A 288,358-nucleotide genomic window follows, 5' to 3' on the forward strand; every position below is an offset into this window, starting at 1 on the left:
AGATCTGAATGGTGGAACAACTGCTGCTGCTGATCTGGAATAGATGATGTGTGATCCCTCGAGAGAAAGGGAACTAAGGTCTTGGGGAGTGTCAGGTGCTACAGATCGCAATATACATAAGGGCCTGATAGTAGTACTCGGCCCAATGTTTCAGGGCTCTAACTAAGGAGGATCGACCGTACCCTTAGCCGTACAACCCGACTACCCTATCGTACGGGCGAGTAATCTCTCCGAGTGTTGTTCTCGGTGTACTGTAGCAACAAGACGGCCGAAGGTTTATCTATGGCGAGGTTTCAAGGGAGCTAGGGGGCTTCCTATATACCCAGAGGGTACGTGGAAGACAGTCCGTGCGCGGTTCTGTCTAATGCGCTACTACTCGAAGGGGTACCCACAGGGGTTACAAGGGAGTCCAACAGACGTGACCACCTCTTGTATTTCCTGTGTGCATGCCTCCCCAAATCCGCAGGTTTATGCACTTAACGACAGATCCCATGGTTTAAAGACGCTGGAACACGTCTCTAGCCTAAAAAAATTTTGCTAAAATTTGGAGATCCCACCGAGCCCTGGAAAGAGCTCTGATACCACTTGTTATGCTCTTAACCTGCAAAGCGATACCCAAACATAGAATTTGCGAAGAAAAGATACCGAGAACACAAAATATGCGAAGAAAATATACCCAGAGCACAGAATAGCAATGATTTTATTATCCAGAGAGAAATGTTCACAGGCCTCTTCGAGGGGGCAACCTCCAATAGAGCAGAGCTCGATTACAAAACAAGACACAATGCTCCTCGCAGGGAGTCTCTATCCTTTATATATGACTCATACATGCAATACCACGAGCCAATATCGTGGGTTTTATTAATACCATCTATCTAATACTACCGCCCATTTGCAACTAACTGTGGTCCCGTCATTAATTGCGGGTTAACCACTTACAATTATTAATATGGGCTTTATTGACTCTTGACTATGACATGATCCCCTGACATAAATAAGGGGGTTAGGGTGGGACCCTAACACCTCCTCTCCCCCACTTCTGCTTTTCTTTGGGTGTTCACAGCTACTTGTCGTCTTGCTAGTCTAATGTTAACGATAATTGTCTTCTCGTTATTTTTTAACGGGTCTTACGCGGTACTTGTCTTCCCGTCAGCCCAACTTTTGATAGCTCTTTTGCAAGATCGCAAGAGAACAGCTACTTGCGACAAGAGAGCAGCTACTTGAGACAAGAGAAGAACACTACTCAAAGACAAAACATTGGTGTTATTGAGGGAGGCTTGCCTCTTCCTGGTTACCCAAAGATTGTTTCGTTAATCTTTCAAACAAAACATTTCCTCGGCACTGTCTACCGAAGTAGACAATGGTAAATGACCTTTGTCAAACAAGTAACCTTATCAAAAGAATCCTATCCCAGAACAACCCCTCTTCCAAATACGGACGGGGTACGGACTAGTCATATTCTTTCGCGGAAATTCTATCTTATACCCAAGGTTTTCTCTGCCCGAAGTAGACCAGGATGCATGCCCCCTGGGTTCCAGTCCCATCTTTCTGAATCACTCGCACTCATCGGGAAGGAGGACTGGGGGTGGAGACATTTCTTGGGTGAATAGACCATTCAGGGTTGGTATCTGACTATTTGCGATGCGTGATCCCGGAAATGAAATTTGGTCTACGAGCTTGACCATTCTTCCTTCGTGTGGAAAACACATTACTCTAAAGAGTGAGGAGACTATAGCTCCCATGCAATATATATAGTCTCATCCAAGGAGTAGGTTATAATCCAAGGGTCCTTGAACGACCATCAAGTTCATTTGAACGGTCTTCCCTTTCAATGTAATAGGCACATTGGGGAGGATCCCTAATGGTCGACTGGTTCCTTTATCAAAACCCGAGAGATTTCTTATCTCAGGTAAAAGCTCCAGGGAACCCAATGCTTTCCAAGCAATAGAGGAAAGGATACTCACAGATGCCCCTTCATCAATGATAGTTCCAGCCATTACCATTCTGTAGATTTGGACTATGATTCTGAATGGTATACTGGCTGGTAACCGGGGTCTGCCTAGTTGGTTCCAATCAAAGGATACAACCAGGTTGCTTGGTGGTGGGACCGAATACACGGCCGGATATGACCCTGACGATGTTCCTTCCTGTGATAAAGGAATGGGCGCATTGCCCTGATGCTCATCAGAATCTGTGTTGATGAAAAGAATCTGGATGGTGTCATCCTTATTCTCTTCAGTGAGGGTGTCATTTGAAGATGAATCTTCAGTGACGGTGTCATTTGAGGATGAAACCTCTGAAGGAAGAACCGGGTCAACTGCCGTATCGACCTTTAGACTTTCGTCTGGTCTGGATTCAGTAGGTTCATTTTCAATGACTGACGCTTCAGATGACCACTTGAGCGGGCCAGCTGTATTTTCAACCAACGAAGGACTTGGCACGAGTTTTTTGTATCCAGGAGGAAGTCTCAACGGTGAAACCGGGCGATCTTCCAAAACTCTCTTCGCTTCGTCTAAGAAGGGACAACGGTGGATGGCGTGATCGCCTTCACATAGTAAGCATTCAACATGGCTATCAGAGGTTGATGCTCCCGAATTGTGCAACCGAGGGGACCAGTCCCTTAGTATCCAGGGAATACAGGGACAATCTCTATGGAAGTGGTCTCCTCTACATATGACACATGGCGATTTAGGCCCGGTCTATGCTGTGTGTGGATTTTTGTTAGATGTCTTTTGCTTGCCCCCAGTCGCCTTAGGCTCCTTCTTCTTCTTCTCTTTCTTCTTCTTCTCCTTCTTCTCCATGGGAGCTTGGCTTTTGCCGGCTCTACCTCTCGAAGATGAAGGATTGGAGGAAGAGTTATAGGAAGTAGAAGGCTGGTGGGCAGCTCTAGACTCATCTAATTGTTGACTCGACTGTTCAGGAACCATGGTGTTCTGAACTACATTGGTTGAGAATAGCCAAATTGGCAGGCCAATTTTCAGTACTGGAAGCGACAATGTGGCCATGTGGGGCGCACCAACTTCTCCCCAAGAGGAGAAAGGACTAGGATTTCCATCATGTGGAATTCCTTGGTTGGGGCGTTCCATGTTCTCAACCTAAAGATCAACGCAGGAATAGGAGGTGATTATGTTCCATTTAAAATAAATTTTATAACGACGCTTTACACACAACTTGCTTTTTCACTTTTTAAGAGTCGAGAAAAAGCTAAAGATGACTCTAGTCTCCTTCGATGTTTTAACGAGCCCGAAGTGACAAATGCTCGGATGGACTTTTTCAATTATAGAGTTTGAAAAAGGCCAAAAGAAACTGCTCAGGAGTTCTAGGCAGAGGGTGTGCCAAACTTTTCGCAAAACCACAGAATACGTTTTACGGTACGAGTGGTCGATCTTCGTGAATGCTGTGTTCACTGCATTGCGATCAGTAGGGCGGTCGACACGGTTTCCTATGGATAAAGGCTTTGATCCTATAGGGGTCTCCCAATATATACGCGACGGTACGTGGGAGCACAAGTCCGTATTGATACTTATCGCTTCACCGTGGAGGAATCACCCAACCACTCAACGCTAAGATATCACGTTTAACGACGCCGGAACACGTCTCTAGCTTAGACCTCTATGTGTTTGCGTTATGTTTCAATGCGTTGTTATGTAAATTCAATTTATTTTAAGGTTGATCTTGTTTAGTAGTTTGCCTTTATGGATCACCACGAGATGTATAGTAACACTCCTAAATGCAGTCTAAGATGATAAGCAAGCTTTTCAATCTTTCAACTTTGAAAATCTTAACTACTGAGGGAAAAGAAAGATAACATCTTTTCACACAGATCATAGAGCACACACTAATGAATTTTCCCTAAATCAACATGCAAATTGTCATAATGCACATGCACAATGCAAGTATTTCTTTTCTCTTTCTTAATGTTTGTGCGACACAAAAAGAAAGTTGTTGTATAATTTCGAATTCAATTTCAAGTGAAAGCAAACAAGCTTGTCCAAAATCAAAAGACACCTTAAGATTTACTTGTTTTGACACTAGAAATGTATGAATTCAAACCATATGACGAAAGCAAAAGCTCAATCAGCTATGAACAGCAAACAAACTAACTCTTAAGATCAAAACGACAATTTATCACAGGTCTAGATCTAAGAGGCCACAGCAAGACTAGTTCACTTTCGTTATGGGAAACTGCAAATGATACAAGAAATACAAAAAGAAAAAACACAGTTTCTTTATACAACCGAGGCGGAATAGTGGCAAGGAAAGTTGGTTTCAGATAGGTACATTGACTGGTAACAGGCTGCAAAAACAAGAGTGAAAACAGGGCAAGAAACAGCAGGAAACCCCAGTAGCACTAGGCAAAACTGGTCCAGCGCAGGTAGTACACAGGCAGTTTGACCTTTAGCGCAGGTAGCCCCTTCGGGAACTGTGCTGAAATGCAGACAGCCTTCACATAGCCTGCACTGAAGAACGAAACTTTCGTTTCTCTTGGTTTCCGGGTCACAGATTGCTCAAAAATTCACAGTTTTTGGCCAAATCAGAAGCTATCAGTCAAGTACACACTAAGGGATGAAAAGGAGGATGAAAAGCTATCACTAAGAGCTATTTAGAGTCCTTTTGGATCAGCTCTTCAAATCATAAACTTTCCCAGAAACTGAGCTAGAGTAGCTGCCCTCTACTTTGCATTTGAAAGATCCAAATGCAGTTCGATTCGGTACTCCCTTTGTTTATGAAATGAATAGCAAAAACACAAACAACCAACAAGATACGATCCCCAGTGGAGTCGCCAATTTGTTGTTGGGAAAAGTATCCAATACGGAATGACCCTATCCCACTCTAAGGGTGATAGTACCTCAGCAACAACCGAATGCAAAGCTATTCAAGATTACTTCTTTATGAGAATCATGTAAGAGAGAGGAGAAAGAGATCCACTAACCGTTCTCTTCCGCTAATGATTGATCCAATCTTCCCTCTTTGTTGCTTGCTCCCAGCTCCCTGCTCTTTCACTGGCCCAGCTACACAAAGATCCTGCAAAATCACAAGAAAGGGAAACTACAAGCAACATACATTCATAATTGATTCAAGGATTAGAATAAATCAAATATACAAGCATCAATACGCCATTGAGACACATGCATATAGAAAAACCTCAAATGCTTTATTAATGGAAGAAGTAAAGTTCTGAGAGTGTTACAACCATAAGAGGCCCAATCCAGCAACACCTCCCAGCAGAAAGAAATCTCCTCTTCACCTCCTTCAAACAAATCACCCAATAGTTCTATACTCAAACCAACAGCACTTCCTTACATACACAAAATTCCAGCCTCCCTAGACCTCATGAGAGAGCTCTAGTGTCCTCTCCCACTTCAGTTATTCTTCAGTTCTTGAGTCCACTTGGAGGTTTTTGCTTCCACTTGGAGATCTAGACCCTCTTACTCATCACAAGGCGAATTCCTTGATCCAAGTGTCATTTTGGAAGCTTCCTGGGCATTTGACACATTGAGGAATGACTGTGCCACTTGGCCAATCTCGCCCAGCGCAAGTAGCCTTCATTGCTTTTGACATTCAGCGCAGGTACAGAGTGGAGCAGTTGACATTCAGCGCAGATGCTCAGTGGAGCAATTGACATGATCCAGAAATAGCTTGTTTTTGAGTGTTTTCAGGTGGAGAACTGATTTTCAGTGCTGTGGTTTGCTGACCTTGTTCCTCTAGGGGTAGGAACAACATGTTTAGGGACTTTGGATCCCTCAGATTATTGACATTTCATGCTTCATGCTGTAAGGCACAAAAATGTCTATAACACTTGGGGGTAGCGCCCCCGAAGCTAAAAATAGATGTAAATTTTCCTTCTAAAAGTAGAGTAATTTCTAGTCAATCTGGGCCGTTCATTAAGCGGATGATCTGATGGTAGAACTTATGTTTAGTTTAGGGTTTTTTACCCTAGAAGGGAACCCCTCTCTTCATATGAGGGCATTGTATTGAGTCTGTGTAATAGATGTGTATTCTGTGAGCGAGAAACATAGAGGTGAGACTGTGAGAGAAAACAAATGATATTACAACGAATCTGATGTAGGTTGTGTCTCTTCATTTTGCTGGATAATAGAAAGGAAGGACTAGCTATTTTGGGTGGACATAGCCCAAACTGGGTGAACCACGTATATTTGTGTCTCTCTTGTTTTATGCATTTTCTGTGTTTATATTTCTACAATATTTTATGTGTTCCATTGCTCCATAATATATAATTTTCTAACAGTGCAGCCATCCATCAAAGAGGATCATAATGAAACCAAGGTATGGTCGCAACCATCCAATATAGAGAAGGACCACATATGATGACTCATGGCATGGTTGCAGCCATCTATCTGAAAGAGACGTGTATATGAAACTAACCATGTCACATCACTTCACAACCTAGACTTTTGTGATCTGAGCCCAGGGTCTTGCGCTCCAACACGACCCGATAAAAGTATAGATTCTAACATGTGAATAGATGTGTTGATGTTGAACATGCTAGAAAGTCGCTTGAATACGAGTCAATTATGTAAACTATTAAAAAGCAAAAGAGAAATCACCAATAATGACAATGGTCGTCAAGGTACTACCAGCACAATCCATGGAATGTGAATAGAGGAATTGAAGTCGAACACTCGTGAAACCACTCGATCGAAAGCCAATGAGGTGAACTTGTCGTCGAGTGCAAATAACTTGTCATTAGGACATGCAAGCTCTAAGGTACTGTAAGGGAGTCTCTCGGCCAACTTCCCGAATAATGAGCCGAAGTCGACGGGAAATGCCTGTGTCGAAGGAGGGCCATAATATTTCCCACATCATCGACACGAGATGAAAGGATGCAAAATGATTTTGGATGATACAAAGAATCAGAGGTAAGTGTAACTGCAGAAGGACAACTCTTGAACATATCGGTGACACAACCGGAAATTTGGCAGCTTTTGGATCCATAGGATCAGTGGTCATGATGACATGGAAGAGATCAGATGGAAGGAAAAAATGAATGACCCAACCCAGGAAGGTCAACAATACAAAGGAGGATATCCCAACTTGACATGAAGTAGAAAGTGTCATGTTAAGGAGTGAGCTTCTGACACCACTGATCAGATTTCCAAATTTTCCCCCACCATTTTTCGCAAGTACCCCAATTATTTTTAATTGCAAGCTTGAAGGGGATAGCATATGCTTGCACTATAAGTTCATCCTTTGAACGAATCTGACCTAGTAAGTTTAACGAGCCCTAGGAATGAGAAGCTCATGTTCATCATGGTGATGAATTCAATGTCGTTTAATATTTTAACGAGTCTGACAAAGGTGTAACACAGTATATTTTTCATGTTTAGAGAGTTTGAAAAAGACACGTAAAAGAAAACTCCACGTGATCCCTTTTCTTACATTTGTGTCTCTCAAGACCGAAAAGGTAGAAAACAATACTTGAGAGAATCGCTTGACCATTTCAATCAAGGAGTACCTTTTTCGTAAATAGTTCCTCCCAGCCCAAAAAAGGGGTAAACTTATACTGGGCAAACAACATTTTGCATCCATTAACGAGTTTGAAATGACAAGCGCTCAACCATCGTTTCGCTTTTAAAGGGTCAGAAAAGAGCTTGAATGCAGACCCCCTGTTTTATTCTCTTTTACGAGTCAAAAGGGAAAATTACTTGGCAATATTTTCTTTTGAGTTTTACGAGTTGAGAAAAGAGCTGAAACATGACTCGTCATCATCATCAAACATCCATCACCTGTCATTGTGCAAAAAGATAAAGTGTATTATCCAGTTCTTCAGGCTAAATAGGTTAAAATATTTACAAAACCTGATATTTTCATGAAAAAATGAATAAAAAGGAGAAAAGTAAATATGTTTTTACCATTTACCATTTTAAATTGCTATGAAAACATTTTACTCACTTTTTCCCTGGTTGTTCTGGAGTAGATTGTGGGAGATCTAGGTGGTCATTTACTGAGCCGCTAGTTATACATAAGAGCCAAAGCCCTGAGCTCCATTTTCATGTCCTTTATTTCTGTTTTTGATCATTTTCTTGGTTCTTTGAGGGGGTTTTGAAAAAAAAAAAAATCGCCCTCGATCGGCATGACTTCCGGGCATAGAATCGCACCAGCCGAAGATGATTAACAAAGGTTGTCGTGTCATCAGCGTAACTATTTTTAAAACAAGTGCGTCGATGCCATGAATAGGGAAAAACCCTATTTCCTCAAAAAATCGCCATTAAAACTTAAAATTTATGGGCCAAGCATGATTTTTGACTCAAATTAATGGCTTTTGCAGGAAAGAATCGCCGAAAATGGTGCCCTGGAAAGAATGGGAACATGAGGATGTGGACACCTAGGCACTGAATGATCCAAATTGCCTAGAAGCTTTGAGGGCTTACAAGCTCCTTAAATTATTTCTTACGCCAGGGATGTGGGTCCAGCCTGAGTTACTCTAGTACCTGATTAGTCTTTGGGACATAAATCAGGAAATATTTGTCATTGGTGACTAGGAGCTAGAGTTGGAAACTTTAGATATACATTTCATCACTGCACCGTCTCTAAGAGGGGAACCAGTCAATTTGTACGGGTCATGACCGATTGGGGCAACCATATATTCATTGCTTGCTAAACACTGCCTTGAGGCCATGAAATCAAAGAGAGGGAAGATTGATATTTCTAGTGTTCAGGATCTAACACTGAGAGTGCTTCTGTTGACCATCAACAGAGTGGTGGGGATCAGGTGAAACATGAGACCAACAAGTCAAAGTTCCTATATGCTATCGATTGTACAACACATACGATCTTTAACTGGGAAAAGGCCATGAAGACCAACATAAAGCACCAACTATCAAAAGCTAAGGCATGGAATCTAAAGCAATTTTGCTTTGGATATGTGCTCATGAACCTTTTATTGGAACGGGTGCCACTATTCCAGTGTCAGCTGACTGAGGTAGATCCTCCTATGCCACGCGATCTGTGGATGGCCCGCTAGAGTCATTTGATGCCCAATATCACTGGGGGTTAGAACATGTCATACAGACCTGCATTCTTTTTATGGCTATGATGAAAGAAGATTGTCATGGAGGATTGGCCATCCAGTGGCACTTACTTTTGTGGAGAGACTGATATGCCCTTACTAGATGGAGAGGATTTCGATGATGAAGGTAAAAAAATCAATTTTTTAATTTTTAGATTTTTTATTTTTTTTTGTATATGTGTGCTTATAACATTTCTCTTGTTAATGCAGACATTAGACCAGAGCGGCCTGTTGGGATGACCATAATAGCTAGGCATATCCCCCACCCGATTGATGTTGTTGCTCCTTATCAGGAGGGGAGTGACAATGATGAGGAGATCACGAGGAACCTTAAGGGGTTGACTTGTGGTATCCGAGAGTATGCTCGGGTAGGAGACATTCCCCGTTAGTACCAGAGGCACACGGTGGGAGTCTCAGATCGGATCTGTCAATTGCTAACTTGTGTTTCACGAGTTGTATCATGATACCATGATCACCATGCTGATTAGTTCCTAGGTCCAACACTTACATTTTTTTAGGCTTACGTGCCACAGATATTTGATGCCTGCAAACCGCCGATGTTATTTGGACACACATATTATTTTTTTGGTGTTCTAATGTATCAAACCTTATCACCATATATATATATATATATATATGCTATCTTTTCTTTCCTACTATGATACAAATGGCTTGCTTTATCTTTTCACATGTTTTATAAATGTATATCCAACACATAATTAGCTAATGCATCTATCAATGTATTCATGCGTCTAGGAATATGATGATATGTAATGTAATCAAAATGTCTTTCCAATAGATGAATACGGAGATACATTCTCAATATTTGAGGGTTTCTGACGGAATATTGCCCGTTGAGTTGAAGGACGACTAGATGTGAATCCAGGTTGACAACCAACTCTCTGATGTCAAGAGCAATGGCTTCTAACAACAGTTCGATGACCGTACTATATTCAGCAATGTTATTAGTTGTGCGATTTAGAAAGATACCTTGAAGGTCAATCAACTCACCGTTAGGGTCATAAATAGCCCATGACGTGGATCATAGGTTCCGAGTACTATGGTAAGCACCATCAGTGAAACCGATGTGGGAAGTTGCAGACATCTACAAAGAAAGACAAGCATAGTAAACAAGAAAGTTGTTTGAAAACCAACACACAAAACCACACTACACAAAAATGAATGGCACACTAATGTACACAAGTAACCATGCAAGATGACCTAAGCATAGTACTTCTTGAGGTAGGAGTCCATGCTGGGACCCAGGTAATCAACCAACACAAATGAACACTAAAGTTTTGCCGTTGACATGACGAGTAAGCATCAACTTGGCCAAATAATAGAGTAGAACTCATATAAGGCTTTGCCCCGATGCCCCCAGGGCAAGGGAGGGTTACGAGACAGATGACAACCCCATGACAATGATGGGCAATCAGTAAAAACTCTGGGAGGGAGAAAAATTATAAATATATGAAGGGATAAAGGTGACCTCAATTGAAATATCTTGATCATGTCAGGATAGACTGACACATCAAGAGGTAGCTGAGAAGAGAACCACTCAAAACACATAGACATGACCGTCGGGTGAGGCAAAAACGAGGAGCGATGATGAGTATTGATCCAAGGAGGTTCCTCGAGAGACATGACTTCCATGACACCTTCATCAGCAAGGAAGGTCTCGGCTAAGGGATCAGATGATTCCAAAGAGCCAAGCCACGGGGATTGAGAATACGTATCGAGAGAGGTCTTCAAAACAAAATAATATGAGGATGCAAAACTCGAAGCCAAAACAATTTCCACTTAATTGATTTATGCAGGAATAAATTACATAACCTCGCCCTAGGTATCAATAATATCTGGTGAAGGTATGACCCAAGGATCAGATTTAGCCAAGAATATGTTGGCAGAGGCAACATAAGGAGGTGGGAGTGGAAAAATTCCCATTAAGGAAGAATACTTAAAAAGACCTACCCCCACACTCTCATAGGGAGCACCAATGTTCTTGATGTATAGAACATTTCCATCCGAGGAGGAAGAGGCAAAGAAATACAGTTGGCCGACAGTGACAATATTCCCTTGGTGGGGAAAACGAATCATGCGAAATAGGGAGGAGGCTACGGCATGCATAGCATGGGCCCAGCTCCAGCCTAGTAGAAGATTATAATTGAGATTGGAATCAATAATATCTACCTGAACTTGCACTGTCTTGCCTTCTAGAGTGATGGCAAGGTTAGGTAAGACACCGAAGGGTTGCGAATCATGCCCATCGAAAGCTTCCAAAGTGTTCGGAGATTGATTCAAAGTAGGGGAACCAATAGCCTTCCAACATGTGGTTAACATGATGCAGGTGGAAGCACCTTCATTTATGATAGTTTGGTGGATGGTCTTCTCATTGATGATTACCTAAATGAGAAAGGCAATCTGATGAGAGAGGCGAGAAACATGGTTCTCTAAATCAAAACATATCAACTTGGAATTGGTGGGATCGACACCACCGATGATTGAGAGCAAATATTTCCACTGCAATGGGTAGTTTTGGAGCACCTTGAGAGCCGACATAGCTGACGATGCCTAAGCCAAATCATCAAAAATGTTATAGTGTTAAGCAGTTCGGGCGTTAGGATTGTATGAGGATTTCAGTAGCACACCTCGAGAGGGTGGTCGTATAGCCGAAACAATGTTAGGGCACTCAATATGAAATAGGATAGAACTCAAGGTAGAAGAAGAAGGGGTGGCTTCATTCTCTTTCCCAACTACAGATGTAGGACTTTGATAATCTTTCGATCTAGTAGCCACATTAATAGGCATACTCATTATGAGAACTTTAGATCCTGAGGAAGAAGATGATTGGGGTTGGTCTACCATTTGGGTCTTCTAAGATGGAAATGGCTCTTTAAGGACAGTGGGGATCCCTTTGAGCAAGAAACTAACTTCAGATTGTGGGGGAAAATCCTAGGTGTAGTGATATTCCTCACAAATGAGGTAGGGATACTTGGGTTTCCATTGTGAATATTTGCTAGCAGACAATTTGGGAGGACCTTATTTTTGGGCATCAACTTTACCATTTCCTTTGCCTTTCTTCTTACCTTTCGAGGATTTGTTTGCTGCAGTAGACTAGACAGCATGGACCTATGAGGTTTTACCAGGGCCAGGTGGATTCTGAGAAGAACTATTAAGAACAACATTTGAGACCGACTTCTATTTGGAAGAAGATTTAGCAGGGGTCTGGGATACTTAACCAATAACTCCATCGATATGAGGTAGAACTTGTGACTTTGATGCTATGGGATTGGACAATGGCTACAACGCATCGGGTAATAACTCATACAAAGTGTCAAACTGAGAGTAAACTAGATCCAAGTACTAGGCACGAGTAATGGCTTGATCTTCAGTGGCACATCCACCCATACCTATATTGCGAGCAATTGGGGCCACGAATTATTTAGTGAACCATTCAGTTAGAAACTCATTAGCAATATCAAATTTGATCAGGTGACATCTATGTCTCCATTTATGAATGTGATCGGAGATGTGTGTCGCAGTATCTTGCTTAAGTGGTGTGAGCAAATAGGTTCCAATTTCATAGCGAACTGGAAGCTAAAATAGCGTGAGGAAAGCCATGGCTAAAGAGTTAAATTCATGGTAAGTACTTCAAGGCAGCTCGATGTACCACTTGGCTGTAGCACCTATGAGGGTTCGTTGGAAAAGATGGAGATGAATGGAATCTTCAACTTATGAGTTCAACGAGCACTAGAGGTGATATGTCATCACATGGACCTAAGGATCTTCTTTTGTTTTCCCATCAAACATTGGACAATTGCTCAGTATCAACAATGGAGGCCAATATGGCAAATGAAGGATTGAATCATTCGTAAGGCGAGATACATCGAGCAACTCGAGTGTGGCCAAGGATGACAGTTGGGTGTTAAAAGGCATAGGAGTTCAATAAGCAGGTCCAAATGAAGGAGCCCATCCCTACTGGTAAGGATTTTGGCCCCACAGTGGGGGATTTTGGCCATATAGCATCTCAAGCTACCCCCATTGTGGATTACCTTGACCATAGGGAGGATTTTTGCCTTGAATACCTTGGAACCATCTGGTCATAGGTTGCTGATAAGCAACGTACGGTTAAAAGGTTGTTGAGCTTGTTAACCTTGGACATATGGGTATTGGACCTATTGTCCTTGAACATATAGTTGATGAACATGTTGTCCTTGAACAAGAGGATTTTGAGCCTGATGTCCTTGGGCATAAGGTTGATACACTTGTTTCCCTTGGACATAGGGATTTTGTACCTACTACCCTTGACCAAAAGGATTTTGAACTTGGTAACCTAGGGCGTTAAGGTTTTGTATCTGATTCCCTTGGTTAGAAGGATTATGGACTTGTTGACCTATGACATTAGGATTTTGGGCTTGCTACTACAAGACTTGACCTTGGCCCTACCCTTGCAAGGGTTGACCCTGCTGATATGTATACAAGGGTTGTTGCTACCCGGGTCGGTTTTGTTGTTGCAAGGATTGACCTCGCAGTTGCAAAATTTGTCCTTGGTGCTGCAAAGGTTGGTCCTGTGAGGACATGGGTTGGGAGGTGTGCGGAGCATATTGCATCTGCTATTGCATGGTTTTCTACAACTGTTGCAAGGGTTGACCTTGTGGTTGTTGCAGTTGACTTTGTTGTGGGATCTTTTTCCCTTATTGTTGCACAGATAGTCCTTATTGCAACAAAGATTTCCCTTGCAGAAACAAAGGTTTCTCTTGTTATTCTAGAGGTTGTCCTTGCTATTCCAAGGGTACTTGAACAGTGCCCGGAAAATTACCGAACTTAATTTGGCCATAACCACCCTGGAAGGTGGATGAACCAAGCTGAATGTACTACCCAGAATGAAGGGTGCAAGGTTGATTAACCATTCCTTGAGAACCATATGGAATGTAAGGAGTTTGGTAATGGACCTAAGCCCCATAGGGCCACTGATACTAAACATTGCTCAATCCAAACGGACCAACAGGATTCTGAACCTGTTGGTACTTGACATTGCTTGATCCAATAGGATCAACAGGGTTATGAATGACACCGAAAGAATGTTGGTTCATACCAACCATGTGAGCTTGTGAGCCACTCACATTGGTGGCAATTAACACCATGGAAACATTTAGATTTTTCCCCCCAGGTGGTGGCATACCTTGGCCACTGACTAGAGGGATGGAAGAACTCATAGAGACATTCTTCAAAAATGCAGGTTGCGCCTGACGGGTAACTGGAATTCACGATACAAGGGTGTTCGAAACGGTGGGTTGCACCAAGATTTAGGTAACAACCTATTGGGAAGTCATGTTCCCAATGAACGGACCTAATGTAGGCATGGAACCATATGCCCAAACAGGGTTATGGTAAAGTGACGAGGCACTGGGTGTACCTAAAACCAACTATGGCAAAGACACATAGTTAGGTGGAAAACTGGCGGGAATACCCTTGTATAGGGAAACCATCAGGAGGAAAAGGATGCTCTTCGTCGTCAATAGTGTGTGGAGTAGAAACTTCAGACTCTTCTGGAGAGGTGACTGGAGCATCGCCTTCGGGTTCCATATCTCGGAACAAACAATGACAAATGGCCAAAGAAGTACAAGGGGATAGTTCCAAAGGAATACTCAGCTGGTCGTATGGACTATAAGGACATTGCGGTGATATCACAATAGGATCAAACAGAGGATTCAGAGGGTAGATAACTAGTCCAAGATGACCATCAGTGGTTGATGAGTTCTCAGGAGTTTGAACAGGATTTTCCAGAGATTCTTGGCCAAGATCGACACATGACCCAGTATCGAAAGTAGGTGGAGGACGAGATGACAAAGGTTGAATTATCAGAACAATTTCGAGTTCAATACCTTGGTCCTCGAGTGATTTTGGTAACTCAAGGAATGGCTCCTCAGACAATCTTTCAAATGGAGGAGAAGAAGAGGAACTGGGTGAACCAGATGGTTCAACCACAATGACCTTGTCTTAGTCGACATAAAAATTAATTTAAAGGATTTAAAATGTTTTTTTAAGGGAAACTCATGATCTAGTCTCAGAAAAGAATAATAGGGTGTTATTGGATTGTGGGAATTCAATTATTAGCACACATAAAATACTGGTGCTCTTTCATTTATTAAGAGTCGAGAAAGAAACAAAGATGACTCTATCGCTTTCGATTGGAAACGAGCTCGAAAGGACAAGTGCTCAAATGATCTTTTAAGTTTAATGAGTCAAAAAGAGAAAATGTCTGCTCTGGATAATCTAGGCAAATAGGATTATAGAGCAACCATGAACTACAGAATACCTCCCAGTGAACCGAGAAGTACGAGCAGCCAATCTCCCCAAATGTTGTGCTCGGTGTACCATGTTTGCAAAGCAGCCGACTCAGCTTCCTAAGGATAAAGGATTTCAGCCTAGAGGGGTATCCCTTTATATACTCGATGGTATAGGGAGCAGAAATCCGTACTAGTGATTTATAATGCCAAATCTAATGACAATTGCTACGTTTTAAGATGCCAGAACATGTCTCTAGCCTAGACCTTCTAGATATGATTGTTAGGTGTCAAATGCACCTTAGGTTAATTGAATTCATTTTAAAGTTTATCTTGAGTTATGTTTTAGTTTTCATATCTTAGCGATGCAACTTGAAAAACCTTAAATGCAACTAAATGAGACAAGAGCCTTTCAATTCGATGAAATTCCTACACTAGAGATGGTAGAAACTACACAATCAAATGCAAACAACCAAGGAAATGAAAGTGAAATGATCTTTCACTACCTTACTTTTTTTAAAATTAAACTAATGAAAAATGCATCCCAATTCCTAATTTCATGACAAGCACATATCTAATAGTCCTTTTCAAATAAAAAATAGTTCTTTTCCTTTTTCAAATCCCAATGCAATTCTAGTCTTTTAGTGATGCAAGCTATCGTAGCATAATGACGCAACAAACTAGAATATCATATTTTTTCATGAAACAACGAAATAAAATTTTCGCATACAACACTTCAATGAAAACATTTTCAAGACAATCAGCTCTTCAAGCAAATGAAAACATGAAAAGAGAGGCTCATTTAGCCTAATGAAGCACTGACTTTACCAACAACAATATAAGCAACGTAATCCATGCCTGAAAATAAACGTTTAGACAAGCAAAAGAAAACTTTTCAAACTTGTGTGATAGAAGTCAAAGTCACAAAAAGGATTGCAATCGAAATGCAAGGAGTAAGTACACCTACAACTCGACTCACTAAGTTCAAAAACAACTAAATGGATGACAACCTAGATGCCCTAGTGTCACTAACCACCCAATGACTCAAGAAATCAAGCAGGAAGATGATAAGCCAACAAGCAAACAAAACCAAATGAAAAGAAACTTTCTAGTCAGGGATAAAACAGTCTAAAAGGCTTATGGGATCAAAATCATAAGAGCAAAACACACTAACCAAGATTGGGGACAAACCCTAATCTTCACTTAGAAGCATTGGCGCGATTGCCTAACTGACAACAAGTGCCAAAGGCTAGTCAGCGCAATTGTTTCCTAGCAAAACGCGTTGATTGATGTGACTGTTAGTGGATTAAGCACGCTGATTGAGAGGGCCAAGAAAAAAATAAAAAAATTTGAAACAAATACCAAATCTTCTACTATGAATTTCAGACATAGGCTAGTAAGTAGGAGAAAATAAATAGAACCAAAGGGAAAAAGTGGAACTAGGAAAGTTCACACGAAATCATGAAATCCAAGAGAAACAAAAGGATTGGTTCCCCAGTATTGTCAATAATTTGTGGTGAAGTAAAATTATAAGTGCCGACACAAAATAATTTCTCTAGCACGATAATGGGTTGAGACGCAACTAATACATTCTATGGAATATTTCCTTAGGTTAGAACCAATTAAGAAGGCCTACCTCTTAGAATGCTTATCCCATTTGATGATGTTCTTGCTTGCTCGCTCTAGCTATCTCTCGCGTCTTTCTTCGAACACTTGAATCAAGTAAACAACTACAAACAACAACCATGATAATAGACAAATTTTAATTCAACCTACTCAACAAGTCAAGAAACATTAAGCCATGAATATGTAAGATGAAAAATCATGTAAGAAATCAATCAATAGTTGCATATATATTGAATCAAGAAGAGATTACAACCATTGTATTGACGTTGTCGTTCTCGTCTGACAAGACTAGATTCCCATGCACTTCTGCTAGCATTCCATGAGGGCCTTAATCAACAATAGTTTTAAGGCTCTTCCCTTTAGGATTCACTCCAAACCAAATCACACTTCTCCCTCACACAACTAGAGAGCTACAACTATGAATAGCTTGTTGTTTACTCCAAACCAAAATAGCACTAGCACACCAACATTAACACTACCTTGTGCTTGGGAAGAAGGGAGGTTTATATAAGATGAATGGATGGGAGATGGATCCTCTTGTCATGTGAGAAGGTCTTATCACTTGAGGTAGTTCCATGATTATAATGGAAAGGAGCCCAAACTAAAATCCTCGACCCCATCCAGCCAAACCATTTAAAAAACTTTTGTTACGAAGCTTCTAGAGTTGGAAGCTTTGGATATTAATTTAAAAAACTTTCCATAAAAGTATCAACGTGACTGGAACACAGCTCAATCGCTCTGGTTGGTGCTAGGGACAATACTAATCCCTGCATATCGGCGCGATGAAGACAAGGGCCATTAGCGTCGTCTTGTAAACTAGACAAAACAGAAGTTTCATGGGAAATGGTGCAAAAGGGAACTGATCTACTCATGAAGAGGGACACAATGGAGATTTCTTCATGAAGGGAAAGCATGTAGGGTTCACTGTAGAGGTCCTCCGAAATCAAAGAACGGGGAGTACAGGGATAGTGACAAAATGTTGTGTAACAGAATGTTAAGGGTCACCCCACACTTTGTTATTAATAGTACCTCATAACTCATTGTAGAGGCTTTCGATCAGTCAAGATTCTATTAGGAGTATCTTAGAGTAAGCTTGGATAGCATTGTAATGAGCCTTGGCTTCTCCACTATGAAAACCTAGTATAACTCTTTGGAGGAGTAGGTGATAGCGACTGTAACGTTCCGTTGTCAGAACTAGTGGTTGGTCATGGTTGTATTGTATGACTAGAAATTTCACTTCTTAATATAACAAAGCTATCACGTTTCATGCATATGTCATATTGTATTTCAACTATCTTGTTTACTCTAAATGATATATGTATCTATTTTCTTACGCATGTGTGTATAGAATCTTTCTGTATATGTATGTATGAATCTTACTGAAATGTGTTTTTGGTTTAACCATCACTTTGGATTGATAGCTTACTTGCCTTCTAGTGTGTGATGCATCTTTGTTCGTGTGTTCCATTCTTAACTTCATGCTTTCATAGCTTTCCAAGGGGTGCACTCACCTCACCCTCCATGTGTTAGAACCACTCATTCACCTTCCTTGACTTATATGTGACACCCTTTCTACCAACAGAGACATCTTACTTGCATCTATGCACAACTGCGGTCAAGGCGATATTGTACAACCCACTACTGGGACTCCTACACCAAATGGTCTGAGGTCTAGTTGGGAATTCTTACCAGGGAGATCGCCTGACATGTTGGTGGGTCCAACATCGTCAACAAGTCCATATTTGGATAATTTTTTTTATTGTGTTCATTGATGATATACTGGTTTTTGTACCTCTGAGATGATAATGGTCAATTAATCATGCCAGAGCATCTAAGATATTTGTTTTGGGGTTGCGGGTTTTGATTTTTATGGAGGACCAATACATAAAAGAAATTATAAGGATGATGTATTTAACTCTTTTAGATAGTACTAATAAATAACCAAAGGGCTACTATTTAACTTCACACAGTGGTTTGAATTTATAAGGTGTGTAGAAAGAACAGTAAGGAGATATGATTGCTTTTAATTCTAGATAGAAAGATAAATCATCATAAGTGGGAAAACCTTTTATGAATGTTCAAAAGTTAAACAAAATATGTTTAAAATTACGTAAGATACTAACAATTTTATGATTTATAGGGATCCTTTCAGACAAAGAGTCCAATATCTCAATCTCTTTATGATAATAACTTCAGAAGGAATTTTAAGAATAACTATAACACATTTATTATCACTTGATATCTCTGTAAAAATTAAAAATATGCAGAATTAACGGAATGAATGAAACACTAAAAACTTACAAAAGAAAATGAGGTTGTATGATACCAAATTTAGAATCCTTTGCTTTATTATCAATGATCTAGAAAAAGCTTGTACATTAATGCTTTACAAAATCTCTTATGGAAAGGTACCAGCTTTAATAACTCATAGAAGAGAGTTATTTATACTAGTTTGGATAGTAAACAAATACCCTAAATTGATTACAAAAATAGCTTGAAAGAAAATAGGAAAAGAAAATTGTTGAATGATGTGTCCCTATTAGGTAGGAAGCTGTTGATGACTGCTCCTTCAAAGACTGTTGTGGTGTCTTCTTGTTGGGATGTAAAGTTAATCAATTGTATCACACAATTTATCCCACCTCTGCTCACTTGGTATCTCGAGATTTACCATTCTTCTAAATATCTCATCAACTTCGATATATCTTTCAAAATTGGGTTTAGTGAGAAAAATATGTCCAACTTCATATTTGATTATGAGGTCAGGGCTCAAAGATTCCAAAAACTCTTTGTCAGTAATCTGTCTTTTTATCCCTACAAATTGATTGTTGTCTACTACAATAGTATACAATATTTCACAATAATCATACAATTTTACTAACTAATCATTTTCTAATTCTGGTAAACCTTTACTTTTCAAAATAATGAATTTGGAATGAAACCTTTTGACTCAAATGTTCAAAGCTTCACACTTTGTTTTCAGCTGAGTCAGTAAATTCTTCTTCATTAGGACTTTCTTAATCTCCAAAATAGTAGTAGCCCTATCTGGAATCTTTATCTCTTGTAACTGTTGCATAGTTTTAGAGTTTAGTACTTTGATCATCCTTGCTGCTTCGTTGGGTTTTGTAACCAATGTTGTCCTCTGATTATCCATCTCTATTCTGCATCTAGCAATCAATTTTTGTTGCTCAAAAAATAATTTGTATGGATGGCCATACCTCTATTATGGAGTGGTTGATATCTAACCAGATGTCCTCTTTGGCTTGGGCCAACGCATATGCCATTAGAGTATTACTCTCTAATTGTTTGACCTTGAGTTCTAACCTATGTGACTTTTGCATTTCCTCTACATAAAAGGTATCATTCTTTACCTTCAGCGACTTCAAGGTTTGGAATTTCTGGAGTAACTTTTCATTATGTTGTTTATGTGCCTGTAACTCCTGAGATAACCTTCTTGTTTCAACTATTGCTGAAGATCAATCAATATCAGTAGGAGATGAGATTAGGTGTGTACTTGCTATGGGAATTGCTATCATTGAGGTCACAGCAAGCTGTGCTACCTCTTTTTCCTTTAGAAGTTGTTCTAGTTTCTCTTCCATTTTCTTGATCTGTATGTTTTGCTCAATAATGAGTTTGAACATATCTTCCCTATGTTGTTCATTTTCTTCTATCTCTTTGGTTTGTGGATCCTCATTTGAAGGCAATTTCCACTATTTCTTCAAAGTTGCTATCTCTGTATTCTTCTTCATGAGCATTTCCTCAATTGCATTACAGTCTTGGGGATCATATCCAATTTTGACAATAATATCTTCTAAATACTTTAATTTGTTATCTTTAGATAAAGATGACAGTTTTTAATTGTTAAGTTGTGACTGCACATTTGACAGGGCAGTTTTGAGCTTAGAAAGAAACATGGAATTTGTAGTCATTGTTGAAAATAACATTTCACCTTATTGTCTATGCAAATCCATCTAATCAATAGGATGTATCTGGTTTACATCAAATGAAAATATGGTGTTCTTGTAATCTATTGTGGATTTGGGAAATGGAATTTGAGCTTGCAAAAATGCCATTTGCATCCTTCCTCTTTCACAGTCAAAGGCAGAGAAGTCTATGTTGAGAAGTGGATGCCTGTGTTCCAAAACTGACTGGACATTTGTGACTTAAGGTTTTAATTCCTTTTTTTTTTTCCGAAAATGTTGAGAAGATATTAGTATCTTCTAGTGAGCTAGTCTCAGTTGACTGAATAATCTCCATAGGTTCAGTTGAAGTAGGAGTTGAAGAAGTAGAAGGAGGTTTGGGATCAGTGGTCTCTGCTAATGAAACATCTTCTAAATCTAAAAGATCAATTATTTCCGGTGGCTTGCTCCTTGATGATAGTGACAATCTAGTGTTCAATTTCTTTTGTAAGATATAGTAATATTTAATTGATTTTTTAGCTGACTGAGTTTCCTCTATGGCTCTTTTGTGTTGAGTACTCTGAGTGACTGGAGTATTTCCCTGTGGAGTGGTTAGAACTTGTTCATCTACTTCAAAGAGAGTCCCTTCAGACCACTGATCCTAGTTCATAAACTTCTCCAAATTTGGCCTGGCACTATGGTTGTAAGATGTTTCCTTCAACTAAAATCTAAGGGCTAAAATGATCCCAAAAGGATCTTAAGACTAGGTGAAGCTTGGCTAGAGATTCATGCTCTTCAACAATTTATCTGCCTCTGTACCTGCAGACCTAGTATTATAAATGAATGTTCCTACCTTGGCTTTGAGTTTGAACTGTGATTTTGTCTTACTTGAGACAAAATGGACTTCATCCATGTTTATCATCTACCTGATGTATTCCAATGAGAATATCCTCATTGGCACATACTTAGGTCATTTGTATGGAGCTAACTCACTGCCATATATTCTAATTTCAGTGTAATTCTGGTATAGATACCAGTCACCAGTCTTGGTATGTTCTGATAAGTGCAATGTCTTCTTAATATATTCTCCAATTCTGGGCTCTACCTGGCTATTGAGTAATTGAAGAACTAGATGTAAAAAAGAATATTTGAACTGAGAGAATGTAAAATTTGATGATGCTACTTTTACTAACTCTCTCCAGTGAATGAATGATTGATTCACTCCCTGCTCATCTTGCTTGTTAAGCTGAACGGGCAATGAATCTCCCTTCTAAAACAAAATCAAATGGATTATGACTGAGCTATATCTGAAAACTCCTTTTATGGTAAAATTCATAAACTGTTCATGTATATTATCAGCCAAAAACTAGCTATAATTATACATGAAAATAGGTTGATATTCCTTACTCAAAATGGAAAAGAATCCAAGGATGGATTCATCAACAAGTTGATCATTTTCATAGCCTAGGAGGTATGATAGCAGGGAGATGATATGTTTAGCGGCTTCAGGGAATATAGAAGATGAATAAGGTTGATTTCTCTTGGGTAATTCAACATCTTCTGGCAGAAAAAGTTCAAATATAAGGGCTCTCTCTGGGAAGGTGAGTTTATTGTAAAGGTCCATGAGAGCTGCTGGTGAGAAATAGAGGAGGGAGTTAGATGGAGGTATCATTAGCATTTGGTTTATGCTCTGAGCAATAATAGTGACCAAGATTTTTCCATCCAAAGTCATCACTATTATTTGCATAGGATCATACCTGGCTTGACACCAAGTGATCAAATCCCGGAAGCGATGAGTTTTGGGGAAAGAGTACAATGGAAAAAGTGTCTACCAAAAATGAATGGGGTCCTCTTTATTAGCATATTTATGTTTTAACCATGAATGTAATTCGTGGAAATCGAATTCACATTCATAGTCAGTGACTTTGAACATGGAATATACAAGGGGAAGGTGATCTAAATCAAGCAATGTTGTAGATGGATTCCCTTCTTTGACAATCTTCTGTGTTTTATCTTTAGGAGCAATATTTCTATAGGGGGAATTCAGAAACTGTTTTATCTGAAAGGCGGGTGACAGGGGAAAATATACACAGAGTGGCGAATAAAGCTTTTGGTGTATGGATGGAAGCGAAAAAGTGGTAAAGAGTATAGCCATGGGATATTTATAGGTGAAATCAGGTTTAATTTATTATATAAATCTCGCCATAGGAAATTAATTTGCAGAGGAGCGAGAATTAATTTCTAATGAGAGATTAAATGGTTAACTGAGGCTAGCAACAGCTTTGGAGCATATGGCACAACGACTTTGCAACGTGGCAGGTGGTGAATGGCTTAGGTGTAATGGACTAGTGACGTGGTTAATTCCATATGGAGGAAGGGATAACGAGTCAATGACATGATGTGGGAACAAGGTCAACGTTTGGATGGAGGAAAACCATTGGCAGGGGGTGGGGTGGGGGGGGGTGTAGTGGTTTTCGGTTTTGAGCTTTGGGGACCCGAAATGCTACGAGAATTCCACATAGAAAAAGATGGCAGCAATTAAAACTACTTTTCAGACACCCCCCCTCCCCATGTTAATGAGAAATGACCGAAGGGGGTTTGAAAAGCTTCCTCCACCGTTGATCTGGGTAGAGTGAATGATATTCGTTGAAAGGTGCCCAGTGGTTATTCGATATTGATTTGACATTTTTTCGCTTCTGCCCATCATATGTTATGACCTTTTTGCAAAGAGATCAAGTTTAAATATTAATTAAACCCTGATCAAAGAATTTAAACATTATTTTAAAATAAACAAAAATTTCAAAGGCACGTTTGAGCTAGCAGCATTAATTTATTTTTCTAAAGTAAATATTTTTCCTTTTACTACTTATCTAACATTTTTTTATTTTCCTTCCTTTTTAGAGCAACTACCCTATCATTTTTTATGATATGGACCTAAAATAATAATAAATCCTAAAAAAAATTATTTTTCAATTTTGTTTTTGGTCCATATCCTAACTTATCATTTTTCAGTGGCATTTTGATTTTTTCTAGCTAATAGCTAACTTGTCAAAAACAATAATGTTACAACATTGGCTCCAACTGGGGACTTCTTTCTCCTATAGAATGGAGAGAACTTGCAGATCCATGTGCCTTATCCTCGGGCTCTGGAGTCTTTGCTGTAAAAATCATACTAATAGTTGAAAAAGTAAAATAAAACCAGACTTTTTACAATGATGGTAGTAAAATCTACTTCAACTTCTCAATAATGAATATAATGTTTCAGAAATCTTCCATTAACAAGAAATGTGGGATATTGTCCCTCTAGATTTTGCAACAAAAAAATGTTGTTCCCTTTTACTTTAGGAATAGCTAGAGGTCTGAACCATATGTTGTCAAACTTTCCATGTTTTCCTTTGTCTTCTCTTCTGGAATCTCATCTTAGAACTAAATCACCCTCCTTGAAGTGCCTTTCCCTAGCTCTTTTATCAAACAGGCTCTTCATTTTATTTTGATATTTTTTCAATTTGTATTGGACTTCATCTCTATTCTCATTTAATTCAATGATTTGATTTATCCTCCTTGAAAAATCATTAGGTTCATCAGTTGATTCCTGCAAAAACTTTAAAATAGGGAAAGGCAAGTTGGTAGGGAAAATTGCATATTTCCCATAAACTAACTAAAAAGAAGACTTTCCAGTGCATCTCTTTGGAGTAATCCTATTTGCCCAAACTGCATAAATTAGATGAGTGTCCCAACTCTTTTCATGATCTGCTAAAGTTTTTTTGATAACCTTTGCCAGAATTTTATTAGATGATTATGCAAGACCATTACCTTGAGGATAATATGGAGTTGAATGGTGTAACAAAATATGATATTTCTGGAAAAACTCAATCATTTTAATACTAGAAAATGTTGTGGCGTTGTCAGTAACAATCTGGCTTAGGCAACCAAACCTGGATAAAATGTTTTCTTCAATGAATTTGATCACTGCTGCATCAGTAGCATTTCTTACTGGAATTGCTTCCACCCATTTAATAAAGTAGTATATTGTAGTGAGGATCCATTTATGCTGATTGCTTGAAGTAGGATGAATCTCTCCAATAAAATTTAATCCCCATTGGAGAAAAGGTGCTCAGACCAATGTTGGGATTAGTCAAAGAGATGCTAGTTTTTTCTTACCAGCAAACATATGGAAAGGGACACAACTTCTAACCTTTGCTCCTACTTGTAAGAACAATGTTGGCCAGTAAAATCCTACCCTTAATATATTATATGTTGTTGCTCTCTAAGCATAATTTCCTCCACAAAATCCTGCATTAAACTGATCAATGATCCCTTCTGTTTCTGATTCTGTTAAACATAATTACAATATATTGAGTTGGTCTTTCCAGTACAGATTTTCGTTTATGATACAATATTTGACTGCTTTCAATTTGATATTTTTGCATTTACTTTTGGAGAATGATGCAAGACATTAAAAAAAAATCAAGAAATTTACAATATCTTGATACCAATTTGATAAAATAAATTTCTCATCAATATGTACAGAAATTGTCTGATCTGAAGGTAAAGGTTCTTGTGGATTATTTTCTTCAAGGTAGTGGGAAGGTTCTTGTGGATTCTCCTCATTCAAGTGTTCGGAAGGTTCTTGTGGATTCTCTCCTTTTGCATACACAAAAGGTTCTTGTGGATTCTTCTCATTAGAATTTTGGGAAGGTTCTTGTGGATTCTCCCCTTCTTCATAAACAGGGTTCTTGTAAATTCTCCCCTGGTATTTCCAAAACAGAGTTAATGCCTAGCACTTCACAATTGGATTCAACTAGAAGCTTAGCTCATCCTTGACCCTTTACTAGCTTTTTGGTTTTCATAGTTAGATCATACTCCAAAATTTGGGTGATCCATCTATCTCTCCTCCCATCAATATCTCGTTGAGTGAGAACAGTTTTAACAACACTATTGGGAACATAGGCTATGATGGTTGAATGTAAAACATACATCCTAAAAGATTTCAAATACTGGACTAGGGCATAAGTATGCTTCTCAATTATGTCATATTTGAGCTCAACATCTCTCTTGACTTTGCTAAAAAAGGCTATAAGTTGGTCAAGGGAATCTTCATTCTTTTCTAGTAAAACAACAACAAGGGTTGTTTTAGAGGCAAAGGAAAGATACTGAATTGTTTGGTATAATCAGGACTGACCAAGGTTGGAGCTTTAGAAATATCTTTCTTGATTTGATCAAATTCATGTCTAGAAGAGACAGTCCATTTAACTTCATGACCCTTCTTGAGCATATCAGTTATATCTTTTACAATTTGAGCATAATTGGGTATGAATCTTCTTAAAAAGTTGATTTTACCAAGAAAAGCATGAACTTCCTTTCTATTTCTTGGTAATGATAATGTCTTGATGGATGATACTCTGTTTGGATCGATAAATACTCCATCTTTAGAAATTATATGGCCAAGAAATTTCCCTTCTGTGATAGAAAATAGAGACTTCTTTGGATTCAATAATATTCCGGATTTCCTGCATCTTTCAAAAACCTTCATCAAGTGCTTTAAATATTTTTGATCAGAATTATAAAAGACTGTAAGGTCATCAAGATGTTCTGAAGGTAGTATTTTCCCTATCCTCCCTTTCGACCATAATCTTATTAGAACCAAAAAAAACATCTAACATAGAAATTATGTTAGCTCTAGAAACTTGTTGAAGTAACTAATCCATTTTTGGTAAGGGATAGTTATCCTTTAGTGATGCTTTATTTAAGTTTCTAAAATCAACACAGAGTATAATTTCACCATTCCTTTTCCTGACAGGTACTAGGTTGGTAATCCAATTTGAATATCTTAGTGGAAGAATAATTTGTGCTTCTAGCATTTTCTTAAGCTCTTTCTCAATAGTTGAACTGGGTTAATTCTTCTGAGTTTTTGCTCGTAGGTTTTAGCTTCAGCTTTTAATGGGATCTTATGTTCAATGAGGGATGTGTCATAGGTTTTAAGATCAGCATAAGACCAAGAAAAAAAATATTTGTATTTTTTAAGTAACTTAAGATATTAATTTTTAACTTCTGGGGCTACAAATTGTTACACTAAAAAATGTCACCTTGACTACTTACAGTTAGTATGGCTCAAATCAACAGTCATGCTACCCTCTTAGGCAAGTCTCATGCCTCTGTTATCCATCTCAAACTCAAAGAAGAGAGAAAGTCTTGTAAAAATCATGTTTATCTCTGGGGTCGCAGGTTCTCTCTAGTCTTACCTGCGGGGACGCGGACCTTGTTCACAAAATCTGCGTCCATGGACGCTCTGTATGTTAAGGGACAGGTGCGTCCCTCTGTAAAAGGCAAAATGCACGAGTTTTATCTTGAAAAAGTTACTTGTGGTTACTTCTAGAACATTCTAGAGGTCGGTTTGATGAAATGGATGCGCCTCCAGTTGGTTCATGTATCTCTATTAAGGGGGAACTTATCCCATCAATAAGGGAGCTATCCCACCCAAAGAGGGGGATGATCCCATTGATAGTGGACCTGAATAACCTCTTTACAGCACTATAAATAAAGGCATTGAGCCAGAAGGAGAGGAGGTTGGAGCTATACATTTTCTTGGGTAAATGCTGCAGGATTTAGGTCTTCCATTAGAGCCTTTGTGAGGAGAGATTGTCTTCACTTGATTCTACTTGGGAGAGGGTGAGCTTTGTCAAAGTAGAGGAAAACCCTTGATGGACCCTAGGAGGAACTTGCACAACACCAAGGCCAGGTTGTAAGAGTTTCTTTGTTTCGTTATTAATACAAACTGGTTTATTTTTCTCAATAGCTTGTGTTAATGAGTTATTTCATGTGTTCCTTGGTCTGCATGTTGAATATATGTTTTATTATATGAAATACAAGTGCTTGGTAATTGTTTGATTGTTTGTGGTTGCAGGAATTGACTTGAAGGAGGAGCTCATCCGGATCGTCAAGAACGGACTTCAACAACAGCGTTTTGGAATAAGGTAAGCCTAAACACTTGTAGTTTTCATGTTGTAAAAGGTGTATTTAGAGAAAGATCACTCCATTTTGTCTTGTTTGTCATTAGAATGTCTTAGACTTCTAGGAAGGTCAATCGTGTCCGCACCCTTGACAAATTCCGTGTGACAAATTGGCGACTCCGCTGGGGAATCCATTAATGAGAGAGTCTTTTCCTTTATATGAACTTTGCTTTGAGAAAATCATTTTTATTTTCTGGTTTTTGACTGTGAGAATTAGTATTTGGGTGGCTTAGCTTTAGATTTAGTTGGCTTTAGTTTTTCTTCCTTTTTCCAGAAGGACGCAGTCTCTGTGTGCTGCACAGTGCGTCCTTGGACGCGCTGTTGTCGACTGCACAGTGCGGGGCCGCACCTGTGACAACGGGTGGCCTGCGTCTTCCTGTAAAAGTTAAGAAAATTCCATTTTTGCCTTAAATTACTTTTAGATTTTGTTTTTTCTTAGTGTTTTCTGCCCAGATCCTTTAGTACCCTGTCAAGAATTCTCACCTGAACTAGTTTTGTGAGCTTTGAGTGTTTTAGTGGTTTTCAACGAAGTTTAGACCTAGGGTTTGATTTTTGGAAAGGCTTTGTAGTGACTTTGATAGTAGAAAGTTGTCCAGCCTTAGATATCTCTGGTTAGTCAACCTTCTTAGAAGTTGAGCCTGTCGTAAAGTCTCCTTGTTTGAGCAACTTGTCATTTGAGTTGTTTTGGGTCAAATTTCGCTTTGCTTGTTTTTAAAGTATTGATTTCCATTTTACAAAAAGAACAAAAAGATTAGAGTTTTGTTTTGGCTAGTTTTTGATTCTGCAACAAGCTAGTCCTTGATTTGATTGTGATCAAGTAAAACACCTTAGAAATAATCATTGTTAGTTTTGGCCTCGTTAAGATTGCTTAGAGTAAATTTGCCTTTAGTTTGCTTATGAGTGCATTTTCATAGATTTTAAGAGTTGTTAAGATTGATTTTTGGTTATATTAGATTTATTTGTTTTATTAAAAGAAAAATACAAAAACATCTTCTTAAAAAGTCTTGTTTTAAGTAGCTTTTTGTTTTCAAAAGAAGAAAAGAGTTTTTTCGTGCATGTAAAGAGAAGTTATGTTTTTATGCTTGGAAAAGAAAAACGAATTGTTTCTTTGATTGTCTTCAATTAAGAAGTTGCTTTTATAAAGATTGCATTCTCTCAACTTTTTAGTTAAGCAATTCATCGAAAAAGTAAAGTAGTGGATAAATCATTTTAGGTGCATTTTGTAGTGGTTTCGAGTCGAGTCAACACACCACTAGTTTCACTTCCATCACCTTTTGACTTAAGAAACAACCTTAAAAGTAACGCTTAAATTAAAATCAATCTAGTAATCTTTATTTTTCTAGGGCTCTGAAGCACCAACATAGCTTAGGCTAGGGTCTTGGAGTAGGTGAGTACTTAACTCTCCAAGACTACAAAACCAAACAGATAGTCTATCTTGAGTAGAACAAATCCAATTGTTTCAGTTACATTCTGGGAAAGCTCCTCTTAAAGGAGAAACACGAGCTCGTGTCCGAACCAGTGAGGGGATCATTCCTCCCTCGTTGGGAACGACGCCAGGCAGTACGTATTACAAACGGTAAACCTCGGATTAACCATTGTCGAGGAGCCAGGGGTCACTTATCGGTAAACCTTGGATTGTTGTCAAGGAGCCGGTAAGGGGATTGGAGCTTGCTACTCTGCCCTTGCGTGCTGTCGGAGTTTAGACTGTTCCCCCAGGTGTAATTGTTGTGATTGGTAACCTTAGTGGCCATAATATCTAGGATTCTACCCAAGGTGACGGTGGAGGGAAGGTCCCACTGTACCTGGAGCAGACGTCGGTTATACTCACTTGGATTTTCTGGGGGGTTCGCTTCACTTCGAGACGGTTAAAGTGGAGGAACTTGGTCCAGTCTATTCATTAAGCAGGTTGCCGGGGTAACTGTTCCACCCACTATTTCTGTACTGAATCCTGCGAGGTTGGGCCTAATCACCAACTAGCGCTTTTGGTCCGGAAGACTACTGTTTGTGTGTGGTTTGACGCTCTAGATTATTTAGGCGTGTGCTTCAAATTTGATTGGTTCTTTAGAAGACTTTAGGTGGTTTGATTTGAAATTTTTTACTTTGATTTCGTGTGTTGTAGTTAAAATCTTTAATTGTGGCGGAATTACCGAGAAGGTCCCGTCGCATTGCGGGCCAGTCTCCTGAAGTTGTTTCTGTGGCCGAATTGTTGAGAAGATCCCGTGAACTTAGGGGTTCACCTCCTCGAGACGACCCCAGTTATTTAGAGGGTTTAAAGGTCCTTGTAACTCCTCCTAGTGGCAGTAGAGTAGGTTCACCTGAAGAAGGAGAATCTTCCTTGGTAGTCCATCCAGATTACCAAAGATTAGAAACAGGTTACAATCCCGAAGCTGTTACAGTTTCCGAGCTTGCTGGTAGTTTTTCATCTGCCAGTGAAACAGGCGAAGAACCTGAAATTTCAGAACCTGTTACTCCAACTCCTAGTGTTCCTGATTCACCAAGAATAGAAAGAATTATCACCGAAAATCTTCCTGTTGGATTAATTGCTATAGAAGAACTTGTTCCAGAGGAAGAAATAGGCGTTTCTGATTCTGAAGATCTAATTACCCTTGATCTAAGGGAGCGTGAATCCATCTTTTACAGTCCTCCTAGAAGTGAATCTTGGTACCTTGCATTAACCAATTTTTTAGACAACTCAGTAGGTTTTTCTACACCTCGTACTCCGGTTCCACCTAGAGGAATTCATTCTCCTGTAAATATGTCTGGTCAGTCATCTGTGTTTTCACAAAGTCCTGAATCATTTTTACATGGCGGTCCTTCTGTTCCTACTGGGTATCAATCACTTTCTGGTACCTTTGCGGGAGCATCTCCTCAACCTGTTGATCATGGGTTATTAGTTGGAAACAGTGGTAATGTACCATTGAGTATAGGTGAAGTTTATATGATGTCAGGTTCAACTCCCATTAACCAACCTCAAGGTGGCCAATTACCGCCTGGGGGGCAACCTTCGTTAATGCCTGGGGGGCAACCTCAAGGTACTTCATTTGTGACTGGGGGGCAACCTCAAGGGTATCAACCCCAAGGGTATCAACCCCAGCCTCAATATGTACCCCAAAGTCAACCTCAGTATCAGTATCAACCTCAAGGATGGCAACCTCAAGGATGGCAACCCCAAGGGTATCAACCCCAAGGGTATCAACCTCAAGGATACCAACCTCAAGGTCAAGGTCAACCCCAGTATTCGTATTTACCTCAAGGTTATCAACCTACGGGTCAATACCCTGGTCAAGGTTATCAACCACCTCAAGGGCAATCATATGGGACTACACCTTACAGTTATCAACCCTATCCTCAATACGGCTATGGATCTCAGTATCCTCAACCTGTTACGAGTCAATACCCTGGAATGTTAACATGGGATCCGTCACAGGGTCAACAGATGTCGCAACCAAGTATACAGTCGGTACCTCAAGCAGGACAACCTGCAGTTCCTGGTCCACCCCAGCAACCGCAACCTGTCCAGTCAAGTGTTCAGACCCCTGTAACTTCTGTAGTTACTCAGCCGCCAATTGCACCTAGTACTCCACCTCACACGGCTGCAGCAACTACCGCTTCATCTACCATGCTTACATCTGGAGTATCGGCAGCTCCGGTTTCTACTGTCCCTGTAACCGCTCCTCAGACATCTGTACCGTTGTCTGGACCCACGGTTCAAACCACAGTCCAGATGCCTGCAGGTCAACCTGGTACAAGTACGGTTGTTACTACTCAACCTCAATTTGTTCAACCTCCGTACCAGGGACAGTATCAACCTGGGCAAGCTGCCCAACAACCGGTTTACCAGTATCAACCGTATCCTGGGTACACTTATCAACCACCTCAGCAACCCCAGTACGGTCCGGTTAATCCTGGTTTTCCAGGAGGATATAATATCCCCAATGCGAATCCTGTTCCTAGTTATCCTGGATATCCTCCTCCTGGGGCTGGTATTGTGACTCAGAGTTTCAGAGATCCTAACCGGCAGTTACCGTTTATTGCGACTTTAGATTTACCCGACTTGACGCGCCTAACGAACGATCCAATTCAATATCTTCCGTTCTGGCCGCCAATGCCAAATAAGTTGCCCAGCGATATACCCAAGTTCGAAGGTAAGTCTGGAGAGGATCCGTCTAATCACGTGATGACTTACCACCTCTGGTGTGCATCAAATTCCATCTCAGATGATTCTATCCGCTTACGTCTTTTCCAGCGTACACTCATTGGTCTCGCAGCCAAGTGGTACATTGAGTTGCCACGGGCTTCTTTTTACAACTTTAGCCAGTTAGCTACTTCATTCTTAACTCATTTTCAGTTACCAGTCAGATACGATAATGGTACGGAATTATTAACTTCGCTAAAACAATCGACATCCACGTACATTTCTGATCACATCCATGAGTGGAGACGTCGAAGAAGATTAGTGAAAGTTTTTATCCCGGACCAAATTTTAGCTGAATGGTTTGTAAAATCATTATTACCAAGAATTACTGAAGATGTAGCTAAGGCCGGCGTAGTTACTGAGGAGCAAGTCATTGCTCAGGCACAATACCTTGACTTAGTTTACACTCAGTCGGGTACGTTACACGAGAAAATTCCGGATCTTCCAAAGTCAAACCAAATCGCTGCTGCTCCTTCGGGATCTCATGCCGCTGATGGTATGATCGGTATCGTGACTACGAAGAGTAAGAAGAAGTCTTCCAAGACCTCCAATACTCCAATTATCACTTTGCCTGATTCTCCGACAGGAGAGTCTTCTCCTCCTGAACTTACCGCCGACATTCACGCTGTAGAGTCATCTACGGCCAAATCCAAAAACGGTGGAAAGAAGAAAGGAAAGAAGAAGGCTAAAGCAGACAAGGCTCCAAAGGAGAAAACGGAAAAGTCGGAAACCAATGACGAAAAGCGCAAACCTCGTTATCCTTGTCTCATTTGTGAAGAAGATCATTTTACGAGAGACTGCCCTCATCGGGCCGAGGTAGTGAAAATAGTTAAAGGTTCTCCCACTCCTGCTGTGTTAAAGAATCCATTCCCGAGCAGGAAAATAAGATGATAGGTTCTTCTTCGAATGCCAGTGAAGAACCCATTTTGATGATGTCTCATGTCAGGATTGCGACTCGATCGCAAGATTATGGTAGTAAGGCTCCTGTTGATGGTAAAGAAGCAGAATCTTCTCACTCTAACCCATCAACCTCAGCTCCTGGTTCCGATCCACTACAGATCGAAAAACCTAACCCAGACTTAGTGATTAAGCCGCCCGCCAAGGGTGTACTTCGAAGGTCTGCTTTCAATCCACATGCGAGAGCAGCCCAGAATTACAACATTGTTGAAGACTTAGCTGTTTCACCTTCAGCAATGTCGGCACTCGAAGTGCTGCAATCATGTCCAGCGCAACGAAAATTGCTTTTGTCGGCTATTGGAGCTGTCGATGTTCAGGACCCGAACCTAATGATCTTTGATCTAGAAAGTAGTACACCGCGTCTCCCCCATCAAATGGCTTTCCAAATTCCAGTGATAGTCAAAAACAGGCCTATTCATCGGACTGTGATTGATGAGGGAGCTTCTACGTGTATTATGTCGATTCAATGTTGGAGATCGCTTGGTTCTCCTTCGTTGAACCAATCCCCCACCATCCTTAAGGCCTTTGATGGCCGTGGGTTCCGTCCGTTTGGTATTCTACAAGAATTGCCTATAGGGGTCGAAGGTAAAACCGTTAGTCTGGATGTGGAAGTGGTTGATGCCCCTCTAGACTACAACCTTCTTTTGGGTCGAAGTTGGTCATATGCTATGACAGCGGTCGTTTCATCGGTCTTCAGAGTCATTAAGTTTCCACATAACGGTAAGATCGTGACTATTGATCAGCTGACATACTTTTCATCCGACCCAACCTCTTTAGAAACTATCCAGCATGTTGGTAAAACGACAATCCCTTATAGGGACATTGGTGTAGGTTTAGTTAAGGATTCCGGTTTACTGGGAACTTTTCCTCTCCCTCCACTCAATGCAGACCCTTCGTTCGCAACAATTCATATGATCACGTCAGAAAACATTATTTATGATGATCCTTGGTATGTTCCCTCTGACTCTGAGCTAGACTCACTCGGTGATGTTATGCCGTTGAGTCCGTATGAGATTGCTTATGAAGCTCTTATGTCTTTTACCGACTTTCATTCAACCGACCAAATGAATGTGGTCAGTGAAGAGTCACTTTTCACCTCACCCTTAGAACGGATAACGTTTCCCGAAGAAGTGTCATCTGACGAACAACTTCGCGAAATCCTAAGTGTAGATGATCTACCATGGGAAGATCTCCATCACAGATCTTCGTTTTTACCTAAGGATGATGCATTTGAAAATGATTTTTCATCTATCTTTACCGCTGAATATGTCAAAGACGCTCAGGATCCAACGAAACATTCTGATTCAGAGCTGAATTTAGGGAATATTTCTCGTACTATTCCCATTGATATTTCAGTGAAGCCCGGAATCGAGGAGAACATTCATATAGGTGCCGCATGTACTGACGAAGAAATCCAAACTTACAAGGCCCTATTCCAAGAATTCCGCGACGTGTTTGCCTGGTCCTACGAAGAAATGCCAGGAATCGATCCTGCCATTGTTGTTCATGAAATCAAAACCTACCCGGATGCTAAACCCATTCGGCAACGGTTGCGTCAGATTCACCCTCGAAAAGCAGCTGCAATCAAAGCCGAAGTCGAAAAGCTGTTGAAAGCAGGTTTCATTTATCCGATCCCGTTAACGGATTGGGTATCGAATATTGTTCCCGTCAATAAAAAACAAGGAACAATAAGAATCTGTATCGATTATAGGGATATCAATCGAGCTTGTCCAAAAGACAACTATCCTACGCCTTATATCGATCAAATTATTGATGATTGTGCCGGAAGTGAGATGTTTTCCTTCATGGATGGTTTCTCAGGTTATAATCAAATCAATATTCTACCTGCCGATCAACCAAAAACGGCATTCATTTGTCCATGGGGGACATTTGCTTATTGCAAATTACCTTTTGGCCTTAAGAATGCCGGTGCTACTTTTCAACGGGCCATGTCTTATGCATTTCATGACATCAAGCACATTGTGCAACCCTATCTCGATGATTTGCCTGCTCATTCTTTACACCGAGCTGATCACCTTGTCCATTTACGAGCAATCTTTATGAGGTGTAGGCATTATCGAATTCGGTTGAATCCCCACAAGTGTGTTTTCTGTATAGAAACAGGTCGATTGCTGGGATTTGTTGTTTCCAAAACCGGCATTCGCGTCGATCCCTCGAAAGTCGAGGCTATCATCCAATTGCCTCCTCCTTCGAGTTTGCGCCAACTCCAAAGTTTGCAAGGGAAAGCGAACTTTTTACGCCGATTCATCCCTAACTACGCCGAGGTCACTAAAGGTTTTACACGGTTGTTGAAACAGAACGTACAATTCTTTTGGGACGAGATTGCTCAACAATCTTTTGATGCACTGAAACACGCGTTGACCCATGCACCGTTATTGCATCCTCCCAACTACAACCAGGACTACTTCTTATACCTCGCAGCTTCGCATTCCACCATTGGAATGGTGTTAGTTCAAGAAGATGAATTCAAGGCAGAGCATGTGATATATTACCTTAGCAGAACCTTAAATCCAACTGAGTTAAAATATTCACATGTGGAGAAATTGGCCCTGGCAGCCGTTCAAGCTGTCCAGCGTTTTCGTCACTACATTCTTCTCCGCAAAACTACTGTTATTTCGGATTGCAACCCTATGATTTATATCTTGACAAAACAACTGCTAGGGGGCAAGTACTCTAAATGGATCGTCATCCTGCAAGAGTTCGACTTGGAGTTTGAGAAGTCCAAGTCTAAGAAATCTTTAGTCTTCGCGGAATTGATGTGTGATTTCCCGAGTGCTGACACAGAGACTGTGGCAGAGGAGTCCATTGCGGACGAATCTTTGTTTCTTATTAGCACTGTAGATCCGTGGTATGGGGATATAATCATCTATCTCCAAACCCAAACCTTTCGGCCTGAAGCTTCCAAGGAAAACCGTCGAAAAATTCGGTTTCAATCCCAGCAATACAGAATTATTGGAGATACACTTTATCGCCTGGGGGCAGACTTAGTTTTTCGACGTTGTTTAACTCACGATGAGGCTGAGAGAGTTTTGAATGATTGTCACTCTGGAGCATGTGGCGGTCATATGTCTGGGTATGCCACAGCTCAGAAGGTGTTGCGCGCTGGCTATTTCTGGCCGTCTATGTTTAAAGATTGTATCCTTGCCGTCAGAAAATGCCACAACTGTCAAGTGTTTGATCGCAAGATGCGCGCTCCACCTGCTCCTCTCCACCCTATAATTGCCGCTGGTCCATTCGCCAAATGGGGCATTGACTTTATTACTTGTAACCCTCACTCGGCCGGGGGGCATGCGTATATCATCCTTGCGGTTGATTATTTTACTAAGTGGGCCGAGGCGATGCCTACATTCGACGCAAGCGGCAAGACAGCTGCACTTTTCGTATTCAATCATATCATAACTAGGTTTGGTGTCCCACAAGCAATCATTACGGACCATGGAAGCCATTTTCGAAATGTCATGATGACTGAACTTACAAGCCAGCTTGGTTTGCGCCACGATAGCTCTACACCTTATTATCCGCAAGCCAACGGTTTGGTTGAGTCAATCAACAAAGTTCTAGTCGTCATGATTCGACGGATCATTGGTATCCATCGAACGAATTGGCATAACATGTTATTTTCGGCGCTATGGGCATATCGAACTTCAGTGAAAAATTCAACAGGTTTCACCCCTTTTCAGCTAGTTTATGGCTTAGAAGCTGTGTTACCTATTGAGTGCGAAATCCCATCACTTCAAATGGCTGTCGAATTACTTCCAGCTACTTCCGAAGAGGAGAAACGGTTGTTATACTTAGCTAAATTAGATGAGACTCGACGTGACGCTACTTTAGCTATCGAGACTCACGCGAAACGAATGAAAGCTCAGTACGATAAAAATGTAACCCCTCGAAGTTTTTCGGAAGGAGACCTAGTACTATTATATGATCAAGCTAACGATAAGCTAGGTGCCGGAAAATTCGTTCCCATGTGGCATGGGCCCTACATTGTAAAGCGAAAGCTAGCAAAAGGGGCTTATGAGTTAGTTGATTTTGATGGGGACTCTTTGGGCAAACCCAGAAATGGACTTTACCTAAAGAGGTATTATGCTTAAAATGATGGATGGAGAAATTTTTAGATAGGTTAGATTTCCTTTCTAGCTAGCAAGTGTGTTAGTTTAGTCAGTGTGCTTAGCTTAGCAAGTGTGGTTTTTCGTCATTATTTTGGCTCATCTTGGTTTTACTCTTGATATTGTAGATGTCGACGCCTCTCCAAACATACATTGGATTTGCTGATGGTGCTTGTCGTAGTACACGGAATATCTCTTCCGCAGCTTGGGTTATCTATTCACCCTCTGACGAGTTAGTTTCTATGCATGGGGTAAGCCTCGGTCAAACAACGAATAACATTGCAGAATACAGTGCAGTGGTTGAATTATTATCCGAATCTATTTCATTTGGAATTCGACGTTTGATAGTGAGGTTAGATTCTGAACTTGTTGTATTACAGCTTAATAGAGTTTATGCCATTAGAAATCCTGTGTTATTAAGGTTGTTTTTGAGAGTGCGTCTCTTGGAACGTGAATTTGATTACATTGAATATCAACATATTCCAAGGTCTTTGAATACATTAGCAGATGCAATTGCTTCTCAAGTGTTGGACAGACATTTATAATAATCATGCAAGTAAATTTAAAGACATTTCATCATACATGTTAAACAAGATAAGCCGGTAATAGTGATATATAGATATAGATAGAAGTGTGTCCAAAAATATATACATCGTCTTCGATCATAGGTTTAACACACCTTATGATCGGCAAAATGATAGTACAAAAAGTCAAAAATGTCACATGTGACTACAAAAGTGACTAGTCAATCACTGGTGGTGCTCTCTGTACGACACTACTGCGCGGGCTACCTTGCGCAGAAATCTCCTAAACGGTCCAGGGACCGCGACTACGAAGCGCTGAAGCCTCATAGGAATATCATCCATAGCAGTCTCAGGTATATCTGCCGTGAGACGCTCTAGATCATGCTCCAAATCAGCTAGTACTTCTGCTGTCGCATCCTGTAGGGCCGGTGCCGGTGCAGCTGGATGTCGTCTGTCGTAAGGCCGGAGATTGGCTGGACGCTGTGGTCCAACATCTGCATTTTTAAAATTTTACTGTTACTTTGAGACGATATATATGAAAAATAAAAAAATACATAATTAGAAAACTTGTGAAAATGAAAGTACCTCTGTCATCCCATTGTTCTCCCTGTGGAAGAACCATGTCCGGATCACCTCTGAAATCCATTCCGGCATATGGAAAGTCTTGTATCACAAAAAGCTGGCCCTCTAGCCAGTCGAAGTAACTGTCTGAGAATCGAACCACTGCAGCACCCTCGTCAGGATGCCGGGCCATCACCGCAACCCATCGAACAAGCTTTGGCTCCCGAGGACCCAAGTCATCAACAGTGAGTTGCTGAGGGATCAGCATAGGAACTCTCTCCAAGGCAAAGCTCACGACTAGAGGCCCATATCCAAAAGTTTTTAGTCGTCCGTTCTTTGCCTTGGTTAGTTGGCTCTTCATATGAGCCGACACAGCTTCGCACCAGTTGAAGATGGTGCCTTGGTAACAGTCAACTGCCATCCGCATTTGGGATCCGGAGGCAATGTGCAAGGCGGCCGCGCCACAAATCCTAGTGACCGTAAATGCAATAACTCTAAGTTCCGCCAGAGCGATGTGCTTTATCTCCACGCCTTTTTTATGGCGAGTCCCTGGTCTGCACCACTCCTCGCGGAGATCATCAAGGGATTGGCCACCCGGCCTGGTCCCCGCAAGGTTGAGTTGCTCACCTCTGTTTGGCAAGCCAGTGAGAAAGTATACATCCGAGGGCTCTATCTCGAGCTGGTGCCCTCCAATGTAAAAACATTGATCTTGAACGTTCCATCGCTCAACCAGCCATTCCAAAAATCTTACCTGGCCCCTCATGCCCGGTATGGTCCAATATTTGTACAATCCACATGTTCTTAAGGCATCCAGAGAGGGTTGGTGGTTAATCGCAGCTTCATCGTCTTCTACGTGCTCTCTCTCTCTCCAGTCTAACATGTTTTGGGCCCTGCACATCAAAAGAGTCAATTAGAAATTAATTTGAGAAAATTTGGTGGTTTTTTGAGAGAGTTAGGGTTTTGAAATGCGCCCTTTGCGGAAGACGCACCCCGGCTTTTTAGCACAGGGCGTCCGGACGCAGCTTGCCTGAAGGCGGACTGCGTCCCCGACCTTTTTCCCGTGTGAGAAAAAGTCGGGGGACGCGGGTCACCCGAAGGGCACCTGCGTCCGCCGAGGGGCGCATTTTGAACCCAAAACCCCCCCAAAAAATGAAACAGAGACCAAAAACAAAAAACTAAACGGATAAAAATGAAGAGTGGGATGTGTAAAATACCTCGGTGAAGCGGCGTTCGATTCCGACGGTCAGATTTTCCGCAGCAACCACGGGAAGTTTCTTGTCAAAAGCTCCTTTTTCAACCTCAACAGTGAAACGGTAAAAATGACATGGTAAAAGGTCTTTTTATAGGTTTTTTGGATGAATTAGTTCATTTTTTACCATGAAAAGATGTTTTCGAATGTATTTTTGCCTATTTTAAACAGGTATGAGTAATGTGTCGCTTTTGTGCAGGACGAAGGGATTTCGAGGGAAATTGTAATTTTTCACAAACAAAATTTCAGAGTCATCTTTTAAGCCCTTTTCTGACTCCTAAAACATGAAAAGATCGCCGAGTGTTTCTTTTTCACTCGTTAAAACGGAATTAAAAGACGGTCCCCTTTTAGCTCTTTTCTGACCGCAAAATCAGGAAAAGATTGCCGGGTTTTTGTCGTTTCAAACTCGATAAGGAAATAAAACGACGTGTCTTTGATCGCTTTTTACTTTTCAGGTCAACGACACTATTATGAAAGTACTCCTTGGTCGCAAGATCAAGCGGTTCCCCCAGGTATTATTTTATACTTTTTCGGGCTTGAGGGACACAAATATACGAAAAAGTTCAACGTGGAGTTTCCTTAAGTTTTTCAGACTCTCTAAAAAAGAAAAACGCCGAGTTTCTCCTATACTGGGCTCGTTAAACTTTTACAGTAAAGGACCTGTTCAATTACAAACAGGAACGAACCACTCCTTCCTAGGGTTCGAATTTAAACTAGGTTGGACTCGTCCGAAGGATGAGCTTATAATCAAGCATATGTTATCCTCCTCAAGCTTGTTAAAAATAAAGAGGTACTTGCCAGAAATGGTGGGGGAAAAAAGAGAAGAATGAACCTATTTGTCACCTTTTGCCTCAGAAGAAACTTTATTACCACTCTTGAACACGACACTTTTCATTTCACCTGGGTTGGGAAATCTTTTACCTCACAGTTGACTAAATCACTTTGAAAATCTTTAACCGGGTTCAGGGATCAACTTTGAGTTATTCGTCACCAAACCATCTGTTGTGTCGTTATGTGTTCAAGAGGTCTGCAAGCAAAACTTTCATCTGCAAAATACTTGTCATCCATTTGACCATCCCTGAGTCAGTCCTTACAGCAACATTTCTTCAACTTGAACAATGATTTCGTGTTGCGGGCTTGCCTGCAACGGGTCGCTTTCTATCGACATCGACACATTATCTAGAAAGATGACTTAGGAATCGACAGTACCTTGAAGTCTGCATGCATCAATGGCAGGTTTCTCGCCTTTGACGTCAGTTTACATCATTGACTTTCGATCAGAGGATTCCGTGAAGTGTTCGACATCAAAACATCTATTCACATTTCACGGGTTGTGCTTGGTACTTTGAGGACCATTGACATTACTGGTGGTTTCTCTCACGCTTGTTAACAGTTTACATCATTGACTGGTAATCAAGTGGTTTCTACCATGTTCGACATCGAATCATTTAATCACATGGCTAGAATCGTACCAATTCGGGAAGTAGAAGTGAAGACCCTGGATCTAGTTTCTACCATCCAGGCTGCGAGGAGTTTTGTATTCATTGTCTATGTAGACTTATCATAAACAGATGGCTGCGTCCATACTGTGTCTACAAAAGTCTATAAAAATGATGTACTGCAAGATCATTCCTGTATCAGAATAGTTAGTCCATTAGTTAAAGTTTTGAATCTGAGTATGGGAATGCCTACCTCAGTGATGATATAATCTTATCCATGTATTTTGTGTTGAAAATTGCAGGTTCCAACCAGGCCATCCACAAGGCAATCCTTGAAATGATAAAGCGCTTCACCCTTCCTAGAATTACAAAACCCTATTCTATTCCAGGCTTCGCACTTTAGGGGGCAATCTGTTACACTAAAAAATGTCACCTTGACTACTTACAGTTAGTATGGCTCAAATCAACAGTCATGCTACCCTCTTAGGCAAGTCTCATGCCTCTGTTATCCATCTCAAACTCAAAGAAGAGAGAAAGTCTTGTAAAAATCATGTTTATCTCTGGGGTCGCAGGTTCTCTCTAGCCTTACCTGCGGGGACGCTGACCTTGTTCACAAAATCTGCGTCCATGGACGCTCTGTATGTTAAGGGACAGGTGCGTCCCTCTGTAAAAGGCAAAATGCGCGAGTTTTATCTTGAAAAAGTTACTTGTGGTTACTTCTAGAACATTCTAGAGGTCGGTTTGATGAAATGGATGCGCCTCCAGTTGGTTCATGTATCTCTATTAAGGGGGAACTTATCCCATCAATAAGGGAGCTATCCCACCCAAAGAGGGGGATGATCCCATTGATAGTGGACCTGAATAACCTCTTTACAGCACTATAAATAAAGGCATTGAGCCAGAAGGAGAGGAGGTTGGAGCTATACATTTTCTTGGGTAAATGCTGCAGGATTTAGGTCTTCCATTAGAGCCTTTGTGAGGAGAGATTGTCTTCACTTGATTCTACTTGGGAGAGGGTGAGCTTTGTCAAAGTAGAGGAAAACCCTTGATGGACCCTGGGAGGAACTTGCACAACACCAAGGCCAGGTTGTAAGAGTTTCTTTGTTTCGTTATTAATACAAACTGGTTTATTTTTCTCAATAGCTTGTGTTAATGAGTTATTTCATGTGTTCCTTGGTCTGCATGTTGAATATATGTTTTATTATATGAAATACAAGTGCTTGGTAATTGTTTGATTGTTTGTGGTTGCAGGAATTGACTTGAAGGAGGAGCTCATCCGGATCGTCAAGAACGGACTTCAACAACAGCGTTTTGGAATAAGGTAAGCCTAAACACTTGTAGTTTTCATGTTGTAAAAGGTGTATTTAGAGAAAGATCACTCCATTTTGTCTTGTTTGTCATTAGAATGTCTTAGACTTCTAGGAAGGTCAGTCGTGTCCGCACCCTTGACAAATTCCGTGTGACACAAATCTAGAAATTTTTATATTTTGCACTTATTCTTGGGTTCCAATATTGGTTTCTTCGATGTCATATTTAAGAGAAATGGATGGGGGGTTTCAAGGGACATCATTATAATAGAAGATTTTATTTAAAGGAATTAACCCTTTAGTAATGACGTTGTTTGATAATTGTATGATTTCATGATCCATTATCTTAGATTTTAGTTCTGGATCATCATTAGTTTGAGGATTACTCATGTCAATATTGTCTTCATCAATTTGTATAAGAGAAAATTCACCTACAACTTGAAGGAAATATTTTAGTTGTTCATCGTCCTCAAACATCTACCAATGCTTTTGGTTATCTGGTAAGGATGGCCTATATTTGACTTAGATTTCGTATAACACTTGTGTTTGATCAGGAATCTTAAATGAGCTTGTAGAGATAGCTAAAGAATCTACATGTATGTTTTCATTTCTAGGGACATAAACTATGTTGAAGGCATCAAAGAAATTTTCAATGGAATCCCAAACCTCATTTCAATAAGACCTAAGCCTAGGATCCTTTGTTTGGAAAATATTTCTAACCTGTCTTACAATGAGTTCGGAGCCAGTGAAAACACTCAGGTTGTGTACCTTTAAACGTTTGGATAATTGTATTCCTAGAAGGAAAGCCTCATATTTTGCTACATTGTTGGTAACTTCAAAATCAAGTTTACATGATTGAGTAATGTTTTATTTTTCTAGCGAGATCAATAATACCCCAGCCCATGCTCCATTCTTTGTACAAGAACCATCAAAGAATAGCTTCCACATGTCAATTTGATTTGATATAAGGTTTTCAATTACATATTCAATTTCTACTTAAGATTCATGTATTCGATTTGAAAAGAGTTGAAAGCAACCAAAATCTTGATCAATTGCATAGATGGGATGGTTCCTTGGTTTATCTATTTTTCATATAGTGTGCACAAATCTAACTTCTCTATACAACCTAAGTTGTTCTCCTCCATAAACCAGAATAGTGGCATAAAACATGTCCATCTTAAGAGTTCCCCCTAATTTGGCATAGTAAGATCTTGAAAGGAGCATTCCAAATTTGGGAGGGATATCAGTGACAACTATATCTAATACTATTCTCTTTACTGGGATTTGGGAAGAGTGACTACTAAATCCTTAATCAATCCTAGATAAGATACCCTCTTGGAATCAAAGGTGTACAAATCATGATAGGATCTAGTTATGTCAAGATTTAAATGATCCATGATGGTATTTGGCATGAGATTATGTGATGCTCCAGAATCAAGCATACAGTTGTATACCATAGAATCATTTGTCTTTAGTGTCACATAGAAAGGGGGTACTATTTCATCTATCATATCTGATCTAGGACCAAAGACAACTGCTGACTTTTTATCCTTTCAGCATCAACAGAGGTATTTTGTATCCATTTGGAGACTTGATTTTTATATCCATGGTTTCTTGAAAGTTCTGAAAGTGGTATATGGATCTTAACTCTTTCTAACTCCTTTTCAATATTAAATGTAGTTAAGAAAGATTTATCAATTTGAGTTGTATCAGTTAGCTGATTTAATGGTCGAATAATAGTTGTTTGAGTTTCAACAGCTTTGGTATAAGGTTCAATTGTTGGAGGTTCCTTAGGATGTCTTCCAAGGCCAGGTCTAGGTCTGAGATCATATCTTTTGTTTAGCTATTCAATTAGAAATTCAGAGAATGCTTTGTATTTGGAAACCTGTGAGGATTCTTGATCTTCATGAACTTGTTTATTTTGTGAAAGAGGAAAAATAGTGCTCTGACCAGAAGAGGTATCCATGTTGTTAATGTTGTGGAGTACTAAAGAAGGTATGTTTTTGATGATTATTTCAGCGTCTTTTCATTAAAAATTACAAACCTTTTCCATCATGAACTAGGTAGATGATAAGGAATTGTAATAAACCCTGTAAGATTAATACGCAGATCAAAAACACTGAAAATTGTCATTTTCTTATGTAGGAATAAGGAAAAATGAAAGGTTGTTGTTCCAAAGGAAAGGAAAAGGCTGGGTTAACCACTGTCCCTTTGATGGGGAACCGTATGCAAACAAGGAAAACCAAATCAAAGCGTATCAGCCCTGGAAAAGAAGTGGAGATATCGTCTCGGTGCAAGAAAGAAAAGAGATAACTGAGGACTAACGGTTTGGTGAATCCCTCAGGATCCTTTGATCCTAAGGGATCTCTGCTTTAACTATTTTTGCACCTAGACATCTCCGCCTTCACCATTATAAAAAGGGGCAACACTGTTAGCCCAGAGAGTCTATTATGTTTTATGTAATTTCCCTTAAGATTGAAACTTTGATCATCAAGTCTTGTTGAGAACTGATCTACTGTAATTCTGTCTTATGCATTAATACAAACTTGGTTGCTATTTCATCTCTGAGTTTGGAATAACTTCAAGTGGTGTACCCCTGGAGGCTAAGGGCCCAGCCTTGGAGGAACACTTGCTCTTGTACTATTACTTTTGGTTAATTTGGGGTCTTCTTATCAGTGTTATTTGGTAATATGATATGTTATGTTGTTTTACATCATAGCTCTGTTACATTTAATTCACTGAGTAATATCATTTCTGAAGACAAAACCATTATATTAATTTTGCAACGTATTACTGTTCCTTTAAGCACTAATATAATATCGCCGGTCTTTACAGAATACTGTTGTTGTTCAATTACAGAGCATCTGTGTTGTACACTTATTCATTGGTATTACTGAATTCATCTTAGGGATTATGTTCCTTGCGATTGTTGAATCTATAGACATTGTTGTTCCATTCTGAAATACAGTCGTATTCTTTATAACTAAGATTGATAACTGGATTACCAAGATCAGATTACTATTAAGATGTGTCGTGTGCATGTACATGTGGTTTTCAAGCGTTGTTATATGGTCCATTATTAATCAGTTTTGTTCCATTTTTGTGTGTTGTTCAATTCGTCCTTAAAAGTGAAGGAATGCCATTTGATTCCTGTAGGACACAATTATTTCATTTGATCTTGTAGACTAAGGTATTACTGCTTATTAGACTTAATTGTTGTTACAGTTTCCTGTTTGCTATTCCATTTCTTATTTGTTGTCCTATTTCTTATCTGTCGTTCCATTTCCTGTCATTTGCATTATTTTTTGGTGTGAAGAGCGATCTAAGGTTGTAGTGAGCATTGACATTTACTGTCTGGCTCCCAGGTCGATGATATGTTCCTTGATTTCCTTTAGTTCCATCAGTTTACAAAGTGATGAGTTACTGCTACTAAACCCTTGACTGATAAATTTCTTAGTTTTTTGAATGCATGGTTTAGTCTTTAAAAGTAGTTTGCTGTAAACAAGCATCCGTTTACTCTTGTATTTTTTAGCAGTGTACTACTAGCATTACTCTGGCAAATGATAGCCTCAGACTGAGACACTCTTTGAAATAACAAAACGTTCCTCGATTGACAAATTAATGTGAGGTAATTAGAGGTGAAAGAGACCCTTTTTATAGCTCGACAAATGTCTTCAGTGATAGTCATGGTATTGTCATCAATATTTTGATCGTCAATCAACAAAGGAGTTGGAACCTGCTAATCATTACTAGGTATTTGAAGAATTTTTAATTGTGGAGTTCTTTTGTATTGACCTTGATTCTGATTTGAGGTCGAGTGACCATCTGTTGAACTATTCTGGGTTGAGTTTCAATACTGGAAATTCTATTGGATAGATTTATCAGAAGTGAAGTAATCTCATCAATTTTGGAATCTTCAGTTTTAGTTTTTGAAGAAGTAGAGGCCTCTTGGCTAGATTTAAGCTTTCTTTGGGACTTTTACTCTTTGGCTTTTAAGGTGGCTAAGGAAGCCCTATTTTCTTCCACCTCTATAGCATTAGTCTACATGTCTTCAAGAGTCCTATAAGTTCTTTCTCTTAACGTTACAACAAAATCATCTTCAAAGGCTTTTGAAAACCTAGATTTGGCTGCTACTACAGGGGGTTTACAATCACGGGGCATCTTATGGTAAAGTTTGTTGAGCCTTTTAATACAATTAGCTACAGGTTCACCAAACTTTCTTTTTAGTCCTTCAAACTCAGTCAAAAAGTAAAGACGGTCTTTCTTCACACCCCATTGGTTTTTTAATATATTTTTTAACTCCTCCCATGACCTAATGGAATTTGCAGGCAACTGCCTAAACTAGGTTCTAAAATTTCCTTCAAGAAATTGGACAAACAACCTCATATAAATTTTTTCTTATTCTATGTTCATGTTATTTGCAAAGTCTAGAAATGTTGGAAGATGGACCTCAGCTGAGGAACCAGTTTCTCCATTATACCTAGGAAGGTGTTTTAAACATCTAGGAGGGAAAGCATCAAGGTTTTGAGGCAAAACTAAAGTTGCATATCTTGCCTATACAATGGATTGGAATTCCATAGTAGAAGATGGCGTATGAGGTGTTTGTGTAGATGAGGAAGAAGAAGAAGATGGTGATTGAGAAGGTGTATAATTGTGTGGAGGTGAAGAAGGAGGAGATAAAGAAGGAAGAGATGTCCTAAATGACTTTAAGGGAGTCCTAATAACTAACTTCTAGACCTGTGACTAAATATCCTCTTCTGTTTCAAAGAGTGGATTTGAGTATATATAGAAGGTCCCTTCAGGTTGTTCAGAAGTAGAAGGGAATGAATAAGTAGTGGGGGATATGAACTCTATAGATTTGAATTCAGGTAAATGAACACCCAATTCAGCTTCATATTTATGTGATCCTGACGGTAGTGAGGGTTCTTGACATGTTCCAAGTGAGTGAATAAGGAAATCTGATTTAAAATCAACTCCCTTTTCTACAAGTTCAGGAACCCTAGGTGATAATTCTGTCCAATCTGGATTGGATGGAATATTGCTAAAGGGATCCAATGATAATATATCTTCAGGCTGCAAGGCTAAAGAAGAAGAAGATGGCTGAAGTCTTCTTTTGGAATTGGCCCTTCTCACAAGTTTTTCTAAATCTGACAGAGGACTAACTGTGTCCGATTGAGAATGGGATCTAGTGTGCTTAAAAGGTTCCAGTTTGGCACAATGGAGTCACCAGGTGAAATTTTTTGACCTATCTAGACCTTTAGTCACCTTTAAAGGAATAATATTTATATCATTGTCCCAGAAAAACTAATCAAATTGGAGTCCCCGGCAACGATGCCAAATTGATACTGTACCTCTGAGATGATAATGGTCAATTGATCATGCCAGAACATCTAAGATATTTGTTTTGGGGTTTTGGGTTTTGATTTTTATGGAGGAATAATACATAAAACGAATTACAAGAATGATGTATTTAACTCTTTTAGATAGTACTAATAAATAACCAAAGGGCTGCTATTTAACTTCACACAGTGATTTGAATTTATAAGGTGTGCAGAAAGAACAGTAAGGAGATATGATTGCTTTAAAATTTAGACAGAAAGATAAATCATCATAAGTGGGAAAAACTTTGACCAATGTTCAAAATTTAAACAAAATATGTTTAAAATTACATACGATACTAAAAATTTATGATTTAGAGGGAGCCTTTCAGACAAACAGTCCAATATCTCAATCTCTTTATGATAATAACTTCAGAAGGAATTTTAATAATATCTGTAACAAATTTATTCTCACCTGATATCTCTGTAAAACTTAAACATATGAAAAATTAACAGAATGAATGAAACACATGAAAAACTTACAGAAGAAAACAAGGTTGTATGATACCAAATTCAAAATTTTTTGCTTTATTATCAGTGATCCAGAAAAAGCTTGTACATCAATGCTTTACAAAATTTCTTATTGAAAGGTACCACCTTTAATAACTTGTAGAAGAGAGTTATTTATACTAGTTTGGATAGTAAACAAAATATCCTAAACTGATTACAAAAATATCTTAAAAGAAAATAGGAAAAGAAAATTGTTGAATGATGTGTCCCTATTAGATAGGAAGTTGTTGATGACTATTCCTTCAAAGACAATTGTGTTGTCTTCTTGTTGGGATGGGAAGTTAATCAATTGTTTCACACAATTTATCCCACCTCTGCTCACTTGGTATCTCCAGATTTACCATTTTTCTAAATATCTCATCAACTTCGATATATCTTTCAAAATTGGGTTTAGTGAGAAAAAGATGTCTAGCTTCATATTTGATTGTGAGGTCAGGGCTCAAAGCTTCCAAAAACTCTTTGCCAGTAATCTGTATTTTTATCTCTGCAAATTGATTGTTGTCTACTATGATAGTATATAATCTTTCACAGTAATCATCCAATTTTACTAACTAGTCATTTTATGTCACTAATTTTGGTAAACCTTTATTTTTGAAAATACTGAATTTAGAATGAAACCTTTTGACTACAATGTTCAAAGCTTCACACTTTGTTTTCAGTTGAGTCAATAGATTCTTCTTCATTAGGACTTTCTTAATCTCCAAAATAGTAGCAGTCCTATTTGGAATATTTGTCTCTTGTAACTGTTGCCTAGTCTTAGAGTTTAGTACTTTGATCCTCCCTACTGCTTCTTTGGGTTTTGTGCCCAATGTCGCCCTCTGATTATCTATCTCTGTTCTTCATCTAGCAATCAATTCTTGCTACCCAAAAATAATTTGTATGGATGGCCATACCTCTATTATGGTGTGGCTGATATCTAACCAGATGTCCTCTTTAGCTTGGGCCAAAGTGTCTTCCATTAGAGTCTTACTCTCTAATTTTTTGACCTTGATTTCTAACCCATGTGACTTTTTCATTTCCTCTACATACAAGGTATCATTCTTTACCTTATGTAACTCCAGGGTTTGTAACTCCTGAGATAACTTTGTTGTTTCAATTGTTTCTAAATATGAGGCAATATCAGTAGAAGGTGAGCTTAACTGTGTACTTGCTATGGGAGTTGTTGCCACTGAGGTCACAACAAGCTCTGCTGCCTCTTTTTCCTTGAGCAATTGTTCTATTTTCTCTTCCATTTTCTTGATCTATATGTTTTTCTCAATAATGAGTTTCAACATCTCTTCCCTATGTTGTTCATTTGCTGCAATCTCTTTGGTTTGTGGATCCTCATTTGAAGGCAATTTCAACTGTTTCTTCAAAGCTGATATCTCTGTATTCTTCTTCTTGAGCATTTCATCAATTGCTTTACAGTCTTGGGGGTCATATCCAAATTTAACAATAATATCTTCTGAAGACTTTAATTTTTTATCTTTAGATAAAGATGATAATTTTTCAATCTTAAGTTGTGACCGCACATTTGACAGGGAAATTTTGAGCTTAGAAAGAGACATGGCATTTGTAGCCATTGTTGGAAATAACATTTCCCCTAATTGCCTATGCAAATCCATCTGATCAATAGGATGTTTCTAGTTTACATCCAATGAATATATTGTCTTCTTGTAATCTGTTGTGGATTTGGGAAATGGAATTTAAGCTTCCAAAAATTCCATTTGCATCCTTCCTCTTTCATTGTCAAAGGAAGAGAGAAGTATGTGCTAAGAATTGGATGTCTATTTCCAAAACTGACTGTACACTTATGACTTATGATTTTCATTATTATTTTTTTCCAAAAATGTTGAGAAGATATTAGTATCTTTTGCTGAACTGGTCTCAGCTGATTAAATAATCTCCATAGGTTCAGTTGAAGAACAAGTTGAAAAAGTAGAAGGAGGTTTGGGATCAGTGGTCCTTGTTGATGAAACATCTCCTAAATCTCCAAGATCAATTATTTATGGTGGCTTGCTCCCTGATGACAGTGACAATCCAGTGTTCAATTTCTTTTGTAAGATATTTTACTCTTTAACTGATTCTATAGCTGACTGGGTTTCCTCCCTGGCTCTTTTGTGTTGAGTACTCTTAGTGACTAGAGTATTTTCTATGGAGTGGTTATAACTTGTTCATCTGTGTCTAAGAGAGTCCCTTTTGACCACTGCTCCTGGTTCATAAACTTCTCCAATTCTAGCCTAAGAGTATGGTTGTAAGGTGTTGCCTTCAACTAAATTTTAAGGGCTGAAATGATCCTAGAAGGATCATAAGGCCAGGTGAAGCTTGGGTGGAGATTCATGCTCTTCAACAATTTATCTGCCTCTGTACCTGCAAACCTAGTATTACAAATGAATGTTCCTACCTTGGCTTTGAGTTTGAATTGTGATTTTTCTTACTTGAGACAAAATGGACTTCATCCATGTTTATCATCTACCTGATGCATTCCAGTGATAATATCCTCATTGGCACATACTTAGGTAGTTTGTATGGAGCCAACTCACCGCCATATATTCTAATTTGAGTGTAAATTTGGTACAGATACCAGTCACCAGTATTGGTCTATTCTGATAAGTGCAATGTATTCTTAATCTCTTCTCCAATTTTGGGCTTTACCTGGCTATTGAGTTATTGTAGAACTCGATGTAAAAAAGAATCTATGAACTGAGAGAATGTAAACTTGGATGATGCTTCTTTCACTAACTCTGTCTAGTGAATCACTAATTGATTCACTCCCTACTCATCTTGCTTATTAAGCTAAATGGGCAATGAATCTCCCTACTGAAACAAAATCAAATGGATTATGATTGAGCTAGATCTGAAAACTCCTTGTATCATCAAATTCATAAATTGTTCATGTATATTATCAGCCAAAAACTGGCTATAATTATACATGAAAATAGGTTGATATTCCTTACTGAAAATGGAAAAGAACCCAAGGATGGATGCATCAACAAGTTGATCATTTTCGTAGCCTAGGAGGTATGATAGCAGGGAGATGATATGTTTCTGGGAACATAGAAGATGAATAAGGTGGATCTCCCTTGGGTAATTCAACATCTTATGGTAGAAAAAGTTCAAATATAAGGGCTCTCTATGGGAAGGTGAGTTTATTGTAAAGGTCCATGAGAGCTACTGGTGAGAAATGGCTGAGGGAGTTAGATGGAGGTATCATTAGAATTTGGTTCATGCTCTGAGCAGTAATGGTGATTAGGATTTTTCCATCCTGAGTCATCATTGTTATTTGTGTAGGATCATACCTATCTTGACACCAAGTGATCAAATCCGAGAAGCGATGAGTTTTGGGGAAAGATTACAATGGAAAACGTTTCTCCCAGAAACAAATGGGGTCCTCTTTATCAGCATATTTTTGTTTTAACCATAAATGCAATTCATGGAAATTGAATTCACATTCACAATCAGTGACTTTCAATAGGGAATCTACAAGGGGAAGGTTATCTAAATCAAGCAATGTTGTAGATGGATTCCCTTCTTTGATAGTATTTTGTGTTTTAGCTTTAGGAACCATCTTGCTACAAGGGGACATTTGGAAACTATTTTATCTGAAAGGCGGGTGACAAGGGAAAATATATACAGAGTGGCGAATAAATATTTTGGTATATCGATGGAGCAGAAAAGTACAAAGTGGCGAATAAAGATTTTGGTATGTGGATGGAGCGGAAAAGTGGTAAAGAGTAGAACCATGGGATATTTATAGGTGAAATCAGGCTTAATTTACTGTTTAAATCTATCCGTAGGCAATTAATTTGCAGAGGAGCGAGAATTAATGTCTAACGGGAGATTAAATAGTTAATTGAGGCTAGCAACAACTTTGGAGTGTATGGCCAACGGCTTTGCGAGGTGGGAGGTAGTGAATGGTGAGGTATAATGGGCTAGTGATGTGGCAGATTCCATATGGAGGAAGGGATAACGGGTCTATGAAACGTCACGGGAACAAGGTCAATGGTTGGATGGAGGAAAACTACCGACACGATTTTGAGGGGGGGCTATTGTGGTTTTCGGTTTTGAGTATTGGGAGCCAGAAACGCTAAGGGAATGCCACATAGAAAAATATGGCAGCCATTAAAACTACTTTTCGGACCCCCCACCCCCCGCTCGTGTTAACGAGAAACGACTAAAGGGGATTCGAAAATCATCCTCCACCATTGATCTAGGTGGAGTGAATGATATCTGTTAAAAGGTGTTTGGTGCTTATTTGATATTGATTTGACATTTTTTCACTTCCATCCATCATACGTTATGACCTTTTTGCAAAGAGATAAAGTTTAAACAATAATTAAACCCTGATTAAGGAATTTAAACATTATTTTAAACTAAACAACAATTTCAAAGGTGCGTTTGAGCTAGCAGCCTTAATTTATTTTTCTAAGGAAAATATTTTTCTCTTTATTGCTTATCTAGCATTTTTTATTTGCCTTCCTTTTTTAGAGAAACTACCCTATCATTTTTTATGATATGGACCTGAAATAATAATAAATCCTAACATTTTTTATTTTTCAATTTTGTTTTTGTTCCATATCCTAACTTGTCATTTTTCAATGGAATTTTTGATTTTTTCCAGCTAATAGCTAACTTATCAAAAACAAGAATGTTACAACACTAGTATATTCTACAAATGAGGAAGAGAACGTCGAGGACTTAGCAATAATGTTGATATTGTTGAGGGAGCATTAGTTGTATGCTAATCTCAACAAGTGTAGCTTCTTATAGACTGAGGTTCACTTCTTGGGACATGTTGTCTCCAAGGAAGGCAAGGCAGTAGATCCAGAGAAGATAAGGGCCATCATGGAGTGGGTAACTCCTAAGAATGTAGATGTTGTAAGATCTTTCATGGGTTTGGCAGGCTGTTATAGGTGGTTCATCAGAAAATTCTCACAGATTTCTTATCCTATTCCATCATTGCAAATGAAAGGTAAGAATTTCGAATGGACAGAGGAATGCGAGGCTAGCTTTAAGTAGCTTAAGGAGTTGTTGACGCATGCACCCGTACTATAGATTGCATATTCAAACAAAGAGTTTGTGGAATTCACAAATGCTTGCAAGAGAGGGCTTGTTGGGGTCCTTATGCAGGATGGACAGGTGGTATGTTATGAGTCCCGAAAACTAAACAAGCATGAGAAGAACTACCTGACACATGATCTTGAGCTAGCAACAATTATACATGCATTGAAGACGTGGAGACACTATCTTCTTGGAAGGCAGTTTGTGCTTATGAGTGATCACATTGGGTTGAGGTATTTGTTTGACTAGCCAAATCTGAATGTCAGGCAGGCTAGATGGTTAGCCATGATCATCAAATTTTACTTTGATATCAAGTAATTCAAGGGTAAAGAGAATGGGGTGGAAGATACTCTCAATAGATGGGTACATGTACATCACTTGGTAGTTTTGAGCTCCTATGGGACAAACTTACAGGATAGGATCTTACAAGCAAGACAGCGGGATGTTAGGTATATGGAGATTATGCACAACTTGCAACAGGGTGATAGTATAGTTCATGGTATAGGTACAAGTACAGGTGCAGGTGTAGGTATAGGTGGAAGTACAAGTACAGGTATAGCAGCAAGTGCACAAGGGGTGGACTATTATATTACAACAGATGGATTGGTCAGGTTCCAAGACAAGATATATATACCAGATAGCAGTGAACTCGAGAAGGTGATCTTGACGGAGTTTCATGTGAAACCATATTCAAGTCACCCAGGTTATCAGAATAGACTGACAATGGTGAAGAGATATTACTATTGGCTTAATTTGAAGAGGGATGTAGCAGAGTTCATGGCTAGATGCTTTGATTGTTAGCAAGTGAAGGCAAATTGTAAACATCCAAGTGGACTGCTATAGCCGATTGCGATTCCAAAATGGAAATGGGAGGTTATTTCCATGGACTTCATCACATGGTTGTCGAAGACAGTGAAGCAACATGATTCCGTCATGGTCATTGTGGACAAGTTAACAAAGGTTCCACACTTCATTATGGTGAAGTCTACATTCTCAGCTAGTTATGTGGCACAGGTATTCATCTGAGATGTGATTAGACTACATGGTGTTCCAAAGAATATTATGTCATACATGGATGAAAATTTCACTTCCATGTTTTGTAAGGAGTTATTTTCATATTCGGGCATAGATTTGGACTTCAACAGAACTTATCATCTGCAAATAGATGGATAGATAGAGAGGTTCAGTAGGATATTGGAGGACATGTTGAGGATGTATGTGATGCATCAACAGAGGAAGTGGGAAGATTATATTCCTTTGGTAGAATTTGAATGCAACAATGGCTATCAAGAGTCACTGAGGATGAGTACTTTTGAGGCATTGTATGGGTGGAGTTGTAACACTCCCATTAGTTGGAGTGATCCAGTTAGAAGAGTATTGATTGGACTAGATATGTTGGTACACATGGAATAAGAGATGCAGGCGATCAAAAATAATCTCAAGGAAGCATAGGATAGGAAGAAGATTTATCCAAATAGGAACAGGTTGTTCAAGGAGTTCCAGGTTGGGGAACAGGTGTACTTGTGCATCAAACTGAAGAAGATCTACTTGTGGATCGGATCATGTGCCAAGATGGGATCACAACTTTGTGGACCTTTCAATATCATTGAGAGGATTGGGCTTGTAGCCTATAGACTTGCACTGCCTCTGAAAGTGAAATTCCATGATGTTTTCCATGTCTCGTTGCTTAAGAAGTATGCTAAGTATGTTGATCATGTGATTGGTTTGTTTGTATAGCAGGTGGAAGCATATGGAGAATTCCAGTTGGAGCTTCAGTGTATATTGTAGAAAAGGTTCTCATGCTACAGAACCAAGAAATCGAGCAATTTAGTGTGAAATAGAAGCACTTTGGGACTCGTGAATTTACATGGGAGATGGAAGATTAGATGCGGGCCATGTACCTTTCCTTGTTTTCTGATTGAGGCAAAGAAACTTTGATATGGTGGTTTGGTGGTTGCTTATGATAGTTTGGTATTTTCTTATGGTGGATTGGTATTTTCTTATGGTGGTTTAGTATTTGCTTTATGTTGGTTTAGTATATGCTTTCTGGTAATTGATATATGCTTTATGATGGGTGATATATGCTATATGATGTTTTGATATATTCATAGACATGGTGGTTAGTATATGTTTGATATATGTTTCAGTTTATGGTTTGGCATATGTTTCGATATCTATATTTTGATGATGTAGCTATATGTACACCCATGTATGGATGTAAATACTATAATGAGTTATTTTATAAAGCTCCACTATGTGGCATGGGTGTCATGTTATTATTATATCATGGTTATGTTATCATGATGTTATGATGTTATATGAGTTTCCACTCAGCAGTATGATCATTGTAAAAACCGTAATGAGTTGTGATATAAAGCTCCACCATGCAATATGTTGTCACGTTCTCATGATGTTCTTTTCTCTTGAGAAAATATTTCATTGTAAATACTGCATCAATTTGTGTTATAAAGCTCCATGAGAAGTATTTCCTCTTTCAACAGGTTGCTGAGGTATATGTGTGGTTGAACACTGAGGACAATATCCCCAAGGGGGAGGGTTCTGTAACAGCCTTGGTGAAAATTTCATGTAATAAAAGTTAAAAACAATAACCATGGATGAATGAGACACTTATTCCAAGCTGAATGTTACGCAAGACATCCTAAGGGGTGTTCATTTGGTTGTTTATGGCTAAGGAGATTGGAAAAGGCAATGGTTAAGGCTTTGGAAAGGAAAGAAGGCATTTTTGGCACAATTATTTATGAAAATAATGGAAATTAGGAGAAAAAGGAGGTGAAAGTTCATAGGTTGCATGTGAGAAGGAAAATAATGGAAAATGAAGAAAATAGAGGCCTCATTCATAAAAATAATTCTGAGGATCAGTTGGTAACCTTTTGTCAATTTAGTGTTGCAACTCTTTCATTATTCTCTCTCTCTCATACTCTTGGACACTTAGATTTTTCTTGGAGCACTTTGGAATTGGAGCAAGAAAGGCAAAGAAGGGAAGAGGAAGCAAATATCAAGCATGGAAAGGTAGGATCAAGTAGCTATCGTAGGCTTCATTGTAAGTGTTGACTTGCATGTGTATTTTCCTTGCTAGATTTGGCATGCATGGGATTGCATGTGTTTCTTTTCTATCATGGCATGGATATTTCCAGGTATGATAGTATTTTCAGCCTAGCATTTCCATTTCCTGATAGCTTTGATGAGATGGGTTCTCTCATTTGGTTTATGTGGGATGGTCAGATTGGATATGAAGCTGAGTGGGGTGGATCTCCGAATTAACAAACACATGGCGGTAGTAGTCCATGAACCGAACTGAGGATACATGAAGCCACTAGCCTAGTAGCCCCTGTTGGAGAGGCAAATCCCCTCTACGGATAGAGGCGATCCCTACTAGCCCAGAATGGGTCTAGCAACAATCATTCAATGCTACTATGCAAGTTCCTAATTGCAATTAAAAGGTAGGCAAAGAACACCTACTTGGATTCCAGCGCTGTCGTTTGATGAAGAGATGCTACCTTCGCTCTGGTTGGTCACGATCCTCCGCGATCTCCGCAAATAGACACCTGCACACACGAAGAGGAAACAAACACAAGTGTGAAATCTAATAAAAGCAACCATACATTAGTCAGAAAGGATGTAATTCACATTAAACCATTGCATAGACAAATGAGAATGGAACAATAATAGTAGCCATCTATTATTAATCAAGCAGAGAAGAGTACAACCAAATGTTCTGACGTCAGTATCCTTCTCAGGAGGGGCCAGTCAGCAAGTGTCTCAAGCATTCACCTTTGGAAATGATTCTCCCAAGACAAGAAACTCTCTCTCTCACACAAGCAACACAAAACAACCTTCCCTAAGCTATCAAGCACTTCCACACTTATCACACCAACTACCTATAGTAGCAGCAATCTGAGCACTATAAGCTCTACACAATCCAAGCTATTCCAAACTAGCTGCTCATGGTAATGGTGGAGGTTTATATAGGAGAAAGAGCCTCCTAAAAGGGTGGAAGGATGAGCTTATCTTCAAGGGAAGTAGTTGCAAAGGGTCGAACAGACATGCCATAGAAGGGAGTCGATACTCACAAGGCCAACAACCAGGTCTGGAGTTATCTGGAAGGCTGGCTGTTGGAACAAATTCGCCTAAACTGGATCAGCGCGGGTGCATAACTGGTCTGTCGCGCTGACGTCGCAAAGACATAATGGAAAGGGCCATGTCAGCACGGGTAAATACAAACAGAGGCTGCGCTGGTCATGAAATTCGATCAGCGCGGGAAAGGCGTGTGCTTCCGCGCTGGCAGCGCACACGGTCTGTTATAAAGCGCCAGTCATCGCGGATATTTTAGAAACAGACGCGCTGATGAGGAAAACTTTGGAAAAGTGGGTTTTTAGCCAGTTCAGAAGGCATGAACTTGATTATTGTGAATTCCTGACACAGTAGGGTGACTGACAGGGAGACAGTGACAAATTACTGTGTAACAGATGCCCCCTAAAGCATGAAGACCGAGAGAGTGGGAGGGGTGAAATGCTTTACAACACTCGCCGAACTGGAACACCACCAGGAAGGACCGAATATCTCTGATAATCAAGTACATGCAGTCTAGGCATGGGCGCAGCCATCCGAAAGACATGCGAAAAGGTCTGTGGAATGGACGCAACCACCCAGCTAAAGAGACCAGAGTAATGATAAGGTATGGTCGCAGCCATCCATGAAGACTCGGGTATGGGCGCAGCCATCCATCAATGAGTCATGTAATGATCATCCACAAAATCGCAACCTGGACCATAACAGGCAGAGATCCAGGGTTTTGCGCTCCGTCCCGACCCGAAAAAAGTACAAGTCCAAGCATGTGAATACACGAGCTGAAGTCGAACGTGCATGAACATCGTTTGATTACCAGTCAATGATGAAAATTGTTAACAGATGCGAGAGGTACCACCAATAATGACAATGGTCCTCAAGGTACTATAGGTAAAATCTGCGGCGTGTGAATCAATGAGCTGGTGTCGAACACCCGCAAAATCATCCGATCGGAGGCCAATGATGAAAACCTCGCGTCGAACACGAAGAACCTGCCATTGAGGCATGCAGGCTCTAAGGCACCTGAAGGGAGTCTCTAAGTCACCTTCCCGGATAATGAGCTGAAGTCGACAGGAAGTGACTTTGATCAAAGGTGGGCCATAATGTTTCCCACATCATCGACACGAGACAGAGGTAAAATGATTTGTGTGAGATAGCAGATGAGGTTGTATTATTGCAGAGGTCAACTTCTCTTGAACATGTCGACGGCACGACAGTGGATTTGGCAGTATTCGACATCAAATGAGCAGAGGGTATGATGATGATGGCAATGAGCAAATGAGAGGTCAAATAGGATAACACGTACCCACGAAGGTCAGTTGTGAAACAAAATGAGAAATTCCCACCCGACACGAATGCAGACCAGTGCCATGTTCAAGAGTGACATACTGCCGACGCGACAAATGCAGTTTCATTTTCCCCACCATTTCTGGCAGGTACCCCGATTATTTTTGGATGACAAGCTTGACGGGGATAGCATATGCTTGAAGAGTGTCATTTCGACGATGCCCGATGTCATCAAGTGTTTAACGAGCCTGACAAAGGAAAAACTCGGCATCTTTTCTTGTTTAGAGAGTCTGAAAAGACAGCGGAAAAGGAAACTCCAGGGGGGTCCTTTTTCGTAAAGTTGTGTCTCTCGAGCCCGAAAAAGTATAAAACAATGCTCGAAAGAACTGCCCGACCATTATGATCGAGGAGTATTTTTCGTGAATAGTGCGTTCGACCCGAAAAAGTAAAAAAGCGGTCGAAAACACGTCGTTTTAGAGCCAATAACGAGTGCGAAACGACAAACGCCCGGAAATCTTTTTAAGTTACACGGTCGGAAAAAGAGTTTAAAACGACCGCCTCTCGTTCCCTTTAACGAGCTGAAAGGAAGCTCGGCCATCTTTTCTTGTTTCATGTCGGAAAAGAGCTCAAAGACGACATTTTGTGGGACCAAGTGTATTTAGGACCATTATGACTTCACCGTTTCTGAGGACCTGCACAGTAAAAATACCTGCGTAAATCCGTTCGACATGTTTAAAAAACATATTAAAACATGCATAAAGGCATAAGACATTGACAGAAGCGCTAAATCCATGGTAAAAGCATGACAAAAACCCACATTCGTAAAATCTATAGTTAATTAAGCCATTTTTACTATAAATAGAAGGGTAAATAGTCATTTTTACCATTGTTACCATATTGAGCCTTTGAGAATGTTATGAAGCTGCGAAGTTGACGGAGCGAATTCTTCCCCGTGCAGACACCATTCATCGAACGGCTTGCTCCAGGTACGTTCCCCTTGCCATGCACTCTATTTTGAGTCCTTTTCTAAGCATTTTAACGGTGGGAATTGGCCGTTTGGCTGAATTCTTTGAGCGTTGGTGCGCTCTCGGTCAGCGCGGATTTCCCGCTCGGGACCGCGCTGATCGATTTAAAATTACACATACCACCTTTTGGGTCAGCACGGAAAACACGTGTGCTTCCGCGCTGACCCAATGAAAAAACACAGAGACGCCATTTTCAGCGCGACTGTTTTTAAAACAGTCGCACTGGCGCGGAAAAATTTGATTTTTAATAAAATGAACGTACAAATTTCCACAAACAGCATTCTAATGTTTCTTCATGGTTATGCAGGACGCAATGGCCTTTCAGTGGCAAGAGAGAGCCCATGATGTCGAGGATATAGCTGCCTTTGCAAATGCGGATTGCCGAAATGCCATGCGGGCGTGCGGATTCATGAAATTCTTTCTCACTCCACGTCTGAGAGATCAGCCTGACCTGCTTGAGTTCCTGATCAGGGCATGGAACCCAGTAGATGGAAAATTCACCATCCGAGGCCATGACATTGAGTTTGACCATATGGAAATTTATCTTTTGACTGGATTGTCGCGCCGGGGGGTGATGCCTATCATAGAGGGGCAATGGCCCAGCGGCGAGACACTTGACCAGCTCATGGCTCAATTGTGTCCAGAGGCGGTAAAATCGCGAAGTGGAAAGGTGTCAATTCCCACGGTGACTGATATGGTCCTTCGTACCATACTCTTTATGGTAACCCGGGTAGCGGGGAGCTTGGCCAACCATGAGGCCTCGAAGACCCATCTATTGCTAGCTCTCGAGTGCTTACAGCCTACTGTGTTCAACTGGGCAACGGCGGTGACAAACAGCATGAAGAGGAAACTTAGCAACTGTCGTCGTGGGGAGACGAAACAGTTTGGCTACAGGTCGCTCTTACTCCCACTCATTCTGGAGCGGGTGCCAGCCATACGGCTACAGACCATGGCCGTGGATCCACCTAGAGGTCCCCAGGAGACGAGGGCCACTCGATGGGCCCGTATCATGCCGCGCAGGGGTGTTGGCCGCCCAGTGGCTTGGGGAGTGTACTTTCGAGAGTGGTTGGACCAGCAGGTCATTTCGTAGAGGACTGGCCATATGCCGGTATGGACTTCCGCAACGATCCTGACATGCCACTGCCCGCGGGAGAGCATTGGGATGATGGAGGTATGACACTTGATCTCTTTTTAATTTTTTAATGTTTTTGATTTTTCATGTACATGTCTTGATAAACATCACGGTATGCAGATGTGGGACCTGTTAGACCCATCGGCTTAGCCCCGGAGGCTCGGAGAGAGGGGCAAGGAGCTGGAGCCCTGGCCCTAGTTCCTCCAAGAGTTGACACGTCGGAGACTGTAGCTCACAACCTTGAGGGTTTGCTGGAGGGAGTGCCGGATTACCAGGGGGTCGAGGAGGTCCCTATAGAGCATTAGATCCACACAGTGGGGGTGGCACCCAGGGTGCATCGCCTTTTGAGGTGGGTAGCACGAGCGGGTGTATACTACAGAGAGCATAACCCAGCACAGTAGTCGCCTAGGTTTACTTCCACTGATGTTTTGAGAGACATATGTCTCGGATGTACTGAGGACAGTGATTCTATTTTTGACATATACACTTATTTTTGAGCGCCTTAGTGCACCACACGATATATATATATATATACATACCTGGTTTTTGGATGGATCTTGTTACATATGATGATGTTTTGTTTATGCTATGCAAATGTTCAGTACAAATGTGATCTTATGTATGAATTGCACAACACACGACCCATGTATTTCAATGTTTTGAATGCAAGCTTAAAAGCACACACGACACACATGCAAACTATGCTTGGGAAATATCTTATTTACATGTGCTTTACTCTATTATGCTTTCTATGTTTTCTTGTATGATGTTTATCTATTTCGCAAATGTCTATCTAACACATGATTTGCCAATGCATCAGTCAACGTGTTTAATCGTCTCGGAATATGTTGATATGTGATATAGTCAAAATTCCTTTCTAACAATCTGACACGTAGATACAACCTTAGGATACGTTGGTCTCTAACGGAATATCGCCCGTTGAGTTGATGAACGACAAGATGGGAGTCCAGGTTTACCATCATTGAACGAATGCCGAGATCAACTACTTCGGCTAGTAGCTCAATTATGGCACTGTATTCGGCAACATTATTAGTGGTACGACCGAGGCAGACTCCTTGAAGGTCTAGCAACTCTCCGTGAGGATCATAGATTGCCCACACCGCAGAGGAAAAATTGCAAGTACTACGGCAGGCGCCATCAGCGAAACCAACATAAGGTGCACTAGACATCTGCACAAGAAGGAAAAAACACAATAAGAGGCAAACACGCCTTCACACCAAAGCAAAACATGAAATCATGCACACAAAACACACTAAACACGCGTATGTACAAACTGAGTGCACGAAGTCATGCATAATATTTCTTCAAATAAAGCCCGTTACGGGGCTTGTCAAGAGGATTTCCTTCGTAATCAATCAACTCATATGCGCCCTTCTGTAAAACTCTCTTCACGATATAGGGACCTAGCCACATGGATTCGAGTTTTCCTACCCCCAGCTTATCTTTAGCTTGATCGTAGAGCAGTACTAGATCTCCCTCAACGAAGGAACGAGGATGAATGTTCTGGTCAAAGTGAGCCTTGACTCTCTTCTTTTGCGCTTCGATAGCCAGAGAAGCTAAACGACGAGTCTCGTCTAACCGTTCTAGGTAAAGAAGCCGTTCTTCCACCGGAGTGGTGTTGGGAAGCAACTCGACAGCTAATTTCAACGAAGGAATCTCACACTCGACGGGAAGGGTGGCCTCCAGTCCGTAAACCAACTGAAACGGAGTGAAACCGGTGGCGTCCTTCACAGAAATCTGGTAGGCCCACAAGGCTGGGAACAGCATCAGATGCCAATTAGACTTGTGCGTATTGATGGTGCGTTGAAGCATAGTGATCAAAATTTGTTCACGGCCTCGACTTGACCGTTAGATTGTGGATAGTACGGTGTCGAACTATCTTGACGCAAGCCTAGTTGGGTCGTTAGTTCCGTCATCATGTGATTACGGAAATGCTTTCCGTGATCCGTGACAATAGCCTGAGGGACTCTGAAATGAGTAATGACATGATTAAATAAAAACTGCGCCACTGTGTAACCGTCTTCGTTCAATGTAGGCATCGCTTCGGCCCACTTGGTGAAATAATCCACGGCAACGATGATGTACCCATGCCCCCCGGCCGAACGAGGGTTACAGGACGTGTAATCAATGCCCCATTTGGCAAATGGACCTATGGTGACAACAGGGTGCAGTGGTGCAGGAGGAGCACGCATTTTCCGGTGGTATACTTGGCATTCATGGCATGCACGAACGGCAAGAATGCAATCTTTGAAGATAGAAGGCCAAAAGTAACCAGCACGGAGAATTTTCTGGGCGGTAGCATATCCGGACATATGACCGCCACAAGCACCAGAGTGGCAGTCATTTAACACCCGCTCAGCTTCCTCGAGAGTCAAACATCGGCGAAGAACAAAATCAATGCCGAGGCGGTACAGGGTATCGCCCAAAATGCGATAGGATTGAGTTTGTTGACGAATTCGCCGTCGAGCATCTTTTGATACATTTGGACGGAAGGAAGACGTCTGCAAATATACGATAATGTCCCCGTACCATGGGTCGAGGGTGCTGATGAGAAATAATGTTTCATCCGGGATATGCTCCTCCGGACGAGATGGTGCAGAGTGAGATGGTAAGGAACAGAGCAGTTCAGCAAAGACCAGAGATTTCTTAGACTTGGCCGCAGTGAATTCCAAGTCGAACTCTTGGAGGATTACAATCCACTTCGAGTATTTTCCCCCTAGCAGTTGACGCGACAAAATGTAGGTCATGGGGTTGCAATCTGAGATCACGGTCGTTGTGCGCAACAGGATATAATGCCGGAATCGTTGGACGGCGCAGAACGCTGCCAATGCCAACTTCTCGACATGTGCGTAGCGAGTTTCCGTATCCAGAAGGTTGCGACTAAGATAATAGATAATGTGCTCGGTGCCAGCATCATCATCCTGCACTAGAACCGTGCCGATGGTGGTGTCAGCGGCAGCTAGATAGAGAGTGTAATCACGGTGGTAGTTTGGAGGTCTTAAGAGCGGAGCTGAGACAAGAAGGTCTTTAAGGCGCTCGAAAGATTCCTGAGCGATAGCATGCCAACGAAAGGGTGTGTCTCGCTTTAATAACCGTGTGAAACCCTTAGCCACCTCGGCATAATTCGGAATGAATCGTCTGAGAAAATTAGCTTTACCCTACAAGCTCTGCAATTGCTGCAAAGAGGCAAGGGGAGGAAGATTCAAAATGGCCTCGACTTTGAGGGGATCCAGACGGATGCCTTCCCGGGAGATGATGAACCCGAGTAGTCGGCCAGATTCTACGCAGAAGACACACTTATGCGGGTTGAGTCGAATACGGTAGTGTCAACAGCGGAGAAAAATTTTGTGTAGATGAGATGGATGGTCTTGACGCTTAGCTGAATGAGCTGGGAGGTCATCCAGGTAAGGCTGTACGATGTGTCGAATATCATGGAAATCATATGACATCGAATGCTAGAAGGTGGCACCGGCATTTTTGAGACCAAAAGGAAGCTTCTTATAAGCGAAGGTGCCCCAAGGACAAATGAAAGTTGTCTTATGCTAGTCTGTAGGGGCTATGTTGATCTGGTTATAACCAGAGAAGCCGTCCATAAACGAATAAATCTCACTTCCTGCGCAGTCATCAATAAGCTGATCAATGAAAGGCGTAGGAAAGTTATCTTTTGGACAGGCACGATTGATATCGCGGTAGTCAACACAGACCCGGATAGTGCCCTGCTTTTTATTCACAGGGACTATATTGGACACCCACTCCGTGAGGGGAATGGCATAGATGAAACCAGCTCGAAGAAGCTTTTCGACTTCGGCCTTGATGGCCGCAGCCTTTCGAGGGTGCACTGGACGTAAGCGCTGACGAACAGGCTTAGCATCTGGATAAGTAGGTATTTCGTGCACCACAATACTAGGGTCGATGTTGGGCATTTCCTCGTAAGACCATGCGAAGACATCACGGAATTCACGAAATAAAGCGGTATAGAGTTGAAATTCCTCAAGAGTGCACGTGACTCCAATGAAAATATTCTCGACAATCCCTGGTTTGACAGAGATGTCGATAGGCTGGGTTTGCGTGATGTTACCCATATTTCCCTCCGAAGTCACTTGGTATAGCTGGACAGGTGTTTGGAGGGGCGGAGATGGGACACATGAAGCAAACCGCTCGAGACATGCGACCATTTCCGAATGTGGAGGGAGAAACGAAGAGCGATGGTGGTGATCTGACCAAGGGAGCTCTTCGAGAGACATAGTCTCTAAGACAGCCTCATCAGAGGGAAATGTTTTCTTGAGGGGATCGGAAGTGGCCTCATCACCCAGCCAAGGGAAATGATCATATGAATCAGGAACACTGCTTAAAAAAGCAGGTTCAGGAGGGGGAGCCGATGCAGTGACAATCTCGATGTAGTTGAGCTCGGCAGGACTCAACGGCATCATATCACCCCAAGAGTCTTCCTGATTCAAGGGAGGAAGAACCCATGGATCAGAACGTACTGAAATCATGTTAACAGGGGCGAGATTCGGAGGTGGGAGGGGAAAGACTCCCATTAAGGAGGGATCTTTAAACAGTCCAGCACCCACACTCACTAATGACTTGGAGGTATGCTCCACGAACGGCACATTTCCTTTAGAAGAAAAAGCAAAAAAGGACAGCTGGTCCACCGTGACGATTCTTCCTTGATGAGGGAAGCGAACGACACGGAACAAGGAGGAAGCCACGGCTTGCATGGCGTATGTCTAGCTTCGTCTAAGGAGGAGGTTGTAAGTGAGATTAGCATCAACAACTTCAACCTCTACCTCTACGGTTTTCCCTTCTAAAGAGATAGGCAATCGTGGGAGGATACCATATGGACGAGATTCTCTTCCATCGAAAGCTTCCAGGGTCATAGGAGACTGGCTCAGAGCAGGAGAACCAATAGCCTTCCAGCAAGCAACAGACATGATGCAGGTCGAGGAACCCTCATCAATGACTGTACGGTGAATCGTTTTGCCATTGATGAGGACCTGTATAAGGAAAGCCACTTGGTGAGGCAGTCTCTGTGTGAAACCCTCGATATCAAAAGAAATTAAATCCGAATCTGTCGGGTCGATGCCACCAATGGTTGATAGCAAGGACTTCCTCTAGGAGGGGTAGCTCTGAAGGACTTCTAACGCGGACATAGCAGATGGAGCCTGAGCTAAGTCCTCGACAATGCTATAGTGCTGGGCAGCACGAGCATTGGGGTTATAAGATGACTTCCTCAGTACACCTTTGGGAGGGGGTCGGGGGATCGTCTCAGTGCTGGGTCGTTCGATGTGAAGGGGACCAGAACTGGACGGAGGAGCGCTGGAGGGAACCTCCGGCTCTTTCCCAGCTTGAGATGGATAATCTTTCGCTCGAGTTGAAACATGGATGGGAATCGTTCCAGCCATGAACACTTGAGAACCGAACGAGGAAGAGGATTGAGAGGGATCTGCCACCATTTGGGTCTGCTGGGAAGGGAAAGGTTCTTTAAGCACAGCAGGAGGTCCCGGAGCACCTTTCAAAAGTCGACTAACCTCGGACCACCTTGGGCAATCTTTGGTATAGTGATCCTCATCGCAGATGAGACAAGGATGCTTAGGTTTTCGTTTAGCTCCTTCCTCGGAGGGAGGCTTAGGGGGATCCTGCTTGGGCTGTCCAGATTTATCTTTAGCTTTCCCTTTCTTTTTCCCTTTCAAGGATTTGTCCGCCGCGATGGACTGAACGGCGTTTACCTCGGAGGTACTCCCAGAAATTGATTGGCCCTCAGAAGCATTTTCGTTAGAGGTGTTCTGTTTCTGCTTCCCAGGATTCGCGACTGATTTCTTTGATTACGAATTCACAGAACCAATGACCCCATCAACAGAAGGCTTTGGTGGAGCCTTGGGCTGTCCAGGCCTCGGGGCGTCTAGAAAATACTCATACAAAGTACCCGACTGAGAATACACTAAGTCAAGGTACTGAGCTCGTGCGATTGCTTGCTCTTCAGTTACACATGCTCCCATTGCGATGTCTTTTGCAATCTTAGGGACAAAGGAAGTCATGAACCAGTCGATCAGGAGTTGATCAGGAATCCAAAATTTGATCAAGCGACGACGTCTTCTCCATTCATGTATATGATCAGAGATGTGCGTAGCCGTACCCTGTTTGAGAGACGTGAGGAGATGTGTCCCAGTCTCGTACCGAATAGGTTACTGAAAATGAGTCAAGAAGGCCATAGCCAACGAGTTGAAATCTTGAAACATGCCGCGATTCAGCTCGATATACCACTTAGCGGCTGAACCAGTGAGAGTTCTCTGAAAGAGGCGAAGCCGGATAGAATCATCAAGCCACGAGTTCAATGAACACCAAAGGTGATAAGTCATTACATGGGCCTGAGGGTCTTCACCAGCTTTGCCATCAAACTTTGGACAATCACCTGGTATTTTGGTTGGAACCGGTGGCCAATATGGATTATGCAAAATAGGATCATTTGTTAACTTGGACACATCAGGCAGTTCCAACGTCGCTAAGAACGGTAACTGAGGGTTAAAGGACATTTGTGGCTGCGGATTCGAGGCAACATTAGGGTTCCACCCAGGCGGTGGTTGCCCCCATGGGCTCTGCCCAGATGGACCCGACCCAAAAGGGCCTGGTGCATAAGGTCCTTGCCCATAGGAGTTCTGCCCATACGGATTCTGGCCATATGCGGACAGTTGTCCCTGTGTCTGCCCCCCAGCTCCCCATGTATTAGAAACTTGCCCTACAGGTGCGGCATACTGATAATTTTGGTAAGGAGTGACCTGTGGCTGTTGATAATTTTGATAAGGAGCAAACTGAGTTTGCCCCTGGGGTTGCTGGTAGCCATATGACTGCTGGGCCCCATACTGAGCCTGATAGGGAGGCTGCATCTAGTAAGAAGGTTGAGGCTGTGGCCCACCTTGCATTTGATAACCCATTTGAGTTTGAGGCCCAGAGTAATTTCCTTGAACCGGTTGGGCTTGGATCATCTGGCCCGAAGGCATGGAAAATTTTAGGGGCTAATGTTCGCCCAGTGGGCTAATTTTCCATGATTTTTCCACAAAAAAGATTCGCCAATTTCCAGTTTTATAAAAGACGATTCGCCCAAATTTTAGAATATAAAATTATTTTACCTTAAAAATCGCCAACATTATATAGAGACTATATATAAAATAATTATAAATTTGATTAATTTTACAAATATATCAATAAACATTTATAATTTGCATATTAGGGATTAGTGAGATTCGCCAATGTTTTAAACTTCAAGAAAATTTTCCATCCTTAAAATTTTCCTTGCCCGAAGGTTGACTTGGTTGGATTTGGGATGGACCTGGCTGGCCAGCAGGATGAACTTGCTGGGTGCCAGGTTGTCCGTGGACCACCAAGGGTTGTCCTTGCGGAACAGATGACTGAGCCGGCTGAACAGCTGGTTGACCCTGAGGTTGGCCAGCTTGTCCGGATGGATGATTAAGGCGGACAGCGGGTTGACCTTGCTGCATAGAAGGTTGGCCCGTCTGCCCCCCAGGGTGCACAGACTGAACAGAGGGCTGGCTTTTCTGTATAGCAAGCTGCCCCCCTTGGTGCATAGGCTGAGCAGTGGGTTGGCCTTGCTGTATAGCAGGCTGCCCCCCTTGCCCAGAAGGATGCGTGGATTGAGCAGTGGGTTGACCCTGCTGAACGTAGGGTTGCCCACCCTACCCAGAAAGATGACCAGACTGGGCGGTAGGTTGGCCCTGCTGTAAGTAGGGTTGCCCCCCCTGCCCAAGAGGATATCCCTGCTGGACTGCTGGTTGATTTTGAGGAGTATAAACTTGCCCAGTTTGTCCAGATGGGTACACTTGCTGGAAACCGGGTTGGCCTTGTTGAATGTAAGGCTGCCCTGGATATCCAGTAGGTTGACCCTGATACGAAAACGATGGACCCCCAACGGCCGAGGGTTGTCCCGGGTAGGGTTGTCCCTGTGGGCCCCCAGATTGTCCTGGGTAAGGCGGGCCATAAAGTGGTTTCCCTTGAGGGGTTTGCACATAAGGCGGCTGGCCTTGATTGGGTGGTCCTTGGGGCTATCCGGGAGGATTCCGGCGCCCTTGGAAAGTATGAGTAACAGGATCATACGTAACGTCCAATGGTGCCGAGTTCTCAACGAAAGGTTGACGAGGCAGGGATGAAACGTTCTCGAGGTACTGGCCGTTAGCATCATAATAAAAGAGTGGACCTTGGTAATCTGGGTCCACAATGGGCTGCCCATGGGCATCATACGGCCCTGCTCCTGGAACACCACCAGAAGAGGGCTGAGCATTTTGTGCAGGATTAATGACTCCAGACGAAACCCCTGGCTGGCCCTGACTGTAAGAGGGACCAGCTCCAGGGTTTGTAGATGAGGATGCTGTCACAGCACTGACGACCGGAGTCGAGTGCGCTACACAAACGGTTGGATTGGTAGGAACTGAGGTAACAGGCGTATTAAGACCTGAAGTAACAGGTGTATTAAGAGGTCGCGAAATAAAAGGCCATGTGGTGGCAATAAGACTAGGATCCCATACAATTGTAGAAGTAGTTCTAGCAGCTATCCTATCCCTCACTGACTGATATCGTGGAGGGAGTGGAGAGGTAGCTGGGATCGGAGTTTCAATGTCTGTCACCACGGGTGTCTCACTTGTGCTGGAAGATGTCTCATCCATGGGGGAAGTAGACATCGGAGACGACATACTGAGAGGAGTACGAGGGGTATAATCGCTGTCAGGCTCCCAGATAGGATTCCAATCTTCTATGTAATCTTCGTCGCCCGGGGCACGTACGTTGATAGGCTGGATACTCAGAACAATGGGAAGAGTATCGCTTACAAATGGTACCTCTGGAGCAACAGAAGATGGAGAACCTTGATCACTCGGACCGGGAGTTGACGGGTCAGCCAAGATGACAAGACCCCTTAGAAAACCTAAAGAAAACTAACGATAAAGACCCTACTCAAAACTAACGCACACAAGATCTAACCAGGTGATGTTATCGTGGCCAAATAAATTTTAAGACACAAGAACCAAACTTGACCTTTTCATGTTTCAAGAGTCGAGAAAAGGATGAAAAGATGACTCCAGTCTCCTTCGAATGTTTAATGAGCACGAAGTGACAAGATGCTCACAGGCACCTTTTCATTTAGGGAGTCTAAAAAGGATCAAAAGTGACTGCTCTGGAGACTCTAGGTATAAGGTTTACCAGGCGACCCGTAAAACTGCTTATACACCTTAGCAATCGTATGAGAGCCAAGGACTTTCCGTACTGCAGTCAATCTTCCCGAATGCTATGTTCGGTGCGTTACGGTTCACAAGGCGGCAGACTCGACTTCCTATGGATAGAGGATAAAAGCCTAGTGGGGTCTCCCTATATACGCGACGGTACGTGGGAGCACAGTCCGTGTTAGACCACTATCGAGTCACAGAAGGAGGAATCACCCAACCATAATGTGAAACAACAGTGACTATGTTTAAAGACGCCGGAACATGTCTCTAACCTAGACCTCTAGATATTTGCGTTTAGTTCCAATGCGTTTTTAGGTTAATTCAGTTCATTTTATGGTTGATCTTGAATTAAGTTTCGATTTCAGGTCCTATCGTGGGTTCTCTCACAATTACCTAGATGCAAACTACATGCCAAAGAATATCATTTTGTTCGATGAATTCTAGCTATGAGAGGGTAAAGAATTTTGGATCAAACAAAACGAACACGAGCAATCAAACAACCTGATGCAGCTAAAAGCAAGGAAAGGAAACTTTTCTTTTGAAAATGCGAATCAATGAAATGTTCTTTTCCTTTTCAATTCTCGAAAGCAAAGCTACTAGTTTGATTTTCTTTCAATGGCACAAAGCATCCAAATGAATTTTGAGGAACAGGAACACCAAGCAAATCACTTAATGAAAGCACACAAAGTTCCCAAAACATCCAAAAAAGATCTCCAAATCAAAAGGAAAAACCAAGTTCCGCACGAGCTATGTGATCTAAGCTCGGCAAGACAAACAGGAATTCAAGCAAGGAAGAAGCAAAAACCGCTCGGAAACACAACCAAAAACACTTCAACAATCATTGAACAAGTGTAAAAAACAAATCTGAAGTTGGCTGGTGAAACAAGAGGACAAGATCCTACGGAAGGCTTGACACACACACGGCCACTAGATGCCCTAGGGCTAGAGTGTGAAATCAATGGAGAAAAGCAAACACCCGGAGGATGAGAGTTACAACCAGTCAATTAGAGATCCAACACAATCCAGCAACTGTAAAAGTGATGGCCGAAATACAAACCAAGCAGCGAAAGCAAAGAGGAAGGTATTCACAAAACCGAAAAATGAGCAAAAACGAAACCCTGTGGAACAAGACTTCACAAACAAGTAGCTCAGAGTTCAGGTAATGAAAAACAAGTCATAGACCAAGTGGAGAGAAGAGGGGAAAGTCAAATCAACAGGTTCAGGAGGCTAATTTGGACAAAAATGAACTCTACAGGATCAGCGCGGGTGGCCTTCAGCAACTCAGCGCTGACAAGAGAAGGCCTGTAGCAACTTTGCGTCGTCAGCACGGAAGTACATGGATAAAGCGCGCTGTCTCAAAAACGAGGTCAGCGTGACTGTTAGTCATACAAGAGCGATGACAAGGAAAACAAAGAAGCAGGTATGCGACGTCAGCGCGTCTGTTTTGAATTAAACTGCGCTGAGGGTAAAAAACGAGTAGAATCAAAGCAAAAACTCCCAAACCAAAGGTAGAAATCCTTTAACCAATTAAGACACTTCCCAGATGGACCCAGGAAGTCTACAAGCAGAGAATCAATCCCCAAATCTTGAAAAGAGAGAATAATCAAATTCAAACACAAGAATGGACACAAGAGACAAAAGGCTGAACTCCCCAGTGGAGTCGCCAAATTGTTGGAGAGGCAAATCCCCTCTACGGATAGAGGCGATCCCTACTAGCCCAAAATGGGTCTAGCAACAATCAGTCAATGCTACTATGCAAGTTCCTAATTGCAATTAAAAGGTAGGCAAAGAACACCTACTTGGATTCCAGCGCTGTCGTTTGATGAAGAGATGCCACCTTCGCTCCTTCGCTCTGGCTGGTCACGATCCTCCGCGATCTCCGCGAATAGACACCTGCACACACGAAGAGGAAACAAACACAAGCGTGAAATCTAATAAAAGCAACCATACATCAGTCAGAAAGGATGTAATTCACATTAAACCATTGCATAGACAAATGAGAATGGAACAATAATAGTAGCCATCTATTATTAATCAAGCAGAGAAGAGTACAACCAAATGTTCTGACGTCGGTATCCTTCTCAGGAGGGGCCAGTCAGCAAGTGTCTCAAGCATTCACCTTTGGAAATGATTCTCCCAAGACAAGAAACTCTCTCTCTCACACAAGCAACACAAAACAACCTTCCCTAAGCTATCAAGCACTTCCACACTTATCACACCAACTACCTATGGTAGCAGCAATCTGAGCACTATAAGCTCTACACAATCCAAGCTATTCCAAACTAGCTGCTCATGGTAATGGTGGAGGTTTATATAGGAGAAAGAGCCTCCTAAAATGGTGGAAGGATGAGCTTATCTTCAAGGGAAGTAGTTGCAAAGGGTCGAACAGACATGCCATAGAAGGGAGTCGATACTCACAAGGCCAACAACCAGGTCTGGAGTTATCTGGAAGGCTGGCTGTTGGAACAAATTCGCCTAAACTGGATCAGCGCGGGTGCATAACTGGTCTGGCGCGCTGACGTCGCAAAGACATAATGGAAAGGGCCATGTCAGCGCGGGTAAATACAAACAGAGGTTGCGCTGGTCATGAAATTCGATCAGCGCGGGAAAGGCGTGTGCTTCCACGCTGGCAGCGCATGTGGTCTGTTATAAAGCACCAGTCATCGCGGATATTTTAGAAACAGACGCGCTGATGAGGAAAAATTTGGAAAAGTGGGTTTTTAGCCAGTTCAGAAGGCATGAACTTGATTATTGTGAATTCCTGACACAGTAGGGTGACTGACAGGGAGACAGTGACAAATTACTATGTAACAGCCCCTGAACTGGACTATAGGTTGTGGTAAAACTAGATTGTGTGCCTCAGTGGGCTTAGGAATCATTGTCAGTGAATGGCGGGATATACGGTAAAGCCAAGAGGTGGATTTTATCTCCGTTGGGCCTAGTGATTCTAGGATCAAATACATGGTAAAGCTTGGAGAGTATGTCTTGATGTAGGGCCTAACGATCCCTGGATCAGACTGTGGATGCATGGTAAAGCCTAGGACACTAGGAGGCACTCAAATTCCTCACGGTATAGGTGGATAACTCTATTGGCATCCACATTGATTGGTGTTTTTGATGTGTTCTATGAGTCCCACATTCATGCTTGGAATATGGCATGGGGGTGATGGGCTGAAGAGAGGCTTGGCTCAACCAATCTATGGTTGGGTTGAATGTGGTAGTCCCATCTCTGGTTGGTTCATTGCATTAATTATTGAGAAATTCATTCCATTGATTTTCATGTGTAAATGTACTCGTGTATATATGGATTTTGATGACTGATATGTTTATTGTATTTATGTTCCTATTATTTTTATTATATGTACATTTTATGGCAATAGCTATGTTTGGTTTTTAGCATGTTTTTACTTGTATTTGAATGGATATTGTATATATGACCTAATAAGTTATAAGGCAACAAAAGACATGAGGAAACAATGGTTCATGGAGATTCTCAGATAAGTTTGAGATCCCTACACTTAATTCTATTGTTTAAAACTATAGGTTAAATGTTGACAATATGTTTGATGAAATGCCTGTCATGGCTAGTAGGGGTCTTGTTAAGGTCTTGATAAACTATTTACTTTTGCATCATTGTTTCCCTATATTTTACTTGATTATGATATTTCATTCCATTCTGGGCAATGGCCTGGGCCATGGGCCTGAAAAAGTGGCTTAATTCTCAGGGTAACTGGCACAAAAATGGCAAGTTCGGTCCACAATCATTGGCAGGAAGGCCTATGAGATAAAATTTAGGTCTCTAGTTTCCCTCTTGCCCATAGCATGAGAGAGACTATGGCCTAAGAGATCCAAAACAACAATGGGACCTGGCAACAGTTTGTCTAAGTGGCTGACTTATCCCCTGAGGGTTCTATTGATGATGCTAAATAACTATGTGTGATGTTTCGTCAATTCCACTTCCTTAAGGTTACCTAGGAGGTCGAGTTTGATCATAGTAGTCTCTAGTCTCATGTTTTCCCTGTTTGGCATGGTTACTTGGGTGGATGTGGTAGGAGGGTTTTACAGGCGCAAAGCAAAAGAAAAGGAAGATTGGCCCCCAATAGGAAAAAAATTCCTTAGCACCTTAATGCTAAGCAGCAGGCCACATCTCTTGGTCCCATGGAGGAGAAATGCTCAAGGAGATCAGCATCAGATGAGCTAAAGATAGTGGTGCTAAGAAGTATCGTAACATTGCACCACCATGAATCTATGCCATGGAGTTTCTATGATAAGGAAGTACGAAGAGTTAAAGGTTGTATGGGTCGAAAGTTATGAAATTGAATGCAGGCACAAACTATTTGGTAGTTGAAAGGGGATAAACCTGCAAAAGACCCTATAACAACAAATCAAGGATAACATTTCTAGCACAAAATAATTCCTATAAGTAGGTGCTCACAAACTAATAGATGTAATCAAGTGGGTGATTAACTTACATCATAAACAAACAACAAATTTGGTGGTTTTTTCCCTCTAGGTTTCCTCGTGAAAAACGTTGTGTCAAATGTGTGTTGCTCATGTGATTGTTGTTTGAACATGTGGATCTGAAATTTTGTTGGTTTATTGTTTCTGTGAATGAATTCTCTCACAAATAAAAGAATATAACAAGGGAATGTAAGTATGATAAGAAGAGTAATAGAGCTTCTTAATTACTGATTTACCCCTCCTCTTGGTAATTCCTTATTTCAACAGTTACAGAGGTAACATTATCTCCATTTTAGAAAAGAGTGCTATATTTGCATTTATGTGTTTTAAAATTTCTTTTCTTCAAAGGATATTCATACTTTTTTTTCTTTTGCTTGCAAGTATATATAGTGTTTTTATTTTTCATTTGGAGTTTATTTATCCAACATGAGCATTTTCCATGATTACTCTACGAGGGTATTCCAATATTCTTGTCACTAATTGCAAGGTACTAATGAAGTTATAATTCACATCTATTTGGCATTTCTTAATATTATTTTTATATATTGTTTTACCAAGCATTAAATCCTTTGTTTTTCTGAAGTAGGTATTCTTAAAAAATTCTTTTGGTTGCTTCCATGATTGAATTTAGCATTTAAATTTCTTGTTTTAATTCCTGGTTGTCTTGGATCTCTGAAAAGATAACTTGAGTCTTGCTTTTTAGGTAATTTCTTGGACACTAATATTTCTCCTCTATTGGGTTAGCTTATTTTTCCTTTACTTATTCCTCTCCTTGTCATTATTACGATCATGTTTTTTAAAATAAAAATCCTAACCCTCTGGGTATATCTATGTATATTTATTTTAACCTTAATTACTTTGATTTCAAAACTAGGGTTTTGGTTATTTGCATGTTCTTTTGAGAACAACTACCAACCCTTTGTATATTGTAGGTTCTGGTGGGGTTTCTATTATAATCATAGCTTAGGGTTTCTAATTATATATATATATATATATATATATATATATATATATATATATATATATATATATAATTAAAAACCCTAAACTATGTATATATATTCTTCCACTTACATTTTTCCTATAGTTTTATTCTAGGAATTTATATAGGGTTTTAAACCCTCTCTATGTTATAATACTTTTATCTAAATTTCTCTTTTACTTTTGTGTTCTAGGTTTTTACCCAATCTAGGTAATTTATTTGAAATTCTAATATAATTATTTTTAATTTATAGAGTTCTTGACTACACCATTAAGGAAATATTTCTAGGTAAAAACCCTCTTTTGGGTACTATTCAAAATACAAGAACTAATTTAGTTCACTTACACATTGTAGTATAAATACTAATTTGTATTTCACTACTCTTCATAGGTAATAACATTCTCAAGGTGGAATTTTGAAACTTTTCCTTTTTACAAGTACTCTGGAACTTTTCTTTTTTCTCATGAAGACTTCAGGTTCCTCATCTCAGGTCAAATGACCCCAAAAATCCCTGGAATGTTTTTGTTTTTTTTCATGAATCTATGTTTGAGGCAATTCACTAAGATTTTCTATAATTTGTCTATAACTTATGGACTAAATTTGTTAATTTTGTTTCACTTCCTTTTCTGAAGGACTTTTAGTTAACTATCTTCCATGCCTAACATTATACATATTTATGGTTTTCTCCAACCCAGAACTATTTTTAGTTGTAACTCGTTGAGGTCAACATCCACTTGTACTGCTTATTAAGGATATTTATGTTTTTGTTAATAAAATGTTGTTAAATATATGCGTAAGCTTTACATATGTGTCAATTTTCATCATGTATGATTAATTTTTAGTTTCATGAAAAGTGACATCTATTACTATTTTTTTTTTGTTACTACTTTGCTTCTCAACTTTAATTATAAATAAGTAGGTCTTACTAGCCTTTCTGCATATAGTAGATACTTTACCTTAGCATGTAATATTTTTTATATCCTTCTTACATATATACTTTACTAAGTCTTTGTACATAGTAATATAGTATGTATATATTTTTCTTTACTATAGTTAGAATACCATATAATTATTACCTTTCATACCTTTAGAGCTATAGTTAATTACCATTTATATATAAGTATGACTAGGTTAATTTAAAAAGGTTTAACTATGAAAATATTTAGCACTCGTACTTTATAATTTTCCACACTTCAAACACTCATAAATTTTATGCAAACTCATCCTATTTTTCTAATTTATCGGGTCTTTTAGTGGCCTTTAGTTGATTACTAATGTCATGATGTTTTAAAAATACAATCCAATTTTTTATACCACTCCTTGCCATTTCAAAAACACAACTATTTCTTAAGAGGTTATATTTTATTATATAATATTGAATTGATATGTTTGGAACAAATTTCACGAGAACTACCTAACTTCTATCATTTTATGATATTGTAATTTAGCTTCTCATATATGTTATATATAAAATAAATTGTTTTATTCTTATTCGAGATTGAGAACAAACCTCAATAGTCATATGAGTTCTTATGTCGGTGTTCATATATAAAGATTAGTGAATATGAACTCATGAAATTCCTATATTGATCTGGATCTCTTTAACTGATAGAATTAACCAAGACCTTTTACTTTTGTGATGTTAACAGAATTGCATGTAAGAAAGTATGATAAACCACATGTGCATACTGTAAAAATGATGAAACATAATGACAACCATCAAATCAAAGAACACAAACACATTGATAATGTAGTTCGCCCAGTGTGGGCTACGTCTCTGAGCCCTGATGTCAAGAGTGGGGAGGACACTTCATTAAATGCTCCAAATGATGATGATTTACATGGTATTTTCTTTGTCATTACAAGGATGAATACCCTCAACAAGAGTGGCATGTCTCTCCATGAGATGTTCTTCCCATAGGAACCCTCGCTCAAATGGGCATTCCTTCAAAATGAGAAGCTAACAAATTCTCACAAGATGTGGCATACAACTATCCCTAAACATTATGGTAATCAGGGATCTCAGAAGCCAAAACATCATCTCAGCAAATTAAAATAGAAGCGTGACATAACTTCATTGTATACCTCCACTTTCAGAGATGGCCCAAAAATGAAAAGATCATTTGATGAAACGCACATCACCGCAAAATTTGTGGCACGAAATTGTGTCAAATGACTATAAACTTTTACCCTTTCTGAGACCTTCAAATTTTGGACCCTCAGGCAACTCGAAGATTCCCCCAAAGATTCCTTCCTAAAGATGACTGAAAAAGTTGTTGCTTAGATGACTATTTTGAGAGAACAATTGCGTCCCGTACAAAATTATGTGAAAAATGACTATAAAGTTGGCTTCATTCTACCTCTATAAAAAATCAGTCTCCAAGGGAATTGTCTAGATTCCACAGGATTCTATAAAGATTCCTTGTTGTTGGACACCTGCATTCATGCTTCTCATATGGGGAAACAGACTGCACGATTGGACTCCTAGAGAGAAAACATGCAAAAATGACTATCAACTTGTCAAAATATGACACTCGCATCTCTGGCCCTCTAAGGGAATATTTTCAACATCTCGGAATACCCCTTGCTCATGGTTCCGCTCCTCCTCGGTTAGAGTTCCGTCGCTCCTTTGCCCGCTAGACTCCTTATCAAATGGAATGAGTGAGTTTATATGGAGTGTTTTGGGTGGAGTAAACAATGAAGGTTGTTTGGCCCATTTCCAAAGGACAAGATAAGGTGGGTGGTGGGTGTAGGTTCAAACCTCTGCATTATCTTATTTTTTTTAAATCGGTGGTTACAATCGGTTTTGCTGCATTGTTTAAACATAGGCACAAACCGTTAATGTTTGGAGTGATGTAGTTGGGTGGCGATATAACCGTTGAACAACAAGGTAGTAACCCGTATAAAATGGTATGGTGTGGTTTGTGCATTGAACATTGTTTTTTGGAATTTTTTTGTAGTTTGTTTTTGGTTGGTGTTTGTTCCACTAGTGGACCGGACATCTATCAAGTCAGGTGAGTTTAACGCCTTCCGAAGCACATATCATCATGGAGGTTACGTGGTTCCTCCTATACAATAACATATTTTACAATATGTTGATTTTTGTTGTGGGTTGTTGTGGGGTGGCGGCTTGCCACCTCGATTTTTGACTATTATATATATAATACATAATAATGTGGTGAGGTTGGCGGGGATGGTAGCCTACCACCCTAAATATATATATTTTTTATTTTTTATAAAAACAATAGTCAATTTTTATCCACTGAAAAATAAGGGTCACAGGGAGAATTAAGTAGGAAACAAATTTACCTGTTTTGGTGGTTAGATTCCATGCCCAGAGTTGCTGCCAAATTGTTGCCTCGTTAAGACTTGCACTTGGCCAATTTTGACCCAAACTTTGACCAACTATAACTTGAGCATAAGAACTCAGATTTTAGGTTCATCCACACCATTTAAATCAAGGAGACAAGCACTACGACCTGGTTCTAGTTTCACTTTAATCCAAGAACTTTGATTTTTTGAGCTTTTCCATAGCCACTGTCGAAATTTGAGCGTGTCTAGAGCCACCTTGATCATATATTAAAGAATATTTTCTTTCATAGAATCATAATCATTTTATGCTAAATAGTAAAAACACATATATATATATATTTACTACATTAACTCTGAGAGAAAAAATAATATAACGTCTTTTCACTGAGCTGGCCAGACTCTTGGTCATACCCCTTTCTCATGGTTCCTCTCCTCCTTGGTTAGGGTTCTATCGCTCCTCTGCCAGCCAGACTCCCGGTCAAATGGAACGAGTGAGTTTATATGGAGTGTTTTGGGCAGAGTAAACAACGAAGTTTGTTTGGCCCATTGGAAAAGGCCGAGATAAGGTGGGTGGTGGGTGCAGGTTCAAACCTCCACATTAACTTATTTTTTTAAATCGACGGTTACAATCGGTTTTGGCTCATTGTTTGAACATAGGAACAAATCATTAATGTTTGGAGTGATGTGGTTGGGTGGTGGTATAACCATTGAAAGACAAGGTGGTATCCCGTATGAAATGGTATGGTATGGTTTGTGCATTGAACATCGTTTTTGGATTTTTTTTGTTGTTTTCTTTTGTTTGGTGTTTGTTCCACTAGTGGACAGGACGACTGTCAATTCGGGCGAGTTCAACACCCGCTGGAACACATATCATCATGGAGATTATGTGGTTCCTCCCATACAATACCATATTTTACAATATGTTTATCATTGTCGTGGGTGTGGCAGGGATGGCAGCTTGCCACCTCGATTTTTTATTGTTTGGATGGGGTCCCTTGGGTTAGTTTTGGGGATAAGATAACCCAATTTTTGATACAATTTTGTAGTTAATGTAAGGTCCCCACAATTTGTGGATGCGGAACATGTACATTATTAGGATTCAAAGGGGTTTTAACCCCTTGTTTATGTAAAGTTTTAGTTAGCTTTTGATGTCCACCCAAGATCCGCGAACTATGGGATTGTATGAAAAAGGCTATAAAAATGTGTGTCTTAGGGAGTCTAAGGCATATGTTGGATGTAATGAATCAATAGAAGAGAAGTGATAATGCAAAGAAGTGGTTCAAATAGGAGAAGAAAAGCTCTACGGATGAGTGCGCAGAGGCCTAGGTAGGGTCTGCAGCTGAGTGTGTGAACCCCTACAGCTAAGTGCGCAGGGTAATTTTGAGTCTATAATCCTAAATTGATGATAAATAAAGACACTTTCCGAAGAATTCTCGTATATATCTACTTTATCTATGTTTCTATAAATGATATATGTTGTTGATGAATAGTGTTTTTATGGAATATTGATCTAATGATGTGCATTTCTCTTGAATAAGTCTTAATAAATGTACGCAATGCATGTTAAGTACTTTCACAAACACTCTGATGAATTTTGTTATGTTTACTAAATAAATTAATTAAGTCTGCGCGAACACTAATTTAGGGTTGTTCTCTGACGCACGTAAGTGGATAAATCAATTGTTAAGGGTCCACAAAGGTTGATCATAGACCTTCAAAAAGGTCTGAAGGTTGTTTTAATAGAGTTGTAGTACCAAGCTCTAAGGCTTTATCGATCTACACGAAGGCAGATTTGAGGCACTTAAAAACATCACACTAGTCTTTGGATGCAAAAACTTGGTTCTAGCATTCCCCCATACTGCTTTGGGTGAGACTGCAACCTGCACTACACAGGTTGTTGCCAAAAGGGCCAGTAGTGTAGGGATTTTTTGGTTGGCACAAGTAACTTTGAACCTAGGTCAAGCCCCCCTAAGCCAACAAATGGTTCCATTGCTAGGACTGGGATCTGCTTGAAAGAGATGTGTGATGTCACATCACTGGAATCCGACCAAGAAAGAAATTGAAAAGTGGTTGGATTCGAAGATTCACAAATACGCGGCATAACAAAATAGGAATTCATGCTTGTCAAAAGAAGAGTGGTTGAATAGGTATCTCTATACAAAGATACATGAAATATTCTTCTGCACTTTTCCCATTGAACTATATGAGTGGTTAGCTAAATTGACATCCAGCCAAGGAAGGTGGAAGCTTGATAATTCTATAGTGTGGACTCCTAAATTAGTACAACAATTAGAAGCCTATGAAAACTAGATTGGGTGGGTTTTTGATCATTGGCTCGATCAGATTTTGGGAGGATTTGTTACAGAATTTGCAATTGATACCTTAGTTAGCTACAATGAAGCGGAGCGACGATTTTTCAAAGAATCGTGAGGTAAGCATTTAAGATCTTTGAATACCTAGATTAAAAAGTTGTTATGTGAAAAACGGGTTATGGTATTGCCTTGATGTTCGGAGCTATGCGCAGTGGAAAATTCTTTAGATATCAAGAGAGATCAAGTCTAGAATATAGCCCGTTGATCGGACCTCCTTTGAGCAACAACAAGAGAGCAGTATAGGCCTCACCATGGAGTGTTGTCCAATTGATAACATAGGGTTTTCTGCAAACACATCATCCAACCACTCCACCTCCACCTCCACCTCCACCACATACATCTTCACCCACACCTCCACCTACACCACCTCCATTCAACATGGTGAACACTATGAAGCTGTCAATTTTCAAGGGCATCATGAGTGAAGATACATAGCAGTTGCAAATTTTATTTTGACAATGCAATAGATTACTAATGATAATATAAAGAATGCACAATTTGTTACCGATGTGTAGGATCACACACTAACTTGGTCTATTAATTATTGTTTTGATAATCCTCTGGCATCGTTAGGAGAAACTAAGACTGCTTTAAACAAGGAGTTTAGTAAGACTAAGTTTGACTCATAGTCAGTAGTTCGATTTAAGGAAATCATGATGAGGTTTGATGAGACGCCTTGGGAATTAGATCAAAGGTTGAAATGTCAAATTCAAGAAGCTAACATACATCTCACAGATGGTCAGCATCACAGATGGTTTATAGCTTCGCTTCTGCCCCACTTCACGATTTCTCTATCACAACAGAAGATAGGAGCACAAGAAGAAGCCTTGGAAATTGTGATGAGGTTGCATGAAATGCCTATTCAGGATGTGACCTTAGGGGTACAGCAGATTCAATCTCAGTTACAGAGCCTCTGCTTAGAATTATAGAGTTTGAAGAAACACAAGGAGACTAAACTAGAGGTGTGCGCGGAAGTCTGGTGTCTGAAGTTCAAGAGCCTGGGGCACAATAAGGACCACTGTCTCGTGTACTCAAATTATATCATAGGAGGGGCACCAATTCCCCTTAGGCTAGAAGCTCCAGCAGGGTTGAGCATGGGGGCTACTCTATGGTGTGTTATTTGTTAGGTTGTTGGAAAACACGCAATGGATAATTGTCATTTACTTCAAAATTTCATCTAGACACCCTAGCAGTTGTTTTATAACTTCTACAAATCAGTGGGCCATGATGAGTGCCACTGTCGGAACTATGATTTGATGATGGAAACAACACCTAAATACCGGATGCAAGAAGAAAATCGACCCCCAAAGCAGGGTGCTGGAGGAGTGAGCAAAGGTTATCAAGGACAAGGATTAGGCCAAGGAGGAGGAGGGCCTAGTAGAGACCAGGGTCAGGTTATCTGTTACAACTATAGAATCATACATGCCCGACATGTCAAACTCAGACATGCTCGACATCTCAAAATCAAACACGCTCGACATGTCAATACTACAACCAGTTTGACCATACCATAGAGGAATGCTCGGTGCTGATAGCTAAAATGCAAGAAAAGAAAGTGTAGCCTTAACAACCTACACAGAACTTACAAATGATGAGATTTGAGCCCCACAAGGAAGATCAAAATGTGAATATAGTGTTGAGAAGAAAAATAATGACTAGCGATGATAAAGGTAAACAACCTGAAGAGGAAGGATGGGTCCACAATACCTCAGAGAAGGAACTAGGTTTTTATCTAGCGTGCACTAAGGAAACATTTATAGAGGCCAAGAAAAGCTTCGCTGAAGCATCCTCCTCAAGAAGTCAGGACAAGTTTCAAGAAACTAGCATGCCAGCAGAGGTTGATCCCTCTATTCTTAGTACATTTTTGGAAACCTGCATAAATATGTTTGACGATAGAAAAGTTGTAGAAGGCCTGAAGGAAATAATAAACAAATGTGCCATCAACGAGAAGGTCCCTGATGGACAACGAGTGGTTAGAAAAATTAGCAAACATAAGGCAAGAAGGGGGCGCGAGATGAGGCTCACCACATAGATAGGAGATTATGAGATCGACCAAGTCATCTTGGATCTGGGGTTCGATGCGAACATACTAGAAAAGAAAACATGGAAAGAATGGGGAGACTCGTGCTACAGTGGTTTCTGATTCAGCTTAGAATGGCAAGCTAGCAGAAAATCATCCCTATGGGATGATTATATGGAGTAACTGTTGATATCGAAGGTGTAAGTGCGATGGTCAACTTTGAGGTGATAGAGATCACCGATGACAGTAATCCATACCTCACGCTCCTGGGAATTGATTGGACCATTGACATGAACGAGGTCATCAATTTGAAAAAGAGGAAAATGTTGTTTGAAAATAAATCGCTTCGAGTTGTAGTGTCATTGGGCCCTACAGAAGGAGCACACTATACTGAACCGGTCCGCAATTATGAAAGTGATGATGAACTGGACCAGATCTATAAAATAACATTGTGAGACTAGGACTGGATCAATTCGATGGCAAATGGAAAAATTTCATGGGACCAGGAGAGTTCCTGCACCTCTAATTCAGACGAAGAGTTGGAGCATTGGAATAATTGTTTACATGAAGTATCCACATTACGATGCAATATGATGACAAAATCATTGCACTATGTTTCGTTGGAGGTAAGGAACTTACCCTATTATGATGGGTTAACTGATGTGGATAGGTTTTTGGATGCATTTGAGCGTGAAGTCCCTGAGGATTACCACTTCGAAGCATTAGATTTGGCACTACATGCTATGCCCAAATGATGGTGGGGTACGCATAAAGATAGTTTGAGGGATGACGAGATTACAAAAGAATGACGAGGTTACAGTTTGGGTGTCCTAACACTAGATTGTTTGAGAAATATAGCGGGAAAGATGATCCACAGGAGCACTTGGCAAAATGGACTAAAGCTTGGGGAATGACATTGAAACTAGAGTGGGTACACCCATTCTTCCATACTTTGGATACAATTCCAATGAACTGGTATCTGGAAACAAAGCTCCGCCATGGCACTGCGAAGTGGGATATATTGAGGGAAGGGTTATTATTGACCTCCAGTTTTGAAGACGGCTTCGCAAGCATCGATGAAGCTCTACAGGAGATTAAGGTAATTATCTTCAAAACGCCACAAGAACCTATGGAGTGGGTCCAACTAGATTGAAGCACTCAGTTGCACCATGCATTGGAATGTTATAATGTGACCACTGAAGAGGAGGATGAAGATCCAAGAAATATTAATATTCCAGAGGTAGAAGGGCATCGCAAAGCTGAGGGCTTGCAAATAGACAACCCAAACATCACCGCGCCATTGAAGACAAAGAAAGTAAACATTAGTACTGAGGCAAAACCGAAGTTTGCAAAGGTTGGAGATTATTGGGATGATGCTATTATGGATAAATTTGTTGAGTTACTCTGTGAATACTAGGATCTATTCCCTACCAGGTTTTCAAATTTTAAGGCCATAGTTGGTGATTGGGTGTTATAAAGATCACTATAAAGCCGGACACGAAGACTATTAAAGAGAGACCATATTTCTTTAATCCTAAATACAAGGAAAAGGTTCACCTAGAGCTGGATAAGATGATTGAAGCACGCATCATAGGACCAATTGAGGAATTTGATTGGGTGATCCTAATGGTGGTTCAAGAGAAGAAGTAGAAGGGTGAGATAAGGATTTGCGTAGATCTGCGAAAGCTTAATGATGCATGTGTCCATGATCCATTCTCAACGTTGTTTACCGATGAAGTATTAGACAATGTTGGAGGGTAGGAGGCCTACTCATTCATTGACGGGTTTTTGGGGTATCAATAGATTAAGATCACGCCTGAAGATAGGAGAAAAATGACCTTCGTGACAGAATGGAGTTGTTTTCAATATACTGTGGTGCCATTTGCACTCAAGAATGTGCCTGCGATATTTTCTCTCATAGTCATCATAGCATTCAAAGAGTTCATTCATAAGTTCCTAGAAGTATACTTTGATGACTGGACAGTGTTCAGATTAGTAAAGTGCCATGTAGCAAGTGTGCGCCTAATGTTCGATACGTGTCGTAGATACTAGATTGCGACGCTGCCAAGATTGTGGTGATAGCGAATTTGGAGGCCCCAAGGAATGTTAAGTAGTTGTGTGCGACGCTATAACATATGGGATATTACAAAAAATTTATCAAAGCATACGCTCAAATTATTGCGCCCATGGAGAAACTACTAAAGAAGGATGGAACATTCTGTTGGGACAAATAATGTTATCGCAACTTAGATATATTGAAAGAAAAGATGGTCACTGCGCCGATCTTGGTGTTCCCTGATTGGAAAAAGCAGTTTCACGTACATGTGGATGCCTCTTGCATTGTGTTGGGTGCAGTGTTAACACAGGCCACTGAAGGAGAAATGGACCATCCTATAGCCTTCGTGAGTAGGAAATTATCAAAGGCCGAGAAGAATTACTCAACAACTAAGCATGAAGGAATGGACATGGTGTACATGCTACAGAAGTTCAAGCACTATCTGTTAGGCGGACATTTCAAAATGTACACAGATCATTCTGCCTTGAAATACCTAGTCAATAAGCTTGTGTTGGGGGGGAAGATCTGCAGATGGTTGCTACTATTTTAGGAGTATGAATTTGAAGTAATTGTGAAGCCAAGGAGAATAAATGCAGGACTTAACCATCTGTTGCGGATCGAAACAAGAGAGGAGCCCAATAATCTAGAGGAAGGGTTTCCAAATGCGTAGCTCTTTATGGTGTGTGTAGTAGATAATAATTTCACAGATATTATTCACTTCTTGACTATGGGGATGGCACTAGAAGGGTATACAAGTCAGAAAAAGAAGGAACTAGTAGTGTGTGTGGTAGATTTTTTAGTTATTGTGAGACATTTGCATAAGATGGGTGATGATGAAATATTGCAAAGATATGTTCCAGATTTTGAGAGGGACAGCATTCTCGCTAAAGCTCATCGAGGGGCTGTAGGAGGTCATTATGCAGGAAAGGCGACTATGAAGAAGATCTTGCATGCAGGTCTATGGTGGCCAATGCTGCACAAGGATTCCAAGGCATATTATAAGGCATGTGATGTATGTCAAAGAACTGGCAGACCATCACAAATGGATGAATTGCCATTACAACCTCAAGTATCTTTGCATCCATTTGAAAATTGGGCGATTGATTTCATTGGGCCAATTTAACCCCAAGGGAAGAAAACTAGTGCGCAATATATAAACACCGAGATGGAATATCTAACTGGATGGGCAGAGGCACAACTAATTAAGGATTGTACAGGGGCCACAACAACAAAGTTTTTGTTTGAGTATGTCTTAACTAGATTTGGTTGCCCAAAAGTGTTGATGAGCGACAGAGGTATGCACTTTATGAACGAAATGATCAATGCGTTGACTGAATAATTCTAGGTCTACAATCAGAAGAGTACAGCGTATCACCCATAGGCCAATGGAACTGTTATAGCCTTCAACAATATTTTGGAGAATGTGTTGATGAAGATACATGAGCAGGTTCCTTTTGAAGGTACGCGGCTCACACAGATCCCACTATTGAAGATGCAAGATTAGGAGTTCATGGATCATGCTAAGTTCCCACACTTGGTGATGGAAAAATATATGAAGAGATTTTCTTATGAAGAGACAGGTGTTACAACGCTGGAAACAGAGGAATGGGTCTGCAGTGTCGAGAAATCTGGGTTTCTCAACTTGCTATGGGTATCCCATTATCATTGCACCCAAATTAACACAAGTTGTGTGTGCCAACTTCGCACATTGGTGTACGACGACTATCTGTGGACAGGAGGGCCTATACCCATTAAAGATTTTCAAATTCATAGAATAACGCACCCGCCATATGAAGGCTTGAACCCGGCTAAGGAATTTAGTGAAAAGACGGGGGAAAAGGACCTTGCAGAAAGAATGAATAGATATTATGGCCTCATGAAGAAGTCACGAGGGTACTCAATCTTGTTGATAACAGACCCATCAGTCCAATTAGCCCCCCAAATTTTAGTAGGGAAGGTGATGAGGAAATGCCACGTGTTGAAGTTCTAGCACCCATAGTGTCCCTAGTTGCACAATGCATGAAGGGTGTGTAGTTCAATTGGTCTAGATACCTCTGTCAGGTGTTCCTTGTGAACTGGTGAGAGGTCCAGGATGAAACCAAGCTACTTCACTATGCTTGGTTATTGTTATCCATTGTGCTTGTCGCGTCGGAAATGCCGAAGGACAGCACAACTGAAGTGTTGCAACAGCTCGAGAAGCAATATATGTAGACGTTGGGGAGTGTCCAAAAGGATTTGCGCAAGCTACAGAATTAAGAAATAAGGGTACAAGTGGGCACCGAATAGGTGAGCGTGGAGCACACGAGCCTGGCACTTGAGATAAGCCAAGCAGCCGAGTTGGTAAGGACTCTAGACCTTAGGATTATTGCATTGCTAGATGGGTCCCTTCGCATGGAATCAGCTGATGATAGCATCATCCTCAGCACAATCAAGAACATCAGGCTGAACATCGTAGTGCTCCACAATGAGATCATCCACGTGCTGTGTGTAGAGGTAGCAGATGAATTGAGAGCCCAGGAGCAGCGCGCCCTCAACCTTATCAGCATGTACAAACTAAATAATGAGAAGATGTTCATGGAGAAAACAGAGGCTCTGAAGGAAAAGGAGACGTTGCAGGCACAAAGTTCACAACTAGAGTCAAAAGTTATAGAAGCATGCAAGATAGTGCCTAAGCTTCATATCCTAGAGGATGCACAACCATAAGAAAAGATCCGAAAACTAGCCGTTGGTGTGTGCGAAGCAAAAGTTGAGGTTGGTTGAGTTTCGTTTGAACTCAATATGAAGATCACAGAGCTGTAGTTAAAGTTGCATCCCATGATTTTGCCTGAGGTCCATGAGCATAGCAGAGCCGCAATCAAAGAAGGAATGGCTACTCTGGATGCCATAGTTGCTAACTGCATGACATTATTCAAGCATGAAATGGAGTTGTTGACTAATCTATAGGAGGATCCAAACCTGCAGACACTGAATACAGAGGTCAGGGAGCTGCTGCGACAGTACGATGAAGTTATGGCAGCAACATACTCCATAGCACTAGCACAACGCTTAGCCAAATTACCGGAGGGAAAGAAGCTCTTAGCACAGGTAGAGGAGGCACAGAAGGAGGCCTTGCTAAAGGCCATGTTGCATTGATGGTTGGAAGAGTCTTATCAAGTCACGAAAACCATCTAGGATAAGTTTAAAGGCTTGCAACAAACACAACAGACAATGAGGTTGGCCGCAGAAGGAGTAGCTAGAAAACATTTAGTTGAGGAACTCAAGCAGGCAACAACTGAAAGTGTTGTCGAAGTTGTAGTGATCCAGGTAGAACTAGGGGATCTTCATAGCAAGATCATAGCACCAGCCAGGTGACTCGAGGGCGAGTCATGATCTTTGTGTTGGGGGCCTGTTGGAATGGGGTCCCCTGGGTCAGTTTTTGGGTTAAGATAACCCAAGTTTTGATACAATTTTGTAATTAATGCAAAGTCTCCATGATTTGTGGACATGGAGTGTGTATATGATTAAGAGTCAAAGGGATTTTAGCCCCTTGTTTATGTAAAGTTTGAGTTGGTTTTTGAGATCCACCCATGATCCCAGACCATGGGATTATATGAAAAATGCTATAAATAAGTGTGTCTTAGGGAGTCTAAGGAATATATTGGATGTAATGGGTCAATAGAAGAGAAGTGATAGTGCAGAGAAGTGGGTCAGATAGGAGAAGAAAGGCTCTATAGCTAAGTGCATGGAGGCCTAGGTAGAGTCCGCAGTTGATTGTGTAGACCCCTGCAGCTGAGTGCGCAGGGTAGTTTTGAGTCTATAAACCTGAATTGAAGATAAATAAAGACAGTTTCTGAAGAATTCTCGTGTATATATTCTTTATCTCTGTTTCCATTAAAGATATATGATGTTGATGAATAGTGTATTTATGGAATATTGATCTAATGATGTGTGGTTCTCTTGAATAAGTCTTAATAAATGTACGCAATGCATGTTAAGTACTTTCACGAAGACTTTAATTAATTCTATTATATTTACTAAATAATTTAAGTAGGTATACGCAAAGACTAATTTAGGGTTGTTCGCTAATGCACGTAAGTGGATAAATCAACTGTTAAGTGTCCGCAAAGGGTGATTGTAGACCTGCACAAACGTCTAAAGGCTGTTTTAATAGAGTTGCAGTACTAAACCCTAAGGGCTTATCAACCTACACAAAGGCATATCTGAGGTGCTAAAAGACATCACACTAGTCTCTATATGCATAAATTTGGTTTTAGCATCCCCCCCATACTGCTTTGGGTGAGACTACAGCCTATGCTACGCGGGTTGTTTCCGAAAGGACCAGTAGTGTAGGGATTTTTTGGTTGGTGCAACTAACTCTAAACCTGGGTTAGGACCCCATAAGCCAACATTGAATATTATATATAATACATAATAATGTGGTGGGGGTGGTGGGGATAGTAGCCTACCACCCTAATTATATATATTTTTTGTTTTTTATAAGCACAATAGTCAATTTTTATCCACTGAAAATTAAGGGTCACTTGACAAATTAAGTAGGCAACAGATTCACCCATTTCTGTGGCCGGATTCTGTGTGTCGAGTTGTTGCCAAATTGTTGCCTTGTTAAGAATGCCACTTCACCAAGTTTGACCCAAAATTTGACTAGCTACAACTTGAGCATAAAAAGTTTGATTTGAGTGTCTGTTGGGTAGCGGAGCCCCCATAGTGAGCTTTTGAGGCTTAAAGCCCGAGTTTTGGTCCATGGAATGTAAAGACCCCGCAAAATGCAGGTGCAGAGCAGAGTGCGAGAGTCTAGGGTAGTCTACCCTAAAATATTGTAATATAATATAGAGTGTGTCAGCCTACCCATGGTCCGCGAACCATGGGAATTTATAAATCGAGCAAGGCTCTAAAGGTAGAAGGCAGTTTTGAAGTCTTATGATATTCTTGGATAATGAAAGGGATTTGAGTCTGTAAGTCCAAGTCTTGGGTTGTAGTAGGAGATAGAGGCTCTGCAGCTAAGTGCGCAGAGGCCTGGTAGAGTCCACAACTGTGTGCACAGACCCCTGTAGCTGAGTGCCCAAGGCGGAGTTGAGATTGTATTGGAACAAAGGATTAATAAAAGATGAGTTGATTCTGAAATATTGTGCATCTACTCATAGATCTGTGTGTTTATGTTTTTGTTGTATCCTTTTTCATCTCTTTATAGTTTATGATTGTGTGCACTTGTTATAAATGTTGAATGATTGATGAGAATGTTGGGCCCACATAATTAAGTTAAGATATATAATAATAACACCATAAGGATGAAGGATCTGGACAGTGCCTCACCACGCTCTTTACTGAGCTACGCAAAGGTCAGACGGCTGCGCGGAGCAGTGCAAGCGCACAAGAATGTTTCTCAAACTTCCCAGACTTCATCAAGACATCCCTAGGGTGCAGAAACCTAGTTCCAACACCCTCCCATACCACCTCGGTGAGACTTATGTCCACCCTCTACGGACTGTTGCCGAAAGGGCCGATAGTACCGATATTTTCTTGGCTAAACTCATTACTGAACCTGGGTCAGGCCCCAATTAGCCAACAAATGGTTTCGTTGCTGGGACCAAGATCCGCTAAGGGATATCTGATGTCGGAACACTGGAACCCCACAAAGAAGGAAATTGAAGAATGGTCGGATCAGAAGCTTCACGTGTTCATGGTACAAGAAAACAAGACTCCACAGATATCTGAGAAGAGGTGGTTGGATGGCTACGTATATACGGAAATCCACAAGATCTTCTTCACATCCTTCTCTTCTAAACTATATGATCGGATCGCAAGGTTAGCCGACAACCAGGGAAGGTATAAGCTCGATCAACTGATAGTGTGGACTCCAGAGTTGGTGCATAGGTTAGAGGCATCAAAGGACAAGATCGCAAGAGCTGTGGACCATTGGCTCGATCGGATAATAGGGGGATTCATCTCTGAGTTCACAATAGACACGACCATGAGCTACAGCGAAGCAAAAATGCAATTTTTCAAGGGACCGCAAGGTAAGTACATTAAATATTTGAATACTTGGATTAAGATGTTGTTATGTGAAAAGAGGGTTATGTGAATGCAGTAATGTTTGGGACAACGCGAAGCTGAAATATCTATAACGGTAGCGAGGGATTAGAGAATAGTCCCCTAATTTCACCTTCGCAAGAAAGCGAGGAGGAGATCACTTAGTTCTCCCTGAGAAGTGTGGTCCGGTTGATAGCAAATTCTGTAGTTACCACCCCCATCCACGCCACCCCCCACATCACCTCCATCTTCACCCACTCCACCTCCACTAACCCTACAGTTCAACATGACGAGAGCAATCAAGCTACCCGTATTCAGAGGAGTACTGAATGAGGATGTAGACTGGTTTTGGTTTGTGGTAAGAGCAGTGTGGGAAGCACAAGGGGTCACAGATGACAACATTAAGATGGCCACATTGACAAGTGCGTTGTAGGATCGCGCACTGACATGGTACATCAAGCACTCGAATGATCACACAAATGCAGGAATAGTGGAGATCCATAATGCACTGAACAGAGAATTTAGTCGGCCAAAATCAAAGACGTAGTCAATCATTGGGTTCAAAGAGGTCACGATGCTCTCGGGTGAGACCCCCTGGAATTTGGATCAGCGATCGAAGAGTACGATCCGTGAGTCTAATATGATGCTCATAGATGTGCAGCACCGTGCATGGTTTGTGGCATCTCTAACACCGCACCTGAGGATGGTTTTGTCCTAGCAGAAGCTTTCAACCCAGGCTGAAGCATTAGAAATGGCGATGAGGTTTCATGAGACTCCAATAAAATATCCTGGGTTGGGAGTTCAACAAATCCACACATAACTATAGAACTTATGCTTGGAGATGTAGAGTTTGAAGCAAGATAGGGCACCGTGACCAAAGGCACGCGAAGCAGTATGGTGTATAAAATGTAAAGGCCAGGGCCATGATAAGGATCACTGTCTAGAATTCGCTAACTATTTGGCATGAGTGGGACCAATGTCATTGAGACCAGAGGCATAGGCAAGGCCAAGCGCGACACCTATGCACTAGTGCGCGATATGTCAAGTGGGAGGAAAGCACACGAAGAACAACTATCATTTGTTGCAGAAGTATACACAGACTCCCCAGTAGCTGTTTTGCAATTTTTGTAGATCGGTGGGCCACAATGAGTGTACTAATCACAGCTACAAGTTAATGATGGAGTGGACTTCAGCATATAGAATGTAGACAAAAATGCGAGGCCTTAACCCAACCACAGGGATGGTGTCCGTTGTATTTCAAGGGCGAGGGTGAGGACAAGGAGGAACGGGCCGAGGAAGGGGCCACAAACAGTTAATCTATTATAATTGCAGGGAACAGGGCACTACGCCCATTATTGTACCAACCCAATGAGACTATCTTGTTCATACTTTGCTCAATTCGATCATGAAGTAGTAGATTGTCCTACATTGATCACGCAGACGCGAGAGAAAGGGGTACTTTAGCCTACTCCGACACAGAATATTAAAATGATGAGGTCGAAACCACGTGAAGAAGACCCAAATGTGAATATGGTGTTCAGAAGTGGTGTGACCACAGGGAAAGACGAGTGGAAGCAACTTGAGGAAGATACATGGGTTTGCAAGGCTCCTACAAAGGAACCTGAATTTGACTTGGAACACACAAGGGAGATGTTTATGGAAGCTAAGAAGAGCTTCATGGAGGCCTCTACTTCAGCTAGTAAGGATAAACCAGAGCTGGGAATGGATCCTTCTATCCTTACTACCTTTTTAGAGACATGCATGAAGTTGTTGCATGACAATAAGGTAGTTAAAGGACTAAAAGAGTTAATCACTAGGTACGCAGGGTCGGGTGAACCGCACGTAGTCCAGAAACTGGGAAAGCATACATTGTGCACTGGGAGGGAGATGAGATTGACGGCACAGATTGGTGAATACAAAATGGATCAGGTAATTTTGGACCTGGGGTCTAACGTGAACGTGTTACCTAAGAAAACCTGGGAGTGCATGGGCAGGCCCATGTTGCAATGGTCTCCTATTCAGTTACGAATGGCAAACCAACAGAAGATCGTTCCCATAAGAAGATTGCAAGGAGTAACCGTCGATATTGAAGGCGTGAACACCCAGATGGACTTTGAGGTAATAGAGATTGTTGATGACAATAATCCTTATCTCGTGTTACTAGGAATAGACTGGGCCACTAATAAGAATGGAGTCATCAATCTGAAGAAGCCGAAGATGATATTCGAGAAAAAGCCCCTATGCGTAGTAGTTCTGCTAGACCCAGCCGAAGGCGCGCACTACACTGAACCCATGCATCACGATGGAAGCGATGATGAGCTGGATTGCATTTACTATATAATGGTGAAAGACCAAGATTAGGTGAACCCAACTATAGATGTGAGAATCTCATGGGAAGACGAGAATTCCTATACTTCGGATTCATATGAGGAAGTAGAACACTAGTAGAACCGATTGCACGAGGTCACAATGTTAAATTGAAATATGATGATTAGATCACTCCGTCGTGTGACAATAGAGGTAAGGGGATTGCCAACGCAAGGTGAAGTGACTAACTTTGTGGACCAATTTGTAAGCGTGGTACAAGAACAACAGCGGTACGCTACACTGAAGGGAATATGGTGTACGACACATGTATGGGGATTGAATATGTGTCCACAAGCCAGGGTAAGCCGGCATGAAGGAGAAGGGCAAATGTGATTATGGATTAGAAGGCCCCAGCACCGAACAAGACTTGGGCAACCAAGACTGAGAAGGTTGTGCGTTCACCTGTCTCGATGGGTACAAAGGTTGCGCACTCACCCTAGACTATGGATCAACACCCGAAACTAGGTGCAGTAGCAAGAAAAGCGTCGTGCACCGCAAAAGTTCCATATAGGAGCAATCAAGAGGAGATGCGGGATTTTGTGCAAGGTTCACCAGGCCGGACGAACTAATTAGGACCAGCATGTATGGGTGGGTCAATGGGCCTCTTGGGCCATGTACAAGAATCTGAGAGCACAGACGATCCTAAAGATGATAGGGAGAGTTGAGGCCATAGGCTTGGCATGAAGAAATCCTCACATAAGTGGAATGATCCAGGATGAAGGAATTGTGCCACCATGCAGGGAAAAATATATGTAGGTTCAAGAAGCCATTCAGCAGGGGCGGTTGAAAATTCGTGAACTCGAAGAGGATCGAGTATGATTGAGGAAGAAAAGCATGATCTTGGACAAAGAAATCAACAAACTGGAAATCGAAAACATAGAAGCATGTCACGCCAAGAGGCTATGCCCAAAAAAACAAAAAGGTAGGCAGCCATACTACTGCATTGGAAGGATTTGGGGCTTTGCTACTAGGGTTGTTGCCACACCCCACTAGACAAAGGAATCGAACGAGTGCACCGTGTAACAAAGAACGCAAAGCAGTAACTGACGTAAGAGTACTTGAGGGGTGCCCGTGAACAAGGCTGGAAGGTGCAGGGAAGACTGGAGTAACCACCTAAATATCCATAGAAAGTACAATCTCAGTGCCCCAAGCAGTTGAAAGAGAGCGCAGGATTGTAAACAAGTCTGTAGGAAAAATGCGCAGGAAGAAAGTTACACGCAAGGTCAGTATATCACAAGGGTCGCAGCCAAGAATCAGAAGCTCCGCTGTTGTGATGAGAGGCTAGGAGGTGACCATTGATGTCATTGTTCATGACAAGAGGTTCAATTTAAGGTATAAAGGAGCAAGCGGCAGGAAATTAAGGCAAAAATTAAGAGCTAGATTCAGGATGATCTATTTCCAAGAAGGTATTAATGACTCAAGAGTGGAGGGAATGGGAAAATTTGAATTCAAACAACACTATAAAATCCCTTAGGCTAGCCTCGAGGCAACACTTGGTTATTTAAAAATTGCACCAGTATAGAGCATTGAGCACCAAGCTACCTTACCACCCATGAGTACGCGACCGAGCGGATCCAGTATAGAAATGATGATGGCTGCAAGAACTAGAGTGAGATTCGTGGAGATTAACCTAGAGCCCCGTGTGACCCTGGAGGAGCTTGTGGAAGCTGTTATAGACATTTTTGTGCCTCGCGTCATGGAACATGGAATGTCAATAATTACAGGGATCCTCAGTCCCTAAACATGTTGTTCTTACCCCTAAAAGAACAAGGTCATCAAACAACAGCACTTCCAATCAGTTCTCCACCTGAAAACACTTCAAAACAGGCTTATTTTGGATCATGTCAGCTGCTTAACTGAGCTTCTGCGCTGTATTGCAGCTGTCCCACTCTGTACCTGCGCTAGAAGTCAAAAACAATGAAGGCTACCTGCGCTGGGCGAGATTGGCCAAGTGGCACAGTCATCCTGCAAGGTGTCAATTGCCCAGGAAGCTTCCAAAATGACACTTGGTTCATGAGATTCGCCCTGTGATGAGTAAGAGGTACTTGATCACCATGTGTAAGCAAGGATCTCCAAGTGGACACACGAACTGAAGATTAACTGAAGATGGAGAGGACACTAGTCAGCTATATGCCAGCCTCCAGCTGACTCATCCTTTCCTCTTCCCTCCTATATATAGAGCTCTTCTATGAGGTCTAGGGAGGCTGGAATTTTGTGTAAAGCAAGGAGGTGCTGTTGGATTACAGTTAGAGCTATTGGGTGATTGTTTTACTAGAGGTGAAGAGGAGAGTTCTTGCTGCTGGGGAGGTGCTGCTGGATTGGAGCCATCATTGGTTGTAACCTTCTCAGAACCCTGTTACTTCTATCAATAAAGTTTTGTATGTTCTCCTATATACTTGTATTGCATTGATGTATTGTATTTACATGTATATTTGATTCACTCTAATCCATGCATCAGTTATGAGTACATGTATCTTGTAGTTTCCTCTCTTGTTTTGTGCAGGATCTGTGTATAGCTGGACCGGCAAAGAGAGCAAGGAGCTGGGAACAAGAGACAAGGAGAGAGGATCAAGGTCGACCAAGCGAAGGACACCAGGTTGGTTAATCATTTCTTCCTTCTCTCTGTACTTTCATAAAGGAAAACATCAAAGCTTTACTTTCAGTTGTTGCTAAAGACTGTCACCTTTAGAGTAGGGATAGGGTCATCCGCATCGGATACTTTTCCCCACAACAGAAGCGGTAGCTGCACCAGAGGTTCCAAAGTCCCTACGCATACTGTGACCACAAAAAGACAAGCAGAAAATGTGGCCAGTCCAGGTATCACCTCGAAACCCACGATTCAGTAAATTATCAATGGCTGAGAAGGGAAAAGCTATCACTGTTGAAACCAAGGAAGAGGAGGAAGATTTGCAAGCCCTGATCGCTCATATTGAAGTACAGGACGATGAGGCGGAAAATGTTTCCTAGGTGCTTTTGGCAATAAAGTTACCCCCCTACATGCCCTCGCGGAAAGGGATAGCCAACATACGGAAGGACCTGGAGGCCACGAAGAGTGCGCCCTAGACCCCGCTTCTTTCAGATGAGATAAGGATTAACGGTCTGCCACTAGGACGGGTACCGAATATAAAGTTCGAATACCAATACCTCGCGAACAGTGGGAAGTTCCAATAGTTGGCCGTGGAGAAATTACTGCAGCAGAAATGGTTACGCAGTGTGGAGAAGGTTGGGTTACTCCATCTATGGTGGATACCCCACTACCACCAAGGGCGCATCACAATTTTTGTCATCCAGCAGCTACTGTGTCTAGTACATGATCGGTATCTCTGGCTAGAGGAGCCGATTCCCATCACAGCCAACTTAATTCACCAGATTTCTCGACTGCCCATCAAAGGAAACAATCCCGCAGCCATAGCAGGAAAGGGGAGCAACTTGGGCCTCATATAAGCTATGAAGGCCAAATATATGCTAGAGAAGAGGAAGTGAGGGTATGTAATAGCAAGCATCAAGGATTAAGGGGTGTGCATTTCCACCCATCTGCTAGTTGCAAGCTCATGAGGAAATTCTACACAGACAAGGTGCCAACATCTGTAATTACGTTGGCAGAGTAGTGTGTAGAGGGGGTCCAGTTCAACTAGGCGCAATTTCTCTATGACGAATTTTTGACAAATTGTAGGGAGGCCCAGGAGCAGGGTAAGACCTTCCACTATGTGTGCTTCCTCTTATCTATTCTATTGGTTGCAGGGGAGCTACTGGGGGACAGCCAGTTTCCCACCATTGAGAGGAACCTACCCGAAGCCGCGAGGTACACCTCACTCTATGTGACGAAAGACGCGACGAGGATTCACGAGATCAAGGTGTTTTGGGTGTTCATGGAGGCAAGCATCTGAACACGGATCAATTGCAATCTGCGCTTGTCCCCAACAATATACAACAATTTGCAAAGCATGACCGACTTCAAGACGGATATGCATAATTTGTATATCTGGGCACGAAAGGATCTAGCCCAAACATGGGTGAAGCTTCCATTCATTGCAACAGACAATGCAATCTTCGATGTAATGGTGGCATGGTATTTGGAGTGGCACGCTCCGAACTTGGTAGAACTAGAAAAAATTGTAGCACAGTAGCAGAAGAAGGAATCCAAGCTTCTCATCATGAAGTTGGTGAAAAGATAGTGCCAGGAACAGGAGAAGGCCACACAACTGAAGGCGGCTGATGCAAAAACGGCAGCATAGATGGTAGAAACTATAACCACGTCGATTAGGGAGCTTGATGAAGGCCAGGAAATGTCCACAGAGCTGGACATACAGGGGGAGGATCAGCCAAAAGCACGGTCAGACCCTGCCCTGACTCAACTCAAGAGACCGCGCATCTAGGAGAAATTAGTGCCACGGAAAAAGACAAAGGTATTAGAGTCAATAGATGCCTTGGAGGAATTACTGAAAAAGTAGACGACTGTGTTTGGGGTGCTTAGAGAGCAGCTATAGGCATTACAAGTATGAACCCTGGGAATGATTCCACCACACGGCGTGGCAGGGCCATCTGAAGTGGGTCAGTTGGTGCGCGCCCACACAAACCACACCGCTGGATTTCTAGAAGGCACAGTTCTAGCAGCAGCCGAGGGAGATGAGGCCACAACGAAGGGCTGGGGGTTGAATTTGGCCACCCTTCCCCATGAAACCCTATACCAGCTACAGGATGGGGTAACCGCTGAGCTCTACTCTAGGGAAGGTCGTGCCACCAAGGTCTTAATGGAGCAAAAGGGAAATATTGAGCAGATCAGTCTACAATGCAACAACCTGGTGGTACATACCCAAGGATCAGAGCATGCCATGGAGGAGGCCTGTAGCAACATACCAGAGCTGGCTGTGCTAGCAGAACCCCCAGCAACATAAAAGATTCAAAAAATGGCACGAAGATTCCGTAGGGCCTAGGAGGAGGCTGCGAAAGTTCAGTTGGAGCTAAACTTGGAAATCGTTGAGCTGCGGCTGAAGGCGCAACCCTCTACACCCTCGGAATTCAAGGAGTGGCACAACCACGCCATTCAATCAGGGTTGGAAGTGATAGAGCACGTTGTAGAGGACTACACAAGATTGTTGGATCAGTCCCTCCTCATGCTCACTTCCTTACAGGAAGATCCAACTATACAGTAGCTAGAGGCAGAAGCATGGCAGCTATAGGAGGATGAAGGAGGCCTAGGCTTTAAAGGAACAGGTGGATGTGGCATGCCCGAAGGAAGTAGTGCTTAAGGCGCACATTTAGCCTTGGCTCGAGGAAGCCTTCATGGTCACTGCCATAATCGAGGAAAAGCTGGCACAGATGCAAAATACATATGCACTAAGGTAAGAAGGTGCCCCTAACAATGATGCCTCATAGAGTCGCGCACAACTTATACAATGGACAGTAGAAGAGTGCATTGCCAATGTCAGCGAAGTGTGGAGGTTGCTGGATGGACTTCGTGCCAAGATCAACGCACTAGCCGAGTGACTCAGGATGAGTCACGTTGATTTTCTTGGGGGCTTGTTAGGCAAAAGAGCCCCCATAGTGATTTTTTGAGGCTTAAAACCCGACTTTTGGTCCATGGAATGTAAAGACCCCGCAAAATGCAAGCACGGAGCCAAGTGCAAGAGTCTAGGGTAGTCCGCCCTAAAATATTGTAATATAATATAGAGTGTGTCGGCCTACCCATGGTCTACGAACCATGGGAATGTATAAATAGAGCAAGGCTCTAAGGGTAGAAGGCAGTTTTGAAGTCTTATTATATTCTTGGATAATGAAAGAGCTCTAAGTATGTAAGTCTGATTCTTGGTTTGTAGTAGGAGATAGAGGCTCTATAGCTAAGTGTGCAGAGGCCTGGTAGAGTTTGCTAATGTGCACAGACCCCTGCAGCTGAGTGCGCAGGGTGAAGTTAAGATTGTACTGGAACAAAGGATTAATAAAAGATGAGTTGATTCTGAAATATTGTGCATCTTCTCATAGATCTATGTGTTTATGTTTCTATTGTATCTTTTTTAATCTCTTTACAGTTTATGATTGTGCGCACTTGTTATAAATGTTGAATGATTGATGAGAATGCTCGGCCCACATAATTAAGTTAACATCTATAATAATAACATCATAAAGATAAAGGATCTAGACAGTGCCTTATCACGCTCTTTACTGAGCTACGCAAAGGTTAGATGGCGGCGAGGAGTAGTGCAAGTGTGCGAGAACGGTTCACAAACTTCCTAGACTTCATCAAGACATCCCTAGGTTGCAGAAACCTGGTTCTAGCACCCTCCCATACTACTTGGGTGAGACCTCAGTCCGCGCTCTGTGGACTATTGCCGAAAGGGCCGGTAGTACCAAGATTTTCTTGGCTAAACTCACTGTTGAACCTGGGTCGGGCCCTAAGTAGCCAACAGTGTCATTCACACTGTTGGAATTAGGGTAACGATCACTACGATCTGTTCCTGGATGCACTTTAATTAGACGACTTTTATTTTTTAGCTTCTCCATAGTCACTGCTAAATTCTAAGTGTGTCTAGAGCCACCTAGATCATTCCTCCCCACTGAGGAGATTTTGGTCCTCAAAAATCATTAATATAATCTACAATTGTTCTATTACATTGTCTGTGCCATAAGTGTCTTGATAGGCCACACTTCCTTCTCCTTCACCCTTATTCTTCGGATCCATAAGTGATCAGCCGACACTTGCATCCTCTACAAGCTTGTAATACATATTTATAAATTACAAGCTCAATTACATGAGCAACCATGACCCAAGCATCCCCATACTTTCCAAGAGTTTATAAGACACACTCTTTGGTCAAGTTTACATCATAATAGAATCCAATACCCCAACTATCAACAAGGGGCCAAAAACATCATCGTTTCTTTAACAACTGATGGAAAACACATCATCACTTTTACAGTTTAAATTGCAACACATGATTTACCAAATTTGGCCATGAAAAATTACCATATCTATAAAAACCATCACTCACTCATGAAAGTTAATGGGTTATCATCCTGGAGCTGATTCCCTTATCGAACAACCTTTCCAACTAGTTCCTGCACAGGTGCTTTGTCATTGAGATGTTGTTCTAACATAGCCTCGAAAACGTGGCTCTTTAATGTCCACCTTTATTGAAATGATTGCAAAAAGTCTTATTCCTACAGACCTACTCTACCTTCTTCCTTCCATGATGTGGAGAAGGTGTTTCATGCCTCATCCTTTTTCTTGCTGCCATTCTCTTTGAACACTCAGTAACCACATGGTTATGGAAACCACAAAAACTACATGATTTTCTACGCCATGATTTATTTTCATCATTAACATGCTTATAATCAAAATGAACTTTACAATACTGAGACTTTTTGTACCTCTCTTGATTATCTCTAGTACGATTCTGGTGATGAGAGCTTGCCTTAGCTCTTCCTTTGCAATGTGCACTATCATGGGATGATTGGGATGTTTTCCAATCATCCTCTTTCCTAGACGATTTCGACAATGTCTTGGAATCTTATGACACCTTTGAGCACTATCATTCAATGTATCCCAAACCTGTGAATCAAGGTCTTTGTACCACGTCCAATGGCTAAGTCATTCCTTGGCCATTAACACTAAGTCCTGCTCCTTTATATCCCATCTTGGTAAGGAGTCTCATGTCAATTCCTGAAATGGGTGACTCCATGTTTCCAATAGAAATAGTGTCAGGTGAAAATGACATTGAAGAATGATAAACATTGTTTACCTCCACTGTTGATTCTGACACAAGTGATGATGGCTTCATTAAGCCTGCGTTACTCTTCAATTTTTCTAAGCCATGTTTTGTGGCTCATAACTGATGCTACAATCTCTTATTCTCCTCGTTTTTCTTCTCATAGAAGTCTCCTCAATTCAAAATTCTCTGCTTGAAGACTATGATTTATCTCCTCATTTGAATGATGGGAAGATGATGAAGAAGATGAATGTACCCTCAAGGGGGTAGATGGATCAACTTCCTTTACTCTTTCTTTCTCTCATTCCTCTCTTGCCATCTTCTCCTCATAATCTTCATACATTATGTCTACCATTTTTGAGATTCTGTAGAAGGCCACGAAGAGATCTCAGTCATCCTCCATTTTCCTTCTTGTTGTATGTCAATCTTTCACACTCGCAATTCATATCAATGCAAAGACCTTTCTAGTACCAAACTTGATCCGGATCTCCTCAGCTACCGAAATTAACCAAGACCTTTTACTTCTGTGATGTTAGTAGAATTGCATGTAACAAAGTATGATAAACCACATGTGCATACTCTAAAGAAGATGAAATATAATGACAACCATCATAATCAAAGAGAACAAACACATTGATAATGAATTTCACCTAGTGTGAGCTATGTCTCCTGGCCCTGCTATTAAGAGTGGGGAGGTTTCTTGATTAAATGTTGCAAATGAAAATGTTGTACATGGTATATTACTTGTCATTACAAGGATGAATACCCTCAACTAGAGTGGCATGTCTCTCCATGAGACGTTCTTAGGAACTCTCACTCATATTCGAAAATTCTCTCAAAAAGTGTGGCATGTCTCTCCATGAGATGTTCTCCCTATAGGAACTCTCACTGAAATGGGAACTCCTTTAGCATGACAAGCTAAAAAATCCTCACAAGATGTGGTAAACAAGTATCCCTCAACATAATGGTAATTAGGGATCTCAACAACAAAAACATCATCTCAATTAATAAGAAGAAAAACATGACATAACTACATCACATACCTCTAGTTTTGGAGATGGTTGAAAAATGTAAATCTCAGTTGCTATAACAAACATCACCGCTGAATTCATGGCACAAAATCATGTCAAACGACTATAACCTCTGCCTCTTTTTAACACTATCAAATTCTAGACCCTCGGGCATCTTGAAGATTCCCCAAAGATTCCTTCCTAAATATGGCAAAAAAATCTACTGCTCAGATGAATATTCTAAGCACACCGCTGTGTTCCCTATGAAATTTTGTGCGAGATGACTATAAAGTTGGCATTATTCTGCCTCTATCATAAATCATCCTCCAAGGGAATATTTTAGATTCCACAAGGGTCTACAAAGATTCCTTGTTGTTGGACACCTAAATTTATGTTGCTTAGATGGGGAAACAGATTGCACAGTTGGACTCCTGGAGAGAAAACATGAAAAAATGGCTATCAATTTGTCAAAACCTATCACTGGCATCTCTAGCCTTATAAGGGAATCTTTTTAGCATCTTGGCATACCCCTTGTTCATGGTTCCTCTCCTGCTCCTTGGTCAGGGTTCCGCCACTCCTCCACTGGCCTACCTCCCGGTCGAATGGAAGGAGCAAGTTTATATGGAGTGTTTTGGCTGGAGTAAACAAGGTAGGTTGTTTGGACCATTGGCAAAGGTCGAGATTAGGTGGGCAATGGGTACGAGTCCAAACCTCCGCATTAGATTATTTTTTTTAAATAGGCGGTTTCAATAAGTTTTCGTGCGTTTTTTAAACATAGGTGCAAACCATTAATGTTTGGAGTGATGTGGTTAGGTGGTGGTATAACTGTTGAACATCAAGTTGGTAATCGGTATGAAATGGTATGGTGTGGTTTGTGTATTGAACATCATTTTTCCCATTGTTTGTTGTTTTTTTTGTTGGTGTTTGTTCCACTGGTGGACCGGTTGACTGTCAAGCCAAGTAGGTTCGACACCCACTGGAACACATGTCACCATGGTAGTTACATCGTTCTACCCATACAATACCATGTTTTACAATACGTTGATCATTGTCATGGGGTGTGGCGGGGTTGGTGGTCCCCCACCCTAATTTTTTACTATTATATATATAATAGATAACAACGTGGTGGGGGTGGAAAATCGACACCCTAATTATATATATTTTTGGTTTTTTATAAACACAATAGTCAACTTTTATCCACTGCAAAATAACGGTCAGTGGGAAAATTAAGTAGGCAAGAAATTTGTCTGTTTCGGTGGTTGAATTATGCGCATAGAGTTGTTGCCAAATTGTTGCCTCGTTAAGGCTCCCACTTGGCCAAGTTTGAACCAACCTTTGACCAACTATAACTTGAGCATACGAAATCGGATTTTAGTGTCATTCACACCGATGGAATCAAAGAGACGAGCATTATGATCCAGTTCTAGTTGCACTTTAATATGAGGACTCTGATTTTATGAGATTTTCCATAGCCACTAATGAATTCTAAGCATGTCTACAACCACTTGGATCGTATATTAAAGAATATTATCTTTCATAGAATCATAACCATTTTATGCTAAACTTTAAAAATACACATATAAAGATTTACTACATTAACTTTGAGAAAAAAATAATATAATGTCTTTTCACTGATATTATCCATCTAATATTCTTTTCTCTTTTAATAAGAAACAAAGAAAACAAATACTAAATAATTATAGTGATTTTTTGTCACACAAAATTCATAGATTTATATTTTAGAATACCAACTATAACGTTTGAGTCTAGAACTAATATTGGAGCTCACCAACTTCACCTAACCCTTGAAAGCTTGTCCTCCAAAGTATCCCCTTTAGCATAGGTCTACGAATTCTTTTTTTTTGTTTGTACTTTCTCTTTCCATCCATAGTTCAACATTGCATATCTTTTCTCAACAAAAAGACAAAAGTAATTACCCCTTACCACTCATTTGGTACTTGGTAACTTCCTCCACCTCACCCAAAATGTGGTAGGTAATTACTAGATCATTTATGATCTCTACTTCCCACTCCCAAAGATAGCATCATGTCTCTTAGGGAAGTTATGGATCAATCATATCCATAATCATAATTGATCCAGTCATTCATATTATATGCCTAGGAGTTAATGAATGGATAATTAATAACCATCATTAACTTGAATCTTTTACCTCTTTCAGCCATATATAGCTTCTGTACTAATTTCCAGACTCTCTATTTTTATTAACAGCATAATAATAATTACAAATTTACATTTAACCTTTATCAATTTTATCACACTCATAAGCTCTTTCCAAATAATTCTTTAAAGTTAAAGCACAACCACACTCAACCATATATACAAATTTACAACATAAACTGCAAGTGAAGGGGTATCACAACCTTGTTGAGAATGTTAGGTGATGTTTGAACAACTTCTCCCCATAAAGTATGTGGCACCTTTGATTCATTGTGCATAGCTTGGGCCATTTCCTAGATTGTCATGTTCATTCTTTCAACTACCCCACTTTGTTGAGAAGTTTTAGCTATTGAAAATTGTCTCTTGATCCCATGTTGTTCATATAAATCATAAAACTCATCAAATGTGTACTCTCCTCCTCTATTTTATCTTCGGAACTTAATTTTAAGATACATTTTTTTTCCACTAGTTCTTTGAATATTTTGAATATTTCAAAAGATTCATCTTTATATTTCAACAACAAATTCAACAACATAAATATTATTGAACTCATGGAAATCTCTTTCTTACGGGCCCATGTATGTCTATATGGACCACTTCCAAAGGAATTTCTATAGAGTGTTCCTTTCCTTTGAACTGAACTCTTATTCATTTTCCAAATTGGCATGACTTGTAGACATTATTTTCAAGTTTGATCACTTTTGGCATGTCTTGGATAGTGTCGTTTCACCTAGTTTAACCAACTACTAAAAGTGAGGTTCCCTAATATTTTGTGCCACAACAAACTCTCATTAGTTTTACCCAAATAGTAACTTTATTTGTCTCCTTCTAGCACATATACATTCCTTGGAGTCCTAACTGCTTTAGTTATAGTTTATCTCATGTCAAACTCTTTGACCACAAACCCATTTGACCTGAAGTTACTTCATGTCCTTGGTCACGCATCTAACTTACACTTGAAAGGTTATGCTTAAGACCGTCTACATACAACACATTTTGAGCCTTAGTCTCTCCCTTTTCTAAGACGAATGACCCTTCCCAATATTCTTGTTCGTACATTATTACCATAAAATTTTCACCTCTCTCTTCATCGAAGGAAATAAATGTACTTCTATTGCTTATGAATTGTTTTGAGCATAGACAATCAATGTGGCACCAATTTCCTTGATTCTTTGCATATAAAAACAATCCACACTCTTTTGGGTGTATAATCTTCTTATTTTTCCATATTTTGGTAAATCGTTGATTTCTATATTGCCAATAGGAAGATAACAACTTACTTCTACATTCCTTTTCCTTACGTGGCTAGAGAAGTCTTGGTCTTGATATTGTTTTGACTTGCTTGATAGCTTAAAAGCAACTTCTTTGAGTTCCTGTTGATTCTTCTTCATTCTCATCTCATAGGGTTTAAGTATTCCACGAAGCTGAATCATCTGTTGTTTAGACTTTGGCATCAAATCCAGGAGCAACGCATCTTACCACCTTTCGGACAATAGTAGCATCATTAATTTTATCACCTAGTTTTTTTCATTGTGTTTACAATCTCGTCCATTTTGAGAAAGGAAACACATATACTTTCATCCGCATTCATTTTTAGATTTTCATATTGTATCATGTATGTTTGTAGTTCTTCATTTTTTTACTTTGGAGTCCCCTTCATAGTTATTTATAAGTATATCCCACATTTCTTTGGTTGTCTCATGTTGTGTTACTTTGACAAATTCTCATGGTGCAAGTCAACGCAAAATTGCATTCATAGCCTTAGCATTGCTTTCATACCTTTTCTTAGGAGCCTCATATGTTGGAGGAGTTTCTTTGTTGTGATACCCCTTTACCAAAATTTCCTAAATATCCATTCCAAGTGACATCATTTATGTTTTCATTCTGATTTTCCAAAATGTAAAGTTTGTCCCATTGAATAATGGATGTTTTCTTGAGAAAAAATCAACCCAACTTGCCATTTTGTGTAAAATCGTCCTTCTAGCAATTAGGATTTTATTAAAGGAACCTAGCTCTAATACCAATTGTTGATTATTGAGAGAAAGGGAAGGGTGAATTAATAGTCCTATTTCCCAAAATAAGTTTCACTTCAATTTTTATTTCTTATACATTTAAGAAATAAACAGAAAATCATCACATAATTAAATGATCACATAGAACACCACAAATTAATGTGAAAACTCATAAAAGGAGAAAAGCACAAAGAATTCTTCTTTTCTTTAATTAGTTATAGTAGGAATCCACCTACAATTACACAATTTGCAAGCACACACTTGTAGGAGAATTCTAATTTTGCAAGCCTCGACCCACTAAAAACACACATCGTCAAAATCTAATAAAAACCCACCTATTTGGAACACTAATCCCTGATTAGTGTTGTTCAATTACGCATCTCTCTTTTCTTGACTTTGTACTTGTACCAGCGACAACAATATATGAAAATGCATTATCTATATTACCCACACTACTCTTTATTCTCACCCACCAATATTTCCAAGTTAGACCTTTTCTCCTTTACTTCACACCATCAACAACGTCTACAAATATCTCTTCTATATTTGTCATTTAGGTCCTTGCTTACTATGGGTATAGGTGCATGGACATTTGGCACATGGTGGAAACAACAACCTTAACAAAATTTAATAAAGTTCACTTAGTGTCAAATGTCCACTCGCATTAAAACACACCAAGTGATCTTATTGAAATCGAGGCCAATTTAGGGCCCCACCACACAATCATGCGCAATAGAGAAATCCCAAATTTTTAAAGTGCACCACACAATCATGCGCAATAGAGAAACGTACCACCAGCTTTATCGTACAATACATTTCATAATGAATTATTTCACTTTCCAAGGCCAACTTGTTAAAAGTTATCAAACTCTGCAGTTTTGAAATATGAAATATATATCGTTTCATATCAAAACTCGACAGCATCTTATCTCGTCTATATTCTAAGAACGCTAACGCAAGTAGATTGGGTCACGTCTATATTTTTTTAATGTTCATCACATGCAATGTATTTTGAAGTCGTGGGGAAGTCCAGACGAACTAGACAATGTTAATGTTGCATCACATGCAATGTACGGTGAAAGCTGTATTTATCTTGTCTATATTCTAAGAAGGCAAGTAGATTGGGGCACGTCTATATTTTAATGTTGCATCACGGGACAATGTATGTTGTCTATATTCTAAGGCAAGTAGATTGGGGCACGTCTATATTTTAATGTTGCATCACAGGACAATGTCCGGACGAACGGGACAATGTGAATGTCGGCCCAATCACGTGCATGTATTGTGAAGGCTGTATTTATTGCACTAGAGCTTGGACCAGTGTATATTAAGAATACAAATAGACTCGGAAAGTCAAGACGGGGTCCAATGCGAATGTTGCATCACATGAAATGTATTGTGAAGGTCGTTTTTGTGGCATGGAGACCGGACAACGTCTTCACATGTCCCCATTCACATTCATGTTAATGAAAAAGTGGATTCAAATAATACATGATATTTACATCAAATCAATTAAATTTTATATGGGGTTTAATTTTTATTGGTTAGAATCTTTTTGATAAACTGTTGTCCAAATGGTTGAGGAGGTGGACCAAAACTAATTAAATATAAATGATACATTTGATTGAAATAATACATGAGGTTTACATCAATTAATATTTATACGAGGTATTATTGTTTATACGAGGAATACAATTGTGGATTTTTCCATATTCATTTGTTTAAGCTATACATTTTTTTTCAAATCAATGTGCTCAATTTTAAGACAATTTTGTGCCATCATGTACAATTTTCCATAATTTCAAAACCTAGGAGGCAATTTTTTTGAAGCATTGTTTGAACTTTCAAGTATGATAAGAAGGGTTAGTTTGCAAACCTAATTTATAGTTAGGATAGAAAGATCCAACAAGAGTAATATCTTTCAAGTTTAGTCATTGTATTCCATTGCATAGAAAATTGCATGAAATATATCATCTCTCACATGATAGCTATGTATGCTACTTGAAACTATCAAGTATGGCAGATGCACCATATCAAAAGAACTTTTCTTCTCCAAGTTAAACGCTATAAATGGGCATAGATGCTACCTGGAAGCTTTCTTTCTTTCCTTACATTTAAATCATAACCAGTGCTGAGCTAAGGGACCAACACATCTATTGTTTAGTAAAACATGCGCCAAAGTGTGATTATCTGTTGTGTGATTGGAAAAACACATGAAAATTCTAGTCTTTCTTTGGGCAATGAAATGTATGGCAACATCAAATGTTTCCATGCTCAAGATATTCATATTTTCAACTCAAGGAGAGGATCGAGAATAAAAACAACCCCGGATAGGGGAAGTTGTGTTAACAATTCTACATATCCAATGTTATAGTGAAGAATGTGAGTGTTGGTATTGCCTATTAAGCTTTATGGTGATCATCCAGATAATAGATATGATCCAAATCCTCTTTGAGATATACAAAGTATAACATTTAAGGGCATTATCAATGATGAAATCAAAACCATAGGTTCCGTAGAAGGCATTCAAAATTCTCCCTTCAAATATATTTTCTTATCAATCGTTCAGTTTAATGTTACATCAGAGTCATTCTGGATCTTTTCATACCTGGGAGGATTCTTGGAGTCAGTGTATCTTGACAAATTTACACAAATTCAACCTCAAATCCCTCATGATTCGCTAGTATGTTATCCTTCCTATGTTAGTAGAACATTTAAGGTTGTTTAAAATGAAGCCAATTTGTAATCTACATGTATTTGATTTTGTTATTTAATGAGTTGTAGACCCAATTCATGGATCCCATTATTTATACATTTTGCGGAGATTTTTATACTGTGGTCAATGAAATGGAATTTTATAACACTCTTAATAGTATTCTAGTTGTCTACTGACTTTCACAATTACTTTCATTGTTATATCCAATGCTCCCTTCCCCTTGTAACCAATATTGTATAAATGATCTTTATTTCAACTAGATTGTTCTTCCCCTACTAAGATGAACACTTATGCCCCTATTCAATTTGTACTATGTAAAGTGAATTGAATTTCATTGTTACATCTAGTCAATAAAAGGACAGACAGACATTTTCTTCTCTAAATCTTTTTATCAATGATAACTAGGTTGACCATTGCTCCTATCTGGAGGGACTAGTCAAGGAAATCAAGTTTATATCAGAAAATCCATTGTTAATTTTATTATGTTGGAATATTTTACTCAATTATTTCTTTTGTATCATATTTTAGCAAGAGTTGACAAGATTGAATATGGTTGTGGAATCATGCATATTCATTTGTTTAAACCATTATTATTTTTTTCCAAATCAATGTGCTCAATTTTAAGACAGTTTTGTGCCATCGTGTACAATTTTCCATAACAAAACTTATAAGGTAATTTTTTTTAAGCATTGTTTGAACTTTCAAGTATGATGAGAAGGGTTAGTTTGCAAACCTAATTTATAGTTAGGATAGAAAGATCCAACAAGAGTAATATCTTTCAAGTTTAGTCGTTGTATTCCATTGCATAGAAAATTGCATGAAATATATCATCTCTCACATGATAGCTATGTATGCTACTTGAAACTATCAAGTATGTCAGATGCACCATATCAAAAGCACTTTTCTTCTCCAAGTTAAAGGCTATAAATGGACGTAAATGCTAATTGGCAACTTTCTTTCTTTCCTTACATTTAAATCATAACGATACCTTCTTTTTGTTTTCAAGGATAATAAACTCCACTCCATGCTAGTGGAATGCCATGATTTCTAAAAGGTGTATAATTCACGAGATGATAATTTAAAATCTTATTGTGATAGCTAAGAAAATTTTAGGTTATTTAAATATCCAGTTGCTACTATGCTCGATGCTTCTATTGTCATTATATATTACTATAATATAATTGTATAACGTGTATAAATTTGGTAAATAAATTATGGCTTTACCTAAAACATAAAAATATCTTTGAATCCTTTCCAACATGAAGTTTCTATTCCCTTTTGTGAGAACTTGGGTGCCTATTAAGCATGGAGTTATGTTTGAGCCATGAGGTTCACTAGATCAAAAAAAACTTTTACATATTTCATGAACTTCATCTCAGTGTATATTCTTGTCCATATTTTAAGAGCTCATCTTATCTTGTCTATATTTTAAGAATGTGAGTAGAAGTCCTGGGGAAGTCAAGACGCGGCACAATCTCGGTGACAAACAGGACAATGTTAATGTTGCATCACATGCAATGTATTGTGAAGGTTGTATTTATTGCACTAGAGCTTGGACCTAGTCTTGACTTGTATATATATATTAGGAACACAAATAGACTTGGAAAGTCAAGACAGGGTCCAGTGTGAATGTTGCATCACATGAAATGTATTGTTAAGGTCATATTTGTGGCATGGAGACCAGATAGTGTCTTCAAATGTCCCCATTCACATTCATGTTATTGAAAAAGTGGATTTAAAAAATACATGAGATTTACGTCAATTAATTTATATATGGGGTTTAATTTTTATTGGTTAGAATTTTTGGGGTTCGAACTGTTGAGAAGGTGGACTAAAACCAATTAAATAAATGATATAGTGGATTGAAATAATACTTGAGGTTTACATCAATTAAATTTTATATGGGGTATTGTTTTTCAAACTGTTGAGGAGGTAGACTGAAATTAATTACATAAATGAATTTGGAAATAATGGAGAAAGTATTTGTTAGGATTTTCTTATTTTGTTTTTATTTGGGACTTAAATCTTATTTTACAGGAGTTTGTTTGATTTCCATAACTGAATGTAATCATGTAAATGCATGTATCTTTGATCGTTTAATCAATGAGGAATTGATAGTGTTATTTTGGAAACCTCCACATGTAGCTCGTCTCACTTGTGAGTTGTAGGTTCATTCATTAAGTTTTATCTTCCACTTTCAAATTGGTATTAGAGCATGAATGGTTTCTGATCTGGGTGTAGAGCTGAAGAACCGATATTGAAATATGAATGGTTTATGATTTGTCTATAGATGTAATTGATCTTTGTGTAGATATATGTGTGGCATTAATTTGGAGAGGCGATCTGCATGGAATTGATTTGGAGAGGCAAGAGATGACATGCGTGTGGCATTGATAGATGACATGCGTGCGGCATTGTGGCAAGAATACAAATAGACTCGGAAAGTCAAGACGGTCGTTTTTGTGGCATGGAGACCGGACAACGTCTTCACATGTCCCCATTCACATTCATGTTAATGAAAAAGTGGATTCAAATAATAGATGATATTTACATCAAATCAATTAAATTTTATATGGGGTTTAATTTTTATTGGTTAGAATCTTTTTGATAAACTGTTGTCCAAATGGTTGAGGAGGTGGACCAAAACTCATTAAATATAAATGATACAGTGGATTGAAATAATACATGAGGTTTACATCAATTAATTTTTATACGAGGTATTCTTGTTCAAACTATTGTGGAGGTAGACTGAGATTAATTAAATCAATGGATTTGGAAATAATGGAGAAAGTATTTGTTAGGCTCTTTTGATTTTGTTTTTATTTAGGAGTTAGATCTTATTTTACAGGAGTTTTTTTGATCTCCCCAACTGAATGTAATCATATAAATGCATGTGTCTTTGATTGTTTAATCAATGAGGAATTGATAGTGTTATTTTGGTAGCCTCCACATGTAGCTCGTCTCATCTGTGAGTTGCAGGTTCATTCATCAAGTTTTGTTTTCCATTTTCAAATTGGTATCAGAGAGTGAATGGTTTCCGATCTGGGTGTAGATTTGAAGAACCGATATTGACATATGAATGGTTTATGATTTGTTCGAAGATGTAACTGATATTTGTGTAGATCTATGTGTGGCAGTAATTTGGAGAGGTGATCAGCATGGCATTGATATGAAGAGGCAAGAGCTGACATGTGTGTGGCATTGATAGAGGCCGGAGAGTCAACTTGAGAGACTACCTGCGTGTAGTATGTCGGCCCTTTGGGTGTGAACCATGTCTCGTTGTGTGTACCAGTGTATGAGCTAGTCTAAGACTGTGTGAGCCAGCATGTTGATGTTTCATGTAGGTGGTGTGAGCTTGCATGTTTGAAGTAAGAAAGGGGGTCAATGTCACACTGTAGGTCGAATATCGCCAAAGCTAGTAGTTTAGGAGGAGAGCTATGATCATATCGCTAGTCACTTGTTGTGCATGCAAAAGAGGAGATTGCAGTGAACCAATGTGTTGAGTGAATAACCTACGCACTGGTGTGTTGAGTCACTGACCTGCATGCTAATGTGGTGAGTTTACCTGCATGTGGTGCATTGACCAGCACTGAGCTAAGGGACCATCGCATCTATCATTTAGTGAAATGTGGGCCAAAGTGTGATTATCTGTTTTGTGATTGGACAAACACATACAAATTCTAGTCTTGTTTTGGGCAGTGAAATGTCTGGCATCAAAGGTGTCCATGCTCAAGATCTTCGCATTTTCACCTCAAGGAGAGGCTTGAGAATAAAAACAACCCTAGGCAAGGGGAATTATGTTAATGATGTCTACATATACAATGTTATAATGAAGAATGTGAGCATTGGTATTGCCTATTGCGATTTATGGTGATCATCCTGATGATAGATATGATCCAAATACTCTTCCAGACATACAAAGGATAACATTTAAGCGCATTGTCGATGATGAAATCAAAACCGTAGGTTCTATAGAAGGCATTCAAAATGCTCCTTCAAATATATTTTCTTATCAATCATTTAGTTCAATGTTACATCAGCTCCTTTCTGGAACTGTTCATATGTGGGAGGGTTCTTGGAGTTAGTGTGTCATGAACCATGTACACAACTTCAACTCAAAATCCCTCATGACTCACTAGTATGTTATCCTTCTTATGTTAGTAGCACACTTAAGGCCGTTTAGAATAAAGCCAATTTCTAATCTACCTGTATTTGATTTTGTTCTTTAATGAGTTGTAGGCCCAATTTAGGAATCCCATTATTTATACATTTTGTTCAGATTTTTGTATTGTTGTCAGTGAAATGGATGTTTATACCACTGTCAATAGTATTCTAGTTGTCTACCAACTTTCACAATTATTTTCATTGTTATATCCAATGCTTCCTCCTCCTTATAATCAATATCGTATAAATGATCTTTATTTCAACTAGATTGTTCTTCCCTTGCTAAGATGAACACTTATGTCCCTATTCAATTTGTACTATGTAATGTTCTTTGAAGTTCCTATTACATGTAGTCAATAAAAGGCTAGACATCCATTTTCTTCTCTAAAATTTGTGATCAATGATAGCTTGCTTGATCATTTCTCCTATGTGTTGGGACCAGTAAAGGAAATCGAGTTCATATTAGAAAAGCCATTGGTAATTTTCTTATCTTGGAATCTTTTACTCAATTATTTATTTTCTGTCATCTTTTAGTAAGAGATAACAAGCTTGAATACAATTGTGGATTCTTCCATATTTGTTTGTTTAAGCTATACATTTTTTTTTCAAATCAATGTGCTCAATTTTAAGACAATTTTGTGCCATCATGTACAATTTTCCACAATTTCAAAACCTAGGAGGTAATTTTTTTGAAGCACTGTTTGAACTTTCAAGTATGATAAGAAGGGTTAGTTTGCAAACCTAATTTGTAGTTAGGATAGAAAGATCCAACAAGAGTAATATCTTTCAAGTTTAGTCATTGTATTCCATTGCATAGAAAATTGCATGAAACATATCATCTCTCACATGAGAGCTATGTATGCTACTTGAAACTATCAAGTATGGTAGATGCACCATATCAAAAGAACTTTTCGTCTCCAAGTTAAACGCTATAAATGGACATTAATGCTACTTGGAAGCTTTCTTTCTTTCCTTACATTTAAATCATAAAGATACCTTCCTTTTGTTTTCAAGGATAATAGACTCCAATCCATGCTGGTGGAATGCCATGATTTCTAAAAGGTGTATAATTCACGAGATGATAATTTAAAATCTTATTATGATAGCTAAGAAAAATTTAGGTTATTTAAATATCCAGTTGCTACTACGCTCAATGCTTCTATTGTCATCAGATATTACTATAATATAATTGTATAATGTGTGTGAATCTGGTAAACAAATTATGGCTTTACCTAAAACATAAAAAGACCTTTGAATCCTTTCCAGCATGAAGTTTCTATTCCCTTTGTTGAGAACTTGAGTGCCTATTAAGCATGGAGGTATATTTGAGCCATGAGCTTCACCAGATCAAAATAAGGTTTTTAATATTTCATGAACTTCATCTGTGTAGATCTACGTGCAATTAATTGGAGAGGAAATCTGTGTGGCATTGATCTAGAGAGGCAATATATGAATTGCATGTGGAACTGACAAAGGCTTGAGAGTCGAATTGAGTGACTACCTGTGTGTAATAGATCTAAGCGATCTCATTTATGCAATATGTCGGCCCTTTGGATATGAGCCATGTCTCGTTGTGTGTACCAATGTATGAGCTAGTGTGAGACGATGTGAGCCAACATGTTGATGCAACATGAAGGCTGTGTAAGCCTGCATGTTTCAAGTAAAAAATGGGGCCGTAGTCACAGTGTAGGCCGAAATATCAGCAAATCTAATAGTTATGAGGAGACCTACGACAATATCTCTAGTCGCTTGTTGTGCATGCAACAAAGGATAGATTATAATGAACTAGTATGTTGAGCGGCTAACCTGTGCACTGGTGTGTTGAGAAACTAACCTGCGTGCTAGTGTGGTGAGTTGACCTACATGTGGTGCGTTGAACAAGTCTAAGCTAAGGGAACAATGCATCTATCATTTAGTGAAACATGCACTGAAGTGTGATTATCTGTTGTGTGATTCATCAAACACATACAAGTTGTAGTCTTGCTTTAGGAAATGAAGTGTTTGGTAATGTCAAAGGTGTCCATGCTCAAGATCTTCGTATTTTCAACTCAAGGAGAGGACTTAGAATAAAAACAACCCCGGAAAGGGAAATTGTGTTAAGGATGTCAACATATCCAATGTTATAGTGAAGAATGTGAGCATTGGTATTACCTATTGGGCTTTATGGTGATTATGGTGATTATCCTGATGATAGCTATGATCCAAATGATCTTCTATATACACGAAGGATGAAATTTAAGGGCATTTTCAGCGATGAAATAAAAACAATAGGTTCCATAGAAGGCATTCAAAATGCTCCCTTCAAATATATTTTTTTATCAATCATTCAATTTAATGTTACTTCTGAGCCTTTTTGGACCTTTTCATACAAGAGAGGATTCTTAGAGTCAGTGTATCTTGAACCATGTACACAACTTCAACCTCAAATCCCTCATGACTCGCTAGTATGTTATCCTTCTTACGTTAGTAGCACATTTAAGGTCATTTAAAATAAAGCCAATTTGTAATCTACTTGTATTTGATTTTTTTTTTAATGAGTTGTAGACCCTATTCAAGAATCCCATATTTATACATTTTGTGGATATTTTTGTACTGTGGCGAGTGAAATGGAAGTTTATACCACTCTCGATAGCATTCTAGTTATCTACCGAATTTCACAGTTATTTTCATTGTTATATCCAATGCTTCCTCCTCCTTGTAACCAATATTATATAAATGATCTTTATTTCAACTATATTGTTCTTCCCCTACTAATATGAACACTTATGTCCCTATTCAATTTGTACTCTCTAAAGCGCATTGAAGTTCCTGTTACATCTAGTTAATAAAAGGATAGACATTCATTTTCTTCTCTAATTTTTTTTATCAATGATAACTAGGTTGATCATTGCTCCTATCTGTAAGGACCAGTCAAGGAAAACGAGTTCATATCAGACAATCCATTGGTAATTTTGTTATGTTGTAATATTTTACTCAATTATTTCTTTTATTTCGTCTTTTAGCAAGACTTGACAAGCTTGAATATGGTTGTGGAGTCATACATATTCATTTGTTTAAGTCATTCAATTTTTTTTTCAAATCAATGTGCTCAATTTTAAGACAATTTTGTGCCATCATGTACAATTTTCCATAATTTCAAAACCTATAAGTTAATTTTTTGAAGCATTGTTTGAACTTTCAAGTATGATTGGAAGGGTTAGTTTGCAAACCTAATTTATAGTTAGGATAGAAAGATCCATGTTAAGTTTAGGTATGTTCTATGCTAGAGCAATTTATTTAAATTTTCACAGTTAGCAATCACATCAGCATTACGATAAAATGTAGATAGAACATAAATATAAAACACAGAAGACAAGCCAAGACAAGAGGACACAGGATGTGGCGCAAGCCAGGGACAAACCCCATAATGTGTGGGGAAACCCTTGATCAATTCTTCTTTTATGTTCTTCAAAGTTCAGCAGAGAGAGAGAGAGAGAGTACATTTACAACAGAAGTCAACACTTTGACTTATCTAGATCTAGCATAGATCATTTCGTATAACGATGAGATCAGTTGAAGACATTCTGATTCAACTGATTCTCAAGGTGACTCCTTCACCTATCGTCGAGTTGCATTTGATCTTATAGTTGCACCACTGCACACTACACCATGCTATACTAATCACGATTATCATCATGCTGCCCACGTCCATGATCTTATCCATCATCATGCTTCATGCTGCCCATGCATCATCATGCTTCATGCTGCCCATGCATCATCATGCTTCATGCTGCCCATGCACCATATCAAGCTTCATGATCTCATCTAACATGATGTACTCCAAGTCACCACTGCATGTCACTGAGATCCATATACTAGATCTCTAATTCTCTTTTCCATCGCTATTGAGATACTTCTCATTTCAGCACCATTGAATCCATCATTACAGAGATCCTCATTGTTGCTTCATATCAACGTGATCCACTCACTATGATCTTTATGCTTTCATGGATGCACTAAGACTGTCATTACATTATGTCAATAAGCTCTTCATTGAAGTCATCATTATGTGGATTGTTGCAACATACCTTTGTCATCACTGTATATATTTGTTGAGAGTGATTCTCATTACTGCCTTATTATGTAACCCTTGTCACTGTTATGTTGTTGAGACTTCATCATTCCTTTATTATTTCTGTCAAGCAATATGATAAATCCTGTAGAGCGGATCTGCTTCAATATTCACACGAAATAATGTGAGATACCTCCTTCAGATCATAGGTATGCTGTGACTCTTCTTTACTGTGATGACGTTATTCATTGCTCCTAGCATCGAGGTTGTGACTGCACCGAAACCCTAGGTGCAGTCAAACCTTACTGCAACTCCTTTCTGTGACTGCGGCCTCTTATCTCCATTTCAACGTATTCCAATCTGCGTATGATAGTTTATATATTTCCACCTGTGTGTATATATATCCACGAGTAGCGTATTAATACCTCCAGCATATCATGGCTACGTTGATGCGTCTATATGCGAGCAGCGCAACGTTTATATAACTGCGTTGATGTGTGTATAGATGCTGAGAGTATTATCACTGCGTATTATATCATTGCCTGCGTCCGGATCATGAACAATGTGTAGATATTACCACTTCATCACTTTGGCTCATTACCAGCATATATATATATATGACAACCCATGAAGACTGCGTGTAATTCTGTGCATATATTTGCTGCGTATCCATGTATAGACTGCGATTTATATGTCTCCATGTACAGCGTTAGACATGTCTCCATGACTGCGTTTTATATGTCTTCACATATAGCATATCCGATCTTTCATACAGCGTATGAGGTCTTCCAGGTACTGCGTTGGATCAGTTAGGGCATCTTCTGCGGTTAGGGCTTCATGCTGAGCTAGCGTATTCTTGCGTAATGCCATGATGCTGCGTTGTGTTTCTCTTGATGTCTCACTCCTCCTCCCAAAACCCAAGACGTGGAGAGGAGGAGATCACTCAAGAGTTGTGTGTGAATGATATCAAATCCTCATCTATTTATACCACAACGAGGATGATGAATAGACACGTCGGTTGGGCTTCTAGAGCCTACATAAGAGCTGGTCGGCTTGATAATAATTACATAAACAAAATAAATTCATATCTCCATAAATACTTATCAGAATCGGATGATCTTTGGATCAATCCTACACCTCTCGATGAGAGGGATCCAATAAAAATATCAGCTTCCATAAATAAGCCGACCCACATGGAGTTTTTCCCTAGTTGCCAATTTAACACTCCCTCTCAACTAGGGGGAACTCCATCTGCTGATCCATATGTCCGACTGTACTATCTCTGCCATCAGTGCCCTGCACTGCTCTGCCCATCTTTGCTCAGCTCTGTTGGCTCTGATCTACTCTACTCAGCTCTTCTGGCTTTGCTTAGCTCTGTTGGCTCTGCTAGCTCTGCTCTGCTTAGCTCTGTTGGCTCTGCTAGCTCTTCTCAGCTTTGATCAGCTCTGTTGGCTTTGCTCTGCTCTGTTGGCTCTGCTAGCTCTGCTCTGCTCAGCTCTGCTGGCTCTGCTCTGCTCAGCTCTGCTGGCTCTGCTAGCTCTGCTCTTCTCAGCTCTGTTTAGCGCTGCTGGTTCTGCTAGCTCTGCTGAACTATGAAGAAGAAGAATTGATAGAGAATGTCTCATACCATTCTCCACTGACCCGAAGTCAGACTCAGAGTGCATACCACTAGTCCCAGACCAGTCTCAACTGACCCAAAGTCAGCGTCATTGTATGTACCACTCTCACTGGTTCCAGACCAGTCCTGCACTGACACGAAGTCAGTCTCGGAGTATGTACCACTGGTCCCAGACCAGTCTCAGCCGACTCGAAGTCAGCGTCATAGTGTGTACAACTCCTACCATTGGTCCCAAACCAGTACTATTAATCCCAGATCAATGGAGGACATCCTAGCGTAGGGAGTATGGTAGATACAACGATGCGTCCATCGGTACTACTATGGTCGCTAACTTCATTTCCCTGCTCATTGATCAGATGAGAGGTACTTCCCATGAGTCCCAGACTGCATGGGTAGGATGCCTCGACACGAGAAATTAATCAATCCTGTCCTCACAGGAGAACACATCAATCCTGCTACAATCTCCATGGAGAACACATCAATCCAGGCCTCACAGGAGAACACATCAATCCTGCTACAATCGCCATGGAGAACACATCAATCCAAGCCTCACAGGAGAACTAATCATCTTGCTACACAAGAGAGTGAATCATCTTGTCCCACAAGAGAGCGAATCATCTTGTTCCAGTACGCACCACCAGGGGAGGGTGAGTCACCCTGTGGTCGTATGTTGCTCCAGTAGATTCTGTAAGCCCCACAAAGCTCCCAGAGCTCAATGTATGCAACATGCAGGACCCTTCTTCAAAGGTCTCTTGATGACTCCAAGTCGTTCAGGAAAATCACAAATTTGATCTTTCCTCAGGGCTCTGTCCTGCACATCATCTTAGTTCGATGGAGCCTCCTTGATCATCGACTTACCATATCCCAGATAAGGCAGTATTTGATGTCTATCTGCTGGAGCATTGTCAAATACGAGATTCCTCAATAATCAAATCCCATCTCTGGTTGTCACAAAGAATCACAGTGGTATTCATCATGTGTACAAACAGCTCACTGAAGAGCTTCAGCAACCAGAATACCTCACAGAAGGCCATACTATCAGCAATGTATTCTACTCAGAGTCACTGACTTCTGCTTCCTGCTCATCCAGGATATCGAGGCAGATTCCAAAGAGAAACAGCACTGGGAAGTGCTCTAGTGATCCTCCATACTGCCTGCCCACTCATCATTCGAATAATCATGTGGTTTCATATTTCCGCCAGTGTATCTCAATCCATGAGAGATTGTGCCCTGAAGATATCTCAGAAGATTCTTGGCACCAATCCAGTGAGGCTCAAATATGAGCTCACCATGCTAACTGCATCCCATATGTCCAGACGGAGGTTCTCCAAGTACATCAATGTGAATGAGTTTATGAAACTCAAAGGCATTTCCCAAATCTGGTCTGACATCATTACCATATAACTTTTGAAATTTAAGATCCTCGAGGCAGTCAAAAGCTTGCAGCTTATCTTCTCACATTCAAAATACAACTCCCTCTGTCTCCTATAAATGAGAGGGTCTGCACCTGTCAGACATAGGTGCTGATACGAGAGGTTTATCATCCACAACCTTCGAGTAATGGTTTGGATCAGTTTCACTCCTAGTGAATCTCAGCTGCATTAAACAGCTTTCAATCCTCTCATACTATGCCCAAGGTGTTTTTCTTCAAGCCATAGAGGGATTTCTTCCATCAAACTCCTCGGGTTGTTCCAAACCTATGAACCTGCTACATGAGGGGAAAGGTCCCCTTATAATATTTTCCTTCGATACATTTCAGACATGTACCTTCATGCTTCTTTTGAATTCAGGCATCCTAGTCACCATCTGACTCATAGACCTCCAGTGTTGAGTCAATGGACATGGTCCCTAGTGGACTTCCTGCAACTTGATACAACCCTGAACTCAAAACATATTTAAAAGATCTATTTTCAAACACATACCTTTCATCGATAAGTGCCACCCTGTAACCTTTGACTCCCATTTCCGAGATGGACATCAAGTTCGATCAGGTACATAAAAGAGATTTTGGGGTTCCTTGCTTTCCTGGAAGAGTCGACCATTTCCTTGATGACCTGCATTACCAGTCATTCTTTTGATCATTGAAGATGTCCCAAGAATGATTGTTATCTTCATCAAGAGATGTGTCTCTGCCATTCGAACACTCCTTCGCATAACGGCCGAACTTATTTCAACAAGGCATCCGCCTTTCCTTCCACCCTTAGATCCGAACTTCCCAATGAAGTGATCTTAAGATGGATCATCATAATCTTCCGCTGCGCCATTCTGATAACATTCTCTGCTTTGACTTCACCCTAGGTGAATTATGAGGAACCCATTGATCCTTCTGTCTTGTCCCAACTGTCTTCGGTGATTGCTCTTTCACTCTTGCTTGGGCATTGTCTTCACCTTAGCTCTGATACCATGTTAAGTTTAGGTATGTTCTATGCTAGAGAAATTTATTTAAATTTTCATATTTAGCAATCACATCAACATTACAATAAACTGCAGATAGAACATAAATATAAAACGCAAAAGACAAGCCAAGACAAGAGGACACAGGATGTGGCGCAAGCCAGGGACAAACCCCACAATGTGTGGGGAAACCCTTGATCAATTCTTCTTTTATGTTCTTCAAAGTTCAACAGAGAGAGAGAGAGAGAGTACATTTACAACAGAAGTCAACACTTTGACTTATCTAGATCTAGCATAGATCATTTCGTATAATGATGAGATCAGTTGAAGACATTCTGCTTCAACTGATTCTCAAGGTGACTCCTTCACCTATCGTCGTGCTGCATTTGATCTTATAGTTGCACCACTGCACAATGCACCATGCTATACTAATCACGATTATCATCATGCTACCCATGTCCATGATCTTATCCATCATCATGCTTCATGCTGCCCATGCACCATATCAAGCTTCATGATCTCATCTAACATGATGTACTCCAAGTCACCGTTGCATGTCACTGAGATCCATATACCAGATCTCTAATTCTCTTTTCCATCGCTGTTGAGATACTTCTCATTTCAGCACCATTGAAGCCATCATTACAGAGATCCTCATTGTTGCTTCATATCAACGTGATCCACTCACTGTGATCTTTATGCTTTCATGGATGCACTAAGACAGTCATTACATTATGTCAATGAGCTCTTCATTGAAGTCATCATTATGTGGACTGTTGCAACATACCTTTGTCATCACTGTATATATTTGTTGAGAGTGATTCTCATTACTTCTTTATTATGTAACCCTTGTCACTGTTATGTTCTTGAGACTTCATCATTCCTTTATTATTTCTGTCAAGAAATATGATAAATCCTGTAGAGCGGATCTGCTTCAATACTCACACGAAAGAATGCGAGATACCTCGTTCAGATCATAGGTATGCTGTGACTCTTCTTTACTGCGATGACGTTATTCATTGCTCCTGGCATCGAGGTTGTGACTGCACCGAAACCCCAGGTGCAGTCAAACCTTACTGCGACTCCTTTCTGTGACTGTGGCCTCTTATCTCCATTTCAACGTATTCCAATATGTGTATGATAGTTTATATATTTCCACCTGTGTGTATATATATCCACGAGTAGCGTATTAATACCTCCAGCATATCATGACTACGTTGATGCGTCTATATGCGAGCAGCGTTTATATAACTGCGTTGATGTGTGTATAGATGCTGAGAGTATTATCACTGCGTATTATATCGTTGCCTGCGTCCGGATCATGAACAGTGTGTAGATATTACCACTTCGGCTCATTAGCAGCGTATATATCTATATATATATATATATATATATGACAACCCATGAAGACTGTGTGTAATTCTGTGCATATATTTGCTGCGTATCCATGTATAGACTGCGATTTATATGTCTCCATGTACAGCGTTAGACATGTCTCCATGACTGCGTTTTATATGTCTTCACATATAGCATATCCGATCTTCCATACAGCGTATGAGGTCTTCCAGGTACAGTGTAAGTAATTGACTGCGTTGGATCAGTTAGGGCATCTTCTGCGGTTAGGGCTTCATGTTGAGCTAGCGTATTCTTGCGTAATGCCATGATGTTGCGTTGTGTTTCTCTTGATGTCTCACTCCTCCTCCCAAAACCCAAGACGTGGAGAGGAGGAGATCACTCAAGAGTTGTGTGTGAATGATATCAAATCCTCATCTATTTATACCACAATGAGGATGATGAATAGACACGGCAGTTAGGCTTCTAGAGCCTACATAAGAGCTGGTCGGCTTGATAATAATTACATAAACAAAATAAATTCATATCTCCATAAATACTTATCAGAATCGGATGATCTTTGGATCAATCCTACACCTCTCGACGAGAGGGATCCAATAAAAATATCAGCTGCCATAAATAAGCCGACCCAAATGGAGTTTTGCCCTAGTTGCCAATTTAACAATCCAACATGAGTAATGTCTTCCGATTTTAGTCGTTGTATTCCAGTACAGATAAAATTCATGAAATATATCATCTCTCACATGATAGCTATGTATGCTACTTCCAACTGTCAAGTATGGAAGATGGACCATATCAAAATAACCTTTCTTATCCAAGTAAAAGGCTATAAATTGACTTAATTCAAATTTGGGAGCTTTCTTTCATTCCCTACATTTAACTCATAGAAGGTACCTTCTTTTTGTTTTCAAGGATGATAGACTTCACTCCATGCTCGTGTAATGCCATGCTTTCTAAAATGTGTGATTCATGAGATGCTGATTTAAAATTATCTGGTGATAGCTGAGAAATCGTAGGTTGTTTAATTTTCCAATTATTACTATCCTGGATGCTTTTATTGTCATCAGATATTACTATAATATAATTGTATAGCTTGTATGAATATGGTAAACAAATTATGCTTTACATAAAACATAAAAATACCTTTGAATCCTTTCCAGCATAAAGTTTCTATTCCCTTTGCTGAGAACTTGGTGCATATTAAGCATGGAGGTATGTTTGAGCCATGAGATTTTTCAGATCAGAATAAGGTTTTAAAGATTTCATGAAATTCATCTGCGTAGATTTGTATGGCATTAATTGGAGAGGTGATTTGCATGGCATTTATCTAGAGAGGCAAGAGCCAAATTTCAAGTGGCATTGGCGGAGGCTCGAGAGTCGACCTGTGTGTAATATGTCAGAGCGATCTCATGCATGTAGTATGTCGGCACTTTGGGTGTGAGCCATGTCTTTATGTGTGCACCAACTTATGATTGTGTGTGAGACAATGTGATCCAGCCTGTTGATGTTGCATGTCGGTTGTGTGAGCCTATGTGTTTGAAATAAAAATGGGGCCACAGTTGGTGTAGGTCAAAATATCAGCAAAGCTAGTAGTTAGGAGGAGCAATACAATCATATCTCTAGTCTCTTGTTGTGCATGCAACGTAGGAGCGATTATATTGAACCAGTATGGTGAACGACTAACTTGCACGCTGGTGTGTTCAGTGATTGGCCTGCGTGCTAGTGTGGTGAGTTGATCTGCATGTCGTGTGTTAACTAGTACTAAGCTAAGGGACCAACACATCTATTTTTTAGTAAAACATGCGCCAAAGTGTGATTATCTGTTGTGTGATTGGAAAAACACATGCAAATTCTAGTCTTTCTTTGGGCAATGAAATGTATGAAACATCAAAGGTTTCCATGCTCAAAATATTCATATTTTCAACTCAAGGAGAGGACTGAGAATAAAAACAACCCTGGATAGGGGAAGTTGTGTTAACGATTCTACATATCCAATGTTATAGTGAAGAATGTGAGTGTTGGTATTGCCTATTAAACTTTATGGTGATCATCCAGATGATAGATATGATCCAAATCCTCTTCGAGATATACAAAGGATAACATTTAAGGGCATTATCAGTGATGAAATCAAAACCATAGGTTCCGTAGAAGGCATTCAAAATTCTCCCTTCAAATATATTTTCTTATCAATCGTTCAGTTTAATGTTACATCAGAGTCATTCTGGATCTTTTCATACCTGGGAAGATTCTTGGAGTCAGTGTATCTTGACAAATGTACACAAATTCAACCTCAAATCCCTCATGATTCGCTAGTATGTTATCCTTCCTATGTTAGTAGAATATTTAAGGTTGTTTAAAATGAAGCCAATTTGTAATCTACATGTATTTGATTTTGCTATTCAATGAGTTGTAGACCCAATTCATGGATCCCATTATTTATATATTTTGCGGAGATTTTTATACCGTGGTCAATGAAATGGAATTTTATAACACTCTCAATAGTATTCTAGTTGTCTACTGACTTTCACAATTACTTTCATTGTTATATCCAATGCTCCCTTCTCCCTGTAACCAATATTGTATAAATGATCTTTATTTCAACTAGATTGTTCTTCCCCTACTAAGATGAACACTTATGCCCCTATTCAATTTGTACTATGTAAAGTGAATTGAATTTCATTGTTACATCTAGTCAATAAAAGGATAGACAAACATTTTATTCTCTAAATTTTTTTATCAATGATAACTAGGTTGACCATTGCTCCTATCTAGAGGGACTAGTCAAGGAAATCAAGTTTATATCAGAAAATCCATTGGTAATTTTATTATATTGGAATATTTTACTCAATTATTTCTTTTGTATCGTATTTTAGCAAGAGTTGACAAGCTTGAATATGGTTGTGGAATCATGCATATTCATTTGTTTAAGCCATTATTTTTTTTTTCCAAATCAATGTGCTCAATTTTAAGACAGTTTTGTGCCATTGTGTACAATTTTCCATAACAAAACTTATAAGGTAATTTTTTTGAAGCATTGTTTGAACTTTCAAGTATGATGAGAAGGGTTAGTTTGCAAACCTAATTTATAGTTAGGATAGAAAGATCCAACAAGAGTAATATCTTTCAAGTTTAGTCGTTGTATTCCATTGCATAGAAAATTGCATGAAATATATCATCTCTCACATGATAGCTATGTATGCTACTTGAAACTATCAAGTATGGCAGATGCAACATATCAAAAGCACTTTTCTTCTCGAAGTTAAAGGCTATAAATGGACATAAATGCTACTTGGCAGCTTTCTTTCTTTCCTTACATTTAAATCATAAAGATACCTTATTTTTGTTTTCAAGGATAATAGACTCCACTCCATGTTGGTGGAATGCCATGATTTCTAAAAGGTGTATAATTCACGAGACGATAATTTAAAATCTTATTGTGATAGCTAAGAAAATTTTAGGTTATTTAAATATCCAGTTGCTACTATGCTCGATGCTTTTATTGTCATCATATATTACTATAATATAATTGTATAGTGTGTGTGAATCTGGTAAACAAATTATGGCTTTACCTAAAACATAAAAAGACCTTTGAATCCTTTCCAACATGAAGTTTCTATTCCCTTTGTTGAGAACTTGAGTGCCTATTAAGCATGGAGGTATATTTGAGCCATGAGCTTCACCAGATCAAAATAAGGTTTCAAATATTTCATGAACTTCATCTGTGTAGATCTACTTGAAATTAATTGGAGAGGCAATCTGTGTGGCATTGATCTAGAGAGGCAATATATGACTTGCATGTGGAATTGACGGAGGCTTGAGAGTCAAACTGAGCGACTACCTGTGTGTAATAGATCTAAGCAATCTCGTGCATGCAGTATGTCAGCCCTTTGGATATGAGCCATATCTTGTTGTGTGTACCAACGTATGAGCTAGTGTGAGACGATGTGAGCCAACATGTTGATGCAACATGAAGGCTGTGTGAGCCTACTTGTTTCAAGTAAAAAATGGGGCCGCAGTCACAGTGTAGGCCGAAATATCACCAAATCCAATAGTTATGAGGAGACCTATGATAATATCTCTAGTCGCTTGTTGTGCATGCAACGAAGGATAGATTGCAATGAACTATTATGTTGAGCGCTAACCTGTGCACTGGTGTGTTGAGCGACTGACCTGCGTGCTAGTGTGGTGAGTTGACCTACATGTGCTGCGTTGAATAACTCTGATCTAAGGGACCAATGCATCTATCATTTAGTGAAACGTGCGCTGAAGTGTGATTATCTATTGTGTGATTGGTCAAACACATACAAGTTGTAGTCTTGCTTTAGGAAACGAAGTGTCTGGTAATGTCAAAGGTGTCCATGCTCAAGATCTTCATATTTTCAACTCAAGGAGAGGACTTAGAATAAAAACAACCCCGGACAAGGCAATTGTGTTAAGGATGTCAGTATATCCAATTTTATAGTGAAGAATGTGAGCGTTGGTATTGCCTATTAGGCTTTATGGCGATTATGGTGATTATCCTGATGATAGATATGATCCAAATGATCTTCTATATATACAAAGGATAAAATTTAAGGGCATTTTCAGTGATGAAATAAAAACCATAGGTTCTGTAGAAGGCATTCAAAATGCTCCCTTCAAATATATTTTCTTATCAATCATTTAGTTTAATGTTACTTCTGAGCCTTTCTGCACCTTTTCATACATGAGAGGATTCTTAGAGTCAATGTATCTTGAACCATGTACACAACTTCAACCTCAAATCCCTCATGACTCGCTAGTATGTTATCCTTCTTATGTTAGTATCACATTTAAGGTCATTTAAAATAAAGCCAATTTGTAATCTACCTGTATTTGATTTTGTTTTTTAATGAGTTGTAGACCCAATTTAGGAATCCCATATTTATACATTTTGTGGATATTTTTGCACTGTGGCCAGTGAAATGGAAGTTTATACCACTCTCGATACCATTCTAGTTATCTACTGGATTTCACAATTATTTTCATTGTTATATCCAATGCTTCCTCCTCCTTGTAACCAATATTGTATAAATGATCTTTATTTCAACTAGATTGTTCTCCCCCTGCTAACATGAACACTTATGTCCCTATTCAATTTGTACTCTGTAAAGCGCATTGAAGTTCCTGTTACATCTAGTCAATAAAAGGATAGACATTCATTTTCTTCTCTAATTTTTTTTATCAATGATAACTAGGTTGATCATTGCTCCTATCTGCAAGGACCAGTCAAGGAAAACGAGTTCATATTAGGAAATCCATTGGTAATTTTCTTATGTTGTAATATTTTACTGAATTATTTCCTTTCTGTCGTCTTTTAGCAAGAGTTGACAAGCTTGAATATGGTTTTGGAGTCATACATATTCATTTGTTTAAGTCATTCAATTTTTTTTTCAAATCAATGTGCTCAATTTTAAGACAACTTTATGCCATCATGTACAATTTTCCATAATTTCAAAACCTATAAGTTAATTTTTTGAAGCATTGTTTGAAATTTCAAGTATGATTTGAAGGGTTAGTTTGCAAACCTAATTTATAGTTAGGATAGAAAGATCCAACATGAGTAATATCTTTCAATTTTAGTCGTTGTATTCCCTGCAGATAAAATTGCATGAAATATATCATCTCTCACATGATAGCTACGTATGCTACTTTCAACTGTCAAGTATGGGAGATGGACCATATCAAAATAACCTTTCTTATCCAAGTAAAAGGCTATAAATCGACTTAAATGCAATTTGGGAGCTTTCTTTCTTTCCCTACATTTAACTCATAGAAGGTACCTTCTTTTTGTTTTCAAGGATGATAAACTTCACTCCATGCTCGTGTAATGCCATGCTTTCTAAAATGTGTGATTCACGAGATGCTGATTTAAAATTATCTGGTGATAGCTAAGAAATCGCAGGTTGTTTAATTTTCCAATTATTACTATCCTGGATGCTTCTATTGTCATTAGATATTACTATTATATAATTGTATAGCTTGTATGAATCTGGTAAACAAATTATGCTTTACATAAAACATAAAAATACCTTTGAATCCTTTCCAGCATAAATTTTCTATTCCCTTTGCTGAGGACTTGGGTGCATATTAAGCATGGAGGTATGTTTGAGCTGTGATATTTTTCAGATCAGAATAAGGTTTTGAAGATTTCATGAACTTCATCTGCGTAAATTTGCATGGCATTAATTGGAGAGGCAATCTACATGGCATTAATCTAGAGAGGCAAAAGCTGAATTTCATGTGGCATTGGCGGAGGCTCGAGAGTCGACCTGTGTGTAATATGTCAGAGCAATCTCATGCATGTAGTATGTCAGACCTTTGGGTGTGAGCCATGTCTTTTTGTGTGCACCAACTTATGATTGAGTTGTGAGACATTGTGAGCCAGCCTGTTGATGTTGCATGTAGGTTGTGTGAGCCTATGTGTTTGAAATAAAAAATGGGGCCACAGTTGGTGTAGGTCGAAATATCACCAAAGCTAGTAGTTAGGACTGTTAGTGCTGCTACACAAAAGGATTAAAATGGATCCAAGTGTGCTATTGAAATCCCCAAGTTTGGGTCAATGGCCATCCACCGATGGAAACAGTTGCAAGGAGAGTACCCTGGGGAGAGCGGAAATGCACTATCAGGGCTCAAAACACTCTAAAATATGTAAATGCATTTCCGCAAGCTTAAACTGGGAATTGCACGATAGCCGTTAGATTTAGCTGATCAACGGCCCAGATCGCATCGGCGGGTCGCAATCGGCAGAGGCGGATCGGCAGTATCGGCATAGACATCAGCGACATTGCGATTGTGATATGGCGATTCCATGTGGACCGTTGATCGCGTGCACTGATCAATGGCCCAGATCGCATCGACGGGTCGTAATCGGCAGAGGTAGATCGGCGGTATCATCGCAGACATCAGCGACACTGCGATTGCGATATGGCGATTCCATGTGGACCCAGATCGCATCGGTGGATCATAATCGCAGCTTCCAGCAGGGTTCCTTTTAAGCCATGTTTTATAACATCGCCGATGGCTAATGACTGATTGCCCTATTGGATGTGATATTTCTATTAATCATGCTATAATGGGGTAGTCGAGTCCGCAACAATATCGTAATCGACACTTTCAAAAGGGGCATGGCAATGGAGATCAGCAATTAAGCGAGGACCGTCGATTGCACTGGCAGATCAACGGCTCGCATCACATCGGCGTATCGCTATTTGCAAAACTGAAGGGGCAGGGCTTTCATATAAGACATGCATGCGATCCGATGAGCCAGACCCGATGGCATTACAAAGAATTTATTATAAAATTTCAAGTCCGCGTGCAAGCCATTTTCAATGTATTTGGTATATTTTCGGTCGATAAATGAAATACAAAGGAAGCCTTGGGCGAGTGCCGATAGCGATAAGTCTTGGATCCGAAAGGGTCCGGAAAGTGAAATATATATATTTTTTGAAGTCTGCCAAAGGCAATCCCTCATTGTTTCTAGCATTTTTCATGGATTTCCAAATATAAAGAAAAGCAAGGGATCGGCCGGCTATGATATGCGACTGTGACCTGAAAGGCGGACTCGATAGAGAAACTATTCATGTATGGACCTTTGATGTTCAAATGAAGCAAAGTGGGCAGGATTTCTCAGTGGCACGGAATTTGCTAAAGTAGACATGGAGCAGTACAGCGCAACAGGAAACTGCATTCAATACGCAGTATGGCCGAGTAGAAAGAGGACGTGCCTCGGGCAAGATCAGTGCATTTATCAGTCATGGAATTCGTCCATATTACACTCCACCTGCCCAAGGAGGACTGCAGGGCACCAGAGAAGGTCAAATCCATTTACAAACACAGTCAGATTTGTATCAGAGGCCCGTATTAGATTGTAAAGGTGGTTGGTGGTCAATTATGACCCCTCCACGCATAGCATAGTAGAGCAATTTTGTAGACAAACTCCACATATACCCAGAAGAAAAATGTAAGAGGGGGATGAGTGTTAGATGAAGGTGACTCTGTTGTAAGGTTCAACTTCTGGAGATTGTAACTACTTTGTAACCTGCAGCGTCTGGTCTTCATTTCCAGCTAATACAAGCTTCTTTTGTTGTTAATTGCTCACTTTCCACTTCTCTTTCTTGTTCCAGGCTGTGCCGGTTTGCATTGATTCATGTTCTGTTAATGTTTAGCATTAGAGGGGCTGTCATCCCACCTCTGTGTTAGGATTTAGCATGTATCATTGAACATGTATGCAGGTTTATGTTGTTTAATGCATAGAGAGCTGTCATCCTGTCTGTGTATTAGAAACTAGATTTACAGACCTTTTAACTGGTTGCAGCCGGCCATCACAGGGTCCTATGCATCTGCTGGTGTGGTAAGTCTTGTCCATTATCACCTTATCCTCAAACTGTGAGTAATTGGTGGTTAAAAGCCTTTTATTCTGGGGGTTTTCACCCATGTCTGGGGTCAATCATAGTAGAAGTGGTTATCTGGCTTGAATATGCAACGTTTGTTTCATTCATCCACCATTTATCCAACTATTTTGTTGAATTTGTAATATTCCCAAGCATCACCGATATGCAACCTAGGTAAGTTTCTTGGGGTGATAACATTAATTGGCACCGTTTCTGAGGAAAGAAGAATCGAAACTCAAGCTTCCCTGGGAAAACGACATAGTTTCAAGCTTTGATGACAGACAAGGTTTGAACACAGACGTTGGTTGTAATCATCTGTCTGGCGACTCCATTGGTGGAAGACCATCCTTTGGCGACTCCACATTGAAGTTCTGGCTCAGTTTGTGAGGCATACTCGAAGAAATCCTCAGAAATCTCCAGCTGAACCGTTGCATGACCCTGAGAGAATTGTCAAATCGAAGAAATCATCACAGAAAGGGGCATCAGGATCAGGTAAGCCTAAAAACTTTGATTTATCTCTGAAAGATGAATTCATAGCTAGAGAATTACAGTTTGAAGTCTTAGAGCCCAGCACTGTTAATAAAGAAATTCCTTCAGAGATTAGTTCAGCCCCTTGTGCAGTTAGTTCCCCTTTGAATCTCAGTCCAAAGAAAGCTTCCCATACTGTCCAAAACATCCCAATATCTCTGCCATCCATTGCATTATTTCCTACTGCTCCATCTGTTAGTATTCTTCCACATATTCCAAACATGGCAGGACAGCAAGCACCTACTAGGATTGAGAGAATTGTTGCTGCTAGATATGGACTTTTGGTACTACCTGTGCCTCTAAATCCTATGCCTGTGGGAGAATATAAAAAATATATGCCTAAATTTACTAGAACAGAGGGAGTGACAGCAGAAGAACATATTGAAGCTTTTTACAGTTATGCTGATAATTTAGATATAAGTGAGAATGATGTATGGATGAGAGTTTTTGTCCAGAGCCTGGATGGAGAGGCTAGGAAGTGGTTTAGAGAATTACCCCAAAGATCTATAACAGATATTGAAGCAATAGATGATGTATTTTTGAAGCAATGGGGAGATAAGAAGGACTTGTTGTATTATCATACTGAGTTTGGAAACTTGAAAAGAGAAAAGGGTGAGTCTTTACCTGACTTCAATAAAAGATTTAATAAAATGTATAGTAAAATACTAGCTGAGGTAAAGCCTACCCCCATCGCCGCCAAACTCACATATGCCAATGCTTTTGACTCTGATTTTTGCTTATTGTTGAGAGAAAGACGATGTGCTACTTTGCGTGATATGTAAGATGCAACCCCGGAGGTGGAATCCAATATTATGGCAGCAGAGAATGTTGGAAATAATACTGAGAGGGGGGGTGAATCAGTATTATCTAGCAATTTACCAAATCTTCTTTATTTGATCTTTTGAATTATTCTTGCATATCAGTACCATAAAACAATGAGCATGAATAAAGAAAATAGACAGTCACACCAAAGAACACAAGATGTAAGGTGGAAACCCAATGCGGGAGAAAACCACCTGCTGCAATATGTCTCTATCTTCTTTCAAGAAATTCTTTTTACAATGATTTTGTACTGGTGCAGTCCTTTACCAGCACGCAGGCTGCAACCTGCAGAGAGCTACAACTCTCTCTTGTTTTCCAGTCTCTCCTGGAAGGGAGCTACAACCCCCTACTTCTTTTCATGAAGAATCAAATGATCAACAAGTATACAACAGATACAGTCTACTACAGATATCAGATCAATAATTACAGAAACAACCCAGAACACTTTATGAACAGAAATATACAGTCAACAGATCATCTTAAGACAGGGACGCATATTTTCTTTCTGTGGCCTGCGACTGGACGCAGTCTACCTTCTGCTGTTCTGCGTGCAGACGCACTGTTCCTCTATGCTTTGCTGCGACCGACGCACCCAGAATAACTATCGCGCCGCGTCTTTCGCTTCAGAGACGCACCCAATAACACAGTCGCGCCGCGTCCTTTGCCTCAGAGACGCACCTGAGATTTTACTGTACTGCGTCCCGGCGCACTTGCCCTTCACTGAACCTGCGTCCCTTCAGATATAAGAAATATGAGGACTTCAGAACCAACCCAAACTCTCAGATCCACAGATCTGATCATGCGCCATAAAGATCATAGTCCATTAGAAGATTCGCCCTTATAGATCTGGACTAGATCTCACCAAGAGATATTCAACCAAGATGATGCCTAATCCAAATGAATTCCTCTGCTTTATATAGGCAAGCTTCTCCCCAAAACATGGAACAATACCACGAGCCGACACCATAGAAACACAAAACCGTCGGCTAGATACCACACAAGAAACCCCCACGTGCTTTTCTCTGCCTTGAAATGTGTGCACTGGGCGGACGCACCTCCTGAACGGCTGGCCTGCGTCCCTGGACGCGGGTTCTGCATGGTATGCCTGCGGGGACGCACTTGCTGAACATATTTCCTGCGTCCTTCTTGATTTATCACCTGAATGGGTTTGCCATCAAGGACAACACCTGAATCATAATGCCAACAATCTCCCCCTTTGGACTTGATGGCAACCATATAAACTTCAGCTTCATTCTCCCCCTTTGACATCAAGGGCAAAGGGTATGCTCCCCCTATGCTCATGCTTCTCCAGATCTGTAACCAGAAATCCATCATGAAGGAGATAGAGACATATTGCAGCTATTTCCAAGATCTCCTTCTCCATAATGCCAACAATGCATTATGTGCTCCCCCTGAGCCTATACCACCAATAGCAAGATGATCAACAATAGGATGATGCATCAACAACCCCCAGCTTTTGCCTGAGGTATTCAAAAGTGTCCCTGGGCAACGGTTTGGTGAAAATATCAGCAACTTGTTCCTTCGAAGGAACATACTCCAACTTGACCTTCTGTTCAAGTACTTGTTCCCGGAGAAAATGGTACTTGATTGGTATGTGTTTGGTTTTTGAATGCATAACCGGATTCTTTGAGATGCTGATTGCACTTGTGTTGTCACATAAGATAGGGATTGGAGGTGTACAAGTGATTTGATAATCCTGCAAAGTCTGCATCATCCAAAGGAGTTGGGTGCAACAAGATGCAGCAGCAACATATTCTGCTTCAGCTGTAGACAAGGCAATTGAACTCTGTTTCTTGCTGAACCAAGATACCAGTCTGGGACCCATAAAGAACGCACCACCACTTGTGCTTTTCCTGTCATCCACGCTTCCGGCCCAATCTGCATCTGTATAAGCATGAAGAGTGAGATCTGTATCTCTAGGATACCATAAGCCATAATTTTGAGTCCCTTGAAGATATTTGAAAATTCTCTTCACTGCTTGAAGATGAGTCTCCTTTGGATTTGCCTGAAATCTTCCAACTATTCCAACTGCATGCATGATGTCTGGTCGGGTACCTGTTAAATATAGTAAACTTCCAATCATAGATCTGTAGGTTGGTTGATGTACTGCTGCAGACTCATCATTTGCACTGAGACTACATCCTGTGACCATGGGCATACATACTGGTTTTGCATCTTCCATGCCATATTTCTTCAAAATCTGCTTGAGATACTTGGTTTGAGATAAAAGGATTCCTCCTTCCTTTTGTTGGATTTGCAAACCAAGGAAGTATGTCAGTTCTCCTAGCAAGGACATTTCAAATTCTTTCTGCATGACTGAGGCAAAGCTTTGACTCATAGCTTCTTCATTGCTGCCAAAAATAATGTCATCTACGTACACAACAAGTATTAGCAATTTGTCATTTTCAACTTTTATATATAGATTGCTATCTGCTGAACCTTTTGAAAAACCTTTTTGATGAAGATATTTGTCCAACCGGTAGTACCAAGCCCTTGGGGCTTGTTTGAGACCATAGAGAGCCTTTTTCAATCGGCATACAAGATTTGGATCATTTCCAAGAATGAACCCATCTGGCTGTTCAATGTACACTTCTTCTTCCAAGTCTCCATTCAGAAAGGCTGATTTCACATCCATTTGAAATACTTTGAAGTTCTGACAACTTGAGAGAGCAAGAAACATCCGGATGGCCTCAAGTCTTGCAACAGGAGCAAAAGTTTCTTCAAAGTCTATTCCTTCTTGCTGCGCATACCCTTTACAAACAAGTCTGGCTTTGTTTCTAATTACTTCTCCATTTTCATTCAATTTATTTTTGAAGACCCATTTTGTTCCGATAACATTCTTATCCTTTGGTCTAGGAACCAGCTCCCAAGTGTTGTTCTTTTCGATTTGCTCAAGTTCTTCATCCATTGCTTTCACCCAACATTCATCTTTGCATGCCTCTTTCACATTTTGTGGTTCAATAGAGGAGAGTAATGCCAAATAACTTGAAGCTTCTGCAACTGTTCTTCTAGTTTGTATACCTGCTTCTTTCTGTCCCATGATCTGAGATTCTGGATGGTTCTTTTGAACATATCTGGATGGAGTCTTTTCTTCTATTCTTGTTCGTTCTTCTGCTTCTTCGTGAGGTTCTTCTTGAGATTGTTCTTGCGGTTCTTCTTCTTCATCATTCTGTCTTTGAGGGTAGCTTTCATCTTCTTCGATGTCTTCACGATGTATTTGCCTAGGAATGTATCCCTTCTCATCAACCACTACATCAATGCTGTCAACAATTCTGCCAAGTCTTTTATTGTAGCATTTGTATGCTTTGCTATGTGGAGAGTAGCCAAGAAGAATACCTTCATCTGCTCTAGGATCAAGTTTGCCAAGCTGCTCCTCAGTATTCTTGATATAGCATTTGCTCCCAAAGATTTTGAAGTGCTTTACCGAAGGAGTTTTACCACTCCAGAGCTCATGAGGAGTTTGAGTGCTGTTCACTCGGACATTTGTTTTGTTGAGAATAATAACTGCAGCATGTGTAGCTTCACCCCAGAAGGTTGCGGGAGTTCCTGATTCATCGAGCATAGCACGAGCCATTTGTTGGATTGTTCTGTTCATTCTTTCAACTACTCCATTTTGCTGAGGAGTTCTAGCTGTAGAGAATTCTCTCCTTATCCCATGTTCATCACAGAAATCAAAAAATTCATTTGAAGTAAATTCCCCACCTCTGTCAGATCTGAGGCACTTAATTTTGTGACCTGATTCATTTTCAACCAAAGCTTTGAAGGATTTGAATTTTTCGAATGCTTCATCTTTGTGCTTCATAAGTCCTAACCAAACAAACCTGGAGAAATCGTCAATAAATAATATCAAGTATTCCTCTCCTCTAGGTGTTCTTTTTCTGAATGGTCCACATACATCTGTATGTACTAGCTCAAGAGGCATGCTGGCTGATCCTTCTTTCTCTGGAAAGTTAGTTCTGGTTTGTTTTCCAAACTGACATGATCTGCATATGGTGTTGTCAGGAATTTTGATATCTGGAAGATCGCGAACTGCCTGATATTTGCAAGCTTTCCTTATTTGTGAGAAGCTTAGATGTCCCAACCTTCGATGCCATAACCAGTGCTCTTCATCCTTGCTTAGATAGCATTGTTGTTGTCCTTCATCAAATATGTATAGATTATTTGGAGTTCTTTTTCCTTTGAGAACTGTTTTACCTGTATCAAGATCACGAACAAGACATCCATTTGATCTGAATATAACCTCGGTTCTTTGATCACACATCTGGCTGACACTTAGTAGATTATGCTTCAGTCCATCAACAAACAAAACATTTCCAGCCTTAACATCTTCTTTTAAAGGAGCAATACCTTTTCCTTTTATAGTTGCAGGAGTATCATTTCCAAAAGAGACTTTCTTTCCCTTTTCTAAATTAGAATAAGACTCAAGTTTTTCTTTATCACCTGTCATATGCTTCGAACATCCACTGTCAATGTACCATAGATTTTCTTGTCCTTCTGCATAAAATGCTATTCCACATCTTTCTGTTTGAGGTTCCTTTATTCTCCATGTTTTGGTGCCTGAGGCTTGTTCCTTTTTCTGTTCTTGTACCTTTCTTTCCGGAAACCTGCTTCTGCATTCAAAGTCTTCATGTCCAAAATTATTGCAAATAGAACATTCAACTTCATTTTCAAGAGCTGAAAAGTTGTTATAGGTCCTTTTTGTAATCCCTGTCATACTTCTTTGTTTTTGAGCTTCCCTAGTCATGATTGTTTTATACGCAACACATTGAGCTGCTTTGTGACCAAAGTTATGGCAAGAAAAGCATTGTCCATTGAAGAAGCTTCTGCGATTATTGGATCTACCAGCCAACTGATTGTAATTTCTATTTTCATCTATTCTTGAACCAAATTGAGAAGATTTTACCTGTGGCTGGTTGTGGCTTTTGTTCACCCTTAAGCTGGATTGCCCCTGATAGTTTCTGTTTGACATTTGTCCCTGCTTTACCTGATGATCTTCCTTGTGCTCTTGCTCATTTCTTCTTGCTGCATCAAGATAACTTTTTGAAGTGGAAGTTTCTCCATTATAGCCCAAACCTGTCTTATTTAGTGGAGACCGCTGCACACTGATAATCTCATCCAAAGTTTCAGATCCTTTGACAAACTTGAGATTAATAGTTTTTGTTTTCTCAATTTCTTTTCTAAGACCAACAATTTCACCTTCTAATTTTTCAAGATGTTTTTCCTTTTCATCAATTTGGAATTGTAAAGTATCAATAATCATGTTCTTTTCTTCTATACATCTCTTGAGTCTAGTAATTTCATCATAAAGGTTATCCACATCTACAGCATCCTCATAATCATCATCTTCAAATGCCATTAACAATCTATATTTATTACCTTGTTCATCTTCATCACTGTTTGATAAGCCATCACTATCTTCATGGGTGTAGTAGCTTTTCTTATTTGCACTTTGTTTCTTGTTCCATCTAACTGGTTCCTTTCCTTTATCCTTATAAGAGCATTTTGCAGCATAATGACCTACTCTTCCACAAGCAAAGCATTTGAAAGGTAGCTTACCTCTGAACCTTCCAGAACCCCTTTGAAGATTTCTGACAAAATTTGATTCTTCTTCCTCTTCTTCTGGATCATGGCTTGCTTCATAGTGATCTTCTTTGCCTGATGCTTTAAAAGCAGCCTCCCTTCTGTCTGATGGTCCTCCCTTTCTCATTTCATAAGCAGTTAGAATTCCATGTAGCTGAGACATAGTAAGAACACGGAGATTTTCTTTTTCTTCTATTGCAGATACTTTAGATTCAAACTTGGGGGATAATGATCTTAGAATCTTTTGAACTACTATAGACTCCTTTACTTCTTCACCCAAATTTTTCATACAATTTACAATCTCATCTACCCGAAGAAAATAATTAGCCACACTTTCATCATTATACATCTTGAGAGTCTCATATTGAATCCTGAGAGTTTGAAGTTTAGCTTGTTTTACCTGTTCATCTCCTTCATAGCTTGTGATCATTTTGTCCCATATTTCTTTTGCTGATTTGAAGTGCATTACCTTCATGAATTATGTTTGGGATATACTTCCTAATAGAGTACTGACTGCTTTTGCATTTGTTTCGTACTTCTTTTTCTCAGCTGGATCTGTAGGAGTAGCTGAAGGAAAAGCATAGCCTGTTTCTACAATGTCCCAAACTTCAGTACCAAGAGATTGAAGATATGCAGTAACTCTTACCTTCCAATAATTGAAGTTTGTCCCATCAAAAACCGGTGGCCTGATTGATGCTTCTCTCTCGTAGTTGCTCATGATGAACGATCTACCTTCAAGCGATCAAGCTTTTCTGAAGGTCCTGCTCTGATACCAATTGTTGGAAATAATACTGAGAGGGGGGGTGAATCAGTATTATCTAGCAATTTACCAAATCTTCCTTATTTGATCTTTTGAATTATTCTTGCATATCAGTACCATAAAACAATGAGCATGAATAAAGAAAATAGACAGTCACACCAAAGAACACAAGATGTAAGGTGGAAACCCAATGCGGGAGAAAACCACCTGCTGCAATATGTCTCTATCTTCTTTCAAGAAATTCTTTTTACAATGATTTTGTACTGGTGCAGTCCTTTACCAGCACGCAGGCTGCAACCTGCAGAGAGCTACAACTCTCTCTTGTTTTCCAGTCTCTCCTGGAAGGGAGCTACAACCCCCTACTTCTTTTCATGAAGAATCAAATGATCAACAAGTATACAACAGATACAGTCTACTACAGATATCAGATCAATAATTACAGAAACAACCCAGAACACTTTATGAACAGAAATATACAGTCAACAGATCATCTTAAGACAGGGACGCATATTTTCTTTCTGTGGCCTGCGACTGGACGTAGTCTACCTTCTGCTGTTCTGCGTGCAGGCGCACTGTTCCTCTATGCTTTGCTGCGACCGACGCACCCAGAATAACTATCGCGCCGCGTCTTTCGCTTCAGAGACGCACCCAATAACACAGTCGCGCCGCGTCCTTTGCCTCAGAGATGCACCTGAGATTTTACTGTACTGCGTCCCGGCACACTTGCCCTTCACTGAACCTGCGTCCCTTCAGATATAAGAAATATGAGGACTTCAGAACCAACCCAAACTCTCAGATCCACAGATCTGATCATGCGCCATAAAGATCATAGTCCATTAGAAGATTCGCCCTTATAGATCTGGACTAGATCTCACCAAGAGATATTCAACCAAGATGATGCTTAATCCAAATGAATTCCTCTGCTTTATATAGGCAAGCTTCTCCCCAAAACATGGAACAATACCACGAGCCGACACCATAGAAACACAAAACCGTCGGCTAGATACCACACAAGAAACCCCCACGTGCTTTTCTCTGCCTTGAAATGTGTGCACTGGGCGGACGCACCTCCTGAACGGCTGGCCTGCGTCCCTGGACGCGGGTTCTGCATGGTATGCCTGCGGGGACGCACTTGCTGAACATATTTCCTGCGTCCTTCTTGATTTATCACCTGAATGGGTTTGCCATCAAGGACAACACCTGAATCATAATGCCAACAGAGAAGTTAAAGAGTCAAGTTGATAGAAGAAGGCTGAGAGGTGAGGCTTCTTCTTCCCCTGCCTCAACTTCAGAGCCTAAAATAGACAAAATGACTAAGATGATAGAGTCATTAGCTGCTGAAATTTCTAAGCTAAAAGTTGAGCAGACTTCAGGGAAAATAAGGTAGCAAAACACATTTGCTCCAAGAAATCCAAACCCATTCAGAAAAGAAAATGAGCAGTTACAAATTATGCAAAGGGGTGAAGAAACGAAAGAAGATCATAAAGTTAAGGCTCCCTTTCAAAATGTAGTCATGGAGGGGAAACAATTTGAAGAAGATGAGGATGAAATTCACTGCATGGAAGATAAAGGCAACGCTGCGTTTTAACATTGGCCAAATATGAAGAGTCATTGCTGCAAGAACAAAACAGTGAGAGTTGGGACAACGGTGCTGTTCTGCAATCTGGTGAGCAGTAGAAAAAATATAATCTAAGATCCAATGCAAAGAATGCCAAAGAAAATGTTGCACAAGAAGCTTCTACCCAAATAGAGCCACAGAATACCAGGCAAAGAAGACCAACAACTGATCCTGTCACCCTCAAAGCTCTAGTTCAAGAGGTAAAAACTGTTGATAAATTATTCTCTTCTTCTAGTTTTGAGTCAGAAGTTTAGAAATTGAAAATATCTATGCCTTTGGCTGAGTTGGTGAAGAGTGAATTATTTAGAAAACCCATCCTTGAAGCCCTTGAACTAGAATCTAAACAAACCTCCATTAACTCTGTCAATTTGCAAGATGACAACCCTGCTATTGTGCTTAGCCCCATGATTGAACCTGCTGATAATAATTATCCATCTTTCTATTTTTCATTAACTATCCATGATAAAATCCTCCACAATTTCCTGCTAGACACAGGGGCCAGCCACAATCCAATGCCTAAAGCTGTCATGGAAGAGTTAGGCCTTGATATCACTAGACCCTATCATGATTTGTTCTCTTTTGATTCAAGGAAGGTAAAATGCCTTGGATTAATTAAGGATTTTGCCATTACCTTAACCCAGCTGCCCATGAAGAGTATGATGATCGATATAGTGGTGGCGATGTCCCTCCTAAGTTTGGTATGCTGTTGTCTAGAGGGTGGATTAAGAGAGTAGGTGGGACATTACAGAATGATCTATCTTATTCAACTGTCCCAGTGTTTGGAGGAGAAAGCAGGAGGTTATATAGAGAAGCACAACTGGCATATATCATTAGCAATGAGAAGAATCCTACAAACCATCCCATATATGCAGTGGACACTGATTTTGGAACATGCAATCTCCAAATAGAAGAATCTCAGAAGGCCTCATTGCAGATTAGGAAACCAATAGCTTAGGCTGAGCATGATATAGGAAGTCAAATTTGGGAGATGTTCTTTGATGGAGCATGTACCAAGGAGACTACAGGAGCAGGGGTGGTGCTAGTATCTCCACGACAAGAAAGAGTTCAATTGTCTCTAAAGCTGGTTTTTCAGGTGACAAACAACATAGCAGAATATGAAGCATTGCTGTTGGTCCTTCATGCAACCAAAGACAGAGGAATAAAAAATCTGAAGGTATTCGGAGATGCTGATCTGATAATTCAGCAAGTAAATAAAACATTCCAAGCAAAGCATCCGAGGCTGAGAGCATACAGAGATGAGGTATGGAGAGTCAAAGATTTCTTTGATTTTTTCTGCATTTCATACATTCCTAGAGCCCAAAATCAGCTTGTTGATTCCCTTGCTGTTTCAGCTAGTTTGTTCATCCCTCCATCGCCTCCCAAACTAGTTTATGAGGTAAAAATGAAGTATAGACCCTCCTTGCCTGATAATGTCCACCATTGGAAGGTTTTTGATGATGATGATGAGATAAATAGGTTCCTTCAAGTCATTGATGAGTTCTCTGAAATGCAAATTGACCAAAATAATGATGCTTTGTTAGAAAATCCCAAGTCCCAGCTTAGAAATAAGATTGGCAAGAATAGCATAGTCCAGCTTCCTAGTAACCATATTCCTAAGGGTCTAATTCCTCTTGAAAGATTGTTTGACCACAATGATGTGCCTTACAAAGCTACCCAAAAAGAAGATCAATCTGCAGTTTGTAAGCATGATATAGGAAGTCCAAGTCAGCCCAAATTTATAAATCTGTCTACTAATCTATCTGCTGACCAGAGTGCTGAATACTGCAAATTAATGAGGCAATTTGCTGATGTGTTCACTTGGGAGTACAATGATCTGAAAACATATGACAAGAATATAATTCAGCATAAAATTCCGCTTGAGAAAGACACTATTCCTTTCAAACAGAAGCTGAGACCAATAAATCCTATGCTCCTTCCTCTGGTTGAGAAAGAAATTAAAAAGTTGCTGGCTGCTGAGATTATAGTGCCTCTCAGATATTCTAAATGGGTGGCCAATCTGGTAGTTGTGAGGAAGAAGAGTGGAGAAATCAGACTGTGTGTTGATTTCAGGAATCTAAATAAATGTTCCAAAAAAGATAATTATCCTCTGCCAAAAATGGAGCATTTGTTGCAACAAGTCTCAGGAGCCAAAGTAATGTCTTTTATAGATGGATTTTCAGGCTTTAATCAAATTATTGTGCACCCAGATGATCAAGAAAAAACTGCATTTACCACTCCTTGGGGCACGTTCATGTATGCCAAAATGTCATTTGGGCTGATGAATGCTGGAGCCACCTTTCAGAGAGCTATGGATATAGCTTTTGTGGGAGAGAAGGACAAATTTGTGCTAATCTACCTTGATGACATAACAATTTATTCCAACAGCCATCATGATCATTTACAACATTTGAAAAAAGTGTTTTTGAAGTGCAGGAGGTTTGGAATTTTAGTCAATCCCAAAAAATCCCAATTTTCTTTGGAAGAAGGCAAACTGTTGGGACATGTAGTGTCTACTGTAGGTGTTTAAATTAACACAGAAAGAGTCAAAGCAATTCAGGCTTTGACTCTCCCAAGATCAAAGAAAGACATAGAGTCTTTTCTGGGCAAAATTAACTTTGTAAGGAGGTTCATTCCGAATTTTGCAGATCTAATCAAGAACGTAACCTCCATGTTGAAAAGGGAATAGAGGTAAAATGGAATGATGCAGCAAGAAAATCTTTTGAGTCCATTAAGAAGGCTATTATGGAAGCTCCCACGTTAATAAGTCATGACTATAGCAAGGAGTTTCACCTGTTTTCATTTGCCTCTAAGGATACCATTGCAGTTGTTCTGTTGCAGCAAGATAAAGAAGGTCCAGAGCATCCAGTGGCTTTTTTCAGCAAGAATTTGAGGGATGCTGAACTAAGGTATGATATTATTGAAAAGCGGGCATATGCTCTTATCAAATCATTGAAAGCTTTCAGAGTGTATATCTTGCATTCCAAGACAATTGCATACGTGCCTTCTGCCGCAATAAAGGATGTCTTAACTTAACCTGATGCTGATGGAAAAAGAGCAAAATGGATTGCAAAAATGATAGAATTTAACATAGAGCTGAAGCCCACCAAGCTTGTAAGAGGTCAGGGGCTTGCGAAGTTATTGGCTGAAGAAAATTGTAGGTCTTTGGACATCAATTTCTTGTTCACTATGGCAGAAAATGGTCAAACAGAAGAAGATGAAACAGCCGAATTAGAGAGAAAATAGTCAGTGGCCGAGAATCTAGCTTCATGTAACTGGTATGCTGCAATAATTAATTTCCTTCTAAAGCTAGAAGTCCCTTCAAAATTTTCTCAAAGTCAAGCGAGAACTTTAAAGCTCAAGGCAACAAAATATTGCATCAATAATAACTTGCTCTATTGGAGGGATCCATCTGGAGTGCTTTTAAGGTGCTTGGACAAAGAACAGTCCGTAGAGGTTATGCAACAATTCCATAACAGCATGTGTGGAGGACATCATTATTGGAGAACTACAGCCCATAAGATTCTCATAGCTGGGTACTATTGGCCCGCTTTATTTTCTGATGAATTTGTTTTTGTTAAATCTTGTGACAAGTGCCAAAGATTTGAAGGTAAGTAGCAGTTAAAATGTCTGCCCCTAAAACCAATAATTGCAAAAGGACCTTTTTAGCAGTGGGGCTTGGATTTCATTGGTGAAATCAACCCACACTCCAGTGGCCAGCACAGGTGGATATTAGTTGCCACTGATTATTTTACAAAATGGATTGAAGAAATTCCTACAAGGAAGGCTAATCATAATGTGGTCATGAAGTTTTTAACAGAAAATGTTTTCAGCAGATTTGGTTGCCCACATAAGCTAATAACAGATAATGCAACAGCCTTCAGGGAAAAAGAGTTGGTGGAAATGTGTGATTCAATGGGCATTAAACTTGTTCATTTCACATCCTATTACCCTCAAGGGAATGGTCTAGCAGAATCCTCTAATAAAAATCTGATCAGGATAATTAAGAAGCTGTTAGAGGATAATAAAAAGAATTGGGATGCCAAGCTCAAGTATGCACTTTGGGCGGACAGGGTGACCATCAAGAGATCTACAGGAAGTTCTCCATTCAAGCTGGTGTATGGTACTGATGCTGATTTTCCAATTCAACTTACCCTCCCTGTGGCAAAGTTTCTCCAAACAGAGCAGGATGAAGAAGATGATGTGGCAAATAGAATCACTGATTTAACAGAGTTGTATCAGATTAGAGAACAGTTGGTTGAAAAAGCTGCAGCACATTAGAAAAAGATCAAGGAAGTCTTTGACAAGAAAGCAAAAAGAAATAATTTGCAGGTTGGGGATTTGGTTCTGAAATGGGATGCATTTAAAGAAAAGAAAGGCAATCATGGGAAATTTGATGCTTTCTGGACAGGCCCTTTCATCGTTTCACAGATTCAAGGGAACAACACCTTCATACTGAAAAGTATGGGAGGAGAGACAGTTTTTGATGGCCTAGTTAATGGGCGATTCTTGAAAATTTATGTGATTTAAGGTCTTTGGCCTTAAAGCTGTAAATATTGTGCTTTTATCAGTTTTAAGTATAGGTGCAGTAGACTCCATGCCCAATGGAACACTAGGAATTTTGGCTAATTTGTTTGCTGCTGGAAAGGCATTGATCTGCAGGTTCTTGAGACCTCACAGGGAGGATCTCATCCCCAGAAGGAGCTAGTGTTAGCGCTGCTACACAAAAGGATTAAAATGGATCCAAGTGTGCTATTGAAATCCCCAAGTTTGGGTCAGTGGCCATCCATTGATCGAAATAGTTGCAAGGAGAGTACCCTCGGGAGAGCAGAAATGCACTATTAGGGCTCAAAACACTCTAAAATATGAAAATGCATTTCCGCAGGCTTAAACTGGGCATTGCATGATAGTCGTTAGATTTAGTTTATCAACAACCCAGATCACATTGGCAAGTCACAATCGACAGAGGTGGATCGGTGGTATCAGCACAGACATCAGCGGCATTGTGATTGCGATATGGCGATTCCATGTGGACTGTTGATCGCGTGCACTGATCAATGGCCCAGATCGCATCGGCAGGTCGCAATCGGAAGAGGAAGATCGACAGTATCGGCGCAGACATCAGCAACACTGTGATTGCAATATGGCAATTCCATGTGGACCATTGATCGCGTGCACTGATCAATTGCCCAGATCACATCGGTGGATAGCAATCGTAGCTTCCAGCAAGCTTCCTTTTAAGCCATGTTTTATAACATCGCCGATGGCCAATGACCGATTGCCCTATCGGATGCGATATTTCTATTAATCATGCTATAATGGGGTAGTCGGGTCCGCAGCAATATCGTAATCGGCACTTTCAAAAGGGGCATGGCAATGGAGATCAGCGATTAAGTGAGGATCGTCGATTGCACTGGCAGATCAATGGCTCACATCACATCGGCGTATCGCTATTTGCAAAACTGAAGGGGCAGGGCTTTCATATAATACATGCATGCGATCCGATGAGCCGGACCCAATGGCATTACACAGAATTTATTATAAAATTTCAAGTCCGCACGCAAGCCATTTTCAATGTATTTGGTATACTTTCGGTCGATAAATGAAATACAAAGGAAGCCTTGGGCGAGTGCTGATAGCGATAAGTCCTGGATCCGAAAGGGTCCGGAAAGTGAAATATATATTTTTTGAAGTCCGCCAAAGGCAATTCCTCATTGTTTCTAGCATTTTTCATGGATTTCCAAATATAAAGAAAAGCAAGGGATCGACCGGCTATGATATGCGACTGCGACCTGAAAGGCGGACCCGATAGAGAAGTTATTCATGTATGGACCTTTGATGTTCAAATGAAGCAAAGTGGGCAGGATTTCTCAGTGGCATGGAATTTGCTAAAGCAGACATGGAGCAGTACAGTGCAACAGGCAACTGCATTCAATACGCAGTATGGCCGAGTAGAAAGAGGACGTGCCTCGGGCAAGATCAATGCATTTATCAGTCATGGAATTCGTCCATGTTACACTCCACTTGCCCAAGGAGCACTGCATGGCACCAGAGAAGGTCAAATCCATTTACAAACACAATCAGATTTGTATTAGAGGCCCGTATTAGATTGTAAAGGTGGTTAGTTGTCAATTATGACCCCTCCACGCATAGCACAGTAGAGCAATTTTGTAGAAAAAATCCACATATACCCAGAAGAAAAATGTAAGAGGGGGATGAGTGTTAGATGAAGGTGACTCTGTTGTAAGGTTCAACTTCTGGAGACTGTAACTACTTTGTAACCTGCAGGGTTTGGTCTTCATTTCCAGCTAATAAAAGCTTCTTTTGCTGTTAATTTCTCACTTTCCACTTCTCTTTCTTGTTCCAGGTTGTGCCTATTTGCATTGATTCATGTTTTGTTAATGTTTAGCGTTAGAGGGGCTGTCATCCCACCTCTGTGTTAGGATTTAGCATGTATCATTGAACATGTATGCAGGTTTCTGCTGTTTAATGCATAGAGAGCTGTCATCCTGTCTATGCATTAGAAACTAGATTTACAGACCTTTTAACTGGTTGCAGCCGGCCATCACAAGGTCCTGTGCATCTGCTCGTGTGGTCGGTCTTCTCCATTATCACCTTATCCTCAAACTGTGAGTAATTGGTGGTTAAAAGCCTTGTAGTCTGGGGGTGTTCACCCATGTCTGGGGTCAATCATAGTAGAAGTGGTTATCTGGCTTGAATATGCAGTGTTTGTTTCATTCATCCACCATTTATCCAACTATTTTGTTGAATTTGTAATGTTCCCGAGCATCACCAATATGCAACCTAGGTGAGTTTCTTGGGGTGATAACAAGGACAAGAAATACGATCATATCTCTAGTCTCTTGTTGTGTGTGCAATGTAGGAGCGATTGTATTGAACCAGTATGGTGAACAGCTAACCTGCACACTGGTGCATTGAGTGACTGGCCTGTGTGCTAATGTGTTGAGTTGACCTGCATGTCGTGCGTTAACCAGTGTTGAGCTAAGGGACCAACACATCTATTGTTTAGTAAAACATGCGCCGGAGTGTGATTATCTATTATGTGATTGGAAAAACACATGCAAATTCTAGTCTTTCTTTGGGCATTGAAATTTATGGCAGCATCAAAGGTTTCCATGCTCAAGGTATTCATATTTTCAATTCAAAGAGAGGACTAGGAATAAAAACAACCCCGAATAGGGGAAGTTATGTTAAGGATTCTACATATCCAATGTTATAGTGAAGAATGTGAGAGTTGGTATTGCCTATTAGGCTTTATGGTGATCATCCAGATGATAGATATGATCCAAATCCTCTTCTATATATACAAAGGATAACATTTAAGGTCATTGCCAGTGATGAAATCAAAACCATAGGTTCCATAGAAGGCATTCAAAATGCTCCCTTAAAATATATTTTCTTATCAATCGTTCAGTTTAATGTTACATTAGAATCATTCTGGATATTTTAATACATGGGAGGATTCTTGGAGTCAGTGTATTTTGAGAAATGTACACAAATTCAACCTCAATTCCCTCATGATTCGCTAGTATGTTATCCTTCTTATGTTAGTAAAACATTTAAGGTTGTTTAAAATGAAGCCAATTTGTAATCTACCTATATTTGCTTTTGTTCTTTAATAAGTTGTAGACCCAATTCATGGATCCCATTATTTATACACTTTGTGGAGATTTTTATACTGTGGTCAGTGAAATGGAAGTTTATATCACTCTCAATAGTATTCTAGTTGTCTACCGACTTTCACAATTATTTTCATTGTTATATCCAATGCTCCCTTCTCCTTGTAACCAATATTGTATAAATGATCTTTATTTCAACTAGATTGTTCTTCCCCTACTAAGATGAACACTTATGTCCCTATTCAATTTGTACTATGTAAAGTGAATTGAATTTCATTGTTACATCTAGTCAATAAAAGGATAGACAGACATTTTCTTCTCTATTTTTTTTTTATCAATGATAACTAGGTTGACCATTGCTCCTATCTGGAGGGACTACTCAAGGAAATCAAGTTTATTTTAGAAAATCCATTGGTAATTTTCTTATGTTGGAATATTTTACTCAATTATTTCTTTTGTATCGTCTTTTAGCAAGAGTTGACAAGCTTGAATATGGTTGTGGAATCATGCATATTAATTTGTTTAAACTATTTTTTTTTTTTTCAAATCAAGGTCGTATTTGTGGCATGGAGACTAGATAGTGTCTTCAAATGTCTGCATTCACATTCATGTTATTGAAAAAGTGGATTCAAAAAATACATGAGATTTACGTCAATTATTTTTTATATGGGGTTTAATTTTTACTGGTTAGAATTTTTGGGGTTCAAACTGTTGATGAGGTGGACTAAAACCAATTAAATAAACGATATAGTGGATTGAAATAATACTTGAGGTTTACATCAATTAATTTTTATATGGGGTATTGTTGTTCAAACAGTTGAGGAGGTAGACTGAAATTAATTACATAAATGAATTTGGAAATAATGGAGAAAGTATTTGTTAGGATTTATTTTTTATTTTGTTTTTATTTAGGACTTAACTCTGATTTTACAGCAGTTTGTTTGATTTCCCTAATTGAATGTAATCATGTAAATGAATGTATCTTTGATTGTTTAATCAATGAGGAATTGATAGTGTTATTTTGGCAACCTCCACATGTAGCTCGTCTCACCTGTGAGTTGCAGGTTCATTCATCAAGTTTTATCTTCCATTTTCAAATTGGCATTAGAGCGTGAATGGTTTCTGATCTAGATGTAGAGCTGAAGAATAGATATTGACATGTGAATGGTTTATCATCTATGTGTAGATGTGGCTAATCTTTATGTAGATCTGTGTGTGGAATTAATTTGGAGAGACGATCTGCATGGAATTCATTTGGAGAGGCAAGAGCTGACATGCATGTGGCATTGACAGAGGCTAGAGAGTCAACCTAAGAGACTACCTGCATGTAATAGGTATGAGCGATCCCTTGCGTGTAGTATATCGGCCATTTGGGTGTGAGCTATGTCTCATTGTGTGTACCAACGTATGAGCTAGTCTAGGACAGTGTGAACCAGCATGTTGATGTTGCATGTAGGTGGTGTGAGCCTGCATGTTTGAAGTAAAAAGGGGGGTCACAGTCATAGTGTAGGTTGAAATATCACCAAAGCCAGTAGTTTAGGACAAGAGCTATGATCATATCTCTAGTCACTTGTTGTGCATGCAACGAAGGAGATATTGTAGTGAACTAGTGTGTTGAGTGGATAAGCTACACACTGGTGTGTTGAGCGACTAACCTGTGTGCTAATGTGGTGAGCTAACTTGCATGTGGTGCATTGACCAGTGTTGAGTTAAGGGACCATCTCATTTATCATTTAGTGAAATTGAGCCGAAGTGTGATTATCTATTTTGTGATTGGACAAACACATACAAGTTCTAGTCTTGCTTTAGGTAGTGAAATGTATGGCATCAAAGGTGTTCATGCTTAAGATCTTCATATTTTCAACTCAAGGAGAGGCTTGAGAATAAAAACAAGCCTAGACAGGGGAAATTATGCTAAGGATGTCTACATATCCGATGTTATAATGAAGAATGTGAGCGTTGGTATTGCCTATTGCTATTTATGGTGATCATCCTGATGATAGATATGATCCAAATTCTCTTCCAAATATATAAAGGATAACATTTAATAGAATTGTCGGTGATGAAATCAAAATAGTAGGTTCCGTAGAAGAATTTCAAAATGGTCCATTCAAATATATTTTCTTATCAATCATTTAGTTCAATGTTACATCAGAGCCTTTCTAGAATTGTTCGTACGTGGGAGGATTCTTGGAGTTAGTGTGTCCTGAACCATGCACACAAATTCAACCCCAAATCCCTCATGACTAGCTGGTATGTTATCCTTCTTATGTTAGTAGCACAGTTAAGGTCGTTTAGAATAAAGCCAATTTGTAATCTACCTGTATTTGATTTTGTTCTTTAATGAGTTGTAGGCCCAATTTAGGAATCCCATTATTTATACATTTTGTTGAGATTTTTGTATTGTTGCCAATGAAAGGGAATTTTATACCACTGTCAATAGTATTGTAGTTATTTACTGTCTTTCAAAATGATTTTCATTGTTATATCCAATGCTTCCTCCTTGTAACCAATATTGTATAAATGATCTTTATTTTAACTAGATTGTTCTTCCCTTGCTAAGTTGAACACTTATGTCCCTATTCAATTTGTACTATGTAAAGTTCTTTGGAGTTCCTATTACATGTAGTCAATAAAAGGCTAAAAATTCATTTTCTTCTCTAAAATTTGTGATCAATGATAACTAGGCTGATCATTGCTCCTATGTGTAGGGACTAGTCAAGGAAAACAAGTTCATATTAGAAAATCCATTGGTAATTTTCTTATCTCAGAATATTTTACTCATTTATTTATTTTATGTCATCTTTTAGCCAGAGCTAACATGCTTGAGTACAGTTGTGGATTCTTGCATATTCATTTGTTTAAGTTTTTCATTTTTTTTCAAGTCAATATGCTCAACTTTAAGACAATTTTTTGCCATCATGTACAATTTTCCATAATTTCAAAACCTATAAGGTAATTTGTTTGAAGAATTTTTTGAACTTTCAAGTATGATGAGAAGGGTTAGTTTGCAAACCTAATTTATAGATAGGGTAGAAATATCCAACATGAGTCACATCTTTCAAGTTTAGTAGTTGTATTCCACTCCTGAGAAAAATGCATGAAATATATCGTCTCTCACATGACAGCTATGTATGCTACTTCCAACTGTCAATTATGGAGGATGGACCATATCAAAAGAACTTTTCTTCTCCAAGTAAAAGGATATAAATGGACTTAAATGCTACTTGGAAACTTCCTATCTTTCCCTACATTTAACTCATAGAAGGTACCTTCTTTTTGTTTTCAAGGATGATAGACTTCACTCCATGCTCCTAGAATGCCATGCTTTCTAAAAGGTGTGTAATTCACTAGATTCTAATTTAAAATCATCTGGTGATAGCTGAGCAATGATAGGTTGTTTAAATTTCCAATTGTTGCTATCTTGGATGCTTTTATTATCGTCATATATTACTATAATATAATTGTATAGCATGTATGGATCTGGTAAATAAATTATAGCTTTACATAAAACATAAAAAGCCCTTAGAATCCTTTCCACCATGAAGTTTCTGTTCCCTTTGTTGAGAACTTGAGTGCCTATTAAGCATGGAGGTACATTTGATCCATGAGCTTCACGAGATCAAAATAAGGTTTTAAATATTTTATGAACTTCATTTGCATAGATATACATGGAATTAATTGGAGAGGCAATATGTGTGGTATTTATCTAGAGAGGCAAGATTCAACTTGCATGTGGCATTGATGGAGGCTTGAGAGTTGACCTGAGAGACTACCTCCATGTAATAGATCTGAGTGATCTCGTGCATGTAGTATGTCGGCCCTTTGGGTGTGAGCCATGTCTCGTTGTGTGTACCAGTGTATGAACTAGTGTGAGACGATGTGAGCCAACATGTTGATGTTGCATGTAGGTTGTCTGAGCCTGCGTGTTTCAAGTAAAATATGGGTTCACAATCATAGTGTAGGTCGAAATATCAGCAAAGCCAATTGTTAGGAAGAGATCTACGATAATATCTCTAGTAGCTTGTTGTGCATGCAATGAAGGACAGGTTGCAGTGAACTAGTATGTTAAGTGGCTAACCTGTGCACTAGTGTGTTGAGTGACTGACCTGTGTGCTAGTGTGGTGAGTTGACCTCCATGTGGTGCATTGACCAACGCTGAGCTAAGGGACCAACACATCTATCATTTAGTGAAACGTGCACCAAAGTGCGATTATCTATTGTCTGATTGGTCAAACACATACAAGCTCTTGTCTTACTTTAGGCAATGAAGTGTTTGGCAGTGTCAAAGGTGTCCATGCTCAAGACCTTCATATTTTCAACATAGGGAGAGAAGTGAGAATAAAAACAACCTCAGACAAGGGCAATTGTGTTAAGTATTTCAACATATACAATGTTATAGTGAAGAATGTGAGCGATGGTATTGTCTATTGGGGTTTATGGTGATCATCTTGATGATAGATATGATTCAAATTCTCTTATAGATATACAGAGGATAAAATTTAAGGGCATTGTTAGTGATGAAATCAAAACCATAGGTTCTGTAGAAGGAATTCAAAATGCTCCCTTCAAATATATTTTCTTATCAATCATTCAGTTTAATGTTACATCTAAGTCTTTCTCGACCTTTTCACACATGGGAGGATTCTTGGAGTCAGTGTATCTTGAATCATGTACACAAAATCAACCTCAAATCCCTCATGACTCACTAGTATGGTATCCTTCTTATGTTAGTAGCACATTTAAGGCCGTTTAAAATAAAGCCAATTTGTAATCTACCTTTATTTGATTTTGTTCTTTAATGAGTTGTAGACCCAATTCAGGAATCCCATTATTTATACGTTTTGTGGAGATTTTGTACTGTGGTTGATGAAATGGAAGTTTATACTACTCTCAATAGCATTCTATTTGTCTACCAGTTTTCTTATATCTAATGCATCCTCCTCCATGTAACCAATATTGTATAAATGATATTTATTTCAACTAGACTGTTCTTCCCCTACTAAGATGAACACTTATGTCCCTATTCAATTTGTACTTTGTGAAGGGCATTAAATATCCTGTTACATCTAGTCAATAAAAGGACAGTTATTCATTTTCTTCTCTAGCAATTTTGATCAATTATAACTAGGTTGGTCATTGCTCCTATATGCGGGGACTAGTCAAGGAAACTAAATTCATATAAGACAATCCATTGGCAATTTTCTTCAGTTGGATTCTTTTACTCAATTATTTCTTTTCTGTCGTCTTTTAACAAGAGTTGACAAGCTTGAATATGGTTGTGGAGTCATACATATTCATTTGTTTAAGTCATTCAATTTTCTTTTCAAATCAATGTGCTCAATTTTAAGACAAATTTGTGCCATCATGTACGATTTTCCATAATTCAAAACCTATAAGTTAATTTTTTGAAGCATTGTTTGAAATTTCAAGTATGATGAAAAGGGTTAGTTTGCAAACCTAATTTAAGGGTAGCATAGAAAGATCCAACAAGAGTAATATGTTTCAAGTTTAGTCATTGTATTCCACTGTAGAGAAAATTGCATGAAATATATCATCTCTCACTTGATAGGTACACATGCTACTTCCAACTGTCAAGTATGGAAGATGGACCATATCAAAAGAGCTTTTCTTCTCCAAGTTAAAGGATATAAATGGACTTAAATGCTACCTAGGAGCTTGCTCTCTTTCCATACATTTAACTCATAGAAGATGCTTTCTTTTTGTTTTCAAGGATGATAGACTTCACTCCATGCTCCTGGAATTCCATGCTTTCTAAAAGGTGTGTAACTCACAAGATTCTAATTTAAAATTGTCTAGTGATAGCTAAACAATGGCAGGTTGTTTAAATTTCCAATTATTACTGTCTTAGATGCTTATATCGTCATCATATATTACTATAATATAATTGTATAGCTTGTATGAATATGATAAACAAATTATGCTTTACATAAAACATAAAAAGACCTTTGAATCCTTTCCAGCATGAAGTTTCTATTGCCTTTGCTAAGAACTTGGGTGCCTATTAACAATGGAGGTATGTTTGAGCCATGAGATTCACCATATCAAAATAAGGTTTTAAAAAATTCATGAACTCCATCTACGTAGATCTGCATGGAATTAATTGGAGAGGTGATCTATGTGGCATTGAACTAGAGAGGCAAGAGTTGACTTGCGTGTGGCATTGGCGGATGCTCGAGAGTTGACCTGTGTGTAATAGATTTTAGCAATCTGCTGCATGTAGTATGTTGGCCATTTGGGTGTGAGCCATGTCTTGTTGTGTGCTCCAACTTATGAGCTAGTGTGAGACGATGTGAGCCAGTGTGTTTATTTTGCATGTAGGTTATGTAAGCCTGTGTGTTTGAAGTAAAAAATGGGGTCGCAGTTGGTGTAGGCTGAGATATCACCAAAGCTAGTAGTTAGGAAGAGAGCTACGATCATATCTCTAGTTACTTGTTGCAAATGCAATGAAGGAGCTATTCTAATGAACCAGTATGGTGAGTGGCTAACCTTCGCACTGGTGTGTTGAGAAACTAGCCTGCATGCTAGTGTGGTGAGTTGACCTACATGTGGTGCGTGGACTAGGGCTGAGCTAAGGGACTAGGGCATCTATCGTTTAGTGAAATTTGCACCGAAGTGTGATTAGACAAACACATACAAGTTCTAGTCTTACTTTGGTTAATGAAATGTCTGGCAGCGTCAAAGGTGTCCATGCTGAAGATCTTTGTATTTTCAACTCAAGGAGAGGACTGAGAATAAAAACAACCCCAGATAGGGGCAGTTGTGTTAAGGATGTCTACATATCCAATGTTATAGTGAAGAATGTGAGTGTTGGTATTTCCTATTGGGCTTTATTGTGATCATCCTGATGATAGATATGATCCAAATCCTCTTCTAGATATACAAAGGATAACATTTAAGGGAAATTTCAGTGATGAAATCAAAACTATAGGTTCCATAGAAGGCATTCAAAATGCTCCCTTCAAAATATTTTCTTATCAATAAGTCAGTTTAATGTTACATCCAAGCCTTTCTGGAACTTTTCATACATGGGAGGATTCTCAGAGTCAGTGTATCTTGATCCATGTACACAAATTCAACCTCAAATCCCTCACGACCTGCTAGTATGTTATCCTTCTTATGTTAGTAGCACATTTAAGGCTGTTTAAAATAAAGCCAATTTGTAATCTACCTATATTTGATTTTGTTCTTTAATGAGTTGTAGACCCAATTGAAGAATCCCATTATTTATACATTTTGTGGAGAATTGTTTACTCTGGTCAGTGAAATGGAAGTTCATACCACTCTCAATAGTATTCTAGTTGTCTACTGACATTCACAATTATTTTCATTGTTATATCCAATGCTTCCTCCTTTCTAACCAATATTGTATAAATGATCTTTATTTCAACTAGACTGTTCTTTCCCTACTAAGATGAACACTTATGTTCCTATTCAATTTGTACTCTGTAAAGTGAATTGAAGTTCATGTTACATTTAGTCAATAAAAGGATAGGCAATCATTTTCTTCTCTAATTTTTTTTTATCAATGATAACTATGTTGATCATTGCTCCTATCTGTAGGGACTAGTAAAGGAAAATGATTTCATATCAAACAATCCATTGATAATTTTCTTATGTTGTAATATTTTACTCAATTATTTCTTTTGTGTCATCTTTTAGCAAGTGTTGACAAGATTGAATATGGTTTTGGATTCATGAATATTCATTTGTTTAAGATTTTTTTTTTTTTTTCAAATCAATGTGCTCAATTTTATGATCATCCGAGGAGCATCAAGACATCTGTATCGATCATCATCAACAAAGGGACCAAGTGGAAGACTTTATCTTCACTTGACAAGTAAGTTCCTTTTTCTTCTATAATCTAATGTAGTAAAATGACTTCATTTTTGCAAGGAGATCTATAATCTGGTTGGGTCATCAAACTTCCCTGCATGGAAAAGAAGGATAGAAATAGTTGAAGTTATATTAATGGAAAGGTCTCCAAACCATCCAAAGGTCAAGTACTATCTGAATACATGGAAAAGGATCTAAGGGCTCAAGGGATTCTTATGGAATCCATCAAAGGTCCCTCGTTCCCCATATAACAAGATTGGAGACATCATGATCTGTTTATGAAAACTTATAGGTGATGAACAAATTACAAGTGAAAATTTTATGTATTTTGGGTAATGGATCAAGTCACAAAACATATAAATTAATGATTTTTAAACTTATTTAATAGCCAAAATAGATACATAATACCATAATAGAAAAACCACCATCTAGGCTCTTTCTACACGTCATTTGGCCAAAATCTGAGAAAATTATGCTTGTTACCAGTTTTTCCCAATTTCCATAGCTAATCCTCCTACAATTCAGCCCAAACCTAGCTTGAGTGCCCCAAACCCGTAAACGACGCACAAACCTAACCTATAATCCCATTTATTGGGCAAAATTGTCAGATAGTTAAACTACGCATTAACCCCTAGTTTTTTAAAAATGTGGTCATATGTGGGCCACGTTCCCATGAGCCAGTGATAACTGCCTGCTCCCGTTGACTGGGACCCTAATACATGGTGCTTGGTTTTATTATGCACATAGAACCGAGGTTTTCCTCTATCTTCTCGTGCACTTTCCAACTATCAGAGGCGTGGTCATATGATGAGCCATGAGCCTTGGGGTTGGCTCCCATTACTAGCACTTATAGGTTGGCCCCTCCTACTCTTCTTCCAAGGTTACGTTATGGGCCATGTGACTTGGGGGTGACCCCTATTCAACTTCGCTCACAGTCTCATGTTTGGAATATGAATGTTGGTTCATGCGCTCTGATGTGCTTATATGTGGTGGCGTCAGGACTATGTTCTAGGGCTAATCCCTAGCCTTAGGATCCCTCCGTCATGGTCCTGTGGTATTGGGCGTGGCCATGGACTAGGGCTTAGCCCTGACCCTTTCCCCATATGTGCACCACATAAAGATTAAATGTATGCACACACCAACAAGGAACACCAGTGGCGTAGTGGTAGAGCACTGTGTTGCCACCCTGGAGGTCACTCGTTTTAATCCTAACAAGAACATTTGTCCCTCAAAAAAAATTTACAACACATTTGGGAGGCCACGTAGCAGTCAGCCATTGGCCCACATGGATCTTCACCATTGGACCACCTCAATGAATCTGCAACCAATCAAAACTCAAGAAAATTCAACCAACCAGATTGAGACACATGGAAAAAAATCATTGGCCAATAAAAATACAATTACCCTACCTAGCCACATGCCTAGTTAGCGTACGGATTGCTGACTGGGCATAAATGCAACCCAACTTTAAAATTTTGCATGTTTATGAATTTGATCAGAACCTGATATTGAGAGCATATGATATCAATTTTGAATTATTCAAGTTGTGTTGGATTCAGATCACCGATATATATGCAATGGTATAGGTTTTGAGCACTTTTGAACTCTTTGAATTTTGAGCACTAAACCAATCCCCTAGATCACTCCTCCCAACTGGAAGCTTTTGGTCCTCCAAAAGACTATTTTTAGTCAAAAAATAGATGAGAGTATAGTTCCCTCACCCTTCCCTTCTAAATCCATTTGGCTTTGCCTAAATTTGTACCTTGTAACTCCATATAAAGGTGCTTCACGTTCCTTCTTCTTGAAGTTCCTATTTCACTATCAAGGATAGGACCTTGCTACAATTATTCAAGATATTTAGAAGAGAAAAGTTCTATTAAAGAAATCTAAATATTCTCTCTTATGTATTCAATCCAATAAGACTTATTCAATTTCAAGTTCACTTCACCTTAAACATTGTAGTCATAAAGATGCTTAGCATGTATAGCCTTTGCACTTGGCTTGACTCTTTACCCAATGTGATCGCCATCACCATGCACCATCCCTCTTCTAGGTAAGAGAAAAGTTCTATTAAAGAAATCTGAATATTCTCTCTTATGTATTCAAGCCAATAAGACTTATTCAATTTCAAGTTCACTTCACCTTAAACATTGTAGTCATAAAGATGCTTAGCATGTATAGCCTTTGCACTTGGCTTGACTCTTTACCCAATGTGATCACCATCACGATGTACCATCCGTCTTCTAGGTAAAAGCATTATGAAATCTACAAGAAGATATTTTAGAACCAATGACCTCTTCGTTGAATAGATTGCATCTACTTTTTGACCCCTGTATTCTTTAACAATGGGATCTTGTTCATACCAATGTTCAACAATGATGCATACTGCTACAAGTACTTCATATTGTTTTCCTCTTTTAGGAGGCAATATTTTAGACTCCTGAAACATCTTATCACATGGATTATCAACCTCAATGAAATCATATTTCAAACTTGATTCATATCCTTGAAAGGCTCTAGATTAATCAACATCATTATGTTTAATCATACACAATGTAAAATTATGACTAGCATTTACAAACCTCTTCATTTGTCCAACATTCATAAAAGATAAATTCAACTTCTTTCTATGTGCTCTAATAATGTAATCAATCCCATATTTAAACAAGTGATATTTTTTTCATGGTGATGAAAGATGGCTTTCCTGTCATATAAATGTGGGCTTCCCAAAACAATCCCACAAATGTCAAGTGGTAACACATCAAGTTCTACCTCATCAATAAAATTTGCAGTGATGGCAAATCTAAGTATGCATTTTTTTGTCAGTTGCAACTTGGCATTGTCACATACCCAACCCAAAGGATAAGGTTTAGGATGAGGAATGGTTTTGAAATTTAGTTTGTTAACAATGTCTTCTGAAATGAGATTTTCTTGTGAACCACTATCAAACAATGTATCTACCTTGTTATGTTTTGTGATGACTCTAATATGGAATAAATCTATTCTTTCTCTTTCGTTTTTAGTTTCACTTGGTTTTATAGAAGAACTAGTACTTGTGATTGACTCCTTACCTTTCAATCTCATGGTTATGATTTTTGTTTCATGTTCGGAATCAGATCCTAGATCTTGCCGTGTAGTTGTAGAAATCTTTTCTCCTTGTGATTAAACTTTTTGGGTCTCATCTCAGGATGAAGTTTCGAAAAGTGGTCTTCATCATGGCCTTCTCAGAACAATTTTTAGATGTGATCTTTTCTCCTTCTACCTTGATTGAAGCATTCCTTTTATCATTTCCTTTAAACTTCCCTTTTCTTTTCTCTCCAAACTTGAATGACTTCTCACTTCAGAAACATTCTTCCCTCTTTCCTCTACAAGAGTTTCTTGTACACAAACTTAATCTAGTTTTGTAGGGTTAAACATGCAAATTCTATGTCTCAAGTAACTATGTAGTCCTCCAATGTATTTGAGCTAAGTATCTTGAGAGGAAAAATCTATACCCAAAATCAAAGCTATTTTTCTAAATTCTTGAGTATAGATTTGCACATTTTGACCTTTAGCTTGCCTAAAGTTTTTCCAATCCATAATAGATTTTTTCATGTTTGCTAATGGATAAAACTGCCTTCTTATTGCTACTACAAAATCATTCTAAGAGGATAAAACCTGACGATGTTTCTTCATGTCCTCTTGATTTTTGGCTTCCCACCAAATAAGTGTTGCACCTTCTAACCTAAGAGGAGCAACCTGAATTTTGGTCTCATCATCCTTGATTATTTCTATCTTGCAATACACTTCAATCTGACATATCCAATTATCTAATTTATTAGCATCTACCTCTCCATCATACGTAGGCAATTCAAACTTAATATCAATATTTAACAAAGGAGTTTCACCATGTCCTTTTGGAGAATTTGGAGGTGTTTTTGAAAAGGTTAAAGAAGTAGAAGAAGATGAGGATGAAGATTAGGATGACGATGGAGGTGAAGGTGGTGGCTTGCCAACATTTCCTCCATTTCGTTTTGGAGTTTTGTCTCCTTTTCCTCCATCTCCTTTTGGAGGTTTTGAGCTCTATCCATACAACCTTTTATTTTTACCATTTCAAACATTGCAAAGAAAGCTTTTCTGAAAGCTTTTCTAAAAGTTCTTTCATCTTCAGTCATTCCTTCAGGACCTTATTTATGTGCCATGAATGTTGAAGCTTGAGGTGTGTTTGTTCTCCTTGAAACAATTTGAGATCTTGGCTTCACAAGTTCTCTTTCTCCTCTTTTAAGCTTAAACCTTGTAAGCATAAAAAAAAAAAAAAAAAAAAAAAAACTTGCAAACAAAATCAAACCTTAACAATAACCTGATGCTTCGATACCAAAATGATCTGTTTATGAAAACTCGAAGGTGATGAACAAATTTCAAGTGAAAATTTTATGTATTTTGGGTAATGGATCAAATTACAAAACACATAAAGTAATGATTTCTAAACTTAGTTAGCAATGAAAACAAAGAAAAAATACCATATCAGAAACACATAAAAACAAACATGATAAAGGAGTATGCCCCTCTCCTGGGCTACATCTCCTAGTCCAACTTCCAATGTTGGACCTCTTTCATTATGCTCAAAAATATGTGTTTACATAAACTTGCATTGCTCAGAAAGAAAAATAGATGTCTCCAATGGATCCAGAACTATCAAAAGCCCCCATCTTGACTCTTTTTGCACCTCATTTGGCCAAAAATTGAGAAAATTATGCGTGTTACGTGTTTTTCCCAATTCATGGCTAATCATCCTAAAATTCGACCCAAACCTCGCTTGAGCACCCCAAACCCAGAACCGGGCCACAAACCTGGCCTACCATCCTACCCGACAGATGAAATTCTTAGATAGTTATATTGTCCATTAACCTCCAGTTTCCAAAAAATGTGGTCATATGGGGGCCACATGCCAAGGGGTTGAGGCTAACCACTCTTCCCTACTGGCCAAGTCCCCAACATATCGTTCTTGGTTTTATTACGTGCATAGAACCGATTTTTAGCACTATATTCCCACGTGTTTTCTAGCTGTTGGAGGTGTGGTCATATCACAAGCCATAGACCCTGGGGCTGGCCCCGTTACTAGCACTTATGAGATGGGCCCTCTTGCTCTTCTGCCAATGTTATGTGATGGCCTATATGGCCTGGGCCTTATCCCCTAGGCGATGACCCCCATCCAAATCCTCACGCAGTCCTGTGTTTGGCATATGACTATGGGTTCACGCTAAACGTTTGCCCCTACTACTCTATGCTCTAGTTTGGTTATATGTGGTGGTGTGGGGACTTTGGGTCAGGGCTAAGCCCTAGCCCTAAGATCGCTCTTCCATGGCCCTTTGGGTTGGGGTGTGGCCATGGGCTGTGGCTTAGCCCGGGCCCTCCCCCCATATGTGTGCCACATAAATCTTAAATGTATGCACGCACCCGTAGTTTAAAATGAACATCGGTGGCGTAGTCGCAGAGCACTATGCTACCACCCTGGAGGTCGCCTGTTAAAATCCCACTAGGCTTGTTCAACCAGCAAACAAAACTTTAAAATACATTTGGGGGGCGACGTGGAAGACATCCATTGTCCCATGTGGCTCTCCACCTGTTATAGACATTTTTGTGCCTTACAGCTATAAGCATGAAATGTACATAATTCAAGGGATCCAAAGTCCCTAAAGATGTTGTTACAGCTCCTAAAGGAACAAGGTCTACCAATGACAGCTTCTCCCAGAAGTTCTCCACTAAAAATCACTCAGAAACAGTCAATTCAGGATCAATTCAGAGGCTCCACTAGCTGCCTGCGTTGAAATGCAAAGTCTGCACTGCAACGTAGGTAGAAGCACTACCAGGGTGCGCTGAGTGGGAAATGAAAAATGGCAAGCTCATTCAACGAGGTGGAAAGACCCTGGAAGCTTCCAGAATCTTCTCCAATGACACTTGCCTCAATGAATTCGACTAGTGATGAGTAAGAGGTCCTCAACCTCCAAGTGGAAGCAAGAACTGACAGAGAGAAGCCACAAGTCAAAACATAAGCTGACTCATTCTCTCTGCTTACATCTATATATGGATCTCTCACCCAGAGGTTCAGGAGGCTGGAATTTTGTACTTTGCAGAGAATTGCTGTTGGTTTGAAATTGAGATTAGTACATTGGGTGATTTATGCTTTGTTGGATGAGAGGAAGGGATTCCTTTACTGGGAGGTAGATGCTGGATCGGAACTCACTTGGTTGTATCTCCTCTTGGAATTTCTTATTTCATCAATAAACTATTTGAGTTTCTCCTACATGTTGTGTACCAATGATGTTTTGTTATGCTTACATGTTTAGCTTAATCTGATCTTGAGCTTTTTATGAATGTATATCTGTATCTTTGTGTAGTTTCTCTCTCTTGTGATCTTGCAGGAATTCAGTGAAGCTGGGCCGGTGAAGGATCAGGAAGCTGGGGGCTACTGAAGAGGGGAGTGATCTGGATCGAAAAGCTAGCGAAAGAAGCAGGTTAGCTAGATCCTTCTTCCTCATTTACATTTCATAAAGAAGAATACTCAATTAGTTTACCTCGTTTGTTGCTAAGGCACTATCACACCTTAGAGTGGGATAGGGGCATTCCGAATTGGATACTTTTCCCAACAACAAATTGGTGACTCCACTGGGAAGAGTATCTTGTTAGTTTATTTGTGTTTCTATTATTGTTCTTCTCATAAACTCAGGAGTGTCGAATCGAAATGCATTTGCCATTTTCAAATTCAAAGTAGAGATCTGCCACTCTAGTCCACTCACTGGGCCTATTTTTATGATCTGAACAATCTGATCCACAAGTGCTCTAACATCCCTTTGTGATAGATCTTAGTCCTCCTTTAAATCATCCTCCTAATTTTACCTAACTGATAGCTTTGATCCGGCCAAAAACTATTGATTTAACTGCAAACCGTGACCTAGAACCCAAAAACAACTCTCGTTTCTGCTTCAGCGCAGACTCTGTGAAGAGGTTCTGCATTTCAACGCAGGTCCCGTGAAGGATACCTACGCTGAAGTTCAGTTTCTCTGTGCTGAGGGTGCGCTGATCAGCCTTTGCCTTGTGCAGTTGTGGTTCCCTGCTTCCTTTTGCTCAGTTTTATCTCTGTTTTTGCAGCCTGTTATCAGTCAGTGTACCTATCTGAAACCCCTTTTCTTTGCCTCAATTCCACCTCAGTTGTATAAAGAAACTGTATTTGTTCTTTGTGTATTTGTTACATCATTTGCAGTTTCCCATTACAAAAGTAAACTAGTCATACTGTCGCCCTTAGATCTAGACATGTCGTAAGTGTCGTTTTGATCTTAGGAGTGAGTTTGTTTGCTGTTCACAGTTAATTGAGCTTTTACTTTTGTCGTTTGGTTTGAATTTATGCATTTCTAGTGTCGAAACAAGTAAATCATAAAGTGTCGCAATCGTCTTTTTGATTTTGAAAAAGGAACTTGTTTATGTTTTCACTTGAAATCGAATTCAAATTTGTACAACAGCTTTCTTTTTAGGCATCAATATTAAGAAAGCGAAAACAAATACATGCATTTGTGCATTTGCATTTTGATAGCTTGTATGTTGATTTAGGAAAAGTGCATTACAGTGTGCTCTATGCTCTTTGAGAAAAGTTTGTGTCTTCCTTTTCCCCTTGTAGCTAGGATTTTCATTGTTGAAAATATATAAAAGCTTGCTTATCATCTTTAGACTGCATTTAGGGATTGTATCATACATCTCGTGGTGATCCAAAAAAGCAAACTTCTAAGAAAGATCAACCTAAAATAAATTGAATGAACTTAACAACGCTTTGTAACTTAACGCACAACATAGAGGTCTAGGCTAGAGACGTGTTCTGGCGTCGTAAAACCTAGTGACTGTCGATCTCGCTGATGGTTGGGTGATTCCTCCTGAGAGACGATAGCGCCAGTACGGATTGTGCTCCCACGTATCGTCGAGTATATATTGGGAGACCCCTATAGGCATAAAACCTTTATCCTTAGGAAGCCGTGTCGACCGCCCTATTGATCGCAATGCACTGAACACAGCATTCGGGAAGATTGACCGCTTGTACCTTAAAAAGTATTCTGCGGTTTTCCGAAAAGTTTGGCACACCCTCTACCTAGAACTCCAGAGCAGTTCCTTTTGGCCTTTTTCAGACTCTATAACGGAAAAAGTCCATCCGATCATTTGTCACTTCGGGCTCGTTAAAACATTGAAGGAGACTAGAGTCATCTTTAGCTTTTTCTCGACTCTTTAAAACTGAAAAAGCAAGTTGTGTCTAAAGCGTCGTTAAAATTTATTTTAAACGGAACAATCACCCCTTTTTCCTACGTTGATCTTTAGGTTGAGAAAATGGAACCCACCCACCAAGGAATTCCCCTTGGTGGAAATCCTAGTCCCTTCTCCTCTTGGGGAGATGTTGGTGCGCCCCATATGGCCACATTGTCGCTTCCAGGACTGACAATTGGCTTGCCGGTCTAGCTCTTCTCAACCAATGTCGTTCAAAACACCACTATTCCTGAATAGTCGAATCAACAGTTAGACCAGTCCAGAGTTTCCCACCAGCCTTCTACTTCCTCTAATTCTTCCTCTCCTCCTTCCTCTTCGCTTGATGGAACTGGTAAAACAAAAAACCAAGTTCCTAAGCAGGGAAAATTTTAAGAACCCCCCCTAAATTTATATGTATAATAAATGGGCAAATCTCCATGGTATATAGGAAAAATGGAAGGCGATTTTATCAATAATATAATATGTATATATAATTTTTTGGCGAATCTCTCACCACGCATGGCGAATATTTTACTCAATTATAAAATCTTGTAAGATCTTGTTATTACCATGGGTCAATACCATGGGTTATCATAAACCCAGAGCTTAAAAATTACAATTATTAATTTATAAAAATTAATAGTTGATTTTTATTTTTTTATTTTTTTTAACCAAGCTAAAATGTTTAACACACATTAAATTACAACATCCATTTTTACTCTTGATCCCTGCTGGTTTAATTCCCCCATTTAAATAGGCTACATTCCAGGTGAATACCATGGGTCAATACCATGTGCCATTTTGGTGAATACCATCGGTCAATACCATGTGTCATTTTTATTTTTATTAATATTAATATTAGGGTTAATATTTTTTTTGGATGGTATTAATAACAATCTAGTCCATGGTATTTGTCCCATAGTATTTTGCCCATAGGTTTCACCTAAATATAACGCATTTTTTAGTGTTCCTAAATATAAGGTGACTTATGGAGTAAATATAAAAAAATGTTTTATTTGTTTACCATGCCTCTCATTTATTTATATTTTTATTAACTTACCATACCTCTTTTACAAATATGGTAGCTGGCCCATAGGATTCACTTAAATAAAACCTCTTTCTTGAGCCTAGAATGAGGGTTATGGACTAAATATAAAAAGAGGTTTTATTTATTTACCATACGTCTAGTTTATTTATATTTTTATTTATTTACCATACCTTTTGAGTAAGTATAAAAAGATGTTTTATTTATTTACCATACCTCCACTTTACTTATATTTTTATTTGTTTACACCCTTGCATGTATATAAGGTGACTTATGGAGTAAATATAAAAAATGTTTTATTTATTTACCATACCTCTCATTTATTTATATTTTTATTAATTTACCATACCTCTTTTATAAATATGGTATTTGGCCCATAGGATTCACTTAAATAAACCTATTCTTGAAAATGGGCGAATGGATTCACTTAAATAAAATCTATTCTTGAAAATGGGCGAATGGAAGGTTGTAACTCCTAATTTCAAGGGCTAAATTTACCTTTTTTACCCTCTCCCTTAAAATAAGGTGGGCTATTTGAGGTGATTTGTAAAAATGTACTATGATACAAAATATTCGTCCACTAAAAATTTAAAAGCCCTTAATTTCCCCAAAGGGCGAACATTCGCCCCTAAAATTTTCTATGTTCCTAAGGAGAAGAAGGAAAAGAAGAAGAAAGAGAAGAAGAAGAAGGAGCCAAAAGCGACTGGGGGCAAACAAGTGTCGTCTAACAAAAATCCACACACAGCACTGACTAGGCCTAAATCGCCATGTATCATATGCAAGGGAGACCACTTCCACAGAGATTGTCCCTGCATCCCTCGAATACTAAGGGACTGGTCTCCCCGTTTGCACAATCTGGTGGCATCAACCTCTGATAGCCATGTTGAATGCATACCGTCAACTAGCGAAAGTGAAGTCCTTGGAAAAAAAGGGAGAGCTAGATCCCCCTGTAGACTGTGCGAAGGCGACCATGCCATCCACCGTTGTCCCTTCTTAGATGAAGCGAAAAGAGTTTTGGATGATCGTCCGGTTTCACTGTTACGACTTCCTCCTGGATATAAAAACTCTTGCCGAGTCCTTCATTAGTTGAAAATCTAGCTGGCCCACTCAAGTGGTCAGCTGAAGCGCTGGTCATTGAAGATGAACCAGCTAAATCCATACCCGACGAAAGTCAAAAGGTCGAGGCGGCAGTTGACCCGGTCTTGCCTTCAGAGGTTTTGTCTTCGAATGATATAGTCACTGAAGAGGATAAAGATGACACCATCCAAATTCTCTTCATCAACACAGACTCCGACGAGCATGGGGGCAATTCCCCAATTCCTTTATCGCAGGAAGGAAGTTCGTCAGAGCGATACCCGGCCGTCTACTCGGTCCCACCACCAAGCAACCTAGTTGTCTCCTTCGACTGGAACCAACTAGGCAGACCCCGTTTGCCAGCAAGCATACCATTCAGAATTATCGTCCAAATATACAGAATGGTCATGGCTGGCACCATCATTGATGAGGGGGCATCTGTGAGTATCCTTTCCTCTATTTCTTGGAAAGCGCTTGGTTCGCCAGCGCTTTTGCCTGAAATGAGAAATCTGACAGGTTTTGATAAAGGAACCAGTCGACCTTTAGGGATCCTCCCCAATGTGCCCATAACATTGAAAGGGAAGACCGTTCAAATGAACGTGATGATCGTTCAAGGACCCTTGGATTATAACCTACTCCTTGGACGAGACTATATATATTGCATGGGGGCCATCGTCTCCTCACTCTTTAGAGTAATGTGTTTTCCGCACGAAGGAAGAGTGGTCAAGCTCGTGGACCAACTTTCATTTCCCAGATCACGCATCACGAATAGTCATATACCTTCCCTAAATGGTCTCTTCACGCAAGAAATGTCTCAACCCACGGTCCGTCCTCCCGATGAGCGCGAGTAATTCAGAAGGATATGACTGGAACCCAGGGGGCATGTGTCCTGGTCTGCTTCGGCAGGAAAACTTTGGGTATAGGGTAGGTTTCCGCAGGAGAATATGACTAGTCTGTACCCTGTCCGTCTTGGAAGTGGGGTTATTCTAGAATAAGATTCTTTTGTCAAAGTTATGTGAGTTGACAGAACTGAGTTAATCACCTTTGTCTATCTCGGCAGACATTGCCGAAGAAGTGTTTTGTTTGAAAGATTAATAGAACAATCTTTGGGTGACCTGTAAGAGGTAGGCCTCTCTCGCTGAAACAAATGTTTTATCGGACTAAAGTAGGGGTAACCTTGAAACTCTGTTTTATACCTGCGGGCATGCAACCCTTTTGGAGTGCAAGCAAGGGGCGACTATTTATTTTTTAAACCTGTAGGTCCTCCCTCTAAACCTGTAGGTCTAACCCTTTAAACTCGTAGGATTAGTCGTTTCCGAACTTGCATAAAGAAAGGATTCCAGGAGCATAGCTTTGTGAGGTGCAAGCTCCATAAAAAATGGGATCTTACATAAGACATTCTTATCATATGACTGGAAAATCGAGCAGTTTTAGCACATAGTTCATGCTCGTTAAAAAATAAACATAAGATCGAGCAGTTTTAGCACATAGTTCATGCTCGTTAAAAAATAAACATAAGATCGAGCAGTTTTAGCACATAGTTCATGCTAGTTAAAAAATAAACATAAGATCGAGCAAGTGTTTCAACCTGCGTTTAAGCTCATTAAAAAATGAACTACCCTCCGGTAAATAACCACCGTGAATGTAACATTATCAGCCATTTAAAGCCTTGGTCGTGTTTGCACCGTCACCTCCACTTTTCCATTGGCTGATCGTTCACCTCCATATGATTGTTTACCCATTTTGAGGAACAGCTACGAAGAGTGATTTCAGTAGCCATCCTTGTGACACTACCGTGATTGGAAAATTCCAACCCTTACTTGGAATCAGCTGCTAACTCGTTTTATCACTCGTTCCTCAAAAGACGAGTCTTCTTTAAGCTCTTTTCATCTGACTCGTAAAATATGAAAAGATTGTCGAGTTTTGGCCTTCCAGCTCGTTAAAGCGACCGGAAGTGCTATCCCTCCTCTAGATTTTAATCTTTTTGGACCTGAGGGATTATTGCACAAAAAGATCGAGTGCTTGTTTTGTTCGGCTCGTAAAAACTATCGAAATTCATCCCTTCTGTATTGTTTTATACTTTTTCGAACTTAAGGGATTAGATGACAAAAAAGGACTTTCGGAGTTGACTTTACGTACCTTTTCAGACTCTCTAAAAATGAAAGGACCGAGTTATCTTTGTCGTTAGACTCGTTAAAAACATTAAATAGCGACAAACTTGTCTTTAGACGAGAACGAGTTTCACTATCGCTAGGCTCGTTAAAACATAGCGATGGGTTTGCCCGAAGGGAAAATTATAGAACAAGCATATGTTATCCTCCTCAAGCTTGACAAAAATAAAGAGGTACTGGTCAGCAATGACTGGGGAAAAAATTGGGAAGAAACTCAAAGAACTTTATTGGTAGCAAGTCACTCTTGAACATGACACTTCCACTTCGTGCCTGCGTCGGGTTGGGTTGCTTCATTCACCGGTCACATCGCCATGGTCTCGCCATACCATCCACCTTTGGGGTAAATGCTACCAATCCATCACACAAGTGTCGCCGATATGTTCAAGAGAAGTCATTCAGAGAAGTCAACCGTGTCCCATGCACTACCATACATTATCCTTCATTCTTTCATGACTGCCACCCTGAACTATATATCATCAGATCGTTTTCACCTCCATCAAAATCATTTGCTCCGTTCCGTGTCACTGATGTGGGATACATCAAGGCCCTCCTTTGACGGATCGCTTCTTGTCGACATCAGCTCATTATCCAAGAAGTTGATCTAGGAACAACCCCTTCAATACTTTGAAGCTTGCATGCCTCAATGGCAAGTTTCTCACTTCCGGCGACAGGTATACATCAATGACCTTCGACCGAAATATTTTGCATGGTGTTCGACGCCAAGTCCTTTATTCACACCATGTGAATTGTACTGCAGTACCTTGAGGGTCATTATCATTATCGGTGATTCCTCTTGCGCTTGTTAACGATTTACATCATTGACCGGTAATCAAGCGACGTCTTTCAATGTTCGACTTCAGAACATTTCTCACATGGATCGACTTGTACTTAGAGTGAAGATCGAACGAGTTTAAAGACCCCAGATCTAGTTTCATCCATCCGGGCTGCGATATATATTCAGGAAAAATAAAGACATTGACATGTACAACATTGCAGCATAGACAATCATCCTACCAAAGGATGATGATTTCAGCAAGATCATCATTCTACCATTAGAAGATTGTCTGTCCTATGTACATCAAAATGAATTTATAAAGCTGAGCATGGGAATGCCCGCCTCAGCTAGATCATGAAAACAGTATGAAAAATAATGTATTGTATTGTATCTTATTACAGGTCTTCTCCCAGCATTGAATGAACTTCGGATCCTCCTAATAAAGCATTTCACCTGATAAACGGCCTCATACTTTAGGGGGCAACTGTTATAGACATTTTTGTGCCTTACAGCTATAAGCATGAAATGTCCATAATTCAAGGGATCCAAAGTCCCTAAAGATGTTGTTACAGCTCCTAAAGGAACAAGGTCAACCAATGATAGCTTCTCCCAGAAGTTCTCCACCAAAAATAACTCAGAAATAGTCAATTCAGGATCAATTCAGAGGCTCCACTAGCTGCCTGTGTTGAAATGCAGAGTCTACACTGCAACGCAGGTAGAAGCACTACCAGGGTGCACTGAGCGGGAAATGACAAATGGCAATCTCATTCAACGAGGTGGAAAGACCCTGGAAGCTTCCAGAATCTTCTCCAATGACACTTGCCTCAATGAATTCGACTAGTGATGAGTAAGAGGTCCTCAACCTCCAAGTGGAAGCAAGAACTGACAGAGAGAAGCCACAAGTCAAAACATAAGCTGACTCATCCTCTCTGCTTACATCTATATATGGATCTCTCACCCAGAGGTTCAGGAGGCCGGAATTTTGTACTTTGCAGAGAATTGCTGTTGGTTTGAGATTGAGATTAGTACATTGGGTGATTTATGCTTTGTTGGAGGAGAGGAAGGGATTCCTTTGCTGGGAGGTAGATGCTGGATCGGAACTCACTTGGTTGTATCTCCTCTTGGACTTTCTTATTTCATCAATAAACTATTTGAGTTTCTCCTACATGTTGTGTACCAATGATGTTTTGTTATTCTTACATGTTTAGCTTAATCTGATCTTGAGCTTTTTATGAATGTATATCTGTATCTTTGTGTAGTTTCTCTCTCTTGTGATCTTACAGGAATTCAGTGAAGCTGGGCCGGTGAAGGATCAGGAAGCTGGGGGCTACTGAAGAGGGGAGTGATCTGGATCGACAAGCTAGCGAAAGACACAGGTTAGTTAGATCCTTCTTCCTCATTTACATTTCATAAAGAAGAATACTCAATTAGTTTACCTCGTTTGTTGCTAAGGCACTATCACACCTTAGAGTGGGATAGGGGCATTCCGAATTGGATACTTTTCCCAACAACACCACCATTAGACCACATCAACGAATCCATAGCTAATCAAAACTCAAGAAAATTTGACCAACCAGATTGAGACACATGGCGAAAAACCATTCGCCAATAAAAATACAGTTACCCTTCCCAGTCACATTCCTAGTCAACATACAGACTGCTGACTGAGCATACCTTCAACCCAACTTAAAATTTTTGCATGTTTAGGAGTTCGAGCAGAACATGATATCGGGAGCATATGATATTGGTTTTGAATGATTCACATTGAATTGGATTCATATCACTGAGATCTACTCACAAGTACATGTTTTGAGCACTTTTGAACACTTGGATTTTGAGCACTAAATTGATCCCCTTGATCACATCAAAAGATATATATGATAAGTTGGTAGAACTATTCTTTGAAGATGCGATAAAGAAGGTCATATCACTTAGATCTAATATACATAAATTAAAGGTCTCAAATGATAAATGGTCATCGTCATAAGATATCAACTACAAGATCTAGGAGAGACGATTTCAGATAAGAAAATGATCTCCTTTGCTCTAAATGCACTAACTGATGAACAAGGTAACAAATGTCTATGATGACAAGAAATTTATTCGATTCAATAACTTGTGATTTCTATGCAAGATAGAAGAATATAGGTTGAGGGAAAAAAGTTTTCAAACATTTGTCGGAAGGAAAGGGAATTTTGAAAAATTTGGTCCTCAAAAAGGAAAGAAGACCATAGCCAAGATTCAATGCTATGAGAATTACATGAAATATTGTCCTAAGCTCAAGAAGGGAAATAACAGGAAAGAAAGAGAAGAATATCATTTCACCAAAGAAGTGGAGGAAGCTCAAAATAGGAAATCCAAGGAAGAGGAAAAGAATTAGAAGTAAGAGCTCGTGACATCAGCATAGCAATCATGAAGGATGTTTAGAAAAGAATCTATGACAATCACTATGAAGGATATAGCTCTTGGTTACCTCATTTAAAGCTCAAGTGACACTTTTCGGGAAAAGAAAGAAGTCATCCAGGACAACTCTCATCATACATCAGTCAAAAGGAAACATCAACTAGATAGGGTTATGCAAGATCCTTAATATTCTCTAATGGAACCCTCATCGGAAGGTTCGTCGATCTAGAAAGGAGGCAATTGTTTCATCAGGAACTCCACCTTATGGAATTTGTGAGATGATGCTATGATGATATAAGAGATGAAGAAGATCAAGGGGTTGAAGATATTTTCAATCAAGGAAGTTGTTTAAAGAAGCCCATATGACCTAAAGGTAAATGAGTTATATATTCTTGTATTCTATATTATAAAGTCATGTCGTATGGTTGCGGGTAACATGGATCACTACTCTATCTTGAGAAGCATTATCAAAGGAAAGTAATCTCCTCCTATGAAAGCATTTCAGAAGGCATGGTCACACTAGATGAAATCAAAATAATATGTCCTCATATGGAATATGAGGTGATTGACAGCAACTATAGGAACTCTGATTAGAAGCTCCTGGGAATGAAACATGTGAAGGAAGGAAGAGATTGTAGACTATGCAACCCTCGAAGAGGGAAATCAACATTTGGGACATATTATTATGCGCAAAGGAGTTCCATGAGTTAAGATTGGGAACCTTGACCATGGACGAGTACGTGAAGCAATTTACCTCCCTATTACGATATGTCCCATACATGCAGGAGGAAAAAGCTAAAATTCAACATTTTATTAGTAGTTTACCCAACTTCATGAAGGAAAAGTTAGAATTTGATTATCCTAGAACAATGGATGATGCGATGCGAAAGAGCCATATCTGTTAGCCGAAAATGAAGCAGAAGAACAAGGGTCGCAAAGGATCCATTGGTAGGAAAATGAGGAACTTACCCCCAAAAAGACGACTGAAAGTTGCAAATAGTAGAAATAATCAGCAAAGAACTGTCAGAAAATTTGCAAGGAATCTACCCAAAATCCCAGCTTACACTAAGAATAGATAGACAGGTGGATTTAGTAAACTAGCTACAGATCAACCGCCAAAACAACCTCTGAAATGTTTGGGATGTGGGGAATCTCATTACTACAATAATTGTCCACACAGGGCCAAAACATAAAAACTCTAAAATATGCAAGAGGCCTCCACAGTTGGAGACGTAACAAGGAGCATGCCCAAAATTAACGTTGCTTTGGATGATCACCAAGCGAAATACCATCGCACCATGATCGAGTATGAAGGTATGATTTCTAATCAATCTATTTTTGTTTTATTTGATACAAGCACTAGCCTAAGCTACATTAGTCCTAAAGTGGTAGAGAAATGTCAGCTACAAAGCAGTAAACTTAAGAAATTTTGGCTAGTTCAACTAGCCACCAGAACGAAGAGAAGTATATCATAAAAAATAGAAAACTACCCTATAATAGTTTCAGGACATCCCATCCATGTTGATCTGAATATACTCCCCTTAGGTTCATATGATGTATCAATAGGGATGGACTGGTTGGAAGGGCGTTGGTCCCTAGTTGATTGTAAAGAAAAATATGTAAGCTATCTCACATAGTTGGGATAGCGAAAGAAAATTCAATGAATCAAGAAAAACCTTAGATTACATCCTATTACCGCTAACCAGCTTGGAAGATGCATTAGAGAGGGTTGCTAGATTTATGTTGTCCAGGTAGGATACGCAAATGACTGAAACAAGATGACTTCATTGGAGAATATTCTTGTGATTCATTATTTCGTGGATGTGTTCATTGAATCCCTCCTAGGGTTTCCACATAGACGTGATATTGATTTTACCATTGAGTTAATAGAACTCAAAATTCAGCTTCAGGAACTTTTGGATAAATGATACATTGCCCTAGTGTATCTACTTGGGGAGCTCTTGTGATGTTTGTGCGAAAAAAGGATGTGACCTTAAGACTATGCATTGATTATCGATAATGAAATAAACTAATGGTAAAAAATAAGTACCCTTTTCCCTGTATTGACGATTTATTTGATCAAGTGCAGGGGGGTAGCATATTTTCAAAAATTGACTTAAGGTCCAATTATCATCAGATCAGAATAAAGGATGAATACATCTACAAAACTACATTCTGAGCTTGTTATGGTCACTACGAGTTCGTGGCACTGCCTTTTGGCCTTACCAATGCTCCATCCACTTTCATTAGCCTGATGCATGGCATTTTCAGCCATTTCTAGATAATTTTGTAATAATTTGTATAGACGATATACTGATTTATTCAAAAAATCAAGAGGAGCGTGAGAAGCACTTAAGGACAGTATTGTAGATTTTGTGAGATAATCAATTGTACGCAAAGTATAGTAAGTGTGATTTTTACAAAAGACAAATTCCATACTTATGCCATGTTATATCAGCAGAGGGAAAGTGGTGGATCTACAAAGGATCAAAACTATTATGGAATGGACCACTCCGAAAAACATTACTAACATAAGATCCTTTTTGGGCCTGTAAGCTTATTATCGCCAATTCATTAAAGGATTTTCAAAAATATCTTTTCCTCTTACCTAGTTACAGAAAAAGGGGCATGCCTTCCTCTGGACAAGATAATGTCATCAAAGTTTTGAGCAACTGAAACAATTACTTACTACCGCACCAGTGTTAAAGGTAGCAGATCCAAAAAAAACGTTTGTGGTATGCAGCCCCAAGATCAATCAAGGTGTGTGAGACAATGGTGCCATTGATGTGCACATCTACTACAGGGCTTCTAGGGTATAAATACTTTGGGAAAATTACCTACCCCAACATTAAGTCGGACAACTTCCCAATGACATTAATGGTAGGGGTGTCTCTTTTTTTCCTCCGTGAATGTTTGAAACACTTCTCTTTAATTAGTTTGTTGTAAATAGGTATATCCTTAATAGCTTGGAGAAGTGGAATTTTGACATAGATTTTTCAATTCACCGAGAAGTTCATTCTCTTCTGGGGTTGGCTGGACTGGATGAGTTAATCTTTCAGGAAAGGGTTGTGGATTCACTCTAGGAATACTTTCCTCTATCTCCACGTCACTCTCCCTTGGTTGAGATGGAGGTTAGTTGTCCTGGAGTACTCTCCCAGACCTTAGGTTTATTTCCTGAATTTTCGAAGCATAAGCAGGGTAGGATGTCTCTCCACTGTATACTTGTTGTGCTTTTCTGTTGTTTGGATTCAGATTTGGCTAGGTAGGCATCTAAGGTTTTTTAGGTGGACCAAGGTGTAAAAGTTGTGGTTGAGTAGGAGGTGAAGGCAATACAGCTGGAGCGTTGTTGTATGGGGGCCTCCACCACTGGGGTGGTGCATTCCATTGAGGTTGTGGAGGAGTATATGGCTGAAATGGCTATATGGTTGGTTAGGAATGGTACTGAAGTGCAAAAGGCAAAGGAGAAGGTGTAGACCAGGAGGGATGAGCAGGGGGGGCCCAAGCGGGAATGTATGTGTTTTGGTTAGAGTTGTAATATGCAGAGGATGACCCTTGCATGCCTTATTGGTACAGTCGAGGCCAACGAGGTCTCCTTTGATTTATGTAGTAGAGTTGTTCAGTCACCCCTTCAGTTTCGTGATACACAACTTTTAGTTCATGTGGAGAAGGGCACTTTGTTGGGTTGTGTTATATTCTTTCGACGTAGTTAACAGGGGGTTTGAAGGGCACTTGTAACCCCACTTTATGGGGTCTAGGGCAGCGCCCCAGAAAATTTTGGTTTTGGACCCTGTGTTAGGTTGGGTAGACCCACCTATGGTTTTGTGCATGATTTTCACACATGTTTTTTGGATGTGATGGTTTTCGGTCCATGGTATTGGACGCAATGGTTTTCGATCCATGGTATTGGATGCTTTGGCATGTATAGATATGTATTGTAATATTGAAAGGAACATAATGAAAAATCAAGCTGGCAGTCCTGGTTTTGGGATCCGGGGGAAATCTCTCTGTATATGTGTTTTATGTGTTATGATCTCACATTGTTTATTTTATGTGTTTTAGAATTCGTATGCAGGTAATTTCTGTACGGGGTTAAAACCTACACTCTTGTGTATGGAGTGGTTTTCTTCACAAACCGAGCATATTTCTATCATGTTTAATGGACATTCATTCCTAAGCTACCTCCTTGTGCATCTAGGGTAGAATATGGCTAATTCTCTCTCTGCTTCATCTTGCTTTCTCTTGGTGTGCATAGTGTCCCTCTGTAAGGCAAGGATCTGCAGCATTTCACTCTTGAAATCTTCCATCATATTTCCAATTTCACCTTTTGTGGATGTGTTGGAATAGGATGAGCTTGCCATTGGTTGACTACCCCTACCCTTTTTCCTAGCTTCCCTAGAATGGTTCTTAAAGACAGTCTTGATATCTTCATAGGGTAGCTAGTAGATCTCCCCTACTGCTAGTAGGTTTAGGGTATCTAGAAGATCTTCCCTTACCCCCAGGAGAAGGACTAGCTTCAGTGACTTAATATCAAGTGTGCACCTAACCCTTTTGTAGCTAAGTTGTAATCTTTCTTCATAATCCTCTAGGGATTCATCATGCCCTAAGGTCATTCTAAAAATTTCCTCTTTAGTGTCTTTGGACTTGCAGTAGTCCCAATACTTGTTTTTTAATGCTTTCTACATCTGAGCCCAGGTTGTGATGCTATCCATAGGTAAACCCATGAACTAGTGCAATGTTGCATCCTTGATAGTGGATGAGAATATTTTGAAATTCATATCATTAGTGGTGTAATCATAAGTTCTGCATATGATAGCGAACTCAAACAAGAAAATATTTGGATCTTCTGAGGTCAGGTCATGGAAATGAGGAAGAGCAGAGGGGCTTATGTTTTTCATCTTGGTATCCCCATTAGTTTGTCTGATGGGAAAATCACCCTCAATTATTTCTCTATCCCCTCTGTCATTTCTATTTTTAGCCATTAGGTCAGTTGGAATGGGTTCTCCTTCTTCTTCTCCCCCTGTAGGCTCTTTAAAAATGTTTGGTTGTTCGTCTAAGGGGTCCTCCAATTCACATCCACCGAACAAGAGGGAAGGTTGGCTGTTTGAAGTAGTGGGGGTATTTGGTAGAAATTTTCCTAAGTTATCCCTATTCCTATGAGGCATGAAAGAAAAGTTTTTTCTTTTTTTTTTTCAAGCTTTGAGACTAATTGCAAAATTGAAATGACAAATTGAATGGAAACCAACTATTGAATGAAATCCCACTTGTAGAATGGAAGAGAAATCAAACTGACTTACAATTACTTTCGCAGAAATGAATCTAATAGCAAAATGTCAGAGATAAGAAATGGAAGAAAGAAAGTAGAAATCACATCTTACTCAGAAACCTCCCCAGAAGCAGTGCCAAAAAGTGATGAGCAGCAGTATTATAGCAAGGATGTTGCAACTCATGGGGCTACCAACTTTACTTTATCAACCCAGGGTTTGTACAAAATTGGAGGTGACAATGTTGTATACACAAGAAGATGCAATGGGTCCACTCTTTGTCACTGCTGAGCTAGCGATAGACCACTATGGTTTCTCAAACCAGCCTTTTATGGATTCAAAAGAAGCTTGATTACCAATGAAGGGGAATTTTGCATTAATTGGGAGAATTGAAATATTGCCTACTGCAGTAAGGAAAGACTGAAATCAATGCTTTAAACATACCACTCATTTAACTAATTGTTAATAGATATTGCTTCAAAATGATTCTAAGATAACATGTGTGTAATCCTTACTATTCTAGGCATGAAATCTAAAATAACCAAGCATTCTACTATTGTGCATATGAATGAACATAATAACTCTTTTTTTCCTTTTCATCCCTTTTTTGTGAAAATGTGAATGCTAAATCTTCTTGGTGATGTGGTAGGTGGGTTAGAGATGATGGTGAAAGGTCAAATGGCTTCGGAGGAAATTATGGGTCTTCTCCTATCATCCTGGATGCTTTTTCCACGAATCAGCCTCAAAAAAGGCCACTACAGGATGTCCTAATGCTCCTACATGATCCCCTGTATTCCTACAGGATCCGACCGAGAGCAATAGGAGTGATTTGAAAGGTGGTATAGGGCTTAGGGAAGGTGAATTATGGAATAAATAAGGCAAGGGATTGGCTAGGACTTCTTCAGAGCTCAAAACAGAGTTTGTAAGATGGTTGGATTTGCTCAACAAACCTGGAAAGTTGTTCTTATGAAATGATGAATTGGTTGAGGGACCTAGTGGCTTTTGGTGATCATGCATGGATGAAGTTAGGCTGGGGTTGCTAGCATGAGATCTTCTTGCATTATTGAAATTCCTTCAATACATACGTCACTGGAATTTATCCATGAATCATGTCAAACAAGAAATATTTTCAATCAACTTAAGAAAACATAATTTCATTATCTAGTTGCCTAGTTAATCCACAGAAATACTTGCAAAGCATTGTGAAACACCATGAGATCTAATACAAAGCTGAAGATATCAGAAATGACAATTGAAACCTATTCTTGAAAACTGAAAAGATGTTGGCCTAAGTAGCAAAAACCCTAACTTCCATAAGAAATCAGAATTCTATCTTTTTGGGGTTCAAATAGGAGTTTTTCCTAAAACCATGGTCCCTAAGGAGGAGTGAGGCCAAATCCACTTGCTATCAGCCTTTTTAGTATTTCTTTATCTTTCTAACCTACTACTAAAGCAATGCACAAATGGAAGCAAAGTAATCAAATTCACAACTACTTGTAATGAAACAATGGTAAAACCAATTCAACAACTAATCTACGAAATAACCTAAACATACAAGTACAAGAAGAGGAGCCTTTGCTGCTAGGGTTGGGCCCTAACCCAAGAGCTTCAACCCTCGAAGTCAAATCAGTGCTGGATCAAGGAAATGCTCATTCTCATTATCATATCACAAAAACTACATAACAATGTTTTGCCACAAGACTTGAACTCAAAAATGCTTAGTGCTTTTACATTAAAAAAATCTGAATCCTAATGAGGTTCTATGCCTCCTTATTTATACAACTGGAGTCTCCAAAGACTTCCTTAAATATAGGGAGGCTTGGCTTCCAAACTCAAGATGAACGAGCTCTTAACTATCACTGGCTCAGTTGCCCATGATCTCCATGACTTGACTACTTGCAACTTCGACCTAGTGTGATTTGATCGAGGAATATTCGAATGAGGGAGGATTTAATGAGGAGGATATATCTCCTATAATCTCTACTCCTTATCTCATTCAAGTTTCTTCCCTTAATTAGCTAAAATTGCCATTATTTGTTCTCAAAACCCTGCAATCAATGCACATTAGACCACTATACATAACATCTTACTTTTACTCATCTCATTAAGAAAAATATAATTACAACATGTAAGGAATTATGAGAATAGTTGATTTTAATAAGCTTGGAGGTGTATTAAGGTCCATATAGTTGCCCAATTATGAGGCTCATCACCAGTTTTGGCATGATACATGGTAAATCATAAGGGAGGAGTCTTGGTTTATGGCCTAGTTGTTTGGATTGTGTTAAAGCGTGAGAAACTGGTCTCGATTTAGGGCTTAATGATCTGGGATTGGATTGCGGTAAATCCTGAGAGACAAGGAGATAAAAGATTCCTCAAGGATAATGATGGATTCTAGATGGCATTCCAAGTTTGGATTGGTTTTGATCGGAGCACCGGTTTTGGTGTGATCACAGTTTGGTGAGGGTGGAGGTAGTTTAACCTCTGGATTCCCTTAGTTGATTTTGGATTGGTTTTTCCATGAGATCCCACATTCATTCCTGGAATATGGCATGGGGGTGACTAGTTGAAAGAAAGATTTTATTCAGCCATGTCTACAGTTGGTTGGTACGTGGAAGTCCAAAACCTGGTTGGATTTAACAATGATTAATGAAAGCTAAATTCTCTTTATTTTGCGGTTATTTATATGTGGATTTAATTGTTATTATATCTCTGGTATTTACATGGTTTTATGTTAGTTATAAGCATGGTTAATTGACTGGTTCATGTCATGGTTATTTCATGTATTTACTTCTGAATGTTAAAATGATGGATGCATGAGCTAATTTATGTTATAAAAGTTCAATGGAGAAGGTGGTGATCCACATTGTCATGTTTCATAAGTGTTTTCAGTCATTCATGCTCTGTCTTTTCTCCTATACCTATAGGTCGCATTGACGCCAAGTGTTTGACAGAATGTCAGTCCCGGTTGGGGATGGTCAGGCTTAGTCCTCAGGTTTATTTCTAGTTTATTAGCTTTGTGGTCATGTCTCTGATGGATTCTACAAGTTATAACAAGTTCTGGGCAATGGCTAGAATTATCGGCTAGGAAAGTGTCATGAATTCCATAGACGTTGGAACAGGTATGCTGAGAAAAGTTCCCGGATGTTGGCTTGCAGGCCTGTGAGAGCATCCAGAGGTCCCTAGATGTTGGCATGTCTATAGCATGAGAGCTTCCAAATGTTAAGAGGCATAAAATATCAGTGGGAACCAGGGGCAAGATGTATGAGTGGCTAATATGTCTCCTAGGGTTGTTATTGTTGATGTGTAAGGTCTGTTTGATGTGTTATGTCGATTTCAATTTCCTTAAGGTCACCAATGAGGTTGAATCCCTTATAGTGGCCTCTCTCATCACATGTTTACCCCGATTGGCCAGTTACTTACATATATGTGGGAGGAGGGCGATTACAGAATAATTACAAGAAACAGGTTGCATGTGTGATTTCCTAGCTAGTTTAGGAATGCATGGTACATGGATGTATCTATTTGGTTCTCTTCTTGTCATTGGAATGAGTTTTTCCAATGTGACAATGTTTTCATCCTTGCCTTGCCATTTCTGGATAGCCATGGTGTGATGGGGTTCTTTTGCTTGGTTAAGCTTTAGATTCCAAATGGTTTTGGAATCAGGTGAGGTGGTCCCAGGAAAATTCCCAAGGGCCTAGGAATCCCTTGACTTGTTTTAGTGAGATTGCAGTAAATCTTGATTTTGGAGATGGGAAAATTCCTCAAGGTATTGGTGAATAAATATGGAGGAATCCAAGCTTGTTCAAGGCTTAGTGATACCTTGACCAGTTTTGGCATGATTGCAGTAAAGCTTGGTTGTTTATGTTTTTTTTTGGGCCTAGGAATCCCCTGATTTATTTTGGTAGTATTACAGTAAATCTTGGTTGTTTATGCCCTTGTTTGGGCCTAGGACTCCCTTGACCAGTTTTGGCGAGATTGTGGTAAATCCTAAGGGTTTAGGTAGTTTGATCTCTAGGAAGCTCTGGTATATTTGGTCTTGAGTCCCACATTCATGCTTGGGATATGGCATGAGGGTGATTAGCTAAAAAAGATATTTTGTTCAACCCAATCTATGGTTGAGTGGTACGTGGAAGACCCTTACTTGGTTGGATTTTGCATATGTTAAAAGTAGCTCCTTTCCTATTGTATTACGTGAGTATTTGTACTTGCTATTATGTGGCTTTGATGGTTGTTCTATCATGGTTATTATTCTAGTTATATGTTGGTTATGTGCATGGTTTCATAATAGGTTCTAGCTATGACTCTTTATATATTTGATTTATTGATGATTGGTTAATGAATGCATGAGCTAATAAATGTTGTTGCAACTATTATGAGAGGGAATTAGACCTTCTTGATGATTCTAATATAACCCCTATGTTTAGATATAAATTCATGACCCGTAGGTTACATGTTTCAATGTGTTTGACAAAATTACTATCATGGATAGCCCTAGTTAGGTTAAGTTTATGGTTCAAATTTGTATAAATATCTATTTCATTGAGCTACTTGTCATTCTAAAAAGTCTCATTGAGTTCTGCATATGTGGTCTCGAGGCTGGCCTAGAATTTAGGCTCAGAATTCGGGACTACACCCTCTGAACTAAACATTTTAGGTCACAACAATTGGAAACTAGGATTGTGCATGCAGTTTGAGGCCCTCAACCACATGAATGCCTTTTCATGCATGCGGTTGGGAGCCCACGTTAGTAAAAGTTTATTCCAACTCAGGATTTGGGCACTCAGAGTGGTTGGTTGGCTCTTAGGTGTCTTGTAGCTTCTAAGGAAGGTTAGTATGGTTTGGGTTTGTTGATTCCACTTCCTTAATTGTATTTTGGAGGCTAAGTCATGTTATAGTATCCCTAAGGTCATGTCTACCCCAACAGGTCAGCGAAAGCAGCTAAATGTGGGAGATGGTGTTGTAGATTTTAACCACGTACAGAAATTACCTGCATACAAATTCTAAAACACATAAAATAAATAGTGTGAGAGCATAACACATAAAACACATATAAATAGAGATTTTACCCTGGATCACAAAACCGAGACTACCAACTTCATTTTCCATTATATTCCTTTCAATGTTACAATACATATTTATACATGCCGAGGCATCCAATACCATGGACCGAAAACCATCACGTCCAAAACCATGTGTGAAACATCATGCACAAAACCATAGGTAGGTCCACCCAACCGAATATAGGGTCCAAAAAAGAATTTTCTCGAACCCCATAGAGTGGGGTTACCTGCACCCCTCAAATCCCCTGTAACCCCCCTTATACACATTCGGCGCAATGAAGGGGGGGCTCCGACCCCCTTCTAACCCCCCAGTTAACTATGTGGGCTAGTCATGGAAAGAATATAACACAACCGAACATTCTCCCACTTGTTGTTTTCTTTCAAAGGGGGCCACAAGAGAGCTTAGTCATTTATCCAGCCGTGCAACACCCATTGTTTCTCTACACCAAGAGAACTTCTCAAAGCTCACAGATTTTGTCAATGCATCTGCAGTATTCTTAAAAGTGTCCACGTTTATCATCAAAACCTTTTTGTCTTCTATCATATCCCTCAAAAAGTGATACTAAACATCAATGTGCTTTGTCTTTGAATGATATGTAGGATTTTTTGTGAGGGAAATTGCACTTTGGTTGTCACAGTCTATCCTTATAACTCCCTGTACTAACCCCATACTTGAACACAATCTCTGCAACCAAACCGCTTCCTTGCTTGCATGAGTGGTTGCCATGTATTCTTCCTCTATAGTTGATAGATAAACTACAGATTTTTTCTTACTCATCCAACTAACTGCACCTCCAAATAGGTTAAACACATACCCACTTGTAGATATTCTTTGATCCAGATCTCCAGCCTAGTCTGCATCAACAAAGCCACGAATATCCAACACTCTGTCTAATCTTGATCTTCCTTGGTAGCACAAACCATAATCACTAATGCCATGCAAATACCTAAAAACCCACTTCACTATTGTCCAGTGCTCCTTCCATGGTTTTGACAAAAACCTGCTCAACACTCCCACTACATGTGTAATGTCTAGTCTAGTAAAGACCATCGCATACATCGGGTTACCAACTGCACTCGCATATGGAACACGGGACATGTCCTATTCCTTTTCTTGTGTCTTGGAACATTATTCAGCAGATAAATTTACACCTATAGGAATAGGAACCTTCACCAGTTTACTATCCTGCATATTAAACCTCTACAATATTGTCTCGATGATCCGAATTGGATCCAAGAAGAGTTATTAGAGAACCATGACTGTATCAAGTCGGGACAATCTTCAAAGAATTAATAGCAATGATCAAAAACACCTCTAAACAGTGTTAGTTAGTAGCCAACATGGAACGACGAGGACCTTGGCCAAAGCACGCTGACCGAGGCCCATGGAGACTGCGCAGGAGGTGAAACTAGCCCCTAGGAAGCCTAGATTGGGAAAAGGAGGCAGTTTTTGATGCACGATTAGCGCTAATAGTGCATTGCTGGGCAAAACCCCTTGAGAAGGAGAGGCTTTGAGCACTCAATCACATGGGAGCCGAGAAAACCATGGGGAAAAGGCTAAAGGCTAAGGCGGGACCCGCGCTCCAAAAACTAGCGGTATTTATCGGGGGCACCCTTGGGTGGTAAGTAGATTTGGCGAAAATGGAGTGATTCCACTCAGCGCCTGACGCGTGGCAAGCAGAGGAGAGAGAAAACCACCGCTCATTGTGTGCTAACAGTTGAACAAGTCAACCACACCAAATGTGCAAATGGCATCGGATCTGGAGGCCCGAGATCTAATGGTTGAGATCGCACCCGATGGGGAAACCAAAATTGACAGAGGAATAAGCCACGATCTATAAGAACTTGAGGTCCGATTTGACCGCCAAGGTGGCAGAGGACTCATTCCACAATGTAATAGAAGAATTAAACCGACGAGGAAAAAGCTGGTGTAGTTTGCAAGAGGGCAAGTGGTCACTCCCTATGAGCCTGATGATGACGTCGAAACAGGGAACTCCAAGCGAAGCTGGAGCAGGTGATCCGACGGAAGTGGAAGGGGAATCGAACAACCATGAGCTCAAATGGCTTTAAAGCCATGAATAGACAAAGTAGAAGACACGAGAAGATAGAAGACGGAGAAAGAGAAGAAAGGAAAGACGATAGAGAAAACGAAGAAAAGACAATGAAGCAAAAAAGAGTAGAAAGAAGACAGAGGGCCGAACTAACCAAAGGCAGCATCAAGCACCAGATATCTTGAGAGATTCAAGCCATCCCTAAGAGGATTTGTCAAGACTGAGCACCACACTGGGCTCCTTTCGTTAAAGACCAAAGAGGTCAAAGAGCTGGCGAGGAAATGAGTCTGTGCACTCTAGTGACTTGGGGAATCTAAGAACCACCCTACCAAGCAAATTCTGTTCAGGGGAATCATATTGAGCTCCTTCATTGTAATTCTCTGCTTTAAGACATAATAAAATAAGGCCACCACTGAGAGCTGGACCGGAGATGTAGCCCTCGAGGATAGGGTGAACTCCTTATTAAATTCTTGTGTTCTTATATTTGCTTACTGTATTTCTCTACTATTTTCCATTTCAAATGTCTGTGTATTTGCAATCTGATCAATCTGTTGCCTAAATAACATAGACACACACACCAACACATGAGTCTGTAATACCTTCATTTAATAAATATTTAATTGAGATCATTCATAGGGTGAATTTCGAATCAAGTGGTATCAGAGCTTTAGGTTGTAAGGTTAGACAAGCTTGTGTTGGTTTACCTATTGAATGCTCACTAGATCATAGCTCAAATTGGGAGAAGGAGAGTTGGTCGAAACTAATCCTGAAATTGGGAGAGTCTATCCCCGGAAGACAATATTAGAGGAAGTTTCTGTGGGGCAAGACCCTCAATTCATAGAAAGTCTCGTAGCTATAAAGTCCATGGTAGAAGAAATGTATAGGGACTCTAGAAAGCATAAGGATGAAGACTCATCAAGTTCTAAACAAGACAAAGAAGAAGATGAGTCTCACTTCCATCACCACTCCAAACGAAAAGGGAAAGAGGAAAGCTTCCTGACCCCTCCTAATAGCCTTGTGCATAATGAGAAGGCATATTTAATCAAGCTAGATGTTAAATTTTATTTGCCTATATATGATGGAGAGTTAAATGTAGAAAAGCTGGACAATTGGATTTGACAAATTGATGTTGATTACATAGTACAAAACATCAACTCAGACAAGAGCAAGATTCAGCTAGCAAGCCTACATCTAGGAGGCACTACCTTGGATTGGTGGGAAGGCAAGACCCAAGATGAAATAAAGAGACATGGTAAGACTATCTCCATCTGGAGTGAGTTTGTTTCTGCAATCAAAAAGTAGTTCTATCTATTGGCCTACATGCAACAAGCCATGATGAGTTGGAAAAATCTTCGGCAGTTGAAAGGGCAAAGTGTGCAAGGGTACACTCAAGAATTTAGAAAGAGAGCATTGATTTTAGGAATCTCATTAGACTCACCAGATACTATTGAAGTACATTGGTGGTCTACACAGCTACATGAGGCATACCATCCTCATGTCTAATCCCAATAGTATAAATGAGGTATCTGTACAAGCTACTTATATAGAAGCTAGAGGAAAGAATGGAAATCCAGAAGTTGGGGGACCATCCCAACCCACTGCAAGCAAGATCAAGGAGAGAAGAAAGAAGAAGTGGAAGGCAAGGAAGGCTAACACTTCACAAAAGAACAAAGCTTCATGCACTCACTGTAAAAAGGATGGGCATGATGATGAGCACTTCTGGATTTTGCATCTAGAACTGAGACCTAAGAAGTTCGAGGGCAAGAAGAAGAAGACTGTTGTAGCTATTCAGAAAGATTTGGGGTCAGACTTGGGATATGAAACAACCGTTGCAGACATAGGTATTAAAGGTAAGAATTCTGAAGCATCTACTAGTAATTCTACTCAATCTGTTATTTATGAAGAAAATGAGAGAAAAAGACACGAGCTTTTCCATATTCGACTTGTTTCCAAATGTCAAAAGATTGATACATTGTTTGATAGTGGCTCACAAGTAAATTTAATTTTTGAAGCAATTGTAAAGAAATTGGGATTAGCAACTACATCTCACAAGAAACCATACCCATTAGGATGGTTGAAAGATAAAGCACAACTACAAGTGACTAGACAGTGCAAAATCAAGTTTTATTTTGGCTCAACATTTGTAGATGAGGTGGAGTTAGACATAATTCCCTTGGATATATGTGGAATTGTTTTAGGAAGTCATTACTCGTATGATAGAAAGGCTATTTTCTATAGAGCTGAGAACAAGTATCTACTTGTTAAAGATGGAATCAAATACTTTTTAAGAGCTCATAGGCTCAAGAATAATTATACTCTCATAAACTCAAGGCAGATTAAATGAATGATAAATTCATGTAAACATTTCTTACTGATGGTTGTAAAGGAAAATAAACCTGATAAAACCAATGTATTTGAGGGCTATAATGCTAAAAAGCAAGCTGATATAGAAAAGGTTGTTTCGGAGTATGATATCATGTTTCAAGAACTTAAAGGTCTGTGACCCAAAAAGGAAATAGTACATGATATTATTTTGCAACAAGATGCTCCATTGCTTAACATTGGAATGTATAGGTTGTCGGCTTTAGAGAATGCTAAAATCAAGAAGCATGTGTAGGAGTTGCTCGAGAAGGGGTTCGTCAAGCCTAGCACATCACCATGTGGGTCACCAATCGTTTTGTTGAGAAAGAAAGATGGCTCGTGGAGAATGTGCATTGACTACCGAGCACTAAATAAGATAACAATAAAAAATCATTATCCCCTTCCTCGCATAGATGATCTTTTATATCAATTGAATGAAGCTGTTTATTTCACCAAGCTAGACTTGCACAGTGGATACCATCAGGTTAGAGTTGCATAACAAGATGCATGGAAGACTACTTTCAAAACAAGGCAGGGATTGTATGAGTGGCTGGTTATGCCTTTTGGCTTAACTAATGATCCTGCTACTTTCATGAGATTAATGAATGATATACTCAGATATTTTCTTGATGATTTTGTTATTATGTATCTGGATGACATTCTGATTTTTAGTAAAATGTGGGAAGAACACTTAAAGCATGTTAATCAGACATTAGATGTTTTGAAAAGAGAAAAACTTCATGTTAAACTCTCAAAATGTGAATTTGGTAAAACATCTCTAAATTATTTGGGTCATATAGTAGGGGGTGGTGAATTGAAAAAAGATCCTTCTAAATTGGTAGTCATTGTAAACTGGCCTAAACCAAAATCTGCTACAGAAATTAGAAGCTTCGTAGGAGCAACACAGTATTAGAGGAAGTTCATTTCTAACTTTTCCTCAATTGCAACTCCCTTACATGCTTTAACAAGATTGAACAAGGTGTTTCAGTGGGGAGGCAAACATCAAAAATCCTTTGACACCTTGAAAAAAAAGATTAGTACAACACTTGTACTAGCACTGCCTGATCTGCAAAGACCATTTGACATCCAAACCGATGCTAGTGACTATGCCATGGGAGCAGTGTTGACACAGCACGGTAAACCCATATGTTATCATACTGAGACTTTTAATCCTGCAATAGTTAACTATCCTACATATGATAAAAAACTGTACGCATTAGTTCAGAGTGTGAAAAGGTGGAAACATTACTTAATGGGTAAAGAGATAGTAATACATACTAATCATCAACCACTTCAATGTCTACACTCCCAAACTAAGTTGCAACAATCAAAGCACTACAGATGGATGGGTTTTCTACAATAATTTCATTTAGTCATCAGATATAAAAAGGGCATACATAAAAAAGTTGCAGGCATGTTATCTAGACCCATTATAAATGCATATACTATACTTAGGCATAATTTTGTGCTACATGAAAGCTACATTGAACAATATGCTCAAGATATAGACTTTAAAGATTTATATGCAACTTTGAGTCAAGGTAAAAGAGTAGAAGAATTGGATTATCATGTGAGGGATTGACTCTTATACCATTGTGGGAAACTTTGCATTCCACAAACTGAGAGAGTAAAGATAATTAGAGAAGCACACACCTCTATGATATCAGGTCACTTTAGGGTAAGTAAAATAGTTGCACAGCTGCAAATATTTTGTTATTGGCCAAAAATGAATGAGACAGTTTCTAGATATGTAAGAGGATGTACTATGTGTGCTAAAAGCAAGCCCAACAATAGAAAACTAGGCTTGTACACTCCATTACTAGTACCTTCTCACCCTTGGGAAAGTGTTTCCATGGATTTCATTGGGGGACTGCCTAAATATAGGAAAGGTCATGATTATCTATATGTTGTTGTGGATAGGTTTAGCAAAATATGTATTTTGATACCTTGTAATAAAAAGATTACAGCTGAACAAACTAAAAAACTATTCTTTGAACACGTATGGTTTCATTTTGGATTACCCACTTCTATTGTATCTGATCGAGACACCCAATTTGTGGGGAATTTTTGGTCAAGTCTATGGGAACTGATGGACACCAAACTAAAGAAAAGCATAGCTTTTCATCCACAAACTGATGGCCAAACAGAAGTAGTTAACAGGACAGTGATCCAGTTACTCAGAGGATATTGCAGCAAACATCCAAAGCTTTGGGATGAAAATTTTTGTTATGTGCAGCATGCTTACAACAGAGCAAAACATTATTCTACACATAGATCTCCTTTTGAGACCTGTTTTGGTTTCACACCAAGGTCTCCTTTGGATTTTGTCTTTGGTAAATATATCATAGTTGAGGGACACAGTGATGTGTATAAGGCAACTAGGTTCATTAAACAGGTCCAGGAGATCCACCAGGCAGTACAGGAACAGATGGAAAAGAGCCAAGCCAAATACAAGGCTAGGCATGACAAGCATCGGATGGGGCATAGTTTCCAAGTTGGTGACCAGGTCTGGCTGTATATCAGCAAGGACAGGATGCAAGGTGAAGGTAAGAAGCTAAAGCCTATCAGGTATGGACCCTTCAAGATACTTGAGAATATTGGTGAAAATGCTTTTCGCCTTGATCTACCAGCTTACAAGCACATCTACTCAATCGTAAATGTAGATTGCTTGAGATTGTTTGAACCTTCAATGATTGAGGATCTATAAGAGCAGAGTCAATTGCCTTCTATTGATGACCTGCTACCTGAATATCTTAACGAATTATAGGAAGACACAACACTGGACAGGAAGGTGAGGACAACACGCATGGGAGATGTTGAGTACCTCAGGATTGGACTCAAAGGTTCAAAACCGAGCAGTGAAAAGTGGATTGAGATTAGAAAAGTGAGACAACAGTACCCTCACTTAGTCAATGCTTGAAAACCAAATTTTAGTGGTCCAAAATCTTTTTTAGTGAGAAGGTTGTGATCAAAATTGGATCCAAGAAGAGTTATCAAAGAACCATGACTGTATCAGGTCGGGATAGGATTTAAAGAATTAAGATTAGTGATCAGAAACACCTCTAAACAGTGGCAGTTAGCAGCCAGCATGGAACGACGAGGACCTCAGTCAAAGCGCACTGATCGAGGCCCATGGAGACTGCACAAGAGGTGAAACTAGCCCATGGGAAGCCCGGATTGGGAAAAGGAGGCAGTTTTTGATGCACGATTAGCACTAATCACACATCACTAGGAAAAACCCCTTGAGAAGGAGAGGCCTCGAGAGTTCGGTAACATGGGTGCTGGGAAAACCGTGGGGAAAAGGCTAAAGGCTAAGGCAGGACCCATGCTCCAAAAACTGGTGGTATTTTTTAGGGGCACCCTTGGGCAGTGTTATAGACATTTTTGTGCCTTACAGCTCTAAGCATGAAATGTCCATAAACCAAGGGATCCTAAGTCCCTAAAAGTGTTGTTCCGACCCCTAGAGGAACAAGGTCAACAAATTACAGCTTCTCTCAGAAGTTCTCCACCAGAAACTGCTCAGAATCAGTCAAATCAGGATCATTTCAGCTGCTCCACTAGCTAGCTGCGTTGCATAGCACCCAAGTACACTAGCTAGGCGCGTTGCAACGCACCTAAATGCACTACCAGGATGCGTTGAGCGGGAAATGACAAATGGCAGTGTCATTCCGCGAGGTGGCCAGACACTGGAAGCTTCCATAATCTTCCCCAATGACACTTGCCTCACTGAGTTCGACCAAGGATGAGTAAGAGGCTCTCAGTCTCCAAGTGGAAGCAAGAACTGACAGAGAGAAGCCACTAGTCAGATCATAAGCTGACTCATCCTCTTTGCATACATCTATATATGGATCCCTCATCCCAGAGATCCAGAGGCTGGAATTTTGTACATTGCAGAGAATTGTTGTTGGTTTTGAGATAGATATTAGAGTATTGGGTGATTTATGCTTTGTTGGAGGTGAAGAGGGGATTCCTTTGCTGGGAGGTTGATGCTGGATCAGGAATCATCGGTTGTAACTCCTCCTGGACCTTCTTGTTATATCAATAAAACTATTTGAGTTTCTCCTACATGCTTGTGTATCATTGATGTTTGTTATATTTGCATGTTTAGCTTAAATCTGATCCTAAGCTATTTATGAATATAAATCCATGTCTTTGTGTAGTTTTCTTCTTCTGTGATCTTACAGGAACTTGGTGAAGCTGGGCAAGTAAGGGAGCAGGTAGCTGGAAGCTGTCAAAGAGGAGAGAGATTGGATCAAAAGGACTAGCGCAAGACACAGGTTGGTTCATCCTATTCCTCTTCGTTTATAGTTCATAAAGAAGAATATGAAAGTAGTTTTCCTTGTTTGTTTCTAAGGTCACTGTCACACCTTAGTGGGATAGGGTCGTTCTGAGTAGACACTTTTCCCATTAACAGGCAATAAACATATTTTGCAAAAATGGGTTGATTCCACTTAGCACCCAATGTGTGGCAAGCAGAGGAGAGAGAAAACCACCGCTCATCATGCGCTAACAGTCGAGCAAGTCAACCGCGTGAAATGTGTGAATGGCGTTAGATCTAGAGGCCCTAGATCTAATGACTGAGATCACGATCGATGGGGAAACCAGAATTGACAGGGGATTAAGCCGTGATCTATAAGAACTTGAGGTCTGATTTGACTGCCAAGGTGGCAGAGGACTCATTCCACGATGTAACCGAAGAATTGAACTGACGAGGAAAAAGCTTGTGCAATTCGCAGGAGGAAAAGTGGCCACTCCCTGTGAGCTTGATGATGACGCTGAAACAAGGAACTCCAAGCGAAGCTACAACAGGCAATCCGATAGAACTGGAATGGGAATCAAACAACCATGGGCTCGAATGGCTTTAAAGCCATGAATAGACAAAACAGAAGATAGAGGGAAGATAGAAGACGAAAAAAGAGAAGAAAGGAAATATGATAGAGAAAACGAGGAAAAGATAGTGAAGCAGAAAGAAGACAGAGGGGCGAGCTGACTAAAGGCATCATCAAGCACCAGAGATCTTGAGAGATTCAAGTCATCCCTAAGACGGTCTGTCAGGACTAAGCACCACACTGGGCTCCTTCCATTAAAGACCAGAAAGGTCAAAGAGCTAGTGGGGAGAAGAGCTTGTGCACTCTAGTGACTTGGGGAATCCAAGAACCACCCTGCTAAGCAAATTCTGTTCAGGAGACTCATATTGAGCTCCTTCATTGTAATTCTCTGCTTTAAGACACAATAAAAGAAGGCCACCACTAAGAGTTGGACCGGAGATGTAGCCTTAGAGGATAGGGTGAACTCCTTATTAAATTCTTGTGTTCGTATATTTGCTTACTATATTTTGTCTGCTGTTTTCCATTTCAAGTGTCTATGTATTTGCAATCTGATCAATCCATTGCCTAAATAACATAGACAAACACACCAACACATGAGTCTATAATACCTTCATTTAATAAATATTTAACTGAGATCACTCATGGGGTGAATTTCGGATCACTCGACATACTTGCTCTGGTTTAACCAGAGCTTCCTCTTTTTCCGATCTCTTTTAATTTCCTTGCCCAAAATATAGTTTGCAGCACCAAGATCTTTCATGTTGAATTTGGGGGAAAATTGGATCTTTAAATCCTAGATAATTTCTTTGTCATTTCCAACTAGCAACATATCATCCACATACAAGACCAGATAAATAACACAGTCACCAACTAATTTAAAATACACACATTGATCTACTTTACTTCTGGTGAAGCCTAGTCCCCATATAAATGTATCGAATTTCTGATACCACATCCTTGGTGACTATTTTAACCCATACAGAGACTTCTTTAACTTGCATACCAGTTCTTTCTTACCCTTCACCGCAAAACCTTCAGGTTGCTTCATGTAGATCTCCTCTTCCAAATTCCCATGAAGAAATGATCTCTTCACATCCATCTGTTCTACCTCAAAATCAAAAGCAGTAACAACAGATAAAAGTCATCTAATAGAAGTTACCTTGGCAACAGGAGAAAAAATATCTCCAAAATCAATTCCCGACACTTGGGAATAACCTTTTGCTACCAACTAAGCTTTGTATTACTCCACCTTTCCTTCTGCATTTTCCTTCTTCATGAACACCCATTTTCTGCCAATGGGTTTCCTTCCAGCTATCATCTCCACCAGATCCCAAGCCTCATTTTTGTGCAAAGGTGCCATTTCATCAACAATGGCCTCTTTCCAGAGTTTTCCATCCTCTGAATCTACTACTTCCTTCATCCTTCTGGGATCATCATCAGTAATAGGTAAAGAAAAATTTGAATAGAAAGTAGATAGACTATAGCTTTCTGGCTAACTTCTTTCTCGAAAAGATCTTCTCACACCCAGAGTTTATGGCTCTTCATCTTCTGATTCCTCCTCTGCTGTAGAGTCTAATTCTTCCTCCTTTAGCTCAAACTCTATCTTCTTAGGTTCCTTTGGTTGTACTTCATGTTTAATAACATCTTTCACGTCTTTGAACACCACATCTCAACTATACACAACCTTACTTGTTACTGTGTTCCAAAGCTTATAACTGTTTAAACCATCCTTATACGCAATAAAGATGCATTTTTCAGATTATTATCCAACTTGATTCTTTTCTCCTTTGGAACATGTACATATGCATCACATCCGAATACCCTCAGATGTGAAAGAGAAGGTTTCTTACCAATCCATACCTCTTGTGGAGTCTTATCTTCTAATGCTGATGAAGGTGATATGTTGACCAGGGAACATGCAGTCTCCACCACCTCTGCCAAGAATTCTTGTCCTAACTCGTCACCACTGAGCATGCTTCTTGCCCTTTCCATCAATGTCTTATTCATTCTTTCTGCAACTCCATTTTGTTGAGGTGTATATGGAGTAGTCTTCTGTCATTCTATACCACACTTCTTACAGAATTCTTAAAATTCCTTACTACAAAATTCTCCACCGTTATCTATCCTCACCACCTTTGTCTTCTTCTCTATCCGGTTTTTGACCAGAGCCTTAAATTCTTTAAACCTATCAAAGACTTTAGATTTATTCTTAAGGAAATATATCCATGTATTCCTTGAGAAGTCCTCTATAAATGATACATAGTACACAAAATTACCCAGTGATGGAACCTTCACAGGTCCAAACACATAATTGTTCACAAATTCTAATATATGTTTCACCCTCTTACCACCAGAGGGGAAACTCGCCCGATTTTGCTTCCCATATACACAATTTTCACATAAATCAAAATCCAAAGAGCTATTACTTATACCTTCTACCATACCTTTACCATGAAGTATTTGAAGGCCCTTCTCTCCAATATGTCCAAGCCTTTGATGCCACATCATGTTCTTCTCTCCAGGGACCACTAGATTTTCTGCTCCACTTTTAGGAACCACATAACTGTTGCACCCATCAATAACAGTGTTATCGTGCAGCTTGTATAGAGTTCCAATCTGAATTCCCCGCATCAATATCAGTGCTTCCCGAACCATTTTGTAGGTATCCTTCTCGAACATTGTTTTTACACTTGCATCGTCCAACTTGCTTACATAAATCATATTTCTGGCCAATGCAGGAATATGTAGAATACTCGAAAGTTTTCTAACCCTTCCACCTTGCAATTTCAACTTTACTTTTACATGACCAACAATTCTAGCCTTCCTATCATCCCCTAAGAAGACATCACCACCATCGTATTTCTTATACTCACAGAACCACTCTCTGTGGGGAGTGAAGTGAAAGGATGCACCTGAGTCAGTCAACCATGCCTCATGATCTACATGTGTACTTGAAGAAGCTAGGTACACATCCCCACCTTCATCTGAGGTGGTTTTCACCTCTACAGAAGGAGCATCATCAGATCCCTTTTCTTTGTCAGGAGCTTTAGATTTACATTCCCATTTGTAGTGCCCTTCCTTTCCGTATTTCCAGCACACCACCTTTACAGCTTTTCCTGGAGATTTAGATCTCCCTCTAGATTTAGATCTCCCACTTGATGACTTATTTTTGTTTCTATTCTAGGACCATCCTTGTATAGACAAGGCATCACCATTCTGGCTCTCCATATTTTTCCGTCTTATCTCCTTCGTTAGTGAGGATGTAACTATTTCATCAAACTACAAGGCAGTTGCATTGCTACCTATTACAATAACTAGATTATCCCATGAATCTGGTAGAGAACACAACAAACTAATGCACTTATCTTCATCTAAAATTTTGATATCAACAGACAATAACTGACTTACCACAATATTAAACGCATTCAGATACTTTATTACCAAGTCTCCATCTTTCATCCTCAGGTTATACAACTTTTTCCGTAAGAATAGTTTATTCACCAGAGACTTATATTGGTACAAAATCCTTAACTTTTCCCACAAAGTCTTCATCATAGCTTCCCTTGATACATTCAACAATACTGAATCTGAGACACACAATCGTATTGTGCTATTTTCCTTCCGATCCAACTTCTTCCATTCTTCATTAGACACTCCCGTTGGTTTAGTACCCGGATCTACCACGATCCACTGATCTTTATCCACCAACAAATCCACCATCTTGAGTTTCCAGAACTCAAAACTTTGACCATTAAATTTCTCGATCTCTATCTTTTCATTGCTCACCATCTTCTTTCACCACCAGAATCGATCCCGCAGATCTCCCACTGAATAGGGTCTACCATAGGCCCGAGCGAAACCCCTTAGTAAAGAAGGCGTCCCCTTGTAGCCAAAACAGCTCTGATACCAAATGTAGGTTTTAACCCCATACAGAAATTACCTGCATGCGAATTCTAAAACACAGAAAATAAACAATGTGAGAGCATAACAGATAAAACACATATACACAGAGATTTTCCCCTGGATCCCAAAACCAAGACTACCAGGTTGATTTTTCATTATATTCCTTTCAATGTTATAATACATATTTATACATGCTGAAGCATCTAATACCATGGACCTAAAACCATCGCATCCAAAACCATGTGTGAAACATCATGCACAAAACCATAGGTAGGTCCACCCAACGTAATATAGGGTCCAAAAACAAATTTTCCCAGACCCCATAGAGTGGGGTTACCTGCACCCCTCAAACCCCTTATGACCTCCCCCCCCCCCCTACACAATCGACGCAACAAAGGGGGGATCCGCCCCCCTTCTAACCCCCCGGTTAACTATGTGGGCTAGTTGTGAAAAGAATATAACACAACCCAACAGGCGTTACAAGGAACCAATTTATATTTTTAGTCTCATACAACTTGTTCAGAGTATTCGAGGTTTCATTAGAGGTTTTACAGTCATGAATGTGAGTAATTATATTATCTTTCACATATATTCTTAATAATACACTTGCTTTATTCTCACGCTTCTCCTAGCCGCACCTTTGACAACACTTGGTTTTTATTCTTCTCCCTTTGTGATTGTCCAAACAACATATCCTTCCATTAGAGTCTGCAACTTAAATTCCAATTGACATAATTTGAGCAATCCAACTTATTAACCTCATTTAGGTAAGTCTCAGGTAAATTAGTGATTTTAACAGAAAATACCAATCTTCAACAATGCCCAGCTTCTTGCTCTGCACTTCACAAGCACCACCAACAAGATCCAAATATATAAAGCCAAAACAAAACTAGAAAGAGACTACAATGAAGAGCACACTTCTCTCAATAGCTTCAAAATCAGAGCTCAATTAATATCATACACAAAAGAATGAAGCCTTATAAACAAATATACATGCTTCTTAGACTTCAAAACAAATATACCACGTGGCTACCATGAAACCCCATTTAAGAAATTATGAAGCCCAAGATAATAAACCTCACTTGGAGAGAACATGGTGTCCAATCCCACCCCTCACAGTCTCCATACAAATCTTGGAGGAAGAAAAAAAAAATAGCTGCGAAAGCTCAGTGGACTATAAATGAGATGGCAGTTATAAATTAAAAGAAATGTGGCTCATCACACTTTTTATGCATAGATCGTGCACTGCATGGCGAAGATTTTGAATTTTATAAGTGTGGCATCTCCATCGCACTCTTCGATTAGTGTTGTGTGCTTTGATCCTATAAAAAATAACCATTTTTTTATTTGCAGCCTCTCTTCAGCCACACTATCAATCTCATAACATCACCACCTTTTTGCACTTTGACACCTCCCTTCTCCTCGATGGCTCACTTCTGGTACACAACATGAGCACCATGATTAATAGATGAGCCAAAAGTGATTCTATTGTGTAAGATTTGGAACCGACTATAGGAACGAAGTCATGCCTCTCCCTGGTGTGGTTTCACATTGTTGATTAGTCCGCTTACCAGTTGTATTCAGGAACTGAACATAAAATTATGGTCGAGGTCTCCATATGAGCAGGAATTTCACCATAGAGATTACTCAACAATCATAGTTGCTCTATTCAGAAACTCAACATAAAATTTTGATCAGGGTCTCCATATGAGCATGCATTCCACTGTAGAGATTACCCAATAATCACAGTTGAGTTGAGTCAAGTTTAAATCCTACATGCACTGTCGTTGGTTGCAGAGTTATCAAGATGAATCAGTGCATGTATTCAGGACTTTCTCCTTCCACATTACTCATAGCATGACATCACCAAATCATAAATTGACTTTGTAATCACTAAAACAACGCGACAACCATTGATCTTCTAATTGGTTTCACTAGAAATATAGATCGACAAGTATGATCTCTCGTGAGAATGGTCAAACTCAAATTTTGTCACCGTCCACGTCTGTACCTATCACAAACAATCAAACCACATCAAATAGTAGTGAAGGTAATAACAAATAGAAAATAAGTAAATATTTTTATTAAAAATACAACTTTTATTACTGAGATGAAAAAACTTATCACTTAAATGTTAAATATTTCATTTAATATAAATATAAAATACAACATTACCAATAATTTCAAACAATATTTGTTAGACAATATCCATCAACATCTATTTCATGATCCGAGTGACAAATCTTCCATCACATGCTTTATCAAAAGAGCAATTAAAAAGCTTTCACAATATTCCTAGAAAATTTCCAAAATGAGTATAGCGACTAATTGGAGTTATATATCATTTCTCAACAGTGAAACTTACAAAATGCTAATTCAAATTGGAATTCCATTAAACATTGATTCAGTGGTTTACCAACACATTAGCTAATTTCTCAACACATTTTTTATTTTTTGATCTCTTTATATGATAATAGTAACTCCGATTTTGAATTTCTTTATGAGAAAAACCCTTCAAGCAAGACACGACCCCATCCAGAAAAATTATAATCAGACGAAGGAAAATTATTTTATTTTTGGCACGTTAATTTTACTATATGAAATTTAAAAAAAAAAGACTTTTAAAAATGTGTATAATTTTTATTTTATTTTATGTGAATTTATTATTATTTAAAATATATTTTTAAATTAAATAAACCAATGATTTCAAAATCACAATTCAAATTTAACCGATAAATATATCCTAAAATGACTCTGAAATCCTTGAAAAAAAACCACACTATTGGAAAAAAATATTCCAAACCAAAACACTCAACTTGCTAGTCAAATCACAAAATTGGAACCTCCGTCAACACCTTCTCCCTTATTGATCTCGACCTAGGTCATATTCATTACCTGCCCATGACAGCCCATGACCACAGAGAAGGCATCTTTGGCTTATGAGCCCCGTTCTACAACCCGACAATTTTAACAACGGTAAAGATGGTTATGATATTAATTATGTTTTGTTTATATATATATATATATTATATTATAGAATTCATATTTTATAATTTTTTTTTTTAATTTTAAAAAATTGACATAATAATTTTTTTACATATTTTTTTATACTAAATTATAAAATATAATCACAAAAAAATCAAATACCTGTTAATTAACAAGGCCTTTCTGGCCTAGTAAAACAATAATAGATCTTCTTGTTCACGCCACAGAAAACGCATAAACCATACGCTGCTTTTACGAAGGTTCGATGAAACAGATTTAGTCGTAAAGGTGGTGAAGATGCATTTTGCGAGGCGCTGCCATGATTTAATTATGCACGTGGGTTTCGCTGAGATTGAAGGCATTTCCAACCCCATTGAAACATAAATGCAGCCTGACATGCAAGGGATATAACAGTTGCTTTGTTGCTAAAATGCCAAAGTCAACCCCATTGAAACATAAATACAAGAGAACTGCTATATCCCTTGCATGTCAGGCTGTATTTATGTTTCAATGGGGTTGGAAATAGGAATTGCCGAGATTGAAAGTGATCTGATAATTGAAAAATAAAAATATATTTATTCTTATAATCTGGTACATGGAAAATACTTGACCCGTACCAATTTAAAGAATGGCTTAGATACTTTATTTCTTGTACAAGTTTGATGATAGGATGTACAAGATTCGATTATTGATTTGATCTTTATTCTTGATATTTCAAATTATAATCATTTATTTATTTGTTTTGTTTTATCTTTAGCTTTTCTTTTAATTGTCGTTTATGATTATGAGACCGGCACTGGTATGGCTGGGCCACGGAAATAATCATAGTTTAATAAAATCAGAAGGGAGAAGGGAAACTCCTATATCCAGCTCTATTACAATATTAATGTGTTTTGACATGCAGGAACGATAACTCACATCGTTTTTTTTTCTTTAGTCCTTACAACACGTGAAGAACATAGGTAAAAATAGAAATTTTCATCCAAAAGTAAATAAATAAAATTTAAAAAAAAAATTTATATTAATTTTCTAATATTTTAGATATTAGTGATTTAATTTTTATTCAAAACTGATTAATTCAGTTTTACCTCTGCTGCAGCATGTAACAAGACAAATATAGATTTAACCTATTGAATGCCAACATATCAAAACAATCAAATCCTTACTCATAGCGTTTACGGACCACGCTACTTAACACTTTCAGTGTCAACTATCAATTCGCACTAGAGAAGATGCTGTCTTTGCAAAGTATAATATTTTATAAATTATAATATTATATAATTATAGAGTGTTAGGTATTTTATTGTAAAAATGTTACTGTTTATAAATTTGATGGTTAAAATTTAAGCATGTTAAGCATTGGTGTGCTTTAAATTGGTGTGATTGCCAAGTCTAGTCAAGGTTGCTAAAAGGTTAAGTATGTCACTTATCTTGAGACTCACATTAAAGTGTTATGGTGAAAAGGTCACGTGTTCAAACACCATGGGCAAAAATGTAGCCATGCTAAGGGTTGGTGTGACTTGAAGCAATGTGATCCCTAGTGATTTTGATGGCTTAAATGCCCATTGGTTGAAGTCAAACCACAGGTATGCCAATCATATTTAGACTCACATTACTTAACCAAAAAAATATTAATTTAATAAAAAAAAATTAACATATAATAATATAGTCAAATTTATTTCATATAATATAAGTGTTTTAAGTTTTTTTTTTAATGTTATAGTTTAGCTGAAATTTTTATAATCAAATTTATTTTGAATTTGATAAATATTTTTGAAAATCATAAATTTAAATTTTCTATATTCTAAATGTCTTGAATTCTTTTTATGATATTGAATTCATATATATATAACTCATTTTAAATAACAAAATATTATGATTTAAACCAAAAAAATATAACTCTATCCAAATTTTTTATGATATTAAATTAAAATTCATTTCAAGTAAAAAAAAAGCATAATTTAAACCAAAATTATAAGGAGATCCAAAACGTGAAAGTTTTTTATGATATTGAATTGGAAGTTTTTTTTTATAATATTGAATTCAGAGTTGAAAAAAGTCATTTTAAGTAACAAAATATCATAATTTAAACCAAAAAAATTCGTAACTCTATCCAAAACCTAAAATAGTTGGAAGTTTATTAAAAAATTCAAATTTTAATTTAAAAAAAAAAACACATAAATAGTCACACTTACACTCTCTCAACAATCGCAGTTACACTTTCTCAATCGCGTGAACAGTATACGGGGATATTATATATTAGTGACTCATACATCTCATATATTTCAATTTGGAGGAGATGGATACAACTGAATAGGATTCTGCAGAGTTTCAGGAATAATTTCCATCGTCTGAATCCACCTCCGGCCGCCGTTCAGAATCGCCCAAAGATATAAAGTCCGGCTGTGATCCACTGAAATCTCCTTTGTTCCTCCTTTGGAATAGAACGGGATGGCAGAATCCCCCAAAGATATAAAGTCCGGCTGTGATCCACTGAAATCTCCTTTGTGCTGTGAACAGAAGACCACTCTGGACAAGAAATTGAGAAACTTCGCCTTCATCCTAGCTCTTCTCGAGAAGGGAGCCAGCACGCTTGGAACGATGAACTTCATTTGGGCTACTGCCGTTCTCCTTGGAGGCTTCTCACAAGCATTGAAAAGTATAGACTTCTGGTACGTCAGCCTAATATTAGTGGTAGAGGGTCTTCGCATCTTATGCCGACACGGCGAGCTGGCGACCCGACGGTCATGGCCCCCTCATTCCAGGCTCATATTAATAATACGTCTGTATTCGCTTGTGATACAAGAACTTTCGGCGCTTGCATGCGTCGCCTTGTCTCTGTCACGTATATTTAAGCAACAGTACGGGACCGACCGTAATCTGAATCGAAGTCGGGCTCTCAATCTTTTCTACGGGATGTCCGCAGGGGAATCGATTGTGACTCTGCTCGGATTTATTGTCAGAGGCTACCTTGACTACTCGGCAATTCTCCCGCCCAACGAAGAAACATCATCCTACAAAAGGATCATTGACATCATGTTTGATGTATATAGGAAAATCATATTCTCTATTGCCGTAGGAAAAGGATGGCGCTCGGCGTTAAAAGAAGATGGCTTCGACGATTCTCAGCTCAACACGGTTCTGCTTTTTTTCTGGGATACATATTGTCGGTGCATGAATGAAAGCGTTTTCCACGGCTTGAAGATGGATTTTGTGTCATACAGCGTGGAGCTGCTGCAGTCCATACATCATTTCGATCAGCTCACGGGGGCTCGACTCCTATCCGTGTTTGTGAAGTCAGATCGGCTTCCTTCAGAGAAGTTGAGGGTGATCGGAACAACGCCAGGCGTGTTGAACATGTTGATCGAGATGCTTAATTGGGAGAAACCTCGGGAGCAGGAGATTCGAGAAGTGGCTGGAGAAATCATCTACAAATTGGTGGAGATACCCCGAAATCGCATTCGGGTGATGGTCCTTCCTGAGTCCATGGAATCCATAACCTCCTTTCTGTACGACAGAAACAAGATTGAAATTCATTCGACTAAGTACCAGGGTCAGTTCCCAGATAAAAATATATATAAATACTCAGATTTCACTGTGCTGGGGCTACGGATATTGAAAATCTTGGCCAACGACCCCGACAACTGCGCTAAGATCGGAACCAACAAAGGGCTACTTTGCAAAATTATCGAATTAAATCCAGAGGCGTCGGAATCGGAAATCCTAGGGCATCTGAAGATCACGCTGATTGAGACGCTGGCAGGTCTGGTTCGCAAACAGGACGTCCGTGAGAACATCGAGGTTACCAGTGGCTTTGAAGCTGAGCATTCCGATGATCCTAATTTACAATCGCTTTCTATTCAGGTTAATTAGATCTCGCTACTTTTTCATTAATGAAAATAAAGTACTCCAATAAGTAATAATTATATCGCGCTGTAATTATGAAATCTTCCATTAGCCTAAATCTACGAACAAGGTATAGCTCTAGTTAAATATTCCTCATAAGTTGTTCTCTATTTTTCAATCCAAAGGAGTAGTCTCATACTCCGACTACGCGTTTTTCAATTAGTGAAAACAAAACGTTGTACTACAATTCCCAAGTTTATGGCGTTGTGGTTGTCGTTTTACATCAATTTCCATTGTATTGCATTTTGTAGAAACACAGTTTTGTTTAGAAAATAATGTTGTTCTGGATTTCGCAGTAGATCAATTTCCAGTGCATGGCAGTTTGCAGTGACAATGTTTTGTTAAGAAAATACGAAAGTGGTGGGAATTTTTTTTGGTAAAATTCCAAAAACAAATTAACTGAACACAGAGACAATGTTCTGTTTCTCTCCATGATCTTAACACACGGAAATTATAATTGATTTTTGAGAACAGAGTATTACATACACTCACAAAAGCTTTGTATTCATTAAGATAAAATTCATACAAAATTCATCCTTTTTCTCTATTCACCCAAAAAAACATTTCAACCACAAAAAAAACATTACTCTCTCTCTTCCTGAGATTTTACACCCCTGTGTGTAAAAATCTTATTTACATTCACTGCTGTAAAAAAACTTTTACATCTACCACTCTAATAAAAAAAATCATATATCAACGGTGGTGGGCGTTTCACTCACCTCACATATTCTTCAAAAGAAATATCATTATACGCTTCTGCATATCACAAAAAACCTCCAACATATTCATATCACAAAAAGCCTCCAGCACATAAAACATTACATGCTTGTTTCACCTTCCATGCTTGTTTCACCTTCGCACTGTTGTACAAAAAGACTACTACCAAAATGAAACATTACAATATTACATGCAGTAAAAAAAACTTAAAGGCTTTTACCCATGATAAATTCATTAAATGCATTAATGATAAAATCGGCCGTCAAACCAATTTTTTTTTCACTCCACGCAATCTTTATCTGTTGCAGCCTGTACGCAGCTTGGTTGCAATCAATGGTGGACAACCTTCCCTTCGATCGGACAGTTCGGAACAATATCGGACGCCCCTTATTTGCTGAAGACATGCGTCAAAAAATGATTGCATCGGGTGAGTTTGAGGGATACCATTTTCACAGGAAAAGCGGTCCGATGAGCTTGGCAGTTTTCTGGAGTAGTTTCACGATTGTTGTTTTAATGCTGCTGCACAGCAGTTGAAAGTATAATTTCAACACTCCCCTTTAATTTCAACTGCTGGGTCATACCCAAACATTTCCTCAAAAACTCAAAACTTATTTGTATTGTTGTTTTAATGCTGCTGCACAGCAGTTGAAAGTATAATTTCAACACTCCCCTTTGATTTCAACTGCTGGGCATTCAGTCATACCCAAACATTTCCTCAAAAACTCAAAACTTTTTTGGTCCAATGGCTTGGTCAGAATATCAGCAACCTGCTCCTGAGTTCTGCAATGTTGTAAAACAATTTCTCCATTGCTTACCAATTCCATGATGTAATGAAACCTTGTGTCAATGTGTTTCGTTCTCTTATGAAACACAGAATTCTTTGATAATGAAATAGTTGAGCTATTGTCACAAAAAATCACTGTTGCTTTTGCCTGCTCCTGGCCTAAGCTCCTTAACATTCTTCTCATCCAAACTGCTTGACATGCTGCTGCTGTAGCTGCCACATATTCTGCCTCTACTGTAGACAATGCTACAATAGGCTGCTTCTTAGAAGCCCATGAAATGGCTCCTAAACCAATGTGAAAAACATAACCGGAAGTGCTTTTCTGATCATCTACACTTCTAGCGTAATCACTATCAGTGCATCCAACTAAATCTGAACATTCTGAGACAATATATAAAATGCCAAACGTTTTAGTACCTTTGACATACCTCATAATTCTTTTTGTTGCCTACCAATGTGCTTCTTTTGGCCTCTCCATGAATCTGGAAATTAAACTAATAGCGAACATTATATCTGGCCTAGTTGCAGTGAAATATATAAGGCTGCCAACTATGCTCTTGTACAAACTAGGATCAAAATCCTCGCTGTTGTCCTCTTTGCTGAGTTTTAGTCCCATCACTGTGGGAGTGATTGCTGCATTTCACTCTTGCATATTAAATCTTCCCAACACTTCATTTACATATCTCGCTTGTGAGATAAAAGTTCTATTTTCATTTTGATCTACTTCTATTCCTAAGAAGTATCTCAGTAAACCCATGTCAGTCATCTCAAATTCTTCTTTCATGATTGATTTGAAATTTTCAATGAGGTAGTCATCATTACCTGTAAAAATAACATCATCAACATACAACACAACAATTAGTAATTTACCATCTTTTTCTTTGATGTAGAGGGTGGGTTCTCCTTCACATTTTTCAAATCCTTTTTCCAGTAGATAGGAATCTATCCTACTGTACCATGCTCTTGGTTCTTGCTTAAGCCCATAAAGAGCTTTCTTCAATCTGCACACTTTGTGCTCTTGGCCTTTCTTCTCATAGCCTAAAGATTGTTCAACATAAACCTCTTCCATTAATACTCCATTTAGGAATGCTGACTTCACGTCCATTTGGTAAACTTTCCACTTGTTTTGTGCTGCTATGGACAGCACTGCTCTCACGGTTTCCATTCTTGCAACCGGTGCGAAAGTTTCCTCATAGTCTCTCCCATAATGCTGCTTGTATCCTTTGACAACCAGCGTTGCCTTATGTCTTTCTATTTTGCCTTAATCATTACTCTTGGTCTTGTAGACCCATTTAACTCCAATGACTTCCTTACCTTTTGGTAGCTCAACCAAATCCCATGTCTTGTTTCTTTCTATGGCATTCATCTTCTCATCCATAGCTTCTATCCATTTCCTATCCTTAATTGCATCTTCGAAATGAATAGGGTCATCAACATGACAATATAATGCAAAAAAAGAGTTCATACCTTCATCATAAATGTCACTTAAATTTCTGAACTTTTTACCTCTTTCATTTGGTGTGCAAGTGCTTGAAGAAGCACTTGAATTTCCTCCTTGTGGTGCGCTTGGAGAAGCACTCTCATTTCTCTTCAAGGGTGTCTCTCGCTGTCCTTGTGTTGGTGCTGCTGTTTGGGGATGTATTTCAACCATCTCTTCATCATCTTCATCATGAGACAAAAAGTTTTTAACATTCATTGTTTTCTCTATGCTTCCATTCCAAGCTTCCTCCTCAATGAATTGAACATCTCTACTCACAAAAAACTTCTTGGTAGACGGCATATACAACCTGTAAGCTTTGGATTCCTCATTGTATCCAATGAAAATACATTTCTCCCCTTTTTTGTTCAACTTCTTCCTTAGCTGATCTGGAATGTGTGCATAGGCCACACATTCAAAAAATTTCATGTGGATGACACCTTACTTTCTCCCACTCCATGCTTCTTCTGGCACTTTGTTCATCACTGTTTTTGTAGGACACGTATTCAAGATATATACTGCACAGTGTATAGCTTCAACCCAATAATCATTTGGCAAATGCTTTGCCTTCAACATGTTCCTCGCCATATCCATGATGGTCCTGTTCTTCCTTTCAACAACTAAATTTTGCTGTGGAGTGTACCTAGCTATAAATTGTTTATGAATTCCATTTTCTCTACAAAAACGTAAAAATTCTTTGGAGATATATTCACCTCCTCTATCAGTTCTTAGAACTTTGATATGCAACCCGCTTTGGTTTTCTACAAGTGCTTTGAAATTGCGAAATTTTTCAAACACTTCACTTTTGTTCTTTAGAAAATAAACCCAAGTTTTTCTGGTGAAATCATCAATGAATGTTAGAAAATATTGGCTGCCTGCTAATGATGGATTTTGCATTGGTCCACATAAGTCTGAGTGGACAATCTCTAAGGGTGATTTTGCCCTTATGCTTTTCCCTGATGGAAAACTTTCTCTGTGTTGTTTCCCCAAGATACAACCTTCACAAAGGCTGTCCAGTTTCTCTATCAATGGTAATCCTCTTACCATTCCTTTTCTACTCAACAAATTAAGACCTCCAAAGTTGAGATGTCCAAATCTCAAGTGCCACAACCAATCTTCATCCTTTGGTACGCTTTGGAAAGCCTCTTGGGTAACTGTTGCAATTACTTCTTTGTTTTTCAAATCTGCCCTTATTCTGAGAGGGAACATCCTGTTCCTCATCATCTTCACTTCAGCAATACATCGTTTGCTGGGTGCTCTATCCATGATGGTGCATACATCATTCACAAAGAAAACATTGTACCCCTTTTGAAAAAGTTGTCCAATACTTAAGAGGTTACATCTCATTCCAGGAACATAATAGACATCGGCTATGGTTTTCTTTTCACCTTTCTTTGTAAATATTTTTACCTCTCATTTTCCCATAACAGAAATTTTGCTATCAGTTCCTAGTGTGACTTGTGACTTCACACTCTAATCTAAATTAAAAAACAGGGCTATGTTTCCTATCATATGGTTACTGCAACTGGAATTTAGAAACCATATATCTTCATTATTTGTTTCATCCATGTTACAAGCTAACAACACATTGTCTTGGCTGATATTTTTTCTAGTGATATTTGCATTAGATCTATTACTCATATCAAGCTGCTTATTCCTACATTCATTGGCATAATGCCCATATTTTCTACAATAATAACATTGGACATTGGATTTTTCATACCTCTGTCCTTGAGCATGATGTTGTCCACTTTGTTGACTGCTGCCTTGGCCTTGGTTCTGATTTGGATTGCTGCCTCTTCCTTCAGCATTTGCTGGGCTGTTTCTTCCACCTCTGTTTTGGCTTCTGCCTCTTCCTCTTTTGTTTCCTCTGCCTTGACCTCTTCCAAAAGACATCTGGGTCTTGAAGGCTTGCTCTAGAGATGAGTTTTCATTTCTACTCAACATTTTCTCATGTGTTATTAGTGATGCATGAAGTTCATCAACTGAAAAGTTTGAGAGATCCTTTGTCTCTTCTATGGTGGTAACAATCACATCAAACTTTGAGGGTAGGATCCTCAATAGTTTCTCCACAATCCTCCTTTCTTCAAGAATCTCTCTATGAGATCTTATTTATGTGATGAAACCAATCACATGTGTGAAGAATGAGTCAATGTTGTTTGACTCCTTCATGCTCAGATTCTCAAAATCTCTCCTCAGCAACTGTAGTTTTCCTGTCTTCACTTTCTCCATGCCATGATAGGCTGTCTTGAGAGTTTGCCATGCTTCTTTGGATGTCTTGGCTGCTGCTATCCTTGGAAACACACTCTCATGCACTACTTGATACAAAAATACAAGGGCTTTTGAATCCTTCTTCCTATTGCTCTTCAACATATCTTTCTTTGCCTGTGTCAAGTTATTAAACTCATCTTCATCTGCTGGTTCTTCAAACCCATATTCAACAAGTTCCCATAAATCTTGTGAGACAAACAAGACTCTCATGGTTATTGCCCAATAGTCATAGTTTTTCCCATTAAACTGTGGGAGATGAGTATTAAACATACTCATGCTAGTGCTTGTGTTGACCATTGCTTGCATTCTCAGCTATGCTTCAAATATTTCACTGTGTTTAAAAATCACTGACTATTTCTTCAGCAATAACTCAAAAAAAACTTTGAGAAATACCTTGGATTCTTTTGCCTGAGACTTCACTCTGCTGAAGAAGTTGTTGTAGAAAAAAAAAAACTCCTTCCTTCAGCTTCTTTAACACCTTCAAAGAGCCTGGAGCTGCTCTGATACCACTGTTGGGAATTTTTCTGGTAAAATTCCAAAAGCAAATTAACTGAACACAGAGACAATGCTCTGTTTCTCTCCAGGATCTTAATATAGGGAAGCTATAACTGGTTTCTGATAACAGAGTATTACATACACTCACAAAAGCTTTGTATTCATTAAGATAAAATTCCATATGCAAAATTCATCCTCTTTCTCTCAAAGGGATTCACCAAAAAAAACATTTCAACAACAAAAAAACATTACTCTGTCTTCTCTTGAGATCTTACACTGTTGTGTGTAAAAATTTCTTTTACATTCATTGCTGTAAAAAAAAACTTTTACATATACTGTAACAAAAAAAATCATATATCAGGGCTGCTGCGCATTTCACTCACTTCACATATTCTTCAAAAAAAATATCATTATACGCTCATGCGTATCACAAAAAATCTCAAGCACATAAAACATTACATGCTTTGTTCTTGTTTCACCTTCACACTGCTGTGTATTTCACCTTACAATACGAAGTCAACAACCAACATTACTCTTCATATGTGATAACAAAAAAACGACTACCAAAATGAAACATTACAATATTACATGTCGTAAAAAAAACTTAAAGACTTTTACTTACCATGATAAATTCATTAAATGCATTAATGATAAAACCAGCGGTCAAACCACAATTTTTTTTTTACTCCATGCAATCTTTATTTGCTGCAGGCTTGTACGCAGCTTGGTTACAATCAACGGTGGACAGCTTTCCTTTCGATCCGACGGTTCGGAACAATATCGGACGCCCCTTATTTGCTGAACGTTATGTCCCGATGAAAAGCTGTTTTGAAAAACGTACAAAGGACACGAGTCAAAAAATGATTACATCGGGTGAGTTTGAGGGAATACCACTTTCACAACAAAAGCGGTCCGATGAGCTTGGCAGTTTTCTGAAATAATTTCAGGGTTGTTGTTTTAATGCGAGAATACCACTTTCACAGCAAAAGCGGTCCGATGAGCTTGGCAGTTTTCTGAAATAGTTTCAGGGTTGTTGTTTTAATGCTGCTGCACGGTAGTTGAAAGTATAATTTCAAACATGAAGCACACTATATGAGGCTACTGCAGTGTAAAATGTATCTTGCAGTTTTTATTTTTTTATAATGTGTTTTCTTTTGATTGCACCAGTTAAATTTTGAAACGCTTTAAGCTCCTCTTTTTCCGTAAAAAATTATTAGCTTAAAATTTATAAAAAAATATTAAAATAACTCTAAACGGTTTATAAAAATATTTTAACCTTCAAAATTTCTACCCTTAAAATCTTTATTGAAGAGCTATATGGTTTATGGTTAAATGTATTTTTATTTTCAAAATATGTTAAATAGTAGAGGATGATCATTTATTGTTAGATGTATTTTAATTTACAAATATGTTAAATAGTATAAGATGATCATTTAGGGTTAGATGTATTTTTATCTCCAAAATTATTAAAGAATAAAAGATGTAAAGTTTTATGCCAGGTATATTAGATTTAATTTTAAATTAATTAATCATTTATTAATTATGGTATACTATATTTATATGGTTAAATGTATTTTTATTTTCAAATATGTTAAATAGTAGAGGATGATCATTTATTGATAGATGTAGTTTTATTTTCAAATATGCTAAATAATATAGGATGATCATTTATGGTTAGATGTATTTTTATCTCCAAAATTATTAAATAATAGAAGACGTAAAGTTTTATGTCAGGGATTTTTATTATTGTGTATTAGATTTAATTTTAAATTAATTAATCATTTATTAATTATGATATACTATATTTATATGTATAATTTATTAGTTTAGATTTATTTTAAAATGTATTATATATTATTATTATCCAGTCAAGCTAGATATCACATTGGTGTATGAGATTTAATTTCAAAATAAGAATTACTAATTTATTGAGATTCAACCAAATAATTGTAATTAAAATAGAAAAAATTATCTTAACTTCGGATTTATCAAGCATCTAGATGGATTAAATCTCTCAATATGTCAGCCTTTTTTTTAGTGTTAAATATGAGAAAAGGTTTGCAACTTGAGAGATTTTATCCCTCTTAGTGGTTGATAAATTTGGAGCTAAGATTGATCTAAGCTAGTTAGAAAAAAAGTGCAATATGCCTTCTCACATAATATCAGAAGGCAATGGTACTTAAAAAAATATAACTCGTCTCTATTTTAAATAATTAGAGACGAAGGAAGATGCATGAATCCTTGATTTACAAGGAAAAGAGCTAAACAAACATGATCACTATTTATCTTCCAAAATTTTATTAACCAAAAAAAGTTTTATTGATGAACAATGCTATTTTTCGAATTAAAAACAATGAAACATATTTCATGAAAATGTTCCTTTGTAAGCTCTTGTTAAAGTCTCATTGAGTCTTAATTCGGACATTCTCTAAAACTATTTAGATTTACTAGCGCTAAGATCGGATCCAAGAAAGGGCTACTTTGCAAAATCATCGAATTAAATTCGGAGGCGTGGAATCGGAAATAGTAAGACATTTGAAAATCACGCCGATTGAGAAGCTCGAAAGTCTTGCTCGCCAACAGCATGACTGCGACAACATCGAAGCCGAGCGTCCCGATGATCCCAATTTATAATCTGTTGATAGTCAGGGTTAAATTTCTCTACTTTTTAATTAATGAAAATAAAGCACTGTAATGATGGATTATACCGCGCTATAATTGTGAAATCTTCTATTAGCCTGAATCTCCAAACAATTTATAGTCATACTCAAAACTTCCGCATGACTTGTTTTCTATTTTTCAATCCAATGGAGCAGTCTGATAGTTTTTCAGGATTTATGGCGCTGTGGTTGTTGTTCAGGATTTAGCATTACGTCAATTTTCATTGTATTGCATTTGACAGTAACTTACTTCTGTTAATAAAATATAATCGTTTGATGTACAGTAAAGGAGGATGGTCTGCTTTTTCTTTTAAGTACAAAGAAAATTAGATTACTATTTATTTCAAAAAGAGATAACAGTATATTATGTGGTGGATAGTGATAACATATAGGTGCAGTCTAAATAGGCAATCAAGCCAATGGAGTGAGATACAACACCGAAGCCATAAACTCAAAACCTTATCAAAATATGCAGTAAAATATGGAGACATGGAAAGTATCAACGAAAGTATGCAAGATCAGAAATTCAAGAGCACCCACAAGAGAAAAACAGGATACTTGATACATACCAAAGTTGAATAGGGATGAAAGAGAATTAAGTACCCAGCAGTATAAAATCCTAAATTTGGTGCAATTCATCCCCCACCTTTATGCTTATCTTCCAGTTTTTGTTTTGTGAATTTTTTTTTTCTTTTTCAGAAAATCAATGTTTTTGTGTTTTCCTCTGTGTCCTTTCGAGTTTTCCTTACGCATATAGCTGCGATGTGAAGTTTATTTTGTTGTTTTTATATATGGTAAAAGGGATAATTACAAGGATTTTTTTGTCAAGGGGCTAAATTTTGTGGATGGCTTAATTTCCCTTTTTATTTTACTTTAAAAATAAAAATTTCATAAAAACTATGATTATTGAAAAATTGAATTTTTATAAATTGAAACTATATACTGGGGAAAAATAAAATTAGTCAAAATTTCTTTATATAATATTATTACAGTGTCCAATTTTTATAAAATTATTGTATTATTTAATAGTTTAAATACTGGGGTACTATTAAATACTAGGGTCTAAAAATTAGACCAAAATTCTAATTTTAAAATAAATTTGTGATTTTTCAATAAATTATATCAATAAAATTATTGTAATTATTTTATAGTTTATTTATTAACAATAAATAAATTTTAAAATATTTTTTTACATTAATTAAAAAAAAACTATATAATTTATAGTTAGATGTATTTTAATTTCCAAATTTATTAATTAGTGAAGTGTGAGAAGTTTTTATGTGAAATATATTTATTAGTATGTAATATGTTTAATTTTAAATTTATTAATTATGTGAAATATATTTATCAGTATGTAATATGTTTAATTTTAAATTTATTCATTGTGATATGGTATATTGGATAGGTATAATTTATTACTGTAAATTTATTTTAATTATTAAAATGAATAAAATTGAATTAAAATGTAATTTTTTAAAATATTTATTTCAAAGATTTTAAAATAAAATGAATTTATTTTAATATATATATATATATATATATATATATATATATATATATGAGAGAAATTTTTATGAGTTTTTTTACATGGAATATTGGATAGCTAATTGTTCCATTACCAACCATAGTAAGAATTAATCATTTATTGGAATTCAATTAGATAAATCCAACTAAATTAGAATTAGAGCACAAACAAAGTATATTTGCAATTTATTCAAATCTATTGAACTTTAAGGTATGTCGCAAGTTTAAATCTATTCAAGCCCTTCAAAGTTATAGAGTGTTATTGTGGATCAAGTCACCCTACTCTCCATTTACATATTCTAGCCAAGAGAGTGTTGACAGGAAGAATTGACCACTCATCAATAGGAGGAAACAATCCAGTCCAAGGTACCTTAATAACCTAAGTTGTTTAAAATAGTTGCACCTAATAACTTTTAGACGTCCATTAGCCTAATATTTCTTCTTCTAAAGAGAAAGAAATCATTAAAGCCCACATGATTCTAAGGCCTCAATGCAATGTAGATCTAAAAGGTAAGCATGTTATCTAATGCAAAGTAAACCAAAATAAGCTGATATGAATCAACTAAAAAAAATCCAATGTTTAAGATAATATTCAAATTATAACAATATATAGGTGTATCAATATTTCATGAAAACAAAACAAGATATTCACTTTATCTTCCTGAATATCACTCAAGTACTAGATCTAATCTACATCATTCAACATGACAATTAAATTAATATTAAAACTCAAAATGATTAAATATTAAAATTGTTTATATATATAATTTAAACCATTTGAACATGTTAAAAATCACTGCAATAAAAATAAAATGACATGACAATTTAAGTTGCATGCCAAGCCACCTTTTTCTTCTCCTTTTAAAATGCATAGTTTAAGCAAAAAGATCATAGTCATTTTCTCTCTTTTCAGAGACCTATCCATACTACAACATGTTTAGCTTCCTGTCAGACCACAATATAGTACTCTTATTCGAGTACAATAATCCTTTTTATAATAAACAAAGTTCTCCGTTGCAAAATAATTACATCGTCCCAAAAAGGAAATGAGACAAAGCTCCTTGACATTAGAGTCCATTGGTTTCCATCCGTTGCATAATAGTTTCTTAAATCAAGAAAAATATTAGCATAATGCTTCGAACTATTTTTTTTGGCAACAACCTTCAAACTGATATGTTGTTTGGCTCAGAGATCTTTTAGCTCTAAGCCCTCGCTATTCTGACACATGTACACACAAAAACAAAACAAATTATTAACTTAAATATGGTAAACACATAAATAGAATCAAAAAAGATTTCATTAGTGGTTCGAAAATAAATAAACAATAAAATTGAATCCAACTTATATCCATGCCTACATTCAACATTCAAATTGATGAATCACTCGTTGTTTATTTAGAATTTTTCACATTCTGCAAATCACACAACAAATTAGATCAAATAGCAATTACTGAGCAATAGGAATAAATATGACAATCATGTTTGGCTAAAGATACCAAGATCTGGAACAAACAAACTGATCTTGGCTATTTTCTTCACATTTGAATTAATTCACTGCTTGTTCATCAACAGTCTTGATATCATTACTTGGATTACCAAGTTTTCTTTTCTCATTTTCCATACAATTCTCCAAAAGTTCCAAAAGTTTACATATTGGTTCCTCATTTGATCGCTTCCATGCCTGTTCCTGAAATAACGAACATGAACTAAATAAAAATTGTAATCGCATCTTTCACAAAATTAGTTTCTAAAAATTACGACCATCTTGCTTGGGAAGTCCTGGTTATCCGGTGCAAGCCCCGAAAGTGATGATTGACGCTATGTGATTTATTTCACTAGATTCAATCCCACTTCTTCACCCCTCTGAGCATCACCACATGAAATGAGTGTTAAGTGGACTATTAAAAAATCATGAGAAATTAGTGAGTTATGGCTACCTCTCATGGAAATGGTCATAGATGAATGAATTAATTAACGCAGTTGAATCCCAAAAAATGATATCTAATACAATGCACTGCTAAAACTCCCAATACTTACGACCATATCAAATAATAAAAATAGAGAAAATGATATCTAATACAATGCACTGCTAAAACTCCCAATACCTAATTATGACCCTATCAAATAATAAAAATAGAGCATCCTCTCATGATTACAAATATTCAAAATATTTCGTTGTTATGTCAATTTGGATAATAGATCGAAACCTTTTGTGTTAATGATCAAATGCGCTCATTTAGGAACACAATGCCAAATGTAACCCTAACTATTTTCTTTGGTGGTGAGTTAAGACTAAAGAGGTGGCATATTTTAGAGGAAAATTTGGAGGGTGATATAGCACTTGGCAGGGATCGAAGAAGTTGAAGTCTATGAAGCGGGGTGCAGGGAAAAATGCATAATGAAACTGACTTGGGAGGAATAGTTGACGTAATTCTCATATCTTACTTGGATTTTACTTAGTGGCACATGGCGTATGGATGAGACGAATCAGTCACAGTGTTAACCATGAGGGCCTGAAGTGTTATCAGGTGGCAAATTTTAGAGGAAAATTTGGAGGGTGATATAGCACTTGGCAGGGATCGAAGAAGTTGAAGTCTATGAAGCGGGGTGCAGGGAAAAATACATAATGAAACTGACTTGGGAGGAATAGTTGACGTAATTCTCATATCTTACTTGGATTTTACTTAGTGGCACATGGCGTATGGATGAGACGAATCAGTCACAGTGTTAACCATGAGGGCCTGAAGTGTTATCAGATCGACAGCGTGAAATACTATGTGAATTTGGGCAGTTTATTATTTGGATAATTTTGACTTACATATATCTAAATGAAATGTGAAACAAACTAAATTACAGTGTTGTGAGTTCATTCTCATGCTACGTCGAAGTCTATGAAGCTGGGTGCAGGGAAAAATACATAATGAAACTGACTTGGGAGGAATAGTTGGCATAAATGCCATATCTTACTTGGATTTTACTCAGTGGAACATGGTGTATGGATGAGAAGAGTCATTCGCAGTGTTAACCACGAGGACCTGAAAATGTTATCATATCGACAGCGTGAAACACTGAATTTGGGCGGTTTATTATTTGCCTAATTTTGGCTTACATATATCTAAATGAAATGTGAAACGAACTAAATTATAGTGTTGTAAGTTCATTTGCATGCTAGCTGATAATGTTGGACTTAACTTTTGATAGTGTACAGAATATCATATATTCACATCAAATAAGATTATATATAAATACATTTGGTGTTGTCTCAAGATAGGTAGACTATCTTGGACACATAATCACCTCATTGAGAGAATATCTTAACCACTCACCAATCTAGGAACTTCTAGATATAACAATCCTAAAGAATAGGAACAAATTTTTCTAGATAGAAAGTCACAACTAAGACAAGTAGGAATTACATATTGCAACACACCCCCTTAATGAGTACTTGTCTTGATATCAATATGCAAAGTTTAGTTCTAGTCAAACATAACAAAAGAATATATCAATATGCAAAGTTTAGTTCTAGTCAAACATAACAAAAGAATATGTTGATGTCCATATAAAGGAACAACCATCCACTGGAACGCATGGGTGCCAACCGCTGAAACTGCCCCTCTTTTAGGATGTTCTTTGCATACATGCTTCTATCAACCATTATAACTGCTTACATGTACTTGAACCTGTAAATAAATTTGTTTATTGTTGGAATGGCTAGTTCCAACACACACACAAATGTGTGACAATAGTTGGCCAAACTAAATGCCATTACCTGATACCATCGTCATCAGTTTTATCGTATTACTTGTAACCATGCTTTGGGTTTTATCAGATCACTCTCAACCATGCCTTATGCTCAACTCGAGATACACTGAGACTTGTGAAAAAAAAAATTCTCCTATCAGTAAGGCATGTCACTCCCGACCACCTAGACTCTGAAAATGTGAGCATTGAGGCTCTTATTTTTCCACTTGGGCATTGTAGCCACGAAGGCTCTGTAGCCACTAGGGCTCTAATGTAGCCAATAATGCTCTGTAGGTAAATCAGGCTTACATTTCACACTCCAACTCTTGGAGTTACGAGGTACATACATTATAAAGACCACTACAAAACATTCTAAAATTGCTTACAATTAATATGCGTGACTCACAATACATCATGCTAGTGAGTCTATTCCACAAACTCACACTAACTCCCACAAAATTTCACTTAGTTGTCCATCATCATTTAATTTCCATTGTCTTTGTTGCAAAAAAAACAATAATTGTTGCACTTCAACCTTATTTCCACCACTAAGTATCTTTGCATCCTCTTTCTTTTTCTGGTTTAATTGTTGTCTTGGATTCACCTACCCGATTTGTTAGAGTAGCTAATTCTAACAAAACCACTCCATTCAGTTAGTTAGGCTCAATGATTTTAATTCCAAAACATTTATAAATACCACATTTTGATTTTCTTTGGAGTTTTCTAAGCATGCAATCATTTTAATAATATGACATTTCTACATTGAGTTGATTAGGCTAAACGTATTTACCATCCCAAACTCGAATTTTGTGAGGTTGACCTAATCTTTCAAGATACTTGCCTTTATTTCTTGCAGCGGTTGTAGCCTGCTTCTTGTTTGGAGGATGGTTAAATCGACAACTCATGCCAAAGCCACATAGCCTCTTCAACTCCAGCAATCTTTGTTCTTAGCCTCCCATGCTGCTTCTAGTTATCATGATAGATCACCAAAAGGAATCCACTCAATGCTTGCCGCTCGACATGCAGGTCGCTAAGGCAAAATTCCTAACACTATCACATCTTAACATGGTTTTGTTAATAATGCCAAACATCACTCGCTGTAACAACATCAAGTTGCTCAACGTGCATAAATTTAGCACTCAACAACCCCCTCACGCCATCACTGATATGACGATCTAGAAATGTCCAGGTGTTCCTAAATTCTAGTGAGTAATCTGTTAGCATGTAAAGTTCCGTGGATGCATAAATTCCTCCTAAAAGAGTACGCTTGGCATACCAGTCAAGATCTGTTGATCGATCACCAACAGCATGCCCAATTTCATCCATTAAAATAGCCCTTTTCTTAAAGCTAGTTGGAAGATTGAGTGGAATTTCCTGAATGCTAAATGCTTGAGGCCATCCATATCTCATCATTTGTAACAAAAACGAGAGCATCTAGATTCTCAATCGGTAACTGGTACTTGAACGAAACCCCGAGTCCCTTTACGCCCTCAGTCTTATCGACTACAGTGCTCTTGCGACACTCTTCGGACTTAGGCCGAACAGGAGGAGGTTCAACGAATTCATTATTTTTGAGAGCCTTCTCGACTTGAACCCTCAACTCTTACATAACCATTTTCTCTAATTCCTTCAAATTAGACACACAGTTACTCTCCTCCTTGAATGAAGAATGCAGCTCTTTCCTCAGCAACCGATGCCCCTGCTCAACACCAAACCACTAAGTTGCCAAGCCGAATGCCCACAACTTCCAAGCGACCTCGACCTGCTTTCAGATCCTAGCAGCCACACCACCGTTGCAACTCTCAGCGCATATATAGATGGAAAAACAAAAAATTAAAACCAATACAAATATACTCTATATTATGTCCAAGCACTCCCATGAGGGAGGTCAGGCCCAGGTCCATACGGGCTTTGAGACGAACTTAACTTTTGATAGTGTACACAATATCATATATTCATATCAAATAAAATTTTATGTAAATACATTAAGTGTTGTCTTAAGATAGGTAGACTATCTTAGATACACAATCAATTCGTTGAAAGAATATCTCAACTACACACCAATCTAGGAACTTTTAGACATAACAACCCTAAAAAAATAAGAAAAGACTCCTCTAGATAGAAAGTCACAAATAAGACAAATAAGAATTACATATTCCAACAGTTGATGTTAATAAATGGACCATCAAATGACTCATAAGAATATTAGCTCACGACCTGTTAGTCAAACACATTCATCCACAAATAGTAACTTGGTGAGTGACACTGAGTATTGACACCTTAAAATTTAGTGTGATTGAGAAAACTTTTTAAATCATAATTCATAATATAAAATATGAAATTGATCCAACTATATTAATAAATGTAGTTGATATAAATGTCCACCACATTAATAAATATAATAAATATAAATTCTAAATATGAATTATATTATAAACTTAATATCAACCATAATATTATTAAAAAACTAAAATGATTTGGTCGTGCCCCATGGTTGGTGGCCACTGCAATTCACCGCCGCTTAATTTCAATCCTCTTCGAGTTCACCTTCCCGTATTCCTTCAGCGCTTCATATTGTTAGTAACCGTGCTTCGAGTTCACCTTCCCATATTCCTTGAGCGTTCCATAATGAGAGAACAGTTCACTCGACCACTCAAATTGTTTGCATTTATTAAATTTTCATTTATAATTTTTTTGGCTTTCCATATGGGTTTTAATTAAATTAATATACTTTTAATTTTTCGTTCCGATTCGGCTTCCAATAGCTGCTTCTTGGCCTTCTTGGCTTTCTAACTGTCTTTGCATCTAAAGTTTCAAATGAGCACGAACCATTTTAGGAAACTACAATAGTCACAGTCATAATAACGATTGTAAATACCTAGCACAGAACTATAGCTTGTTCTCTAATTGATTACAGGTTTTGTACAAATAAAAAGGGCTGTATAGTGTAAAAACAATTAATATAATTACATAAAAATATAAATTGATTTAATTGGTAAAATCAATATTATTGTTATAATTTAAAAATCATAATTTTATTTTAAATTATTATTAATTATAAAAATATATATGAATTAAACGTATATAAAAATGGTTATAAAATTTTTAATTATGGAAGTTATTTTGAAAAATTGCATCTGCTTTTAAACTTTGTTGATGGTTAAACCTAGTGGTGTTTCTCTTGACACCATTTGGCTTTTAAGACAACACCACGTCTATGCAAGCCTTTCGTAGACTGTTGGGATTTAAATTGAAAATATTTTAAAATGGAATGGAGTCTCCATGAAATTGTGCTTAGGGTAAATTGCAAACCATGGCAAGCTAATGTTTTTTCAATTTCAAAAGCAAACATAATCTTCTTGTTTTACAAGTTGCCTTCACTTTCGTCTTCGATCTTGTGGAATTTTATTTTGTTCCTTTTGAAAGTTTGTTGATGGTTAAACTCAATGATGTTACTGAAACCCATTTCACTTTTAACACCAGGCCTATGCATGTCTTGGTTAGAATGTTGGGATTTCAATGCCAAAGGAAAGCGATATTCCTTTAACATTATCTTTCAATTTTGTATTATTTTAAATAAATTTAATTTTAATTTATTATAATTGAAAAGTCGTTTGATAAATAATCCAATAAAATAGTAGCTCAAAAGTGGTTTAATAAATAATGCAATAAATTTGTGATGGAAAAATAGATTTATAAATAATTGAAAAGTTGTTTTATAAATAATGTAATAATTTGGTTTAAAAAAATTGTTAATATTTTATATTATTAAATTATTTAATTTAGTATTTTTCTTTTAGGATTGGTAAGATTATAATTTCATTATGTTTAATTTTTTTTATCTTGATTGGGAATAGCACAAGATTTGAACCCAATTGAACTACCCCAAGTGAACATTTTATTTAGTATTTTAAAAGTGGTTAATATTTTAAAATATAATGATAATTAAAGAACTATTAGTGTTTTACATTTTTTATAATAAAATGTAGTGAGAACATAATTTTAAAATGATAGTTTACCATTATGAAGTAATTGTTTAAATTAGATTTAATTGATTTTAAACTGTATATATTTTTAAAAAGTTATAACATTTTCAAATATCGTTATGAAATAAGGGAACATTTTTTTGAGATGAGTGAAAATTTTGAGATATAAAAATCTATTATGCCTCTTAAAACAATCAAATAAGAGAGAAAAAAATTGAGTGAAAATTTACAATTCTAAAATAATTGTCTACTTTATTATTAACCTATTTTAATTATTACTATAATTGAATTTATTTATAAAAACATCATATTATTTTACAATTAACCTAATTTATTATCTTTAACAATTGTATAATAGTTCCTCATGAATTAGATCTAGAAACCATTAATCTCATTACTTGATATTAATATTCTCTTAGAATTTACATGATCATAAGTAATTAAGATCATTATGAATTAACTTTAGCATGGGTGTTTCAGATGAATAATAGTTATCTTTCCTAGCTAAAATTTACAAAAAGAGATAGTAATCTCTTGAGTTTATAATATCAATTATGGTCAACCATGGTCCAACGTCGCATTGTGACAAAGACTTTCTCGATATGCAAATCAGTCATGGTCAAGTATAATGAACCATGGTCCAATGTCGCATTGTGACAAGGACTGTCTCAATATGAAAATCAACCATGATCAAACATACTCAACTAGGTTTATTTTAGTGTTTAATATTATTCCCTTGGGTTCATAGTCCCTTGGGGTTTTAGTAATAATATATTGGGTTTATTATTCCCTTCAGTTTATAATACCAATTCCTTGGGTTTATTGATCTAAGGGTTCAACCATGGTCGAGCATGGTCCAATGTTGCATTATGCCAAAGATTGTCTCAGTATGAAAATCAACCATGGTTAGCCATGATTGACCATGTTTATTTAAGGGTTTATAATATTTAACTTAGGGCTTATATACCTTGGGTATATATTATTTCCTTAGGTTTAATATTATTCCCTTGGGTTTAATATTATTACATTGGGTTTTTAGTATTAATCTGACATCACATTGTGACAAGGATTTTATCAATATGAAAATGAAACATGGTCAACCATATTCAACCATGTTTATTTTAGTGTTTATAATATTATTCCCTTGGCTTTATAGTCCCTTGGGTTTTTATTATTAATCACCTAGGTTTATTATTCCCTTCTAGGTTTATAATATCAATAATGGTCAACCATGGTCATACGTCGTATTTTGACAAAGATTGTCTTAATATGAATATCAACCAGGGTCAACCATGGTCCAACGTCACATTGTGACAAAGATTCTCTCGATATGAAAATCAATCATGGTAAAGCATGCTCCAATGTCCCATTGTGACAAGGATTGTCTCAATATGAAAATCATCCATGGTCAACCATCTTTATTTTAGTGTTTATAATATTTATCTTAGGGTTTATATACGTTGGGTTTATGATATTAGTCCCATGGGTTTAATATTATTTCCTTGGGTTCATAATCCCTTGGGGGTTAGTATTAGTCCCTTGGGTTTATTATTCCCTTAGGTTTATAATATCAATTCCTTGGGTTTATTATTATAAAGGTTCAACCGTGGTCGAGCATAGTCTAATGTTGCATTCTGACAAGATTGTATCAATATAAAAATCAACCATGGTCAACCATGTTTATTTAAGGGTTTATAATATTTATCTTAGGGTTTATATACCTTAGGTTTAATATTATTCCCTTGGGTTTATAATCCCTTGTGTTTTCAATATTAATCCATTGGGTTTCTTATTCCCTTCAGTTTATGATTTCGATCATGGTCAACCCTATTTTATAAAATTAATCATGGTCAATCTGGGTAACTATGGTTAGGTAGCGCGACAACTGAGGATTACCCAATGAAGATTTATGCAAGTTGATCAAAGTGTTCAATGGGTTGAATGCTTAATTAAAAGGTGAAAATAACGTAGATGCATTCATACCTATAACCGTTATAAGCATGCATCAATTTATTCATTTCTATGAAAATAAACCATGGTCAGCCATCCTCAGCCATGATCTACCATAGTCAATAATGGTCAACCATGATTAACCTTGGTTGAATTTCATCAACCATGCTCAACCTTGATTAAAATAACTTTCATCATGATCACCTATGATGATCAGCCATGGACAATCATGGTCATCCACGGTTAATGATGGTCAACCATTTTTTATAAAAGCGAACATGGTCAACCATGGTCAATCATGTTCAACCATGTTCAAACATCACATTTTGACAAATATTTCCATTATATGAAAATCAACCATGTTCAACCATGGTTCAATGTCGCATTGTGACAAAATATTATCTCGATATGAAAATCAATCATGGTTAACCATGGTCCAACGTCGCATTGTGACAAAATATTATCTCGATATGAAAATCAATCATGGTTAACCATGGTCCAACGTCGCATTGTGACAAGAATTGTCTCAATATGGAAATCAACCATGGTCAACCAAGTTTATTTTAGGGTTCATAATATTTATTTTAGGGTTTATATATCTTAGGTTTATAATGTTTATCCCTTGGGTTTATAATATCAATCCATTAGATTTATTAATCTAAGGGTTCATATTCCGAGGGTTTAACATTATTAACGTAGGTTTATAGTCCCTTGGGTTTTTTTTATTAATCCCCAAGGTTTATTATTCCCTTGGGTTTATAATATCAAACATGATCAACCATGTTTTATAAATTCAATCATTGTCAACCATATTTTATAAAATGAATTGTGGTCAACCATGGTTAATCATAGTCATCCATGTTCCAACGTCGCATTGTGACAAAGATTGTCTCAATATCAAAATCAATCATTGTCTCAACCATGGTCCAATATTGCATTTTAACAAACAATGTCTCAATATGATAACCATCATCAATCATGGTCAACGTTGGTTTAATATTATTCCCTTGGAGTTTTAATATTAATCCCTTGGGTTTATTATTCCCTAGGATTTATAATATCATGATCAACCACGATTAGCCATGGTCAATGATGGTCAACCATATTTTATAAAATCAAACCTGGTCAATCATGCTCAACCATGGTTGAACATCACATTGTGACAAAGATTGCCTCGATCTGAAAATAAACCATGGTGAACCATCGTCAACCATGATCATCCATGGTTGAATTTCATCAACCATGCTCAACCTTGATTAAAATATCTTTCATCATGATCACCTGTGATGTTCATCTGTGGACAATTATGGTTAACCACGGTTAACCATGGCCAATGATCGTCAACCATATTTTATAAAATCAAACATGGTCAACCATGGTCGAATGTCGTATTTTGACAAATATGTCTCTATATGAAAATCAACCATGGTCAATCATGGTTCAATGTCGCATTGTGATAAATATTGTCTCGATATGAAAATCAATCATGGACAACCATGGTCCAACGTCGCATTTTGACAAGGATTGTTTCAATCTGGAAATCAATCGTGGTCAACCATGTTTATTTTATGGGTTATAATATTTATTTTAGGGTTTATATATCTTAGGTTTATAATGTTTATCCCTTGAGTTTATTATTCCCTTGGGTTTATAATATCAATCCCTTGGGTTTATTAATCTAAGGGTTCATATTCTTAGGGTTTAATATTATTAACTTAGGTTTATAGTCCCTTGGGTTTTTAATATTAATCCCTAGGATTTATTATTCCCTTGGGTTTATAATATCAATCATGGTCAACGATGTTTTATAAATCCAATAATTGCCAACCATGGTCAACCATATTTTATAAAATGCATTGTGGTGAACCATGGTAAATCATGGTCATCCATGTTCCAACGTCACATTGTGACAAAAATTGTCTCAATATGAAAATAAATCATTGTCTCAACCATTGTCCAACGTTGTGTTTTGAAAAACAATGTCTCAATATGATAATCACGGTTAACCATGGTAAACCTTGATTTAATATTATTCCCATGGAGTTTTAATATTAATCCCTTGGGTTTATAATATAAATCCCTAGGGTTTATTATTCCCTTAGGTTTATTATATCAATCATGGTCAACCATGGTCAGACATGCTCCTACATCACATTGTGACAAAGGGTTCATATTCATAGCGTTTAATATTATTCCCTTAGGTTTATAATCCCATGGGGTTTTAGTATTAACTCCTAGGGTTTATTATTCCGTTGGGTTTATAATATTGGTCCCTAAGGTTTATTATTCCTTTTGGTTTATAATATTGATCATGGAGAACCATGGTCAACCATGTTTTATAAATTCAATCATGGTCAACCATCGTCAACCATATTTTATAAAATCAATCATGGTCACCCATGGTAAATCATGGTCAACCATGCTCCTACATCACATTGTGACAAGGATTGTCTCAATATGAAAAATAATCATTGTTTCAACCATGGTCCAATGTCACATTATGAAAAAAATTGTTTCAATATGATAATCATGGTCAACCATGATCAACCATGGTCAACCTTGGTAAGCCATGTTCAACAATATTTTATAAAATAAAAAATTGTCATCCATGGCCAACATGGTCAACCATGGTCAAATGTTGCGTTGTGACAAAGATTGTTTTGATATGAAAATCAACCATGGTTAAGCATGATTAACTATGGTCCAATGTCGCATTGTGACAATGATTGTCTCAATATGAAAATCAACCATATAGTGTTTATAATATTTATCTTTGGGTTTATATACATTGGGTTAATAATATTAGTCCCTTGGGTTCATAATCCCTTGGGTTTTTTATTCCCTTAGATTTATAATATCAATCCCTTGGTTTATTATTCCCTTGGGTTTATAATATCAATCCCTTCGATTTATTATTTCCTTGGGTTTTTAATATCAATCATGCTCAAGCATGGTCAATCATGGCCAACCATCGTTAACCGTAGTCAACCATGGTTGAATGTAGCATTCTGACAATGATTGCCTCAAAATGAAAATCAACCATGGTCCAACATCCCATTGTGACAAGATTGTCAAGATATGGAAATTAATCATTGTCAACCATGGTCCAACTTCACATTGTGATGAGGATTGTCTCAATATGGAAATCAACCATGGCCAACCATGTTTATTTTAAGGTTTATAATATTTATCTTAGGGTTTATAAACCTTGGTTTTATAATTTTTATCCCTTGGGTTTATAATATCAATCCCTTAGGTTTATTAATCTAATGGTTCATATTCCCGGGGTTTAATATTGTTCCCTTAGGTTTATAATTCCTTGGGTTTTAAGTATTAATCCCTAGGTTTTATTATTCTCTTGGGTTTATAATACCAATCACTACGATTTATTATTCCCTTGGGTTTATAATATCGATCATGGTCAACCATGTTTTATAGCATCAATCATGGTCAACCGTGGTCCAATGTCACATTCTGACAAATATTATGTTGATTTGAAAATAAATTATGGACAACGATGGGCAACCATGGTCTAATGTCACATTGTGACAAGGATTCTCTTAGTATGAAAAACAACCATGATCAACCGTGTTTATTTTAGTGTTTATAATATTTATCTTATGGTTTATATACCTTGGGTTTATAATATTAGTCCATTTGGATTAATATTATTCAACCATGGTCAACCATGATCCAATGTCACATTGTGACAAAGATTGTCTCAATATGAAAATAATTCATTGTCTCAACCATAGTCCAACATCACATTATGAAAAAGATTATCTCAATATGATAGTCATTGTCAACCATGCTCAAACATGGTCAATCATGCTCAACCTTGGTCAACCATGGTCCAACATCACATTGTGATAAAGATTGTCTAAATGTGAAAATCAATCATTGTCTCAACCATGGTCTCAATTATTAATTTATTAATAATTAATAAATTATTATTATTATTATTATTTATTAATTACTTATTTTATTAATTAATATTTAATCAATAATTATTTATAATAATAATATGGATTAATAATAATTATTAATTATTAAAGATAAATAATTAAATATTATTCTAATCAATTATTGTTAAAAAATAATTATTGTTTTTACTGAATAATTATTGTTTTTTATTAATATTACTGCTATTATCAAATAAATATTATTATTAAATAATTTATTTATATTACATAATTTTCTTTTTTTCAATGTGGTTCACGGGCACTCAATGAGTGGCCGCTACGTCCACGTAGAGAAGCGGGGCATTCCACCCGAAGGGATCTGCCGGTCGGCCATATCAGGCCTAACCCCAAGGGCGTCGAGGAGATTTGACCCCGTGACCTCCCAACTGGGAAAGTGCTTAGCAACGGGAACTCGACCATTTGAGCTATCCCTTGGGGCTATATTACATAATTTAAAATGAAATAATACTAAATTACATTTGGTATTAAATAATAATTAATATAAATTAATGAGAATAATTATCATTATTATTAATTATTTGTATTGTAATAGTTTTTTTTTTCAATATTATTTCTATTATTATATATTTATCAATGGTAGATATAAATGAAGCCGTCGGTGTATCGCTTGGATTTATTATCCCTTGGGGTTTATAATTCCTTGGGGTTTTAGTATTAAACCTAAGGAATTGATATTGTAAACCCACGGGATTATAAACTTCAGGGTTTTAGTATTAATTCCTTGTATTAATATCATTCCCTTGGGTTTTTAGTGTTAATCCATTGAGTTAATGATGAGCCTCCTCATTGAGTAATTATATGGGCCTTAATTCACCCCCTGTATTAGTCAAATGAACTATTCTCATGACTTATTGCATAATTTTGATTATATTTTGTTTATGAAATGAGTTAGAGTTGGATATTTTGCTTTGTGGTATAATGTGCATTTAATGCAGGATTAAAGGATAAAAGCAAGGAATTTTGGCAAAGACCTTGGTCAAAACTTGAATGAGACAAGGGAGAGGAATTATAGGAGGTGATCCTCCTCATTTACTACCCGTCCATTCAAAAATTCCTCCATCAGCTCAGAGTGCAAACAACCAAATCATGAGGACTAGAAGGTAGTTGAGCAAGTGAAAGACAAAGCACCAATTTATCTCGAGTTTGGGAGCCAAGCCTCCCTAATTTTAAGCAAGTCGTTGAAGACTTCAGATGTATAAGTAGAGAGGCCTAGGACCTCAGTAGGATTCAGATTTTTGATTGTAAAGCTCTACTTTATTTTCAAGCTACAAGAGTTGTGACAGTTTTTGATGTAATCCATTGTTTTGATAATAAGAATGAGTTTTGTTTTGAGCCAGCACTGAGTTAACTCAGAGGGCTAGATCTCTTGGGTTAGGGCCCAACCCTAGAAGCCAAGGCTCCTCTTTATTGTACATGTATGCTAGCATAGATTCATAGTTTAATTTTTCACTTGCTTAAGTAGCTGCATTTCCATTACAACAATGTAGATTAGATTGGTGGTATGTTAGTTTTCTTCCATTTGTTCCTTCTTTCAATTAGCAGGTTAGCAAGGAGAAAAAGGATCACCATAAGGTTGTCAGTAGGTGTCTCGGCCTCACTTCCTCCCTCTGGGACCATGACTTGAGGAAGAAACCCTTCAGCAACCCCAAAAACATAGATTTCTAGTTCTTGCATGAGCTTTGGAGTTTGTTGTCTTGATTCAATATTTGGTTCATTTCATTGTCATCTTTTTCCATTACTCTATTGTTGCAATAAGATCTCACTCATTCTTTCATTCCCTTCAGCACTTTCTTCATGCATAATATGGGCAATTGATTCATTCTTTTCTAGTTTATGAAGATGTATCTTGTTGCATAGTTCTTGGAAGACACACATGTTTTAAGCACAACAAGTACTTCAAGAGGATACCCAGACTTCATCACCAGCAGCCACCTTCCACCTCATCCACCTTAGCCATCTCTTGTTCCACCATCACCCTCACTAGTTTTTTTGTCATTTTTCATTGAAATTCCCCTAGATACATTGAGAAAATCTAGCCATCTCTTCTCTTGGATATTGACTCCTGAGTGTTCCTAGACCTTCTAACACCCCATCCCAATCATCACACCCGGGAAAATTTTAAGGATGGAAATTTATCTTAAAGTTTATAAGCCTTGGCGAATCCCACTAGTCCATAATATGAAATATATAAAATGCTTGGAGATATTTTTGTAAAAATATTCAAATTTATAATATTTTTATATAGTCTATATATAATTTTTTGGTGATTTTTAGGGTAAAATAATTTCATTCTATAAAATTTGGGTGAATCACTTTTACAAAAAAATGGAAATTAGCGAATATTTTTTTTTGGAAAAAGTATAGAAAATTAGCCCATGGGAGAATATTAGCCCCTAAAATTTTCCCTGCGTCACACTCCTTTTCCAAGCTTCCCAACACTTCACAGTTAGCTCTTGACTGTATCATGTAGGTTTCTTGTAATTCCTACAGGGTCATCCTGTAGGTTTCTAGTACATCCTGTAGGTTTTCCTGAAACGACCTATTTTGAGGCCGAATTGATGGCGAACTTCTAGGAAGTCACAAAAAGCCTCCTAGGACCATTCCACACCATCCAACCACTCCATAAGCCTTTTAGCCATCCTCAATCACCTTCCATTCACTTGTCACATCCACAAGAACAATTAATTTGCATACTTGATTTTGCCAAAAAAAACCACAAAAAGGTGAAAACAAATTTAGTTTAGTTTTCTTGCTTACACATTAGTATGGTTTGATGCTCTTTAATTCTATAGCTTAGATAGCAACATTAGGTTAGTGTTGATTTAGAAATTCTGCTTAGCATAGTTGTTTAAATGGTTAATTAAGATATGGTGTGATTTAGCATTACATGTTTTCTTCTTCATTACTGCAGAAGAGTAGCTCTCTTAGAGTATATTTTCTCTTCTTCCAAACAAGAGTCAAGCTTCTTCTGACTCTATAGAAGTCTAGATTAGAACCCCTAGGGTCTCTCACTAGATGAATAGTGACAGTAGGCAGGACCTTCACTTTTACTTATGCATATACCACTATCACCTCCAAGTTTGTACGAACCCCGAGTTGATAAGTAAAGTTGGTAACCTAGGAGTTGCAGCATCCTTGCTACAATATTGGCATTCATCACTTTTTGGTGTCATTGTGAGGGATTGCCTGAGTAGAATGTGATTAATTATTTCTTTTCTTCTACTTCTTGTCTTTAGTTTCCTGCCATTAGTTTATTTATGCAAAAGCAATCTAGTAGCTTCATTTCTTTCATTTTTCATTATCTACTTTCCTTTCCATTATGCAAGTAGAATTTCAATTCAGAAAGTAGCTTTTTCATTCTGTCAGTGATTTTCATTTAATCAGCAATTCCATTTCTACAAATTACTTTCCATCTTAAAAAAAAATTACAAAAACCAACCCAAAAACATTTCCTTTCATGCCTCGCAGTAATAGGGACAATTTAGGGAAAGTTTTGCCAAATACCCCCACTGCATCCAACAACAAAACTTCTCTCTTCTTCAGCGACTGTGAACTGGAGGAACCTTTAGGTGACCAAGCTGACATATTTGAAGAACCTACAGGGGAAGGAGAAGAAGAGGAACCCATTCCTACTGAACTGATGGTTGAAAACCACAGTGACAAAGGGAATAGAGAGAGAGTTGAGGGTGCCTGCCCCATCAAGGAAACCAACAGGGACACTAAGATGAAGAATATAAGCCCCTCTGCCGTACCTCATTTCCATGGCCTAAGTACAGAGGACCCCAATACTTTCCTATTTGAATTTGTTGTTATATGCCAAACCTATAACTATACAGATGATGAGAAAAAGTTAAAATTGTTTCCATCTACCCTTAAGGATGCAACATTGCGTTCGTTCATGGGCTTACCTAGAGATAGAAACACAACCTGGGCTCAGATGCAGCAGGCTTTTAAAAAAACATATCGGGACTATTGTAGGTCAAAGGATACTAAAGAAGAAATTTTCAAGATGACCATAGGCCAGGATGAATCCTTAGAAGACAGCTAAGAAATATTCCAGCTCAGTTACAAAAGGATCAGGTGCACACTTGACCCTGAGTCCCTAAAGCTGGTCCTATTCAGGGGAGTAAGAGAAGACCTTCTGGATACCTTACACTTGTTAGCAGGAAGAGATATCTACCAATTACCTTATGATGATATCAAGACTGTCTTTAAAAACCATTCTGGGGTAGCTAGGAAAAAGGGTAGGAGTAGTCAACCTATGGCCAGTACATCATCTTCCAACTCATCCATCAAAGGTGAAATTGGAAATATGCTAGAAGATTTCAAAAGTGAGATGCTGCAAACCCTTGCCTTGCAAATGGACACCATGACCTTCAAAAGGAAGCAAGAGGAAGCAGAGAGAGTGTTGGGTCCCTATAATACTAGTGATTACCCCATTACTATTGTAGTTATACCCCCTATTTATATTGTTGTGCCCCTAATACCCCCATATTGTTATTTCTGTGCCCCATAGAATCCCTCTATTGTTATTTTTGTGGCTTTATATTATTATTGTTAGGTCGGCTGGATTATATTGTGACTCCTTAGACTCCTATATATAGAAAGGAGGTTTTGTCATTTGTATCATCCAAGAATTGTTCATTTATGTAATGTAAAGGAGGTTTCCCCCTCGAAGAGGCTGAATTCTAAGGCGTGGATTTATCTTTTCTATCTTTTCTCGAGCTGGTTTCATAACATTTGGTATCAGAGCTTTGGATTCTAGGGTTTCGCTGCTCCAAACAGGTCATCGTGGAATTTTCGCTATAACTTTTTTTTTGTCACGTTTCAGAAGTTGCAAAAAAAACCCATTTGAGAAGAATTGGCACTGAACCTTGGGTCCGAATTTCAGAGCTTTTCGCGCGATATTTTCGGAGATATGATCTGAGGAAGTTGGCCTTTTTGCAGACTCCTGAATTACATTCAAAACAGGTGACCTGGGGAAAATCGTCATAACTCTCTCTCTGAGGATCGGATTGAAATTTAGTAAAAAGTTACAGAAAGAGGACGGACTTTAGTTTCTTGTATATGTGTTTCAGATTCAAAGGTTGAAACAGTGACTCGTGGCACGTCGTACAAGTTCGCTCTACTGAACCAGTCTAAAAGCAAGTCACTGTGGGAGATTTCACATAACTCTTCCTTGGAGAATCCAATTTGGCTCAGACTTGTGGCATTGGAAAGAGGACGCAGAAGGCTACTACAGGTAGAAATTTCAGAATTGGATGATCTGAAATTACAGAGATACATCAGATTCAATATCAGGCTTCTATAAAGTGAAAAAAGGTGTGTAGTTTTTTTTAATTTTTGTGTAAGCTTGGTTTAACGGAATTCAAAGGGCATAGTAAAACATTATTATCGGTAACTGATGCCCCGAGGAAAGAAAATGCAAACACCTAGTAAGGAACCTGAAAGCTCTAGCATGACTCATGAAGAAGAGGAAGAAATGCTACATGATATATCAAAATTACAAGAACAAGTGCAACAAATGTCACGCTCACAAAAGCTAACAGAAGCTAAGATAAGTGGCGTGGAATCTAAGGTAAATGGCGTGGAATCTAAGATAAAGGGCATGGAAGCTAAGATGGATGGCATGGAAGCTAAGGTGAATGGCATGGACGCTAAAATTGATGGCATGGATGATAAGATGGATGAGTTGAAGAAGTTGCTACAAGAAAGGGTCACTAATGGTGAAAAGGTAGTAAAGGAAACTCATGATGAGAACAAAAGAAATGTTAATCATGATTCCATAGACTCTAATGTTGGATCGAAGACTCACCATGTTCCAAAAATCGATATGAGGAAGTTTGATGGCAAGGATCCCGCCACATGGATATTACAGATGGAGCAATTCTTCGATCTCAATAATGTGCAAAACACACAAAAGGTACGTATGGCAACTTTATATTTGGAACCAAATCAGTTTGTATGGTATCAATGGCTTTGTTCTCGTAAAAATTTATCACTTGGGCAATTTTTACGGAAGAATTGATAGCACATTATGAGGATACAAAAAGCAACACTTTTTTTAGCCAATTGATAAGTCTCAAACAAAAGGGTTCAATAATGGAGCACATTGAGGAGTTCCAAAAATTGAACATAAGGGTAAAAGATATTCCAGAGGAGCATAGGATTGATGTGTTCATAGGGTCTTTAAAGGATAATATCCAACATGATGTGCGCCTTTGGGAACCTGATTCATTAGAGAAGGCATTCAGGTTAGCAAGAAAAATGGAAAGCAAAATTATGGCAACTAGGAAGCATACCATTCACAACTATAAAGACGGAAGTGTTGTTGCCCATAGTCTTCCACAACCTACAAGGTTGACACCACAACAATTGGAAGAAAAAAGAGCAAAAGGGCTTTGTTACAATTGTGATAGCAAATACACAAAAGGTCATAAGTGTGCTGAGAAGAAATTATTCTACATAGATTGTGAAGAGGAAGAAGAAAAGGAGCAAGAAAGGTCAAAAGAAGAGGATATATTCCAGGAACAAAGCCTAGATGAAGAACAAATAAATCCGACCATATCTTGTAATGCATTGGCGGGAATTACCACTCCTCAAACCATCAAGATAGAAGGACAAATCAAGAAGAAAAAGGTAATAGTGTTGATTGATTCAGGAAGCACCCACAATTTTATTCATTGTAGGGTAGCAAAAGAATTGAATTGCTTCCTATATCCAGCACCAGAGTGTCAAGTGATGATTGCAAATGGAGGAACAATAAATTGTTCTGGAAAGTGCCATAATATCAAGCTATCCATGGGAGAATATGTATTGACTAGCCCAATGCTTTCCATTCCAATGGGAGGTGCTGATGTTGTACTAGGAGTCCAATGGCTACAATCCTTGGGTACAATAGCTTTTAATTTTCAAGAACTTTTCATGAAATTTTCTGTGGAAGGAAAGGAAGTTGAATTAAGGGGTATTGCAGGGAAACCAGGAAAGATAATCAGCTCTAATGGCATGACAAAGCTTCTAAAAAAGGAGCAAAGAGGTGTAATTGCACAATTATGTTCGCTAGATGTTTCCACATTGGAATCATCTATTTCTCCAGATCTCCAAAAAGTCCTGGACAATCATTCCAAGGTATTTGAGACTCCCAAAGGTCTCCCACCTATGCGTGATCATGATCATGCTATTCATCTGATTCCAGGAAGTGTTCCTCCAAACATCAGGCCGTACAGATATCCCTATGTCCAAAAAAGTGAAATTGAACGTATGGTTGCAGAAATGCTAGAGGCTGGTATAATTCAACCGAGTCAAAGTTCTTTCTCAGCTCCAGTAGTATTGGTGCACAAGAAGGATGGATCATGGCGCATGTGTCCAGATTATAGGGAGCTCAACAAGCTCACTATTAAAGATAAGTTCCCCATTCCTGTTATTGATGAATTACTGGATGAATTGCATGGATCAATTTACTTCACCAAGTTGGATCTTCGTTCAGGATATCATCAAATCAGAATGAAGATTGAAGACATTCCGAAAACAGCATTTAGAACTCATGAGGGTCATTATGAATTTTTGGTCATGCCTTTTGGCCTTACCAATGCACCTTCAACATTTCAAGGTTTGATGAATTCAATTTTCAAACCATTCCTTAGAAAATTTGTGTTAGTATTTTTTGATGATATACTAATCTACAGCAAGTCTTGGAAGGATCATGTTGAACATGTTGACAGGGTGCTACAACTATTGGAGGAGAAACAATTATATGCAAAAAGATCCAAATGTTTCTTTGGAGTCCAGGAGGTGGAATATTTGGGTCATATTGTATCTCATGAAGGAGTTAAGGTAGACCCTAGCAAAATTAAAGCCATTAAGGAATGGAAAATCCCCACATCCATAAAGCATCTGCGAGGATTTCTTGGGTTGACAGGGTATTATCGCAAGTTTGTTAAGAATTATGGGAGAATAGCAGCACCTCTAACAACATTATTGAAGAAAGATTCATTTTCATGGACTTCGGAAGCAACAAAGGCCTTTGAACATCTTAAAGAGGCAATGTGCCAAGCACCGGTCTTAGCTACACCGGACTTCACAAAAACCTTTATTGTGGAATGTGATGCTTCAGGAAATGGAATTGGTGCTGTTCTAATGCAAGATGAAAGACCCATTGCTTTTGAAAGTCGTCCAATCAAGGGAAAGTTTTTAAGCAAAGCTATTTATGAGAAGGAAATGTTGGCAATACTCCATGCACTTAAGAAATGGCGACCCTACCTAATGGGAAGACACTTCAAGGTAAAAACGGATCATGATAGCCTTAAATACTTTTTAGAACAAAGATTATCCTCTGAAGAGCAACAAAAGTGGGTCACAAAGATGTTGGGTTATGACTTTGAAATCATCTACAAAAAAGGGAAGCAAAATGTGGTGGCAGATGCACTCTCAAGAAAGGATGAGGATGTGGAAGCATTGTTGTGTGCCATTTCTATTATCCAACCAGATTGGATAAACGAAGCAAGGGAGGAATGGAAGAATGACGAAGAAGTGTGGGCACTTATTCGAAAGCTACAACAAGATTCCAGTACTTCTGATACATTTAGCTGGCAAAATGATTCGTTATGGTACAAAGATCGCTTATACCTCTGTAAGAATTCCCAGCTAAAACAAAAGATTCTTATGGAATTGCACACTTCTCCCTTAGGAGGGCACTCAGGATTTTTAAAAACTTACCACAGGGTTAAGAAGGAATTTTTTTGGGATGGCCTTAAATCAGATATTCAAAAGTTTGTGGCGGAATGTTTGGTTTGCCAACAAAATAAAGTTGAAACAATTAAGACACCGGGTCTATTACAACCTTTATCCATTCCAAGCCAACGTTGGGAGGAGGTTTCAATGGATTTTATCACAGGTTTACCCAAGTCTGAGGGAAAGAGTGTCATCATGGTGGTAGTTGACAGACTTACCAAGTATGCACACTTTTGTGCATTATCACATCCATTTAAAGCCAGTACAGTTTCTACTGCATTTATGGAAACAGTTCAAAAGCTACATGGAAACCCAAAGATTATTGTAAGTGACAGAGATCCCATTTTCACTGGAAATTTTTGGACAGAATTATTTTCTTGTCTTGGTACTCAGTTAGCTCATAGCTCATCTTATCATCCTCAATCTGATGGGCAAACTGAGATAGTAAACAAATGTTTGGAAGGATATCTTCGTTGCTTTGTATCTGATAAACAGACACAATGGGTCAAATGGTTGCCTCTGGCTGAATGGTGGTATAACACTTCCTTCCATACAGCAACAAAAATGACCCCATTTATGGCACTTTATGGGTATCAACCACCATCCATCACATCATATTTAAGAGAAAATTCTAAGGTTCAGGCAGTGGAACATCACATCGAACATCAACAACAAGTCCTCCAACTCTTAAAGGATAACCTCGTGTTGGCACAAAATAGAATGAAACAACAGGCAGATCAACATCGCAGTGAAAGAAGTTTTGATGTAGGTGATTGGGTATTCCTACGGCTACAACCATATAAGCAAATGTCCCTAAAGCAAGCTAAGAAGGATAATAAATTATCACCAAAGTATTATGGTCCGTACAAGGTGTTGCAAAAGATTGGTACTATGGCATACAAATTGGAGCTTCCTGCAGCTTCTCGATTGCACCCAGTTTTCCATGTTTCATGTTTAAAGAAGGTTATAGGTGACAAGCTCCCAATTCAAACAATATTGCCAGAACTTGACGAGGAAGGAAAAATTATATTGGAACCGGAAGCAGTCACAGAAACAAGAACTCGACAGCTACGAAATCGATCAATTTCAGAGTATCTTATCAAGTGGAAGAACTTATCCGCTGAAGATTCCACATGGGAGGATGAGAATTTTATGCAGAAGTATCCAGAACTACTCAAGCGTTGAGGACAACACTTTTTTGAAGGAGAGGGGCATGTTGGGTCCCTATAATACTAGTGATTACCCCATTACTATTGTAGTTATACCCCTTATTTATATTGTTGTGCCCCTATTACCCCCATATTGTTATTTTTGTGCCCCATAGAATCCCTCTATTGTTATTTTTGTGGCTTTATATTATTATTGTTAGGTCGGCTGGATTATATTGTGACTCCTTAGACTCCTATATATAGAAAGGAGGTTTTGTCATTTGTATCATCCAAGAATTGTTCATTTATGTAATGTAAAGGAGGTTGCCCCCTCGAAGAGGCTGAATTCTAAGGCGTGGATTTATCTTTTCTATCTTTTCTTGAGCTGGTTTCATAACAGAGAGCCTTGACCATCTTTTTTCCTAGATGCACCGGGAGGCATCCTAGGAATGAATGTCCATTAAACTGTATTGAAATTTTCTCAGTATGTGAAGAAAACCACTCCACAGGCAAGTTCCCTTCTTTATCCGGACTCAAAGTTGTATATCAAGGAGCTGAAACGGTCATTGAGTAGCTTTGCTACATCAACCAAAGGACACCTCTTGGGCCTAGACCATACCAGCAGGGCATGCAAGGGTCATCCCATGCATATTACAACCCCAACCAAACCACAACTATACCTTCTTTGGGACCCCCTGCTCATCCTTCCTGGTCTACACCCCGTCCTTGGTCCTATGCATCTCGGTATCATTACTAGCCAATCATCCAGTCATTTCAACCTTACTCCCTACCACAACCTCAGTGGAATTCACCACTCCATGGGTGGAGGCCCTAATACAACAATGCTCCAGCTCTATTTCCTCCACCACTCGCCCAACCAAAAATCCTACACTCTGCTCCACCCAAGCAACCCCAGATGCCTACCTAGCCAAATCCAAACCCAAACAATAGGTAGGTTCAGCAAGTATACAGTGGAGAGACATCATATCTATCTTATGTTGTAGAAATCTAGGAGATCAACCTACGATCTGGGAGAGTCCTCCCAGATAACCAACCTCCCCCTCCACATAGGGACGCTGAGGAAGAAAGAGGTGAAAGCAACCTTAAATTAAATCCACCCTTTCCTGAGAGATTAGCCCAACCACTCCAGCCTACCCGAGAAGAAACTGAACTTCTGGGAGAATTGAAAAATCTATGTGTAAAGATCCCACTTCTGTAAGCAATAAAAGGTGTTCCCATTTACAATAAGTTGATTAAGGAGAAATGATTCAAGTATCCAGGAAGAAGAAAAAGGGATGCCCGACCATTAATGTCATTGGGCAGCTGTCCAACTTAATGCTGGGGCAGGTAAAATGTCCGAAATATTTGGACCCTGGAATTCCTATAGTAGATGTGCACATCAATGGCACCATTGTCCCACACACTCTGATCGATCTTGGGGCTACCATTAATGTGATGACCAAGGACACCATGCTCAAGCTCAACCTCCAAGGGTCATTACGGAAGACCACAACAATTTTACAACTTGCAAACCATTTAACAGTCATCCCTAAGGGAATTGTGGAGGATGTGATGGTCTCCATTGACTCCTGGGCATACCCTGCAGATTTTCTAGTTCTCCAGCGTAAGGCTAAGCTTACTGGTTATCCTCTCATCCTTGGGAGGCCATGGTTGGCCACAACCGATGCCTACATTAGCTGCAAAGCTAGGAATATGACTATCAAGAACGGGCATATGTCCAAAAAGTTAGTCCTATACCCTGTTGCTCAACCTTCTTTATAGCATGATTTACCTTTATGGTTGGAGGAGGATGAAGAAGATGAGGTTTATTACACCCAACTTTATGCTTTAGGAAGCAACAATAGGAGGATGACAGCAAGATGAGGATGACTTGATTGAACACCTACTCCAAAGTCCAACTCTTGGTTAATTGCCATTAGAAGAAGAAGTAAGGTAAACCCAGAACAATCATCCAATTGACTTATGCTTGGCTTATTCCAACCCACTCCATGTCAAAACCATAGAGTTCAGCCCAGAGAAAACCTTGAAAATTAATCCATCCCTTTCTGTTCTCGAAGAGGAAAATCTATGCAACATGTTAAAGGAGAACCTAGAAGCCTTCGCTTGGAGTTACAAGGAAATGAAGAGAGTACACCCCTCAGTGTGCACTCACCAAATATACATCAAAGAAGGCTGCAAGAAGGTCTGACAACCACAAAGGAGGATGAATCCAACTATTAAAGATATAGTCAAAGAAGAACTGCAAAAACTGCTAGATGCAGGATTCATTTACCCTATCTTCGACAGTGAATGGGTCTCTCCTTTAGTGTTAGTTCCAAATAAAAATGGGAAGTGGGTGGTTTGTGTCGATTACAGGGAGTTGAGAAAAGCCACAAAGAAGGATAATTTTCCCCTACCTTTCATTAACCAAGTGCTAGATAGCCTGGTAGGGAAGAATTTTTTTTCTTTCCTAAATGGATTCAATGGGTACAACTAAATCGAAATCTGCTTAGATGACCAGGATAAGACCACGTTCACCTGTCCTTGGGGTACTTTTGCCTATAGGGTCCTTCCTTTTGGCCTATGCAATGCTCCTGCCACTTTCCAGAGAGCAGTGTTGAGTATTTTCGTCGAATTAGTACATGATGTGGTGGAAATTTATATGGATGATTTTACACCTTATGGCTGTGATTTTCAAGAAGCCCTGACTAACCTAGGTAAAGTATTGCACAAATGCATTGAAATGAACCTGTCTCTCAGTCTGGAAAAATGTGAATTCTTAATGACTGAAGGGACCATGCTAGGTCATTCAATATCTCAGCAAGGACTATAGGTGGACCTGAACAAAATAGCAATCATCTAAAGGGTCCCACCTTTGTAAAAGTCGAGAGATGTCAGGAGTTTCTTAGGGTTAACTGGATATTACCAGAGGTTCATAAAGAACTTGAGCAGGTTAGTCTCTCCTTTATTTGGGTTGTTGGCTAAAGATTCTGAGTTTATATGGTCAAAAATTTGTCAAGAGGTCTTAGACATTCTAAAGGGTAAGTTAACCAGTGCACCAATTCTCCAAGGCCCAAACTAGGCCCTCCCCTTTCATATTCATGTTGATACCTCACACAAAGCCATAGGAGCAGCCTTAGGTCAGGTTGAGGTGAAACTGCCCTATGCCATCTATTTTATCAGTAAGAACTTGTCAAAGGCTGGGCTAAATTATACAGTTACCGAAAAGGAACTCCTGGTTGTTGTGCATTCATTAAACAAATTTAGGCATTCATTATAGGCTATCAAACATTTGTGCATATTGACCATGTTGTAATCAAATATTTAATGAACAAACCAAATTTGAATGCGCGAATTATAAGATGGTTGCTTTTGTTATAGCATTTTGATCTAACCACTGTTGACAAGCCTAGTAAGGAAAATGTTGTTGCAGACTTTTTATCTAGGGTGAATCTGACTACAGGTGAAGAAGGAATGGTGGATGACTAGTTACTAGACAAGCACTTGTTTGCTATTTGAGTTCTCTCTCCATGGTTTGTTGATATAGCAAATTATTTAGTATTAGCACAGTTCCCACCAAACTTTCCCTCCAAAGAAAAGAGCAAGATAGTTAGGAAAAGCACTCTCTTCACCCAGATTGGGGGAAATCTTTTCAAACTTGGCCCAGATCAAATCTTGAGAATGTGTGTAAGGGGAATAGGAATTTTTTGACATCATTCTAACCTGTCATGATGGGCCTTGTGGAGGTCACTTTGCAGCAAAGAGGATCACATTCAAAGTGTTACAAGCAAGCTATTATTGGCCCACTCTTCATCAGGATGTGAAAAGGTACACTAGTCAGTGTGATCGGTGCCAGAGGATGGGAAAGCCTACTCCAAGAGATGAAATTCCCCTATAGCCTCAAGTGACTTTCAAGCCATTTGACAAGTGGGGCATGGACTTCATTGGGCATACCAAACCTCCTTCAAAGCAAAAACATTACATTATTGTTTGCATAAATTATTTGACTAAGTGCGCTGAAACAAAGGCAATTAAGGCAACAACAAAAGAGAAGGTGGCTGAGTTCCTAAGGGAAAATGTATTCTACAAATTTGGGTAGAGAGCTAGTAACAAACCAGGGGCAACCAGTTTACCTCCAACATGATTGAATAACTGCTCAGCCATCACAAAATCAAGCATAAAACCTCCACTCTCTATCATCCACAAGCTAATGGGCAAGTGGAGGTGGCCAACAGGACAATAAAGGGCATCTTAACAAAGGTAGTGAGGAACAACAGGAAGGATTGGGTAGCAAGACTAGTTGAGGCCACCTGGGCCTATAATACCACATGGAAGACCACCATTGGATTTACACCCTATGAGCTAGTTTATGGGAAGAAGGCCTTTCTGTCATTGAGTTTGAATATAACACACTGAGGATGGCAGCCCAACTAGATTTGGATCTCAATCATGCATAGAAAGAGAGATTGTTCCAATTGAATGGCTTGGATGACTTCAGAATGCAGGCCCTCCTACATATAGAGATAGTTTAGCTTCAGAGGAAGATCTGGCATGATAACCATATTAAGGAGATGCAATTTCAGGAGGGTGATTGGCCATTTTTATATGATTCTATGTATAAAGACTTCAAGGGAAATATAAGGACAAGATGGCTCAGACCTTATGTTGTGGAAGATGCCATGATAATGGTTCAGTGTAAATAAAAATTATAGATGAAGAAGCCATTCCGTTTCTTGTTAATGGGCACCAATTGAAAATGTACAAGAGACCTTTATCAAAACAAGAGTTCATTAACAATATCAATAAAACAGTGACAATGCTAGAGCAAGTTTCAGCTCCTCCCTCATCAAGTCATTGAGAAAAAAAGGAGAAAAAAGAATAAGGACTCAGGTGAAAACCTCCATGAGGCGCCTGAGTCCCATCTTTGGGTTGAAAACCTTGTGAAGTGGTCCAATGATGAAAAAAATAGAAAGAAGAATAAGAATATCCCTAGGTGAAAACTATCCTTGAGGCGCCCAGGGAAAACAACTAGGGTGAAAACCTCTCTGAGGCAGCCTAGGTGTTTTTCAAAAAAGAGAAAAATATATAATTGTTATTTGCAGGTGGGCAAGAAATATAGTCAAGGAGCATAAAGATGATCCAAAGGGAACCCTACCTCACACATATTCATCCACTCCACTCCTTACCATGCATCCCTCCATAATTTCTATAGTTTTTCCACTCCATTGCTTTGATTTATGTGAAGACTGTGTTTTCTACAGGATCCCTTGTATTCCTACAGGATCCATTAAAAACCTACAAGATGATCCTGTAGGAATTATAGTGGCCCGGAAAACCTACAAGAAGAAATCCGAGGGAACATGGTAGGTTTTTTAGGTCCCTAAAATTCATCCTAGGCATGATCTAACACCTCACCTCGTCCACCATCATCATCCCTGCGCTTGCCATTCAAAACAAAAAGAGATCAGTTTCTGCTAGTCATAGAAAAAAGAAAAAAAGAGGAGAGTAAGAGCATTACCTAAGTGTCCTTTGCTCTACACACACTCTTACTCCCTCTGTCCATTCATTGCACCATCCTCACAGCCCCAGCTAGCAACATGATTAAAGAATTGTGAGGGAGAAGAAGCTATAGGACATCCTATAGGAAATATGATAGGATCCTATCCCACATAATGTCAATCACCAGCTACAGGTCTTCACTAGGACGATCCAGGAGCTCCATAGCAGTAGCAGCATTAGATCTTCAATCACATATGCTTGGAAAAGCCAAGAAACCATTAAAGATAGCAAGAGGAGGAACAAGAATGACATGCAACAAATAAACAACGCATCACCTCTGATCTTTGACAACTGAAGCATGGCATCAAAACCACAGGTAAGTATCCCACTCACTCACTCATATGCATCATTTAATCAAAAGTTGTAATGGTAATGCGATAGTTGGTTTATAAGTGAAAAGGTGGCTAATTAACTTGGACACCTTCATTCAGTCAGGACATGCAAAACCAGGTGTCCTCTCACATGTGGCTACAGTCAAGTCAAAGATAGAAGAGAATTAGGAAAAGAGGTGGTTAACTACAGATCTATGAGGTGGTATATTATTATAAGGAGTGGGAAATGATGAGGTGGTAGTGGGGACCAACGGTCCAAAAATGGAAACGTACCTCTGCTACCAGCATACCACCTCACCATGGAACAACATAAAGGGAAATAAAACATCGTTCACATGCATTCATGCATTCAACCTCCTCAAAACTCCCTCACTCAAGTCACTCTCATAACTCTGTCCACCCACCAGAAGCAAGGATCCATCGTTCTGCATAGAAATTCCTGCAGGAGCATGCAAAGGAAGTCCTACAGGATACAGTCTACAGGATACAGTCTACATGATACACAGAGGCAATATACATGATAGGAAGAGAAGAGTTCAAGAGGAGATATCACAGGAATTGTCCACTGCCACCATTCTAAAGAGGTAGGCTAAAAAATTCCATCCCCATTTACAAGAAAATGAACCAGAAATACTCTAAAATCTAGTGAAATTAGCAACTGTGAGAGGTGAATTACATACACAGTCAACTTTGTTTTCCTCCTAAGTTAAAAAAATTTGTGTCAACCCTCTCATTTTCTCCTCAAGCCTCACAAGCAAGATGACAGGAGGGTTTGACAAGAGAGAGCCCACAAACACTGTGAGGATACAACAACATGCCCAGGTGCTTGAAATCTTTACAAGACACAATTGGATGGGGTTTTTTGAAAAATTCACAGGGTATGATGATGAGGTGGCTAAAGAATTTTCTCGCTCCCCCACTCCACATAGCAGAATCCATGCCACTGTTTTAGTTAGAGGCCTCACATTATAAGTGTCTAGATTCACTACATCACTGATCCAAAACCAAAAAGAGGAAAGCTATTATTTAAGTCCTTTCCCTCAAAAATAAAAATAAAAACACAAAAGTATATTTGGCTTTACCTTAATTAAAAAAACTAATATTCGTGAAAGAACTCATAACTTCGAAGAACATCATCAAGAAATGAAACAACAAAAAAGAAGAAAGTTGATTGTTGACTGTGCAATGGCTACGTAGCAGTTGCACAACAATTATGATGGCACATTTTTCTTCCAAATATGGCACGTGGCTGAAAAATGATGGTCTGATTTGGTTTCCAACTCTGCTCCATGTTCACGCCTTTAAACTCTGACAACTGACTTCTTCCCAATGCTCATGCAAGACTGTAGGCAGGGACTGCATAGCAGCTATGTAGCAAGTTTTCCATAATTGACTCTCATATGCCCTCCAGTATTTAAAAAACACCACAGCTACTATAAGCCACTCCAATCATCAAAGTCATTCCAACACTGATAAAAAAACATATGCAACTTGAACCCAAAAAAATAAGTACCCCTGCTGTGTAATGTAAATATTCTGAGACAAAACCAAAAATTTCAAAACTTCAAGCAATGACTTGTTACCTCCTCTTCCTTTTGTTGTAGGTCTTGCTAATGGAAGCTTGGGTCTTTGAAGCTTGAGGTGTGGGATATTTATGCTCAGTGGGCACTGGCAGAGTGAGCTTTGTTTTAGACAGAGCCTTATATCTTAGCCTTGGCACTCTTCCAGGTGAAGGTGCTTTGGCTGCCTCCTTGTATTTCTTAACCAGTCCCCATGCCTTGTCGAAACTCTTCTTCATGCTCCTCATCTTTGCATTCAATACCAGGTTCCTGGAATAGAGGTTTTTGCATTGTCTTCTTACAGGAATTGACCATTTAACAAAAAATCTACCTTTGTCAAGGGCTTTGTATCCCTCACGTACTTGTCATAATTCTCCAGTAGATGCTGCACAGATTTCTTGTAATTTTGATTATCTTACCTGAACCTCTTAATCTGCTCTTGAATCTCCTTGAGCTCTTCTAGACATCTCTGATACTCTTTCCACTGGTCAAAATGTGGCTTACTAGGTGCTTGAGTCACCTTTTTCATCTGCTGCACATAACTAAGTTTTGAATTGGCTACTCTAGTTGTGAGCCTAGTGGACTCCACTCCAATATCTTTGGCATGTTCAGAAAATGAAACATGTTTACCATTGTCCTTAGCAATAGTTTTGGGAGGTGTCTTTGCACTCTCAGCTGTTGGTTGAGTTGTTTGTTTCAAGTCTCTATTTTTCTTCTTGAATGATGTTATCTTCATTTGATATTTGGGAATAGCTTCTTTCATCTTGATCATCTTAGGGTCTTCTTCCTCACGCTGTATGGTATCTTTCTCATACTAAATTGGATCTTCTTCTTGTTTAAACGGGATTGATTCATCTTTCTTCACTTCTTATTCCTTACTATCCTCTTATTTTTCTTCTTGCTTATCCTCAGAAATTTCAACAACTGCTTTAGGGACTACTCCCTCCACACTATTCTTGGCCCTTGACCTATTCCTAGGCCTCATCACGAACTCTTCATTCTTGAATTTCTTTTCTACTTTAACTTGAAACTTTGTTGTCTGAGATGATGCCACCTGGACCTCTGTTTCCTGAGTTTTCTCTTTGTCTTTTGAAATCCACTTCTTACCCTTCTTAACAAGTTTTCCCATGGACTTCTTGTTGGGTTTTTTAACCTTCTATTCAACCAAATTTATCTCTTTCACTGTGTTGTTTACCTTCTTCTCATTTTTTCATGCACTTCTTGTTCCTCCTCACAAATTATGACTGTTGAAGATTCTGTCTGTGGCAGTAAACCAATGCTAGATAAAAAGTCTGACTGGTAAATCTTCTTCTTATCAACTGCAAACTTGACCAAAATTTTAATGAGGGAGAAATGGAAAAGGCTGGACATATGGTTATCCTTATAAAGCTAAACTTATGTTGCCATCCTTTCCAAACTTTTGAATAAGAATAAAGGTAGATTCATGGTTTTTTTTCTCTGTGAAGTGCCATAGAAGCCTCAAATGATATTGATACACCCAGCCGAATCTACCCTCACATGTGAAATACCTCTTGATAACTTTCAGAAGCTCACTATAATGGTCATGAAAGTACAAGGTGGGTAAAGTTGTAGCGAACTTATCATTGAACTCAGACTTGACACACTGTTTAAAAGATGAAATATCAAGATCATCACTTTTGAACCATTTTTCACCTATTGTAGGGAAGCTCGTGGCATCTACGCTGAGTTTTTCTGGGATAATGATTTCTATATTTACCAACTTGACTCTATTATCATTGCAATTCAGGGAAAAGAGGCTATCTAATCTTGTATTATGACCAATTTTCTAGACTTTCTGATAGAATGGAATGCAACTAGCATTCTCAAAAGAGACTTTAATGGTTGGGGAGGAGTTTATTAGGTTTAGGGTGTTGGGTGTAATGCGTACAATATCCTCTCCTTTTCTGCAAGTAGTGGGAGCCATTAATCGTAAATCTAGAAATTTCAACTTAAGCTTTATGAGAAGCTATGTATACAGGTTAGAGAGTTAGAGACTTGACAATTGTGACAATGCAAACTTAACCAAAGAGCAGTATTAGACAGTGATGATAAAGTAGGGTTATAATCTTCAAGACGAGTGGAAAACACTTCATTTCACTTTAAAAATTTCCCTAACCACTCAACATTGCATGATGGCTACGTTTTATCATTAACACGACATGACTTCAAGCTAGAAATTTGACTGTGCGCATGGTTTACAAGTAGGGTGTGGGTAGAGAAGTTTTTTAAAGAGAATGCAACAAGAGCTTTACTGTCCTTAATCTTGGTGTTGAACAATAAATTCCCGAACTGGGAAACTGACTCCTACCTCCCACACTATTGAAATTGATCTACGTTAACGCTAGTGGCTTTAGGACACACTGCACAGTGGTTGCTTAGCACTTTGCGTAGCGAAAACACAACACAAATTTTCAAACTCTTCTGTAATATGCCTTTCAATGCATAACCAGTCTTCAACTCTCCTGAACAATGAAAGCACTCCACCTGAAAGCAATCATATTTGAATTTGGAAGCATGATAGGATCTGAGAAAATGATGTGGGTATGATGACCAAAGTTTTTGTATGGTGACATATGTGGGTTAGGTTCAATCATCATACGCATTGATGCTTTAGCACGGAAATTTAAGCCTAGGGTAAAAATGGGACTTAGGCTTAGGATAAAAGGGAATTTAGTCCTAAAATTGAGATAAGGGATAACATGAATATTAGGAATAGGAAAAAAGTTGAAATAATAAGGGGATAAGGGAATAGGATAAGTAGGGATAAGGAAAAAAATAAGGAATAACAAATGAGGGAAATAGATGATATTAGAAGAGGGAGAAAAATGGTGACATTTGTGACCACACTGCTTTAGAAATCATCCCTTTTACTGTAAACATATGTTCAACTAAACGACTCTAACAAACCCTGAAAACCCTGACTCAAAAATCCTAATGACACCTCTCAAACTCAAACACCCCTTCCCATTAATGATTAAAACTTTGATGACCAAGTGATGACTAAGTTCATGATGAATTTCCATGCAATGGTTGGGCAAACTCGTGACAACAAAAACGATTTGTCAGTTTTACCTTTTCCATGATAAAAAAAAAAATAAAAAAAAAAAAATAAAAAATTCTAAGACAAAAAAAATTATTTTCCAAGACATTCAACTACTAATAAACTAACTATGTCTGACATAAGGAGCAATCTTCCGATGTGAAAGTTCCAATCGTGAGGTTTAATGGGAATATCAGAAGTATCAACAATGGTAGATATTGAAAATTAAAGGCATTGAAGGTGGGAGATATTGGAAGTGTGAAATATTGGACGCGTCACATTTTAAATGTTACGATATTGGAGGCACCGATATAATAAATTACAACTATGGGACCAATGAAAATTATAATATTTATTTTTGTATAGGCACGCATGACTTATGTTAAACATTTAGTAAGGGATCTTTATTAAATAAAATAATCATTAGGAAATCTATATTGGAGAGGGACTTTATCATAACTTTCACACAAGGAAAGTTATGATATAATAAGGATCTGTTGGAAGTCTTCTGATAATGCTTTGAATTTTATGAGAGGGCTTATCTGGTTTATGTTTATTGTAACATTTTAAGGGTTGAGCTCTGATATATGGGTTCTGATAAAGGAAACCTCCATTCCTATCAAATTTAATATGAGATCCAAAAATGTCCTAAATTTATTGAAATTTCAAGAAATTTATTAAAATATAAGGAGGGTCCCGATTATTTATTAATAATTAAATAAAAATAAATGGGGGGTTGCTGAATACTACAATAATTGGTGACATACTAGGCGAAATAATTATCGTTGTAAAAGTAAATGAAATTTTAATAACTAAAGAAAAAGACATAGAAAGATCTAAATATTTTAAATTTATATTGATTAAGATTACTCTGAATAAAACTGAACTCATTATTTTGTAAGGCTTCAAAACTTCTTATTTATAAAAATCTTCATTATTTTTTTCAGTCAGTTTATTACTTGTAAAGATAAAATAGATGATTATAGAATTTTAGTGTTAAGATAGACTTATTGTAACTGGTAGAGCCACTGTTGCCAATAGGTGTCCACAGGCTCGATAGGGTTACCATTTAGCTAGAATAATACTAGTATCCCATCCACTTATAGTAATGTTTTAAAGGTATTAATCTTGTTTTTTTAATTTTAGTTTAGTTGCTTGAAAGCCATTATATTGGTTTGGTAGCCAGATAATGGGTATGCCATTCACATGTTATAATGATATTGAACAAGTTAGGTCGTGATGAGACTGCTTGTCTAATAGTTATGTAGCCATAAGTCATTATCCCGGCTTGGTGACCAGTGATGTGTCAACATCATTGGTTCCCCATTGTCATGGTAAGCTGGTTCATAATGAGACCCCTTATCTTTAAAGCGTTAAATATTTTTGAATTACACTCTAAAAAATGTAAAATTAGTGGATGGGGAGGTAAAATTACTCCTTCAGAGTTGTTGATGATAATCAAAGTCAAAAGGTGCTAAAACTTCAAAATATTCTTTATTTTTTAAAAAGAAACTATGGTTAAATGATGGTCAACCATGATCAACCGATGGTTAACGATGGTCAACCATGATCATCCATGGTTGAATTTCATCAACCATGCTCAACCTTGATTAAAATATCTTTCATCATGATCACCTGTGATGTTCAACCATGGAAAATTATGGTCAACCACGGTCAACCATGGCCAATGATGGTCAACCATATTTTATAAAATCAAACATGGTCAACCATGGTTGAATGTCATATTTTGACAAATATATCTCTATATGACAATCAACCATGGTCAATCATGGTTCAATGTCGCATTGTGATAAATATTGCCTCAATATGAAAATCAATCATGGACAACCATGGTCCAATGTCACATTGTGACAAGGATTGCCTCAATATGAAAAATAATCATTGTTTCAACCATGGTCCAATGTCGCATTATGAAAAAAATTGTTTCAATATGATAATCATGGTCAACCATGATCAACCATGGTCAATAATGGTCAACCTTCGTAAGCCATGCTCAACCATATTTTATAAAATAAAAAATTGTCATCCATGGCCATCATGGTTAACCATGGTCAAATGTTGCGTTGTGACAAAGATTGTTTTGATATGAAAATCAACCATGGTTATGTTGGCATTATGATGGATGTTGTACTTGATGGCAACACCCTCAAGTGGCAATGCTCTGATCAGGCTCTCAAAATGTTGAAAATTAAGAAGTACGTAGGAGAATAGTTCAGAAGATGCGTACACGCAGGTACACCGTGAAGGAACTGCGGCCACCCACGTAGGTCACCCGTTCAGAGGGTGCGTACCCCCAGTTTCACTTACTTCAAGGCAGAGAAGCGCGTTCACGTGGGGTTTCCTATGTTTGGCTCGTGGTATTTAGCACGCCGCTCTTGATTCTATGGTTTTGGACCGTGGTATTGTTTTATATTATTATTATTATTGAGCCCCATGTTTTTGGGCCCCTTGTATTGGTTATCTATGGTATTGATCCATGATTTTAGGAGGAGCTTGCCTATATAAAGCAAAGGAGATCACTTGGCTAGGCAGCTTTGAAAATTGAATATCTTAAGATCTGAAATATTGGGTTATTGTTTTAAAAGCTTGATCTATATGAAAGTGAAGTTGAAAGCGAATCTGTGAAGGGTGATCTCTCGAGCGCATGATCAGATCTGGGCATCTGACTAACTGTGGCACACTGGTGAACTGCCAATTCGGCCCTAATCAGAAGTACGCAGGTGATTATCGGTGCAAGTGCGTGGGTACGCAGAGGAGAAACAGGAGAGCTGCGTGGGTACGCAGCGCGACAGAGGTTCAGGTGCGTACGCACAGTAAAGGTACGCGGCGCGATAGTGTCTATGAGTGCGTGGCTACAGTAACAGTACGCGGCGCGATAGTGTCTCTGGGTGCGTACCTACTGTAACAATACGCAGCGCGATTGAAGAAGCAGTGCGTAGGCACGCGGTACAACAGAAGGCTCTCTGCGGGTATACGCAGGGAAGCAGAAGGTGAAGTGCGTAGCAACGCAGGCCAGAGAAAGAAAAACTGTGTATCTATCTTAAGATCTTCTGTTGACTGAATTTTACTGTTGATAAGGTGTTTTGGGTTAGTTCTGTTATTGTTGATCTGGTTACTGCAGTTGACTGTGTAATTTACATGTACTTGATGATCATTTGATGTTTATGGATCCAGTTTGAAAATTTATGAAAAGTGGTCCTTGTAAGAAAAGAAGTAGGGGGTTGTAGCTCCCTTCCAGGAGAGACTGGAAAACGAGAGAGAGTTGTAGCTCTCTGCAGGTTGCAGCCTGTGTACTGGTAAAGGACTGCACTAGTACAAAATCATTGTAAAAGGAGTTTCTAATTTGAAAGAAGATAGAGACATATTGCAGCAGGTGGTTTTCACCCACATTGGGTTTCCACCTTATATCTGGTGTTCTTTGGTGTGACTATTTGTTTTTCTTGTTCATGCAATTATTTTATGGTACTAATATGGAAAAATAATTCAAAGTGTAAATAAGGAAGATTTGTCAAAATAACTTGATAATACTGATTCACCCCCCCTCTTAGTATTATTTCCAACAGGTTAAGCATGATTAACTATGGTCCAATTTCGCATTGTGACAAGGATTGTCTCAATATGAAAATCAACCATGGTCAACCATGTTTATTTTAGTGTTTATAATATTTATCTTTGGGTTTATATACCTTGGGTTTATAATATTAGTCCATTGGGTTCATAATCCCTTGAGTTTTTAGTATTAATCCCTTGGGTTTGTTATTCCCTTAGATTTATAATATCAATCCCTTGGTTTATTATTCCCTTGGGTTTATAATATCTATCCCTTTGGTTTATTATTCCCTTGGGTTTATAATATCAATCATGCTCAACCATGGTCAATCATGGCCAACCATCATTTAACCATAGTCAACCATGGTTGAATGTCGCATTCTCACAATGATTGCCTCAAAATGAAAATCAACCATGGTCCAACGTCCCATTGTGACAAGATTGTCAAGATATGGAAATTAATCATTGTCAACCAGGGTCCAACTTCACATTGTGATGAGGATTGTCTCAATATGGAAATCAACCATGGCCAACCATGTTTATTTAAAGGTTTATGATATTTATCTTAGGGTTTATAAAGCTTGGTTTTATAATTTTTATCCCTTGGGTTTATAATATCAATCCCTTAGGTTTATTAATCTAATGGTTCATAATTTTGGGGTTTAATATTGTTCCCTTAGGTTTATAATTCCTTGGGTTTTTAGTACTAATCCCTAGGGTTTATTATTCTCTTGGGTTTATAATACCAATCGCTAAGATTTATTATTCCCTTGGGTTTATAATATCGATCATGGTCAACCATGATCAACTATATTTTATAAATTCAATCATGGTCAACCATCTTCTACCATATTTTATAAAATCAATCATGGTCAACCATGCTCCAACGTTGCATTGTGAAAAATATTGTCTCAATATGAAACTTAATCATTGTTTCAACCATGGTCCAACATCACATTATGACATAGATTGTTTCAATATGTCAACCATGGTCAACCATGGCCAATCATGGTCAAGATTGGTAAAACATGTTGAACCATGTTTTATATTTAAATCAAATATTGTCATCCATGGTCAATCATGGTAAACCATGGTTAAGCATGGTGAAACATAGTCCAACATCGCATTATGACAAGGATTATCTCAAAATGAAAATTAACCATGGTCAACCATGTTTATTTTAGTGTGTATAATATTTATGTTCGGGTTTATATACCTTGGGTTTATAATATTTTCCCTTGGGTTTAATATTATTCCCTTGGGTTTATAATATCAATCCCTTGGGTTTATAATATCAATCATGGTAAACCATGGTCAATCATAGGCAACCATGATTGAATGTCGCATTGTGACAATGATTGTCTCAATATGAAAATCAATGATGGTTAACCATTGTCCAACGTCTCATTGTGACAAATATTGTCTCGATATGAAAATCAATCATAGTCAAGCATGGTCAACCATGGTCCAACGTTACATTGTGACAAGGAATGTCTCAATATGGAAATCAACCATGGTCAACCATGGTAAGCCATGTTTATTTAAGGGTTTATAATAGTTATTTTAAGGTTTATATACCTTGAGTTTATAATTTTTATCCCTTGGGTTATTATTTCCTTAGGTTTATAATATCAATCCCTTAGGTTTATTAATCTAATGGTTCATATTCATATGGCTTAATATTATTCCCTTAGTTTTATAATCCCTTTGATTTTTGGTATTAGTCCCTAGGGTTTATTATTCCCTTGGGTTTTAAATATTGATCATGGTCAACCATGTTTTATAACATCAATCATGGTCAACCATGGTCCAATGTCACATTCTGACAAATATTATGTTGATTTGAAAATAAATTATGGACAACGATGCGCAACCATGGTCTAAGGTCACATTGTGGCAAGGATTCTTTTAGTATGAAAAAAACCATGATCAACCATGTTTATTTTAGTGTTTATAATATTTATCTCAAGGTTTATATACCTTGGGTTTATAATATTAGTCCATTTGGTTTAATATTATTCAACCATGGTCAACCATGGTCCAATGTCACATTGTGACAAAGATTGTCTCAATAAGAAAATCATTCATTGTCTCAACCATAGTCCAACATCGCATTATGAAAAAGATTATCTCAATATGATAATCATTGTCAACCATGCTCAAACATGGTCAATCATGGTCAACCTTGGTCAACCATGTTTTATAAAATCAATTGTGGTCAACCATGGTTAATCGTGGTCAACCACGGTTAATCATGGTCAACCATGGTCTAACATCACATTGTGATAAAAATTGTCTAAATGTGAAAATCAATCATTGTCTCAACCATGGTCTCAATTATTAATTTATTAATTATTAATTAATTAATATTTAATTATGAATTAATTAATAATTAATAAATTATTATTATTATTTATTAATTACTTATTTAATTAATTGATATCTAATCAATAATTAATTTATAATAATATAATGGATTAATAATAATTATTAATTATTAAAGATAAATAATTAAAAATTATTCTAGTCAATTATTGTTAAAAAAAAATTATTGTTTTTACTGAATAATTATTGTTCTATATTAATATTACTGCTATTATCAAATAAATATTATTAAATAATTTATTTATATTACATAGTTTAAAATGAAACAATATTAAATTACATTTAGTATTAAATAATAATTAATATAAATTAATGAGAATAATTATCATTATTATTAATTATTTGTATTGTATTAGTTTTTTTTTAATATTATTTCTGTTATTATATATTTATCAATGGTAGATATAAATGAAGCCATCGGTGTATCGCTTGGATTTATTATCCCTTTGGGCTTATAATTCCTTGGGGTTTTATTATTAAACCTAAGGAATTGATATTGTAGATCCAAGGGATTATAAAATTCAGGGTTTTAATATTAATTCCTTGTATTAATATCATTCCCTTGGGTTTTTAGTGTTAATCCATTGAGTTAATGATGAGCCTCCTCATTGAGTAATTATATGGGCCTTAATTCACCTCCTAGCTTAGTCAAACGAATTATTCTCATGGCTTATTGCATACTTTTGATTATATTTTGTTTATGAGAAGAGTTAGAGTTGGATATTTTTCTTTGTGGTCTAATGTGCATTTAATGCACGATTAAAGGATAAAAGCAAGGAATTTTGGCAAAGACCTTGGTAAAAACTTGAAGGAGACAAGGGAGAGGAATTATAGGAGGTAAATCCTCCTCATTTACTACCTCTCCATTTGAATATTCCTCCATCAGATCGGAGTGCAAACAACCAAATCATGAGGACTAGAAGGTAGTTGAGCAAGTGATAGACAAAGCACCAGTTTATCTCGAGTTTTGGAGTCGAGCCTCCCTAATTTTAAGGAAGTTGTTGGAGACTTCAGATGTATAAGTAGAGAGGCCTAGGACCTCAGTAGGATTCAGATTTTTTATTGTAAAAATCTACTGTATTTTCGACCTGCAAGACTTGTGACAGTTTTTGATGTAATCCATTGTTTTGATAATAAGAATGAGTTTTGTTTTGAGCTAGCACCGAGTTAACTCAGAGGGATAAATCTCTTGGGTTAGGGCCCAATCCTAGCAATCAAGGCTCCTCTTTATTGTACATGTATGCTAACATAGATTCATAGTTTAATTTTTCACTTGCTTAAGTAGCTGCATTTCCATTACAATAGTGTAGATTAGATTGGTGGTATGTTAGTTTTCTTCCATTTGTGCCTTCTTTCAATTAGCAGCTTAGAAAGGAGAAAAAGGATCACGATAAGGTTGTCAGTAGCTATCTCGGCCTCACTTCCTCCCTCTGGGACCATGACTTGAGGAAGAAACCTTTAGCAACCCCAAAAACATAGATTTCTAGTTCTTGCATGAGCTTTGGAGATTGTTGTCTTGATTCAGTATTTGGTTCATTTCATTGTCATATTTTTCCATTACTCTATTCTTGTAATAAGATCTCACTCATTCTTCTATTCCCTTTAGCACTTTTTTCATGCATAATATGGGCAATTGATTCATTCTTTTCTAGTTTATGAAGATGTATCTTGTTGCATAGTTCTTGGAAGGTACACATGTTTTAAGCACAACAGGTACTTCAGGAGGAGACCCAGACTTCATCACTGGCAACCTCCTTCCACCTCATCAACCTTAGCCATCTCTTGTTCCACCATCACCCTCACTAGTCTTTTTGTCATTTTTCACTGAAATTCTTGTAGATACATTGAGCGAATCTAGCCATCTCTTCTCTTGGATATTGAGTCCTGAGTGTTCCTATACCTTCTAGCACCCCATCCAAATCATCACACCAGGGAAAATTTTAAGGATGGAAATTTATCTTAAAGTTCAAAAACCTTGGCAAATCCCCCTGGTCCATAATATGAAATATATAAAATGCTTGGAGATATTTTTATAAAAAGATTCAAATTTATAATATTTTTATATAGTCTATATATATATTTTTTTGGCAATTTTTAGGGTAAAATAATTTCATTCTATAAAATTTGGGAAAAAGTATAGAAAAATAGCCTATGGGAGAATATTAGCCCCTAAAATTTTCCCTACATCAGACACATTTTCCAAGCTTCCCAACACCTCCAACACCTCACAATTAGCTCTCGGCTGTATCCTGTAGGTTTCTTGTAATTCCTACAGGATCATCCTGTACGTTTCTAGTACATCCTGTAGGTTTTCCTGAAATGGCCTGTTTTGAGGCCGAATTGATGGGGAACCTCTAGGAAGTCACACAAATCCTCCTAGGACCCTTCCACACCATCCAAGTGCTCCATAAGCCTTTTATCCATCCTCAATCACCTTCCATTCACCTGTCACATCCATAAGAACAATTAATTTACATACTTGATTTTGCTAAAAAAACCAGAAAAAGTGAAAATAGATTTAGTTTAGTTTTCTTGCTTACACATTAGTATGGTTTGATGCTCTTTACTTCTATAGCTTAGATAGCAACATTAGGTTAGTGTTGATTTATAAATTCTGCTTAGCATAGTTGTTTAAATGGTTAATTAATATATGGTGTGATTTAGCATTACATGTTGTTTTCTTCATTACTGCAATAGAGTGGCTCTCTTAGAGTAGATTTTCTCTTCTTCCATCAAAGAATCAAGCATCTTCTGACTCTATAAAAGTCTAGCTTGGACCCCTGGGGTCTCTCGCCGAATGAATAGTGACAATAGGCAGGACCTTCACTTTTACTTGTGCATATAGCACTGTCACCTCCAAGTTTGTATGAACCCCGAGTTGATAAGTAAAGTTGGTAGCCTAGGAGTTGCTGCATCTGTTGGGTCCCTATAATACTAGTGATTACCCCATTACTATTGTAGTTATACCCCTTATTTATATTGTTGTGCCCCTATTACCCCCATATTGTTATTTCTGTGCCCCATAGAATCCCTCTATTGTTATTTTTGTGGCTTTATATTATTATTGTTAGGTCGGCTGGATTATATTGTGACTCCTTAGACTCCTATATATAGAAAGGAGGTTTTGTCATTTGTATCATCCAAGAATTGTTCATTTATGTAATGTAAAGGAGGTTTCCCCCTCGAAGAGGCTGAATTCTAAGGCGTTTATCTTTCTTTTCTATCTTTTCTTGAGCTGGTTTCATAACATTTGGTATCAGAGCTTTGGATTCTAGGGTTTCGCTGCTCCAAACAGGTCATCGTGGCATTTTCACTATAACTTTTTTTCTGTGACGTTTCAGAAGTCGCAAAAAAAACCCATTTGAGAAGAAATCGCGCTGAACCTTGGGTCCGAATTTCAGATAATTTTGCGCGATATTTGCGGAGATATGATCTGAGGAAGTTGGTCTTTTTGCAGACTCCTGAATTACATTCAAAACAGGTGACCTGGGGAAAATCGTCATAACTTTCTCTCTAGGGATCGGATTGAAATTTCGTAAGAAGGTACAGAAAGAGGACGGACTTTAGTTTCTTTTATATCTGTTTCAGAACTAAAGGTCGAAAATTGTACACGTGGCACTTCATACAAGTTCACTCTACTGAAAGTCTATAATCAGGTCACTTGGGAGATTGTGCATAACTCTTTCTTGGAGAATCCAATTTGGATCAGACTGGTGGCATTGGAAAGAGGACACAGAGGGCTACTACAGGTCACAATTTTAGAACTAGATGATTGGAAAGTACAGAGATACATCAGAGGCAATATCAAGCTCCTACAAAGTGAAAAAAGGTGTGTAGATTTTTTTAAATTTTTGCTTAAGCTTGGTTTGAAAATTTATTTTGAAGGAATTCAAAGGGCATAGTATAGCATTATTATCGGTAACTGATGCCCCGAGGAAAGAAAATGCAAACACCTAGTAAGGAACCTGAAAGCTCTAGCATGACTCATGAAGAAGAGGAAGAAATGCTACATGATATATCAAAATTACAAGACCAAGTGCAACAATTGTCCCTTGCACAAAAAGGAACAGAATCTAAGATGGATGGTTTAAAGAAAGATGTAGAAGCTAAGATGGATGGTTTAAAGAAAGGTGTAGAAGCTAAGATGGACTGTTTAAAGAAAGGCGTAGAAGCTAAGATGGATGGCATGGAAGCTAAGGTGAATGGCATGGACGCTAAAATTGATGGCATGGATGATAAGATGGAAGAATTGAAGATAAATATGAATAAGTTGCTACAAGAAATGGTCACTAAGGGTGAAAGAGTACTAAAGGAAACTCATGATGAGAACAAAAGAAATGTTAATCATGATTCCATAGACTCTAATGTTGGATCGAAGACTCACCATGTTCCAAAAATCGATATGAGGAAGTTTGATGGCAAGGATCCCGCCACATGGATATTACAGATGGAGCAATTCTTCGATCTCAATAATGTGCAAAACACACAAAAGGTACGTATGGCAACTTTATATTTGGAACCAAATCAGTTTGTATGGTATCAATGGCTTTGTTCTCGTAAACAATTTATCACTTGGGCAATTTTTACGGAAGAATTGATAGCACATTATGAGGATACAAAAAGCAACACTTTTTTTAGCCAATTGATAAGTCTCAAACAAAAGGGTTCAATAATGGAGCACATTGAGGAGTTCCAAAAATTGAACATAAGGGTAAAAGATATTCCAGAGGAGCATAGGATTGATGTGTTCATAGGGTCTTTAAAGGATAATATCCAACATGATGTGCGCCTTTGGGAACCTGATTCATTAGAGAAGGCATTCAGGTTAGCAAGAAAAATGGAAAGCAAAATTATGGCAACTAGGAAGCATACCATTCACAACTATAAAGACGGAAGTGTTGTTGCCCATAGTCTTCCACAACCTACAAGGTTGACACCACAACAATTGGAAGAAAAAAGAGCAAAAGGGCTTTGTTACAATTGTGATAGCAAATACACAAAAGGTCATAAGTGTGCTGAGAAGAAATTATTCTACATAGATTGTGAAGAGGAAGAAGAAAAGGAGCAAGAAAGGTCAAAAGAAGAGGATATATTCCAGGAACAAAGCCTAGATGAAGAACAAATAAATCCGACCATATCTTGTAATGCATTGGCGGGAATTACCACTCCTCAAACCATCAAGATAGAAGGACAAATCAAGAAGAAAAAGGTAATAGTGTTGATTGATTCAGGAAGCACCCACAATTTTATTCATTGTAGGGTAGCAAAAGAATTGAATTGCTTCCTATATCCAGCACCAGAGTGTCAAGTGATGATTGCAAATGGAGGAACAATAAATTGTTCTGGAAAGTGCCATAATATCAAGCTATCCATGGGAGAATATGTATTGACTAGCCCAATGCTTTCCATTCCAATGGGAGGTGCTGATGTTGTACTAGGAGTCCAATGGCTACAATCCTTGGGTACAATAGCTTTTAATTTTCAAGAACTTTTCATGAAATTTTCTGTGGAAGGAAAGGAAGTTGAATTAAGGGGTATTGCAGGGAAACCAGGAAAGATAATCAGCTCTAATGGCATGACAAAGCTTCTAAAAAAGGAGCAAAGAGGTGTAATTGCACAATTATGTTCGCTAGATGTTTCCACATTGGAATCATCTATTTCTCCAGATCTCCAAAAAGTCCTGGACAATCATTCCAAGGTATTTGAGACTCCCAAAGGTCTCCCACCTATGCGTGATCATGATCATGCTATTCATCTGATTCCAGGAAGTGTTCCTCCAAACATCAGGCCGTACAGATATCCCTATGTCCAAAAAAGTGAAATTGAACGTATGGTTGCAGAAATGCTAGAGGCTGGTATAATTCAACCGAGTCAAAGTTCTTTCTCAGCTCCAGTAGTATTGGTGCACAAGAAGGATGGATCATGGCGCATGTGTCCAGATTATAGGGAGCTCAACAAGCTCACTATTAAAGATAAGTTCCCCATTCCTGTCATTGATGAATTACTGGATGAATTGCATGGATCAATTTACTTCACCAAGTTGGATCTTCGTTCGGGATATCATCAAATCAGAATGAAGATTGAAGACATTCCGAAAACAACATTTAGAACTCATGAGGGTCATTATGAATTTTTGGTCATGCCTTTTGGCCTTACCAATGCACCTTCAACATTTCAAGGTTTGATGAATTCAATTTTCAAACCATTCCTTAGAAAATTTGTGTTAGTATTTTTTGATGATATACTAATCTACAGCAAGTCTTGGAAGGATCATGTTGAACATGTTGACAGGGTGCTACAACTATTGGAGGAGAAACAATTATATGCAAAAAGATCCAAATGTTTCTTTGGAGTCCAGGAGGTGGAATATTTGGGTCATATTGTATCTCATGAAGGAGTTAAGGTAGACCCTAGCAAAATTAAAGCCATTAAGGAATGGAAAATCCCCACATCCATAAAGCATCTGCGAGGATTTCTTGGGTTGACAGGGTATTATCGCAAGTTTGTTAAGAATTATGGGAGAATAGCAGCACCTCTAACAACATTATTGAAGAAAGATTCATTTTCATGGACTCCGGAAGCAACAAAGGCCTTTAACATCTTAAAGAGGCAATGTGCCAAGCACCGGTCTTAGCTACACCGGACTTCACAAAAACCTTTATTGTGGAATGTGATGCTTCAGGAAATGGAATTGGTGTTGTTCTAATGCAAGATGAAAGACCCATTGCTTTTGAAAGTCGTCCAATCAAGGGAAAGTTTTTAAGCAAAGCTATTTATGAGAAGGAAATGTTGGCAATACTCCATGCACTTAAGAAATGGCGACCCTACCTAATGGGAAGACACTTCAAGGTAAAAACGGATCATGATAGCCTTAAATACTTTTTAGAACAAAGATTATCCTCTGAAGAGCAACAAAAGTGGGTCACAAAGATGTTGGGTTATGACTTTGAAATCATCTACAAAAAAGGGAAGCAAAATGTGGTGGCAGATGCACTCTCAAGAAAGGATGAGGATGTGGAAGCATTGTTGTGTGCCATTTCTATTATCCAACCAGATTGGATAAACGAAGCAAGGGAGGAATGGAAGAATGACGAAGAAGTGTGGGCACTTATTCGAAAGCTACAACAAGATTCCAGTACTTCTGATACATTTAGCTGGCAAAATGATTCGTTATGGTACAAAGATCGCTTATACCTCTGTAAGAATTCCCAGCTAAAACAAAAGATTCTTATGGAATTGCACACTTCTCCCTTAGGAGGGCACTCAGGATTTTTAAAAACTTACCACAGGGTTAAGAAGGAATTTTTTTGGGATGGCCTTAAATCAGATATTCAAAAGTTTGTGGCGGAATGTTTGGTTTGCCAACAAAATAAAGTTGAAACAATTAAGACACCGGGTCTATTACAACCTTTATCCATTCCAAGCCAACGTTGGGAGGAGGTTTCAATGGATTTTATCACAGGTTTACCCAAGTCTGAGGGAAAGAGTGTCATCATGGTGGTAGTTGACAGACTTACCAAGTATGCACACTTTTGTGCATTATCACATCCATTTAAAGCCAGTACAGTTTCTACTGCATTTATGGAAACAATTCAAAAGCTACATGGAAACCCAAAGATTATTGTAAGTGACAGAGATCCCATTTTCACTGGAAATTTTTGGACAAAATTATTTTCTTGTCTTGGTACTCAGTTAGCTCATAGCTCATCTTATCATCCTCAATCTGATGGGCAAACTGAGATAGTAAACAAATGTTTGGAAGGATATCTTCGTTGCTTTGTATCTGATAAACAGACACAATGGGTCAAATGGTTGCCTCTGGCTGAATGGTGGTATAACACTTCCTTCCATACAGCAACAAAAATGACCCCATTTATGGCACTTTATGGGTATCAACCACCATCCATCACATCATATTTAAGAGAAAATTCTAAGGTTCAGGCAGTGGAACATCACATCGAACATCAACAACAAGTCCTCCAACTCTTAAAGGATAACCTCGTGTTGGCACAAAATAGAATGAAACAACAGGCAGATCAACATCGCAGTGAAAGAAGTTTTGATGTAGGTGATTGGGTATTCCTACGGCTACAACCATATAAGCAAATGTCCCTAAAGCAAGCTAAGAAGGATAATAAATTATCACCAAAGTATTATGGTCCGTACAAGGTGTTGCAAAAGATTGGTACTATGGCATACAAATTGGAGCTTCCTGCAGCTTCTCGATTGCACCCAGTTTTCCATGTTTCATGTTTAAAGAAGGTTATAGGCGACAAGCTCCCAGTTCAAACAATATTGCCAGAACTTGACGAGGAAGGAAAAATTATATTGGAACCGGAAGCAGTCACAGAAACAAGAACTCGACAGCTACGAAATCGATCAATTTCAGAGTATCTTATCAAGTGGAAGAACTTATCCGCTGAAGATTCCACATGGGAGGATGAGAATTTTATGCAGAAGTATCCAGAACTACTCAAGCGTTGAGGACAACACTTTTTTGAAGGAGAGGGGCATGTTGGGTCCCTATAATACTAGTGATTACCCCATTACTATTGTAGTTATACCCCTTATTTATATTGTTGTGCCCCTATTACCCCCATATTGTTATTTCTGTGCCCCATAGAATCCCTCTATTGTTATTTTTGTGGCTTTATATTATTATTGTTAGGTCGGCTGGATTATATTGTGACTCCTTAGACTCCTATATATAGAAAGGAGGTTTTGTCATTTGTATCATCCAAGAATTGTTCATTTATGTAATGTAAAGGAGGTTGCCCCCTCGAAGAGGCTGAATTCTAAGGCGTTTATCTTTCTTTTCTATCTTTTCTTGAGCTGGTTTCATAACAGCATCCTTGCTACAATACTGGCGCTCATAACTTTTTGGCGCTGTTGCCAGGGAGATGTCTGAGTAGAATGTGATTACTTCTTTCTTTTCTTCTACTTCTTGTCTACAGTTTTCTGCCATTAGTTTATTTCTTCAAAAGCAATCTAGTAGCTTCCTTTCTTTCATTTTTCATTATCTGCTTTCCTTTCCATTCTACAAGTAGAATTTCAATTCAGCAAGTAGCTTTTTCATTCTATCAGTGATTTTCATTTAATCAACAATTTCATTTCTACAAATTACTTTCCATATTAATTTTTTTTTTACAAAAACCAATCCAAAAACATTTCCTTTCATGACTCGTAGGAATAGGGACAATTTAGGGAAATTTTTGTTGAATACCCCCACTCCATCCAACAACCAACCTTCTCTCTTCTTCAGTGGTTGTGAACTGGAGGAACCTTTAGGTGACCAACCTGACATATTTGAAGAACCTATAGGGGAAGGAGAAGAAGGGAACCCATTCCTACTGAACTAATAGCTGAAAACCAAAGTGACAGAGGGAATAGAGAGAGAGTCGAGGGTGCCTTCCCCATCAGGGAAACCAACGGGGACACTAAGATGAAGAGTATAAGCCCCTCTGCTCTACCTCATTTCCATGGCCTAACCACAAAGGACCCTGACACTTTCCTATCTGAATTTGTTGTTATATGCCGAACCTATGACTGTACAGATGATGAGAAAAAGTTAAAATTGTTTTCATCTACCCTCAAGGATGCAACATTGCATTGGTCCATGGGCTTACCTGGAGATAACGTCACAACCTGCGCTCAGATGCAGTAGGCTTTTAACAAAAAATATCAGGACTACTGTAGGTCAAAGGATACTCAAGAAGAAATTTTTAGGATGACCATAGGCCAGGATGAATCCTTAGAAGACTACCAAGAAGTATTCCAGCTCAGTTACAAAAGGGCTAGGTGCGCACTTGACCCTGAGTCCCTAAAGCTGGTCTTGCTTAGGGGAGTAAGAGAAGACCTTCTGGATACCTTACACTTGTTAGCAGGAGGAGATATCTACCAATTACCCTATGAGGATATCAAGACTACCTTTAGAAACCATTCTAGGGCAGCCAGGAAAAGGGGTAGGAGTAGTCAACCTGTTGCCAGTACATCATCTTCCAACTCATCCATCAAAGTTGAAATTGGCAATATGATGGAAGATTTCAAAAGTTAGATGCTACAAACCCTTGCCTTACAAATGGATGCCATGAACATCAAAAGGAAGCAAGAGGAAGTAGAGAGAGCCTTGACCACCTTTTGTCCTAGATGCACTAGGAGGCATCCTAAGAACGAATGTCCATTAAACTGTATTGAAATTTGCTCGGTTTGTGAAGAAAACCACTCCACAGACAAGTTTCCTTATTTACCCAGACTCAAAGTTGTATATCAAGGATCTGAAGGGGTCATTGAGCAGTTTTGCTACATCCATCAAAGGACACCTCCTGGGCCTAAACCATACTAGCAGGTCATGCAAGGGCCATCCCATGCATATTACAACCCCAACCAATTGACAATTATACCTTCTTTGGGACCCATTACTCATCCTTCCTGTTCTACACCCCCTCCTCGGTCCTATGCATCTTAGTATCATTCCCAACCAGCCAGCCAGTCATTTCAACCTTATGCCCCACCAAAACCTCAGTGGAATACACCACTCCATGTGTGGAGGCCCCAATACAACAATGCTCCAGCTTTATTTCCTCCAGCACCCACCCAACCACAACTCACACACTCTACTCTACCTAAGCAACCCCAGATGCCTCCCTAGCCAAATCCGAACCTGAACAATAGGTAGGCTCAACAAGTATACAGTGGAGAGACATCATATCCAACTTATGCTGTAGAAATCTAGGAGATCAACCTATGATTTGGGACAGTCCTCCCAGATAACCAACCTCCTCCTCCACATAAGGAGATTGAGGAAGAAAGAGATGAAAACAATCTTAAAGTAAATCCACCCTTTCCTGAGAGATTAGCCCAACCACTCCAGCCTACCCCAAAAGAAACTGAACTTCTAGGAGAATTGAAAAATCTATGTGTAAAGATCCCCCTTCTCCAAGCAATAAAAGGTGTTCCCATTTATAATAAGTTGATTAAGGAGAAATGCTTCAAGTATCCATGAAGAAGAAAAAGGTATGCCCCTACCATTAATGTCATTGGGCAGTTGTCCAACTTAATGCTGGGGTAGGTAATATGTCCAAAATATTTGCACCCTAGAATCCCTATAGTAGATGTGCACATCAATGGCACCATTGTCCCACACACTTTGATCGATCTTGGGGCTACCATTAATGTGATGATCAAGGACACCATGCTCAGGCTCAACCTCCAAGGGTCATTATAAAAGACCACAACAGTTTAGAAACTTGTAGACCATTCAATAGTCACCCCTGAGGGAATTGTGGAGGATGTGATGGTCTCCATTGACTCCTGGGAGTACCCTGAAAATTTTCTAGTTCTCCAGCCTAAGGCTAAGCTTACTGGTTATCCTCTCATCCTTGGGAGGCCATGGTTGGCCACAACTGATGCCTACATTAGCTACAAAGTTGGGAATATGACTATCAAGAATGGGCATATGTTCAAACAGTTAGTCCTATACCCTGCTGCTCAACCTTCTCTAGAGCATGATTTACTTTTATGGTTGGAGGAGGAGGAAGAAGATGAGGTTTATTCTGCCCAACTTTATGCTTTAGAAGCAACAATAGGAGGATGACAACAGGATGAGGATGACTTGATTGAACACCTACTCCAAAGTCCAACTCTTGGTTCGTTACCATTAGAAGAAGAAGTAAGGGAAACCCAGAACAATCATCCAATTGACTTATGATTGGCTGATTCCAACCCACTCCATGTCAAAACCATAGAATTCAGCCCAGAGAAAACCTTGAAAATTAATCCATCCTTTTCTGCTCTCAAAGAGAAAAATATATGCAACATGTTAAAAGAAAACCTAGAAGCCTTTGCTTGGAGTTACAAGGAAATGAAGGGAGTACACCCCTCAGTGTGTACTCACCACATATACATCAAAGAAGGCTGCAAGCCGGTCCAACAACCACAAAGGAGGATGAATCCAACTCTTAAAGATACAGTCAAAGAAGAATTGCAAAACTGCTAGATGCAGGATTCATTTACCCTATCTCGAACAATGAATGGGTCTCTCCTTTAGTGTTTATTCCCAATAAAAATGGGAAGTGGATGATTTGTGTTGATTACAGGGAGTTGAACAAAGCCACAAAGAAAGATCATTTTCCCCTACCCTTCATTGACCAAGTGCTAGACAGCTTGGTAGGGAAGAAGTTTTTTTCTTTCCTAGATGGATTTAATTGGTACAACTAAATCCAAATCTACTTAGAAGACCAGGATAAGACCACGTTCACCTATCCTTGGGGTACTCTTGCCTATAGGGTCCTTCCTTTTGGCCTATGTAATGCTCTTGCCACTTTCGAGAGATTAGTGTTGAGTATTTTCGTCGAATTAGTACATGATGCATTGGAAATTTATATGGATGATTTTACACCTTATGGTTATGATTTTAAAGAAGCCTTGACAAACCCAGGCAAAGTATTGCACAAATGCATTGAAACGAACCTGTCTCTTAGTCACAAAAAATGTGAATTATTAATGACTGAAGGGACCATGCTAGGTCATTCAATATCTTAGCAAGGACTGTAGGTGGACCCGAACAAAATAGCAATCATCTAAGGGGTCCCATCTCCACAAAAGTAGAGAGATGTCAGGAGTTTCTTAGGGTTAGCTGGATACTACCGAAGGTTCATAAAAGACTTCAGCAAGTTGGTCTCTCCTTTATTTGGGTTGTTGGCCAAAGATTCTGAGTTTATATGGTCAAAAAGTTGTCAAGAGGCCTTAGACATTCTAAAGGGTAAGTTAACCATTGCACCAATTCTCCGAGGCCCAAACTAGGCCCTCCCCTTTCATATTCATGTTGATGCCTCACATAAAGCCATAGGAGCAGCCTTAGGTTAGGTTGAGGAGAAACTGCCCTATGTCATCTATTTTATCAGTAAGAACTTGTCAAAGGCTGAGCTAAATTATATAGTGACCGAAAAGGAACTCATGGTTGTTGTGCATTCATTAAACAAATTCAGGCATTACATTACAGGCTATCAAACATTTGTGCATGCTGACCATGTTGTAATCAAATATTTAATGAACAAACCAGATTTGAATGTGAAAATTATAAGATGGTTGCTTTTGTTACAGCAGTTTGATCTAACCATTGTTGATAAGCCTAGTAAGGAAAATGTTGTTGCAGACTTTTTATCTAGGGTAAATCTACCCGCAGGTGAAGAAGGAATGGTGGATGACTACTTACCAGATGAGCAATTGTTTGCTATTTGAGTTCTCTCTCCATGGTTTGATGATATAGCAAACTATTTGGTATCAGCATAGTTCCCACCAAACTTTCCCTCCAAAGAAAAGAGCAAGATAGTTAGGAAAAGCGCCCCCTTCACTTGGATTGGGGGATATCTTTTCAAACTTGGTTGAGATCAAATCTTGAGAAGGTGTGTAAGGGAAGAGGAATTGTTTGACATCTTTCTGACCTGTCATGATGGGCCTTGTGGAGGTCACTTTGCAGCAAAGAGGAAAACATTAAAAGTGTTACAAGCAGGCTATTATTGGCCCACTCTTCATCAGGATGTAAAAAAGTACACTAATCAGTGTGATCGGTGCCAGAGGATGGGAAAGCCTACTCCAAGAGATGAAATTCCCCTACAACTTCAAGTGACTTTCGGGACATTTGACAAGTGGGGCATGCAATTCATTGGGCCTATCAACCCTCCTTCAAAGCAAAAACATTACATTATTTTGTGCACTGATTATTTGACTAAGTGGGCTGAAACAAAGGCAATTAAGGTAGCAAAAAAAGAGAAGGTGGCTGAGTTCCAAGGGAAAATGTATTCTACAAATTTGGGTACCCTAGAGAGCTAGTAATCGACCAAGGCAACCAGTTTACCTCCAACATGATTGAATAATTTCTCAGCCATCACAAAATCAAGCATAAGACCTCCACTCCCTATCATCCACAAGCTAATGGTCAAGTGGAGGTGACCAACAGGGCACCAGAGGGCATCTTAACAAAGGTAGTGAGTAGTAGTAGGAAGGATTGGGTAGAAATACTAGTTGATGCCACTTGGGCCTATAATACCACATGGAAGACCACCGCTGGATTTACACCATATGAGCTAGTTTATGGGAAAAAGGCCTTTCTGTCCATTGAGTTTGAATATAACAGACTGAGGATGACATCCCAACTAGGTTTGGATCTCAGTGATGCACAGAAAGAGAGATTGTTCCAATTGAATGGCTTGGATGAATTCAAAATTCATGCCCTCCTACATACAAAGATAGTTCAGCTTCAGAGGAAGATTTGGCATGATAACCATATTAAGGAGAAGCAATTTCAGGAGGGTGATTGGCCATTGTTATATGATTCTAGGTGTAAAGAATTCAAGGGAAAGCTAAGGAAAAGATGGTTTATACCTTTTGTTGTGGAAAGATGCCATGATAATGGTTCAGTGCAAATCAGAACTATAGATGAAGAAGCCATTCCATTGCTTGTTAATGGTCACTGATTGAAAATATACAAGACACCTTTATCAAAACAAGAGTTCATTGACAATATCAATAAAATAGTGATGATGGTGGAGCAAGTTTCAGCTCCTCCCTCATCAAGTCACTAAAAAAAAAAAGTGAAAAAAGAATAAGGACTCAGGTGAAAACCTAAATGAGGCATCTGAGTCCCATCTTTGGGTTGAAAGCCTCGTGAAGTGGCCCAATGATGAAAAAAAATAGAAAGAAGAATAAGAATATCCTTGGGTGCAAAATGTCCTTGAGGTGCCTAGGGCAAACATCTAGGGTGAAAACCTCTCTGAGGCAGCCTAGGTGTTTTTCAAAAAAGAGAAAAAGATATAATTGTTATTTGCAATTGGGCGAGAAAGAAAGTCAAGGAGCAAAAGGAGGATGCAAACAGAACCCTAACTCACACATATTCATCTCCTCCACTCCTTACCATGCATCCCTCCATCATTTCTATCATTTTTCCACTCCATTGCTTTGATTTATGTGAAGACTATGTTTTCTACAGGATCCCCTAAAAACCTACAGGATAATCCTGTAGGAATTATAATGGCCTAGAAAACCTAAAAGAATCAATCCGAGGGCACATGGTAGGTTTTTTAGGTTCCTAAAATTCATCCTAGGCATGATCTAACACCTCACCTCATTCACCATCATCATCCCTGCACCCACCATTCAAAACAAAAAGAGATCAGTTTCTGCCAGTCATAGAAAAAAGAAAAAAAGAAAAAAAAAGAGGAGAGTAAGAGCATTACGTGAGTGTCCTTTGCTCTACACACATTCCTACTCCCTCTTTCCATTCATTGCACCATCCTCATAGCCCCAACCAGCAACATGACTAAAGAATTATGAGGGAGAAGAAGCTATAGGACATCATGTAGGAAATATTGTAGCAGCCTATCCCATAGAATGTCAATCACCAGCTACAGGTCTTCACTAGGACGATATAGGAGCTCCACAGCAGTAGCAACATCAGATATTCAATCACAGATGCCTAGAAAAGCCAAGAAACCATTAAAAGACAGCAAGAGGAGGAAGAAGAATGGCATGCAACAAATAAACAATGCAACACCCCTGATCTTAGACAACTGCAACATGCCATCGAAACCATAGGTAAGTATCCCGCTCACTCACTCATATGCATCATTTAATCAAAAGTTGTAAGGGTTACGAGATAGTTGGTTTATAAGTGAAAAGGTGGCCAGTTAACTTGGCCACCTTCATTCAGTCAGCACATGCAAAACCAGGTGTCCTCTCACACGTGGCTGCAGTCAACTCAAAGATAGAGGAGGAGTAGGACAAGAAGTGGTTAACTACGAATCTACGAGGTGGGATATTATTACGAGGATTGGGAAATGATGAGGTGGTAGTGGGGACAAATGGTCCAAAAATGGAAACATACCTCTGCTACCAGCACACCACCTCACCCTAAAACAACATAAAGGGAAATAAAACATCATTCACATGCATTCATGCGTTCCACCTCCTCGAAACTCCCTCACTCAAGTCGCTCTCATAACTCTATCCACCCATTGGAAGCAAGGATCCATCGTTCTGCATAGGAATTCCTTCAGGAGAATGCACAGGAAGTCCTATAGGATACAGTCTACAGGATACACAGAAGCAGTCTACAGGATAGGCAGAGAAGAGTTCAAGAGGGGATATCACAGGAATTTTCCACTGCCACCATTCTAAAGAGGTAGGGTAAAAAATTTCATCCCCATTTACAAGCAAATGAACCGGAAATAATCTAAAATCTAGTGAATTTATCAACTCTGAGAGGTGAATTACATACATAGTCAACTCTATTTTCGTCTTGAATTAAAAAAAATTGTGTCAACCCTCTAATTTTCTCCTCAAGCCTCACAAGCAAGATGACAGGAGGGTTTGATAGGAGAGAGCCCACAAACACTGTGATGATCCCCCAGGTGCTTGAAATCTTTACAAGACATAACTGGATGGGGTTTTTTGAAAAATTCACAGGGTATGATGACGAGGTGGCTAAATAATTTGCTCACTCCCTCACTCCACATATCAGAATCCATGCCACTATTTTAGTTAGAGGCCTCACATAATAAGTGTCTAGATTCACTGCATCACTGATCCAAAACCAAAAAGAGGAAAGCTATTGTTTAAGTCATTTTCCTCAAAAATAAAAATAAAAACATAAAAGTATATTTGGCTTTAACTTAATTAAAAAAACTAATATTCGTGAAAGCACTCATAACTTCGAAGAACATCATCAAGAAATGAAACAACAAAAAGAAGAAAGTTGATTGTTGACTGTGCAATGGCTACATAGCAACTGCAAAACAATTATGATGACACTTTTTGCTTCCAAATATGGAACGTGGCTGATAATTGATGGTTTGATTTGGTTGCCACCTCTGCTCCATGTTCACACCTTTAAACTCTGACCACTGGATTCTTCCCAATGCTCATGCAAGACCATAGGTAGGGACTGCATAGTAGCTACGTAGCAAGTTTTCCATAATTGACTCTCATATGCCCTCCAATCTTTAAAAAACACCACTAGGCTACTATAAGCCACTCCAATCATCAGAGTCATTCCAACATTGATAAAAAATCATATGCAACTTGAACACAAAAAAATAAGTACCCCTGCTGTGTAATGCAAATATTCTGAGACAACACCAAAAATTTCAAAACTTCAAGCAATGACTTTTTACCTCCTCTTCCTTTTGTTCTAGGTCTTGCTAATGGAAGCTTGGGTATTTGAAGCTTGAGGAGTGGGATATTTATGCTCAGTGGGCACTGGCAGAGTGAGCTTTGCTTTAGACAGAGCCTTATATCTTAGCCTTGGCACTCTTCTAGGTGAAGGTGTTTTGACTACCTCCTTGTATTTCTTAACCATTCCCCATGCCTTGTCGAAACTCTTCTTCATGCTCCTCATCTTTGCATTCAATACCAGGTTCCTGGAATAGAGGTTTTTGCATTGTCTTCTTACAGGAATTGACCATTTAAATTTTTTTTTACCTTTGTCAAGGGCTTTGTATCCCTCACATACTTCCTTGTCATAATTCTCCAGTAGATGTTGCACAGATTTCTTGTAATTCTGATTCTCTTACCTGAACCTCTTAACTTGCCCCTGACTCTCCTTGAGCTCTTATAGACATCTCTGATACTCTTTCCACTGGTCAAAATGTGGCTTACTAGGTGCTTGAGCCACCTTTTTCATCTACTGCACATAACTAAGTTTTGACTTGGTTGCTCTAGTTGTGGGCCTAGTGGACTCCACTCCAATATCTTTGGCATGTTCAGCAAATGAAACATGTTTACCATTGTCCTTAGCAATAGTTTTGGGAGGTGTCTTTGCACTCTCAGCTATTGGTTGAGTTGTTTGTTTCAAGTCTCTGTTTTTCTTCTTCAAGGATGTTATCTTCATTTGATATTTGGAAATAGATTCTTTCATCTTGATCATCTTAGGGTCTTCTTCCTCACATTGTATGGTATCTTTCTCATACTAAATTGGATCTTATTCTTGTTTAAACTGGATTGATTCATCTTTCTTCACTTCTTATTCTTTACTATCCTCTTATTTTTCTTCTTGCTTATCCTCAAAAATTTCAACAACTGCCTGAGGGACTACTCCCTCCACACTCTTCTTGGCCCTTGACCTATTCCTAGGCCTCATCATGAACTCTTCATTCTTGACTGTCTCTTCTACTTTAACTTGAAACTTGGTGGTCTGAGATGATGCCACTTGAACCTTTGTTTCCTAAGTTTTCTCTTTGCCTTTTGAAATCTTCTTCTTACCCTTCTTACCAAGTTTTCCCATGGACTTTGTTAGGTCCCTATACTACTAGTGCAACCCCTTATTGTTATTAGTACAACCCCCTTATTATATTTTTGTGCCCATGTAGTCCCCATATTGCTATTATTGTGCCCCATATAAGCCCACTACTGTTATTATTGTGTCCTTACAGTATTATTGTTATGTCGGCTCTGATTATATTATGACCCCTTAGACTCCTATATATAGAAAGGGAGTCTTTTCAATTGTATCATCCAAAAATTGTTCATTTGTGTAATGTAAAGGAGGTTGCCCCCTCTAAGAGTCTTATTTCTAAGGCGTTCATCTATCTTTGCTATCTTTTTGTGAGTTGGTTTAATAACATTTGGTATCAGAGCTGTGGATTCGAGGGTTTTGCTGCTCCAAACAGGTCATCGTGGAATTTTCACTATAACTTTTTCACTATGAAGTTTCACAATCTACAAGATAAAACCATTTGATAAGAAATCAATCTGAACCTCGCATCCAAATTACCTATTTTTTCGTGCTATACTTTTGGAGATATGATCTTAGGAAATTAGGGTTTTTGCAAGCTCCAGAATTTCATCTAAAATAGGTCATTGTGGAACTTTCTCTATAACTCTTTCTCTACAAAGTTTCAGAAGTTAAAAAAAAAAACTATTTGAGATGAAATTGGTTTGAACCTCAGCTCTGAATTTGAGATCCCGTCTCGCTATATTTTCGGATATATAATCTGAGGAAGTTAGGGTTTTTGCAAACCCCCGAATTACATTCCAAATAGGTCACCATGGGAAAATCGTCATAAATTTTGTTTTGAACATCAGATTGAAATTTCTTCAGAAGTTTTAGAAAGAGGACTGTCTGTAGTTATCGGTATATCGATTTCAGATATTAAGGTCAAAATAGTGAGACGTGGCATGTTGTACAAGTTTTCCCTACTGAACTAGTCTATAATCAGGTCACCGTGGGAGGTTTGGCATAACTCTTTCTTGGATAATCAAATAATGATCAGACTCATGGTGCTAGAAAGGGAACTAAGAGAGCTACCATTGGAAGGAATTTCAGAACTTGGAGATTTAAAATTATAGAGTTACTGTCATTTCAAGATCGAGCTCCTAAAATAAAAAAAAAATTGAGATGAGGAAGTTTGATGGCAAGGATTCGGTAAATTGGATACTATAGATGGAGAAATATTTTGATCTACATGGTTTGCCACTATTACAAAAGGTATGTATTGCATCTTAATATTTAGAACTAGATCAATTTTTATGGTATAAAGGGCTTTGTTCTCGTAAACCACTTGTTACGTGGTTAATTTTCACAGAGGAAATTATAGCACATTATGAGGATACAAAGAGCAACACCTTCTTTAGAGAAAAACCACAACAATTGGAAGAAAAAAGAGAAAAAGGGCTTTGTTACAAAGCGGAAAGAAAAATTGTGGAAACAGGGAAGTCTACCCCTCACAAATATAAAGATGGAAGTGTTGTTTCTCCTAGCCTTGCACAACCTACAAGGGTTGCACCACAACAATTGGAAGGAAAAAGAGAAAAAGGGCATTGTTACAATTGTGATAAAAAATACATTAAAGGTCATAAGTGTGCTGAGAAGAAATTATTTTACATTGATTGTGGAGAGGAGGAAGAAAATGATCAACAAACGTCAAAAGAAGAGTATATACACTAGGAACCAACCCCGGAGAAAGAAGAAATGAATCCGACCACATCTTGTAAAGCAATGGAAATAATTACTACTCCTCAAACTCTTAAGATAGAAGGACATATCAAGAAGAAAAAGGTTCAAGAAGTGAAAGACTACATCAAGGAAGAAGAAATGAATTCGACCATATCTTGTAACGCAATGGCCAGAATTACCACTCCTCAAACTATCAAGATAAAAGGACATATCAAGAAGAAAAATGTTCAAGAAGTGAAAGATCACATAAAGCATCAAGAAATGAATTCGACCATATCTTGTCATGCACTGGAAGAAATTACCACTCCTCAAACTCTAAATATAGAAGGACATATCAAGAAGAAAAAGATTCAATCAGTGAAAGATCACATCGAGCATCAACAACAAGTTCTCCAACTTTTAAAGGATAATGCCACTTTGGTGCAGAATCGAATGAAACAACAGGCAGATCAACATCGCAATGAAAGAATTTTTGATGTAGGCGATTGGGTATTTTTATGGTTACATACATACAAACAAACGTCCCTCAAGAAATCTATTTATGAGAAGGAAATGTTGGCAATACTACACGCACTTAAGAAATGGCGACCTTACCTAATGGGAAGACACTTCAAGGTAAAATCGGATCATGATAGTATTAAATACCTTTTAGAACAAAGCTTAACCTTTGAGGAGCAACAAAAATGGGTCACAATGATGTTGGGTTATGACTTTGAAATCATCTACAAAAAAGGGAAGCAGAATGTTGTGCCAGATGCACTCTTAAGAAAGGATGAGGATATGGAAGCATTGTTGTGTGCCATTTCTATTATCCAACCAGAGTGGATAAACGAAACAAGGTATGAATGGAAGAAGGACGAAGAAGTGTGGCCACTCATTCAAAAAGTTACAGAAGGTCCCAGTTCAAACAAGATTGCCAGAACTTGACGAGGAAGGAAAAATCATATTGGAGCCTGGAGCAGTCATATAAACAAGAACCCGAAAACTACGAAATCAATCAATTTCAGAGTATCTCATCAAGTGGAAGAACTTGCCAGTGGAAGATTCCACATGGGAGGACAAGAACTTTATACAAGAGCATCAAGAACTACTCAAGCGTTGAGGACAACACTTTTTGAAGGAGAGGGGCATGTTAGGTCCCTATACTACTAGTGTAACCCCTTATTGTGATTAGTACAACCCCCTTATTTTATTGTTGTGCCCATGTAGTCCCCATATTATTATTATTGTGCCCCATAGAAGCCCACTACTGTTATTATTGTGCCCTTACATTATTATTGTTAGGTCGGCTCTGATTATATTATGACCCCTTAGACTCATATATATAGAAAGGAAGTCTTTTCAATTGTATCATCCAATAATTGTTAATTTGTGTAATGTAAAGGAGGTTCCCCCTTGAAGAGGCTTATTTGTAAGGCATTCATCCATCTCTTCGATCTTTCTGTGAGCTGGTTTCATAACAGACTTCTTGCTGGGTTTTTTAACCTTCTATTTAACAAAATTTATCTCTTTCACTGTGTGGTTTACCTTCTTCTCATGTGTTTCATGAACTTCTTGTTCCTCCTCAAAAATTATGACTGTTGAAGATTTTGTCTGTGGTATTAAACCAATGCTAGATAGAAAGTCTGACTAGTAATTTTTCTTCTTATCAACTGCAAACTTGGCCAAAATTTTAATGAAGGAGAAATGTAAAAGGCTAGACATATGGTTATCCTTATAAAGCTAAACTTATGTTGCCATCCTTTCCAAACTTTTGAATAAGAATAAAGGTAGGTTCATGGTTTTTTTGTCTGTGAAGTGCCATAGAAGCCTCAAATGATATTGGTACACCCGACCAAATCTACCCTCACATGTGAAATACCTCTTGATAAATTTCAGAAGCTCACTATAATGGTGATGAAAGTACAAGGTTGGTAAAGTTGTAGCAAACTTATCATTGAACTCAAGCTTGACGCATTGTTTAAAAGATGAAATATCAAGATCATCACCTTTGAACCATTTTTCACCTATTGTAGGGAGGCTTGTGGCATCTGCACTGAGTTTTTCTGTGACAATGATTTCCACATTTCCCAACTTGACTCTATTATCATTGAAGTTCAGGGCAAAGAGGCTATCTAATCTTGTATTATGACCAATTTTTTGGACTTTCTGATAGAATGGAATGCAACTAGCATTCTCAAAAGAGACTCTAATGGTTGGGGAGGAGTTTATTAGGTTTAGGATGTTGGGTGCAATGCGTACAATATCATCTCCTTTTCTACTAGTAGTGGGAGCCATTAATCGTACATCTGGAAATTTCAACTTAAACTTTATGAGAAGCTATGTGTACAGGTCAGAGAGTTAGAGACTTGACAACTGTGACAGTGAAAACTTCACCAAAGAGAAGTATTAGACATTGATGATAGGGTAGGTTTATAATCTTCAAGACAAGTGGGAAAACAATTCATTTCACTTTACAAATTTCCCTAACCAGTCAGCATTTCATGATGGCTATGTTTTCTCATTAACAAGACACGACTTCAAGCTAGAAATTTGATTGTACGTGTGGTTTACAAGTAGGGTGTGCGTAGAGAAGTTTTTTAAAGAGAATGCAACAAGAGCTTTACTATCCTTAATCTCAGTGTTGAACAATAAATTCACAGACTGGGAAACTGACTCCTACCTCCCACACTGTTGAAATTGATCTGTGTTAGCGCTGGTGGCTTTAGGACACACTGCGCAGTGGTTGCTTAGCACTCTGTGTAGCGAAAACATAACACAAATTTTCAAACTCTTCTGCAATCCGCCTTTCAATGTATAACCAGTCTTCAACTCTCCTGCATAATGAACCAATAAATTTGTCTGTGATTATAAACAAATAAAATGGTGGCCTCCTAGAGTGATTTGAACATGATTATTAATACCCGATGACGTGATAAAACATGGCGTTTAATTGACACTCCACCTGAAAGCAATCATATTTGAATTTAGAAGTGTGATATCATTTGAGAAAATGATGTGCGTATGATGACCAAATTTTTCGTATGGTGACATATGTGGGTGAGATTCAATCATCATACACAATGATGCTTTAGCAAGGAAATTTAAGCGTAGGGTAAAAATGAGACTTAGGCTTAGGGTAAAAGGGAATTTAGGCCTAAAATAGAGATAAGGGATAACATGAATATTAGGAATAGGAAAAAACTTGAAATAATAAGGGGATAAGGGAATAGGATAAGTAGGGATAATGAAAAAAATAGGGAATAGAAAATGAGGGAAATAAATGATATTAGAAGAGGGAGAAAAATGGTGACATTTTGTGACCACACTCCTTTAGACATCATCCCTTTTACTGTAAACATATGTTCAACTGAACCACTCTAACAAACCCTGAAAACCCTTAATAAAAAATTCTAATGACACCTCTCAAACTCAAAGACCCCTTCCCATTAATGATTAAAACTTTGATGACCAAGTGATGACCAAGTTCATGATGACTTTCCACACAGTGGTTGGGCAAACTCGTGACAACAAAAATGGTTTGTGAGTTTGACCTTTTCCATGACAAAAAAATTATTTTCTAAGACATTCAACTACAAATAGACTAACTAAGTCTAACATAAGGAACAATCTTCTGATGTGAAAGTTCCAATCATGAGGTTTAATGGGGATATCAGAAGTATCAACAATGGTAGATATTGAAAATTAAAGGCATCGAAGGTGGGACATATTGGAAGTGTGAAATATTGGATGCGTCACATTTTAAATGTTACGATATTGGAGGCACCAATGACTTACGATAGTGGGGCCAATGAAAATTATAATATTTGTTTTTATAGAGGTGCACATGACTTATGATAAACCCTTGGTAAGGGATCTTTAATAAATAAAATAATCATCAGGAAAGCTATATTGGAGAGGGACTTTATCGTAACTTTCACAAAAGGAAAGTTATGATATAATAAGGATATGATGGAAGTCTTCTGATAATGCTTTGAATTTTATGAGAGACGGCTTATCGGGTTTATGTTTATTGTAACATTTTAAGGGTTGAGCTCTGATATATGGGTTCTGATAAAGGAAACCTTCAATCCTATCAAATTTAATATGAGATCCAAAAATGTCCTTAATTTATTGAAATTTCAAGAAATTTATTAAAATATAAGGAGGGTATGCATTATTTATTAATAATTAAATAAAAATAAATGGGGGGTTGTTGAATACTACAATAATTGGTGACATACTAGGCAAAACAATTAGCTTTGTAAAAGTAAATGAAATTTTAATAACTAAAGAAAAAGACATAGAAAGATCTAAATATTTTAAATTTAGATTGATTAAGATTACTTTGAATAAAACTGAACTCATTATTTTGTAAGGCTTCAAAACTTGTTATTTATAAGAATCTTCATTATCTTTTTCAGCCAGTTTATTAGTTGTAAAGATAAAATAGATAACCATAGAATTTTAGTGTTAAGATAGACTTATTGTAATTGGTATAGCCACTGTTGCCAATAGGTCTCCATAGGCTCGATAGGGTTACCATTTAGCTAGAATAATACCAGTATCCCATCCACTTATAGTAATATTTTGGAGGTGTTAATCTTCTTTTTCTAATTTTATTTTAGTTGCTTGAGAGCCATTGTCTTGGTTTGGTAGCTAGATAATGGCTATGCCATTCACATGTTATAATGATATTGAACAAGTTAGATCATGATGAGACCTCTTGTCTAATATTTATGTAGCCATAAGTCATTATCCTGTCTTGGTGACCAGTCATGTGTCAACATCATTAGTTCCCCATGATCATGGTAAGCTGGTTCATAATGAGACCCCTTATCTTTCAAGCGTTAAATATTTTTGAATTACACTCTAAAAAATGTAAAATTAGTGGATGGGGAGGTAAAATTACTCCTTCAGAGTTGTGGATGACAATCAAAGTCAAAAGGTGCTAAAACTTCAAAATATTCTTTATTTTTTAAAAAGAAACTATATATGATATATCAAAGGACAAGAAGATATTTTAATTTTTCAAGTCATGAACTATTTACAAACTAGTGGATATAAAGGTATCAAACATTATAATAGATGCAATACTAAACTTCAATGTTATAATTTCTTTCTAAAATATTCTCCTCTAATTAATAAAACTCCATGTTAATGACGAGGGATGCTAATATGAAGTCAAAAGAGTACTACTCAACATAATTAACTTAAAGACACCGATATTTACATATGATTATTTACATATTTACAACATAATATGCATCTTTAAGAGAAAACAAATCAAAACTAGCTCATTTATGGGAAGAGCATCTCTCTTCCTTTGTAATTCTTGAAGGATAATTTTGATGGGCCTAATTTTTCAATGATCGAAATTGGGCTAAGCCACAATTTTTGGAATTTTGTGTGTTTACCTTTTTATTCATGGGCCTTATCCCATTTCATAACTAAGTCACCGGTTTCAAAATTTTTATTACTTGCTAAAATTGCATCAAACCAAGACTTAACCATTTGTTGATGTTGAGCATGAGTTTATTTGGATTTATCTCTTTCTTCCTTTAGCTTTATAATTTGAGACATTATCAATTGTAAAGCAGAGAAAGGATGCTCCTCGATAGTTGCACTAGGACTAGTGAATGAAAATCTAAGTTAGGAGGTAAGGTAACATATTTTCCATACACGAAGTGATAGGGAGAAGTGCCTAAAGAGGATTTATGAGTAATTCTGTCAGCCCATAGAGAAAAAAATAGAGCTTTGTGCCATTTATTTGTATTCTTATCAATAGTCCACTTAATGATTCTAATAATGTTTTTATTGGTGGATTCTGCCAATCCATTTCTCCGAGGATAGTAATTTGTAGAATATTTGACTTTAAAACTTTTTGAGTGAGAATTCAGTAATATCATTTCTAGAAAAATAAGATGCATTGTCGAACATGGGGGTGTAAGGAAGGCCAAATATGGTAATTATATATGGATCGATAAGGTCGATAATAGTTTCAAAATTGACCACTTTCAAGGGTATTGTTTCCATCCACTTGGTGAAATATTCCATAGCAGTTAGAATATACTTATGCTATTTAGAAGAGTGTGGAACGATATCACCTATGACATATAATGCCCGTTGTTCAAAAGGTTTCTCGATATTAACTTCCTGCAAAGGTAAGGCTAACTTCTTTTCCTTCCATGAAGCTATTTGGCAGAATTTGCATTTTATTACATAAGCATGGAAATATGTGAATAGAGTCGACCAATAGTGACCAATGTGAAGGATCTTATGAGCAGTAGTATCCCTGTTATAATTTCCACCAGCTAATCTATCGTGTAATTCCCGCAAAACTTTTTCTACTTCAGGTTTCTCTAAACAACTTAGTAAGACATAATCATAATTTCTTCTAAATAAGACATTATTTACAAGTTGATACTAATTGGATTCAAGCCTCAAAGGTCTTTTTCTTTTGTAATTGAGTTCTACTTGAGCATAACCATTTTTCAAATAAAAAATTAAATCAACTTATTGAGATTCAGTGTCAATAGGACATACCTTTGAAACTTGAACATTGTTCCCTGAATCTTCTTCAGTTGAACTGTCACAATCTCCAGTTATTAACCTGCAAAAACCTTGACCTATGACTATTTCATTTGGCTTTATCTCTAGATAATATTACCCAAATATCTCCACTTTCTCCTAATTCTCCCTGAATATGAAATTGTCTAACCATTGGGAAAGGAATAATTACTTTCATATGTGCTTTCGAGAGAAAAGGTCTAAAATGTTTTATTGACTTAAAAACCGCAAATGCTATTTTTTCCACTTCTAAATAATTTAACTCAGCTCCTTGTAGATTAGAAATAAATAAGGAAATGGGAGCTTCGACCTATTCTTCATTTGGTTGTGTCAACACTACTACATAGGATTGTTGAGAAGAAAAGTATATAGAACAATTTCTTTAGAAAAATCCACGGTTGATAATAAAGGAGAATCTATGGTGGCTTGATTTATTGATTCAAAATAATTTGTTTTGGTTTGTCCCCATTTGTAGGCTGACTTATTTTTTATCATGGTCTGTAAAGGCAGGACAATTTGTGAAAAATTAAGGACAAATTATTTGACAAAATTGATCTGGCCAAGAAAGGATTGCATAGATTTTTTGTTGTGAGGCAAGGGATTTCTGAAATCACCTTAATTCTTTCGGGATCTATGAAAATTATTTCCTTCGAAAAAATAAAGCCTAGAAGCTTACCTACATTGAGAGAAAATAATGCCTTCTTAGGATTCAAAGAGATTCCAAATTTTTTGCATCTTTCAAAGATTTATTTTAGGTCATGAAGATGATTATTCATTTTTTTTGAATAGATTGTAATATCATCTAAATACACCAAAATTGATTTATTGATCAAACCTTTGAAAGCAATATCCATGGCTCTTTGGAATGTATCTCCAACATTTTTCAATCTAAAATGCATCTTCCGATAAGCATATGTTCCCCATTTGGTTTTGAATTTGGTTTTTAGTCTATCATTCGGATGAACAAGAATTTGATTATAGCCTAAAAATCCATCTAAAAATGAAATCAATTTAGAATTTGCAACATAAATCAAAATTTGTTCCAGTAAAGGCAAAGAAAGTTATCCTTTTCACGTGCTTTATTTAAATTCCTAAAATCTAAGAAAATTCAAATGTCTCCATTATTTTCTTAACTGGCACAAGATTCAAAATCCACTTGGAATGTCTGACCAGGAAAATGATTTTTTCTTTGAGTAGCTTATTTAACTCTGTCTTAATTTTAGAAGAAAGATTAGGGTGAATCTTTCTAAGTTTTTTCTGAATTGGTTTTACATCTACTAGCATAAGTATAATGTGTTGAATCATATACGTGTCATAGGTTTTTAAATCATCATAACTCAAGGGAAATACATCTTTGTATCTCTTCAACAGATGGATGAAAGAATATCTTTCATCTGTGTAAGTCTAAGGCCTAACTTGATTTTTTGGGGTTTATGATGAAACCCCAGATTAACCAATTCAAATCTTAAAGTACTAGTCTAAAGTTTACAATTGGCAATCTTCTTGAACCTATCTTTCAAACCATACAAGTATTCCAATTTCACTACAGACTTAGGCAAGGAATTCTCTTCAAAGGACTTATTTAGTTGCTTATCATGTTCATCTTCATCAATGATTTGGTCAGGATAAGACCCTTCAGAAGTTAAAAAACTTATGATTTCATTGTCATCATTGAATACACGCCAATTATTTATGTTATCTAGAATGGAGGCCAAAAAACCAACTCAATCGAAAATCTATCAATACTAAAATCTTTAGGAGGAATGAGCATTCAAGAAACATTTCTAGGAGATCAACACTAACATTTCCTTAATCTTGGAATCAAAGTTATATATATATATATATATATATATATATATATATATATATATATATATATATATATATATATATATATATATATATATATATATATATATATATATATATATATATATATATATATATATATATATATATATATATATATATATATATATATATATATATATATATATATATATATATATATATCTATATATATATATATATATATATATATAACTTTGATTCCAAGATTAAGGAATGAATATAATTTTCATTATACTTTCTGGAAACGGGCCAGGTCCCTTACAAAAATCAGACTTGATCTATCTGAATCTTTCCTTTCATTACAATGAATATGGACCTTCTTTCTACCCCTATTAGTTACATATGTTCTATTTATAAAGCTATAGCTATAGATTCTCCAAAAAGTGTCATTACAAACTATACAATGGTATTTCATATATAAATAATAAAAGTACTTTCTATCTCAACACCATCACCCACAGGCTCGCCCACAGATGCGTTCAAGTTATCTGGTTTGTTCTCTTCTTCTCCCTAAATCTTCGTTGTAGCAAGATCAGCTTCATCATCATCACCAACCAGAACCTTCACAACAACATCCACGCGGCAGTCAACATTGGTGGTCGAGGGATTTCCAACCCCAAACACCTCCTTTAAGACTCCCACCATAGTTTTCTCCACCTTGATTTCTATATTTTCAACCTTTTGTTGTATGCTCAGAACATCCATTCACATACCTTCCATTGTTTTCTGCATAAGCTCCCAGTCTTTACCCAATCCGAACAACTTAGCATAAATGATTACCACATTCTCCTTTAATTCTTTAATAATTTCCTTTATCACATGCCTGAAGTAGCCCTCAATCAGACTCTCAATACCAACATTACCCATGCCATTTCTAGACCTCAAGCTCGTAGAACCTGAACCACCCCTGCTGACATTCCTTGCTGATCAAATTTTTGCAGCAATCCGCTTCTGCGTGGCAAAGAGCTTGTGATTAACTAACTGGAGCCAGCTGAGGTATATAACAACATACTCCACATCTAAATTCCTCTCCAGATTGTCTTTCATAAATGTAAAATAGTGCATGGTCTTATTAATTACTATACCTTCCATGTTTCCCCCCGTCCAAGACCTAAAGCTCACAACAATGGTGCTATATTCCCTTGTTGAGACTGTTATATTATACAAATCGACAAGAATTCAATGCCTCATCACACACCTATCATCGCACATGACTTGTCATCCGATGACACCACATATATCAATTAAAATTCCACCTACCGTCCTGATATTCAAGATGCGAAGGTACCTCGGGTAGCCATCCAACATAACTACCACCACGCAGAGGCGTCTAGGGGAGTTGGCCTCCTTAACTGCTTCCACAATATTTTGATGACCCATACCCCCAACGTACAACATCAACCTGGAGCCATTGGGTAAGGGATGGGACATAATGTTATGTGGTGATTTATGCATACTATACGAAGTCCTAATATAACCCCCAAATTTGCCTGAATGTTTTCCATCTGGTTGTTGGCTCACATCACATGGAATAGATTAAATTTATCAAATATTTTTAACATATATATTATTCTTACCATGATTGAGGTAGTTTCATCTGCTTTGTGGGAGCCATTCCTCAAAATCTTAATACAATTTCGAATGATTAGCTTGGAATCACCCACTATGTTCAAGTAGTTGACACCGTTGTGCAAACATATTTTTAATCCTTGCCATAGTTCTAATGCTTCCGCTTGGTTGTTAGAGGTGACCCCAAGTCCCTAAGAATATTTAGCTTCTCTTTGTCCTTCGAGGATGATTATTACCCTTCCCTCTCGAGCCTCCTCGGAAACAGAGTTATATTGAATGCAATGAAATGAGTAATTAGATCTTGGATTAAGGATTGATAATGTTGGAGGTGATTAGAAACAAAATAAATATTTTTTCCCACTTTCTTAATGACAGTCTTTGAATCTCCAAAAAAATAAGATACATGACATCAAGACTGATAGCCTTCTGCAAGCCTTGTACCAATGCTCCATATTCAACAATATTGTTGGTACAATCAAATTACAATCTGCATGCGAGCATGGTTTTTTCTCCATTTGGGTTTACTAGGATGTATCCATCTCCTGCACCATCATTACATTTTGATCCATGAAAGTAAAGAGTCCAAAACAATTAATCACACTTATTTACAACATTATCTAAAATATTGATACACCTTCATGAATCTGTTTGCGAAAAAATTTCTATTTGAGATAAAATAGAATCAATAGGAAATGGAGAGTTATGAAGTGGGAAATTTCCAAAGAAAGATTTCGGAGAATAATTTCCTGGAATATTGTTTGTAAACACCGCTAGTTTCTTTTCCTCATCTAAATTTGTCATAGAGTACTTTGTATGCTTTTTCATGTCAACACAAATTTGATTAGGTTTTCCATTGTAGGGGAGCCAAATATGTGACCAATTCATTTAAAAGTAAAAATGTAGTTTCTCATACCAATCCCTTCTTAAAACAAGACCATAAAGTTCATGGATGTTTGTGACCAATATATCGATTATTTGACAAACTTTTGGATTCAAAGATAGTCTAATTAGGAAAACATTCATCTCTCCTAATACTTTGACTTTTGTTTGGTCTAATTAGATAATTTCATCAACATATTTTTGATGTGTAACATTTAATTTGGGACAGATTGAATAAGGCATGATATTGGATGACGCACCAAAATCTACTAAACAGTTATGAGCATTCTTGTTAAAGATTTCAAAAGTCAAGAGAAAAGGAGGAGTGTGATAATTTGATCTATCTCTATTCAAAATAGCATTGGAAGAATCAATATTATCCATAGGGACATTAGGGGGTTTTCCTTTCCCTTTCGAGGATTTTGAAGTAACAGAAGTTGAAGGTAATGGAGATGCGGGGAAAATATTTAATTCATTGAGTAATAATTTCTGCTACTATTTTAATTTACTGACGTCATATAAGGAAATGTTAGCTTTGATATTTTTCATGTCTTCTAAAATATTTTGTTCAATGCCATCGAAAACTATTAAAGTTTTACATGATGAGGGAGACTTGGAAGTAGTTGGAGCAAAATCAGAGGATTGAGTAGAAGTCTTTTTTATCGTACCTTTATTTTTAGTAGAAGGAGTGGGGGACTTTTGATTTTTAATTGATGAAGTAGTATCAACAGGTCCCTTGCTTCTAGTACTTACTGGAAAAGTTTCATCTTCTTCTTCTTCATTATCTGAAGTAGTCAAGATGAAGTCCCAAAAGCCATGAGATTTAACTATTTCATCTTCTTGTGCTTCATCAATAGTTAGAGATGTTTCCTCTTCTTCATCATCTTCATCATATACTATATTTGATATATTAGCAAGAGGTTGTGATTTTGATGGTTGATTCCTTATGAAAGGATGAAAGGAATTCCTTGAAGATTCAACAACTGGTTCTTAATTTCAACCATCTCATTTGACATTGTTTTCAAAAACATTTGTAATCCTCCCAAATCATAAGGACCTTTAGGAGCGTTTTTCTTGGATTCATCTTTAAAAGTCACTTTCTTAGTTTTCTTTCTTTATTAAAAGGAAAAAAGATGCCAGAGCCTGAACTCTATTTTCCATAGATAAAGCTTCTTTCATGTTTTCAAGAAGTAGTTTTTGTTGAGCTCTATCTATGAACATAGCGATATTAGAAGAAAGAGCACTAACGTACTGTTATAGACATTTTTGTGCCTTGCATCACTGAGCATGAAATGTCAATAATCAAGGGATCCAAAGTCCCTAAACATGTTGTTCCTACCCCTAGAGGAACAAGGCCAGAAAACCACAGCACTTAATAAAAGTTCTCCACCTGAAAACACTCAAAAACAAGGCAATTCTGGATCATGTCAACTGCTCCACTGAGCATCTGCGCTGAATGTCAACTGCTCCACTGTCTACTTGCGTTGAATGTGAACTGCAAAGAAGGCTACCTGCGCTGGGTGAGTTTGGACATGTGGCACAGTCATTCCTCAAGGTGTCAATGCCCAGGAAGCTTCCAAAATGACACTTGGATCAGGGAATTCGACCGGTGATGAGTAAGAGGTTCTAGATCTCCAAGTGGAAGCAAGAACCTCCAAGTGGACTCAAGAACTGAAGAAGAACTGGAGTGGGAGAGGACACTAGTCACATCTCAGGCTGACTCATCCTCTCTCCAAACTCCTATATATGGATCTCTCTCCCATGATATCCAGAGGTTGGAATCTTGTGAATGTAAAGAATTGCTGTTGGTTTGAGTTTAGAACTATTGGGTGATTTGCTTTGAAGGAGGTGAAGAGGAGATTTCTTTCTGCTGGGAAGGTGATGCTGGATTAGGCCTCTTATGGTTGTATCACTTCCTGAACCTTAATTCTTCCATTAATAAAGCATTTGAGGTTCTTCTATATGCATGTGTCTCAATGGTGTATTGTTATACTTGTGTATTTGATTTATTCTAATCCTTGAATCAATTATGAATGTATGCTTCTTGTAGTTTCCCTCTCTTGCCATTTTGCAGGATCTTGGTGTAGCTGGGCCAGTGAAAGAGCAAGGAGCTGGGGGCAAGCAGCAAGGAGAGAAGATTGGATCAACCATTAGCGGAAGACATCGGTTAGTGGATCTCTTTCTCCCTTCCTTTACATCTCATAAAGAAGTAATCTCAGATAGCTTTGCTTTGATTGTTGCTAAGGAACTATCACCCTTAGAGTGGGATAGGGTCATTCCGTATTGGATACTTTTCCCAACAACAAATTGGCGACTCTGCTGGGGATCGTATCTTGTTGGTTGTTTGTGTTTTTGCTATTCATTTCCTAAACACAGGGAGTACCGAATCGAACTGCATTTGGATCTTTCAAATGCAAAGTAGAGGGCAGCTACTCTAGCTCAGTTTCTGGGCATGTTTATGATTTGAAGAGCTGATCCACAAGGACTCTGAATAGCTCTTAGTGATAGGTTTTCATCCTCCTTTGAATCATCCTTTAGTGTGTACTTGATCGGTAGCTTTGATTTGGCCAAAAACTGTTGATTTTTGAGCAATCTGTGACCCGGAAACCAAGAGAAACAAGAGTTTCTCTCTTCATTGCAGGCACTGTGAAGGCAATCTGCATTTCATCGCAGGTCCCGAAGGGGCTACCTGCACTGAATGTCAAACTGACAGTGTTCTACCTACGCTGAACCAGTGTGGCCTTGTGCAACTGGGGTTCTATGCTTTCTGTTGCCCTGTTTTCATCCCTGTTTTTGCAGCCTGTTATCAGTCAATGTACCTATCTGAAACCACCTTTCTTTGCCACTATTCTGCCTCGGTTGTATAAAGAAACTGTATTTGTTCTTTGTGTATTTCTTACATCATTTGCAGTTTCCCATAACGAAAGTGAACTAGTCTTGCTGTGGCCTCTTAGATCTAGACCTGTGATAAGTGTCGTTCTGATCTTAAGAGTTAGTTTGTTTGCTGTTCATAGCTGATTGAGCTTTTGCTTTCGTCATATGGTTTGAATTTATGTATTTCTAGTGTTGAAACAAGTAAATCTTAAGGTGTCTTTTGATTTTGGACAAAAGCTTGTTTGCTTTCACTTGAAATTGAATTCAAAGTTATACAACAACTTTCTTTTTTGTAGTACACCAACATTAAGAAAGAGAAAAGAAATACCTGCATTGTGCATGTGCATTTTGACAGCTTGCATGTTCATTTAGGAAAAAGTGCATTAGTGTGTGCTCTATGATCTGTGTGAAAAGATGATGTCTTTCTTTTCCCTCAGTAGCTAGGATTTTCAAAGTTGAAAGATTGAAAAGCTTGCTTATCATCTTAGACTGCATTTAGGAATTTGTATCATACATCTCGTGGTGATCCATAAAGGCAAACTGCTAAACAAGATCAACCTAAAATAAATTGAATTTACATAACAACGCTTTGAAACATAATGCAAACACATAGAGGTCTAAGCTAGAGACGTGTTCCGGCGTCGTTAAACGTGATATCTTAGCGTTGAGTGGTTGGGTGATTCCTCCACGGTGAAGCGATAAGTATCAATACGGACTTGTGCTCCCACGTACCGTCGCGTATATATTGGGAGACCCCTATAGGAACAAAGCCTTTATCCATAGGAAGCCGTGTCGGCCGCCCTACTGATCGCAATGCAGTGAACACAACATTCACGAAGATCGACCACCCGTACCGTAAAACGTATTCTGTGGTTTTGCAAAAAGTTTGGCACACCCTCTACCTAGAACTCCAGAGTAGTTTCTTTTGGCCTTTTTCAAACTCTATAACTGAAAAAGTCCATCCGAGCATTTGTCACTTCGGGCTCGTTAAAACATCGAAGGAGACTAGAGTCATCTTTAGCTTTTTCTCGACTCTTTAAAAGTGAAAAAGCAAGTTGTGTCTAAGCGTCGTTAAAATTTATTTTAAACGGGATAATCATCACCATTCCCTCGTTGATCTTCGAAGTTAGTCTTTTGGCATCGTAAGTTCTTGTAGAATCGCTAAGAAATCTTTTGGATAGACTAGATATGTCTGAACAACCGTCGACATCTAGGACTGTGTCGCCCGACACAGCAGCAGCAGAGCCTCCTGCTGCTACTCCGACGATGTTCGCTGGTATACCATCTGTCCCGGCAAATTGTCAACAACAAGCCGGAGTCCAATCAGGGACGACGACATGGTTAGTTCCTATTTCTTCATCCGGATTATCATCTGGTATTTCTTATGTTGAAACTCAACAAATTGATCCAATGTGTCTTCAAAGGCCAATTTACCCTTTAAGTACTGGATTTCCACCATATGGAGGGCAGTATGCTCTTTCATTATTCCCTTCCAGAGAACAACCATATGGGAGTTTACAACAAAGTTTAGGTCAAACTGGAATTACATCCAGCGGTTGGGTACCAATACTGCCTCAACAACCAGGGGTTGTATATTCAATGCAACCAGTACACCCTGTGTCGAATATTCCCACCATACCTGCTATGGTGAATGTGTCGCAAGTACAAGCTCCACCTGTTGTATGTCAACCCCAAGTTTCTCAGGTTGCAATACAACAACCTCTTGTCTCAATGACTCAATCACAATCTCAGGGTAGTGCCTCCTTATCTGGAGCGACTCAGGCTCAAACAAGTACTGTGACTCCTCATCCTGGTCAATCATCCAGTATTGGTCAACAGCAAATGGTCCAACAACCAGAGCTGGTTCAATCTCAACAACCGCCATTCCAGCAATCATATCAAGGACCTGAGCAACAAGTATTTGTAAGTAATGGGCAACCATACTATAATGGTTATGCCCATCAACCTTGTCAAAGTTTCCAGCATTATGCTGGTTTGCAAAGACCCATTGCTCAGGCGATCCTATCTTATCCTGGGTATGCTTCGCCTAACCTGAATCAACAGTTTCCCTTTGTAGCAACTCTAGAATTACCAGATCTAAACCGGCTGACAAATGATCCAATTGCTTATGCCCCTTGGTGGCCAGTGATTCCACATAAACTTCCGTCAGATATTCCTAAATTTAATGAAAATTCGGGTGAAGACCCGTTGAATCATGTGATGACATTCCATCTATGGTGTTCATCGAACACCCTGAATGATGATTCGATAAGACTTCGCCTCTTTCAGAGGACATTAACGGGTCCAGCGGCAAAATGGTACATTGAATTGCCTAGAGCTTCGTTCGACAACTTCAGTACCTTAGCCACAACCTTTTTAACCCATTTTCAATTACCAATAAGGTATGAAACGGGAACAGAACTCCTTACCAACTTCAAACAGACGACTGCCACCCACATATCTGATCATATACATGAGTGGCGACGTCGTCGTAGGATGGTAAAAACGTACGTTCCCGATCAGCTATTAGCTGAATGGTTTATCAAGTCATTACTTCCTGCCATCACGGAAGATGTGGAAAAGGGGGGAGTCGTAACGGAAGAGCAGGTTATCGCTCGTGCGCAATATCTAGACTTGGTCTATACTCAGTCCGGCACGCTCTACGACAAAATACCTGACGCCACTAGACCGGAATTATCAATTCCTCCTCCTCCTAAATC

The 288,358-nt window shown here is 38.5% G+C and overlaps 1 protein-coding gene across 1 annotated transcript; it reads left to right on the forward strand.

The window, feature by feature from the left end:
- The first annotated feature begins 200,582 nt into the window (after positions 1–200,582).
- LOC149231001 (uncharacterized) lies at positions 200,583–202,004 on the forward strand. The gene has a single exon (XM_089381507.1). It carries the CDS (start codon positions 200,583–200,585, stop codon positions 202,002–202,004), a length of 1,422 nt encoding a protein of 473 aa, XP_089237633.1.
- The last annotated feature ends 86,354 nt before the right edge of the window (positions 202,005–288,358 follow it).

This window comes from Pinus tabuliformis, chromosome J (genome assembly GCF_031772625.1).
Source record: "Pinus tabuliformis cultivar Carrire ecotype Pingquan chromosome J, CPIR1, whole genome shotgun sequence".
Taxonomy (NCBI): domain Eukaryota; kingdom Viridiplantae; phylum Streptophyta; class Pinopsida; order Pinales; family Pinaceae; genus Pinus; species Pinus tabuliformis.

Excerpts from the sequence above, each read along its gene's own strand:
- LOC149231001 (XM_089381507.1), top strand. The coding sequence starts at position 200,583 with ATGGCAGAATCCCCCAAAGATATAAAGTCCGGCTGTGATCCACTGAAA.